At 40.2% G+C, this 288,358-nt stretch overlaps 7 protein-coding genes and 1 long non-coding RNA gene across 26 annotated transcripts; 4 read left to right on the top strand and 4 right to left on the bottom strand.

Moving 5' to 3' along the window:
- Positions 1 to 74,639: 74,639 nt before the first annotated feature.
- rmi1 (RMI1, RecQ mediated genome instability 1, homolog (S. cerevisiae)) lies at positions 74,640 to 80,164 on the bottom strand. The gene is made up of 2 exons (XM_059969806.1): positions 79,903 to 80,164; positions 74,640 to 76,696 (listed from the first exon to the last, which is right to left on the bottom strand). Exon 2 carries the CDS (start codon positions 76,649 to 76,651, stop codon positions 74,747 to 74,749), a length of 1,905 nt encoding a protein of 634 aa, XP_059825789.1. The 5' UTR covers positions 76,652 to 76,696; positions 79,903 to 80,164; the 3' UTR covers positions 74,640 to 74,746.
- A 151-nt stretch (positions 80,165 to 80,315) lies between these two features.
- On the top strand, positions 80,316 to 92,247 carry hnrnpk (heterogeneous nuclear ribonucleoprotein K). Of its 8 annotated transcripts, none has more exons than XM_059969813.1 (15): positions 80,316 to 80,442; positions 83,799 to 83,892; positions 85,379 to 85,476; positions 85,602 to 85,658; positions 86,731 to 86,774; positions 87,679 to 87,751; positions 87,910 to 88,023; positions 88,236 to 88,364; positions 88,597 to 88,934; positions 89,443 to 89,494; positions 89,868 to 89,883; positions 89,954 to 90,021; positions 90,566 to 90,735; positions 91,339 to 91,412; positions 91,831 to 92,247. In XM_059969813.1, the coding sequence occupies exons 2-14, from the start codon at positions 83,844 to 83,846 to the stop codon at positions 91,367 to 91,369; spliced, it is 1,239 nt and encodes a 412-aa protein (XP_059825796.1). In that variant the 5' UTR covers positions 80,316 to 80,442; positions 83,799 to 83,843; the 3' UTR covers positions 91,370 to 91,412; positions 91,831 to 92,247. The 8 variants fall into 8 exon arrangements, with proteins under 8 accessions (XP_059825796.1, XP_059825794.1, XP_059825792.1 ...); XM_059969811.1 differs by having other exon boundaries at positions 87,901 to 88,023; XM_059969809.1 differs by having other exon boundaries at positions 83,799 to 83,916.
- Positions 92,248 to 101,068: 8,821 nt separating this feature from the next.
- qng1 (Q-nucleotide N-glycosylase 1) lies at positions 101,069 to 117,598 on the bottom strand. 4 transcript variants are annotated; one of them, XM_059969817.1, is made up of 5 exons: positions 117,471 to 117,598; positions 114,806 to 115,155; positions 113,535 to 113,794; positions 108,488 to 108,683; positions 101,069 to 105,894 (listed from the first exon to the last, which is right to left on the bottom strand). In XM_059969817.1, the coding sequence occupies exons 2-5, from the start codon at positions 115,140 to 115,142 to the stop codon at positions 105,665 to 105,667; spliced, it is 1,023 nt and encodes a 340-aa protein (XP_059825800.1). In that variant the 5' UTR covers positions 115,143 to 115,155; positions 117,471 to 117,598; the 3' UTR covers positions 101,069 to 105,664. The 4 variants fall into 4 exon arrangements, with proteins under 4 accessions (XP_059825800.1, XP_059825801.1, XP_059825799.1 ...); XM_059969818.1 differs by lacking the exon at positions 117,471 to 117,598 and adding an exon at positions 117,279 to 117,464; XM_059969816.1 differs by lacking the exon at positions 117,471 to 117,598 and adding an exon at positions 116,569 to 117,136.
- Positions 117,599 to 117,620: 22 nt separating this feature from the next.
- On the top strand, positions 117,621 to 173,925 carry LOC132394089 (kinesin-like protein KIF27). Of its 3 annotated transcripts, none has more exons than XM_059969803.1 (19): positions 117,621 to 117,736; positions 119,958 to 120,028; positions 121,326 to 121,719; positions 130,566 to 130,766; positions 133,090 to 134,078; positions 134,514 to 134,657; positions 146,770 to 146,994; positions 150,466 to 150,644; positions 155,782 to 155,912; positions 157,354 to 157,527; positions 158,643 to 158,848; positions 159,838 to 160,035; positions 161,685 to 161,795; positions 164,468 to 164,644; positions 165,512 to 165,727; positions 166,809 to 167,015; positions 167,723 to 167,921; positions 169,775 to 169,936; positions 171,196 to 173,925. In XM_059969803.1, exons 3-19 carry the CDS (start codon positions 121,422 to 121,424, stop codon positions 171,633 to 171,635), a joined length of 4,257 nt encoding a protein of 1,418 aa, XP_059825786.1. In that variant the 5' UTR covers positions 117,621 to 117,736; positions 119,958 to 120,028; positions 121,326 to 121,421; the 3' UTR covers positions 171,636 to 173,925. The 3 variants fall into 3 exon arrangements, with proteins under 3 accessions (XP_059825786.1, XP_059825788.1, XP_059825787.1); XM_059969804.1 differs by having other exon boundaries at positions 117,706 to 117,841; XM_059969805.1 differs by lacking the exon at positions 119,958 to 120,028 and having other exon boundaries at positions 117,623 to 117,736.
- Positions 173,926 to 173,963: 38 nt separating this feature from the next.
- On the bottom strand, positions 173,964 to 181,813 carry LOC132394088 (uncharacterized). Its single transcript, XR_009512170.1, has 4 exons — positions 181,586 to 181,813; positions 180,728 to 180,898; positions 179,124 to 179,573; positions 173,964 to 178,639 (listed from the first exon to the last, which is right to left on the bottom strand). It is a non-coding gene; the product is annotated as an uncharacterized LOC132394088 (long non-coding RNA).
- A 1,188-nt stretch (positions 181,814 to 183,001) lies between these two features.
- On the top strand, positions 183,002 to 213,741 carry gkap1 (G kinase anchoring protein 1). Its single transcript, XM_059969796.1, has 11 exons — positions 183,002 to 183,468; positions 184,972 to 185,133; positions 186,445 to 186,522; positions 192,728 to 192,857; positions 194,692 to 194,714; positions 195,145 to 195,288; positions 200,257 to 200,358; positions 200,440 to 200,503; positions 205,042 to 205,112; positions 211,450 to 211,527; positions 212,895 to 213,741. Exons 1-11 carry the CDS (start codon positions 183,199 to 183,201, stop codon positions 212,934 to 212,936), a joined length of 1,164 nt encoding a protein of 387 aa, XP_059825779.1. The 5' UTR covers positions 183,002 to 183,198; the 3' UTR covers positions 212,937 to 213,741.
- A 5,318-nt stretch (positions 213,742 to 219,059) lies between these two features.
- On the top strand, positions 219,060 to 266,355 carry LOC132394084 (ubiquilin-1-like). 3 transcript variants are annotated; one of them, XM_059969794.1, is made up of 11 exons: positions 219,060 to 219,703; positions 240,601 to 240,752; positions 244,839 to 244,933; positions 247,043 to 247,305; positions 250,297 to 250,455; positions 254,444 to 254,624; positions 256,221 to 256,366; positions 258,270 to 258,353; positions 261,276 to 261,391; positions 262,174 to 262,312; positions 265,300 to 266,355. In XM_059969794.1, exons 1-11 carry the CDS (start codon positions 219,578 to 219,580, stop codon positions 265,456 to 265,458), a joined length of 1,620 nt encoding a protein of 539 aa, XP_059825777.1. In that variant the 5' UTR covers positions 219,060 to 219,577; the 3' UTR covers positions 265,459 to 266,355. The 3 variants fall into 3 exon arrangements, with proteins under 3 accessions (XP_059825777.1, XP_059825776.1, XP_059825778.1); XM_059969793.1 differs by having other exon boundaries at positions 219,065 to 219,703; positions 256,218 to 256,366; XM_059969795.1 differs by lacking the exon at positions 219,060 to 219,703 and adding an exon at positions 220,296 to 220,431 and having other exon boundaries at positions 256,218 to 256,366.
- Positions 265,662 to 286,745, bottom strand: LOC132394086 (probable gluconokinase). 5 transcript variants are annotated; one of them, XM_059969797.1, is made up of 5 exons: positions 286,670 to 286,745; positions 281,235 to 281,265; positions 277,282 to 277,368; positions 270,943 to 270,986; positions 265,662 to 267,277 (listed from the first exon to the last, which is right to left on the bottom strand). In XM_059969797.1, the coding sequence occupies exons 1-5, from the start codon at positions 286,705 to 286,707 to the stop codon at positions 266,914 to 266,916; spliced, it is 564 nt and encodes a 187-aa protein (XP_059825780.1). In that variant the 5' UTR covers positions 286,708 to 286,745; the 3' UTR covers positions 265,662 to 266,913. The 5 variants fall into 5 exon arrangements, with proteins under 5 accessions (XP_059825780.1, XP_059825784.1, XP_059825781.1 ...); XM_059969801.1 differs by having other exon boundaries at positions 277,282 to 277,343; positions 286,670 to 286,714; XM_059969798.1 differs by lacking the exon at positions 286,670 to 286,745 and adding an exon at positions 286,518 to 286,612.
- Positions 286,746 to 288,358: the final 1,613 nt, after the last annotated feature.

Genomic DNA, 288,358 nt, shown 5'->3' with positions numbered 1-288,358 from the left:
ATTCTGGAATGCAAACCATTGGCACCAGAGTATTTATTGATCCTTCAATTTCCGAACTAACATTAATTTCATTCAGTTCCGACTTTTCCCTGGGCCCTCTATTCCCCAACATTTTTTTAATAATTTTTATGCATTTCTACAAACCGACTACAAACAAATAAAACCAACAGCAAAGTGAAGATTAATACAGTGCGGAATAAACATATCAATTGTATAATTCATAACATTAAGGAAACAGCACCCAGAATAAAATCATATAAAGTTAGTATCCTCCCCACCCTCCCACTGAAGAACTCCAGGCCAACCATTACAACATGTAAAAAAATAATCAGAGCATTCAAACCCCCAAAACTGTAAATATAAATAAAAAAAAGAATAATAATGCCTACTACCAAAACTGTAATGTCATTTCCACCAAAAAGAAACCATTAAACTTACAGAGAGAAAAAAACGCTGAAAGTAAGGGATTAAAAAGAATAAGCTTAATCTAAAGAGGAGTTATGAAAATATTTAAGAAAAGGTCCCCACACATTTTGAAATTTTATGTCCTAATTGAGAAGTGAGTAATTAATTTTTTCGAGGTCTAAACAGGACATAATATCATTAAGCCATTGAGCATGAGTGGGTGGGGCAACATCTCTCCACCTAAGGAGAAATAAGTTCCCCAACATTTGAGGTTACTTGCATCTTCATTTGTGAAGACAGAACCAAAAAATGGATATAATAGTTTTAATATCCCTCAGTTTCCTGGTCTATTTTTACTGTACAGACATTTACTTTTACCAGTCTTTTTTTCGCTCTGTAGCCAGTTTCATGTTCTCTGCAAGCTTGCCCTCAGATTTCATTTTCCAGAAATACTACTCAAATCCTGCCTTGAAAGTGAAGGTTTTACTCATGTTTTTTTTTTCTAAAATTGTAGGCCTGAGAAATTGACGAACGTTGCTTAGCTATGCCAGGCATAAATGTACCACATTTCGGCATGGTAGTGTCATGCTAAATGTATTCAGTAATTTAGGTCCATATAGCATAATTACAAGCTAGTGGCAATTTAAGCTCATCAAACTATGACATAGGTACTGTGAGAGAGGAAGGTGTGACAAACTCAGAAAGGTATAGCAATAAGCAGAATATTCAAACAGGAGGTTGTAGTCCAGCTGAAGGGTCTTGGCTCAAAATGCTAACCGTTCATTTCTCTCCATAGATGCTGCCTGAGTGTTGAGTTCCTCCAGCATGTTTTTTTGTGCAGCTCTGGATTTCCAGCATCTACAGAATCTCTAGTGTTTAAAGTATCTGTGTAGTTAATTCGGATCTCATCAAAACGGGGTAAGAATGGTCCATCAGGTATTTAAAAATGCATGTTTGTCTAACAGAGATAAAGATAAACAATTGCCATCAGCCTTCTGCAAGCAAAAGAATGAGTAAGCAGCATTTCTAAGGGTTTTTATGGTGAAGAAAGTTAGGACTGAGGTTGAGAACCTGGAGAACAGAACTCGGGAGAGCAAGGATCTAGGATCAACACTTGAGGCAGGATTCTGAGTCAGCAGGTCAGAGGAATAGACCCATATGTGGACTAATCCCTCTACTTGGTGCTTGTTTTCTGTTAGTTATATGCTACAAGTTAAATAAAAAACATATTCAATGATCTGTGAGTAATAGTTTGTTTACTTTTGTGCATGCAGTATGGGCAAAGATTTCCTCATTAAAAGAAAATGGGCACAAACTCAGTTATAGGATTCAGCTCTTTCAATCAAGTTTGTTCCAAAGCTGCCAAGTGGTCTAGAGATTGAGTAACACACAGACATAGCAAATGTAGACAGCTCAGTGGTGCCACTTGATAGCATTACTAACAATACCTTTCGTTGTCTTGGTGCAATTTCTCATGTTTATATTTTACATTTTCTTACGACAGGGAAAGAAACCATTAGGCCATTCAAACCTAACCCAGCTCAAAGCAACCCTTTGTTCTATTGCTCTGCTAAGTTTCTTTGTTTTGAAATGGACCAGTGAGATAATAATTAGCTGAGTTAGTTTCATCCTGGTTTTTATGGACAGCGTATTTTTGGCATTTAGATAGACAGGGAATTAAAGATTAATTTAATTATCACGTGTATGTTGAAACATATAGTACAGTGCATTGGCGTGGTTTGTACCAAATCAAGTCAGCAAGGACTGTGCCAGGCAGCCCACAAATGTTGCCACATTTCCAGTGCCAACATAGAATGCCCACAACACAATAACCCTAAACATACGTGTTTGAAGGTGGGAGGAAACTGGAGCACACATGCCGTAGTGGGGAGAATATACAAATTCCTTATAGACAGCGGCAGAAAATGAACCCTGTCTTACAGCCAGGCCTATAAAGCATTGTGCTAACTATAACACTACTGTGTCGCCCATGGATTGGAAGGATACAACACTGTGCAGGCAGATGGAATTAGTTTATATTGACATCATAGTTGTCACAGGCATCATGGACCTTAATGGTCTATGTCCTATGTTCCATAAACAAACACAACAGGGAATATTGCACTACATTTAAAAGCCTTTCACAAACCTTTTACCTCATCTAAATGTTTAGTTGCTATTGTAATGTAAGGAATGAGGCAGCTCATTTGTCCCCACAAAATAATGTCCACATAATCTGTAGGTTATCAAACGAGGGATAAAAATTATTTAGAATGCATGGAATAAGTTGCTTCCTTGTCTTCAAGGTAATACCAAAGGACCTCTCGTCCATCTTAGAAAGAAAACAAGGGAAACACAAGGATTTAATATTGTAACGTGCTGTAATGTTTCACTGCTAATGTAATGGTTTCTCTGTAGCAGCAATGTTTGGGTTATGACTAGAGATAATGGGGCTTTGGAATGTGCGCCATCCAGTGAGAAGCATGTTGTTCTTGCTTGTGGGTCTGAGAGAAGAGATTTTGCGGTCTTTTGTTGGTGAGAGATGAAGAGAGAAGACACGAGTGGAGAGAGTTGCTAGAGTACCGGATGGAGTGGACTTGGAGCAAGGGTCCGAGGGTCCACGATGCTCAGAGGAGGTCAATGGATGGAACCGTGAGCTTCAATGTGCACATTAAATTACTTCATGTGAATGGGCCCTTTTCCTTCTTGTTTCTTTACTAACCTATAGTCAAATTAAGAATTATAAAGCTCAATCGTTTAATTGCACATTGTGTACCAGTTGTTATTACGGGGTACTGATTTGTAATGGGGACACATCATGCAGCATCCACCCAAACAAGATTTCTCAAGTTTGTGCGGGCTGGAAGCTGTCTTCCCCTAAATTAAGCTGCTAGCCCAACCCAAAGGTTACAATATCTTATCCAAAAGTCAGCACATCTATGTAGCTCTGTACAGCAGCAAATATTTTTATCCCTGACTCACTGGAGTGGAACTTGTGCTCAGAGTCTTTAAGTGAGAGACAAAACCAACTAAACAATCAGGATCAATTGGATTGAGAATCCAAGTAATTATACATACCTAACCATAAAAGACATCCTTCCTGCCTGCAGCTTACAGGGCCTATAAAAGGTATTCACCCCCCACTTGGAAGTTTTCATGTTTTATTGTTTTACAACATTGAATCACAGTGGATTTAATTTGGCTATTTTGACACTGATCAACAGAAAAAGACTCTTTTGTGGTAAAGTGAAAACAGATCTCTACAACGAGATCCAAATTAATTACACATGTAAAACAGAAAATAATTGATTGCAGAAGTATTCACACCCCTTTAATATGACACGCCAAGTCATCACTGGTGCAGCCAATTGGTTTTAGAAGTCACATAATTAGTTAAATGGAGATCTCTGTGTACAGTCAAGGTGTTTCAATCAATTGTAGTAAAAACACACCTGTATCTGGAAGGTCCAATTACTGCTGAGTCAGTATCCTGGCAAAAACTACAACATGAAGACAAAAGAACACTCCAACCAACTCCCCAAAAATGTAATTGAAAAGCACAAGTCTGGAGGATACAACAAAATTTCCAAATCACTGAATATCCCTCGTAGTACAGTTAAGCCAATAATTAAGAAATGGAAGTGTAAAGGGGGTTTCTTTCTTTTTCTTTGTTACCGTGTATGTAATCGAAATGGCTTCTTTGTTTTGTTAAAAGCAGGAATGCTTCTTTGTTGCGAGAGAGTGCTGGAAGCTTGTTTGGGTTAAAATTTACTGATAACGAGAATTGTATTCCTTTGTAAACCAATTGGGATTAATGTTGTTCTTTCTTCTGAGTCTGTAAGCTATTGTTAGCGGGCATTTTGGGGAGATCGGCGCGAGGGGGTGAGAGAGAGAGGACGCGATGCTGTAAACTGGGCGAGGAATGGACCCCAAGCAGGGGTCCGAGGCCAGGAGGTACCCCGAGGAGAGTAGACGAGGATAGATGTGCTTGGTTGACCACTTTGGGTGGTCCTGAGCTGCAAGTTGAGGAGTTTGGAGGGGATCGAATGGTGGCCAGAAGACTTCAGTAATTGAGCTCCAACAGTTGCACACGAAGTGGTTTGGACTTTGATAAGTTTGGTGCCTTTTCTTTATTGTTTTTCCTTCATATATACTGTATCGTTATTATCACTTAGTTATAGTAACCTTTATAAATTGTACTCATTTAATCGCATATGGTACACTGTCTGTTTTTGGGCAAGGCGGGGACATCACACAGCATCCACACCAGCTGATTACCCAGTTTGGCGGGGCCAAAGGCTGCTCCCCAGACGAGAACAAGCTGAGCAAGCCTGAGGCGACCCAGGGGGTTACATTGCGGGGGCTCATCCGGGATTGATTTCTGTGGAAGCTGTGTGATCACCCTCTTCAATTGAAGTCTGCGGCGAAGAGCTGGTGTGCCTTTGTGGGTGTACGATTGCTGGTTATCTCTGCATGTGTGTTGGGTGGGGTGGCTGTTGGTGCCCCAGAGGGCATTGTTCGATTTCCGACTAGCGTATCGAAATGGTGGTGGGACCATGGGTTGTCCATACTGTTCGGAGAGTGAGGAGTGACAGGTTGGGATCTTTCTGCAGTGGTGGGCTTCACCCGGTTGTTGGAATAATGTCCAGCCCTAAAGGGGCGGAGGCATGGGCAGAGCGGACCTCTCAGTTGTTGGGTGAGTGGCAGTGTTTAACTGAGGGAAAGCGACAGGGACTGGTTGAAAGTTTGAGTAGGCGGGCTGGTGACGTTGTTAGAACTGTTGGGTACAATTACCTCGAAGTGACAGCTGCCAGTTCCGGGAAAGTGTGGGAAAATGTGTGTGGTTCGACTGGAAGTCAAATGCCGCAGCTGGGGGGGGCTTATCATATCCGCGGCAGGAGATTGGTGGAAAGTTTTTAGGGTATCCCTTTTGGCTAGGGGGGCAGATAAATTGCTTGTGGTGCCGAGGGGATCAGTTGTTCCGTTGATCCGAGAAGTGTCGGGAAACTTAGAGGAGGCCCAGTGGGGGAACGGCTTGGGGTCTCTGGGGGAGCACGTTCCCAGCAATGTACCAAGGAACTCCCAAAAGGAACAAACCCTATTCCTGAAGGCTTAGAGGGGCCACGCGCACAGGTGTTGTTACGGATGGATGGATGTCAAGTTAAAGCCATCCTTGGCACCAGGGTGCCAGTTAAATTGCTGTACAGTTTGTTTTATAACCATTATTGGAAGCATTTACCCTGGACGACATTGAGGACACTGGAGATTTGGAGTACCAGTGCCGGTGATTATCCAGATGACGGTTGTTGGTCAGTGAAAATGGAGTTCTTAGAGGCAAATGTGGAGGTGACTGAGGTTCGTGAATCATTAATGCTGATGTGTCCGGACACTGTTGAGACGGGCAGCGTTTTGGTTCTGGAGAGAACCAATATCCTGCCGGTGCGCTTGGGTGCCTGCCCGGAGGAGGCGGGTGAGAGCTGTTTGGAGGCATTGTCAATGCGCCCAGAGTTTCGAGCTGCTTGTGCGGATGTGTGTAGTAGTATTGGGCTGATACCAAATTCAAACAAGAGCCGGTGGTGGTACAGCCTGGGGGAAGTACTTGAGGGTGAGACCCTCTTAGCGGACGCTGTGAAATACCACAAGGGAGGGGAGTTGACCACTGAAGACACCTCGGTGAGAGAGAAGTTGCGGCAACTGGCCCCTGAATCCGTGGAAGATGTAGGCAGCGTGTGTGTGGATTATATTGCGCTGAAGAGGCGCACTGTCAGTGACTAGAATATGGCCCTGAGGGACGAAGAGGCGTTGGCCTGTCTGAGTGGTGCGAAGTGGTTTAAGGTGCTGGATCTGAGGAGTGGATGTTGCCAGATCCCCTTGAGTGAGGTCAACAAGGAGAAGACGGCCGTTATAAGTTCCCTAGGAGTCTTCCAGTCCGAAAAGATGCCACAGGGCATATCCAGAGCCCTTGCAACCTTCCCGCAGGGCAAGTGGAAGACCATGGGGGATGTGGAGGCATTTGGAGTTTTGGTGTATGTGGATGATCTCTTCGTATTTGGATTTGCCTCAGGAGAATATGAAGTTGAGTCATTGCAGGAGCGGCTGAGAACTACAGATGTTTCACGCAGCATCCTCACCAGCTGATTACCCAGTTTGGCGGGGCTGACGGCTGCTCCCCCTAGATGAGAACGAGCTGAACGAGCCTGAGGCGACCCAGGGGGTTACAGAAAGAATATGGCACAGCTGTAAATCTGCCTAGAGCAGGCCATCCTCAAAAACTGAGTGACCACGTAAGAAGGGGAGAGAGACCACCAAGAGACCTATCTATGACAATTCTGGAGGAGTTACAAGCTTCAGTAGCTAAGATGGGGGAGACTATGCATACAGCTGTTGCCCGGGTGCTTCACCAGTCACAGCTTTATAGGAGAATGGCAAAGAGAAAGTCACTGTTGAAAAAAATCTCACATGAAATCCAAGATAGAGTTTGCCAGAGGCATTGTGGGAGACTCTGAAGTCAGCTGGTAGAAGGTTCTATTGTTTGATGAAACCAAAATTGAAATTTTTGGCCATCAGACTAAACGTTATGTCTGATGTAAGCCAAACACCGCAGATAATCAAAAACACACCATCCCTAACTGCATCAGAAAAACTTGATGCAGTCTGCAAGACAATTGTGACTTGGGAGAAGATTTATTTTCCAGCAAGACAATGAACCCAAGCATAAAACTAAAGCTACACGGGAATGGCTTAAAACAACAAAGTTAATGTCCTGGAGTGATCAAGTCAGAGTCCAGACCTCAATCCAATTGAGAATTTGTAGCTGGATTTGAAAAGGGCTGTTCACTCAAATCCCCATGCAATCTGACAGAGTTTGAGCAGCTTTGTAAGGAAGAATGGGGAAAAATTGCAGTGTCCAGATGTGCAAAGCTGATAGAGACCTATCCACACAGACTCAAGGGTGTAATTGCTGCCAAAGGTGCATATACTAAATACTGACTTAAAGGGGATGTATACTTCTGCAATCAGTTATTTTGTGGTTTATATTTGTAACTAATTTAGGCCAATTTATAGAAATTTATTTTCACTTTAACACATGAATTTTTTTTACTTTAACAGTGTCAAAAAGCCAAATTAAATCCACTGTGATTCAGTGTTGTAAAACAATAAGAGATGAAACTTTCGGGGGGGAGTGAATACTTTTTATAGGTATTGTATATCTCCCCCAAAATTCATATCACAGCACATAGATTCACAGCACTTAATTCACTCATACATAGAGATTTTGAAAGCCAAGCTCTGAGGCATTCGATTTCTAAGAATTAGATTTCTTTCACAAGTTACTAATTACAAGTAACCACAGAAGCATTTCCACATGTCAATAAATGAGAAATTTCCAGCTCCAAGGGCTTTTGTTTGGCTGATTTGATTGCTTTGTGCACAGCTAACATTCATTTTTAGATTTTGAGGTCACACTCTGAAATTTTGTTACATAATTCAGGGATCTGATCTTCAAATTTACTGATCTGTTCTCAATTCACTTTTCTGTACAGCATTCACTTAATTCTATATGTGTAAGCTTCATCTCCACCTGGTGTAGCAAGAAGATTATCCTGGTTTTCTTTCCGTCCTTTTGAATAAAATTCAGTTCCATAAATTCACATCCTAATACATTTCAATATTTCAGCATTGACATGGTGCATTATTGAAAAATAATCTCTGGTGTGCATTTCTAGATAATGTTTGATTTCTTAAGACTGCAGATGTTGCTTTAAAAATAGAGGGAATGCTAATTTTACTTTCCATTTGGCTAAGAAATGGTACATGGTCATTAGGGAACCATAAGCACAGAGAGCCTTTAGAAGGCCCTCCATGTACCAAGACAACAGCACAACTCTACTTTTTTTATATTGCTATGAATGTACCACAGCTCTGAGGGGCCGAATGGTGTGGGGTAGCCCCCTCCTTTGTGAGAATCGCAAGATCACTGTTGGGTTGGGTCAGGGGGCCCAGGAAATGAGAGAGAGACATGCGGAATGTCTCATTTCCCCGGCGATGTAAAGCTACGGGACATGGTCATTGTCTCCGGAAGGCGAATTTGTGGATTGGAGACTTTGCTACGTGAATGCCCTCAGGCAAAGTGGGCTGGTTGAGGGAGAGATTGCATCACCCCCAACCTGATTGACATCTACGACCCTGCGAGTCAGGATAAAAGAGGATCTGTCGGAACAGCCCCTCAGATGCACCAGAAGAAATGTTAAGCGACCACGTAATAGCAGGAAGTCATCTGAAGGAGGCCACGTGCATTCAGTTCCGTTGCTGGAACTGGTGGCTGGAACCACGGAAAACGGGTTTTAGCTAACAACGGGGAAGCCCACTCCCCTGACTCAACGGATTGGCATCATAAAAGACCTGGGCAAGTTTAAACCACCTCTCTCTTAAACCCAAAACGCTGCAGCTTGAACGAACTAACAGTGACTGTTATATTTCCATCGGAAATACATTATCCCCTAGACAACAATAGAGCTATTTCTTATTGATTATTATTATCCCGCGCTTTAGATTTAGTATTGACGACATATATTACCTGTATGTTTGCATTAATCTTATTTTTGTGCCCCTTTATCAATAAATACTTTTAAAAATAGTACCATCAGACTTCAACGGACCTCTCTATCTTTGCTGGTAACTGACCCAGTTACGGGGTTTCGTAACAATATACTTATTCATTTATGGGATGTCAGCATTGTTAAGTAAGCCAGCATTTATTGCCCATTCATTCTTGCCCTTGAGAGTGTGGTGATGAGCTGCCGTCCCTGAAGTGTAGGTACATGTACAGTGCTGTAGGGAGGGAATTCCATGATTTTGACCCTGCCACAATGAAGGAATGGTGATATGTTTCCAAGTCAAGATGATAAGTGACTTGGAGGGGGATTTCCAAGTGGTGGTGTTCCCAGGTATCTACTGTTCTGGTCCTTCTGGATGGTAGTGGTTGTGGGTCTGGAAGGTGCTGCTGCAGGAACTTCAGTGTGCTGTCGCAGTGCATCTTGTAGATAGTACACCCTGCTGCAACTGTTTGACAATAGTGGGGGGATTGGATGCTTGTGGAAGGGGTACCAATCAAGTGGGCTCCCTTGTACTGGATGGTGTCAAGCTTATTGAGTGTTGATGGAGCTGCACTCATCCAGGCGAGTGGTGAGAATTCCATTACACCCCTGACCTGAGCCTTGTAGACAGTGGACAGGCTTTGCTGACTTTTGGATAAAATATGAAACCAAAGCTTGCATTTGAAAGGAATAAATCCTCACAAGTCTCTCAAAGAAATGTACAAAACAATACTGCCAGAGATTGAGTTTTGCTCTGTTATATTGAGATAAATATGCCCTGGCTACTCAGATCCACATTAAGACATGATGAGCAAAAATTCTTAAAGCCATTGCAGCTATGTTTTATCATTGCACTTAAAACAGGACCGCGCCTTGTCAGGAGCTGAATGAAGAGCTTGCAATTGTCGCATCATATCTTTACTCATTACAGGGAGGCAAGTCAGCATCAAAGAGAGTCTAGCAATTGCAAGCACAGAACAGCAGCTGATAGGCTGCTATGTCGGTTTGGGGATCATGGGAGAAGAGTGACAGTACAATGTATTTCTGCACTCCTGCATGATATTCTGTCCTATCAAATCCTGTACTACAAATGGTTCCATGACACTGTTAGATGCAGAGTGATTGAAAGGACAGTGATTGCTGATGCTTATCAGAACTGATTTCATCCAAAGACTGCCAACAACAAAGGGGCTGCAGCTTCTGTAATCCTCACCATTGTCAGAAATCCTACTTATGTCATGTTGCAGACCCTATAATAAACATTAGGATTATAATTAATAATAGGGTTAATAATTTTACTTTTGAGAATTGTCAACACAAGTTGAAGGTCACACAGAAAACTCCTATTTCTGCTTGCAATGCCAAAACATGTTTGGCTTAGTAACACACGAGACAGCAGATGCTGGAATGTGGAGCAAAAATTAAACTGCTGGAGGAACTCAGCAAGTCGAGCAGCATCTGAGGAGGCAAAGATGTTACATTTTGTAACATCCAAACATTATACTCATTCAAAGAGTGTAATAAGAGAGATATACTCATTCATAAGAGAGCCAAGAGACAGAGTGATGATGTATGCAATTCACGTGTTTTTATATATAACCTGTAATGAATTATTTAAAAGAACAATAATGCTTAATCAAACATCGAGGCGAGAGCAGAAGGCGAGCAAGTGTTCAGTGAAGTCTACCAGTCTCTCGCTCGCTGCTGTGGGAGGAAGTTGTCTTCCTGTGACACTCTCTCTCTCTCTCTTCCTCTCGCTCACCACTCCTGAGGGAAGGAGCCTGCGCTCAAATGGTCTCTCTGTCCCTCGATGCTGTCGAATGACGGTACTGAAGTTCTGGGTCTGTGGTTTGTGGGTTTGACTTTGAATTGAGGCAGCATGCAGATGATGAGCTGAACTGAATATGGATGATTTTATGTTTCATATTCTGTGTTTTTGCTCATTCATTCTTGTTGCTATTTACATGATTATTTTGTGCATGGGGGTTGACACGTTCTTGTTGCTGTTTGCACAATTTGCTCTCTTTTTGCTGGGGGAGGGTTTAATGTTTGTCTTTGAAGCAGTTCCATAGGTTTTTTTATTCTGTGGCTGCCTGTGGAGAAGGCAATTCTCAGGGTTGTATACTGCATTCACACTTTGGTAATAAATGTACTTTGAAGCCTTCGAAAGAGTTGTCATCCAACTGACTGAAAAGACAATTTATGGAGCTAATGGACCTAGATTCAAAGGACCATGGACCCATGGAACATGATCATTTAAGATGTTCCACTTGCTGCATAATGAGCCATTGTGGTCACATGAAAATTTGAAAAAAACACACAAATGCCTGGAAATCTAAAATATTACCAGAAAAGTACTGGAAATAACGCACAGGTCAGGCTGTCTATTGGAAGAGAAACAGAGCTAACGATAAGGTTGTCAATATTAAGTCTTCTGCTATTCCTACAGTAGCAGCCTGACCTGCTATTTAAAGCATTTTTTTGATTTTTTTTATAGTGCCCATCATACTTCCTGCTTGATCGTCCCTTCAAGTGACCAACAGAAAGCAAAGCAAAGAGACCATGCAATCACTAATTTAGGAAAGTAATAATTTGCAGACACAGTGTTAAAACATAGCTCTGGTGACATACTTACAGTACATGACATTTGACTTACAGAAGTTGACTTCATGTTGTGAAGACTTTTGATCTTGATCATAAAAATATCACTCCGAACGCAGGTCTTAAATTATGTTGTGTTTATATATAGAATACAGGGGCTGAAAGGCAAACTCACTATTGGCTTCATGGGAATTTTCAAATCACAGCTTGTATTATCTAATTTCACAATTTTTCTCAGCAAGACTTCATTATGCTCTGACTGCATGTATGGGTGATAACATATGGTTGGCAATGTGTTCAATCATAGCAACTTCGACAGGGTCAACCAAGTGTGATATTGTCCTTCTTAAACATGTTGTTTACAATTGCAAGACCCTTAAAGTACTGCAGGTATACCCCATCAGCGAGTTGCTCGTTGGCAGTGAAACCAAAGAAGCCGGACTTTGTGTGGATCGTGCTGCTGCCTGTACCAGAGAGGCTTCGGAGGAGATGGTGAGTGAAGGTGGTGTGCAGTCTAACTGCGAGTTATCATCTTAGTCGTTTTTCTTGTGACTGCCAGACCCTGTTGGGCATTATTAATGTGGAATGCTGCAAGTCCAATTCACTGATTTATTGGTGGACGGGGGAGTTACGTGACCTCGAGCCACTGTGTCACCAGTTTACAGCTGCCCAGGAGAGGAATGTCGCTCAGTGCGCTTCACTGGAAGTGGGGTCCCCCAGTGTTCACGCAGCAGGAGACAACCCGTATTGTTTTCGACTGCAGACTTCTGCAACATCCATGGATTCAGGGTCTTGGACTATATGTTTTCGTGTGACTGCATTTTACTGATAGCTTATATCTGCTTGTTATTCTATATACATTACATAGGATCCTTGTGCTGTGTATGACTGTTAGTATTGGCCCCGGAGTAATGCTGCTTCGTTTAGCTGGATTCAGGGGTATTCGTACAAGGTTGAAGGACAAACTTGAATTAGAACTTGAAATGTGATTGTGCCTTATAGTTATTTACTGCAGACAAACTAAAACTAAGGAAGTAGAAACAATTGCAAGTTCATTACGGTTGGACCAGGTTTTGCCAGCAGAATTGTCGAATAGAACTGGTACGCTGGTGGGAGGTTAGCAGCAGGATTGGAAAAAGACTGTGGATATTCTTTAGATTCCACCTATTCAAACTCCTCAGAGCTGCCTTCCTCACTTCAAGGTACTGTCTCCGAATGTCATCTTCTTGTAACAATCAACATGTTTGTGGGGGCATAACATCAGCAGTGTGACCAAACAAGGTGAACGAGGTCTGAGCAACACAGACAAAATGCTAGAGTGACTCAGCAGGCCAGGCAGAAAGATTAGGTTTGACATTTTGGGCTGGAAACATTAACTGCACTTTTTCCATAGATGCTGCCTGTTCTGCTGAGTTCCTCCAGCATTTTGTGTGCTTTGCTTGGATTTTCAGCATCTGAAGATCTCCTCTTGTTAACGAGGTCTGAAGCAGTTATTTCAGCCACCTTCACTGTTCCCATTTGCAAATATAGCCAGAGAAAGTTCCATCTTTTTTAAGAACAGAATCATTGGATTTTTGAATGAGATTGCATGACCAGATGGATTAATGTATTGGGCTGCACAATCTATCCCTTTATTTCAGCTTTTTTTCCTATGAAACTGGATGCTCTCAATATATTAATTAAAACATATTTGCCATTAATTGGGCCAATCTTAACCAAGTCCAGCCCACTGTCTGAACCCAATACCCATGGATTCTACTCCCCACCCCCACCCCCCCAACCAAGCAAGTTTTGCTGAAGGATTGGGATGAGCTTTATCCACAACCACAGCCATATTACAGATGGTAGAGTGAGGAATATTTCGAGCTATGAGGTTACAGATTGTTGTGGTGTGCATTTCTGGTGTTGCTAATGACTCTTTCTGGATGCACAGCTATGAATTGCCCAAATTGTTCTGGTTCTGTACCCATTAGTATGATTATGGCACAACTATAAAATTTAGCGCACTGTGTTTAGTCGACTCCACACTGGGGAAGACAAATGCAGATTTAGTGATGACTCTGCAGAATGCCTTCCTTCAGTGTATCATTGATGCCCATTCCTGGTTGCTCATTAAGTTGGCTCTGTTCTATCTGTTGTTTCCCCCCTACACTGTTCTAATAATGCTCACCATACGCTCGGGGGAAAGCATCTCATCTCCTAACTAAACAAAGTACAGCCTTCCAAGCTCAACAATAAATTGATGAACTTCAAAGAGTCAGTCGTTCCATCCAAGTATTTCACACTTCCAGCATGCAGGTTCATCCTTCTGGTAACGCTATGTTACTGTCGCTGCCACTGCCACTGCTCGAGCCAGGCTTAACATCACCAGCAAAGGTCAAGTTCAATTATCATTCAGCCATACATGAATATAGCCAAACGAAACAGTGTTCCTTCGGGCCATAGTGCAAAACACATTGTCAATTGCACACAGCACATGTGGTTACAATTTCAGAAAAACATAGAGTCACAAAGAGAAGTCCCTGAGTTGCATGACTGCAGATTTGATGGTAAATTGTGCTAGTCCAGCTTGTTCTTCCAAAGACTGAACACTAGAGGGCAGCACTGACAAGAAGGACCCCAACTCAGTGCCGATTCCAACATGTCCCACAGAGACTCTCCCTCACCACCTCAGCATCTCCTAGCCTGGTAGGCTGCAACAGACTACCCCATAGTCTGGGCCTAGTCTGTGGTGAACTATGTGCCTGTTGGGACACGCCCCTGCTGACTGCTCCTGTGGCTCCTTCCACAGGCCCCTGTATAAAGGAGATCTGCGGCCTGACGCTCGGCCTCAGTCTCCAAGACATTGTATGATAGACACTCACTCCTGGTTCCTTCTTCCAGTCAATAAAAGCCGATATCTCGCCTTACGTCTCAGTGTGAGTTATTGATGGTGCATCATAGTCCTCACCACAACCCAAACACTGCAGCTCCTCTAGCATCAGTCTCACCAATGAACCAGAGAACTGGACTTGCATGGACTAAGTTATCAATATACAACAGTCTTGTGATCACCATAAAAATGCCCAAGGCAATCACTCGCACCGTCCAGTGTTACACAAGTCCAGGTGATAACACAATAGTATGCAGCAAGTCCAGCTCCATATCTTGTAACTCGCTGATGGGATAGTCCTGCAGTACTTAATGTCTGCTGTTTTTAGTATTCAAAAGTGATTTGTAATCATAAAAATAACTTACAAGACAAACAAATACAGCTTTGATTGGATCCAGAGTGGCCACTGCATCCGAGCACGCCATCATCTTACCAAAATGTTGTGAATTATGTTGTTTTGTGGCAGCAGTACATTACAACGCATTAAAAACTATAAATTAAAATAATAGATATGTATAAAAGTTAAATTAATTACTTACTTTAATTTACTTTTATTGTCACCAAACAATTGATACTAGAGCGTACAATCATCACAACAATATTTGATTCTACACTTTGCACTCACTGAAGTACAAATCATTGTAAATAAAATAAAAATTTAAATTATATATTATAATGATAAATCATAATTATAAATGCAAGTCAGGTCCAGATATTTGGAAGGTACGGCCCAGATCTGGGTCAGGATCCATTCAGCAGTCTTATTACAGTTGGAAAGAAGCTGTTCCCAAATCTGGCCGTATGTATCTTCATGCTCCTGAACCTTCTCCCAGAGGGAAGAGGGACAAAAAGTGTGTTGGCTGGGTGGGTCTTGTCCTTGATAATCCTGGCAGTACTGCTCTGATATCGTGTGGTGTAAAGTGAGTCCAAAGATGGAAGATTGGTTTGTGTGATGTGCTGGGCTATGTTCACGATCTTCGCAGCTTCTTCTAGTCTTGGACAGGACAACTTCCATACCAGGTTGTGATGCACCCTAGAAGAATGCTTTCTACGGAGCATCTATAAAAATTAGTGAGGGTTTTAGGGGACAGGCCAAATTTCTTCAGCTTTCTCAGGAAGTAAAGGCACTGGTGGGCCTTCTTGACAGTGGACTCTGCTTGGTTAGACCAAGTCAGTTCATTTGTGATATTTACCCTGAGGAACTTAAAGCTTTTGACCCGTTCCACCTGTGCATCACCGATGTAGATGGGGTCGTGCGGTCCGCTACTCCTTCTTAAGTCAACAACCAATTCCTTCATCTTCCTGATGTTGAGGGACAGGTTATTGTCTTTGCACTATGCCACCAGGTTCTTAATTTCCTCTCTGCACTCAGACTCATCATTACCCAAGATACGGCCTACAATTGTGGTGTCATCAGCAAACTTATATATTGAGTTCGATGGAAACTTGGCTACACAATCATGGGTGCACAGTGAGTACACCAGGGGGCTGAGTACACAGCCTTGTGGGGCACCGGTGCTCAGAGTGATTAGTGCAAAAAGAGAGCAAAAATATTCATGAGATAGTGCCCAGGGGTTCATTGTCCATTCAGACATCTGGTGGTGTTGAGGAAGAAGCTGTAACTAAAAGGTTGAGTGCTGTGCTTTCATGTACCTATACCTCCTCCTTTGATGATGCCAATGAGAACAGGACATATCATGGGTGATGGGCATCCTTAATGATAGATGCCGCCTTTTTGAGGCATCACATTTTGAAGATGTCCTTGATGCTGGGGATGTAAGTGCCCCACGATGGACCTCGCTGAGTTTGCAACTTAATGCAGGTTTTTCTGATTCTGTGCTGTGGCCCCTCCATACCAAAACAGCGATGCAACCAGTTGGAATGCACTCCATGGTACATGCAATTCAATTATTCTTCCCAGCTCTAATGAAGGGTTCATCATCATAAGAACTTAACTCTTTACTTTTTGTTATTTCACTTTGCAGCATCAGCAGTATTTTGATTTTGAGCATATTGACTTCAATGATTAAAAATAAAGTTACATCAGCATCATAATTTTAGTTAAAACACATTACAATACTAACAAATAATTAAAAGTATCAAAATAATATAATAATATATAAAATAACCAAAGTACACAGTTCCACTTAACTCTTTCCCTTCAATTGACTAGGTTGCCGTTTTGACATTCGCCCTCCCCGGATACGAAGTATTTCAGCTATCTGTTTTAGTCACAACACTGGACCACCAAGTCAAACTTTCAGGATATTCTGAACTTTTGTATTTCAGCACCCACATGCAAGAGCCTAAGACGCACCTGACTTGATTGTAAGGAAGCACAATGCAGGAATATTTATTAAAAGCATTTTCTGCATGAGAAGCAACGTAAATATCAGAACCCAGGCCATTATTCCCACTACCAAATCCTACTGAACGTCTCTGTAGTTATGGATTTGGCATGAGACATCTGCTTTCATGGGGTGATTTTCCATTTATGTGGAAGGATGAGTGGAATGATAATTTCCATTCAACCTTTTCTGTGGACATTATGTTTTGATCTAAAGTAAATCAATGTTAATTCTTCTAATGGCTCAATTGGTAATGACAGGCAGGATCATGGCAGAGCTGAAGCCCCTGTGTTTAATCTCCGCAATAGGCAATCTTAACTGGATGACATCCAGGCATTGCACGTGTCTTCAGCACGTTTATGTATTTATTTCAATGGTTTAAAGAGGCACCTGCTTTGCTGAATCACAAAGCGTTGTTGTTGAAAACCAGAGGATATTTTCCACAGAAATTCAGCAGATGACAGGGTAACCACCACATAAATCAATGTTTCTCAATTTTTGCATAATAGGAAATAAGAAGAGACCAATGCAGTCCTTGTTAATTGCAGTTCTTATCAATATCTTGTGAGTCACAAAACCTGATTAAACCTGTACTACACAGGCAATATATTTTTCTTTCATCACAATGTTGCTATAGCAACATTTCCATTTGTGAACTCAGAGAAGATTGAGCTTTTTCAATCAAAGGAACATTTTATTATTTGGTTTAATTGGAAAATGTTTCACAGTTGCTTGTCCATGGGGACAACAGATTGTGAAGAGAGCTGTCATCTCATGTGAAGTCAGTAAGTACCATCTACGAAATGAAATTCAACAGCTTCTTGAGGCTTCATCATTAGTATCTCCCAAATCAAAGACTTCTTACCATCTCAGTGAACAAGTGAAGCAGTGGCAAGGGGCACTGCAACTGGAAAAAGGTCATGCTGTCTGCCAAATACATGATTATTTCTCGTGGGTGGGTCAAAGTCCTGACACTACTCTACAAGAATCAGCATGGCAGGTACCGTATTAGGTCAAGAAAGCAGATCACCACCATTTTCCCAATGGGCAATAAGTGCTGGCCTTAACAGTCATTCTCATATTCCAGGAATAAACTTGACAAAATTATATTGTCTTTTATGTATTTATGGAGATATTTTGAAAAAATATCAGCTATATTTAATTCAGATATCATTTGATTTAAACAAGCTTTTCTTTCACATGAAGGGATTTAATTAAAGTACTTAAAATGTATACCTGATCTATTTTCTGACGTATAATAATGGTGATACGTGAAATATGCAGGAATTGCTCAAAATAATTTGATTTTGTTTAGATTGCTGTTCAATAGTGTGTATCTTCTGTGTAAAATAATGTTACTACCTGAATCAAACATTCTTTAATAAAATGCATACTATTTAGGTCATTAAGTACTCCAAGTCTCTACCCAATTGATTCATTTAATGTTAATGTCTAGGATAATTTGATCTGATTCTATTGCCTTACTGTTTGGATAAATATTATGCTGCAGCAATTTGATATTAAAATTCTGTTTTAGGTGGGGAAGCTTTCAACTAATCACACTAGATATTCTTTGCAATCTTTCTGATTTAAATCAGTTGGTTTCTTTTCCTCAAAATTTTGTATGGTGTTAGCTACAAAAATAAAATACGCTATATGCTGAAGATCTGAAATTAAAAGATCTGTAAGTCCTTAGCAGGCAAGGTAGCATCTATGGAAAGGGAAAGAGAATTAATATTGAAATTACAGAATTATAGAAAGTTTGTAACACTGGAGATCTTTTGGCAGTATACTCCAAAGCAGAGATGTCCTGCCTTGCGTCTTAAGATCATGGAGTAAAAAACCATGTTCTGTTTAACTGTTATGAGTTTTTCTGCCTCTGTTCCATTTTCAAGTAGTGAGTTCTAAATCCCAACCATTCCCTGGGTGAAAAAATTTGCTTCATTATTTTCTACTAATTACTTTACATATATGCTGTTCTGTTTTTGACCACTCAGCTAAGAGAAGTAGGTCCTCCATCTAGGTCCCTCCCCTCAGCATCTTCTGTACCAAAGAAAACATCTCCTCTGTGCTTTCTCTGATGCAATGACATCATGATTATACATAATACTTTAACTGTGAACTAACAAATGCTGTACACAATTGCAGCATAACTTCTCTGCTCTTACCTGTTACACCTTTGCTAGTAAGAAAAGAAGCCCTTCTACGTTATTAAGATGGCACCGGTATCTGGCGACTCCGCGCGTGCTCTCCCGAGCAAACTGCCCTCTACACTATCCTATACTTTTTGAACGCCTTGCAGATCTGTTATGCTACAATTAAAGATTTGTAGACATATACTGTTATGCTGTTCCTCTCTACTTCTTAATAGTCGTGTGTTTATTAAACATTGTATTTCTGCTTTTCTGAAAATGCTTTACCTCACACTTGCCTGGATTAAGCTCCATTTTTGCTATTTTTCTATCTAATATACCATAACATTAATATTCTCCTGTCAAAAGCTTTTCTCCTCTATATCAGCCACACAGCCAATTTTGAATCTGTCAATAAACTTGGAGTCAAAAGCTACTTTTCCTTGAATCCCATGGAATTTGTATTACAGCCTGGAATATGTTTCATCCAGGCCTGACAATATATCCATACTTCCTCTTTTTTGAGCTTATCCCTTTCAATGTTTTCTTCATCATTTTCCTTTCTCGTGAAGACAGTCATAAAGTAGTTATGAAATATCTAAGCCAATCCTCCACCTCCACAGACACATTTACCATTTTAATTTCTATTAAGTCCTATGCTTTCTATTAAGTCCTATGTACTTAAATATATTTGGACCTTCATCGATTTTACTAGACAGAATTTTTTCATACCCCTCTCTTTCTTTTCTTAAATTCACTTTAACTTTCACTCCAACACATTCTGTTCCATTGTTTCTGTTCTTTAAATTCTCAGTGTTTGACTCTGGTTTATCCTAAGGGTTGGCTTATCCTAAGGGTTTTCACCTTATCCTCTGGTTTATGTATCTTGTCATTAAGGTGGTTTTGGATTGGCCAGTCTCAAGCCTAGTCATTATAGAAACATATTTACTCTGAAATCCTTAATTTTCTTTCAAGATGCCTTCCATTGCTTTGAGAGTGATTTGCCTTCTAGTAACTGTCTCCTTGCTACTTATGTTAAATAATTTCTCTATTCAAATTAGTTTATCTCATTTCAGAAACTTCATCTTTATCCTCGTCCTTTTCCGGTACTTTACTGAATCTGACCAATTTAGTATGACCAAAGTGCCTGACCATTAATACTTCTTTAATCTGGCATGTTAGATGATCTGAAGGTTTTCGATCTAAAATTTACCTCTATGGTGTTTTTGAATCAATAATTCACTCAATGAACAATCCAAGTTTTTCAAGTAGCTAGCAAAACAATCTTCATTTCCATAACTGCAGTATTAATAATGCTTTAATCAGATCCATATTTCAGTGAAGCAAATCATGAGAACTTTGTCAGATTTCCCTTGAGATTTATACCATTGCAATGGTCCATTTTCCAATGCAAAACTCTGTGTGACAAATAAAACTATTCTTTCATCTTTAATCGTATTCTTTAAGTTATTACAGATGTACCACAGAGAGCATTCTGACTGCTTGCATCATTGCCTGATATAGAGCCTCCAAAGCGGAGGATCAATTAAAGCTTCCCAGGACTCCAAACTCAGTCAACTCCATCATGGACACCAGCCCTCCACAGCCAAAGACAACTTCAAAAAATGGCTGAACAAGAAGGTAGTATTCACCATTAAGGAGCCTCAGAATCCAGGCCACGCCTCTTCTCTTACTGCCATCAGGGAGGAGGTACAAGAGCCTGAAGATGCACACTCAATATTTGAAGAACAGCCTCTTCCCCCTCCATCATCAGATTTATGAATGATCCATGAACCCATATAACACCACCTCACAATTTTGCTCTCTTTTTGCATTATTTATCTTTTATGTATTTCTTACTGTAACTAAGAGTATTATTTTTATGTATTGCACTCTACTCCTGTCGCAAAGCAGCAAATTTCAAGCCATATTCAGTGATAATAAACTTTATTCTGATTCGAATTGGCATGAACATGATGAGCTGTTTCCCTGCTGTATAAATGAATAAATTACATGGTGCTATGGTAAATATCAAAGATATTGTTAGTATTCCATCAATTTCAATAAAATCTAGTTAGTCCCCCTTCAGGAATTGTAAGGAAAGTAATGGATCCAATTAGCCCCAAATGATTGACTGCTTCCCCAGGCATCAGTGCCTTGCTCAAAGAATTTTATTGCAAGCAAATCAGACAAAGAGTTAAAATCATAAACTATTTCAACCTTGAGGCTCATGGTGTAACTCTCTGTAAATCAGTCATATTGATGAAGTCTTTGACATATTCATGTTGTTTTTTGCAGCCAGGTTATGGTGATAATTTGCTTCTTCCTTATGCTGTGATATTTGCAGTTCTTATACTCCTAATGTAAATAGAAGAACACGACTTCATTTTTGCTTGAGTGATTTGTTGGAGAGGCAGCCACCAACTGGCATTTATTTTACAAACCCCACATTACAGACATTAAATATTCAGAATCTGGCTAACACTCATACGTGTTCTCTCATTTTTATGCATGCTTGTGCATCATTGCTAACATTGCAGATATGAGCATTTTTTAAAACACTAATGGGCTGAACTATTCTAATTTCATTTTGGTTAGAAGGTGAAAACATCTACTAGTGGTGCTCAAACCAAACTTGTGAGACGGATGGTGTCCTACAACTTACAGTCAGATGTACTGCAATATCCAGGCAAGAGGAATATAGAATCCTCCAGTCAAAAACTTCATCAATACAACTGATTTACAGAGAGTTACACCATGAGCCTCAAGGTTGAATTAGTTTATGATTTTAACTCTTTGTCTGATTTGTTTGTAATTCAAACAAGAACATTACAAATCTTGAACATAATATTTGGAAATACAGATGTCTGACAAGCATGTTCCACTAGCTACAAATCAAACAATGGTTAAGAAAACCTGGTTTTTTTGTTTATCTTGTATTAGTCTTAACATAAACTGCTTTGCTTCCACAGTCCAAGAATAAAATTTCCAATGTCAAGTGATGTTTTCTCCAGCTGTACAATATCTGCATTCTTGATCTACCCCTTAATCCTCCTTACCATAGACCAGATACAGAGAAGTATGAGCATACAACACCACAATTGTGCCATATGGATTCAGCTGTGTTGGAATAATAGGCCAAATAAAATCTGTGTGCATTTTAAATGATAAAGACCTTGTGCATGTCCGAGATAATTAATTTAGAATAATGGTTTATATAAATGGAGAATTGTCATTTATAATAAAACAGTAGCAAAGAAGTGTGATAATGAAATCATAGAAATTTAAAGCACATGTAAAGGTGGTATTTGGCCATCATGTCTATGCAAACAATAATTAAAGTGTTACATAAGGAGATTTAAGTTCCGCAAATAAAATCTTTAATTATAAATAAAATGTCTCTGGTAGACACAGCTATCAATCCTTGGCATAAAAGTAAACATGAATGCCCTGCTTTATTGTTCCAGATTCCAGCAACTGCATTGTCTTTTGTCATCAGACCTTGCCTCGTTTCTATTTCTCATTCAAATATTGCCTTCAGCAACACTATCGAACAACCAATGGCCTAGAAATACTTTCATGTAATGAAGAGTCTTTGTATACCATTCAAAGGAAGATAAATTCAATCCAGCACTTACTATATATGGGACACCAAATTGTTTTCTGGTCCTGGTGTGCATTTGAAGTACTTGTGCATGGAGCCACCCAAACAATGCATAATGCCATCAAATGGTGTTCAATGTGCTTTAGAACATCATTTACTTCAAATTCTTTTGTGCGCAATTTGTTCTGCAAATGACATCTAATTATTATAGAATCACACACACAAAAGGCAGCATGATGCCTGGCCTGCTGTGTTCCACCAGCATTTTGTGTGTGTGTGGTTGTTTGAATTTCCAGCATCTGCAGATTTCCTCGTGTTTGCTTATTATAGAATCAGTGTTTTACAATGGATGTGAAAAATACCAAAGGAAAGATGTTCAATATCTTCTCCTCTTGGAGGATCCTTTAAAATATTAACTAACTAACTAACTAATTTTGCAACCATTTCTGTGGGGAAAACTGCAATCTACAATCCTTCCACTACCAGACACTGAGAGATTGAGTATAGTAAGGAATTCCCTCAATTAAGAGAAGGCTGTATCACTCTACCAAAACTCGTGAGTGGCCATGGTGCTGTTTTCAAAAGATGAGCTAACACTGCAATGTGTAAAGCAGCAAAATTATATACTGACCAAGTGATACCAAGGAAGTAAACAGCAGTGCTATTAAATAAACATACACAAAATGCTGAAGGAACTTAGTAGGTCAGGCAGCAATCATGGAAGTCTACAGACGGTTGGCAGTTTTGGACTGAGACGCTTCTTCATGACTGGAAAGGAAGTGGGGAAGATGCTAGGATAAAAAAGATGTAAGGAGAGGTAGAAGGATACCTAGAAGGTGATAGGTGAAGCCACGTGGGTGGGAAAAGAAGGATTCTGATAGGAGAGGAGGGTAGACCGCAGAAGAAAGAGATGGAGAAGGGGCATCAGAGCGAGGTGATAGGCAGGTGAGAAGAGGTAAGAGGCCACAGTGGAGAATAAGCACTCAAAGAATTCAAAATACATGTATTATGAAAGTATACATGCAATATACAACCCTGAGATTCATCTACCCCACAGACAACCACGAAACAAAGAAGATCGATGGAACCCAAAATGCAGCAAAGTGCCAGATCTCCCTATTGGCCCAAGAAACACATCACCAGAATGGAGATACTGTTCTCCAACAGAAGTAGAACCACATAGGAAATAAAAAGAAGACATAAAAGAAGTGAAAGGAATTGCTTTGTGTCCCATCTAGAGGATATCGCCCCGGTAGCATGGTTCGCTGGTGCAATCTTCTTGTTGGGAGTTAAATGGTTGGGCCTCCGGGAAGTTCTGCTTTTGGTGGATTGAGTGGAGGTGCCCGATAAAGCAGACCCCAGTTTACGATGGGTCAGTGGAAGTTCCTGGTAGCCCAACATTTTAATTCCCATTCCTATTTCAACATGTGTGTCCATGGCCTCCTCTTGCTAGTTCCTCCAAGTAGTCAGATCTGATGGTGAAAGCTTAGATTGGAAAGGTTTAGAAGATTATGGGCCAAATTCTGGTGAATGGGGCTATCTCAGATGGGACATTTTAGTTGGCATGGAACAGCTGGGCCAAATGCTAGTTTCTATGCTGTGTGACTCTCAAAGGCCACAGAAGATGCACCAGGCCAGTTGGCAAATGGCAGGCCTTACCCTCACCACAACTGACTCAAGCCCTAAGACCAATTACTATGAAATCAGTTGCAAACACTGACGAGGAAAGGAGGCATCAAGACCCTCTGCGGAGCATATCGGAACCCGCACTGGGTTGGGGATTTTCCCCTCCTATTGGTGCTGCCCTCCAGTGTTCACTCAGTGGAAGAACAAGCTGGATCAGAACAATTTACTCTCACCTTCTAGCTATTCTTCTGCCACTCCCCCCATCTTTTCATTCTGGAGTCTTCCCCCTTCCTTTCCAGTCCTGAAGAAGGATATTGACCAGAAACATCAACTGTTCATTTCCATGGATGTTTCTTGACCTGCTGAGTTCCTCCAGAATTTTGTGTATGTTGCTTTGGATTTCCAGCAGCTGCAAAATTTCTTGTATTTATGATTTGCTTTCAGATAAACTTTCTGCCTCCCTCATTTATACTTGTTCCAGCCTATCCTTTTTACTCCCTAATTTGTGCTGTTACCATCCTCTTCCACCTTGTACCATTATCTCTTTTGTCATTGAATTTCTCCTCCCTTTCATCTTGTCAAAGTCCTTCCCTTTTGATCTCTGCTCCTCATTCACCTCTCTCTGCATTTCACAGCAGTTTATCTCTCAGTTCTAATGAAATGTCAACAGTCTGAAATGTTGACTGCATTTTCTCACTCTACAAATGCTGCCTGATCATTTCCAGAATTTTCTTTTTTTATTCCAAGCCACAGGATGCAATCTCATTGACTGTCCATCAGTTTTGGAGCCCCTACACGACAGCAAATCATACAGTATATCAGGCTGCTGTTTATCAATTACAGCTCAGTGTTCTACACCATTATGTCCTCAGGACATAGCAACAAGCTTCAAAACCTGGGCCTCTGTACCTCCCTCTGCAACTGGACTCACAACTTCCTTATTGGGAGATTACAGCCAGTGTGGATCGGTAATAACATTTCCCCCTGACTGAAAATAACTCAGGCCCTCCTCAAGAATGTGTGTTTAGTTCACTGTTCCACTCTCTACACCCATGACACTGTAACCAAGTTCAGCTCAAATGCCATCTATAGATCTTCAGGTGACACTATGTAACAGTTTCTTCCCCCAAGCTGTCAGACTCCTCAATACCCAGAGCCTGGTTTGACACCAACTTAATGCCCTGTTGGCTTGTTTATTACTTATTGTAATGCCTGCACTGTATTGTGCATTTATGCAGTCCTGGGTAGGTCTGTAGTTTAGTGTAGTCTTTTTCTGTGTTGTTTTTTTTACGTAGTTCAGTCTAGTTTTTGTACTGTGTCATGTAACACCATGGTCCTGAAAAAATGTTGTCTCATTTTTACTATGTACTGTACCAGCAGTTATGGTTGAAATGACAATAAAAGGTGACTTGACTGTTGCTGGTAAATCTCAGAATGCGAGGAGGGGGCATATAGGAATGAGATAGTATAGCTGTTTCGAGTGATGTCAAAACAATCTCACACCCAGCATCAGTGAGGCCAAGGAATTAATTGCGGACTTCAGGAAGGGGAAGTCAGGAGAATGCATGCCAGTGGTTACTGGAGGGTCGGAGGTGGGAAGAGTGAGCAGTTCCGAGTACTTGGATCAACATCTCGGATGATCTATTCTGGACCCACCATGATGGCGCAGTCACAATGAAAGCTTACCAGTGGCTATGCTTCATTAGGATTTTGAGGAGATTTGTTATGTTACTGAGGACTAGCAAATTTCCACAGATGTATAGTGGGGAGTATTCTGACTGGTTGTATCGCATCCTGATCCAACCAGTGCTAATACTCAGGATTGCAAAAGTCAGCAGAGGATTGTAAGCTCAGTCAGTTCCATCACAGGCACAACTCTCACCACCATTGAGGGCATCTTCACGAGGCCATCCCTTAAGAAAGCAGAATCCATCATTAATTACTTTCATCTGCGACATGCCCTCTTCTTGTTACTACCATCGGGAAGGAGACACAGGAGCTGAAGACCCATACTGAATGATTTAAGGACAGCTTCTTCCCCTCCACCGTTAGATTTCTGAATGTTCCATGAATGTATGAACACCTCTTTATTATTCCTTTTTTTGCACTACTTATTTAGTAATTTATAGTAATATTGTGTTTTTGCACTGTACTATGTGCAAGCCAGTGGTATTAAACCAGATTCTCATTCTGATGTGAAGAAAATGCTGTAACAAAAATTGTTTTGGAGTTCCCTTTCTAAAAGCACGGAGAGATCAACAGCTGGTAGAGGTCTGGATTTGTCTAGAGTAGGCCCACACTTTTAAATTTATTGGATAACTTAGCGTGGTGGGATACATAGAAAGAATTGGAATTGTTCAATTGGTCCACTTCGCCTACTGGAGTGGGATTCTTTTTCAAATCCGGGGAGGACAGAGGACTGAGACCTTGTGTTGATTACAGATGTCTGAATGAGTTTACTAATAAGAACCAATTTCTACTCATTCGAACTATTGCAGAGAACAACAATCTTCACAAAACTTGACCTCCAGAAGGCCTCCAATCTTATTTGGATTTGCGAAGGAGATGAATGGAAAGTGGCCTTCAAACCTCCCACCAAACATTATGAGTCTCTGCTTAGAGAACACTCCAGCCGTCCTTCAGGATCTTATCAATGGCACACTCTGAGAAATGCTCAATGCTTTGTGTTTGTTTACTTGGATGCTGCTCTTATTTTTTCCTCAACTGTTTCAAGAACATGTACGAAGTTTTCTTCAACATCATTTGAAAATCAAGCTTTTGTAAAACTTTAGTTGAGCGAGTTTCACGTCCCCAGAGTTTCTTTCCTCCGACTTGTCATTTCCAGTGGGAATCAACAGATGGGCCCTCTTGTGTGAACAAAGTCACCGGAGCAAATTACTGGCAGATACAAAGCAGCTTCTTTATTCGACAAAACAAGGTTCAGCAGGCATCATATGGAGACATTTTCGGTGGGAAGGTCTGCTGGCCCAATGTGCGGCTTCATATTTTGTGCCAAATATCAAAGGACAACTCCATATTTACAATGTATTTACAATGCTTTCTTTGAAACTATATACAACTTCACACCTCCTGATTCACATCCACACCACAGACACCCAAATGGATTTTAATCAGCGTTGTCTGGACTGGGATTCCTGACTTTTAGGAACCCATTGTTCAGAGCTACACTCAAAATTAAATGCAGTTTCAGATGAGAAGACTGGTAGCCAAAGTCAATTGCTAAATGTATATGTCCTAAACCCAAAAATCACTCTAGCAGACCCAAGTGGCACAGAATTGGTCACAACCTACATTTTAGGGTTTGCCAATTTCTATCGTTGCTTCGTTTGCAACTACAGTTCTATCGCAGCTCCACTTACCAACCTCACTGCAGGGCCTTTATGTTGGACTACAGAGGCAGAAGCCACTTTCTGCAACCTTAAAAACAGATTTAACACAACACCTGTACCTGCTCCCCCGATCCAGACCTACCTGTTGTAGTGGAGGCTGACATCTTGGACATTGGAGTAGGAGCTATGCTTGCCCAACAAACCACCTCTGACCAGAAGTTACATCTGTGTGCATTCCTTTCTAGATGTCCCTGTCCCACTGAGATGAGCTAAGACATTGGCTTCATGGAGTTGCTTGCAGTTAAGATGAGGCTTGAAAAAACGGAGACATTGATTGGAGGGACCTAACATCCCATTGTGGTTTGGACTGATCATAAAAACTTAGCTTATATCCAAGATACAAAGAGGTTGAACTCCTGATAGACATTGGTTTTCAATGGGTTTAATTTTAACTTACAGACTTAGTCCTAAGAACCAGAAACCAGATGCTCTCTTTAGACAGTGTGATACACTTGACAAGGAAAAGTGCCAAAGACCATTTTTCCTAGTTCAAGGTTGGTGGCTCTCATTAGCTGGGAGATTGATACTGTTGTGTGAAAGGCCCAGGAACAAGATGAGGCCAATCCAGGCAATGGGCCTCCCATGGTATCTTCATACCTGATGTGGTTTGCTCCAAGGAATTGAATTGGTGGCATCCCTTTAACAAGGTCAGGCACCCAGGAGTTCCGCATATGTTAAAAGTTTATTAAGGGGTGATTCTTTCTGGTGGCTAGGCATAACCTAGGATGTCAAGGACTATGTTTCAGCATGCAATGTATGTGCCCAAAGTAAGGAACCTAAATCACTACCCTAGGGTCACTTACAACCTTTACCTATTCCCACTCGTCCCAACTCTCATATTTCGATGGACTTTATCACTGGTCTTCCTCCATCCCAGAGGAATACTGTTATTATGGTTGTGGTGGACTGACTCTTGAAGGCATGTCACTTTGTCCCTCTTCTCAAACTTCACACAGCTTTGGAGATGGCAATCATATGTTACAAAATACTTCCAGATACATGGCTTTCCCCGGGATATCATCTTGGACCTTGGTCCACAATTCATTTCTAAATTTGGGAAGGTCTTTCGTCAACTAATTGGGACTACTGTTAGCCTATCCTCTGGGTTCCATCCACAAACCAATATGTAAACAGAAAGTGAACCAGGATTTAAAAAGAGCCCTTAATTGTTTGGCTTCAGGAAACCCAATTACGTGGAGTGACCAACTTATATGGGCAGGGTTCATACATAATAGCCTTTCACATTCCCCCGTTAGTATGCCATCCTTTGAGTGTCAGTTTGGCCAGAGTATTCCTCTGTTCCTGGAGTAAGAGTCTGAAGTGGATGTCCTTGCAGCCGATAAATTGGTTAAGAGGTGCAGACAGACATGATCAAAGGCCAGATCAATTTTAATGGTCAACTCCCAACAGCAGCAGCATCAGGGTAATCATTGAAGGTGATCGGGTCCTTTATTCTGTTCAGATCAGTGGGTTTGGCTTTCCAAATGAGACCTTCCTATGAGAGTGGAATCTCAGAAACTGGCTCCTAAATATATTGGTCTTTTTGAAGTTCTACAGAGAATTAATTCAGTGTCATACTACCTACAATTACCAGGAATTCTGCATATTCACCCTACCTTTCATGTTTCCCACCTTAAATCTGCACTTTCTAATCCCTTGGCTCCTGTTTCAAAGTCTCCTCCAGTCCCTCGTTTTGTTGACAGTCAACACAATTTGGTAATTGCCAGGCTCTCATTTTGTTTGTGTTAAAGTACAGTATCTTGTGACTGACTTTGACTAATTTCTCTAGATGTGCAGTGGAGAGTATCCTGAATGGTTGCATCGTAGCCTGGTATGGAAACACCAATGCCCTAGTACAGAGAAGCCGACAAGAAGTAATAGATATGGTGCAGTACACAACAAATAAAGCCGTGGAGCACTGCTGTAGAGAAACATCCATCATCAAGGACCTCTGTTATTCAGACCATGCTCTCCTCTCACTGCTGCCATCAAACAGAAGGTACAGGAGCCTCAGGAACTGCACCACCTGGATCAGGAACAGTTATTACCCCTGAACCAACAGGCTCGTGAACCAGATGGAGGGGATAACTTTTCTCAACTTCACTTACCTCACTGAACTCTTCCCATAATCTATGGGCTCACCTTCAAGGACCCTTCATCTCATTTTCTTGATAATTATTGTTTGTTTATTTATTTATTCCACTCTTTCTTTTTGTATTTGCATAGTTTGTTGTTTTTTTTACACTGATTGTTTGTCTGTCCTGTTGGGGTGGAGTCTTTCTTTGATTCTATTGTGTTTCTTGTACTTTGATTGTCTGCAAGAAAATGAATCTCAGGGTTGTATATGGTGACATATGTGAACTTTGATGATAAACTTACTTTGAACTCTGAACGTTGAAACCTTCTTATTTTCCTGTGCTTTTTAAATCACCTTTCCAATGGCAATTAGAAATAGATACTAAACACTGACCTTGCCCATATCCTGAAAATGGAATGGCGTTTTAAAAATGTAACAGACGTTGCCAGTAAATGAAGCCAATGAGCCAGACTGGTCATCCCCTACTTCTCAGTGGTGCCGCAGAGAGAGAGATAATTCAGTTGCCTCACACGCATAATCCCAAATTTACCAATGATTATTCTTCATTATTAAATCAGCAGATCATGTTGTTATTTTGAATGACTAATCCCCGCTCTGCATCAGAGAAAAAGAGATATTTTTCAATTCAATTACCACCTGCTTTAATCTGTTCAACAAGTTATTTGCAGTTGTTAAGAAGACCATAGCAAGAATGCTGTGATACCACAAATATTTCACAATAACAACATTACCAAATTTAACAATGTTAGTAAGTGATGAGAGCAGTATTAACCCGGACTGCCAGTGAAGGTGGGCAGTGAAGCAGTTTTACATGGTTATGCTTTTTAAGATCCCACCATTTCAGAATCAGAATTGGGTTTAATCTCACTGGCGTATGTTGTGAAATTCGCTGCCCTGCGGTAGCAGTACATTACAATACCTAATAATAACGGTGGTTGTCATCCGTCTCTCTCGAAGGACAATGGGTGATGATGGTCATCGTCACAAGCCTGGGTGGAAGGTACGGAGATCCTGAGATGCCCAGTCATCAAGATCTCCCTCACAGTGTAGTCCTAAGGAAAGCTATCAAGCAATGCGTTTGGCACCAACTTGGCTGCAGGAGCTGCTGGGAGGATGTTTGGTGACATTTTAAAAATGTACCAGACATTGCCAGTAAATGCAGCCAATGAGCCAGACTGGTCATCCCTACTTCTCAGTGATGCCGCAGAGAGAGATAATTCAGTTGCCTCACATACATACTCCCTTAGAGGCTCCACTCTGGATTTTCTGTCCGGGTTTGCTCCCGTAGCCGCCATCTCTCCCGAGACTATCCACAAGGCAGTGGGGCTATTTACCCATAGCTGAGGATCTGGTTCATGAGCACCAGGGTGTGTCCACACATCTTTGGGCCTGCGGGCTACGTGTGCAGGGGCCAGACCTCATCCCTGTCCTCTGTAGTTCAGCCTGAGTCCGAAAGGAGTTCAGTTTCACCAGCGAGGAGGCACTACATGAGGCTTGCTGTTGGAGAGGCTATGAACTGGTAGGGAGAGACTTACACATTCAGCTGTCCTTTTCGTAAGACTGCTAGCCAGTGGTGGAAGCTGAAAGTGAGAGCGACAAGCACTACCCACTACACTGCATGCGTCACAACATCCATTTTGACACCATTTTAATAATAAAAATAATATAAATTGCAATAAGTAAATAAAAACTTAAATTAAGCAAATAGTACAAAAAGAGAGCAAAAGGAAGTGTTCATGGATTCATTGTCCATTCAGAAATCTGATGACGGAGGGGAAGAAGTTGTTCCTGATAAGTTGAGTTTGTGTCTTCTGGCTCCTGTACCTCCTCCTTGATGGTAGTAATGAGAAGGGAGCATGTCCTGGGTGATGGGAGATGCCGCCTTTTTGAGCCATCTCCTTTTGAAGGTGTCTTCGATGATAGGGAGGCTAGAGCCCATGATGGAGCTGGCTGAACTTTCAACTTTCTACAGCTTTTTCCAATCCTGGCCAGATGGTCATGCAACCAGTCAGAATGCTCTCCATGGTACATCTGTAGAAATTTGCGAGACTCTTTGATGTCATACCAAGTCTCCTCAAACCCCTAATATAGCCAGGGGCGTGCCTTCTTTGTAATTGCATCAATATGTCGGGCCCAGGATAGATCCTCAGACAACTAGGGACTTGAAACTGCTCACCCTTTCCACTGCTGATCCTTCGTTGAGGACTGATGTGTGTTCCCTTGACCTCCCCTTCCTGAAGTCCACAATCAATTCTTTGGTCTTACTGACATTGAGTGCAATGTTTTTGTTGCAACACCACCTATTTCTGATCATCAGTAGCTTTCGCGAACCCCATAAACTCATTCAGAAGGTCACAGAATCCCACTGCAGATATCTAAAGCATGATTATCAATCATTGGGAACGTCCTACGGCCTCAAGGAGGCTGCACCAGCGATCTGTACCTCGGAGAGTTACAGCGTTTAAATCTCAGAAGCCAGCATTTTTGGGAGCATATCATAACATGTGAGCTTCAGGTTTCTAGGATTAGACATTAGCAATAGCTTGTCCTGGTCATACCACGTAGATGTCGTAGCTACGGAAGCATACCAGTGCCTCTATTACCGCAGGAGGCTAAAGAAATTCAGAAGGTGCTTGTTGACCCTCGCTTATTTTTGTAGATGCATTATAGAAAGCATAGGCACAATATGGTTAGGTAGGTAATTGCCTAACCCTAGGCTGCAAGAAACAACTGCGGACGTAGCTGAGCAAATCCCTAAAACCGGCTTCCCCTCCATGGAGCCTGTGTGCATTTCTCATTGCCTTGGTGAAGTAGCCACAGAATCGAAGACCCTTCCTGTCCCAGACATTCTGTCTTCTCGCCCCTCCTACTGGGCAAAAGATATAAACGTCTGAAAGCATGTACTACCAGGCTGAAGGGCAGCTTCCATCCTGCTGTTGTAAATTATTATACAGAGCTCTTGTACAATAAATTTACCTCTTGCCCTCACATCTATCTTATTATGGGCTTGCACCTTAATGTCTGTCTTCACTACACTTTCTCTGTAACTGTAGCACTAAATTCTGCACTCTGTTATTGCAGTTCCTTTGTACTAGCCTGACGTACTGATGAGATGAAGTGCTCTCTGTGCAAAGTTTTTCACTGTACTTCAATACATGTGACAATAATAATAAACCAAATTACCAAATTTGACCTCTTGGCGGACAAGGGTAATAGGTACAAGGGAATAGTGCCACACTCAAGTTCCTTGTCATGTTGTACACCATCTTAAACTGGAAATGTATTGCAGTATCTTTGTCATCACTTCAGTAGGTTCTTGGAAATCTTCACTTCTCTTCAAGTTTCCCAACCTGGGGTTCACGGACCCCTTGCTTAATGGTATTGGTCCATGGCATAACAAGAGGTTACGAGCTCCTGTTCTAGAATGAGATTTAAATCTGCAGGATGTTATACACAATGCATAGGAAATATGGTGTCAATAAAGTCAAAAATACTGTTATAAAATTATTTTATTTTCATCTGATAGGAAAAGACATATAGATGTATACTATGGAACTAAAGAACTTCAACAAAACATTGCCCTGACAGAGTATTGTTGCAGAGAAGCTAACCAGTTGATAGTACGGTCACTGAAATCTGGCACATAAGAAGAGTAGTCAATTATAAACCAAACCATCATTGAAGTAATATTCATCGAGAAGACGTATTTATAAATTCAGCTTATAGACATAGTCTATGTGTTAAATCAATAATACAATTCCTATTCCCTCATATGGAGAATGACCTGCACACATTTTGGTTTAGAATTTAAGTAATTTAATAATTACGATAATATTGTAATTGTGTTTGTGTTGTTGTTTTAAACAATGCTCCTAATCATGTCTGGTGTTGAGAACATTGTTAGTAAATAGTATCACTGAAACTGAAGGAGCTAATAGAGATGTGATAAATGTACATGACAAGTGTTGCCTTTTGAAAGCTGACAGTTCCTATTTAAGTTATAATATTAACAGTTCTGGAAAGAAATTTTACATGTAGTATTTTTTGATATGTAAACATGTCAAGGATAAATGTATGGCTACAAGTATCATTATTATGAACAGATTATGACTAAAAAGCAAAAAAAAAACCTGCATATGCAGGGATTTCAAAATATAAACAGGAAGTGTTGGAATTATTCAGCAGGTAGGCAGTATCTGCAGAGGGAGAAACAGAGTGAACATTTTGGATCGATAAACATTCTTCAGACCAGATGAAATGTTAGAAATCAAATGTTTTAATTTGCAGAAAAGGATGAGGGTTGTTCTGTCCCATTTTCCTGTCTTTTTAAAAGAATGCCGACTAGACACTAAACAGACACTACCTCTCTCCATGATGCTTTTCATTCTTATGTGTTAAAGTGGTGAAAATTTGCCTATTAAATCTTCAAATCCAAGCACCATTAAGATTGTACTCTAATATCCCTGATACTTAATGTACTGATTCCCCCCAAAGAATTAAAGAAACCAAAAAAGATGCCTATAGCTTTTTGCATTCTGTCCTCTAGGTATGCGTGTATCAATTGCCCTCCACATCAAAGACCCTCACTCATCGAGCCCATACTCTATATCGGTGCACTCTGGGATCCATTAGGGAAAATCTAGGAGATTAGCTAAGATCTTATTGAATAGTGGAGCATGTTATGTTTTATACATCCAGAACCTAATCAAAAAATACAGGAGCCAGAAAGTTTGTGTAGTTTTTCTTTCCTTTTCCTTTTAGTGAGGCACTCACATATCCTGCAATAGTGTAATGCGTAATAGTGTAATAATGTCTGCCATTCACGTACTTGTTACAGCTTCACTGGACGACATGGACCATAATGTGAGTACACTGTCTTGATGTCCCCATTCCCTTTGTGTTTTGGAAAGCCACCTCACACTGCTTTGTCCATTGTCATTTCTTTCCTTGAGTTCAAGGGGTGGGGTTACTCTAACAGGTTTGGCAGGAACCTGTTAGAGTAATTGACAAATCCTGAAAAGGACCACAAATGTGACACAACCTTTGGCCTTGGAACATCCACCGCTTCTTGAATTTTCTCAGCACACTTGTGTAATTCTTGTGCATCAATGGTATGACCACAGTAAGTGATGCTTGGTTTAAAGAATTCACACTTGTTGCATTGTGCTCTGAATCCAAAATCTTCTAATCTTTTTAACACCGTCTTGAGATTTTGGAGCTGTTCCTTGTCATCCTAACCAGTAACAATGATGTCATCCAGGTAACACTGAGTACCTGGGCAACTTTGCAGCACCTGGTCCATTGCTTCCTGCCAGAGTACAGGTGCAGATGCTACTCCAAAAATAAGCCTACTACAGCAATAAAGCCCTTTGTGAGTGTTAATGGTGAGAAACACGTCACACTCTTCTTCCTTCTCCATCTGTAGGTAAGCCTCACCTAAGTCTGCTTTACTGAAGTGTTTCCCTCCAGTAAGGTTTGCAAAAATGTCCTCTATCCTGGGCAGAGAGTATTGATCTACTATCAATACTGAGTTGATGGTGACCTTAAAATCACAACAGATCCTGACAGACCCATCCTTCTTGCCTGGGGGGACCATTGGCATTCCCCACGGGGTCCAATCGACCTTGGAAAGAATTCCTTCAGTTTCCATGCCATCTAGCCCACTGGCTACATTATTACAGATGGTATAAGGAACTGCGCAGGCTTTGTAAAACCAAAACTCCATTGACTGAGGAGTCAGAAAATAACTCGGGACTTACAACTGATGACTCAACATATTTCACACCAGGTATCTAGGAAACTCAGGCTGACCTCTTGGAAACATTATGGGAGGATGTGCCTGTGGTGAACTACATGTGCCTGTCTGGACACACCCCCTGCTGACTGCTCCTGTGGCTCCTCCCACAGGCCCCTGTATAAAGGCGATCTGAGGCCTATGCTCGGCCTCAGTCTCCAGGACATAGTATGATGGTCACTCACTTCTGGTTCCTTCTTCCAGTCAATAAAAGCCAATATCTTGCCTTACGTCTCAGAGTGAGTTATTGATGGTGCATCAGTGCCAAATCGCTAACATTTTTGGCACCATTCAGGGATATTTTGTAAATTATACATTCTGAACCTTTTTTCTGTAGTTCTGCCGCATTCTTTTCTGCAGTCTCTGACAATATTGCTATGGTCAATGCCCGTTTTCAGGTTAGGTCTCTTTCTGACAAAGGCCTTTTTTGAGTGCTTTGCCTATGCATGCTACATACAAACCTGTCTGTTAATGTCCATCTCTAAAGTCACAGTATTGGGAAAGTTTGCACTATTCTGGAATATATTCATCAATGCTTTCATCCTTTGACAGGTTCCTTTTGTTAAATCGAAATCCTTCAGCTATTACTGACAGTTTATGGCTTAAGTGATTTTGTAAAATTGTAACAATTTTGTCGAAAATCTTGCTTACGGGCTTTTCAGGAGTCACTAGGTTGTGTAAAAGCCTGTACATTTTAGCACCCATTACGCTCAGAAGCGTAGATACATTTTTTTTCTCATCCACACCGTTCACGTTACTGTACAGTTCAACCCTCTCGATATACGATTCCCAGTCCTCATTAGCACTATCAAATTTGTCAACTTCCCTACAAAGGCCACCGTCATATAATTTTCATTTTAACTTTGGTAGTTGTGTATCTTTCACTCTACCATGCAGTTACTCATGTGTCCTTTTGTTAGGATCCATAACCACCTTCTCCATACTGTTAATTTTTTCCACTTTCTGCCTCTTCCTCTGAATTCTGTCGTTCTGTAACTGTCATTGCCACTGGTGGTGTTTGTACTCGTGCAGGTTTGTACTCATCGCCAATTTGTTGTGTCTGTACAACTACATATCAAATAAATAAAAGCACACATGCAGGAGATGGTTTTAACTGGTGTATTCACATATACGAAGTACTAAGGGAGTCATTTTTCTAAAAGAAATAGATCCATACATTACACTAGGCCAGAAGGGCCTGTTCCACACTGTATCTCTAAATAAAATAAAATACAAAAATATTTTGAGAAATTTGTTCGAGTCTTTGAGTTCTTTGAGGACAGCGTTAGGCCAAACTTCAGATTGAGTAATGATAAATTCATTTGGAATGTAACATCACTAAAGCCTCACTGCACCTGGGGTTGTGAAGGTTCACTTAATTGTTCCTGCACATTCGTTTCAGATAAGAATGAGTAGATAGAGACCACAAGCGGCAAGTCTGGAATTAGGTATTTTTAAGCCCGTAAAATTGATTATTACTAGATGTAGAGAAAGGATTCAGATCTTGGTGCTGGATACATATAAGGCATTACATGACTAAATGGGTGACCCAGGGGTGCTTACTTTTGATAAATGGTGTGTCATTTGATAATACTGATATTTGCTAACTTAATGAACATTCAATTATCAAATATTTTGTTCTGCACTCTGCTGTTAACAAATTTAAACATTTTTATAATTTTCATCAACTCATTAGCACTATCTTTATTTCACATTGTTCCCTTTCTTAAAAACCTAGAATTTATATATTATACTTGGCAACATTTTATTGAGAAAAACAAAGTTCAATGTTTTCTTAAAGGTCAAGTGTTTTAAAAGCTTATTTTACAAATAAGTGATCAATTGTTGCTTAGCTATAGGAAATCCTAGAGATGTTCAGTTAAAAATAAATCTAACCTCTAATTTGGATTACCAATTTAAAATACTCACGCAATAAGGCTCCTGACAAAGTGATGCTAAATTCCAATTATATTTATAATACTGCAAACTGAAGTCTGGCCTGAATGTGATTTCATGTGATCAATCTCAATGAAGCATTTGTTTTAAGTGATCTTGGTCTACTTTCAAATTTCAAAAATCCATACAATGAAATATGACCAACAAAAAAGAACTGTAGAAATTGTGAAGCCTGCAGGAAACCATGCCATGACTATACTAAAATTTTGTGATGTATCCACACCCAGTAATTAAAATCTGGAAGAACATACTGAGCATGATAGTTCACCAATAGCTCACTGCAGTGCATGAACCACAAGAACGGGTTGGACAACCTTGGACTGAGCGATCGAGACTGAGGGGCATTCTGACAGAAGTGTCTAAAATTATAAGTCATAGGTAGAATTGAATCCTTTTCCCAGGATGGATATGTTAAATACCTAAGGGCGTAGGTTTCAAGTGAGAGGGAGAAAGTCTAAAGGAGATATACAAGGTTAGTTTTTAATGTAGAATATGCTAGGTACCCAGAATGCACTGCCACAAGGTGCGATAGAAGCAAAAGAATAGCAATGTTGAGGAGACATTTAGTTAAACACCTGAATAAGCAGGGAAAAGAAGGTTATAGACCATGTGCAAGCAGATAGGATGAGTTAGATTAACATCATGGTCAACATAGACATGAAAAGCCTATTCCTGAGCTGTGCTGTTCTGTTCTTGTTATTTTCTAACTTTACAGATACAGCACTGTAACCAGTTTTTCTGGCCCAAGGAGCCCGCACCACCCAATTATTCCTGTGTGACCAATTAACCTACTAACCTGTACATCCTCGGAATACGGGAAGAAACCGGAGCACCCAGAGGAAACTCATGGGGTCATGGGGAGAACGTACAAACTCTTTACCAACAGCGGTGGCAATTGAACTGGATTGCTGGCACTGTAATAACATTACACTACCCTTTTCACTACTGTGCCACCCCTCTGTAATACCCAGCAGAAAAACATAGCAATTAAAATATCAAGGTGCTCCAACTGCAGCTAGTAAACAAAATGGCAGATCGGTAATGCAGAAGGCTGACCAAGGTTATGATTTAGTGACTATCTGGAAATGTGTTTACTCATGTTTAGACTATCTCAGTAGGAGGACAATGAAACACAAATTCACGTATTTTACGGGCTGAATTTTAACACTTCAGCAAAATCCAGAATGTTGACTTAAAAACAATATTATAGTCAAGATCATCAAATTAATTTCATATCAGGGACTTCAGACCAATTAATCTCTTCTGTCAGATTACCATCCTACAATTTCCACTCACTGAGCATCTCAGCCAAATATTTAAATTGCAATTATCACATCACCTTCACTTACCACACCACCACTCCTCAACCTACATCCACTGTTGAACTGAGCACCAATTCTGACATTTGAACTTCGGGTATGAAATTCAAATCCAAAGCCTTCATATGCAGAGAAAACTAAGATGACACTGATACCTGGTAATGAAATTCCAGATGGCAGCAGAACTGGCAACAATAGCAGCATGGAGACATGATTTAGGAATTGGCAGGAATTTTGTTGTTACACAGGACCAAGCTTGGAAGCAGGAATTGCTGCAATATTTGTATTGGCTCAATTGTTCCCCTCAATACCTATTAGTGCAGTGTGGAATGTGCTTGTCGGAACCGTTCAGTCATGGACATCTTATTACATTGGAAGACCAACGAGTTTCAGGCAGAGCAACGTGTGTCTTTCACCTGGCTGAAGATCTTCCAGCCAATGTTGATGTTTCTCTCAATATGAATCCCTAGGACACACCATGGAGCAGCGAGCCCCTGGTTCTGCAGTTGTTCAAAAATGAAATTCGACAAGGAGTATTGCAACCTTTTCCAGACCTTCTTTGCAAATAAAGACCACAAGTGCTAACTTGTTGACAATATCAATGTAAAATTAGAGATGCATTAATTGTACTGTACATCCTGTTTAATTTTTATGAATAAAGTTTATTTTGAAATGAAAAACTGATGAGAATTTAGTTTCTTATTGAAGCTCCCAATCTTATTGATTAAATATCTTCTTTAAATTTCCTATAAAAATAGATATAGGCTTCTATAGCGAAACAAACATTTCTGCTTGCAGCCATAGCGATTCTTCATGGCCAAGTAAAATCAAGCTCTCAATGTTTCTAGTAAACGCAACAGTGCAAAATAATGAAGTGGCAACAGGATCTTTTTTTCTCTCCTGCCTCACTTTAGGCACTGATAAGAAACTAAACACATAAAATAGTTCATAGACTTCACAAACTAGAACTGAGATAAGCACAGTCTGACTGTTCACTTATATCATGCATTGGGCACTCTACCCATTCAAAGTACCTTGTTTTTCCTAAACCTAATGATGCAGCCAATCCGACTAGGCAATAACACAGCAATGCATGCAGCAGACCACAAACCTTGGCAATAGTCAGCATGGCTTTGTGAAAGGCAAGCCATGCCTTATGAGCCTGACTGTATTTTTTGAGGATATGACTAAACACATTGATGAAGGTAGAGCAAGAGATGTAGTGTACATGGATTTCAGCAAGGCATTTGACAAGGTACCCCATGCAAGGCTTATTGAGAAAGTAAGGAGGCATGGGATCCATTTGTGGATCCAGAACTGGCTTGCCCTCAAAAGGCAAAGAGTGGTTGTAGACGGGTCATATTCTGCATGGAGGTTGGTGACCAGTGGTGTGCCTCAGGGATCTGTTCTGTGATCCCTACTCTTTGTGATCTTTAAAAATGACCTGGATGAAGAAGTAGAGGGGTGTGTTAGTAAATTTGCTGATGACACAAAGGTTGGGAGTGTTGTGGATTGTGGAGGACTGTCAGAGGTCAGAGACATTTATAGGATGCAAAACTGGGCTGAGACGAGGCAGATGGAGTTCAACCCAGATAAGTGTGAGGTGGTTCATTTTGGTAGGTCAAATATGATGACAGAATATAGTATTAATGGTAAGACTCTTGGCAGTGTGGAGGATCAGAGGGATCTTAGGGTTCGAGTCCATAGGACACTCAAAGCTGCTGCGCAGGATGACTCTGTGGTTAAGAAAGCATACGGTGCATTGGCCTTCATCAATCATGGGATTGAATTTAGGAGCCAAGAGGTAATGTTGCAGCTGTATTGGACCCCGGTCAGCCCTCACTTGGAATACTTTGCTCAGTTCTGGAAGGGTGCAGAGGAGACATAGAAGGATGCTGCCTGTATTGGGGGAGCATGGCTTATGATAAGAGGTTCAATGAACTCAGCTTTTTTTCCTTGGAGAGACAGAGGATGAGAGGTGACCTGATAGAAATGTATAAGATAATGAGAGGCATTGATCGTGTGGGTAGTCAGAGGTTTTTTCCCAGGGCTGAAATGGCTAGCATGAGATGGCACATTTTTAAAGTGCTTGGAATTAGGTACAGAGGCGATGTCAGGGTAATTTTTTAAGCAGGGAGTGGTGAGTGTGTGGAATGGGTTGCCGGCGACGGTGGTGGAGGCGGGTACGATCGGGTCTTTTAAGAGACTCCTGGACAGGTACATGGAGCTCAGAAAAAATAGAGGGCTATGGGTATCCCGAGGTAATTTCTAAGGTAAGGACATGTTCGGTACAGCTTTGTGGGCCAAAAGGCCAGTATTGTGCTGTAGGTTTTCTATGTTTCTATATTTCTATCACCTTCAGTCTCCAGCAAAAACAGTCCCAGCCTATTCAGTCTCTTTTTATAACAGGACATCCAGTGCCCGAAACATTCTTGCAAGACTTTTTTGCTCCTTCTCTTGCCAAACCATATCATTCCTAGCGCTGTTGACCAGAAAAGAATGAGACTCTAAAATATCTCATTCTTGTCACAGCAGAAAGAAAGTGGTGCTTTAAATCAAAAACATTTAAACAAACAATATTTAACAGGTAGTTGATTTTTTTTTATATCCAGCTATTCAGTGCTGGATTTAAATGTCTTGATAGATGATAATTTTATTTGTTCACTTGCGTAATGATAGCACAGGTCTTCTCCATGTAGTTTTCATTGTCAAAGATTTGCATGGTTCTCCCCAGATTATGGGATGGTTCTATTCCTGTGAGCTATTTGTAACCAAGATAGCTTGTATATTGGAAATGCAGCCCTGAATGGCATCTCCAGGCAGCCCTACAGCAGCCAACAAGTCCATTTCACTGGTTCCCAAACGTTCATTCCTATGTGCAAGCTATACATCAGCTGGGGAAGAGCTGCACTGTCATTTCAGGAACAGTAGACACCCTGCTAATGTTGAGGTCACTGGCTATTCAAGATCACAGTAGTAGCTATCGCAACTGTTGTTACCGATTGCACAACAGAGAAAACGATTTAGCCTAAAGGCATGTCAGGCACTGACCTGACATCAGCTCGTAATGTAGGCAACATGACGTGAAGATTAACAATTAATTTGGTGGGTTATCCCAATCTCATTCCTGATTTTTAAAATTACTTTGTGGATTCCAAAAAGGAAGTGAATTATTCAAAATAATAACCCAATAGTTTGCTGAATAAACTGTCTTCCACATTGTGAATGCACAGTAATATTTTTGAGATAAGTCAAATAAGAGTTTCTTTCTCCTTTGTCTGTACAATAAAACAGCAGACCATTCCAATTCACATCACTGACATCTCAAATATGCAGAGTACTTAAAATAAAAAAAAACATGCTTTAGATTTTCCTCCATTTTCTCTGCAGACTTGTACAAAGATATGCTTAGCTAATAGTAATTACCCCCAATAAAATGTTAAGAATAAGAATATTTTAATGGCCACCACAGTTATTAGATGCTGCTTCACCTCACAGTTCACCATTTACTCTTTCTACCTGAGCTGAGCCCATCATTTCTGCTGGAATTTTTTGCAAATCATGCTGCTTCTGGACCAACATAAGTAGTAGTTCCAACTCAAAATTTATTATTGATTTCTGTATTTTATATGTACTCTCATGATTCAAATACATGACATTTTCCAATTATTGGGTTATTTTATATGATGTTTCACCTACCTCACTGCTGATGCTGGTTCTTTGATGGTACAATTTGAACACACCATCTGGGTAGCTCACCCAAATCTACTATTAGGTAGCAGGAAGTGAACTATATTAGAAAGTTTATCAACCAAGAACATCATTGAAACCAATCCTGAATCTTAGTCGATCATCAGACACAATATGGATCCATTACATCTCCCCACTGGCCTTTGACACAAGTGCATCAAATGCAGAATGTTTAGCCCCAGCTCTGCTCTCCTTAGACCTCACACTGAGTGGCTAATCACAGCTCCAGTGACATCTGTAAATTCACTAATGACACTGCTGTTGTCAAATCACAGGAGATGATGCGTAGAGTACAAGAATGAGAGGTTGAATGGTGCCGCAGAACAACTTCACACCCATCATCAACAAAATTGAAGAGCTAAACATTGGAAGTCAAGAGACCACACACCAGTTCTCATTGATAAAATTCCTAGGCATTAACATCTTGGCAGATATGCCCTGGGCCCACCATATAGATGCAATCACAAAGAAAGCATGGTCTCCTTTCTTAGAAATTCACCATATCACCAAATACTCTAACAAATTTCTGCAGTTCACTGTTGGAAGTATCATGACTGGTTGCATCGTGGCCTGGTACTGCAATTCCAAGGCTCAGGGCAGTCCATTACAAACACAGACCTCCCCACCAAGGACAGCATCTACAGGAGGTACTGCCTCAAGCAGTTAGCATCTAACATCAAGTATCTCTACCACTCAGGACATACCCTATTCACACTGCTGCCATCAGTCGAGACTGGACTCCAAGTAGTTCAGAAGTGTGCACGTAACCAGGTTCAGGAACAGTTACTTCCTGATAACCATCAGGTTCTTGAGGTGACCTGCACAACTCCAATCCTAACTTAGCACTGGAACACTATGGATTGCCTCTTGTAATACCATGGTCTTGTCTCTAATTTGTGGGGGGTTTCACTAATATCATGTTTTCCACAGTCTTTTTGTTATTTATGAATAATTTATATTCTGTGTGTTGTCTGAACCTTCATGCTGCTGCAGACAAGATGTCCCTGTGGCTAACTGTACTTGTGGATATGACAATAAACTCAACTTGACTGTAAAATGTGAACAATATCTCGCCAACTACCTTCATGTGCCTCAGGGCCCAGCTCTCAGTGAAGGAAATCATTGATGATAAAATTCACCATTGGCTTCAGAGTGTCAGAACAGAAATTTGCAATCCGAGGAAGAGTGATAAAATGATGACTTCACAACCCTCACAAAGCCTTACATTCACACAGAGTGCTCTTTGAAGTGCTCCTTGCCCTTATGTTTGCATTTAAGACATAGTTTAGTTACAACAGACACTTCAACACACAAGAGAGGTGCTAGCAAAACTATCTCTATAAAATCCTTAATTTACACTGGAAGAACTCGGCAGTTTAAGCAGCATTTATGGAAAAGCATCAAGTCTCAGCCCAAAACGTTAACTCTTTATTCCACTCCACAGATGCTGACTGACCTGCTGAGTTCCTCTATCATTTTGTGTGTGATGCTCTGCAACTCCAGCATCTGCAGAATTTTTTGTGTTTACGCTGGAAGAGTAGATAAATCCACTTCAGCACCCTCTCACAGGTCAGACACCAAACAATGGGATTCTAATGAAACATTCGGTCAGCTCTGATTTGACACACCACATCGCCTTCAAGTCTGACTCCAGACTCTGAGTCCGAATTTCATCATGACAAGAAATTGCCAAATGGATGAAGAAAACAATTCAACAGTACTTACAGCCTCCCTGTAAAAAAAAATGTAATATTCCGACCATGTGAGAAACTGGCATATGAATCCTCAAAGCAAAGGAGAAGTTGGGATAGTGTTGAGAACCTTCAGGAGTACACAGGGCCCAATGTAAATAGTAGAAGGAATACAACTCTTCACAAATTGTCCACATTGTCAGGCAGCTCCAGCCTGACCTATGGATGAATCTACAGGTCTCACAAGGCCTCAATAGCCATCTCAGAACCCATAAATTCCACGTGGAGTTACGTCATTCATCAGAAATGCCAAATAAAAAGGGAGGTATATCACTGCCAATTTCTAATGGAAATGTTCGCTTACTTTAAATTAGTCAAACAAGCATAGACTAGGCTCAATTTCCAATTTAATAATCACAAAATCATTGTAAGACAAAATTAGGCATCTTACTTATAAAAGGTAATGAAACCTATATATCAAAAAGTCATAAAGTGTAATGGGAAGTATTAAATAATCTCTTAACAGATGTATTTTCTCAAAAGGCAATAGAAGTTAAGGGAATTTTTCCTTCCTTTTATTTTCTGCTAGTTCCTCTTTTCTCACCTGCAGGCAATTGCAGTCATGGCAACTGCTGATGTTAAAAAAAAAGTTCTGGGAGAAATTCACTGGGTTACACAGCATCTCTGGATTGATCAAGATTGTGCATCACGATTGCAGTCACTCTGCTGCTGTTCAAAATAATACCAGACACCCTGATCAGTACTCAGAGTAAAGCACAATCCCACTTTCCATTTATATCTATAACTGGACATTACCAGGAAAGGCTGCAGAGTAACAATGAGGGCTTTATTTCCCTTCCCTTCCCTAATTCAATGGCAACCTTAGCTGTGCTGAAAGCAACTATCCTGGTAGAAGCTAAGGGTGTTTGGCTTCTTTGAATTAAATTGAATTATAGATTAAAATTACAATGTTTTATGCACACTTAATGGCTTACTACATATTTAACAATGGGAAGTAGTAACTGACACAAACCAAAAAGCTGCAGGTTCAAATTTTGCTCCTCTAATTGAGCACATTTCAACTGCAGAAATGTAATTACACTTAGTCCCAGCTTACTGAAGGTAAGTAGGCAAAAATACAGCAGTTAAAGGCAATTGAAAAAAAGTATAGAGAGTTATCAGCCCCCTAATAACTCTGAACTGCACTATTACTTTAATATCTACTCCAGATAGATGCAGAGTATATCCCAGACACCTTTCTTTTTAATTTATATAAGATTGCAAGATTAGTGATTTTGCTTGTCGTGTACATCGAAACATACAGTAAAATTTGTAGCTTGCATTATATCAAATCAGCAAGGTTTGTGCTGGACAGCCATGTCAAGCATTGCCATGTTTCCAGCGCCAACATAGCAAGCCCACAACTTGCTAGCTCTAACCGTACGTCTTTGGAATGTGGGAGGAAAACGGAGCACCCGGAGGAAACCCACGCTATGGCGGGGAGAATGCATAAACTCCTCTCGCGCAGCGGTGGGAGTTGAACCCCAATGGTCGATCGCTCTCTGTCACGGTAAAATGATTGTGCTAACTGCAACGCCACTGAGCCAGTCCACAATAACGAAGTTGAGTTGACCAAGCAGAAGCACCAATAGAAAGAAAAGCCTGGGAGAGTGGGATAAATGTGTACTCTTTGCTCTTTCTTTCATGAGGACGACTCATACAATGTGGTGATGTATTGACATATGCCATTCACGTATTATAACCTATTAACAATTAATTAAACAAGTAAGGAATGCTTAATCAAATAATATATGAGCAATATTATTCCAATACTACTGAAATATTAAATATACAACTCTCCTCCCTCATTGCCTTCTGGCTTCCTGCACGATGATTGTAGGAGTTGAGTCTAGGACTGCAAGAAGTGATTCTGACAGCTCTAAACAACTTTCTTCTTAACAATTGATTCTGCTCCCCTCAGCAGATCAATGAGTTGTCTCCAGATGATATCAGACACAATAGGTGAGTGTAGGTGTGGTGAACTATGTGCCTGTCGGGACACGCCCCTGCTGACTGCTCCTGTGGCTCCTCCCACAGGCCCCTGTATAAAGGAGATCTGAGGCCTGATGCTCGGCCTCAGTCTCCAAGACATTGTATGATAGACACTCACTCCTGGTTCCTTCTTCCAGTCAATAAAAGCCGATATCTCGCCTTACGTCTCAGTGTGAGTTATTGATGGTGCATCAGTAGGGGAGTGGTCCAGTTCTGTCTGTAAACTTTCCAAGAGCCCACTTTCGATCTCCTCTATAGTCCCTCGCCAAGACTGCTTACCTGGGAGTGGAACATTGTAACTCCTTGTTTGAGGAGCCCTCAATGTGTCTCAGCTGTTTGTCCTGCAAACTCCTGCAAAGGTTGGGTTTGAGGAGATCCAAGCGTGAGTGCAAGTGTCGACCCAGGAACAGCAGAGCCGGTGAGTTGTTGGTTGCGGAGGGTGCTGTATTGCGATATGCCAGGAGGAAATTGGCGAGCTTCTGATTCAGTGTCAGTGTAGTGTGTTCTGCTGACATTGATTGCAGTGAGTTTGTTAGACGTTGGACAAACCTTTCTGCCAAGCTGTTTGTAGCTGGATGGTACAATGCAGATGTTATATGTGTTTGTCCATTCATTTTCAAGAATCACTGAAACTGTACCGCAACAAACTGTGGTCCATTGTCACTGACCCAATGTTCTGGAGCACCAGTCCTTGAAAAAAGGCTTCTCAACACATCAACAGTGTGCAAGGCTGTAGAGGGGGATATTGAGAACACTTCTGGCCTCTTTGTAGCTGCATCCACTACTATCAAGACATTAGTGCCCATGAAAGGTCCAGCAAAAACCACACGAACCTTTTACCAGGGTAATGCCAGCCATTCCCATAATGCGGAAGTGCGGCTCCAGGCACCTTCTGAACGTGTTGGCATCCCAAACAGACCATGGCAAGCTACTCAGTCTGCTGATGTGTCCCAGACCACCAAGGCTTCCAGCCAACACTTGAGCACATTTTGACCATACCTAGGTGCCCAGCAGGCAGCTCCTCCAACACTTTAGGTCTTAGCGTCGATGGTACAACTCTCAATCCCGACGTAAGGCAACCTCGTCAGGGGCAAATTCAGTCTGGCACTGGTAAAAAAAAAGAGGGAACTAGAATTTCTGCTGCTACACATACTAGCCATTTTGGGTGGCCATGTAGACCTAAGACAGTGTGGGGCCTTTTCTGTTTTCCATTTGAATCATCTCCGCTGTAATAGGGACACTTGCGATTTGCATTAGAGAGGATATTTCAAGAGAAGTTTCCTCCTTTGTAAATGTTTCCGGTATTTCCTTTTCCAAGAATAAATAGGACAATCCATCAGCATTTCTATGATAAGCTGTCCTCTTGAATTTGATCTTGTAATTGTGCCCTCCAAGAAACGGAACACTATCGGTATTTGTGCTGTTGGTGTTAGTGGAACACCCTTCTGTGGATTGAAAATGGACACTAGTGGTTGATGATCAGTAGTAAGGCTAAACTCTATCCCATACGAGACTGGTTGAAACATTGTACACCTCAAACTAGACTCAAGGCCTCTCTGTCAATCTCTGCGTAATATATCTCTGCAGCAGTAAGGGAATATGATGCAAAGGCTATGGAGCATTCATGTGATATGACCACAGTTATACATAAAGCAAGGTGTCACAGTCAAGCTTCACTGCACTATGTGGATCATAATGTGTGAGTAAAGGGTATGATGTTGTGGCGACCCATTTCCTGGCACATCCGAACCGGCTCACAATTAGATAGCCTACGGGGGTTTGCGAGCACAGAGCTTTGGAGCCTCTGCGCCATGGGGGGCAGGTTGAGGGAGGCTTAAAAGTGAGGCTGAGGATTTTGAATAAAGTTTTTTCCTTCGACTGCAGTTACCGACTCCGTGTCGTAATTTTAGCGCTGCGTGTAGCACACCGCTACAATGTCACCATTTCCTTTACCTTTTAGAAAGCCACCTTACATTGCTTTGTCTATTCCTATTTTTTCCCAATCTATAGTAATGACTTCAAGGTGTGCAGTGCAGTAGCAGTAGCCAGGTTTGGTAGGAATCTATCACAGTAATTGACAAATCCTAAAAAAAGGACCACAACTGTGATACATCCTTTGGCCCTGGGGCATCCACCACTGCTTGAATTTTCTCAGCACACTTGTGTAATTTTTATGCATTGATGGTGTGACTACAGTAATTATGAGCTTGGTTTAAATAATTCACACTTGTTGCATCATGCTGTGAGCCCATAATCTTCGAATCTTTTTAACCATGTCGTGAGGTTATGGAGACATTCCTTGACAACTTTATTAGTAACAATGATGTCAACCAGGAAAACTGACTGCTGGGCAGCCTTGCAGCACCTGGTCCGCAGATTTCTGCTTGAGTCTAGTTGTAGATGCTACTCCAAAAATAAGACTATTATAGTGATAAAGCAATTTGTGAGTGTTTATGGCGAGAAACTCTTTGGACTCTTCTTCCATCTCCACCTGTAGGTGGACCTCAGCTAAGTCCACTTTGATGAAGTATATCCCCCAGAATGGCCTGCAGAGTTATCCTCTATCACAGGCAGAGGAGGTTGATCTACTTTTAGTACTGGGTTGATGGTGACCTTAAAATCACCACAAATCCTGACAGAGCCATTTGTCTCGGTTACTGAGACCACTGGTGTTGCCCATCAGCTCCACACGACTTGAAATGAATTCCTTCGCCCTCTGTGTGATCCAGCTCACCGGCTACTTTATCACAGATGGTATAAGGAACTGAATGGGCTTTGTAAAACTTGGGTGTGGCATTTTCATTTAACACTATTTTACCCTTGATATGTTTGTGTTTTCCAATGCCATCCTTGAACATTACTGAGGCATCATCCAGTGCTTCTCTTAATTTGCTTTCAGCTGACTATTACAGGGGTTGCGATATGTAAATGGTGGATGGATCTCCAATCAAGTTGTGGTTTTCTCTGCCAATTGTGGCCCCTCCTGTCTTTATCACATACAAGCCAGATGTTGGTTGCTGTGGTTCGATGCTATGTATGTCATCCCCACAGGAGTTATCTTTTCTCCATTATAAGTAGAATATCTGTAGGATTCAGTTCAGAGTTCAGTATCTTTGGAATGCCACCCAAGCTCATTTTGCTGAGCCAGTGTCCAATTCAGTTTTATTTTATTTGCCAATCACTTCTGATGTAAGCCATATTACTTATCTATTGTTAGTTTTCACATTGTAAATCTTGAGGCTACTCAGTCCTATGTCACTCTCACCATTATCCAATTTTTCATCAACAGCATGCAGATTAATGCTCATTTTGAAATTGCAACACGACTTTTTGTCTTTTTCTCTTCCCTGTACAGTTCATTTATTTTTCTCTGCCCAACGTGCTCTTTGTATGTGTCCTACTTTGTTGCACTTTCTGCAAGATTTGCCATTAAATCTACATTGGTCTGATGTATGTGAGCCTCTGCCACAACGGTAACATGATTTGTTTGGCCAGGCAGGTTTCTGTTTTGTTCATGCTCACTGTCAGATCTGATTGCAATTTAATGCGTCCCTATCTGCTGTTTCCATTGGTACAGTGATTTCACCTGCTCTTATTAAAGTGAGTTGTGCTTCAGTTAGAAGCTGCTTTTGAATGCTTTCTTGCAAGATTCTACAAATGAAATGATCTCTCGGTGTATCATTAAACCCATCAGTGAACTGACAGCGCTCAGACAATCTCTTCAATTCAGCCACGTGTGCTGAAATGGACTCCCTTATCCTTTTCATTCTGCCTATGAAACCTAAAGCATTCTGCAATCAACAATGGTTTCAGTTCTAAATGTTCCTGCATTACTTTCACAATATCAACAAAGCTTATTTCAGCAGGTTTGGTTGGAGCAGTTAAACTTCTAAACAAACTGTATGCTCTTTCATTAAATACACTTAGCAAAACTGCCACTCACACCATTTGTTTTAAAATATTGCTTAATTTGCTTAGTATACATCACCCAATTACCATTGATACAATCAAACGTGTATATCTTTCAGACGGAACCAGCCATTTCTGATATTCTTTAAATTTATGATTCTTCTCACCTGGTACTCACTGTTTATGAACCCGTGACGTCACCTCATCCTTTTTTTTAAACTCGACTGTCTCTGTCTCTCCCTTGCGAATCCAGAACTTGCTGTACTTCAACAGATTGATTGTAGCCTTGGGCTCATTTAAAATTTCCTCATCTCCACTGTCATGTTTTGTAAGTAACTTTGGAGACTGGGATAAACATGTACACTATTTTTACTTTTATGAAACGTGCACATACAGAATGACGTGGTGGTGCAATGGTGTATGCCATTCACATACTTTTACATATAACCCGTAATGAATTATTTAAACTAATAGAAAATGTTTAATCAAACAATATATTTACAACTTTACTCAAGTATTTCTGAAATATTAAATACACTACACTTCCTATCTTCTCTAGAGAGAAGAGTGAGGTCTTAGTTCTGATTCATTCCTGCCCAACAGCTGACTAGTAAAGTGCTTAGTCATAGTGTTCAATTACAGACTCTTGTTAAAGGCCTCTACCAATTAATTCCTTCAGTTCTAGAGCAAACCACACTTTAGATTAGTCTTACGGCAAATGTTTGCCAATATCAACTTACCAAAATTTTCTTCACAAGATATAAAAGAGAAGCTAAAGTATTAAAAACTTCTAACCCCTAAAATATATTACCTTTTTTTAATATCCATTATGTAACCACTTCATGCTGATAATGGAATCTAAAGTTGATAGTAATTTCACTGTTATTTTGTGGTGTACTGTTGCCTAACCTTGACAGTTTTGTTCTTGTACAAAGAAACCATTGGAATGTACGTAGGTGACTCAATTGTATTTTCTAAGCTATGGCTTCAATACATTTCTCAGAAACCTTGTGTACAGATTGACTGCTATAACTCCCTACAGTTCCCAAAGTACTTCAGTTTGCCAAGGTCAAGAATGGCACCACCTAAGAGACAAGTCTTTTCTTTCTCTATCACATCCCCGAAGCACTAATTAAATTTATTGCAAATGAAAAAAATAATCATAGCAAAGTTCAAAGTTCAAAATAAATGTATTATGTAAGTACATATACGTCAACATATTCAACACTGAGATTCATTTTTGTGGGCATTTGCAGTAAATATAAAGAAACACAATAGAATCATTGAAGAACCACACACAACAAAGCTGGACAAAAAATCAATGTGCAAAGATAACAAACTGTACAGATAGAAAATGGGAAAGAAAAAAATAAGAAAAATAAATAATTAAGCAATAAACAGCAAGAACATAAGTTGAAGAATCCTTAAAAGTGATCCCATAGGTTGGGAAATCAGTTCAGTATTGGGCTGAGTGAAGTTATCCATGCTGATCCAGGAGCCTGGTAATTGAGGGAATTAACTGTTCCTGAGTCTGGTGGTGTGAGACCTGGTGCTCCCGTATCTCTTTCCTGATGGCAGCAGCGAGAAGAGAGCATGGCCTGAGTTCTGGCGGTCGTGTTGGTAGATGCTGCTTTCCTGGTGGGTAGGACTTTACCTGTGATGGACTGAACTGTATACACTTTTTTTTGTAGGCTTTTCCTTTCAAAGGAATTGGTGTTTCCATGCCTCGCCATGATGCAATCAGTTGGTATACTCTCCACTGCACATCTATAGAAGCGTGTCAAAGTTTTAGATGCCATGCTGAATGTTCACAAACCGTAAGCTTATAGTTTCCATGACACTGCTGCATTTATACATTTGATTAATACCTAGCTAATGCATGACCTAACAGTGTCAAATACAACTTGGCTTACTTCTGTGATGTTGACCAGAAGGTAAATGGCTTTCTGCCTTGCAAGAGACACTAAATAAAAACAAAACTAATGGAAAGTAATTAGCTCCCCTTTCCTGCAAAACAGTTAAGTTTAGCCTTGCAGGACCTGTGTGGATCATTTTCACATTCAGTGATGAGATCTTTACCAAGATATCACAATGAAAAAGTAGGTTTCAGGATTGATGATGATTCTTATTTTATTTAGAAATTTATTTAGAGATTTAGTGAGGCCCAAAGAGCCTCACCTCACAGCAACTCACCTATTTAACCCGAGCCTAATTTCAGGACAATGTACAATGACCTACTAACTGGTACATCCCTGGAATGTGGGAAGAATCCAGAACACTGGGAGGAAACCAATGCAATCACCATGAGGAATACATAGGCTTCTTACAGACAGCACAAGACTGAACTCCAGACCCCAAACACTCTGAACTGTGAAAGCATCAGTCTGAGCTGAATTGATTGCTATTTCTGCAAGTGTTCAGTATGGATACATTTAATCTGTGTTCATTGTTTAATGACTGATCCAGGTGTATTTTAATACTTCTTAGTAAGATTCTGTCAGTGCCACTCATGTTCCAGAAGTAACTTCTGATAAATCAGTATGACTTAGGAGCCTGGTTTTTGTCATGTCACATAAAGGCCGGAAGTCCAGTGGAAGTTGATTGCAAGATATAATGCATCATAGAATACTGGAAGAAATTGGGGAGATGGCAGGGGGTCTGCTCAGAATACTCATCCTTTCACTGGTAGATTTAATCAAAGTGTTAAGGATCCTAAACAAAACAATAGGAATGATTCATTTCCTTTGCCAGAGAAGACAATATGTGGAGAGCATGGATTTAGAATTGTTTTCTACCCCTAATGACGGGGGCTTGAATTCAAATTGTGGATGGATAGTTTTGACAGAAACTGTTAACAGATTTCTAAGGTATTTGGATGATCAACTGATCGATGAAAGAGGACATAACAATGATCCTGATAAAGGATAGTCTTCAGGGAATCATCTAGAGATGTGAGGCCTACGCAGGCAGACATTTTCCAATCTCCACCCAGCTAACAGGACTCACTTGCCACTGGTTTCCAACTCATTATCTGCAGCCTATTTAAACCCAGATCTTTGCTTAGCACTTTGCTCACTTATACAAACCAAGCCAGCCTCAACCAGTTTCTCCTAGCTTTCAGTTAACTTGTTGCCTTAAGTGTCTGTTCTCTCCAGTTTTCTGGCCTCTCATGTCTTGCTATTTTGCAATTTATTGTTTACTGCTAAATCTTCTCCTCTGCTCTGCTCATGGGTCAAGCCTCCTCTCCATTCCTGACAGGATAAGTGAACCCACAATTGACCAAGCAGAATACATTTGCCTAAAGGATGTCACCTATCAACTGGAGCACACAATCCTGAAGCGGAACAAAACCATTGGCCATTCTCAACCAGATCTCTTTCTCAATGCAGCAACCCTGCACCAATCAACCTCCTCCCTTGGACCCCCAGATTCCAGTGCCCAAATACTTTGAGGGATCCCACAACCCGATTCCTGTTCCAGTGTGTCTAACCCTTTGAGCTCCAGTCATCTCTGTATTCTACAGGACAAGCCAAACTTGTCTTCATTATCGGTCTCCTGACTGAGCAAGCTCTGACCTGGATCGCTGCTAAATGGTAGAGCAAAACCACCATTTGCAATAAATATGAGGAATTTACTGCAGAGGTGCGCTGGGTTTTTAACCATCCAGGAAGTGGAAGGGGGCAAAGAATCAGATACTTTGCCTGCATCAAGCCTGATGCTCGGTGCTGGATTACACCATGGAATTCATGGTGGTGTGCAGCTGGAATGCGGAAGTGCTGCTGGTTCATGACCATCACGGTCTCTCGGAGCACTTAGAAGATGAGCTGTCTACCTGCCTACTGACCTCAGAAGTGTTATTCCTCTGGCCTTCTGAATTGACAAGCGTCCTATGGAACAACTCTCGAGATCATCAGCCAGAACCCTATTTCCATTCCCAGAACCACTTCAGGCTGCAGGATCCTCAGCAACAATGCCTCCAGTACCCATACAGTTAAGGAGAGCTCCCTTAATCCCCCTCTCCCAGCATCAGCGGAGGAACAACTTGTGCACTTACTGTATTTTCCATTGGTCACCTACACATGAAATGCCCACTACATCCAGTAAACGGCACCAGCACGTAGAGACAAGGGGCTTCCTATCTCCCGGCTTCTCATTCCAGCAGCAGAGCCTGACTCACTCTCTCTGTCCTTCTCCATACCTGGCAGCTCTGGTGGACTCTGTGCAGCCGGCAACTTTCTGGACCAGACTCTGCATGTGCAGCTTGGACTCCCCACCAAGCCTACCCCTTGGGGTAGGCCATTGCATCATGGTCATCGATGGACGTCCTTTGAGGTCTGGGATGATACAAAAGCACGCAGGGCTCGTGCACATGAATATTGGCAAGATCTCAAGTCCATCCAACTTATCCTTATAGACTCACCCAACATTCCTCTCATCTTGGGTTACCTCCTGAGGAATGATGCCTATAGGGTGAATGGATGAAACATCCATTAGTGAGCACTTTGGGTCCAGTGACCATAATTCTTCTTGTCTTATAATAGTTTGTCAGTACCTCCAGTTGAACTCTGTCTTTTTGTCTGTTTCCCCCGAGCTGTCAGTCTGTGGTTTTGTATTGCTATGTGCTCCTGTCCCTGCTCCTGCTCTACTCCGGCCCCCGTATCACTGAGTACTCCGTCTCTCATCTGCTTCTCATTATTACCTGTATTGCTGCCTCCCGTGTCTCATTGTGCTCCACCTATCATCTGCCTCTCTGTTTATTGCTCAGTGTATTTCACTCCTGTGTTTTCACCTGTTTGTTGCCAGATTGTGCCAGTGAGTTTTCCTGAGTCTTTCCAACATTTGTATCTGAACTCCATCCGTCTGAATATTGGCTCCGCCTGTTTCCTGATTCTAGTTTTTGGATTTCTCTGGAACTTTTGATCTCTGCCTGAATGTTGATGCTGACTTTGTTTGTTATTCTGGATTTGCTACTCAAGAAATATCATAGTACTTGGTCTGCGATTAGGTCCCTGCTTCGGTGTCCTGACATTGTTATAGAGAAGGATGTAGCCATTCCATAGGTAAAGGTCCTGAACTGGGATGGAGGAAATTTTGGAGCCAGATTTTGAGATCTTTCAGTGGTTGTGTGGGCAAGATTGTTTACGAGTAAATGAGCACCTGCCAAGTGAGAGCCTTTAAAAGCATGATGCCAAGGGTCTGTGGGCTCCTGCTAGGGAGAAGGACAAGGATGGCAGGTATTAGGGAGCCCTGGCTGGTGAAAGATGTTGAAGCTCTTGTTTAAAAATGCATCAGCAGCTGGGAACAAGTGAATCTCTTGATGACTGCAAGAGGTGGAGTACACTTTAGAGAGAAGTCAGGAGAGCAGAAAGAGGACATGAGAAGCATCTGGCTGGCAAAGTGAAGCAAACTCCGGAGATTCTATAGGTATGTAGAGTGTACAAGGATGGCTAGGGAGAGAACGGGCCCCTATTCTCATGGTTGTCTATGTGTGGAACCAAAGGAAATGAATGAGATTTGTAATGACTATTTCTCTTCAGTTTTTACAGGGGAGAAGAGGTGTAGTAAAAACAGGCCAGTGAGGTTGACATTGGTGGTAGGTAAATAGCTGGAGGGGATTCTGAAAGGGAGGATCTATCAGCATCTGGAAAGACAGCATTAATTCAGGATAGTCAGCAGAGCTTTGGCATGAAAAGTCATGCTTGACAAGTGTCTTGGAGTTCGCCAAGAGGGTAGATAAGGGGACAGCAGAGGATGTTGTCTCTATGAGGCAGCCTATCCTGTGGTTGAAGGACTGGCTCTGTGTGAGTGGATGGATGGATGGGAGGAAAGGGCTTGATTTGCTGCAGTTTGCTGCTGTTCTGCTGAGAACTGTGGTAATATTTATGGGCTGTCCCCAGCACATTCTTCAAGCTGTGTTGGTTGTTAACATGAGTGTGATGGGTTGACATAGATGTGCTAAATAAATGAATCTGAATATGGACTTCGAGAAGCCTTTGATAAGGTCCCTCAGGGCAGGCTAACCTGGAGCATTCCATAACACAGGATCCAGGGGAAGTTCACAGATTGAATTCCTAATTGCTGCAGTGATAGTAGCAGACAGTGACAGTCAAAGGTTTCCTTCTCAGACAGGAAGGCCTGTGACTAGTGGTGTGCCACAGAGCTCATTTGCATTGTATATAACTGCTCCAGATGTGAATGTACAGGACATTGATAGTAAGACTGTCAAAGATACTAAAATAGCTGGTGTTGTAAATAGTATTAAAGGTTGTGAAAAATTAGAGGGAGATCTTGATCAGCTAGGTATGCAGGCTGAGAACTGACAAATGGCTTTCAACTCAGATAAATGTGAAGTATCGCAAACAAGAGAAAATTTGCAGATGCTGGAAATCCAAGCAACACTCTCAAAATGCTGGAGGAACTCAGCAGGCCAGGCAACATCTATGGAAAAAGTGTACAGTTTTGGGCAGAGACCCTTCAGCAGGACTAAGGACAGTATTGTAAGTGTGAGGTTGTGGCGACCCACTTTCTGCACAGGCGAACTGGCTCACAAATCGCCAGCGCGCAGGGGGAGACTTTAGTAATGCACCTCTGATGTCATTTCCACCCAGAGAGGGCGGGCGCTAGGGATTAAATGCCAGTGCCGCAAAGTTTGAATAAACTAGTCTCGAAACGACTTACAGACTGCGTGTCGTCTCTGGCTCTGTATGTAGCACATCGCTACATTGGTGACCCCGACGGTCCAAATGGGATTTGGACCAAAGATGACCAACTCTTCATCTGTTCACGCAGTTTCGCTAAAACTGCCGACTTTCTGGACGCTGCGACCACGCGTGTGGTTTAGCCAAGCAGAAGCCCGGTTCCAGATTCGGCAGATATCCTCTGATTCCACACGTTACTACCATGTGGTGAGCACCCTTGACCAGGAGACGGCCGTCCAGCTTGCGGATTTCATACAGTTGCCCCGGAAGAAGGCAAATATGAAGCATTCAAGGTGCTGCTCATTGGGACCTTTGGCCTCTCACGGTGTGAGCGGAGTGCCCGCCTGCTTCACCTGGATGGTTTGAGAGACAGACTGCCATCAGCATTGATGAACGAGATGCTGGCCCTGGCTGACGGACACAAGCCCTGCCTCATGTTCGAGCAAGCGTTCCTAGAGCAACTGCCTGAGGACATACATCTGCTGCTGGCCAACGCAGATTTCAGCGACCCCCCGAAGGTGGAGCCCCAGGCAGACGTGCTGTGGAAAGCCAAGAGGGAGAGTGTGGCGTCTGTCAGTCAGCTTACCAGGCCACGCGCCCAACAGCAGACCAGGCCAGGCCCGGCAGTGGAGTGCACACAACACAGAGGCAGGAGTGAGGAGGACAGTGAACAGTGGTGTTTTTACCACCAGCAGTGGGGCACAGAAGCCCGCCGTTGTCACCCACCCTGCAAGGGTCAGGGCTAGCTGCCACTAATGACTATGGCGGCTGGCCACCAGGACAGCCTCTTGTACGTCTGGGATAAACAGTTGGGACGCCGCTTCTTGGTCAACACCAGAGCGGAGATCAGCATCTTGCCCCCGACGGGGTACAACACCCGCAACAGGAAGCCAGGACCCACCCTGAGGGCTGCAAACGGCAGCACGATACGGACCTACGGCACCTGCACAGTGCAGCTGCAGTTCGGCGCCAGCCAGTTCACGTGGGACTTCACACTGGCCACGGTGGCCCAACCACTCCTGGGGGCAGACATTTTGCGAGCTCACAGCCTGCTGGTTGACTTGCAAGGGAAAAGACTGGTACATGCCGAGACTTTCCAGACATTCTCCCCAGGTGAAGCCAAGTTGTCAGCCCCACACCTGGACTCCATCATGCTGTCGGACAACAAATTCACCAGAATCCTGGCGGACTTTCCATCGATTCTGGCACCGCAGTTCACGGCAGCCATGCCCAGACACGGGGTACAGCACCACATCCCGACCCAGGGACCACCCCTCCATGCCTGCGCACAAAGGCTCCTCCCGGAAAAGCTCCGCCTGGCGAAGGAGGAGTTCAAGAGGATGGAGGAATTGGGGATCGTACGGAGGTCCGACAGCCCATGTGCCTCCCCCCTGCACATGGTGCCCAAAGCAGCCGGGGGTTGGAGACCATGCGGCGACTACCGCAGGCTGAATGAGGCTACAACTCCAGACCGCTACTCTGTGCCACACATACAGGACTTGGCAGCAAACCTGCATGGGGCAAGAATCTTTTCCAAAGTAGACCTCGTCCAGAGATACCATCAAATCCTGGTGCACCCTGAAGATATCCCCAAAACAGCACTCACCACCCCATTTGGCCTGTTTGAGTTCCTCTGAATGCCATTCGGCCTGAAGAATGCCGCACAGACGTTCCAGCGGCTAATGGATGCAGTGGGACGCGACCTGGACTTTGCGTTCATCTATTTGTACGACATCCTTATAGCCAGCAGTTGTTGTCAGGAGCATCTGTCCCACCTCTGCCAGCTCTACTCCCGCCTGAGCAATTTCAGCCTCATGATCAACCCGGCCAAATGCCTGTTCGGTCTCGATACCATCAACATCCTGGGCCACAGGATTACCAAAGACGGGGCAACACCTCTGCCCGCCAAGGTAGACGCGATCCGCCACTTTGCCCAGCCCAACACGGTCAAAGGCCTACAGGAGTTCGATGGTATGGTGAACTTCTACCACCGTTTCCTCCCTTCAGCAGCCCGTATCATGTGCTCTTTGTACACCCTGATGTTGGGTAAAGGCAAGGACATTACTTGGGATGAGGAAGCCGCGGCCGCTTTTGTTAAAGCCAAGGAAGCCTTGGCAGATGCCGCGATGCTGGTGCACCCCTGAATGGATGTTCTGACCACCCTCACGGTGGACGCATCCGACACAGCAGTCGGTGGGGTGCTGGAGCAACTCATCGAGGGGCTATGACCACTCGTACTCAAGTACAGTGCTTTCAACCGGGAGCTGTTGGCACTGTATCTGGCAATCCAGCATTTCAGCTACCTCCTAGAAGGCAGGCCGTTCACCGCGTTCACAAATCACAAACCATTGACCTTCACGTTCACGAACGTGTCCAATCCCTGGTCGGCTCGCCAGCAGCGACATCTGTCCTATATCTCCGAGTACACAACGGGCATCCAGCATGTCTCCAGAAAGGACAACGTCGTGGCAGACGCACTCTCCAGACCAGCTGTCCAGGCCCTGTCCCTGGGGGTGGACTATGCAGCACTGGCGGAGGCACAGTAGGCAGACGATGAGATGCCCAGCTACAAGACCGCAGTCTCGGGTTTGCAGCTGCAGGACTTTCTCGTAGGCCAGGTGATAGGACCCTCCTGTGCGATGTGGCTACCGGCCAACCTCACCCCATCGTCCTGGCAGCCTGGAGGCGGCGAGTTTTCGACTCCATACACGGTTTGGCGCAGCCATCTATCAGGACAACCGTCCGGCTGGTCTCCAGCAAGTTCGCGTGGCATGGACTTCGCAAGCAGGTCAGTGAATGGGCCAGAACGTGTGCACAGTGCCAAACAGCCAAGGTGCAGCGGCACACTAAAGCCCCGCCGCAGCAGTTCAAACCCACCCACCGGAGGTTCGACCACATTCATGTGGATATCGTGGGCCCCCTACCAGTGTCCCAAGGAGCACGGTACCTCCTAACTATGGTAGACCGATTCACGAGGTGGCCAGAGGTGGTCCCGCTCACTGACACATCTGCCGATTCCTGTGCCCGAGCACTGATTGCAACCTGGGTAGCACGCTTCGGGGTACTGGCCCACATTACCTCCGACAGAGGCGCCCAGTTCACCTCCAGCCTGTGGTCGGCTGTGGCCGGCCTGTTGGGAACGCAGCTACACCACACTACTGCCTACCACCCACAGTCGAATTGACTAGTGGAACACTTCCATCGTCACTTGAAGTCGGCACTGGTGGCCAGCCTGAGATGACCTAACTGGGTGGACGAGCTTCCCTGGGTCCTGCTTGGAATTCACACAGTGCCCAAAGAGGATCTGCACGCCTCATCGGCCGAGTTGGTGTACAGCGCGCCCCTGGCCATCCCGGGAGTGTTCATACCAGCCCCAAGGGGGCAAGAGGAAGAACCCGCAGCAGTCCTGGACAGACTACACGAAAGGCTTGGCAACCTGGCCCCCGTACCGACTTCACAGCACGGACGGACCCTGACCCATGTACCCAAAGACCTGCAGAACTGTAAGCTTGTGTTTGTACGAAGGGACGGACACCGGGCACTGCTACAGCGGCCGTACGAGGGGCCGTTCAAGGTCGGGTCCACGTACGTTCTGGACATTGGGGGTAAAGAGGAGGTGTTCACGGTGGACCGACTCAAACCAGCCCATGTGGGCTTGGCGCAGCCGGTGGAGGTTCAGGCACCACAGCGCAGAGTCAGACCTCCCAAACAGAGGCTGATCCAGACTGTGGACATTGGGGGGGGGGGGGGGAGCTTATGTGTTGACCCACTTTCTGCGCAGGCGAACCGGCTCACAAATAGCCAGCGCATGGGGAGAGACTTTGGTAATGCACCTCTGATGTCATTTCCGCCCGGAGAGGGCGGGCGCTAGGGATTAAATGCCAACGCCGCGAAGTTTGAATAAACTAGTCTCAAAACGACTTACCGACTGTGTGTTGTCTCTAGCTCTGTGTGTAGTACATCACTACAAGGTATTACATTTTTGGGAGATCAAACCAGGATAGAACTTGTGCAGTAAATGGTAGAATTTGGGGCGTGTTATGAAACAGTGGAACTTGAGAGTGCAAGTATGCAGTTCACTGGAAGCGGTGTCACAGGTAGATAGGGTGGTGAAGGTGTTTGGTATGCTGAATTTAGCAGCTCGGAAGTAATGATGCAGTTATCATTTGGATATTGTTTACCACTTTTGTCACCCTATTAAATGAAAGATGTTATTGTTGTGTATTTAATATTTGAGTAATATTGTAAATATATTTTTATTAGGTTTTCTTTGTTTACATAATTCATTACAGGTCATATGTAAAAGTACGTGAATGACACATGTCATCAAGCCACCACATCATATGTGTGTGCCTCACTAAAAGTAAAAATGAGCATATAAGAGTTACTTCCCCCCCCCCCCCCCCCACCCCAGCCCCATTGTTTTCTTTTGATTAGTTTTATGGTTTGGAGTTACAAAACATAACAAGTTATTAAGCTAGAAAGAGTGCTGAAAAGGTTTACCAAGATGCTGCCTGAACTTGGGAGACTGAGTTACAAGGAGAAGTTGCCTCAATTAGGACGTAAATCCCTGGAATGCAGGAGATTGACCAATAACATTATAGAAGAATATAATCAACATAGACAGGGTAAAGGCATATTTCCTATTTCCCAAGGATGGGGCTGCTAAAAGCAAGAAGGCATAGGTTTAAGGTCAGGCGCAAGAGTTTGAAAGGGGAAGTGGTTCAGGCAGGTACATTAGCAACATTTAGAAGTTATCTAAAGTACATGAATAGGAGTGGTTTAAAGGCTAATGGGCCATATAGCATATGGGACTAGCTTGCTAGGCAACACAGTCAACAGAGACAATAATCCACAGAGCAATGCTTGGGACAAACCTCAAAGTTGCACTGTACTGAGTGTCCAGTTGTATGCTTCACGTTTCCTCGTCGTTGACCATCAACACAGGTGCACCTAAAGGCTGGGTGCTTAGCCCCCACTCTATTCTACATGACTGAGGTTAAGCACAGCTGTAATGCCATCAACAAATTCATCAGCCACACTACTATTGTTGGATGAGTCACATGGGTCAGCTTACCTGAGTTGAGTGGTGCTGCAGCAACCTCAGCAGATCGTTAACCTCAGGAAGGGGCTGGAGGGTAAACGTGTACCAGTCTACATTGGGAGATTGGCAGTGCCGAATCAGGAGCATTGGATTCCTATGCATTGACATGTCAAATGACCTGTCCTGGGCCCAGCATGTAGATGCCATCACAAAGAAAGCTCACCAATGGTGGTTCACTGAGCACTCGGACAAACTTCTACACATGCGCTGTTGAAAGTATCCTGACTGGTTGCGTTACAGTCTGGTACAGCAATTCAAATGCGCAGGAACATTGCAAAACTGCAGACAGTAGATGACTACCGCTAATATATCATAAGGTCATCATTCTCCACCATTGGCAGTATCTAGAGGAGGTACTACTGTAAGAAGGTAACATCTAACATCACAGGTCCTTGCCATCGGGGCTACACTGTCTTTATGCAGCAATCATCAGCCAGGAAGTACAGAAGCCTGAAATCCCATTCCACCAGATTCAAGACCAGCTACTTCCCTTTAACCATTCAGTTCTTGAACCAACTGGCAAAATCCTAATCAGCAATACAATTTACAACACCCACAGCCCCTCTGATCACTTTACACTAAATGGAATTTTGTTGTTTTATTATAACTTCTGCTTTGGTTTCCTTGTAAAAATTGTATATAATTCACATTTGTGATTTTTTTGTGAATGCTGCTTATATCACATTATTTGCTTCTGATGTAATGTGTCAGTTTCTCATTGTACTTGTGCAAGAGAGGTACTCTGTAGCAAAGTGAGGGCAACATGCAATGGGTTGTAGGCTCCAAAATGAAAGATTTTACTGGGACGGTTCTTCTTGCCCCCAGCCAAACGAGGTCTGGCTGCCTGTTTATGTGTTACGGCGACAAGGTATTTTGCCTCGTGATTTTGCCAGTTTGCTGAAATAACTGTCCCACAGGACCAACAGCTCCTTCTCTTGCAGTGTCTCCATATATTCCATGCTGACCACTGCCTGATGAATGTAGTCAACGGTGTTTGTACACAAAAGCTTTCTACTGAGGACAGGATTTGCAGCAAGGCCCAAATGAATGTAGCATTGTCAGAATCACAATCAGGTTTATTATCACCGGCATGTGAAATTTGTTTTACCAGCAGCAGTTCAATACGATACATAATGTAGCAGAGAGATTAAAAAATGATAAGTAAAATAAAACATAATAAATAAACATGTAAATCAATTATATATATTGAATAGATTATCAAAAAATATGCAAAACAAATTTAATTTAAAAATATTTTTTAGAAGTGAGTTAGTGTCCAATGCTTCAAAGTCCATTCAGGAATCTGATAGCAGAGGGGAAGAAGCTGTTCCTGAATCGCTGAGTGCGTGCTTTCAGATTTCTGTACCTCCTTCTTGATGGTAACAGTGAGAAAAGGGCATGTCCTGGGTGCTGGAGATCTTTAATAATGGACGCTGCCTTTCTGAGACACCGCTCCCTAAATATGTCAGGGGCATTTTGTAGGCTAGTGCCCAAGATGGAGCTGACTAGATTTACAACCTTCTGCGGCTTCCTTCGGTCCTGTGCAGTAGCCCCTCCATACCAGACAGTGACGCAGCCTGTCAGAATGCTCTCCATGGTACAACTATTGAAGTTTTTGAGTGTATTTGTTGACATACCAAATCGCTTCAAACTCATTGTGAGGTGCATCCTTCCCTACATCAAGGTGAAGTAGAAGCTTAGTGTGTCATAAAACTTGATGTTTGCACTCTCCAGTTCTATGCAAATTTTGATGCAGCTACATGCAATGCTGGCTACCACGATGAGGGCTGGGTTGGGTAGGCTCTTCACCTCTTTGGCTGTAGACCTGTACATCATGACCCAATTAACATGATCCATCTTGGATATCTTGAAGATGCTTCAAGTGACTGCTGTAGCACTGGAGTGGGATGTGAACCACACGTGCCGCAGACATCAGCAACAAGAGCACATCACACCTGATCACTAGGTTCTTGCTGCCATTGAGAGGGAGCACCACTCCCACATTCCCAATTCTTCATCTTGTCTATCCACTCCAACCAATTTCCTACAACGTGCCCTGGCTCCTCCGATCCAACTATCTAGTACTACCATATAGTTAGATTTGTTGGTGAAAGCCCAGATTGAAAAGGTTCAGAAGGTTATGGGCCAAATGCTAGCGAATGGGGCTATCTCGGATGGGACATTTTAGCTGGCCAAATGCCAAGTTCTGTGCCGTATAACTCTCAAATACCACAAAAGATCCACCAGGCCTGTTACCAAATGACAAGCCCTACCCTCACCACAATTGACTCTGGCCCCAAGACTCGTTAAAATCAGTAGCAAATGCTGAGGAGGTGCCGAGACGGTGTGGGAGAGCCTCTGTGGAGTATTCTGAAATTGGTACTGGGCCGGGGGCTGGCTCCTCCTCTCAGTGCTGCCCTCCAGTGTTCACTCAGTGAAAGAACAAGCTAGACCAGGCCCACTTACCATAAATCAAGTCATTGCACTCAGGCATTTGAGCTATATATCTTTTTTGTTGATGGATGTTTTTATGAAATCATAACCAAATGTGCCATTTGTGCTGTGTGCTGATGGTAATGTGTTTTGCACCTTAGTTACGGAGGAATGCTGTTTCATTTGGTTATGTTCATCTATGGTTGAATGATAATTGGACTTGAACTTGATCAATCTGTAGATCCAAAGTTGTCTATGCACAGGGATGCTTTGACCTGAGTGCCTGCATTTCCTGCATCGTCACTCCTCTGGGAGAGTGGTTTCGGAGTTGTGCTCCACTGGAAGCGGTGTGGTGCGGTGTCCAAGCTGGAGTCGGTGCTGCCCCCAGTGTTTGCTCGGCAGAATGCAAGCTGTACAGTGTTCAAACTGTAGCGACATTCATGCACTCAGGGTCCTGCCTATATTATTTCAAGTGACAGTAATTTACTGATATCTTACAGGTGCTGTATGTGCCTTGTGCTGAGTGTGACTGTTGCTGCTTTGTTTTGCACCTTGGCACCGGATTAATACTGTTTCATTTGGCTGTATCGTGAATATTTACATTGGTTAAATGACAAATATTATTTGACAAATAATAGTGATCAGGTGTGATGTGCTCTTGTTGCTGATGTCTGCGGCACGTGTGGTTCACATCCCACTCCAGTGCTACAGCAGTCACTTGAAGCATCTTCAAGATATCCAAGATGGATCATGTTAATTGGGTCATGATGTACAGGTCTCCAGCCAAAGAGGTGAAGAGCCTATCCAACCCAGCCCTCATCGTGGTAGCCAGCATTGCATGTAGCTGCATCAAACTTTGCATAGAACTGGAGAGTGCACTTTGAGGTCAAGATACAGTACATGTGTATGGGTGCAATATTGTCAAAAGCCTTTTCCTAATCCCAGTTGACAAGTTACATGTGTGCTCCATTGTCCTACACATAAGTGATGGTATCCTGGAACAGCATTTGGCTGTGACAGATTTTTCTGCTGGCACATTGCAGGCCTGGTCTGAGTGGATCACCTGTATCATGAACAGACTTGACCCAACTGCCGACAGCCTTGGACAGAATTACTGTATGTAATCCACAAGGTAGGTCTCCAATTCCTCTTGTCCTCTCTCATTGCATTCTGCCTGGGTATGATAGTGGTGATACTTTTGCTTATAGTGCTGTACAATTCCTGAACATGTGGTCCCATCCAGTCCCATGGAACTGGTAGAATTTGGCCAGTAAGCTATTGCTTTAGAGAGATTGATTTGCCCTAAGAAATGGACGGAACTTCTTGTGACTCAGGCAGCAATTTGGTGTAATCCATGTGGGTATTCCCATCCATGGAGCTCAACAGTTATCCCACCTCCTACAGTTCTTTACTGCTATTATATCAGGACTCCAACACATGGCAAGATCCAGTTTAAAAAGAGGGAGTTTAAAAAGTGAATTGTTTATTTCACAATACAATTGAGCACAAGCTTTAAAGGGAGATGACAATTAACAAGCACAGCCTCCTGTGCTGCAGTAGGAAACAGTACAGCTCTGCCCCCTCAACTGCTTAAGGTTGACACAAACTGAAATACTTAAATGTACAAATTCCATGAGATTATTTGGGAGACATGTAGGAACAAGTCCCCTACAACATAACTTCACTTCATCCCCTTAAAAACAGTATTTCAGACCGCTGGGAAGACCAGGGAACTATAGGCCAGTGAGTTCTACTTCAGTGGTAGCGAAGTTACTGGACGGAGTTCTGAGGGACAAGATCTACTATCTTGGATAGTCGAGGCTGACCAGGGAGAGTCAGTCATGGATTTGTACATGAGAGGACATGTTTGACAAATCTTTTGGGATTTTTCAAGAAGGTAACTAAGGGGGTTAGATGAATGTAGGGCAGTAGATATTGTCTATGTGGACTCTAGGAAGGTCTTTGACAAGGTCTCATTTGGCAGGCTATTCTGAAATAGCTGCTTGGGATTCTGGGGGAGCTTGTGAGGTGAATTCAGACTTGGCTCGATTACAGAAAGCACAGAGCAATGGTCGAGGATGGATTCTTTGACTGGAAGCCAGGGACTAGAGGGTCACCCAGGTCTCAGTCATTCATTGTTTAGGTAAATGTTGGATATGAATGTACGATGAGCGAGTTTGCCGGTGATACCAGATTAGGGGAATCTGTTGACAGTTCACTGCAGGTTGCAATGAACTGCAAAGAGATGCTGATCAGTTAGGGGACTGGGCTGAATAAGGACAAATACCATTCAGCTCAATGGCCACTTTGTTAGGTACATGAACTGAACCCAGTGTGGCCTTCCCCTGCTGCAGCCCATCCACTTCAAGGTATGACATGTTACGCAGAGTTGCTCTTCTGAGCACCACTGTTGTAATACGTGGTTATTTGAGTAACTATTGCCTTCCTGTCATCTTGAGCCAGTCTGGCCATTCTCCTCTGACCTCTCACGTTAACACGTCGTTTTCACCCGAGGAACTGCTGTTCACTGGATGCCTTTTGTTTTAGAGTCATGGAGTCTTAGATCACTGCTGCACAGAAACAGGCACTTCAGCCCATCTAGTCCATTAAGCAGCCTCGTCCCATCAACCTGCACCTAGTCCATTGCTCTCTGTACCCCTCCTATCCACATATTTACCCAAATTTGTCTTAAATTTTGAAATCAAACCCAAATCCACCACTTCCGCTGGCAGCTCGTTCCATACTCTCGCAACCCTCTGAATAAAGGAGATCCCCCTCATGTTCTCCATAAACAATTTACATTTCACCATTAACCCATGACCTCTAGTTCTAGTCTCACCCAACCTGAGTGGGAAAAACCTGCTTGCATTTACTCTATCTGTACCCTTAATCATTTTCTATACCTCTATCAAATCTCCCCTTATTCTCCAAGCTCTAGGAAATAAAGTTCTAATTCTTCAACCTTCCCTTATAACTGAGGTCCTCAAGTCCTGGTAACATCCTTGTAAACTTTCTCTGCACTCTTTCAATCTTATTAATATTTTTCCTGTAGATAGGTGACCAGAACTGCACACAATCCTCCAAATTAGGGCTCACCAACATCCTTTACAACCTCAATATAACACCCCAACTCTAGTACTTAATACTTTGATTTATGAAGGCCAAAGCTTTTGTGTTAAGAGCTCTCTTCCAAACCCTATCTACTCGTGATGTATCTTTCAAGGAATTATGAACCTGCATTCCCAGATCCCTTTGTTCTACCGCAGAGTTCAGCGATCTACTGCTCACCGTGTAAGTCTAGTTTGTCCTTCCAAAGTTTAACACCACACAACTGTCTGTGTTAAATTCCATCTGTCATTTATTAGCCCATTCTTCCAGCTGATTCAGATCCCACTGCAAACTCTGATAGCCTTACTCACTGTCAACTACTACCCCCACCCTCCTCCAATCTTGGTCTCATCTGCAAATCTGCTGATCCAGTTTACTACATTATTATCTAGATCATTGATTTAAATGACAAACAACAAAAGAAGCAGCTCTGATCCCTGCAGCATGTACTTGTCATAGACCTCCAGTCAGAGAGGCAAGCATCTACGACTACTCTCTGGCTTCTCCCATGAAGCCAATGTGTCTAATCCAATTTTCTACCTCATTCTGAATGATAGGTGATTAAAGTTTCTTGACCAACCTCCCATGCAGGACCTTGTCAAAGGCATTTCTAAAGTCCATTTGACATCATCCACTGCCTTGTCCTCATCAACTTTCCTAATAACTTCCTCAAAGTATTCTGTAAGATTGGTTATACATGATCTACCATGCACAAAGCCATGTTGACTATCCCTAATCAGTCCCTGTCTATCCAAATACTTAGATATCCTGTCCCTTAGTATACCTTCCAATAACTTACCACTAGTGATGTCAGGGTCATCAGCCTGTAATTTACCATCTTATTTTTAGAACCTTTTTTTAAACAACAGAACAACAATAGCTATCCTCCAATTTTCAGGCACTTTACCCATTGCTAAGAGTGTTTTAAATATCTCTGCTAACACGCCTGCAATTTACGCACTAGCCTCCCATAAAGTCTGAGGGAACATACGCAACCAACACATCATTCTCTGCAACCTCCACCATCTCAAAGGATCCAAACACAGATTTACCTCCAGCCCTCTCTCTACTTTCCAAGGGATCACTCCCTCCATGATTCCCTTGTCCAATCATCCTCCTCACTAATGTCTCCCCCCCCCCCCCCCCCAGGCATTTTCCCTACAAGCGGACAAAGTGTTACACCTGCCCATTCACCTTGTCTCCCACCTCCATTCAGGGCTCCAAACAGTCTTGAGGCAACGCTTCATGTGCAAATCTGCTGGGGTCCTCTATGTTGTTCAATGCTCCCGATGTGGCCTCTAGTTTGGTGAGTCCTGTCATAAACTGGGGCACTGTTTCATTGAGTATCTCTGCTCCATCTGCTAAAAGTGAAATTTCCTGGTGGCCGAACATTTTAATTCCAATTTCCATTCCGACATTTCGGAGCATGGCCTCCTCTTGAGCTACAATGAAGCCACCCTCAGGGTGGAAGAGCAACAACTTAAATTTCATTTGGGTAGCCTCCAACCTGGGCTTGAAAATCAATTTCTCCTTCCGGTTTAAAAAAAATCCCTCCTCCCCCCTTCTTCTATTCACCAGTCTGGTCTTTTACCTCTTCTCACCTGCATACACCTCCTCCTGCTGCTGCTTCCCCTCTTTCTCCTGTGGTCGACTCTCCTGTCCTATCAGATTCCTATCTCACCATGTACTCTGATAATAAATTTACTTTGAACCACATGGTGCCCTTTGGGATGGTGTACTGCAAGGAGACACAAAAAGGTAGGTAGGTAGGTAGGTAGGTGTGTGTGTGTGTGTGTGTGTGTGTGTGTGTGTGTGTGTGTGTGTGTGTGTGTGTTGCTTTTGATTTCCAGTATCTGCAGAATTTCTCATATTTGTGATGTAGTACCTAGCTATATTTTCATAAAAACGAACTGATAATTAAGAACATTTACAAGAATAAACTGTTCCGTTACTTTTCATTCTTTACTTACGTGGTCAATGCTTTCTGTGCTGTTCTATTGCTTTCATATACAGTGCCTATAAAAAGTATTCACCCCCTTGGAAGTTTTCATATTTTGTTGTTTTACAACATTGAATCACAGTGGATTTAATTTGTTTTGTTTTACACTGATCAACAGAAAAACTCTTTCATATCAAAGTGAAAACAGATCTCTACAAACTGATCTAAATTAATTACAAATATAAAACACAAAATAATTGATTGCATAAATATTCACCTGCTATAATGTGACACACCAAATCATCGATGGTGCAGCCAAATCATTTTAGAAATCACACAATTAGTTAAATGGAGATCACCATGTGCAGTCAAGATTGCTGTAAGAATACACCTGTATCTGGAAGGTCCAATTGCTGGTGAGTCGGTATCCTGGCAAAAACTACACCATGAAGACAAAAGAACATCCAATTAACTCTGCAAAAAGGTTATTGTAAAGCACAAGTCAGGAAAATTTCCAAGTCACTGAATATCCTTTGGAGTACAGTTATATCAATCATCAAGAAATGGAAAGAATATGGCTTAAATCTGCTTAGAGCAGGATGACCTCAAAAACTGAATGACCGTGAAGGGGATTAGTGAGGGAGGCCAGAAGGCATGTGAGAGTCTCTTAAGTCAGCTGGAAGAAGTTTCTATGGTCTGATGAAACCAAAGTTGAGCTTTTTTGGTCATCAGACTAAACGCTACACCAAACACTACACATCATCAAAACACACCATCCCTACAATGAAGCATGATGGTGGCTGCATCATGTTGTGGAGATGTTTCTCTGCAGCAGGCTCTGGAAGGCTTGTGAAGGTAGAGGGTAAAATAAATGCAGCAAAATACAGGGAAATCCTGGAGGAAAATTTGATGCAGTCTGCAAGACAACTGCAACTTGGGAGAAAGAACAATAGGGAAAAATTGCAGTGTCCAGATGTACAAAGCTAATAGAGACCTATCCACACAGACTCAAAGCTGAAATTGCTGCCAAAGCTGCATCCTCTAAATACGAAATCAATTTTGAGTTTTATATTTGTAATTAATTTATATTACTTTATAGAGATCTATCTTCACTTTGACACAAAAGAGTCTGTTTCTGTTGATCAGTGTTGAATCCACTGTGATTCAGTATTGTTAAACAATAAACATGAAAACTTCCAAGAGGCGGGTGAATATTTTTTATGAGCAGTGAACATGAACACATTGCTGCCACTCCAGTGGCACTCTGCAGTGGTACACTGCCACCATAATAATTAGGTGCTTCTATTCCCCAACCCAGTCCCTCCCTCTCCAGTGGGAGGACTGTGGCCCTTCCCCAGCGAAGCCTTGTAGTGGTCGTACCAAGCTGCAATGTGTCCCCCAGCATGTATACCTGCAGCCAGAATGTGCCAGTCAGAAGCATTACTCCACGGACGTCTCAATGTGCTGGCAGACCAACAGGTTTTGGGAAAACTAAAGAGTGTCTTTCACCGAATTGATGATCAACCAGTAGCACCTGATGTTTGCTTCCGTGTGCATCCGTGGAAACAACCCATAGATCTGTCACACAGTTGCTCAGGATAAACTGCGCCACAGGGCCTTTCACCTTTCACCACACCTTCTTCGTAATCCAGTCCACAAAGAGGTGAGCGACTGTTTCTTCCCCACCATAGTCATCCCGTGGGCAGCACGCTGTGGGAATGATGCTCCGGGTATGCAGGAAGGATATGACTCGGAGAACCCCTCTCACTGCCAGCCAGGAAAGGTCTTGGTGCCTTCTGGTGTGGCCTGGCGATGAGGCATTCTGCCAGATGGTCTGGACAGTCTGCTCGAGAAACCACTCACTGTGTTCATCAAGTCCTTCTCCTGTAGTGTTGGCAGGATGTTCCTTGCTGATCACTGGCTGATGGACTTTTAGTCAGAGGTGTTGGTCTCTTCCATAAAAGACAGGTAGTGCAGCATTATCCAGCTGACTGGGACATTGCACAGCATCCTTTGCAGCACCAGGGACACCTTGAGCACTTCGTGCTCAAGTATTTAGGCTCTATGCACAGTCTGATGCAGTCATCAGGGTGAGGCCAACATTGGGTACGTTTTTGCCCATTTTCCAGGGACTTGTGCATTGTGGCCCCTCTAACTGCTCCATCTTGGATCCCCAGATGAACCCAAAGACAGCTCAGGTGGGGGGAGAGGAGCGGGGGCTAAACATGCACCGCATACAGCAGTCCTGAGAGCACCAGACACCTGATGACCAGATTCTTCCTGGTTATTGACAGGGAGCACCCTCCCCATAATCCCAATTTCTGTTTTGCCTTCCCTGTCTGCTCCAACCAATTGTGTGTGATACCCTGACAAAGAACTTCACTGGGTCCAAGCTGACCAGGCAAGCATCCACCCCCATCCTGTATTTAGGAGACGGTGACCCTCAGCAGCACGAAGCTGCCAAAGATCTTCCTGCCAGGTACAGCACAGGTTTTATCTGGATGGATCACCTCTCCCAGAACAGATTTGACCCTGTTGGCAATGGCCTTGGACACGATCTTATTGCTACATTCATCAGGGAAGCGGGCCTCCAATCACTGTTGTCACCTCTTTTGCCCTTCTAGCTGTAGGTGAGAATAATGATGCTGTTCCTCATGGTCCAACATGCATTGTATACTACCAGCAGGTCTGGGCCAGTGTTGAGTACAACTCAGCTGGTAAGCTGCCATTTCCAACAGTTTTATTCTGATTCTAACCCTAATAGATCTGGTATCACACTCCCTCTGGTTGGGATCCCTATTGATTAGAGAAACTTTCCTGAACACATTTGACAAACTCTATCACGTTCTCACCTCACCTATCACCCCACCAGCCTCCGGATCCAGCACACTATCCTCCGTAACTTCCGCCACCTTCAAGAGGGCCCCACCACTAAGCACATCTTTCCCTCTCCATCCCTCTCAGCTTTCCACAGGGATCGTTCCCTCTGCAACTTCCTGGTCCACACGTCCTTCCCCACAGATCTCCCACCTGGCACTTATCCCTGCAAGCGTAAGTGCTACACCTGTCCCTACTCCTCCTCCCTTACCACCATTCAGGGCCCCAAACAGTCCTTCCAGGTGAGGCAACACTTCATTTGTGAGTCTGTTGGGGTCATCTATTGCATCTGGTGCTCCCGGTGCAGCTTCCTCTACATCAGTGAGACCCGACGCAGATTGGGGGACTGCTTCGTCAAGCACCTCCACTCTATCCGCCACAACAGACAGGATCTCCCTGTTGCCACCCACTTCAACTTTACTTTATATTCCCATTCGGATATGTCCATACACGGCCTCCTCTACTGCCATAATGAGGCCAAACTCAGACTGGAGGAGCAACACCTCATATACCATCTGGGTAGACTACAGCCCCTTGGCATGAACATTGAATTCTCCAACTTCCAGTAATTCCCTCCCCCTCCCTTCCCCCATCCCAGTTTCACTCTGCCTCCTTCTCCAGCTGCCTATCACCTCTCATGGTTCCGCCTCCTTCTACTACCCATGGTGCTTTCCCCTTACATTCCTTCTTCACCTTCCCTGCCTATCCCCTCCCCATCCCTTGATCTTTCCCCCTTTTTCACCTGGCACCTACCAGCCTTCTCCTTCCCACCCTCCCCCCACCTTCTTTATAGGGCCCCTGCCCCCTCCCTCTTCAGTTCTGACGAAGGGTCACGGCCCAAAACATTGACTGTTCGTTTCCACAGATGCTGCCCGACTTGCTGAGTTCCTCCGGCGTGTTGTACGTGTTGCTTCTATCGCATTCTGTCCTTTTGGAGCAAGGGAGTCCCAATGAAGTGTGGAAAGTTAAAATCACCTACTATCACGACCTAATATGTCTTGTAACAGTCTGCAATCTCTCTACAAATTTGCTCCACTGAATCTTGCTGATTATAAGGTGGTCTATATTGTAATCCGATTAACATGGTTCATATAACCTCAGATGAGCTCTTCAGTATGAGCACTGCCATGTAAGTTTTCCTGATTAGTAACACCACCCCTCCTCCCCTTTAATCCCTCCCACTCTACTATGTCTAAAACAATGTCCTGCCCCTCCTGCATAGCTTTTCACACCCTTTTCTGTAAATTCTTAGAGACTATTGTGCGTGAAAATTCCAGATCAGCAGATTCTGAGATACTCAAGCCACCAGGTCTAGCACCAACACGGTCAGTCACTTGGATCACATTTCTTCACTATTCTAATATTTGGACTGAACAACTGAACCTCTTGACCATGTCTGTATGTTTATATGCACTGAGATGATGCCACGATTGACTAGATATTTGAATTAACAAGTAGGCATACCTAATAAAGTAGCACCTGACTAAATGGCAGGGCAGTGACAAATGTAATGGAACAGAGGTACCTGGCAGTACAAGTATATAGTTCACTGCATGTGGCCACAGAAGTATTCAGAAGGCACTTAGTATGCTGGCCTTCATCAGTCAAGGCATCAAGTTTTAGACTGAGACCTTTTGTTGCAGCTATAAAGCCTTTGGTAAGGACACACTTGGAGATTGTGTAGTTTTGGTCACCCTATTAAAGACACTGTCAAGCTGGAGAGGGTGCAGAAGGGATTTACGAGGATGTTGCCCTTGACGAGAGGGTCTGAGTTGTAGGGAGAGGTTGCCCACACTAGATCTTTAGTTCCTGGAATGCAGAACAAGAGTTGATCTTAAAGAAGTTTATGTAATCATGAGGAATATTGATGAGGTGGTCATAATCTTTCCACCAGAATTGGGGAAATTCAAAACTAAATGGCACAGATACAAGGTAAGAAGGGAAAGATTTAAGAAACCTGAGAGGTGATATCTTTACACAGAGGACAGACAGTACCAAAATGAGATGCCTGAGGAAGCAGTCGAGTAGGTAAGATTACAACATTTAAGAGGCATTTGCATAGATATATGGAGGGGAGGGGCTTGTAGGGTTATAGGCAAAATGCAGGCCACTGGGACTACGAGGGAGGAGCTGTCACTATGGATCAGTCAGGCCAAAAAGCCTGTTTCCGTGCTTTATTATTCTTAACGAACAGAATTCTCTTTGTATAATTTGAAAATTTCTATTACTTTAATCTTCTTACGTTTGACAAAATAACTACAACACGTAGATAATTCAATGTTAGAAGTTTAAAACTGAAGAAATTTGAAGTATTTTTAGAAAAGTTTATTCCTTATAGCAAGTTTCACAAATAACATAAAAACATTTAATTTTCATTTGATTAAACATGTCATGAGAGAACATATGGCAATATTGCCATTTAGTTAACTATCTAACACAATCCTTTCTTTGTGTACACGGTGTTTCAATGCCTGCAGATCATCTACGCTTACTTCATGGAGAGTCACAACTCTAGCAGTAGTAAGAGCTGGATTAAATTCAATGGTCATCAGACAACAAAGGTCCACTAACTCTTGTTGGCATTTCTGCAACCCTACAGTCACTTCTTTCTGTTTGCTGGGGCATTTTATTGAGACTCTCATTTCATCTACTGAGAAACCAATTAGATTTCTTAAAATGTCATCCTCAAGTTCTACATCCATGTAGGCAGTACCATCTGATATTTTAGCTCTGATGCTCCAAAGGCCCCTATTACTTGTAAGTTTGTCAATTAATGTAACAATGAAGCCTTTAATTTGTACCACAGTTATTACATCAGGCTTCTTATCCAACAGAATTTTTAGATATGTAAATGGTGGAGATTTCAATTCTACTGAACCACTGTGATATCTCGTTCCTCTTGAGTTGCCTATTAATTCAGATGTAACATACACATTTTTAGAATTAGTAACATGAAATAGTCTCTTGTCAGAGAGGTCACATACCACATGCTGTTTATATTCTTGTTCCATAGTGGCAATATTTATATTTCTATCTACAGAGTTAATGTCTGATTTTCTTAGTAAACTGTGTGAATTTTTAGAACTTAAATTACTTAGCATGGAACATTCCTCTGCATTTTCAGTATATCTACTGCTTGTAAAGTGTTTAAGATGGCTTTGTAACCTCTGGTCAGAACCAATATCAACAGCTTTTACACTTGGCTCTCGACATAGGCTAGATTTGCTATTTTCTCCCACAAGTTCAATGGATCTTTTATTACTTCTCTGCAATTCTTCTGCTAACAATGTGTGAGATTTAGGGGATTTATTTATTTCTCCAGTTGGCTCCATTTCCGCATTAAACAAATCATCATCCAGTTCATCCAAGGGAAACTCATCAAAATCTTCATCATCGTTATCTTGTAAATCTTCACTTTGAAATCCTCTGGATATTTGTGATGACTGGCACTCCCTGTGTTGCCCTTGATCAACCAGAGCACCGGTTAGATGCTGTGTACTATGTGAGATACTGCTTGAATTGCCTGTCTTACTACCATATCCACTTTCAGAATCCAAATTTGGGTCCAAAAACAGATCATCATCATCATCAAAGCCAGCTAATAGCTCATCGTCTGAAGTTTCCAGCAGCTGTGGCATACCATTAGTCCTTTCAGTAATAGGTTGATCATTACTATTCATTTTCGTTACAGCAGCATCATCTGATTCTCCAATTAACCTTGCAAGTATTCTCGCTTGGGAGTTTTCTTCCACAAGGGTCTCCACTTCACCCCCAAGGACCCTCACATTTTCAGGTTTCAGCAGCAGGACTCCTAATCGGCAAGCAATATTACCCAGCAACAAGATTTTTGTGCCTGGTGATAGGTTGCAATGAAGAGCAGTTATAGGTTGGTATTCCATCGCTTGGAGCCCCTGGACTCCATCAGTTAATTGTAGCATTAACATTCGAGTTGGTTTGGCTTCCCAAGATCTCTGCGATATTTCCGTTGAAGTTACTTGTTCATTAGTGATGTCCTTACCCCTAACTTTTTGCAGCTGGCTGTATGCAGGTTGACTGACATCAACCAACGAATCAACTTGCAAACAGTAAAATCCTCTGAGCTCACTTTTGTGCATTTCCGAGATTCCATCTGGCAAAATTTGGTAGTCCAGATCCCTGAGGTCAGTAAGAAGCCATTGCTCAAATACTTGTTTATTGATAAGGGCCTGTGTTAAAGTAGTACCTCGGTTCTCTTGTTGGATCCAATCTAAACATGCTTGAAGCCAATGTGAAGGAACTTTGACATGCCACGTTGCTTCCAGCCATGTTTCTACTCTTGCAGAAATCATTTCAATTTCCTATCTTGAACTTCATGTTCTTAAAGTCCAGGAGACCTAAAGAATCACAAGAAACTTTATTGATATTACTACTAGTAGCTGCATTTTAATAGCTTAATAAGTCACTAGTACAGTGTGGTTTATAAAATTGATGTTCATTGTGTTGCTCATTAGAGCCACATTACACAAAATAACATTTGACAGTTCAAAGTGGAAACATATTCAAAATGAAATAGAGATTGTATTTCAAAAGTATTTTATAAATTGTTTTGGAGCACTGAAGTTAAAAATAAACACTAATACAAATTTTTATTGTATTCTTATCATATAGAAGGTAGCCATTTTAGTCCACTCCACATTGTAGAGCAATCCCATTCCTGTATTGACTTCCCTACAGCCCACAGACATATTCCCAATTCTTCTCCCACCCATCTAAAGAAAGTATAGTTTATAATAACTACTTACTCACCAGCACCATATTGATGGCCTCACTTTGGTTATACAAATACAGCACAGATTTAAATTCCTTCTTATTAACATCACAATTTTTGTACTTTTTCTAAGTTTATGACATTTTGGTTAATTTACTACTTCCATCATCATCCTTCAAAGTTTCCTTTGTTTGATTCAGTAGTATTTTGTTTACAATTTCTCCCAAAACTTTTGTTGACTTTTGCCACACGTGGTGTAATTGTTAGTGCACTGATTATTATTAAAATTTTCCACTCGCGCATGAGAACATCCTGATGTCTACTAGAATATTTAACCTATTCTCATATTCTTGCTAATTTATTGCCATTATATGACATCCTCTCCCTCTTCACTCCAAACACATTTGATAACTTAATTTATGGGAAGAATCAAGTTATCCTCATGAAAAGCAGATCGCAACCATCACCTGTGTATGTATTTTCTTTGTAGATTAGTGATTGCCAGGACAAAAATAAACATCACTTAAGTAGCAATAAGATCACACTTTATTTGCAGAACCGTTTTGACATTCACCGCAGAAAGGCTATCAATTTAACATTACATTTAATAGAACCAAACAACATATGGCCCATCATGTCTGCTCTGCTATTTCATGGCTGATCCATTTTCTCTCTCAACCTCATTCTCCTGCCTTCTCCCCATAACCTTTCACACCTTGACTAATCAAGAGCTTATCAACTTCCACCTTAAATACACCTAATAACCTGGCCCCCAAGCCAACTGTGGCAATGAATTTTAGATTCACTGCCATCTGTCTAAAGAAATTCCTCCTCTTCGATAGGTTTCAATGAGATACCCTCCTTCCAAATTCCAGTGAGAAGACGTAGAAACATCAAACACTCGTCATGTGATAACCCTTTTATTCCAGGAATCATTCTTGTGAACCCTCTCCAGTGTCAGTCACCACATCCTCTTAGATCAAGGGCCCAAAACTGCTCAGGATACTCCAAGTAAGAGCTTGCCAATGCATTAGAAAGCCTCAGTATTACAGCCTTGCTTTTACATTCTAGTCCTCTTGAAATGAATGCTAACATTTCCTTCCTCACCATCACCTGAAGTTGCAAATTAACCTTTAGGAAAGTCCACACAAGGAATCCTAGATCCCTTAAAGAGGCAATGCTGGCTTTAGTCCATTTTGTCATGAGCCTCCAAGTACCCTAAGACCTCATACTTAACAATTGATTCCAACATCTTTCCAACCAGTGAGGTCAGGCTAACTGGCCTGTAATTCCTTTTCTTCAGCCTCCCTTAAGAGTGGAGTGATATCTGTAATTTTCCAGTCCTCAAGAACCGTACCAGAATCTAGTGATTCTTGAAAGATCATTATTAATGCCTCCACAATCTCTTCAGCTACTCTGTTCAGTGCCCTGTGATGTAGTTCATCTGATCCAGGTGACTTATCTACCCCAGACCTTTCAGCTTCTCGAGCACCTTCTCCATAGCAAGGGCTACTGCACTTACTTCTGCCCGACACTCTTGAACTTCCGGTATGGTGTCTTCCACCGTGAAGAATGATGCAAAGTACTTATTCAGTTCGTCCTCCATTTCCTTTTCCCCATTGTTACCTCTCCAGCATTATTTTCCAGCCACCTGATATCTCACTTTTCTTTTACTCTTTATATAAGATTTGGTATCGTTTTTGACATTATTGGCTAGTTTACCTTTATCTTTCATCTTCTCCCTCCTTTTGGCTTTTTTAGTTGCCTTCATTTAGTTTCTTAAAAAATTCTAATCCCCTAATATCCCATTAATTTTTGCTCAATCATATATCCTCTTTTGCTTTTATGTTGTCTTTGACTTCCCTTGTTAGCCACATCCTGCCTTTAGAATACTTGAAGCAACACAGGTAGCATCTATGAAAAAGAGCATGTTTCAGACCAACAGCCTTCAGCAGGACTGCTTGTTTTGGGATGTATCTATTTCATGCTTTCCAAATTGCTTCCAGAAACTCCAGCCATTGCTGTTTTGTCATCATCCCTACTAGTATCCCCCTTCCAATCAACTTCAGCCAGCTCCTCCCTCATGCCTTTACTCCAACGTAATACTAATACAACTAATTTTTGTTGGCCTTACCAACACATCAACATGGCATGAAGATGTCATTTCTGTACTGATCTACCATACCCTCAATATTTTTTATTTATTTTATTAATTTTCTATGCACTGGATTTAATTGATGCAAAGATTAGCCATAGATTACCCTGATGCATTCAATGCAAACCATTATATGCATTGCAAAATCCTCAAAACTTTCCCCATAACTAAGATTGCCATTTGTTTGTTTTCTAGCTACAGACAAGTGATATTTCAAAACATTTCCCTCGTTCTTTGAAGATAATTCATTGTTTCATCTAGTGCACAATTATAAACTCAACATTCCAGTATCAATAAAGACAAAATACTCTGTAAATCATCGGGTCTGTCACATTGTCTCTGGAGTAGGAAAGTTTCAGGTCGATGGTTCTGGTGGAAGGTCAAAGACCTGACGCCTTATATATTAATTTCTCTCTCCGCTGACTCCGCCACGTTGCCATTTGCTCTCTACAAGTTATTTTTATATTGTTTCAAAGGGAAAATCAGGAACAGCTGAAGATACGGGGCACAAAATATACCAAACCTAAACAGCCTGAGTTTGAAATTCGTTGACATTGTATTTAAACCAAAGCAGTGATATAAGTCTATGGGAACATATCTACTTATTAAGGGCCGTTAGATAAAAGCATTAGCGCGACAAGGACCAGCAATAAGCAGATACAAAGGTTGCTACCAACCAATGCCCACAACACGTCCTCTGCTTCCTACTTCGGCTGCGGCAGCCGCCCGCCATCACACCGCAACGCCCCGAATTGCGCGCCAAACGCGCGGCACCGCCAAATATCGCGATGCTTCACTTTCTTTACCATCCGTAGGCTCTTTCACCGTACGCTTTTTTCCAAAAATATGCGAACCAGAATTTACATCAGGGAATTACCCATGCGACCGTGGCTATAAGCATTTTTTAGAAGTAAACAGTGTAAAGAATTACAGAAGAAAGCACACACATCATGTATTTTATATAATAACTTCATAAAGGGAGAGAGACGACAGTGCGGGCAGGATAACGGCTTTGATTGGCGTGCGCCTAAACGAATAACAGCGAGCCATGTCCTGAGTTACGTCATCGGTTTAAGAAAAAGCTTTGTATCCGGACCAATCAGTGCGCGGCTGCCGGGGCTTCTGGGTAAAACGCTCGCCACCACACCGAAGCGATCCATTTTGCTTCGCCTGTGTTTAAAGCTGAGCTCTGGTGCGTCTCGCAGCATTTAGCTTTGGTAAGTAAGGGCGCCGATCCGCGTGCTACACACAAATCGTTTGCTATAGTTTTTCCTCACAGATCCGTTTTAAAGCTCTCAACGAAGCGAGCCGTGCTGTAATTTAGAGAGATTTTATTGCCAAGTTCTGTTGAATGGCACGCGCGGTAATGCAGAAGTTGGGGGCGGTGTGGCAGACATTTTAGTTCTAGCGAGCACTTGTGCTAAAACCTGCTACCTCATAAAAGGTGGAGATGTGGATTGAAAAAAGACCAATTATAAATTATCCAGTCCCTCCTCTATGCCTTTTCGAACAATAGAGTCTCCTGGACTGCGGGCCTGGAGCGGCTGCTGACTACAGCCTCGGTTTAAAAAAAAAACTTGCCGTCGTCATCGTTGCTAGACTCTTCCTCTTTGTCAAGTCACGGGGTAAATGGCGACAGGCGTGTTTATCGGCCCTCCCGGGGCAAGGCAAAGGCAATCGATTGCCAGCCTCCTGGTGTGAGTGCCTCGCCGCCATTTTGAGAAGCGGCGGTTGTTCGGGTGGTTGGAGAGTTGTGCAGCCTCTCCGCTTCGGGGTGTCCGGCGGTTGTAGGGGGCCGGGTGAGGGAGGGGGGGGGCTCGGCTCCGGGTTGACGGCGAGGTGGCGGTGTCTTTGCGGGCCGGAAGTGATCCCTCGCTCGGCACATTTCGCTGTCTCATAGTCGCCGCCATTTTAAGACGGTACGTTACACACGTTGAGGCTGGTGTGGCCGGAGATGGCGCGTGTGTTTTCATCGTAACACACGGCGATCTTCAGCGAGACATAGAGTTGTTCCTCCCGTGTCTATATGGTTAAAAACCCGCCCTCGGAGGGATCGTTCGTTGCTTGCCTCTAACGACGGCCCTAGTGTATTTCAGGTTCCGAGATAACGCCGCTTGCCCTTCGGAGTGTCGCACGAGTGGCCTGATTTAACCCGTCACCCGCCTCTCCATCACGTTTTGTTTTGCCCACGTGCTCCTTCAGATTTTAAGAAAATTCAACATCCAGTATCCTGTAGTCTTATTAATCCTCTCCATTTTCACCCTTGGTATTGCAATAGTAGCATACTGAAGGCCTATATAAATTAGCATAAGTCATATCAGTAGTGGATTCCGTGCAGTGATATTTTATAAACGACATTAGAACAAATGCGTGACATCTCAAGGGCAGGCTTAAGGGCTAATGGATGTTACAGCGTTTTAAGTTGCTGTAGTTAATAATTTAGGTATATGACGTCAGTGACTGTCCTCGTAATGTTCTTATTGACGCTGTATTCCAAGCTTTAGTCCACGGCCTTGTTCTAAAAGATGAATCTTAATATAGGAGCAATATGTCCTATCAGGTCGGTTGATACTTGGGTCAACGAAAGAGCCCTAACGACCTTTACATTGTAAGGATATACTTGCATCATGCGCTGGTTTCATTGCCTATTAATGGGATTGCAGTGCTCCAATTTAAAGTGACGTATTTCTTAATTAGTTTGAGAGGTTTCCAGCTCAAGTAGATTTTTTGTGTAGAGCAGTGTCTGCATTATCATCCCACAATGTAAATGGCTTTGTGGATTGTTAAGTATCCAATATTTGGTAGTGAATTTATTTTTGTAGTGTCCCTTGTAACAGTGACGTGTAATTCTGAGCATAGCCCTCCCTTTTTGGATAATATTCACAGTAAAAACAAATGAACTTGGTAAAGCTCAAACACGAGGAAATCTGTAGATGCTGGAAATTCAACCAACATACACAAAATGCTGGTGGAATGCAGCAGAGACGGGCAGCATCTATAGAAAGAAGTACAGTCGACATTTTGGGCCAAGACCCTTCGTCAGGACTAACTGAAAGAAAGGATAGAGATTTCAGAGGGGGAGGGGAGATCGGCAATGACAGGATGGGAAGGGATGAAGCTAACCGCTGGAAAGTTGATTGGCAAAAGGGATACATAGCTGGGGAAGATAGAGGATCATTGGACAGGAGGCCTAGGGAGAAAGAAAGGGGGAGGGGAGCACCAGAGGGAGATGGAGAGCAGTTAAGGAGTGATTGTGAGAGGGGCAGAAAGAAGGGGGAGGGGGCAATAATGGAAGTTAGAGAAATCAATGTTCATGCCATCAGGTTGGAGGCTACCCAGATGGAATACAAGTGTTGCTGCTCCAACCTGTATGTGGCTTCATCTTGACAGTAGAGGAGGCCATGGATAGACATATCAGAATGGGATGTGGAATTAAAATGTGTGGCCACTGGGAGATCCTGCTTTCTCTGGCAGATAGAGCGTAGGTGTTCAGCAAACGGTCTCCCAGTCTGTCAGGTCTCGCCAATATATTGAAGGCCACACCAGGAGCACCGGATGCAGTTTATCACACCAGCTGACTCACCTGTAAGGGCAGGTGTAGCACTTGTTCTGCTTACAAGGATAGGTGCTGGGAGGGAGATCAGTGGGAGACAATGGGGGGGGTGGACGAATGGACAAGGGAGTCACGTAGGGAGCGATCCCTGCAGAAAGTGGGGGGGGGGAATGTGCTTGGTAGGATCCTGTTGGAACATGGTAAAGCTGCTCAGCTATTTTGTGCATCAGACGGATAATAGAAGTTCAGCTACTTGAGTGTTTAATCTATTTCACACATACGGTGTTGAACAGCACATACTAGATAAGGTATTTGGGTTAATTGATTTGTCTTAACATTAATACATTCAAGAATTTAGCCATCATTTCCAAAAGCACGTGTTCAGAATGATTTTCCACGTGGTAGTTGCAGCATTCATTGAATTGAATCTAAAATTGTGAGCAATTTGACATATTAAAAAAAACAGATGAGCAGAAATCGGCTATGTGGTCTGTTGAGCCTGTTGCTCTTTTCAATAAGGTGATGACTGATTTGGCTGTGGATTCGGTGTTACAAATCTTAACATATTCCCCAGTTCTGTAAAAATCTTAAATGTCTCTTGCTTCCCAGGGCATAGAATTGCATGGGTTTACTACTTTGGGAAAAGTCGTTTTCAAATTGCTGACTAAAGACCATCAATCGCACTGGGGTATAGGCCACTGACAGCTGCTTGCTGGAGTTGTCTATCATGGACTAGTCTTACAAATTGTCCCCGGATGTAGCCCCTTTTTTTTGATTATCCTTCCTGTCCCAGACATAAGGTCTTTGGAGCTTCTGTTGACGTTTCTTTGTGCCTGTGGGATTTTATGGAACGGGATTGCTAGTCCCATGCCCAAACCTCCTTTCACAACTGGGCTTGGATCATATTTGGAGTTTTATTTTAAATAGTGGTGCGATTTTAAAGCTTAATGGTAAAGGAGTGTTGATATGAGGATTGTGGTTTTTACAAAATAACTTGAAGGAAAACATCTTGTCTTACAGGCTAGCTGCATTCTTGCATATTCATCACATTTCTTGCCATTTAAAATGGAGACTGATCAGCAAGATATCAAGTATAACAGCCCAGAGACCAACGGTAGTAGTCTTAGCCCTGGTTCTTGTATGTTTTGCTTTTCTTCCATTTTTTATTATATAGCTATTGATCTAAGGGCTGATTTAAAAACTAGCATTTGAATATTGCTTGTGTTTTCTATCAGTCCTATATATTGTGTGCTTAATGTATGTTTTAATGGATTGATGAAATGTACAGTCTAATCAGTGTTTTACAGACCATTCTTAAAATGAAAACCTAACTGAAAGCCGAGGCTAGGAATGGCATCACCATGCTCCAATGTAAGAGGAAATTGGGTAGCTTATAATGGATGAAGTAGAAGCTGCCGTATTGGTAACAAGTTTTCCCTGTGATCACAAAACTTTACTTGCATCTCATTCTGATTTTGGACAGTTGGCTTCCCCATCCCATTAATAACAACTTCATCCTGTCTTTGGGGTGCTTGAATGTCTCACGTGCATCCTATAATTGCCCTTGTATTCTCCAATGAAGTTTCTGCTTCATTCAGGGCCAATTTGCAAGTAACATCTGAGTGATCTGCGTTATTCATCCTTAGTCATTTTCCATCCCCTATTCAAGCATATTTTTCTTTGATTATAGTTTTTGTCTAACATATGACCTGGAATATAAAAATACTGCTGTTACCCACACGCATGTGATAACTGAGTTCCTTCAACCTGAGATTTGTACCTCAGCCATTAAATCCTTTGTGCTTGTCCTTGTACACCAGTGCCAACAACCCAGTTTTCAGTTTATCAAAATTCCTGTATTTCTGCTTGCCCGTTTATACTTGGTTAGTGGTTCAAGAAAACCACGTGTTTACTAGTCATTGTTTTAAAATCCCTTGGCTGTGTTGTTGCTTTTTACCTCCCACCTCAACGTTTTCCACTATGCCTGCCAACCCTACCAGGGAGATAGTTTTTTAAACTCATTAGGATACAGCAGATTTTCAAATAAGTGTATGGTTCATATCAGAAGGCTTGGTCTCTGTTCTTGTGTAAGAGGTTGTATATCCTGATATTTTTTTCTGAGAATTAAATATTGTAGTTGGGTGTAAAGTAATGTAAATTTCAAGAGGGTACAATTTTTAGAATCTGAATAAAATTGATTTAATAGCTTCTATAGAGCAGTTCAAACTTGTTGATTTTTCTGCTCTCTGCACAGATGTTGATCCTGTCTTTTGTGCCCTAACTTTTATTGCATAGGTGCTTTGTTATGTAGAGTTCAAAGTGAATAACTGAAGTCATCACTTTGTACTATATAGTTCTGCAATTTGGTTGTAAATTGAAACGTAATTTATTGTTTAGAGATAACTTGGCTTAATTTATTTGTATGAAAGGTAAGTAGCATGGCTTAGTTACTGAAGTTTGCAGTTGTACTGATAAGACTGGTGATTAACTGAATTGCCAACTGTTAACTAGGAAAGTTAATTCAGAAACTAAATAAGTTAAGTGTGCCAGAAACTTTCAGTAAAGCTTGATATTTTTAAAAAAACACACACAACTTTCAGGCAAGCGTCCTGCTGAGGACCATGATGGAGAGCAAGCTTTTAAGAGGTCTCGGAATAATGACCAATGTGTGGAACTTCGACTTCTCTTGCAGAGCAAGGTAAGATGAGCTTTATCCCGTCACTAGTACATTTAATCTTTCTGTTTATAGTAGGCTTAATGATCGTACTAGAGCAGTGCATTGGTGCCCATATTTGCTGATACTATTATTTTTGTTTTTAAAAGAATGCTGGAGCTGTGATTGGGAAAGGTGGCAAAAATATCAAGTCATTGCGCACAGACGTGAGTATATATCTATAGTATAGGCTAATACTTTTAGATACATTATGTGGAAGTCTACAAGTTATAAGTCATAAATGTGCTGCTAGATAGCCAATGAAATTTTGGAGATATTTTAAAATGAGTTGTTAATGTTCTGGGAGGTTTATGAAAGCCATTTGTAATATTGTGTGTGAACCATACAGTTTTCTTAACAATGTCTGGGCTGATTGAGGATATGTGAACATTTTTAAACTAGGGTGCAGTTTTAAATTTTATCATAGATGAGTATTTTGTAAGGTGTCCATAACTGTGTAGTATTCCTTAATTGTAGCATTTCCTAATTTTATGCACTAAAATATTAAATGGAGAAACATTGCAGGTGGTTGGTGTAACCCGGAGTATCCCAGAGTCAGAACTTAATTTTTTTTAAAGATGTCCATCTGTTCTTGCTTCAACAGCTATTCAGATGTACGTGAAGGACAAAGACTGCTTTATGTAAAGAAGAATGCTTGATATGAAATTGGGTATAGAACAGTGTTAACTGTTTCCATAGATAATGGGAGGCAATGTTTTGTAAAAATGAAGCTAAACAGAATTTGAGTAACTAGAGCAATTAGATGCCCATTAGCTGCTAGGTTTAATGTTAAAGTCTTGTTGAATTGATTACTCTATAGTTATTTCTCATATTTATGAGGAATATTGTTAAGTTATAAAAGTGCAGTTATGAAGTGCTTCCGTTGTTGTGTAGAGTCTTCAGAAATCTGTACAAAGGATATATATATATATTTAATTATATATAGAGTGATGAGAATAGATTTTATAATATTATTCAATTAAAATTTACTCCTTTTCCCCCCTCTTCCCTCTCCTTGTTTTTTTGGCCATTTATCTCCGTTGCCCTTGTACTGGATCGACTTGTTCCCTGCGTTGCCCATCATGACGTTGACCCATCTGTCCCTTGAACACCCATCTGAATACCCTGGTTGGCTATGCCCATAATGTGCTCAAATGCCAAATGGGCACCAATACCTGAACGTCACTGAATGCCCTTGCCCAATGCCAACAACCACGAACGCCTTTGTGACCAATGCAGTACAATGCCAGTGTATCAGTCCCAGACAGCAGTGGCCCCGAGCGGTATGTCCCAACAGTTTATGACTCACTGCCTGATTAGAACAAGGAATTGTATCTTTTATAACCTGAATTTGTTGTTATTAATTAGTAGCCCCTTATAGAAAAGTGTACTGTTCAAGTTATTTTTCTGTCTATTTTCCCCATTAAGTCTTTTGTGGCTGGTCTTTATTACGTGAGTTGCCCACCCAGAGCAATCCACTAATTCATTTTAATGGAAGGAGCACAGCTTCAAGTGTTGCATTTTTGCTGCATTGTTAATCATTTGTTAAATCTGCCTATCTTGCACTGTCCTTGTGGCCCACCTTGCTCCCTCCCTTCCACCCCACCCCACACCCATTACCTCTCATAGTTTTCCAAGCTAACTTCTGTCACCCACTCCCAACTTTCATTTGTTCTGTCTCATTGTTTTGTCTTTTGTTTTGTATTAATTTCTTACAGGGGCATAGTAGTGCTGTTTCCACAACTAGTTTCTTAACTTTTCTCCAAATTTCTGTCAAATACCTTTTTTAATACTGTTCTCCATGATACTCACATACCTCTTCTGCTTTTGCCTATGAGAAGGTGTGCCAAAATTGCTAATATTTTCAGGGGTTTCTCAAATTACTGGTGGTGGGGAAAATGAATTTTCCACTTTCTGCTCTCAGCTATTCGTCGTTTTTCTTGCCCACTTAATCTGAGCCCTTCCAATTACCCATTTTTTTTTACAAAGATTTAATTTGAAATGTTAATTAGTTAATTATTGCATGTTTATTAGTAAATATTTATAATGGGGTTTACTAAATATTGTATAAAATAAATTATAAAGTAATTATTGAAATTGTTGTTTCCATGTGCTTTGAATGGCTTACTCACTTGTTTATTTTCCTTCCTCCTTAAATCATTAATGGTTTCAAAAAATAATTGGCAGCATATTGAGTATAAATGCAGATATTGAGACAATTGGTGACATATTATCGAAGATCATCCCAACTTTGGAAGAGGTGAGTTGTGTTCATTAATAAATGCATCGGCCGTTTAAATGGACATGGCTTTGTTTTGCTCCTTGAGCTAGATGAGCCATGTGTTCTAATTTTAATATAGTTGATTTTATAATAGATCAAGAATTTTATGCTCTGTTGTCAAACTTTTGACCTTACAGTACCAGCACTATAAAGGAAAAGACTTTGACTGTGAACTGAGGATGTTGGTTCATCAAAGCCAAGCTGGAAGCATTATTGGTGTCAAAGGAGTAAAGATAAAGGAACTCCGAGAAGTAAGTTGCATTTAACTCTAGTTTTTATTACTTTGAAAGTAGATTTTCAGGGTGAAGGGCCATGACTGATAATCCATGGTTTGTGAAGAACAACTAGGATGTTTTTGTTTCCCAGCTTCAATAATTGCTATTGTGAGTATTTAAATTAAGTCATTGGTATCCAGTCTTTTTTTTAAAACAAATCTTTATACTGAATATTTCCTTCATTTCAGAGCACACAGACAACAATTAAATTGTTTCAGGAATGTTGTCCTCATTCAACTGATAGAGTAGTTCTCCTTGGTGGAAAGCCTGATAGAGTGGTTGAATGCATCAAGATTATACTGGGCTTATTGGCAGAGGTGGGTGCTATTCCATTTTGCATTTGCTTCAGGGCAAAGTTTAAATTTAATGATTTGGTTAACCACCTGTTCCTTTTGGTTGCAGCAAGGGAAAGTGGGTTTTTAGTGTAACAGATTTGACTTATTTTGTGCTTTTAAAATGTTAGTTTGGAATTTTATTAGCAACATGACAGATTAATGAAATATTTAAAGCTTTACATGTGATTCACAATAATTTCTTTTTAATTTTAAGTCTCCTGTCAAAGGACGTGCTCAGCCATATGATCCAAATTTCTATGATGAAACCTATGATTATGGTGGCTTTACAATGATGTTTGATGACAGAGGAAGGCGTCCAATGCCTTTTCAAATGCGTGGCAGGGGTGGACCCCATCCTCCTTCACCTGGATATGAGCGTAGGGGTCCCATGGGAATGCCAAACAGGGGTGGTAGGCCCATGCCCCCACCCAGAAGAGATGCTTATGATGACATGAGTCCACCAACCCGTAGGGGACCTCCACCTATGCCACGCACAGGAAGAGGTGGCAGAGGTGGGGGCCGTGTCCTCCCACCTCCACCTCCACCCAGAGGGTAAGTGAGGAATTGAGTTGTCAAGGTATGGACCCCAGTGTGAAAGGTGATTGATTTAAATTCTGTGATGTTCATACTTAATTAATAATTCAGTACAAAGCATATGCATGAAGAATAGCGGAGTTGCATTGAATGAATATTGCTTTCAGAATGTATACTTGGCATCGGTTAAAATTACTGGGTTCTTGCTAGTTGAAATGTATAGCTGGGGCTGAGATATCTGCTTGCAGTTAATTCTGTTCCCCCACCAAACTATTGGAGGGTCTGTACAAACTATCTTTGAGCACTATTGTGCATGCTGTAGTTGTGAAGTTCAGTCAAGGTGTAAATTTTGTCCAAAAGCTCAATTGAGTAAAATTTGCTAAGAATTACTTGGCTTGAAGTAAATTAAATACATCTGTCTGCAAGATTTCTTGAGCACCAGACTGTACCATCCATCCTGGCTTGCCAAAGTAGTCTGGATCTGGGGCAGTTACTGTGTTTACAAATAGCTCCTGTTTCATTGTAGTGACCTTGCTCTCTATGGCAGGAACAGAATGGCTGACCGATATGATGGCATGGTAAGTTGTAACAATCTCAATTTTTATAATTAAGATTTGACAGTCTGTAGTTGGGCAGAAGATGTGAATGACTTTAAACAGTTCTCTGTAGTTTTGAACCAGATTTATCAAGGGAAATGGGAATACCAATTGGGTTGGTAGTATATGTACTTAAAATTTTTGTAAGCTGTCCGAACTGCCAATTAACAAGTACATAATTATTAAATGATTAAAAGATTATTCTTGATAGAGTAATCAGTTGGTTAATCAAAATCCTGTCATGCAGCTTGAGTGCCTTGTTTGTAAAATCTGAGATCTTAACATTCCTTAATTTTCTATTTTCTTCCACCCCCCCCCCCCCCCAAAAAAAAAAAAACAACTCCGGCTTGCACAGGGTGGTTCCGGATATGGTAAGTTTGATTTCAATTTTAGATTTTTTTTTGAGGAAGCGTTCAATATTTAAGTGACCTTTGTCTTTAGGTGGCCGTGGCGGATATGGAGATTTGGGAGGGCCAATCATCACTACACAAGTCACAATTCCCAAAGATGTAAGATTGTTATATCTTCTTTCTACTGTTCCATTATTTGAAAAAGAGTGCATGGTTTGAAATCCGTTTTGGCTAACAGGCAAAATTAGCTTTGATAAAGTTCAAATATATATGATACATTGTAGTGATGGTCATATTCCACAGATTACTCCTGTGCACTCCTACCCCAACCCAATTGATAGTGTTTGGTTAATATTAACTGAGAGGTTGGAAGAGAGAAAAATAGTTTGTGTAGCCCCTGCATGTTCTTCATTTTACTTGTGAGCTCAGTATCATTGGTAGTCTGGGGTGTTCATTGTTCAAAATGTATTATGTACTTGCAGAGGATGAATAAATCCAGTGGTAGTGAGTCTTAATGACTCAAAGCAATGGACTTTGGTTCCACTGCAATGAGTGATCAAAACTGTATATTGGTACTGGATTTTGATAGTACTTGGTGTTTGAGATTTTTCTCAACATTGTGATAACATCTCAAAATTGAATTTGTTATGTACAGTTGTGACCTGAAAGTGCATAATAAAAACTTCATTTGTACTTTTAATAGTTGGCCGGTTCTATAATTGGCAAAGGAGGTCAGAGAATTAAACAGATTCGTCATGAATCAGGAGCATCCATCAAGATTGATGAGCCACTTGAAGGCTCTGAGGATCGCATAATCACCATTACAGGCACACAGGACCAGATCCAGAATGCACAATATCTGCTGCAAAACAGGTAACTAATAATATTGAATGGTTTGTTTAACAGTAATGATGTGCTCTACCCTTAACATGCTGCATTCTGACTTGTGCATTTTTCAAATTTCTGAACCTTCCTAGTTCTGCTTTTAATGTTAAATTTGACCTGCTTTAATGCAACAAATTCCACAAATGGTATCTGCTGTTTTAACTGTAAAAGTGCCTTTTTGTGAATCCCATTGTATTTGCTATCACTAGTTAATGTTCACTAAGATTTCATTGCCTGTGCTATGTAAGCATAGAAGATAAGTCAACTTGGAATTAGGTCTGGTTCTGTGTGGAAGACTAGTGATTTTGTTGTTTTGGACAGTTGGATTGACAACAAATCACAGTCTGCCATATAGCGCAGATCATACCTCTCAAGAACTTTTGTTCCAATAAGTTAATTCTCAAAAGTTCTGCAACAGCAAACTACCATTTTCTGTTCATCTTGCTGTGCTGTCCTTTCATATACACAAGCTTTGGTTAACTGAAATTTTAGTGCTGGGTCGAATTGATCTGCACTCGCATCCGAACATTCATTGAAAACAAAAATGTTTGGTCAAATTAGTTTATTTTTTTTTACCTGGTTTCTCCCCAGTGCAGCTACAGCAGCCGCTTTGCGCCCTTAAGCTGACCCGTGCGTTCAGATACCGCAGCTCCACACGAGAAAAGGTCAGTTTGGTAGCGGGAACGTTTTTGTTTTGGTGGTGGAAAGGGTCAGTTTTGGGGAATTGAATTTGTGAACAATTGGGTGTGCAATATTGCTATTGACCTCTGAAGGCAAATATTTCCTTTAGAAGTTCAGTATATCAAAATTTCGACCCAGCACTAGTGAATTGTTTTAAATGCATGTTGTGAGAGCACAGTTTATTTTTAATGTCAGATAGTGTTTTCTGGCCAAGATTAGGTATAATTTGAGTGTAGTATGGACCTGTTATGAAGTTCCTTACACCAGTAGATTGTAAGGAGATGTAAATTTAAACCAAGGGCTGATGGTTTATCTTTTGCATTTAAGTTAGTGTGGGTCAAAGTAATCTGAGGGACTTCATAAATGGCTTCAAAAATCTTAATTCTGTCTTTTCTTTCACAGTGTGAGGCAGTACTCTGGGCAGTTCTTGTAAAACAAAGCGGAGAAGATTGAAGGATCGCTGCTTTTTTTGTCACTGCTTTTGTTTGAAGAGCCAACATTCCTCTGCTTACTTAGATCACACTGGAAGCAATGATTATATTCAGCTTTTGATCATTTGTAATGTTTTAATTAGTGAACCTTACAGCTTAGACAGTTTGAATTTTCCAAAAGTGGAGTGGATTCTGGGTTTTGTTTTGTTCTAAATGTTTCAGTGGTTTATTGTATTTCCTGTATCTATGGTAACATAAGATGTACACTGTTTATGGACAATAGTACTGGTAGTTTAAATGTGCCAGATCCATTCAGTACATGTGCAGAATGCAATCTTGTTTTGTAAGGAACATTTTATGGTTTTTAAAATAAACTAGGTAAACTAAACTCGTGTATATTTTGCTTGAGGATAGATTCCTTATACTTTTGCCAGCTGAGAAACTGACAGCAAAAGTTGACTGGTTAGTAATTAAACTAGACAAACATCTGTCTCTGTTTAGCTGTTTTTAATTGGAATGATATAAAATTGCTTCTGCTCACAAGATTTGTCTTCCACTAATGATTCATTATTAAATGTTATGCTAGCTTGCTCAAGAACCTGGTGTCACCATTGAGGTCCTTTTAATCACTATAACCAATGGTTTATAAAATGTCTCATTTATTGAGTATTAACATACTTGGACTAATCTGTTTTATAATTAAATGCCACAGTAAGGTTGAAATACAGCAAGTTAAACTATTTACATTAAAAGGTAAGATCCTGTTGTGATTGATAGGGTTGCAGCACTTCCAGAGTTCATGGCCGAGATGTCAATAGTTTTCCGTTGGCCAATCAACACAAGCTGTAGTGTATTTGCAATTTAAGTTATCCTAAATAGTGGCTGTAAATTCCTCTTCATCTAAGGTTAGCACAACACAATTATGGCTGTGCATTCTGTAGTTTGAAGTTTAATTCCAGCGCTGTCTTTTAGGAACATATTCCCTAGGGGTGCATGGGTTTTCTCAAGTGCTTTGTTCCTCAGTCCATAGACTTGCTGCTTAGGTAAATTGGTCATTGTAATTTGTCCTGTGATTAGGCTCATTGGTCTGGAAGGGCCTGCATCTATAAATAAGAGATGCTGTCTGTTAGGTTTACCTAACGTGCTAGTCAAGTAATAGTTAGTGTGCATTTGTGAAGACCATGTCCTCTGTTAGATAATGGATTTGAAAAGGTAGCCTGGAGAATAGAATTACTGAATACATAAGGCAGAGTCTGAGCAGTTATGGAGATGCGTACTGGTTGAATGCAAATTTGGCCATTCATGTGCATGTATGCTCAGCACAGCACCACCTTAAAGTTTCCCTGATGGGTCAGTGGTCTTTTTGGTAGATTTGATAAGTGACAAATTTACACAGTTGAGCATTCATTTACCCTTCCTCCCACACCCACAGGAAATGTTAAGGCTTGGGTAAATTGCTAAAGCTACATAATGAACAGGGAATGGACTGACTAGTTTTAGAGGTCAATTTACTACCTGGGTGTAATGTTGCAGATGGTACTTTGCCAGTTGCCATCTACTGCCAGTAACTAGATTTAGTAGAATGGGAGAATTTTAAACCACTCCACATGGCTATCAAGCATGTAGGAACAGCATGAGCTTGACATTTAACCCATCTGGGGAAGTCACTTTGTGCTCAAGCTGAATTACGTACTTTTTAAAGTACCGTGACACTTCAGTCGCTTATCTACCCTTCAACTCCAGAGAAAGCAATGTTTATACAAACTCACATGTATGAGGAGTGATTGATAAGTTTGTGGCCCAGGTAGGAGATGAGTTATACAGCTCTCGTTACATGCAAGTGCAGGTCAACTAATGCAGAAATTTGCTGCTGTTAACTCATCTACCTTAGGCCATGAACTTATCAGTCACCCTGTTGAGTTAACTGCAAACTTTCTGCACAATCACAGAGTTGAATTGCATGTGCATGTAACAAAAGCTGTATAACTCGCCTACCTCGGGCCACAAACATATCAATCATCCCTGCTGTGGACACTTTATGGAGGTCCAAGATCTGTATGCTCCATGACTGCGGGACTAAGTGTGTAAATGTAGGAGGGGACTATGTTGAAAATCGAATGTGCTAGGTTTTCTAAAATTGGCTCTTAGGGTACAAACTTATCAATCACCCCTTGCAGCTCATACTTTACAATCTGGACATCTTGATTTAACTTATATGCCTTCTCCAGAACCTGTATAACTAAAACTGCATACAATACCCTGAATGTGGTCTGACCAAAATTTTATACTGCTGCAATATGACTTCCATCTTTTATACTCTGTGCCTTGTAGATGTAGGTAAGCATGCTGTACTCATTGTCATATTCTATTTACTTTAGTCCTTACTGTCCCAGCTTTATTTCAATTCTTATCCTGTTTATTTCTGTTCCACCAACTGACCTCTGTCATAGCTCTAGTTCTGAACATTTCCCTAGAATTAACTTACAATTTTCACATTGAATTGTAGAACACTGGTCAGTTTTACCTCATGTTTAGAACAAGATAATTCAGAACTCAGCTGTTTAATAGACTTGCCTTTGATGGTGAGAATAAAGATGGTGGGGGGTGTTACAGCTAAAACTTGATATCTAGCTGTTAATGAGAAAGTACAGCTGAGTCACTTATGTACTGTAATCCTACTGAAGGTAGATTTAAACCAAAGGAATGGCAGTCTTATTTCCAAGGAATAATCTGCAAGTGAGTGTCTCATAATGGTAACATTGTGGTGGTAGAGATCGCAGAATTGGGATGCTTCTCAGTGCAGCCTCAGTAAGCAAATGTATGCATTTTGTGTATGCAGTATTACCACAATTAAATGTAATTCATTTGTGAGATGATACTTGGAATACTATGCAGTTCTGGTTGTGATAGTTTAGAGTGGAAAAGATTCAAAAGAATGCCACCAGGTCTGGAGGGCTTGAGTTACAATGGATTGAATAGGGTGGGACTGGTTTTAATGGAGTAGAGAAGGCCGAGGGATGACGAGAGGTTCATACGATGGTGAAGGGCAATAGATAGATGGTTAGTCCTGATAAAGGGTCTCGGCCCAAAATGTTGATAGTGCTTCCCTCTATAGGTGCTGCCTGGCCTGCTGCGTTCCACTAGCATTTTGTGTGTGTGGCTTGAATTTCCGGCAGCTGCTGATTTTCTTGTGCCAGTTTACTTGGCCACCTCTGATTGCAAGGATGAATTGTGCCTGAGCTTGTTTCTACGCTGTATTAATCTAAACTTGTGTGGACATCAAGGATGGTAAATAATGAAGCAGCTGAAGATGGTTGGGCCTAGGGCAATTTTCCTATCTCATTTTAGAATTCAGCTCAATAAAGGGTTGCTGAGTGAGATCTGGAGCCAAGTTCAAAGTACCTATATTATATGTCACCATATACAACCCCGAGATCCATTTTCTGGCAAGCATTTAGAGTAAATACCAAGAAAATAGAATCCATGAAAGAACGCACACCAGATAAACATTGTGCAAAAGTCAAGTTGCAAATTAGAAAATTAAATTTTAAAATACTGGTGGTGTGTGTCTTGAGGCTCCTGTACCTCCTTCCTGATGGTAGCAGTGAGGAGAGAATGTGGCCTGGATGGTTGGGGTGCTTGATGGATGCTGCTTACCTACCTGTGACAGATGTGCTCAGTGGCGGGGAGGACTTCACTGTGATGGACTAAGTTGTATCCACTACTATCTGTAGTTTTTTTCTGTTGCACATCAGTAGAAATCTGTCAGTTTTAGATGATGTGCTGAGCCTTTGCACGTGGGGCTGCCATGCTTTCTTTGTAACAGCACTTGTATGCTAGACCCAGAACAGATCCTCTGAAATGATCAGGCCAAGGAATATAAAATTGTTGATCCTCTTTACCTCTGAGTCCCTGATGTGGACTGACTCATGGACCTCTGGTTTCTTCCTGTTGTCAAGCCTCAAAAGGATATCAGTGAGAAGGTCATTAACATATATTCAATAATTGACATCACTGAAGTTATTTCCAAATATTTCCACATGATAGATCTGTTCCCACAAATCCTACCACTTTGCTAATGATTGAAAGTGAGGTCAATGATAAATTAGTTGGATTAGATTTGTCCTGAATCCTATGATCCTATTTTTTGTGTCCTTATGATAATAGGAATTAAAATAGTTAAAAAGCTCTGCTTTTTGTGGATGGAGTGAAGGTAATCTGTGTTGGGTTCCGTGGAAGGACTGTAAGGGCCTGGAACAGAAGTGAGGGAGAAAGTGAATGGGCACATGTAGCATTTCTGCTTTTAGGAATTGAGTTCCAGGAGGGATTTTATTGAGAAGAAACAAATGGATAAGAGAATCATGGATGTAGTGATCCCTGAAGAAAATGGTTTTTGGGGGGGGGGGGAGCGTGTAGGATCACAGTGGTAGAAGTTGCAGAGAATGATGTGTTGGATGCCAAGGCTCGTGGGCTGATAGTGAGAACAGGAAGAACTCTGCCTGTTAAGGCGATGAGAAGATGGGGTGATGACAGATGACCAGAAAATGGATATGGGGGTGAGGACAGCATCAATATTGCAGGAAAGAAAATCCTGTGTTTTGAAGGAGACATTGCTGATGTCCTCACTTTGGGAACAGATTCTGCAGAGACAATGGAACTGAGAAATAGGAACGGCATTTTCACAGGAGACAATGGGAGAAGATAATTTTGGGAGTTGGTAGGTTTATAAAGGAAATCCATAGACAGTTTGCCCCCCCCCCAAGATGGAGACAGAGATTGAGGAAGGGGAGAGAAGTTTTAGAAATGGACTAAGTGAATTGAAAGGCAGCATGGAAGTTAGAGGTAAAGATGTATTTGACGAGCTTAGCATAGGTTCATGAAGCAACTTACATGACACTTCACATTCAGTAAGTAGCAGAGAGAAAGGGAGCTTTACCAGCAAAGACTTGGAATATTAATTGTTTCACGTAGCCAACAAAAAGGCTGGCACAGCTGGGTCTCATGTGGCTGCACATAGCTACATCTTGGTCCATTACATATCCATATTATAGGGTTCCTATAAGATTTTTTACCTTGAAACATTAATTCTTTCTTCCTCCACAGATGCTGCCTGGACTGTTGTATATCCCAGCATCTTATTTGTTTTTAAATTGTAAATGTAGGTACTTTATTCTACTTAGAGAAAAATAACTTTTTTGGAAATATGTCTCAACACCAATGGAATGTGATTTACTGACTTTTTTTCATGGATTACTTTATTAACCTGATAGCTATTTATAGTATTTCAGATGAGCCATAAATATCAAGACAAATGGGTACCATTCAACAGCTTGTGTATCTGGTTGTTATTCCTTATTGCATATTCCAGTATCAATGCAATTGTGTAGTTTAGACAATGCAGTTTAATCAATTAGAATTGTTTTTTTTCTCAGTGTCAAGAATGACACAACACCCTGATTTAAAATTATTTAATCTTTGCTGTATCCACTTTATTTACTTATTTGTGGTAATATTATTTTATGTGCTGTAAGTGATACATGTATTTTGGGTCTGGAGGAATGTTGTTTCATTTGGTTGTATATAGGTACAAACAGATAACAATAAACTCAAACTTGAGCAATACATAACTTGATAATGTGGTGGTGACACCATGTGGTTGTAAGGTTGCATCACATCTCAAAAGCTACCATAAAATGGAAATTTTAAAAAATGAACAAGCTAAAGTGTAATTGGAGCAAGAGGTTGTTGGAAATCAGAAAATATTGGAATAGTTCAGCAAATTAGCACAAAATATAAAAACATAGCAAAAGATTTTATAAATATAAGTGGAAGAGGGTGGCTAAAGTCAACATACGGCCCTTGGAAGACGAGAAGGGGAAATTGATATTGGGTGATAAATAAATGGCTGAGGCGTTGAACGACTATTTTATGTCGGTCTTCGTGGTGAAGGACACGTCTAATATGCCAAAGAAAGATGTTATGGACGAAATGGGAGGTGAGGACCTCGATAAAATCTCTGTCACTAAACCAAACTAGAGGGCCTGAAGGTAGATAAGTCCCCTGGTCCTGATGGGATGCATCCCAGAGTGCTGAAGGAATTGGAGGAGGTTATAGTAGATGCGTTGGTAATCATTTATCAAAACTCTCTAGACTCTGGGCAGGTCCCAGCAGACTGGAAGACAGCAAATGTCATGCCACTTTTTAAAAGAGGCTGTAGTCAAAAGGTGGGCAACTATAGGCCAGTTAGCTTAACATCTGTGGTCAGGAAAATGCCTGAAGCTGTCATTAAGGAAAAAATAGTGAAACATTTAGAAAGGAGTGGTTCCATTAGACAGATGCAGCATGGATTCAGAAAGGGCAGGTCCTGTTTGACAAACTTACTGGAGTTCTTTCAGGACATAATGAGTGCAGTGGATAGAGGGGAACAGGTGGATGTCGTATACTTGGATTTCCAGAAGGCGTTCGATAAGGTGCACAAGAGACTTATAAATAAGATAGGGATGCATGGAGTTGGAAGAACTGTATTAACATGGATAGTGGATTGGTTAACCAATAGAAGGCAGAGAGTTGGTATAAATGGGTGTATCTCTGGTTGGCAGTCAGTGGTGAGCAGGGTGCCACAGCTGTTTACCATTTATATTGATGATTTGTAAGAGGGGGACTGAGTGTAGCGTAGCAAAATCTGATGACACTAAACTGAGTGGGAAAGCAAATTGTACAGAGGATGTGGAGAGTCTGCAGAGGGATATAGATAGGTTAAGTGAGTGGACCAAGGTCTGGCAGATGGAATACAACGTTGGTAAATGCAAGATCATCCACTTTGGAAGGAATAATAGAAGAGCAGATTATTATTTAAATGGTGAAAGATCATAGCATGCTGTTGGGCAGAGGGTCTTGGGAGTGCTTGTTCATGAATCGCAGAAAGTTGGCTTGCAGGTACACAGGTTATTAAGGCAAACAGAATGTTGGCCTTCATTGCTAGAGGTCATGCTGCAACTATACAGGGTACTGGTGAGGCTGCACCTGGAGTACTGTGTACAGTTGTGGTTTCCACACTTGAAGGATATACTGGCTTTGAAGGCAGTGCAGAGGAGGCTCACCAGTTTGATTCCAGGGATGAAAGGGTTAAATTATGAGGAGCAATTGAGTCACCTGGGACTATACTCTCTGAAATTCAGAAGAATAGAGGGGATCTTATAGAAACATAAATTTTGAAAGGGATAGATAAGATAGAACTGGGAAAGTTGTTTCCATTGGTAGGTGAGACTAGAACTAGGGGACATTGCCTCAAGATTAAGGGGAGAAGATTTATGATGGAGATGAGGAGAAACTGTTTTTCCCAGAGTGGTGAATCTGTGGAATTCTCTGCCCAGGGAAGCAGTTGAGGCTTCTTCACTAAATATATTTAAGATACAGTTAGAAAGGTTTTTTTAACATAGTAAGGGAATTAAAGGTTATGGGGAAAAGGCAGGTAGATGGAGCTGAGTTTACAGACAGATCACCCATGATCTTATTGAATGGTGGGGCATGCTCGATGGGCCAGATAGCCTATTCCTGCTCCTATTTCTTATGTTCTTATGTAAATCAATCAGACTCTGTAAACAGAGTTGCCATTTCAAGTTAAGGGTGTCTCTTAACTAGAAAATTTTACAGAAGTGAGTAGACTGTAACGTGCTGAGATAGGGAGCATGGAGAGAAAAGGGGGAATGTCTGTAATTGGTTGCAGACCACCTCCCAATTTCTCTAATAATAAAAGCCTACACAAATTGATCTTTATAGCAAACGAGAGAAAATTTTCAAATGCTGGCAATCAAAAGGAACACACAAAATGCTCAAGGAGCCCAGTATGTCTGTCAACATCTATGGAAAAGAGTATACAATTGACATTTTGGGTTGAGACCCTTCATCAAGACTCAGATGAAGGGTCTTGGTCTGAAACATCAACTGCTTACTTTTTTCCATAGATGCTGCCTGGCCTGCTGAGTTCCTCCAGCATTTTTCGTGCATTGCTTTTGATCTTTATAGTATCTAGTTGCACCAAATGGATTCCAAAGATGAGAAAAGAATGATTGAACTTGACATCAACACATCATGTGGAAGTCAAGGGAAAAATACTTAATGGAGATGGTTATGATTACTGGAGGCTAATCATCCAGTCCCAGTACATCAGCATCCAGCACTGGTAATTCCTGTGTTCCTGCTTATCCTCCTTCAGCAGACCTTACTTCTGTTTCTCAATATATTTTCTCTCTCTCCCTCTCTCTGACTCCATCTCTACCTGGTACAGCAAAAACACAAGAGGTTCTGCAGAATCTGGAAATCCAGAGTTAATACACATAAAATGCCGGAGGAACTCAGGTCAGGAGGCATTTTGTATGTGTCTACTTGGCACAAACTGCCTGTCTTTTTACGTCCCTTCTTGGTCCACCAATTACTTCAGACCCATTTCTCACCAGCCCCTTCTCTTTATACTGCCATCTCACCTCAGCACTCTCAGTCATGATATAGAGTTCTGACTTGGAATATCAACGGTTCCTACAAATGCTGCCTGAACTAGTGAGCTTCTCCAGCAGATTGTTTGTAGCTCCAGGACCTATCATTTACTCAGGAAAATGTTCTGGGCTCAATTATATTTAGTAGCTTTACCAATGGCCTTTCTTCTAAAGGTGTTCCCCAAATTATAGCACATTGTTCAATTCCTTGTTCATAATGGTCCAAACCTGCATGCAGGAAGAGAACATTAAGGCGAAGAGGTAACAAGCACCATCAATGCTGTTGCTGTGTATATCATACAAAAATGCACTACTGTTGTGTACCTGGACTACTTCTGCATGGTCACCCAAATCAGGAAATTCTACTACTGAGGACAAGAGAGCATCTCATCTACATTTTCCCCTCCAAGTCATATACAACCATCAACACCACTCATTCATGGTCCCAGCGGCTAAACCCTGAAGCAGCAACAGTGAGTGCTTTTTACATCAACACTGATGGACTGTGGCTCAAGAAGGTAATTCACATTTAAAGGCAATTAAGAATGGGCCATAAGAGCTATGCAAGCAATGCCCAGATCCTGACAAAACAATAAATATCATAAAAGACATTTGTTACTTGGGCAATTACTAAATGCTTAAAAAGATTCTGTAGCATCTATGTCTAGGATGAACTTCAAAATGTTGGTATTGAGGAAGAATACATTACACATCATGTGAGCAAAAGTTCAAAATCATTCATTTGTTCTTGAAATATGAATTCCATTTGAAGGAGGAAATTGAAAAATGTAGAATTGTCTATTACATTAGCAGCTTGGATAGAAAATCAACAAAGTAGCAGGAAATAGCAGTAACGAATGATTGCTTACCAAACTAGAGCAATGTTACAGCAGACATTGCCCAAGGATCAGTTCTAGACCCACTGATACTATTATATTACCATTTCCTCTCCTTCCTCAGGAGGCCAAGGAAATAGGCACTCTCCAATTTTGTAGATCTACCACAGAAAGCAACCTATCCAGATACATTATGGCCTCATTTGGCCAACGACTCTGCTCAAGACTACAAGTGCAACTTTTCTTCCATAAAGTCTGTATACCTCACACTGCCTTGGGAAGCAGACAACACAATCCCAGATATTCTTTCTTCCTCCTCCTATCAGGCAGAATGTACAAAAGCCTGAAAGCATGTACCTCCAGGCTTAAGAACAGCTTCTATCTGACTGTTATAAGAATACTGAATGCAGATCTTGTATAAGATGAACTCCTGACATTACAATTTACCCTGTCATGGCATGCATCTTATTGAATGTGTTGCACTTACTCTGCAACTATAACACCATTTTCTGCATTGTTATTGTTTTTCCCTTGTACTACTTGACGTACTGAAATAATCTGTATGGATGGCATGTAAAACAAGATTATGTTAACTGTACCTTATTATATGTGACAATAATAAGTCAATTATTGATTTTATAACAATTACATAAAAATTTTCTGTAAATAATAAACACCACTGAACCAGTCTCATCTATTCCAACATATACTGTATACCACATGCCACCTTCTCTCATTAGCTTAGGCTTACGGGAAGAGCGGACAATAGTTGTAGTATCATTTGAATTTTTTTAAATGTCTTACAAAATAACCAAACAATATACTCATCTAACAGCATTAGCAACAAGAGTAGAAGTCCCTGAAATCTCCTCCCTCAAATTTTTGTATCTCTAATCTTAGCCTCAATGCCCCTTGACATTCCTGTACTTCAAGTGACTGCCAACCCCCACCTTGAATACATTCAATGACTTTCTGTAGTGGAGAATTCCAAAGAGTCACAGCCATTTCAGAGTAGGAACTCCTCAACTGTACAAAATGGTTGAATCAATGTGCCCAGTTCCAATGATCCCCACCAACAGGATCAAAGCATCTGAAGTGGGGACAAATAGTAGAATGGATACCAAGCTGATTGCAAAAAAAGACGACAATACAAATTAAAAGTAGCTATTGAGACTGGCAAAGCCTGAGAAAAAGTGAACAGTGCTGGGAGTTCAGTATTGTTCATGTGATTGATATGGATACAAAAGTCATAAGTACTATTTCAAACTTTGATCACACGACATAGGGCAGTGTAATGAGTACAAAGGGAGACTGATAACATTCAGGAGACATTACTAAACTAGAAAGTATAGTCTACAATTGGAGAATGAATTTCAATAATGCTAAATATGAAGTGATACAATTTTGTAAGAAGAACAGGAAGGCCAAATAATGTTTGTGTTTACAGATTGAAGTTACGCAGTAAAAGAAATGTCCATTGATTTCTTGAATGTAAGATTTAGATAGGGTTGGGGAAGTAATTGTTATAATTTAAATTTTTGAGGTTTGTTTAATCCATCATCATAATATTGATTTTGCTGAAGGATTATCGTAAACTACGCCGTAAAATCCAAAGGTGCCTCTGTACCATTTACTCTGCAGCAGGACACTGAGATTAGTGTGAAACATGGACAATTTGCACTCCCCCCCCACCCTGTGAGCACACTATGTTTTCTAAAAAAGGTTGCGCATTATAATCTTGATATTAAAACCGTTAAAATAAAATCACAAGGGCAAACAGTAACAGGTGTTTCTAATGGCCATTAACAATAAAAGTAAATCAAAATAACAATCCTGATCACTTTGGAACCATTTCCAAAGAGACTTATTTTGTATGTTATTTCTAATATTCTAAAGTCATTGTTGGAATTCACAGAAACAATCCTAAAACAGGTTGTGATAAGAAGATCGCAAGTGGGGATAACTATTGTTGATTGCAGGATGTTTAATTTTGTTTGGTTTCCTCAGCAAATGTACAGTTGCCTTAGCAGTCACAACGTTTTCCCAAGAATGAGAATCCTAATTGCATTAACTCTAAAAGGAGTCATTATAATTAGATGAATGGAGCTCTGTTACTGACAGCATTATAATTATACATATGAACAGTAAATGAGTGTTTCAGTGAAGGTAAACATGGGGTGTTGCAATGTTATATATTAAATTGTAAATAAACAATTATAGTTAATATAGCTGTAATATATTTATGTGTTGACAAAAATCAATTCTCAAACTAGGAAGATGGGCCATGTAGCAACTCTTCCATTGTTTAAGCCTCAGCTGGGGTTAGCTGCCTTGCCTGCCATTTCCTTTCATAATGCATTTCTCTAGAGCAGAATATACCCACATTAATCCAGCTTCTGCAGACTGACATTGAAAGTGATGTGATTTCTTAACAGTTTTGATGCATTGCCTACACTATTTCCAGACTTACTTCCATACAATTTGAGATCAAACTACAGGCCTATAGCTTATGAAATAACAGTAAACAGTAAAATATGTAATTGTACTCTTGTTGAGCTGGCTGATGCTCTGTCAATGCAAGTAGAACGCACCTTTAGGTGTTTTAGCTTCTTCAGTCTTGTCTCTTTACCCCACTCTCCTTTTTAAGCAGTCATTTTAAGTAAATTCCTTGGAGAACCCCAGTGTCTTTCAATTTTCCCCCCTTCTCACATCTGACATACCCCTCCTCTTACTGACCCCTTGTAAAAAACCCCTTTACAAAGAATCTTTGCACTACCAGGCCACTATCTTCCCCAGCATCACTAACTTCATCAATTCTGGAGATTTCCCATCCACTGACACCAACTTCATAATACTCTACCTTGCACTGATCATTTCTACTTCCTACCCAAGATCCACAAAACCCACTGTCCAGGTAGGCCCACCTTCTCTGCTTGCTCCTACCCCACTGAAATTGTGTCCGCATAGTTCAACTCCATTCAATCCCCCTTGGTTCAGTCCCTTCACATCTACATCCATGACACGTCACAAGCTCTCGATCTTAACACTCAATTCTCCAGCACTGACCACCTCATTTTTACCATGAATGTCCAATGACACATACACTTCTATCCCCATCAAGAAGTTCTTAAAGTGCTCTGCTCTCTGCTTCTTTCTCAATAACAGACCCAACCAGTTCCCTCCACCACCACCATCCATCTGGCAGATCTGGTCCTCACCTTCAACAATTTCTCCTTCTGCTCCTCCCACTTACTCCAAATTCAAGGGGTAGCCATGTGTCCCTGCCTTTTCGTTGGCTACATGAAAGCTTTTCCTGGTACTGCTCCCCAACTCTTTCTGCACTATATTGGTGACACATTGGTGCTGCTTCATGCACCCATGCTGAGCTTGTCAATTTCATCAACCTTGCTTCCAACTTCCACCCTGCCCTGAAATTCATTTGGTCCATTTTTGACACCTCTCATTTGTCCCTGCATCTTTTCTCCCCCCAACCCCACCACTGTTCAGGGACCTAAGCACTCAGTTGAGGCAAAGATTCACATACATTTTTCTACCCTTTTTCTATAGCATCCAGTGTTCATGGCTTCTTTTACTTTGACAAAACCAAACAACCGTTTTGCTGAGCATCTGTACACTGCCTGCAACAGTCACTTTGAGCTTCCAGCTGTATCATTTCCAACTCCCCTTCCCATATCAATCTGTCTGTCTACCACCTTCTTCAATGAGGAGATCAAGCATAAACTAGAAAAACAACACTGTACATTCCACACAGTAGATTACAATACAATGACTTACATAGAATTTTCCGACTTCAGTTAACTCACACCTGTTTTGCTTTCCCAACCCCCACCCATTACCTAGATCTCTTAACTTCCCCAGCTGGTTCTATCTGTGCATCATCTACACATCTATCCACCTGGATTTCTTTTTTCTTGGTTGTGTTTCCTACCAGTCCCCACCTGGTTCCATCTGCCCATCATTGCTCTTATCCCATCACCCTCCAGCCTCCATCTTCCTCCTTCTCTCATCTAGCTCCATCTGCCCAGCAGCTCACCCCCCCCCCCCCCCCACCCTGTCCAAATGTTCTCCTCCCTCTCCCTTACCTGGCTTCATCTGCCCATTATCCTCCAATTCACCTGATTCCATATATCACCTACCAGCCTCCCTCTCATCTCTTTACACTGGCTATCTTTTATCTACATTTTCAGTTGTGATGGAGGATCATAGCCCAAAATGTTCACCATCTCTGCACCTCCATCGGCGCTACTTGACCTGCTGAGTTTCCCCACAGTTTGTGTTTTTTTTAAACCCGTATTACCTACTCGAACAATTTTATAAAATACCATAATTCTAAAATCACAACTTTGGAGGTGTACAAAAGTAGTTAAATGTTGGCAATTTAATATAAATGAGCAATTCAACCATACCACCCATAACAAAATGTTTCTTTGCTTTGCAGAAATTGTGTAGAATCTAACTAGTAGTAGATGCATCGGACACGATGGATAGGAATATCTACCATATCTTTTCGGTGATCTCTTGCATAATCCCACAGGTAGTAATCAACAAGAACAGAATTGATCTCTTTATTCACACATTTCTTTTGTGTTCCAAGTTCTCGGATGTGATGCATTATTAACTCAATGCACCAAATAGAGCAACCTCTGATTTCCACCTCCTCTCTGTCCCCGGAGTGGAAGAGCACACCTAGGAGACAAATTGAAAAGCCATTTCTAATTTCAGTAAATTTGGTTAGACTAGTGATAAAACAATTGGAACAAAATAAATAGATTCCAAGTAAAATATCAAATAATGACATTTCAATATACATTGTCAAGTCTGCAATATTTGAGAAATGAAACAATAAATATCAAGATGGCTTTTCTTCCTATTAGATAATAAGGCACGAATCAAATTTTACAAAATCATCTTCCGTTTTAACCTGCTCATAGAGTGCAACAGCAAAGAAACAAGCACTTTGGCCCATCTGGTCCATGCCAAACTATTATTCTGCCTAGTCCCGTTGACCCACACTTGGATATCGCCCTATGTATCCTTCCCATTCATGTACTTAGAATTACCACAATAGAGTTACCCATTTTATGACGATTAGCCAGATGTTTGCCATGTTATCACCAATGTCAGATTTTGTTAATGGATAAATTAATTGTTTCCATTCTGATCAGAATATAACCTTTCCTCTACCTACAGAAAACATTTTCAGAGTAGCTAACAACCTGTGATTTGTATTATATATCCAACAAATTGCCCTTTTTCTAGAAGAAACCTTTTTCTCAATGAAGAATGTAAAAATGAGCAGAAAGCGAAAAAACAAATTGGGTAACAAAACTATTTAGTTAGCAATAATCAAGATGGACATCCAGTTAACTTGGAAAATTTCTGAATACATGTTACTGGAAATGTTCGAACAATTTTAACCCAAACCATCCCTATTTATATTTCTATTCCCATACTGAACTCACAGGTTCTAGTTACTTTCCCCATAACGTAGTTATGTTTTCTTATTCCACAGTTTAGTGACTGAAGAACAATTAGCAGTAGAAACTGGTATGAACTGATCACTATATAAACAGAACTGCCATCAGGAGAGATGAAAGTGTACATGCAGAGGGGACAGTGAATAAGACAATTTTTTTTTAAATGGGACAGTAGGAAGTAGTCATAAGGTCCATCAATAAAGAGTAAGCTCTCAATTAACTAGAACAGCAGGATGAGATTCATATCACTACCAGACCAATTATCTTTGGTAACTCCAATCTATTCAAAACCTTTTGCTTGTATTGCCATGTTGAGTCTTCAATCTTCTTTGTCAAAAAGACGCCACGCCACACAGGAAGGCAGTCACTCCAAAGTAGCAAAAGGCAGGTGCCTGAGTGACTGTCAGGAAAGGGAATAGGCCGCCAGTGCAGAGTACTCCTGTGACCGGTCCCCTCAATAACAAGTATACAGCTTTGGATTCTGTTGAAGACCACAACATACCGGGGGGAAACTACAGTGACTGGCTCTCAGGCACTTATTCTGGTTCTATGGCTCAGAAGGGAAGGAGGGAGAAGAGGAGTGCAGTAGTGATAGGAGATTTCATAGTTAGAGGAGCAGACAGGAGATTCTGTAGATGTGGGGTAAAAAAACACCCAATGGTATTTTGCCTCCCAGGTGCCAGTGTCAAGGATGTTTAAGATTGGGTCCGCAGCATTCACAAAAGGGAGCCCAAGTCATTGAGTATATTTTAAACGGAGGTAGATAGGTTGAATTGGACTTTATTTCTAACATCCTTCACATATGTGAAGAGTAAAAATCTTTACGTTACATCTCCGTCTGAATGTATAATGTGCAAATTATAGTAATTTGTAGTAAGTAGTTTGTATAGTGAGATATACTGTTTAGTCAAGGTGTCCAAGTTTACGGGGAGAAGGTAGGGGAATGGGATTGAGAGAGATAATAAATCAACCATGATGAACTGGCAAAGTGAACTCTATGGGCCAAATGGCCTAATTCTGCATGTGGTCTTATTACAATAAAACAAGAAGAATGTATCAAGAGCACCAATTCTATTTTTAAGATTTTTCCCCCATCTCATTGCAGTGGGAGATCAAGTGAGGATATTTGAAGTCATCCATCCTTACACACAGGTTATTCTGTACAGCTAAGTATTTTCAGAGAATATCTAAGCAATAATTTAAATGGGCTCCTATCAGATCCTGATAGGCTGACATTGATTCCAAAGACCCCAAAACCAATTGAACTTACATTGTCTGGATTAAAAAAAAAATTATTCTATTCAGTACAGTATATTTTATTACAGGGACTTGAGTTTTAGCTAAGGTACTTTTAAGATGAAGTCAAAAATGGAAGTTACTTTTTGAAATGATTACAATAAATTTTGTATTGCTTTTAAAACTATTGTCCTGAAACACAATTCTATCTTGGTCAATATTACAAAATCCTTATTTCTCGAGCAAGATTCTGCTTTTTAATGTTTGCTAGGAGCCTTTGTTTACATAAAATACTCCTAATTTGTCAAACAGTGAACATTGCATTTAGATGGACTCCTCAATACACCTTGATACATCGTAACACATTCCAGCTATTTCTTTATCTTAAATAAATCAGCACTGATCACTGGGCATTAGCTGATTAATTTTGTCCACAGACTTTGCAGGTGTCATGCAGAACATCTGAAAAAGTGAACAAATTTCTTGTTCATGACTTCTGTTAACAAATGCACAGTGTTACTCCCTTTTCACAATTATTCATCATTGGTACTAAATTGATTACAAACCTTGTTTAAGTTTTTCCATGAGTTCTTGTGAATACTTCATTGCTCCAAAATAGACAAGTGCCTGAGGGATTCGGTAGTCTGCGAACATTGACAGACTGGCAATGTCATGAAATAAACCATACCCCTTTCCTTCTAGAAGACCCCAGATGTCTGCTACGAGGATCTGTGCTCTTTTATAAAATGCAACTTTTTTCCCCTAAGTGATGAAAGAAAATAGTTAAGATACAAAATATTTGCTATGATACTAAGATATTTGTTACATTTAGTAAGATCAATCTTAATGAATAATCCCCATTTCTGGTAAAATTTAGAAAATTCTACCGTCCCTTTGATAGTAAAACAAAATTATTTCTAGGTACATGATAAAATCTTAACCCTGTGCCATACTTTGCTGTAAATGATGTTTGTATGATCAAAACACAGTTCATGAATAGGCTGCAGCACATTACTGAGGGAAAAAGCAGATTAAAGATCAGTTTTAGAAGAAAAAGCAGTCTAACATCTGACTTATTGAATTCTGAGAAAAAGGAATGTAGGTATCTAAGAAATAGCATGTGAAATGCAGTATACAAAGAAAAGACTGATTGATTCTCAATCAAAGAGCCAGCAAAAGCTTTCTGTGCTGTATCATTCTACATAAACAAAGCACATTTCTTCCTGTAGTAGAGGGTAGTGCAACGCTATTACAGCTTGGGGTGTCGGAGTTCGAACGCAATTCTGGCATACTCTGTAAGAAAACTTGTACGTTCTTCTTGAGTGCATGTGGGTTTCCTCTGGGTACTCCAGCTTCCTCCTACAGTCCAAAGATGTACTGGTCAGTAGGTTAATTGGTCACTATAATTTACTCTGTGATTAGGCTTGGACTAAGTCTGTGAGTTGCTAGGCAGCGCGAATCAATGGGTCAGAAGGGCTTGTTCTGCACTGTATCTCTAAACAAAATAAAATATTTTAGCCTCCTCATAACTTGAGGGGTGGGAGGTAGTCCACCATATATTGGACAATAAGTGAAAACATGATCTTGCAGGTTCTCAGTGCTCACTATGTCACACAATCTACGTTTTTTCTAAACTAGCCAACTAACCCAATCTAATGAGGACCACAGAACATGTCAGAAGTAGCAGCAGACATACCCTACAATGAAGTGTCAACATGAAGAAATTACATCAACTTGAGCAAAAATTTAAATAGTGAAATCCAGATTATTATACATTTAATCCTGATTACTTCATGCAAGAAAAAATATCTTAAAATGAAACATGACCAATATATGAACTGGTCTGCAATGTTGAATGCTATTTCAAGATTTCATTACATTTCAGCACAAACCAAACTGAATTAATTGCTTTATCCCAATGGAGCTCTGAAAAAGATTATAAATTGCTTGTACTTGGTCTTGGTAACAAAGAATAAAAATTTCAGAAAAAAATCCTACTGATGTGATATGCTGACAACATGAGTAAAAATTGAAAATTTTTAAAAATCCTTCAAAATTTCTAACAAATCTGCAGTACGTTTCCATTTCATTTCACTACTACACAAACCTCAATACTAGATCATGTGATGGCAATTTTTCAGCACAAAGGAGTCATTATGGATCAATGCATCACAAAATAGAAGCTACAATTTTTTAAAATCAGTTTAATGCTTGGTCAGAAATTCCATCAAGTACTTCTGGTCACATTTCACTCTTACACTTCAAACTTTTGTGTGCACCATTCCATTAGCTACATTGAGTAGCAAATTGAACAGAGAACAGTACTGCACAGTTTGACTCCTTCAGCCCACAATCTTGTGCTGACCTACTATACAATAAAACTACTCCATGATCAATCTAAACCCTCCCCATAATGTATCCCATAATTCAATTTTTTCATTTATCTATCTGCTCATCTAAAAGTCTATTATATGTCCCTAATGTATCAGCCTTAACCACTGCCGTGGCAGTGCATTTCAGGGACTTAGAACTTTCTGTATAAAAAAAAACACCTCTGACAACTCAGCTTAAAAGAATGTCCTCTGGTATAGGCCATTGATGCTCTATCTATGCCTCTTATAATCTATAACCGCTGTCAAGTAACTTCTCATCCTCCTCCACTCCAAAGAGCTTGCTCAACTTTGCACGTAAGATTGGTTCACTAATCCAAGCAGCTTCCTCATAAACCTCCTCTCCACCCTCTCTAAATCTTCCACATTCTTCCTAATACGAGGCGACCAGAACTGAACATAATACTCCAAGTGTGGTCTAACTGGAGTTTTATAGAGCTGCAACATTATACCTCATGGCTCTTAAACTCAATACCCTGATTAATGAAGGCCAAAACACCATATGCCTTCTTAACCACTGCATCAACTAGCACAGTAACTTTGAGGGATCTATGTACTTCGACCCTAAGATCCCCTTGTTAATCCACACTGTTAAGAATCTCCCCATTAATTAGATAAATGGAGATCTGTTTTTGGAGACCTCTGTGCAGTCAAGGTGTTTCAATTGATCGTAGTAAAAATACACCTGTATCTGGATGGTCCAATTGCTGCTTAGTCAGTACCCTGACAAAAATTACATCATGAAGACAAAAGAGCACTCCAAGCAACTCCACCAAAAGCAGATGTCAGAGGATGGATACAAGAAAATGCCCAAGTCACTAAATATCCCATAGAGTACAGTTAAGTCAATCATCAAGAAATGTAAAAATATGGAACAGCTGTAAACCTGCTTAGAACAGGCAGTCCTCAAAAACAGCGTGACCATGCAAGAAAAGGATAAGTGAGAGAGGCTACCAAGAGACCTATGACAACCCTGGAGGAGTTACAAGCTTCAGTGGTTGAGATAGAAGAAACCGTGCATACAACAACTGTTGCCTGGGTGCTTCACCAGTTACAGCTTTATGGGATAGTGGCATAGAGAAAGCCACTATTGAAACTCACATGAAATTTCGGCTAGTTTGTCAGGAGGCATGTGGGAGACTCTGAAGTCAGCTAGAAGGTTCTATTGTCTGATGAAATCAAAATTAAGGCCTTTGCCATCAGATTAAACGCTATGCACATTGTGAAAAATGCCCCATCCCTACCGTGAAGCATGGTGGTAGCTGCATCATGCTGTGGGGATGCTTCACTGCAGTAGGCCCTGGATGGCTTGTGAAAGAAAAGGGTAAAATGAATGCAGCAAAATACAGGGAAATCCTGGAGGAAAACCTGCTGCAGGCTGCAAGAGAACTGTATCTTGGGAGAAGAGTTGTTTTTCAGCAAGACGATGACCCCAAGCATAAAGCCAAAGCTTCACAGGAATGGATTAAAAACAACAAAGTTAATATCCTGGAGTGGCTAAATCAGAGTCCAGACCTCAATCCAATTGAGAATTTGTGGCTGAAATTGAAAAGGGTTGTCACTCATGATCCCCATGCAATCTGACAGAGCTTGAACAATTTTGGAAAGAAGAATGGGGAAAAATTGCAGTGTCCAGTTGTGCAAAGGTGATAGAAACCTATCTCCACAGACCCAAGCTGCTGCCAAAGATGCATCTACTAATTACTGACTTGAAGGGGTGAATACTTCTGCAATCAATTATTTTATGTTTTGTATTTGTAATTAACTTTGATCACTTTGTAGAGTTTTCATTTTGACATGAAAGAGTCTTTTTCTGATGTTGTGTGTCAAAAAAATGTAAAACTATAAAACTTGAAAACTTCCAAGGCGAGGGTGAAAACTTTTTTACAAGCACTGTAAGTAACCTGAACTCCATCACCACATTGGCCCACAACCATCACAGAAATTCCATTCCAGCTATGGCCAATGCCCCCCTGGGCTTTGGACTATCACCTTACTCTTTCTCCCCACCACCTCTCTCTCAGAAAAATGCCTTGCACCCATGTATCCATTTAATCTACCTGCCTCAATGGCCATGAGCCTTGATGCCAGTGCTCTTTGATCCTAATCAGTCTTAAAAAAAGAAATAACAATAATAAATAAGCAATAAGTATTGAGAACATAAGATGAAGTCCTTGAAACTTAGTCCACAAGTTGTGGGAATAGTTCAGTATTGGGCAAGTGAAATTATCCCCTTTAGTTCAAGAGCCTGATGTTTGAAGGGTAATAAATGTTCCTGAACCTGGTTGTGAGAATCCTAAAGCTCCTGTACCTTGTTCCTGACTGTAACAGCAAGAAAAGAGCATGGCTTTGATGATGCACATTGCTTTCCTGTGAGAATGCTCAATGGCAGAAGGGATTTACCCCTGACGGCCTGGGCTGTATCCACTACTTTTTGTAGGATTTTCCATTCATGAGCATTTACATTTTCATACCAGACTGTGATGCAGCCGGTCAATATACTCTCCACCATCCATCTCTAGAAGTTTGACAAAGTTTTTAGATGTCATATGCCAATGCTTCACAAACTCCTAAGGAATTAGAGGTACTGCCATGCTTTCTTTGTAATTGCACTTATGCGCTGGGCCCAAGACAGAACCTTTGAAATAATAAAACTGATGAACTTAAAGTTGCTGACCCTCTCCATCTGTGATCCCCTGATGAGGTCAAGTACCCCCAGTTTCCTCCTCCTGAAGTCAATAACGAGTTCCTTGTTCTTGCTGACATTGAGTGAGGTTGTTGTTATGGCACCATTCATTCTGATTTTCAATCTCCCTCCTCTCTGCTGATTCATTACCACCTTTGATTCGGCCTACGACAGTGGTGTCATCAGCAAACTTAAATACGGCATGAGTTGTCATAAGTGTAAAAAGTGTTGAATAGGGGGCTAAGCACACAGCTTTGTGGTGCACCTGTGCTAACTGAGTTTGTGGAGATGTTGTTGCCAAACCAAATACCAAATAGTTATAACAAGCAACACATTTCTGACACTGGGAATGTTATGATGTAAAAAAGTTGCTGCACAAATTCCTAAAGATTTTATTGCTCCCTGTTATGATACAGGGCTCATGTTCTTAAACAGCTATAATTCCAATTCTGTTTATGTCTTTGCAATAGAATTCTTCAATATCTTGGCTAAAGTGAAGTTTTTGACAAAAGAAAGGATCAACCACAAAAGACTCACCTGAAACATGGCCTCATCTCTGTATGAAGGGAAGTTCTCCACCACAAGCTGTAGCAGCTTCTGGGCATTATTCTCACTCTTCTTAATGCAGTTAAGGAAGGAACCATCAAACTTCTCCAGCAAAATGCTTCCAGCTTCCTTAAGCACTCTGAGACGCTCTTCAATCATTGGCATTGGTATATCAGTATCCGAACGCAACACATACTTCAGTTGCTGAAGTGTTATGTTAGCAAAATATGATGCACTGGTGATCGGAATTGCTTGATATTGAATAAAAAGACACCAACAAAAATTATCAACTAATTCTTCTAGTAAGAAAAGTTCATGTCTTGATCTACATAATTCAAAGTGCATGCTAATTATAAGCATGTAACAGAAAAAAATGCTGAAACACTCTGAAGGTTAGGCAGTGTCTATGGAAAGATAGAGTTGACAATCCAGGTCAAAATAAGATTTAGGACTGTTTTAATAAAGGGGCTTTGACCTGAAAGGTTAATTTTGTTTCTCTTCCCACAGATGCTGCTAGGCCTGTTAAATGTTTCCAGCATTTTCTATTTTTATTTCAGTTCTCAACATCTGCAGAGTTTGATTTTTATTCACTGTATAGCATTTCAAGGTTATCCAGTCATCAATGTTGAAAAATCTACCCGGATGAACTTTATTTATAACAACTCTTAATGTGAGACAAACCACAGGCAAAATTAGAGTGATTGAGAGTGTAAATTATCCAGAGTTTCTAGTCCAGCCATTGATTTAGAATGGAACATATTGTTCACCACATAATAAAATCTACATCCAGCTTAATGATATTCTCTCATTATCCCCTTACTTACATTTTCTCAACGAAAGAAAATTAATTTCACATACATACTTCGTTTCTAGACTGAAAAAAATATTGGCTCTATAAGTATTATTGAATGTTATTCCAGTAGAATATATTCTTTAAATATCACTAAAACATACCTGTAAAGATAGCTGCAGTAGCTTCTAAGATACAAAATATTTCGATCGCTATAATGTGATTTTAAGATACTGAGATTGTGAAAGCATTGTATAATGGAAATTCTCTCATTCTTGAATTACTTTGACAGGAAATTTAAACATCTATTGTGTTAATATTCAATTTCCCTATCTGCACTTTAAGACCTACATCAATAATAGCACCATAAATTTTATGATTAGATCTCTTAGAAGAAATGGTGGACTCTGAAACAGTGGTTTATCAATCTGCCCCAATAAAGATAAAAGAATAAATTTGACATGGAACTGACCTTCATCTAATGCTCTGTTAATTGCAGCACAAAGCGACCAAAAGCCACTATGCAGTTTGCCTTTGTACTTAACCAAACACTTGTTATCATCATTTTCAGACCAAAATGAAAAATTGAGGGTGTCTGTAACAAATACCCAGTTAATGGACTCCTCATTCATTGTTTGTGGATTCAGATCATGAAGCACCTTCCATCCTGATGGATCAAATTCCTTTGTATTCCTCTTTTCCAGGAGCATTTCTGCAACCTTTTTGACTCCATCTTCTACAATATAGACATCTTTACTGTTTTCCGCTATAAATTTTCCAGCTTCCTTAGGCAGCAGTTTCGACTCCATTTCTTTGTTAAATCTTGAGGGGAAAGTGGAAGGTGAAATGCAATAACCAAACAAATCTTTGACAACAATTACATGTTACAACAAAACCAGACTTAAGAGATTTAATATTCATATCCTACATACATAACCATCAATAGTAAGCATTTTGACTTAGGTCCTGTTGAACATTAACCTCACCTCCTGGAATACTGCCACACTAAAGAGATTTAATATCCTACATATACAACCATCAACTAATAGTAAGCATTTTGACTTCAGTCTTGTTAAACATTAACCTCACCTCCTGGAACAGTCTACTATGCAAGCTGCCCTGCTGTCCTATCATGGTAACTAACAAGGGAAAAAAAACGGAACCATAGTTGCAACTTGAAGGGTTGCAACTAGTTCAACCTTTGAGGCTCGGCTATCTCACACACTGTAAACCTAACCATGAAAAACAATAGATCTCAATTTCATAAGAATTATATGCTGACAGGGGTGTAAATAAATAATAAATCGGTGCTGCATCATCAAATAACACAAAATATGCAAAAAGCTCTGCAGCAATTGCAAAATCAGAACCGTATTTCTCGCAAACAAGAAAAAAATCTGTAGATGCTATAAACCGATGCAGCACACTCAAAATGCTAATGGAATTCAGCAGGCGAGTCAGCATCTATGGAAAGGAGTACAGTTGACATATTGGGCCAAGACCCTTCATCAGGCCCAAAACGTTGACTGAACTTTTCCATAGATGCTGTCTGTTGAGTTCCTCCAGCATTTGGGCGTTAGATTTCTCGCATATCACTCACTTTACTGAACATCTAATTTAGAAAAAAATTGGAACAGTAGCTTTGGGAGACAGCCATTTAGATATTTCAGCATATTTAGCAACCATTTTATTATATCACTGCCTAAATGTAGCCATCTAGAAAATGTTATACAGTATATTAATTGGATGATCGAAAATAAGAACTGCAAATTATATTTTGGGAATAGTTCATTTCAGACTTGCATTTCTGCAATCAAACGAGAATAATTGAGCATTTTGGTTATTTAAAGATATATCATTTTTGACAATACTTAATTCAGACTAGTACAAATCAACTCAGGATTGCCCTAAAACAATTCTCTTTCAGGCTTTATTTAAGATTCATCAACCATAATTAAAATATCCAGGAGAATGCAGCAGTATTGCCAAAAGAATCAGAATAACAACTGGCAAAAAGCTCTTTCCACAGTGCTGAGCGATTTCAGCAGTTATTTTGATTTTATTTCAGGTTACTGAACATAGTATATAGCTAAACATTATTTTATTTTCGTAAATATGTCTAAGATACAAATTTAAGACTGATGCTATAATCCTCCGAAAACCCGAGTTATGCAGAACTGAACTACACCGGAACTTGCAACCACTTCACTGCAGGAAGTAAAACATCACCCCTACCTGGGCATTGAACTGTCAGATAACTTCAGCTGGACAAAACATATCAACCAAACCATTTCAAGTTCCATCAAAATTCTTGGCCTTCTACGGCGTAACTTTTGAATTTACTCAAAAACCACAAAAGAAATTGTTTATAAAACTCTCGTCCGTCCAAGACTTGAATACCGTAGTGCCAGTTGGGATCTCTACCAAACCATTCACATCAATAACCTTGAGAAAGCCCAGAGAAGAGCTGCCGGGTTTGTAACCAGTGATGATAGAAAGACCTGTAGTGTTACAGATATGCTTTTCGACCTCAAATGGGCTACCCGCCAAAGACGCCGCACAGTAGCCAGGCTTACTACAGTCTACAAGGAAACTCATTCATTAACTCCATCCAACATTAGTCACTTTTTGTGTAACCAGAATAACAAACCAGCAACCCGACAAAACCAACCCCTGAACTACAAGACCATCCAGACCAACAAGGACGGCTACCACTCCTCATTGTACCCCAGGACCATTCCAGTTTGGAACTCCCTGCCGCCACGCATTAAATCTGCCGCTGACAGTGAAACTTTTCAAGTCGCTGCTCTTAAACACGGCAATTTAAATTACAACTGTATGCATGAGAGACTGCACGTTTACAGCCCAGTGCAGTAATGAGCGATTTCGAAGTTCAAAAGTTCAAAGTTAATTCATTATCAAAGTACGTATATTTCACCACATACATTCCTGAGATTCACTTATGATTGGTGCTCTGAAAACCGGGGCTGTACACTCCTCAACCATTCTGGAAACTGTGGCGATAAAGGATTTCCTGGAGGCGCAGTTTCCCTTCCCGAAACAACGACAAACAACCTTCAGGCTCGTTGCAGCTGGCTTTGCGCAAAAATGCGAAAGTGTCATCGTCTTAGTCTCACCTGCCAAGTATAATCAGGCCGACTCACAACGTTACGGTCACAAACCCGATCTCTCCAGCTCCCCAGAACCGACTTCGGGCCCGGGCGCATGCGCGAATGTCCGTCCTCCCCTCCCACACCCCGGCAGCACGCATTTCCGCTTCCGGTCCGCGCACCGCTCCCGCCGCAGAGCGGGCGACCGCGCTGAGCTCGAGCCGCGTTGCTAGGCGACAGCGGTAAACAGAAAGCCGGCGGCGGAGGCTCGGCTTAATGGAGCCGGGCGGCAGGTAAGCCCGGGACACGGAGCAACTCCTTGGCGAATAGCTAAGTGAAATGTCTCAGCAGCAACTCAACGATAAAGCGAAACGAGGGGCTCCGGCCGAAGCATTGCGGTAAAGAACTGCCCTGGCCCGGCTACCGGTGGCTATTTGACTATAAGTGACCGCAATCCCGAGGCTCGGTCCAGTGATTCCAGAAACGCTCCTGGTGTCGGCAACAATTGGGAGATTATCGCCGCTCTGTTGCTAGAGTGAGGATGTTGTAAGGCAGAGACGGAGGCTAGAGTATGGGGAGTTTAGTAGTTTACTTTGGATTTAGAATCGCATAACATGGATTGAGTTCTGATACAAGGTTCCTGAAATATCGACTATTCCTTTATAAAAGATAAGTTTGGAGATGCCTTAGAACCGGGATCTGTCCATGAAGGAACTGAACACAAAATTGTGTACAAGTGTCCTTCAAATATTGGGAGTGGAAGGGAATTTTCAAGTGAATAGCGTTGTTAAAAAACTGGGTACTGTTCTGTGGATGTGCGAACATGTGACCTAAAGGCTATGTTGCACCCCAGAGTTAAAGATGTCTCCTTAAGTCTGGACAGAAATTTGGTTTGACAGAGGAAAATCAAGTTGTCATCTTCACTGGAGCCAATGATGTAGATAGGACAAAGAAAAGGGATCGGCTGAAAGAGTATCAGATTAAAAGAACCATAAAGTTAATACTTTCAGGATTGAAATCCTCGGCCAGATGGAAATCTGCCTTGTTAGGAGAAAGACTGATGTGAAAGAAATTGATTTCAATTAACAGTGCAATTGCTTCAGTTCAGGGGAAAGAAGAAGCACTTCCATTGGGACAGGCTTCATGTGTCAGACTGGGACCTAGAGCCTAATGAATCAAACTAAGGTTGTAGAAAAATATTTAAATTAATTGACGAGTGGAGGTAGGGGGAGAGAACTCTGGTGAGGAGGAGCTTTAGAAAGTTAAGGAGAAATGACTCTAGCCGTGTAGTTAGTGAAATCACAAAATGTTAATCAGTATCAGCTTGGTACGGAATATACAAACATGTGAGTCTTATCACCAATTATAGCCAGCAGCAAACATGATAAAAAGGCAAAATTAAAAACAATGACAATAGTGATTGGTGCTCGCGTCCTTAGTGATTGTAATGTGCATTAATAATTTGGATGAAAATGGAGAAGGCATAATCAGTATATTCACAGGAGATACAAAAATTGACTGTGATGTTGTATAGTGAAGAGGTAATGTTAGTGTACAGAATGATATTGGTGACTTGGTCAGATTGGTGAAAAAAAAGCAGAAAGATCTTATTTCTGGTAAGTGTGAGGCATTTTAGGCGCATTTGTATAATTAGGACATGTAAAGATAAATGCTTGGATTCCAGGGAGAACTGAGGAACATTGAGACCTTAGAGTAAAGCCCAAGAGGCTTTGAAGGGGGCAGAACATGGATAAGGCCAAAAGATACATACCTTCAATAGCTAGTGCACAGAATATAAAACAGTATTTAGGCCACAGCTGAAGGACTCTGTGCAGTTGTGGCTGCCACACTATAGGAAGAAAGTGATTACATTGGAAAGGGTGCAGAGGTCGTTGACCAGGATATTGTCTGGAATGGAGTGTTTCATCTTAAGGAGGGACTGGATAGGCTAGATTTGTTTTCCTTCGAGTACAGCAAGTTTAAAGGGACCTGAGTGAAGAAGAGAATAAAAAAATGGGATTAATGTAGGATTAGTGCTGTTGATGGTTGACACAGACTTGGATGGCTAAAAAGCCTGTTTTCATGTTGTATGTCTCTATGACACTATAAAATTGTGAGGGGCATTAATAAGGTAGACATTAATAAGGTAAAACTTTGCCTCATAGCAGCGGTGTCTAAAGCCAAAGGGCATAGTTTTACGGCAGGAAGATTTTTTTCTCTCAAAGTTTAGTTGAAGTATGTTGTGCATTGCCTGAGGAAATGATGGAGGTAGATACTCATACAATATTGAAAGAGTATCTGGATGAGCACTTTGAATCACAAAGTCACATAAGGATATGGGGTAAGTGCTGGAAAACAGAATTATCATAGATGTGTATCTGATAGTCAGCATGGATATGGTGGGCTAAAAAAGTTTGTATAGTGAATTGATCTGAATCTGATTCAACATTGATTTTTGACATATCTATTTCAACTTTTTGAGATTGTATCTGTCACTTTTTCCTGCAACCATAGGAGGAGCAACACTTGCTCTATGCCACTTCCCTCACCACTATCCAGAGAGCTAAACAACTCTTCCATGTGAGGTAGGTATTCAGGCTTGGCAACACCAAGCATAGACTAGGAGACCATTTTGTATATCACCAATATTTGTCAACAAATACTATCATCTTGAGTTTCCGATTGCATGTCATTTCAATTCCTCTTCTCATTCCCAAACCATCCTGTCTGACTATGGCCTTTTCTATGGTCTTAGTGAAGCCAAACACCAACTGAAGAACAGAATCTCATATTCCACTTGGGTAGCCTACAACCCAATGGTCTGAACATTTTCCAGTTTCATGTAGCCCACTCCTTCATTTTCCTTTCCTACTCTCATTGCTTCATCTAGGTTCTCTCCTTGTAATCCTGTCCTATTTCCATCTGCCGATCATCCACACACCTGTCCACCCTGGTTTCTTTTTCTCTGGCCTACCCTCCTCATTCCTTCCCCCATCTGCTTCTATCTGTCCATTATCTCTCCTTTAACTAATTCCTGTTATCATCTTACAGCCTCTTTATTTTCTCTCTCCCCTTCTCTCATCTGGCTCCATCTGCTCTTTGTCATTTTTTTGTTCTTGTCTGTCTCCACCTATCACACACTAGCTTTTATGTGCATGATGCCAAATACATTTAGCAATTATTTACAGTATTGTGCAAAAGTCTTAGGCACATGCATACAGAATATATAGCTAGGGTGCCTAAGACTTTTGCATGGTACTGTATTTATCAATGTGGAGCAGAGAGTGAGTTTGTAAATCTGGTGAGAGCATAAGGATGTTGGGAATGGGGAGGGTGGAGCACTTTGGGAGGGGTGTGGGACATTTGGCAGAGGAGTGCCAGGGCTGGGGGTGGCATAGGTGCAGATACACATGCAGAGATCCACGTGATATAGGTGCAGAGACATCAGGCAAGGTCATTTGATTCCAAACAATTGGTTTATTAGTGATTATAGAATGTCTCTCTGGTGGTTCCTACTCCCTCCCATCTCCCTCCCACCCTTTCCCAACCATGATTACCGTCTCCCTGTCCCCTTCCCACTCTCAGTCCACAAGAGACCCATATCAAAATCAGGTTTATCATCACTCACATATGTGGCAGCATTACAGTGCAATACATTAAATTACTACAGTACTGTGCAAGAGTCTTTGCCCTATTAGTTTCTTGTGTGATACTTCTTCAAAGGCTTTTAGAAAATACACTCTTTCAGCTCCCTACACGATCCATCCTTTTTTAAAATCTAAAAATGTAACTGTTATTTTTGTTGTTTGTTCATTTTTGTAGTCCAGTTAACTAATCGATCACATTCATAAGGTTTTAACATGCATACTTTTTTCTTTTAAGTCTACACATATCCGAACGTTGAAGAAAAATAACCTTCAAAATTCTTGCATAGAAGTAAAAGAGTTGTTTTAAACAACAAAATTTCCAAACATTACAATGGAAGAGGTTGCAGTGAAAGTTGCTGTGAGGATTCGGCCTCTCCTTCCAAAGGAGATCCTTCACAACCATCAAGTTTGTGTTCGAGTTGTTCCAAACACACAACAGGTTGTAATTGGGAAAGATCGTGCTTTTACATTTGATCTTGTATTTGGTCAAAAATCATCACAAGAAGATGTATACTCAGCTTGTGTAAAGCCTTTAGTGACATCAGCAATCGAAGGTTACAATGCCACTGTATTTGCTTATGGACAAACAGGATCTGGAAAAACATACACCATTGGAGGTGGACATGTGGGTAAGTCTTTTAACAAATCTTTCCTTTTGTCTATCATAAATAGCATAAACCAATGTGCTGTTATATTAACGCAAACATGAGGAAATCTGTAGATGCTGGAAATCCAAGCAACACACACAAAATGCTGGTGGAACGCAGCAGGTCAGGCAGCATCTAAAGGAAGAAGGACTGTCGACGTTTCGGGCCAAGACCCTTCGTCAGGACTAACTGAAAGAAATTATAGTGATTTGAAAATGGGAGGGGGTGGGAGAAATCTGAAATGATAGGAGAAGACAGGAGGGGGAAGAGCTGGAAAGTTGATTGGCAAAAGGGATACACAGCTGGAGAAGGGAAAGGATCATGGCATAAGAGAAAGAAAGGGGGAGAGGAACACCAGAGGGAGATGGAGAACAGGCAAGGAGTGATTGTGAGAGGGGCAGAGAGAGGAAAAAAAAGAAGAGAAAGGGGGGGAATAATAAATAAATAAGGGATGGGGTAAGAAGAGGAGGAGGGGCATTAACAGAAGTTAGAGAAATCAATGTTCATGCAATTCACCTGTGAATCGGCTGGTGTGACATATTGTGTCCAGTGCTCCTGGTGCAGCCTTCTATATATTGGTGAGACCCGACGCCGACTGGAAGACTGTTTCGCTGAACACCTACGCTCTGTCCGCCAGAGAAAGCAGGATCTCCCAGTGGCCACACATTTTAATTCTACATCCCATTTCCATTCTGATATGTCTATCCATGGCCTCTACTGTCAAGATGAAGCCACACTCAGGTTGGAGGAACAACACCTTATATTCCGTCTGGGTAGCCTCCAACCTGATGGCATGAACATTGATTTCTCTAACTTCCGTTAATGCCTCTCCTCCCCTTCTTACCCCATCCCTTATTTATTTATTATTCCCCCCTTTTCTCTCCTTTTTTTCCTTTTCTTTTTTTTTCCCTCTCTCTGCCCCTCTCACAATCACTCCTTGCTTGTTCTCCATCTCCCTCTGGTGCTCCCCCTTTCTTTCTCCCTAGGCCTCCCGTCCTATGATCCTTTCCCTTCTCCAGCTGTGTATCCCTTTTGCCAATCAACTTTCCAGCTCTTCCCCCTCCTGTCTTCTCCTATCATTTCGGATTTCCCCCTCCCCCTCCCACTTTCAAATCTCTTACTACCTTTTCTTTCAGTTAGTCCTGACGAAGGGTCTTGGCCTGAAACGTTGATTGTACTTCTTCATATAGATGCTACCTGGCCTACTGCGTTCCACCAGCATTTTGTGTGTGTTGCTGTTCTGTTAAATTACATTAACTTGAAGTACTCTATACACTTAAACATTAGCCTGATGCTAATGTACTGTATGTCATGATTAGAGTTAGCACAAGCTAATGAAATACAAGTGCGGTTAAACCAAATGTTAAATCTTCACGTTCATAGTTTTGTCACTGCAGCCAACTGCATGAATAATTAACATTCAGGAGCTTCCTTAGAGATGAGATTGTTAATGTATGTCCTTTACAGATCTATGATGATGGAGAAACATTAGTCAAAATTAAGTCTATAATCATAAGAACATCAGAAATAGGAACAAGAGTACACCATCTGGGTCATCAAACCTGCTTCATCATTCAATAAGATTATGGCTGATCTGACTATGGACTCACCTCCACTTAGCTATGTCACAGCTGCTTATAAAAGTATGGAAGAAATGTAGCAAATATTCAGGGCATATTTGTGTGGAGCTCTGTATAGGTATATTCCAATGAGACAGGGAAGTTATGGTAGGGCACAGACTCCATGGTGTACAAAGGCTATAATAAATCTAGGCAAGAAAAAAAGAAAAGCTCACAAAAGCTTCAGAGAGCTAGGTAATGTCAGAGATCTAGTAGATTATAAGGCTACTAGGAAGGAGCTTAAGAAGGAAATTAGGAGTGCCAGAAGGGGCCATGAGAAAGCCTTGGCAGGCAGAATTAAGGAAAACCCCAAAGCATTCTATAAGTATGCGAAGAGCAAGAGGATAAGACGTGAAAGAATAGGACCTATTAAATGCGACTGTGGGAAAGTGTGTATGGAACCGAAGGAAATAGCAGAGGTACTTAATGAATAACTTACTTCAGTATTCACTATGGAAAAGGATCTTAGTGATTGTAGTGATGACTCGCAGCAGACTGAAAAGCTTGAGCATGTAGATATTGAGAAAGAGGATGTACTGGAGCTTTTGGAAAACATCAAGTTGGATAAGTCGCTGGGGTCCGATGAAATGTACCCCAGGCTACTGTGGGAGGTGAGGGAGGAGATTGCTGAGCCTCTGGCAATGATCCTTGCATCATCAATGGGGACGGGAGAGGTTCCCGAGGATTGGAGGGTTGCAGATATTGTTCCTTTATTCAAGAAAAGGAGTAGAGATAGCCCAGGAAATTATAGACCAGTAGTGGTTGGTAAGTTGATGGAAAAGATCCTGAGAGGCAGGATTTATGAACACTTGGAGAGGTATAATATGATTAGAAGTAGTCAGCATGGCTTTGTAGAGGGCAGGTCGAGCCTTACAAGTCTTAATGAATTTTTTGAGGATGTGACTAAACACATTGATGAAGGAAGAGCAGTAGATGTAGTGTATATGGATTTCAGCAAGGCATTTGATAAGGTAACCCATGCAAGGCTTATTGAGAAAGTAAGGAGGCATGGGATCCAAGGGGACATCGCTTTGTGGATCCAGAAATGGCTTGCCCACAGAAGGCAAAGAGTGGTTATAGAAGGGCCATATTCTGCATGGAGGTCGTTGACCAGTGGCGTGCCTCAGGGATCTGTTCTGGGACCCTTACTCTTCATGATTTTTATAAATGACCTGGATGAGGAAGTGGAGGGATGGGTTAGTAAGTTTGCTGATGACACAAAGGTTGGGAGTGTTATGGATAGTGTGGAGGGCTATCAGAGGTTACAGCAGGATATTGATAGGATGCAAAACTGGGCTGAGAAGTGGCAGATGGAGTTCGACCCAGATAAGTGTGAGGTGGTTCATTTTGGTAGGTCAAATATGATGGCAGAATATAGTATTAATGTAAGACTCTTGGCAGTGTAGAGGGTTAGAGGAATCTTGGAGTTCGAGTTCATAGGACGCTCAAAGCAGCTGCGCAGGTTGACTCTGTGGTTAAGAAGGTGTATGGTGTATCTACCTTCATCAATCGTGGAATTGAATTTAGGAGCCAAGAGGTAATGTTGCAGCTATATAGGATACTGGTCAGACCCCACTTGGACTACTGTGCTCAGCTCTGGTCACCTTACTACAGGAAGGATGTGGAAGCCATAGAAAGGGTGCAGTGGAGATTTACAAGGATCTTGCCTGGATTGGGGAGCATGCCTTATGAGAATAGGTTGAGTGAACTCGGTCTTTTCTCCTTGGAGCGAAGGAGGATGAGAGATGACCTGATAGAGGTGTATAAGATGATGGGAGGCATTGATCGTGTGGATAGTCAGAGGCTTTTTCTCAGGGCTGAAATGGTTGCCACAAGAGGACACAAGTTTAAGGTGCTGGGGAGTAGATGCAGAGGAGATGTCAGGGGTATGTTTTTTACTCAGAGAGTGGTGAATGCGTGGAATGGGCTGCTGGCAAAGGTGGTGGAGGCAGATACAATAGGGTCTTTTAAGAAGCTTTGAGATAGGTACATGGTGCTTAGTAAAATATAGGTAAGCCTTGTAATTTCTAAGGTAGGGACATGTTTGGCACAACTTTGTGGGCCGAAGGGCCTGTATTGTGCTGTAGGTTTTCTATGTTTCTAACTTGTGTTTGGTCGCTTTACAGGGGACACAAAGGAATATTTGTCTGGTCTATGCTTTATTTTGGGCAGCTAGTTTTTCCACCTTTGCACAAGCAGTTCACTAGCACTAGCAGTAATAGAGGCGATTAGTATGTTTTTCAAAGAAAAAATTGAACTAATAATTAGAATAGTTGCGAAGTTGTTGTAGGCCTAACAAGGCAGGACTAAAAGTCACTTCACAGTAGAGTTTACTGGCAGAGAGAGCAGAGTTTACTGACTTTGGCTCAAGAGGCTCAACAGGCTTCAGTGTGAAAGCACAGTTGAGTAACAAGCAAAACTTGTACTGGTAGAATAAAAAGTCGCCAAACTACAACTCATTAAATGAAGGAAGATGCAGGATCAGGTGACGTGCTGTAGTAGCATGTTGTGGCAGCTAGTGGACCCCATTGTGGTTCCTGGTGACCACATCTGCAGCAAGTGTTGGCTGCTCGAGAGACTCGGGCTCAAAGTTGATGAACTGGAATCTGAGCTTCAAACGCTGTGACGCACCAGAGAAGGAGAGAGATACCTAGATGCTCTTGTTTCAGGATACCCATTAGATTAGCTGTCTCAAATTCAGTCTGTGCTGAGGAACAAGAGGGTGTGGCTGTGAGTGAGGCAGGTAGTGGGATCCACGAGACAGTGCTGGAGGAGCCTCAGCCCTTGAGCTTGTCCATCAGATCTGAGATTCTTGCTCCCTGTGTGGATGAGAGTGGGGACTGTAGGAAGGATGAGCAACCTAACTAGGGCACTGTGATTCAGAGAGCCATTCAGGAGGGGGGAAGAGAAGAGAAATGTAGCGATAATTGGGATAATATAGTTAGGGGAATAGACAGATTTCTCTGTCGCAGGTATAGAGTGTCCTGAATGCTGTATTACCTGTCTGGTGCCCAGGCTCAGGACATCTTATCTGACCTGCAGTGGGAGGGGAAAGATTTAGTTGTTGTGGTCCATGTGGGTATCAACAATGTAGGTAGAGCAAAGAAAGAGGTTCTGATGAGGGAATTTGAGCAGCTAGGGACTAAATTTAAAAAGCAGAACCAAAAAGGTGGTAATCTCTGGATTACTATCTTGAGTCACGTGCAAATTGGCACAGAGCTAAGAAGATTAGAAAGTTAAATGTGTGTCTCAAGGATTGGTGTGGGAGAAGTGGGTTTAAATTCATGAAAACTGGGACCAGTTTTGGGGAAGGAGGGAGCTGTTCCATTGGTACAGGCTCCATCTGAACCATGAGGGGACCTGGATCCTGGTGAATCACGTAACTAAGGTAGTGGATAGGGCTTTAAACTAAATAGCAGGAGGGTGGGTTCAACAGATTGGAGAAGTATGGTTAAAGTAAAAGAGAAAATAGTAGATAAAGATAAATCAAAAGCAAAAGTTAAAAAAGAGAAAAGTAAGGATGGAGTAGAGAAAGGTCAAGTGCATAAGAGACAAAGGTTACTAGATTCTAAAGGCACAATGAGTATAAGAGCACTTTAAATTAATGCCTGTAGTATTCATAACAAAGTCAGTGAACTTGTGGCACAAACCAGTGTAAAGAGATATAATTTAGTGTCCATTACAGAAACATAATTGCTGGGTGGAGAGGATTGGGAATTAAATATCCAAGGATATCAGGTATAATGGAAGGATAGGTAAGAAGGTAAGGGAGGTGGGGTAGTGCTCTTAATTAAGGATGAGATCAGGGTGATAGTGAGAAACAATATAAGGTCTAAGCAGCAGAATGTTGAATCCATCTGGGTAGAGATTAGGAATAGAAAAGGAAAAAAAATCACTGGTGGGAGTGGTCTATAGGCCTCCGAATAATAACATTACAATGGCACAGGCGATAAACTGAGAAATATCTGAGGCATTAAAGAATGGAACAGCAGTTATTGTGGGGACTTTAAGCTGCACATAGATTGGGTGAATCAAGTTGGTCAAAGCAGTCTTGAGGAAGACTTCATAGAGTGTATATGTGATAGCTTTCTAGAATAGCATGTTACTGAACCTACAAGGGAACGTGCCATCTTGGATCTGGTCCTGTGCAATAAGACAGGTAAAATGAGCAATCTTGTAGTTAAGGATCCTCTTAGAAAGTGTGATCACAGCATGACTGAGTTTCTCATACAAATGGAGGGTGCAATAGTTCGATCTAAAACCAGTGTTTTATTACTAAACAAGGGAGATTACAACAGGATGAGGGAGGAATTGGATAGGGCATAGACTGGGAACACAGGCTATATTATGGGATGATTCAGGAACAGTGGAAGACTTTCAGAAAGGTTTTTCATGGTGTTTAACAAAAGTCTATTCCAGTTAAAAGCAAGGATAGTAAGGATGAGGAGAGCCAGTCATGGATAACTAATGAAATAAAGGAATGCGCTGGTAAGTTCCCGACCTATCTCATTGTTGAAATATTGTAGTGTATCTAAGTTTGCCGATGACACTAAATTGAGTGGAAAAGCAAATTGTGCAGAGGATACGTAGAGTCTGCAGAGAGATATAAAAAGTTTAATGGAGTGTTCGAGGGTTTGGCAGATGGAGTACAATGTTGGTAAATGCAAGGTCATTTACTTTGGAAAGTAAAATTGAAGATCAGATTATTATTTAAATGGTAAAAGATTTCTGCAGGCTGCTGTGTAGAAGGACATAGGATTGCATATGCATGAATCGCAAAAGGTTGGTTTGCAAGTTCAGCAGTCTATCAAGAAGGCAAATGGAATGTTGGCCTTCATTGCTAGAGGGATTGAATTTTAAGAGCAAAGAGGTTATGCTACAACCGTATAGTTGAGGCCGCATCTGGAGTACAGTTTGTAGTTATCTGGAGTACTGTTTGCAGTTCTGGTCTCCTTACTTGAGGAAGGATATACTGGCTATGGAGGCGGTGCGGAGAATCAACCAGGTCGATTCCAGAAATGAGGGGGTTAGACTATAAAGATTGAGTCATCTGGGACTATACTCGCAGAGTATAGAAGGATGAGAGGAGATCCTATACAAACATATAAAATTATGAAAGGGATAAATAAGATAGAGGCTGGAAAGTTGTTTCCACTGATAGGTGAGACTAGAACTAGGAAACATATCCTCTAAATTCGGGGAAGTAAATTTAGGATGGAGATGAGGAGGAACTGTTTTTCCAAAGAGTGGTGAATCTGTGGAATTCTCTGCCCAATGAAGCAGTGGAGGCTACCTCAGTAAATATATTTAAGGCAAGGTTGGATAGATTTTTGCATAGTGGAGGAATTAAGGGTAATCGGGAAAAGGCAGGTAGGTGGAGATGAGTCCATGGCCACATCAGCCATGATCTTATTGAATGGCAGAGCATGCTCAATGTGCCGGATGGCCTCTTCCTGCTTCTATTTCTTATGATGTTCTTCTGTTTTCCCCATAATCCTAATTCCCCTACTGTACAAAAAAAATTATCTGTACCTTAAATATATTTAATGACATAAGCCTCTCAAGCTTCCTTTCACCATTTAAGTAATATTCTGATATTCTATTTTTGCTTCCAACGTGAATGACCTTGCATTTACCAGCATTGTACTCCATCTGCCAGATCCTTGCCCACTATGTATTTCTGCAGACTCTCCACAACCTATGCACAATTTGTTTTTCTACTCAATTTAGTGTCATCAGCAAACTTAGATAATGTTACACTTGGTCCTCTCTTGCAACTTGTTAATATATATCATATACAGCTACACAGATAACAATGTGCATGTATTGGAAAGTAACAATATGTACAAGTTCAAGGAGCTAAAAACGGACTTGCAGCAGCTTCGCAGGCACTTGGCATCGTACAAGTGGCATTCACTATAAAAATGTAAATTGATCATAAATTATATACAAATTTTTAAAAGAAAACACAATTAAATGAAAAATAAAATACACATCCATTTTAGTGCAAGATGGTCAAAGTGGTTATAGCTTTGCTGAACAGTGGTGATCAGGGTTTAACTGGTTGGTTCAAGGACCAAATGGTTGAAAGACATTGTACACTGGACTTTCACATGTCTAGTGAGTTCTGCAGGGAAGAAGGAAATAAAGGAATTTTGAAAAACATATGTATCTGTTGCTGGGAATCCACTATGATTTTCATTTTATTAATAAATTAAGTAACCAAAGGCAATTAGAAGTTTAGAGATTTTAATAGAATCATTAACACTTGCCAAATGCGTATTTTGATTGCATTATGTTAAATTAATTTAAAGATATTGCAATCATGTTACCATAATAGCATTTTCATTTTCATAATGGATGGGTTAAGCATTTTAAGAGTTACTTTCATTTGGAACTTTATTCTATATTGCAGGGATGGTTTTAATAGATCCTACATACTATTCATTTTCATTTTAGAATTTAAGGCACACTGCCAGCCATTTAAAAGAAATTGTTGCCAGTACGTACGTACGTGTGTGTGTGTGTGTGTGTGTATAAAATACACACACACATTTTGGCATCCTCAATCATGCAAATAGAAAGTAAGTATTGGTGATAAAAGGTCATTTAAAGTAATTGAGAATGATAAGACAGGAGACAAAGACAGTATTTTAGCTTGGAGGCTGGTAGGGGTCTGGAACTTATTGCTTGAAGGGGTGGTGGACACAGATAAATCTCTGGATGTATACTTAAATAGCCAATACCTTTAGGGCTAATTAGTAACTACTGAAAGGTGAAAAAAGGCTGAGTGACTGTCTTTTGATTAACAAGGACACAATGAGCCAAATAATATTCTGTTGTCACCAATCTGATTCTTTTAATTTGCATTTTAGGAATTTGGGAAATGACAGGTTCACAATCTGTGATTTTCCATTTAAGTAAATCATGGACTGTGCACATGCAGTTTCTCAATATACCCACCTGCATACGTTAGATCGTGGATTTACTCTCAGAATGCATATTCTGTAATGCATGTCTAAAGTTTAACAATTCTGTATATTTATTGCATCAGCATGTTAACCTTAACTTAATCAGCACCAATAAAGTTATTTATAGTTTCTAAAACATGATTATTATGTTATTTATAGTTTATAAAACTACAATTACAATTGTGATATAAAAGCATGCTAGATATTTTAATAGAGTTCTGTTTTTTGTGACCTAAAGCTTCAATTTCTGATGAGTTGAAAGGGATTATTCCACGTACTATTAATGAGATCTTCCAAAATATTGCGGAAAAACATAATAATGACTTCAATGTGAAAGTATCCTACATAGAAGTGTATAAAGAAGAGCTTCGGGACCTTTTAGAGATACAGAGCACCAACAAAGACATTCATATTCGAGAAGATGAAAAAGGAAACACAGGTAATTCCATTCCTTGTGAGGTTAATTCAAGCAGTGAAATATTCATTTAGTGATTTATTTTTGCTTAGAGATACAGCTCCTATTTAGAGATAGGCCCTCTTGGTCCTTCAAGCTGCGCCACCTAGCAACCCATTGATTTAACACTAGCCTAATCCCTAATCTTGAAACAATTTGCAATGACCAATTAAGCTATTAACTGGTATGTCTTTGAACTTCAGCCCTTTACCTTTTCCACCTATCACCTTCTAGTTTGTACTCCTTCCCTTCCCCACAAGCTTCTTATTCTGGCTTCTTCCCCCTTCCTTTTAAGTCCTGATGAAAGGCTTCAGCCCAAAACAATGACTTTATTCTTTTCCATAGGTTACTGCCTGACGTTCTGAGTTCTTCCAGCATTTTGTGTGTGTTACTTTGGATTTTCAGCATCTACAGACTTTCTTGTGTTTATGGCCTTCCTTTCCTTTCCACTCCTAATGATGGGTCTTGACCCAAAATGTCAGCCGTTTATTCCTCTCCATAGATGCTACCTGACTTGCTGAGTTCCTCCAGCATTTTATGTCTGTTGCTCAAAATCTCCAGAATTTCTTGTGTTTAAAAGAATAAATATTATCACATCACATTTTGGGTTATAAATTCCAGAATTGATTGATTAAAATTAGCAAAAAAATCTGTAACTGAACCCTTGCTGGGCACAAATGTAGGGGTATGTTTATAATACTAATGATAAACTGTAAGTTTTAACTATATTAGTTATAGTCCACAGCGTCAAAAGAATATCAATCACACTACAAGATAGAATTAATAAACTGGCATTAGGGTACCCTTTCATCCTGCAGGTCACTCATGCCCAGTGGCTTAGTACCTGCAGATTCCTGCTGAAAACTCTATGTGTGAAATAGTCAATATCTGAGGCTCAGAATGAATGACTAAGTATTTTTAATATAATTTCCTGTGTTATTACCAAACTGTGGATTCTTGAAAGGAGAATGGCACAAGGAGTGGGCTCTATGGTGCAAGTGAGAGATATCACCACCTGCAGCATCTGTATCAGAAGAATGTGTAGGATGCATCTTCACTTTCAATTAGCTTTGCGACAACTAATCCAGTTATAGCCAGCATTCTGTCCTCTACTGTAATGACACAGATCAAAGTACTCTTTGATCTCTTGTATATCCTGCTTCTGGTGTTGCATCTTGTGCCAACTTTGTAGGAAGAATTGATAAGAATATTGTGAGCTCTCCCTTTTATATTTAAGTGATGTGCCTAGCATAGTAGGATGTGAGTATGAGGCTTGCACTTGTGGTAATTGGATGGAATTTTTTTGGACAGATAATGTTGGGCTACAGCCCTGATTAATCAGGGTTGTTTGAGGGAGAGTGGAGGAAGTTTAGCATGGGACCAATGTGCTAGGTGGGCATTGTAATTATTGTGAGATGTGAAAAATATAAAGAAAGTTTTTTAAAAAGCTGAGTTAGGCCGGACAGAAAATAAGAGAAGAATAAATGGGTTATTTTCATTCGGTACATTCCAAAACTCAAATGATATTTCAACTGCAGTGTTGCCATAGTTGTGTAAGATATTAACAAGACCTACTTAATTTGTACTACAATCACCTTCCAAAGAAATCTATTTAATTTTACCTTCCAAGGTACTTGTTCTACCTGCATTTTTCTGTGTCTCATGCACCATCAAATCAAAATCTTTCTGCACGTTAACATTTTCTCACTATTTAAAAATAATGGTATTTCTAATCTGCTAGTAATGAAGTGCATAACCTCATATTTTCCACATTACCTTTCCTGTCCTCTGACTTATACATAGCGAAACAAAAAAATGCTGGAAACACTCATTGGATCAGGTGGATTTGTGGAAAGAGAAACAGTTAACGTTTTGGTTTGAAGATCCTTGGTCAGAACAACTTGAAGCAGGAACTCTTTCACTTTCCACAATTGCTGCCTGATCCTGCTGAGCTATCATCATTTTCTGTGTATATTTCAGGTTTATAGCATCTGCAGCTTCTTTTGATTTTGACTTATCCATATCCCTTTGCATAGTTTGGCGTTCTTAAATCTAGGGGGAAGAATATGCTATTCATTTGAAAATAGAATCAAGTTAGATTTAAGTTTCATGAATGCCTTCATTGTTGCTGTTTTCCATGGAAACTTTGTAAAAATACAAACTGAATGCTTTGTCATACTACTCCACAAAATTAACGCACAAGGATGCTCAATGTAAAGTAGCATGAAACCAAATTGTTTTATGTTTCAATTGAAAGGCTTGTTAACATATAGTGAACTTTCCTTTCTGTATCCCTTGTTTATTCTAGTAATCATTGGCGCCAAGGAGTGTGAAATTGAGACACCAGATGAAATGATAAGCCTTTTGGAGGCTGGAAATGCAGCCCGACACACAGGTACCACCCAGATGAATGAACATTCCAGCCGATCACATGCCATTTTCACAATGTACCTCAACCAAAAACGGCCTAAAAATGAATCAGAATCAAATAAACATAATGACAGACTTATAGAAGAATCACAGATATCATTTCAGTTGATCTCTTCCAAATTTTGCTTTGTTGATCTTGCTGGTTCTGAAAGAGTTACAAAAACAGGGAACACTGGTGAACGATTTAAAGAATCAATTCAAATAAACAGTGGTCTCTTGGCACTTGGAAATGTGATCAGTGCCCTCGGAGACCCAAAGAGAAAAAGTATACACATTCCATATAGAGATACTAAGATAACGCGTTTGCTTAAAGACTCACTTGGAGGGAATGCCAAAACTGCAATGATTGCCTGCATTAGCCCTTCTTCATCCTCCTTTGATGAATCCCTTAACACTCTGAAGTATGCTAACAGAGCCAGAGACATAAGAAACAAACCTATTGTAAATTATGACCCGGACTGGGATCGCATAGATGAAATGGAACTAGAAATTAAAACACTTAGGGAAGCACTACAGAATCAACGGACAAGTCTACTCATACAGGCCAACCAGTCATCACAAGACTTGTTAAGTCAAGACAAAAAACGGATCCATTCTTTGGAAGAGCAGGTGGCCCACCTACAAGAGGAAAGCTATCATTATAAACATTGCATAGATGAAGCCTCATACTTGCTGTCAGAAGTTAGAGATACAAACAATTTGAAAACAAACCAACAACAAAAAATGAAGGAGTGGTTCAACCTGGTAGAGGAACTGCAAAATAAATTGACTGACACAAGTGGTATCGAGGGTGTTGTTGGAAGTGGAGGACAAGATTCTCATCATATTACAATATTTCAATTGAAAAGGGAGTTGAAGAAATGCCAGGTACAGTAAAATGAGTTTTGTCATAAGTACACATTCTGTAATTAAGACTATAGTCTTAGAATTATTATAGTATAAAACAAATGGCATTAACCAAAATTCTCAGAAAATGAGGGAGGAGTTGTTGAAACAAGAGGCATTGAAAACTATTTTTATGAACTTGTCAACAGTGCCTGGAGACTGCAAATGGTTTGCTGTGATTTAATAAATATAACTAAACCAAACAGGCAATTATAGTCACATTGATTTACTTTGAGATCTGTGTAAATTTAATGATATTCTCTAAAGTAAAATTAACAATAATTATACCATAAAGGGTTGGTAAATATTTTGAATTCTGAATGGGAATTTACCTGAATAACTTTTAAATATTTCTTTAGGAAACAACATTTAAATGAAATTTGTTTTGTGCGTAAGTATTGCTGTTACCTTCCTTAGGATAGTTTGGCTACAGATGAAGAGTTATTCAGTCAAAAAGCTATGGAGATGAAGGAATTGCAGGGGCAAATACTTGCATTAGAGCAGGAAAAAGTGGAACTTTTGGAAATTTTAACAGAATCGCATGAAAGATGCCGCGTTCAGGTTTGTCCATCCCTATTCTGCCTTAATCAAATTATTAATTTATGTATTAATTTTTTAACCATATTTAATTAATTCCTGTTAAAGACAGGCCAATTCTGCATATCCTATTGCTAAATGAGGCAAGACAAGTGATTGAAGTGTTGATAGGGAGACACTTTAAGATCAGTGACCATAATTCTATCAGTTTTAAAACAGTTATGGAAAAAATGGACCAGTTGTAATTTTGAGCTGGGCTAATTTTGATGGCATTAGGCAGGAACTTTCAAAGGTTGATTTGGAGAGGTTTGTCTGGCAGGTTGGGAGACTTAGATAATGGAATTTGGTTCCAGTATCTTCTAGCTAGAGAGATGAAGAACACACACAAAATGCTGGAGGAAGTCAGCAGTTCAGGCAGCATTTATGAAAGTGTAATAAACAGCTGACATTTAGGGCCAAGACCCTCCTTCAGGACTGGAAAGGAAGGGGGAAGATGCCAGAATAAAAAGGTGGGGGAGGGGATGGAGTATAGTTAGAAGGTAATAGGTGAAGCCAGGTGGGTAGGAATAGCAGAGGTCTGGAGAGTGAGAAAAGTGGCTATTCTGACATGTTGTCCATGACCTCCTCAACTGCCATGGTGAGGCCATACTCAGATTGGTGGAAGCAACACCTCGTATTCTGTCCAAGTAACCTCCAACCATCAATGAACCAAACTATGAACATCAATTTCTCTACAAGTAATTTCTCCCCCTCCCTCCTTTTTTCATTCTTCATTATGGTTACCCATTCACTCCTTCTCTTCTTCTCACCTGTCCATCTCCTCCCCCTGGCTCCCCTTCTTCCTTTTCTTCCATAGTCCACTGTCTTCTCCTCTTCAACCTTTACCTCTTACATCTATCCCCTCCCAGCTTCTTATCTCATCCCCTCTGCCACCCAGTCACCTACCCCCTCACCTGGTCTCATCTATCACCTGCCAGTTTGCACTCCTTCCCCTCCCCCACCTTCTAATTCTGGCTTTTGTCCCATCCCTTTCCAGTCCTGATGAAGAGTCTATGCCTGAAACATTGATTGTTTACTCCCCTCCATAGATGCTGTCTGACTTGCTGACTTCCTCCAGCATCTTCTCAAGATTTCCAGCATCGGCAGATTCTCTTGTCAGCAAAAAATAACATGAATTAGCTTTGGTACATATGGCAAAGGAGCATCTTAAGAGATTCAATAAGTACACTATGAGCAAAAGATTAAATAGCAACAGGATAAGGCCCCTTAAAGATCAATGGGGTCATCTATAGGTGGAATCTCAAGAAATGGGCAAGGTCTTAAATGAATATTTCAAGTCTCTTCTTGCTGTGGAGAAGGTCATAGAAGCTAGGAGATTCAGGTAAGAGAATAGTGATGCCTTGAAATATCCACATTACAAAAGAGGAGGTGATAGCAGTCTTAAATGCACAAATGTAGATAAATATCCAAGGACTGTCCAAGTGTATCCTAGGGAGTTGTGGAAAAGTAGGAAAGAAATCGATGGGCCCTGACAAAGATCTTTGGTTCATCATTAACCATGGATGAGATTCTGGAAAAGAAGATGCCAAATGTCACGCCTTTGTTTAAGAAGAGATGCAAGGATAAACAGGAAAACAGTGGGCCACTGAACTTAACATCACTGGTGGGAAAGTTACTGGAGGGAATTCTGAGAGACAGGAATTATCAGCATTTGGAGAGGTAAAGAATTGATTAAGGATATCAGTGTGGCTTTGTGCATCGAAAAACATGTATTAGAAATTTGGTTGAGTTTATTTGAAGAAGTGACTAAGATAATGGATGAGGGCACAGTAGTAGACATTGTTCACATGGATTTTTAGCCAGGCCTTTAATAAAGTCCCACGTGCCTGGGTCTGGAAGGTTAGATCACATGGGATCCAGCGTGAGCTAGCCAATTAGATACAAAATTGACTTGGTGGTCGGTGTCAGAAGATGATACTGGACGATTTTTTTTCAGAGTGGAGGGCTGTGACCAGCAGTGTGTCAGGGGGATCCATGCTGGAGAACTTTTGTTTTTTTATGATTATTAACAGTGTGAATGAGAAAGTTGTTCGCATGTTTAGAAAGTTTGTAGATGACACCAAAAGTGGTGACAGACATGGTGTACAGTAAAGAAGGTTATCTAAGATTACAACAGGGTCTATTTCAACAGGGAAAGTGGGTCAAGAAATGGCAAATGGAATTTACTCAGACAAGTTGAAAGTACTGCATTTTGGTAAGTTAATTGTGGGCAGGACTTGCACAGTAAACAGTAGAGTCCTGGAGAATGCTGTGAAACAGAGACCTGGTAGTAAAAGTATATAATGAAATACTGTACATTGTTCCTTGAAAGTAGCAACATAGATGACAAAGTAGTGAAAAATCATTTGGCACACTTGTCTCCAACAGTTAGGATATTGAGTAGAGTTAAGATTTCATGTTACAAGTGTGTAAGACATTGGTGAGACTGCACTTGGACAATTATGTGCATTTCTGGTTCACGTGGTTGTTACCGAGACTAAAAGACTTGAGTTATAAGGGCTTGACAGGCTGGGGCTTTTTTCCCCTAGGGAGAAGAGGGACTGAAGGCTGTGCATGTCAAAGTGTATAAAATCATGAAGGACATAGATAAGGTGAATGCTCAAAGGCTTTTTCCAGTGTTAGGCATCTAAAGCTAGGAGGCATAGATGTAAGGTGAGGGGAAAAGATTTAAAAGGCACCTTCCGAAAAACTTTTTCACATGGACAATGTTGAGTATTTGAAACGAGCTGCAAGAAGCCGAGTGCTCAAAGTGGGTACATTTACAATATTTAAAAGGCATTTAAACAGGTACATGGATAGGAGAACTTTAGAGGGTATATGGGCCAAATGAAGGCTTTGGTAGGAAGTTTGGTTGACATGACAGATTGAGCCTGAGGGCCAGGTTTCCATGCTGTATAACTCAATTACTTTTATAATGAGTTGTGAAGCTAGGTGTTTTGTTCATTTGGATAGGTCCAGGACTTGAATTCTATGCTTTGAAATAGAAGCTGAGCTAATTTAAGATATAACAAGGAAGATGTTCTCTCTCTGTGAGCAATCTCATGCAGCTTATATCATCAATGTTGAAGTGAACTAATATAATAATTATTCCTTGCCTATCATTCTTCCCTTCTTACAAACATTATGTTCTTGAAGCTAAAATACACCCATCAAAGTTTAAACATTGCTTCAAAATGAACTTTCAACTTTAATTTCAGCGTAGAGATCATCATTTCAGCTCTGAAACTAACAGCTAATATTTTGTTCCTTTTAGAGATAATAAACTGGAGATTGTTCATCCAACTTCAAAAGAAATTGTATAGTGCTATTATCCCAGAGTAGAATATCTTGAGCTCATTTCTGTGTACTTTAGCAATCCTAAGGAAATAGATCTTATTTTTTTGTTGGGGTTACTTCCTTGCTAGTACTTTTTCATGAGTAAAACTCTGCCAAGTTATGTCAAGAATAATCAGGAGTGAATTTTTAAATTGCTTCTCAAAATGGCAGTTCATATTTACTCACAGACAAGATCTTAACATGCTAACATGTGACAAACACTCAAATTGTACTTTAGCTAATGCCTTCAACCCATAAGGAGCTGCAGAGCCCATAATATCTGGATTGCTCAAATAGTTAATATGTATGAAGAGACTTGTGCTCAGAGGCCATTAGGGTTGGTTTGATGAGAATAACCTGGAGATCCAAACACTAATTGCAAACACAATGGATTCTACTAAACATCTAGAGAAAAACAACAACTCTAAATGGACCTCAAACCTGAGGTACAACAGAAATATTGTGACTGAAAAATAAATAGTGGGGCTTGGCCAGAGCACAAGTAGTACATCAACTCATCGATAATCATATGTACAGATTCTTCAGCACTGTCAAGGCCATTTATGGCTCAAACATCCAAGATGAAAGTGAACTTATCTACAAAGGAAAGCAATCAGCATCTGATGGAAAGAGCATTTCAAAGAAATCCTCACTGTGACTTTGTCCATAACATGAATATCTTTCATTCCATTCTAAAAATTATTTGCCTTCGTCCCTTACCAACAGAGGCCAATAAAAAGTAAAGTTGACACTGCTGAAGTTCTAAAGCTTCAATCATAATGTATGGGAAGAAAAGGATGTACTAAAATACTTCAGGATTCTGTTATGAAGCTATCTTCTCAAAAGGAGGCAAATCCAACTACAGTATGTCCCTTTTGTCTGCTATAAGGGAAGTTATTACCAGGGTTCTCCTTTATTGCCTTTTCCTAGTGGTCAAAGTACTTCTCCAGAAATACATTGTGGATTCTTGTCCTCTAGAGATCTTCACCACAAATCAACTCCCAAGAGAAATACAAGGAGCAGTATTAATTATTATTCCTAAATACATCATGATAATGAGAAATTTCTTGTAAAGATCAACCACGATTTGAACATTGGGTGAGCAATAACCCTAGTGGTTCACAATTCTAGAATCTAAGATTTCAGGGTGTCATCGATCTTAAATGATCCTTGATCTGTGCTGCCCAAGCATCAATGCATACTGGAGCAGATCCTGCAGAAAGTTATGTATTTGTCTTCTCCTGCATGGAAAAACCTTAGCCTGCTGATATTTTGCTCTTCATTAATGATAAAATAGAAACATGATTCTCTATACTACAGTGGAGAACAAAGTCTATAGATCAGAGTCAATCTTATCAGTGTAAGGGGGAATGTCTGCCCTACCTCTGACACATACCCATCAGCTGCAACTTATGCAGCACATTCAGCAGGACCATCACTGAGAAAGTTCTTCGTAAGGAGCTTATGTATATAAAAATAGCTCTGTACCTCACCCATAGTTACTGCAGACAATGGGACATAAGAAACATATGAGTTCCCTAGCACATAATGGAAACTCTGTTTAGTCATTTGAATCCTGCTGTTTACCTTGAACATCTGACGGTACACCAGAGGAACTGGCCTTTCAGTACGCAATATTGTGCTGAACTAATTCAGCAAATGACCTCTTATTAAATGAGTCTCTTCTGCCTGCATGTGGTTCATATCGCTCTGTTCTCTGCATACTCGTATTCATGTCTAAGAACCTTATAAATGCCTTAATTGTATTTGCCTTTACCACTACCCTGGCACAGCATTCCAGCCATCCACTGTTCTCCTTTGAACTTTCCCTCTTTCACCTTAAATGTACAACCTCTAGTATTAGACATTTCGACTTTGGGAGAAAGATTCCATCTGTCTACTCCATCTATGTGTCTCATTTTTTTTGTAGGAATGGAGAGTTTGGAAAACTTGCTTCTATCTTGAGTGAACAGCAATTTGAAATGAAATAGGTGACCTAGTTCTACACAACATTCGAACAGAGAGAAGCGTCCCCACCTTTTGGATGAACCGGACCTGGTTGCATCGAGATTCATCGTCACCGAGGAAGACGTTAGAAGAGCCTTCCTGAAGATAAATCCAAGGAAGGCGACAGGCCCAGATGGAGTCCCAGGACGGGTTCTCCGGGCCTGTGCAAGCAAGTTAGCTGTGGAGTGTTTGCTGACATCTTCAACCCTGCTTCAGCCTAAGATCCCCTCATGTTTTAAGAAGGCAACGATAATCCCGGTGCCGAAGAAAAGCAAGGTGGCATGCCTGAATGACTATTGACCTGTGGCTCTGACATCAATTGCTATGAAGTGCTTCAAGCGATTGGTTATGGCACAAATCAACCATAACCTACCGGTCAACCTGGACGCTTTGCAATTCGCCTAACGGAGCAACAGGTCAATGGCAGATGCCATCTCTCTGGCACTACATTCCTCCTTAGAACACCTGGAGAATAAAGACGCATATGTAAGGCTCCTTTTCATTGATTACAGCTCTGCCTTTAATACCATCGTTCCAAATAAACTGATTGCTAAGCTCCAGAACCTGGGTCTTAGCACTCAGATCTGCAGCTGGATCTTCAACTTCCTCACAGACAGGACCCAGTCTATAAAAATAGGGGACAAGCTCTCCTCTATAATCATTCTGAGCACCGGTACCCCACAAGGCTGTGTACTCAGCCCCCTGCTGTACTCACTGTACACCCATGATTGTGTAGCCAAGTTTCCATCGAACTCAATATATAAGTTTGTTGATGACACCACAATTGTAGGCCGTATCTTGGGTAATGATGAGTCTGAGTACAGAGAGGAAATTAAGAACCTGTTGGCATGGTGCAAAGACAATAACCTATCCCTCAACGTCAGCAAGACGAAGGAATTGGTTGTTGACTTCAGAAGGAGTAGCGGACCACATGACCCCATCTACATCGGTGGTGCGCAGGTGGAACAGGTCAAAAGCTTTAAGTTCCTCCGGGTGAATATCACAAATGACATGACTTGGTCTAACCAAGCAGAGTCCACTGCCAAGAAGGCCCACCAGTGCCTTTACTTCCTGAGAAAGCTGAAGAAATTTGGCCTGTCCCCTAAAACCCGCACTAATTTTTATAGATGCACCGTAGAAAGCATTCTTCTAGGGTGCATTACAACCTGGTATGGAAGTTGTCCTGTCCAAGACCAGAAGAAGCTGCAGAAGATTGTGAACATAGCCCAGCACATCACACAAACCAATCTTCCATCCTTGGACTCACTTTACACTGCACGCTGTCGGAGCAGTGCTGCCAGGATAATCAAGGACCCGATCCACCCAGCCAACACACTTTTTGTCCCTCTTCCATCTGGGAGAAGGTTCAAGAGCTTGAAGATTCGTATGGCCAGATTTGGGAACAGCTTCTTTCCAACTGTGATAAGACTGCTGAACAGATCCTGATCCGGATCTGGGCCGTACCTTTCAAATATCTGTTCCTGACTTGCACTACCTTACTTTCCCTTTTCTATTTTCTAATTATGATTTATAATTTAATTTTTTATTATATTTACTTTGATTTGTACTTCAGGGAGCTCGAAGCGCAGAATCAAATTTTGCTGTGATGATTGTACGCTCTAGTATCAATTGTTTGATGACAATAAGGTAAAGTATTCTTAGCAATGCTCTAAGCAAATGTTGCACTAGGATTAATATCACTCCATATATATATTTAAACTAATGTTAACATTTTGTAATTGAAACATTCCAATCCAAATTTATCATTATGATTGTAACCACCACTTTCCCCCAAATAAATATGCAATTAAAATTGCTTGTCCAAATATGACATTATGCAAAAAACTGGCTTGCATTATAACATTAAAGCAATAAAACAAACAAAATTGATTGGAGGGCCTTTTTAGCAGATATTTCATATCCAAAGATCCTATACTTCAAGTATTTATACCAGAATATGAGCATGATGTTAAAAATCATTGACGAAAGACTGCAGAAATAAAGTTCCATTGTAGCTGTAGATTCCTTCCTCAACTGTATTTTGTTGTTAAGTAGTTTTCTTTGTGATTTAACTTGTGCTGGCTGCAGTGCGCAAGTAGAGAATATGCTAGCGGTGTGATGCTGTTATATCTTTCAAACCTTAGACTTCATCCCTATTCAAGACCATAAGACATAGGAGCAGAATTAGGCAATTTGGCCCATCAAGTCTGTTCTACCATTCAATCATGGCTGATTCCTTTTCCCCCTCCTCAACCTCATCCCCGGCCTTCTCCCTGTAACCTTTGATGCCATGTTCAATCAAGAACCTATCCATCTCTGCCTTAAATGTCCAACGACCTAGCGTTTGCAACTGCCTGTGGTAACAAATTCCACAAATTCACCACCCTCTAGCTAAAGAAATTTCTTCACATCTCTGTTTTAAATGGACACCACTCTAACCTAAGGCTGTTTCCATTTGTCCTAGACTCCCCCAGCATGGGAAAGATCCTTTCCACATCTACTCTGTCTAGGCCTTCCGACATCCAAAAGGTTTCAATCAAATCCCCCCCTCATCCTTCTAAATTCTAGGTAGTACAGACCCAAAGCTAACAAATGTTCCTCGTATGATAACCCTTTCATTCCCAGAATCATCCTTGTGAATCTTCTCTGAACCCTCTCCTATGCCAACATATTTTTTCTTAGATGAAGAGCCCAAAACTGTTCGCAATACTCAAAGTAAGGACTCATCAGTGCCTTATAAAACCTTAGCATCACATCCTTGCTCTTGTATTCCAGACCTTTTGAAATGAACACAAACATTGCATTTGCCTTCCTCACCACTGACTCTACCTGCAAGTTGACCTTTAGGGTGTTCTGCACAAGGACCCCCAAGTCCCCTTGCATCTCTGATATTTGGATTTTTCTCCCCATTTAGAAAATAGTCTGTACATTTATTTCTACTACCAAAATGCGTGACCATGCATTTTCCAACATTGTATTTCCTTTGCCACTTCCTTACCTATTCTCCTAATCTGTCTAAATCCTTCTGCAGCCTATCTGTTTCCTCAATACTACCTGCCCCTCCACCAATCTTTGTATCATCTGGAAACTTGACAACAAAGCCATCTGTTCCTTCATCTAAATCACTGATATATAGCATAAAAAGAAGCAGTCCCAACACTGACCCCTGTGGAACACCACTAGTCACTGGCAGCCATTCAGAAAAGTATCTTTTTATTCCCACTCACTGCCTCCTAACAATCTGCCAATGCTCTAACCATGCCAGTAACTTTCCTATAATACCATGGACTCTTAACTTGGTAAGCAGCCTCATTTGTGGCACCTTGTCAAAGGACTTATGAAAATTCAAATATACAACATCCATTGCATCTCTTTTATCTGTCCAACTTGTAATCTCAAAGAATACCAACAGGTTTTTCCGGCAAGATTTTTCCTTAAGAAAACCGTGCTGACTTTGTCCTATCTTGTACTGTGTCACTAAGTACTCTATAGCATCACCCTTAACAATTGACTCCAACATCTTTCCAACCACTGAGGTGAGGCTAGCAGGTCTATAATTTCCTCCTTTCGTAAGGAGTGGAGTGACATTTGCAATTTTCCAGTTCTCTTGTACCATGCCAGAGTCTAATGATTTTTGAAAGTTCATTACTAATGGCTCCGCAGTCTTTACCACTATCTCTCTCAGAACCTGAGGGTACAGTTCATCTGGTTCAGATGACTTATGTACCCTTAGGTCTTTCAGCTTTTTGAGCACCTTCTCCCTTGTAATAGTAACTGCACTCACTTCTCTTCCCTCGCACCCTTCAACATCTGGCACACTACTAGTGTCTTCCACAGTTAAAATTGATGCAAAATACTCATTTAGTTCAACTGCCATCTCCTTGTCCTCTGTTATTTTTTCTCCAGCCTCATTTTCTAGTGGTCTTATATCCACTCTCATCTCTCTTTCATTTTTCACATACTTGAAAAAGTTTTACTATCCACTTTGAGATTGTTTGCTAGCTTGCTTTCATATTTCATCCTTTCCCTCCTTATGATTCTTCTTGTTGCTCTCTGTAGCTTTTTAAAAGCTTCGCAATCTCTCTCACCACTAATTTTAGATGTATCATTAAGCTCAGAATCACTGTGATGTACTGAGCTATTTACATTAATAGGAATAATGTAAATTGTTTACATGTACAATAACTTGAATTTACAGTAATTCGCATGTTACATGTACAGTAACAAATTTTTAAGAATGTAGTTTTGCAAATATCTATCACTAGTACTTTACTTTGCATTGGTATTGATACTTTGCATCAGTATTCAAAAAGGAAAAGGACATGAAAGATAGCGAGATCATTGTGGAGCATGATAACATGTTAGGGCATTTTGAGATTAAGAAAGATATGGTGTTGAGTTTCTAGAAGAATAGAGCCTGATACACTTACACCCCAGGTTATTGGGAATAGCAAGAGATGGGCGTTGGCCAAGTTCTTCATGTCCATTCTAGGCACAGGCAAGGCCCTGGAGGACTGTTAACTAGCTAATAGGGGAATGGGGATAATTCTCCAATTTCCAGACCAGCTGTTGGAGAGGATTCTTGGGGATAAGATTTATGAATATTTTTAAAAGCATGCCATAATTGGAGCAGTGGAGGCTAGGACAAGACCTGATAGAAATTCATAAAATCTTGAGAGGGATAGATGGAGTAGACAGCCAGTATATTTTTCCGAGGGTCAAAATGTCTAATAGTAGAGGTCACTGAGTGGTAAATAATTCAAAGGAGATGTGTGAGGCAAGTTATTTTACACAAAGACTGGTGGGTGTATGAATATGCAGAGAATGGAACAATATGGACCATGTGCAGGCAGAAGGGGTTAGTTTAATTAGGCATCATTAGTTTAATTAGTTTGCCACTACATTGTGGGCTGAAAACTCTGATTCTGTGCTATACTGTTCTGTACTATGTCAGAGACATTTAGATATTGTAGAGCAGACCAACTTGACAGCATGATTTATCAGAAGGTCTTCAAGATAGTCTGAAAGTAGTGTCTTTGTTTTCTATGTCGGTGACTTAGAACCTACATATGGATGGCCATATCTCATAGCTTGGCCACAGCAGTAAGGCTTTGAGGGCGCTTGGAACTGTGTGACCGCAAAAGGTAATTACAACTGCAGGTGGCTTTCAAGGGCCAAATGGGCCAAATACATATTGATACAGATCATTATTTCTTTGCCTAAGAGAGCAACATCTGTTTTGGAAAACTGCAAAGGGACTTCAGTACAGTATTGCTCTTTGTTACATTGTGTATTAAAAAACATTAGAGAAAGATCAAAACTGTATACGTTTATACAGTACCTTTATAACCAACAATTAAAACTGCAACAAATTAATTGGCATATGATTAATTAACATTGTTATTTACAGCCAGTTAATTAGAGTCAAGGAAAAGTATTAAGAATAAAGGAAAGGCATGAAGTCAATGAGAAATATATGCAAAATTATGAGGGGTATAGATAGGGTAAATGCAAGCAGTCTTTTTCCACTGAGGTTGGGTAGAACTACAACCAGAGGTCATGGTTTAAGGGGAGTATAACGGGAAACTTCTTCATTCAGAGGATCATGAGAGTGTGGAATGAGCTGCCAACACAAGTGGTCCATGTGTGCTCAATTTCAACATTTAAGAGAAGTTTGATAGGTATGTGGATAGTATGGATATGGAGGGCTATGGTCCCGGTGCAGGTCATTGGGAGTAGGCAGTTTAAATGCTTTTGTCATGGATTAGAAGGTCCAAAGAGCCTGTTTCTGTGCAGTATGACTCAATGTCAGCAAATTATTTAAATTTACCATCCTGAATCCCACCAGTTTAGGACTCCTAAGAGAGCATGGAAGCCTCAAATCAACTGGGATTCTTCACTCATGATTTTCTGCCTACACTCCCAATTGAACACTTCATGGGTGTCCAGTGCAAATGTGTCAGTCTGCTGCAAATGTGTCCAATAGATCTCTGAGAGGTTTGGAAGAATGTCTGCAAGGACAAAACAGTTTAAAATTCACTGAGATTAATCAAATGTTAATTTTTTTCAATGTTTTAATTGCGCCAATGTTCTGAATGATTCTCAATAAAATAAACATCCAGGAACATGCATAATTTAGCATTGTTTTGATAATCAGCTAAGCCAAAGAGCCTGGCTAGTTTAGTATCAAAAGTTATTTTTTGTTTGTTGCATGAACAAGGGTTGTTCTTGCTCTCCTATGTGATAGTATCATTTCATAGAAATACCTGTTGTCCTATAAGGTCCTCAACATTTAAGATTGTTGTTACCAGCAAGTCAACAAAAATTGATCTATATTGGTAAATATGTATTTGCCACCCAAGTCAAAGAAGAGTGCCGGCAATCATTTGTTGCCTGTTTCCCAATTTTCTGGCCAGTGTTCAATATTCTGCAAATACAATATGTTAACATTTTTATGTGCATGCTTTACTTATAGGCTAACAGAAATTAATAATTTATGTATTGTACCCAAATTGCTCTATTTAGGACATGTTGTTATTAAGCATATTTAAGTGAAAGGGTGTCAAAGTGAGTAGAGAACAAGTAATTTCCTACTTAGCTATAAATGAGCAAGAAGAGCCTATACAATGTATGAGAACATCTGATGTATCAATTAAGAAACAATATTTGGTGTAGATACCTAAAAGCTTAGCAAAAATATTAATCATGAAATCTTGGGACATGAATGTTTCACTTTTTAAATTTCACTTTACAGAATGATAAAATGGTTGAACAACAGCTTATTATTGATCAACTCCAGAAAGAATTACAGGTCCTTAAATCTGACAAGTTTTCACATCATAGCAGCTATTCAAATGAAACATCTTTAGCTGTGACTGCAGCAAGAAGACCTCATACTGTGCCATTATCAAATATTCATATGAAGTCTTTCAGTATAATGCAGTCTCATCAAACTGAATCGATTGCGCGCTCCAGAAAGGTAATATTTATTCATAAAATAATATTTTAGGATTTTCATATGATTTTGTCTTATAATGTTATTCAAATATGATACAAAATACAAAGATTTGTAAATCACTTTCATACATTTGTGTTGACAATCTGTTAGCTGTGCACCATCTGTCAATTGTTATTTAATCTTAATCAGTGTTTCCTTAAATGAATTCCAATGGGGTAAAAAAACCAGGAAAATGAGACGATGAAAGGCTGATTTGTTGTTAACTGTTAGCTAACCCTGTTACAAGTGAAAATTAGTCCCATGTCTGTATTTTAATAATGGACAGATTTGAACTGTTGGGAATACTGCAATATAGAGACTTTCTCAGAGGAAAGAGCATTCAGAAATATTCATAATCTCTAATAAACGTCAATTGGCTAAACTTAGAGATATTGCTGGACCTCATTACTAAACCTTGGTGAATATCTGACCAAATTGCTATTTAGTTATGTAAATATTGAATAGAGATAGGTGGAGATGGGGGCAGTTGATGGGAGTTCAAGTCCGGAGAATGGAATAGAAAGGAAAATATTGTAATCTTAGATTGGCATTGTTCCCCAGAATCCTGAGAATAAATTCTGTTTCTCTATGTAATGTTAAGTGTCTAAAAGTTATTTTTTTTCTGCAACCTCAAGCTGTGCTTTAAAGAACTGTCTGTTAGGTTACTGGAAAAACTGGGCAGAGGTTCATATCGCAAGTTGCAAATAATGCTAATACAAAGCAGGTTCATGTTGGTATGTTAAGAAAAAAGTTCACTATCCTCCAGTCATGCCACTGTTGTAATTCTCATTATGTACAACAAAACTGAAATGTTGTCCTAGTAATCTAAGAGACTGATAAGTCAATAGAGAAATATGCTTCATCAATAGGTGCTTGATATTGGTATTGCTACTGGCTAATTATTGTCGCCTGTAGCAAGATCCAGTGAAAAGCATGTCTTGCATACAGTTTATACAGATCATGAGTAGATTCTAAGTCAGCCGTCCATCTTATCATACATTGAGGTCCATTCAGGAATCTGATAATAGTAGGATAGAAGCTGTCCTTGAGCCTGGCCTTATGTGTTTTCAGGCTTTTGTATCTTCTGCCCAATGGGAGAGAGAAGGGAGAATGTTCTGTGTCGCTGGGGTCTTTGATAATACAAGGGTAACAAGAAGTGTAGACAAAGTCCACAGAGAGGATGCTGGTTCCCATAATGGGCTGAACTGCATCCAGAACTCTCTGCAGTTTCTTGTGGTCACGTGCAGAACAGTTGCCACACCAAGCTATTATGCATCCACATAGAATGCTTTCAATGTGCAGAAATAAAAATGGGTAAGAGTTGATGGGGGCATGCTAAATTGCTTTAGCTTCATAAGGAAGTAGAGGCACTAGTGAACTTTCTTGGTTGTGATATCTACGTAATTGGCTTTAGGTGATGTTCATAGTTAGGAATTTGAAACTCTCAGCCCCTCTCAACTACAACACAGTTGATGTATACAGGAGCATGTCCTCCTTTCTATAGTCAAATATCAGGTTTTGTTGACATTGAGGGAAAGGTTGTTACCACACCACCATTAAGCGCCCTATCTCTTTCCTGTACTCTAACTCATTATTATTTGACATGAGGCCCACTACGGTGGTACCATCTGCAACTTGTAGATGGAGTTAGAACAGAATCTGCCATGCGGTCATGAGTGTGGAGCTGCAGTGTTTAGAACAATCATGGCGTGGGTGTTGCTGCCTGTCCTTATTGATTGCAATCTGTTGGTCAGAAAGTCAAGGATCCAGTTGCAGAGGGAGGCATTGACTCCCAGGGTCAGGAGTTTGGTAGTGAGTTTCTTTGAATAATAGTATTGAAGACAGAATTGTAGTCAATAAACAGTAGTCTGTTCAGATGCTCCAGGGATGAATGTAGGGCCATGGCACATTGCTGTGGGTCAAGGTTTTCTGGAAGGCTGGAACTGATGCATGCTCTGACCAGCCTCTGAAAGCACCATGATGGTAGATGTCAGAGCCACTTGTTAGTAGTCATTAAGGCATGTTATTTTGTTTTCCTTGGGATAATAGTGGTCTTCTTACAGCAAGAGGGAACCACAGCCTAAAGCAGGGGGAAGTTAAAAATGTCTGCAAGTATCCCTGCCAGCTGATCTGCACAGGATCAAAGTACACAAACAGGAGCACCATCCAGGCCTGATGCTTTATGCAGGTTCACCCTCTGGAAGACTGATCTTAAGTCCACGACCATGATTGTAGATTCGGTGCACTGGAGACTGTCAGTGATAGGTGGTGACTCACCTGTTCCCTTCTGTTTCAAAAATGTTAAGCCCTTCAGGATGGGATGTGCTGTTGTCAGCCATGTTGTTTGAGCACATTTTGTAACCATTACAGTAAGTAAGCCCTGCCACAATTGATGGCAGGACTGGGACTCTATTTTGGACAGGTGCTGTCTCTTAGTGTCGTCTGATAGTTTTATGGAGATCATATCTTGTTTGTATTTTGGTTAGAAAGCATAAGTATTCTGCACTATCAGCATGCAATCAACCAATGTTGAAAAGTTTAAAGTTGCAGAGAAAAGGGAAGGGATAGAAGAAAAAGATTTATGATACGGTGGCAAACAGGTGGAATGAATGACATGAGATTGTGGTGCCAGCTGAAAGAGAGTGATAAAGGCTAATGAATAACAAAAACATGAATTTCCACTTGGCATACTTTACTTATTATTATTTAATTATTTATGGTTTTATATTGCTATATTTCTACACTATTCTTGGTTGGTGCGACTGTAACGAAACCCAATTTCCCTTGGGATCAATAAAGTATGTCTGTCTGTCTATCAAAATGCTGGAATACTCAGAAGGTCAGGGTGCATCTGTGAGAAGAGAAACATAGGGAACAGTTTCGGTTAGAGATTTTTCATCAGAAGTCTGGAAGAGGTGTAGATAGAAGGACATAAATAAAATGAAATATGGATAACAAATGAGAAAAGAGCAAAAACAAAACTGTGCCTTATGTTTAATTCTGGAACTGCTAATGATCTGAAATTCTGTGTTTTGAATCTTGAAGTCTGTAATGTATGTATTGGAAGATAAGCTATTTCGTTAACTTGTATTGAGCTTTGTTGGAATTTGATCAAAGGCTAAAGAGATTAGTGTGGAAGAATGATGAATTAAAATGGCAAGCAACTGGGCTTTGAGGTCACCTTTGCCTGTTAATTAGGGGGTTCTGTCAAGCAGTATCCAATCACTTGGATTTTCCTAGTGTAGTAAAGAGTATTTGCAGAAATATAGAATTCACGGTACAATTGTTAGCTTCACAAGGATGGAGTGTTTAGAACCCTAGTCAATGGGAAAGAGTTAAAAGGCTAGTTATTATTTTTAATTTACTTTTCAGAGGCATTTTAGGCTTTAGAACCTGCAAAATACATACAATTTGCAAAGAAATGTAGCTGAAAAGATGATTATTGTTGGACAGGTGCACACAAGCCCAACTTCGTATGCTCTTGAAAGGGTGATGGCAGAGTTTCGAACACGCACTCAGAAGTTAATGGAGAAATTTGAAGAGCAGGATGAGGTCCTCCACCATAAATTACCTGTTGATAATGGCAATAAGGAAGAAAAGAAGAAAGAAAATGCTAATGCACAACACTCCAGGTACAAAACTGTCAGGGATTGATCTTGCAATTGAAGTAACTTTCCTTCCTTTTGTGCATGGTTTTCATTTGCTTCATGCCTTTGCTATTCAACAAGATCATGGCTGATCTGATAGAAACCTCAACTTCACCTCGATACTCTTAATAATCATTCAAAATTCAAATTTCAAATTAAATGTAAATAAATTTGAATTATTAAATTAAATAAATTAAAGTGCAAATATGTCACTATACACAACCCTGGGATTAATTTACTTGGCGCATTCACAGTAAATACAAAAAACACAATAGAATCAATGAAAGATTGCACCCAACAGAATGAAGTGGATTGAATTGAATTGACTTTATTACATACATCCTTCATATACATGAGGAGTAAAAAATCTTTACGTTACGTCTCCGTCTAAATGTGCAATATGCGATTTATAGTAATTTATATTAAATAGTATGTACAACAGGATAGTCATTATAACATAAAAATACAGTTGTGTCAGCATGAGTTAAGCAGTCTGATGGCCTGGTGGAAGAAGCTGTCCCGCAGTCTGTTGGTCCTAGCTTTTATGCTGTGGTAACATTTCCCAGATGGTAGCAGCTGGAATAGTTTGTGGTTGGGGTGACTCAGGTCCCCAATAATCCTTCGGGCCCTTTTTAAATAACTGTCTTTCTAAATGTCCTGAATAGTGGGAAGTTCACATTTACAGATGCACTAGGTTGTCTGCACCATTCTCTGCAGAGTCCTGCGATTGAGGAAAGTACAGATCCTATATCAGCTAGTGATGCAGCCAGTCAGGATGCTCTCAATTGTGCTCCTATAGTAAGTTCTTAGGATTTGGGGGTCCACACCAAACTTTTTCAACCGTCTGAGATGAAAGAGGCGCTATTGTGGCTTTTTCATCACACAGCCGGTATGTACAGACTGCATGAGATCCTCGGTGATGTTTATGCCAAGAAACTTAAAGCTGTTCACCCTCTCAACCCCAGATCCATTGATGTCAATAGGGGTTAGCCTTTCTTCATTCCTCCTGTAGTCCACAACCAGCACCTTTTTTTTGTGACATTGAGGAATAGGTTGTTTTCTTGAAACCATCGTGATGGGATGATGTCTTCTTCTCTGTAGGCTGCCTCATTATTATTTGTGATAAGGCCAATCAATGCAGTATCGTCTGCAAATTTAATTAGCAGATTGGAGCTGTGGGTGGAGACACAGTCATGGGCAAATAGAGAATAATGGAGGGGGCCTTGTGCACAGCCCTGAGGGGCTCCTGTATTGAGGGCCAGAGGGGCAGAGGTGAGGAAGCCCACTCTTACCACCTGCTGGCAATCTGACAGGAATTCCAGGATCCAGTTACACAAGGCAGGGTGAAGGCTGAGGTCTCTGAGCTTCTTGTTGAGCCTAGAGGGAATTATGGTATTGAATGCTGAACTGTAGTCCAAGAACAGCATTCTCACATTAGCATTTCTCTTCTCTAGATGTCACATGGACAAACAACCAATGTGCAAAAGACATCAACATGTACAAATACAAAAAGAAACACAAAGGGTAATAATAATAATAATAAATAAACAATAAATGCTGAGAACGTGAGAACATTCACCCCTTTATCATTGAATGTATCTATTTTGGCTTTGAAATATTCAAAGATTTTGTTTGTGGCATTCTTGAAAGAAGGAATTTTCAAAAGCAATAGTCCACTATCACTTAAATATTATCCCTCCTAACATGCCTTCACCCCATAATCTTTGATAGCCTTAATTAAGAACTAGAAAATGTGATAAATTTTAAATTTTAAACCTTTTGATGCATTATATAAAAATTGATGAACACCCAATCCCAATGTATAGAGAGAATAGTTCTGTTTATGCTCTCAACATTTAAGATTGAGTTACTTTGGATGAGGAATTAACAACATGTTTTCTTTTAATGCTTAATTTTTGTGGTAAATTTTGAAATGTAATATTTAAATTATACACAGTTAACAATCTTAAGTACATTCAATAAATTTTTATGTTAAGAATTTTTCTAAAGATTTACTAGAAATTATGTTTTTTATGCTATGGGATTGAAATTTACCTTAAATCTGATCATTTAAAGCAGTCAGGAAATCCTCGTCCACGTTATGTGCTTCCAAAAATTCTGTTTTTTTATCAGACTTGGATTATGTGTACTTGATTGTCATGAAGCTGTAACAACAGACTTTTTCCTGGGGATTTAAGTTGGCCCTGTTTTCTTAAAAGCACTTGAACCTACTGGGGAGCTCTGCAGTAAAGATTCCAGCAGGATGGAATACTTTTCCTTTAGATATTTCTGTTTTCCAACATGTTGTTAACATTCTTCACAATATTACATAGAAACATATAAATCAGAAATGGATGCGGGCTAATCAGTTCCTTGATCCTGCACTGGCATTGAATATGACCTGCATTATTAGTAGTAGTAGTAGTAGTAGTATTCTTCTTCTTCTTCGTATTCTTCTTCTTCTTCGTATTCTTCTTCTTCTTCGTATTCTTCTTCTTCTTCGTATTCTTCTTCTTCGTATTCTTCTTCGTATTCTTGTTCATATTCCATAGTTTTGTCTTTTTTCCAATCACCTACCACATCTTTGCTTATCAAGAATCTATTGCACTACCTGTAAGATATGTCAAAATTCACTTCCATTCCTCTTTGCAGAAGAGAGTTCCAAAAATTCATGACTTCTTTCCCACCAACTGCATTCCCTTCTCCTGCATTTAAAGTAACTTGGATCTGTTCTGAAACCCTCTCCACCCAATCCATTAACATATTCTTTGCAGTGATCTTTACCCAGCTACCAGAACTTTTCTTTAAAGCCCAATTTCCTCCTTGTTCAATGATCATCTCTCCCCATGGTCCTTTCCCCACCTTACTAATCTTTTCTGTATCAGCTCTCTCATGTCATAGTCTTTTCCCCACTTTTCTCCATTGTCCTTTCACTATTATCCTACATACTCATGCTCAGAACTCACTGATTCTATTTTCCTGTCTGTAGTAATGGGAAATTGGAGTGGAAAGCACTGGCATGTATTTTGTGGACATATATCAAAGTTCAAAGTAAATTTATTGTCAAAGTAGATATCACTACTTATGACCCTGAGATACATTTTCTTGTGGGCAATGACAGTATATTCAAGAAAAATAATAGAATCAAAGAAAGACCTCACCCAACAGGACAGCCAAACGACTAATGTGCAAAAAACAACAAACTGTGCAAATACTGAATAAGTAAATAAATTAACAAACAAACAGAAAATATCAAGAACATGAGATGAAGAGTCCTTGAAAATAAGTCCATAGGTTGTGTGAACAATTCAGTGATGGGACGAGTACAGTTGAATAAAGTTATCTCCTCTGATTCAAGAGCCTGATAGTTGAGGGGTATTAACTATTCCTGAACTTGGTGTATGGGTCCTGAGGTTCCTCTAACTGCTTTCTAATGGAAGTAATGAGAAGAGAGCATACTCTGGATGATGGGGTTCCTTAATGATGGATATTACTTTCTGGTATCAGCATTTCTTGTCGATGTGTTCAATACTAGGGAAGTCTTTACCCGTGATGGACTGGGCCTTATCCACTACTTTTTGTAGAATTTTCTATTCAAGGGTTTTGTTGTTTCCATACTAGGCTGTGATGCAATCAGTCAATAGACTCCCCACCTCACATCTATAGAAGTTTGTCAATGTTTTAGATGTCATGCGAAACCTTTGCAAACTTCTAAGTAGAGGCTCTGTCGTGTTTTGTTTGTAATGGTACTTACATGCTGTTCCCAGGACAGATCTTCTGAAATGGTAACAATGAGGAATTTAAAGTTGCTGACCCTCTCCACCTCTGATTTCTCCCAATGAGACTGGCTAATGGACTTCCTGTTTCCTCCTCCTGAAGTCAATAATGAGCTCCTTGGTTTTGCTGACATTAATGAACAAGTCCTTGTTGGGGCACCACTCTGCCAGATTTTCAATTTCTTTCCTACATGCTGATTCATCTTTACCTTTGATTCGATTAATGACAGTGGTGTCATCAGCAAATTTAAATAAGGCATCGGAGCTGTGCGTAACCTCACAGTCACAGGTACAAAGCAAGTAGAGCAGGGTGTTAAGCATGCAGCCTTGTGATGCACCTGTGCTAATTAAGATTGTGGAAGAGATGTTGCCAATCCAAACTGACTGGGGTCTGCAAGTTAGGAAATCGAGGATCCAACTGCACAACAGCTATAGAGGCCAAGGTCTTGAAGCTTATTGATTTGTTTTGAGGGAATTTACATACAAAGCCAAGAATTGCTAATTCTAACCTGCTTTGAATGCCATGCACATTAGAACTTTGTAGTACTTAAAAATCCTGTGCTAATTCCTATTTTTTCACATTGAACACTTGCCAGCAATTGTTTTAAAATTGTCTGATTGAACTCTTTCAGGTTGTATTCTGTGTGTGGCTATATGGAAATGAATTTGAGCAGAAACCCATTGAGGTTGGGCAGGGTGGGGGGACTGCAGAAACTTAAAATGAATATATTTTGGACCAAATTTACTTTATGCTTCGAACATAAACTTCTCCTTCAGGGTTTCCATTGTGTATTGCGTTAATAGATATTTTGATTATAATCTTTGAAAATTGGTGGACATAATTTTTTAACAAATTCATGTTTACAATGTGCATTTGTTCTTCTCAAGGAAAATTTTTTAGCATATGATGACAAGGTGAGTGTTATGCTGGAATGTAACGGTCTACCTGGCTTTAGCTTGAGAGCAGTGTTCATTTCATAGGAGACAAAAAGGATTAATACTTAAAATTAATAGAAAGGGAAAGGATTGAAGTGAATTTAACTCAGAAATAAGTTTCCTCATCAGTCTCTAATTGTCACTCCTTTCTCACAACTCATCAATTGAGATCTTTTGTTGTCAGAATGGAACAGTTTGCTCAATCTGCAATTTGATTTCCACTAAAACAAGGCACATAAATTTTCTGAACTTTACACATCTTTCTGTGGTATAGAATGAACTCATACAGTTGTTTACTTACACCATACCATAACAAAAATGATCGGGAAATAAAACTGATTTGTGCTTAGACCCAAAATAATTCTGTTTGAATTTTAATGATATTATATTGATATTTTCTTCCATTTTAGACATTCAATAAATCATACTTGGACTCAGAAGCAAGCCTGTATGATGAGTGACACAAAGTCATTTAAAAAAGACTTCCATGTGACCAGTCTAGGACAAGATGACAATGGAACTGACTTTGAGTCACAGAAAGGTATATGGATAGTCGGCGGAAAAAATTAGTGCATTTATTAATGAGGAATTTCAAAAAATTGCAAGTGATAAATGGAATAACAAAAGAAACATAATTTGAGCTAGAAAAAATTAATTATATCATTATTAAAATTTAGTAACAGAATGAATTTCTGCTTACTTTGCTGCACCAGCTTTTTTTTTGTCCATGTTTTTATTTGTTGACTGTTCTAATGTTAATTCAATATCAAGAATAGTGAAGCAATAAAGGAAATATACAGGAATCTCTTATTTACTTGATGTTTATGCATTCAGAATTCTTTTGCAACTGGCAAGCTTTTGTGTTCTTTTAAATGAAAATAGACACCAAGTTATTTTACTTACAAATACAAAGACAGTTAGTTTTAGACTGATTGTCAGCAACACCATATTTAAAGATTTGGTATTTTGTGTAATTTTTGTGTTAAGTTATTCATTTGAATCATTTTTTGTGTAATTTATATTGATACACTTTAGCCCTAAAATACAGAATTGTAGTGTTAAACTTTGTTACCTAAAAGGGTAGGGAGATAGCACAAAGTTTGAAAATGTATTTAAAGATACTTGTAGGTGACGTAAAATAATGCTCTTTAGCCGCCTACCTAATGCATAGGTAAAACAGTAATCAAATCTTTAACAGAATCTTAGACTTGTTACAACTCAAGAGGCCATTCGCCCATTGTATTATACTATTCTCATTTCCTTACCTTTCCCCGTAGTCCTGCAAATGATTTTTTTCCTGGAGTATTTATCTTTTTGAAAGCCCTGATTGATAATGTTTTACCTCACTCATAGTGCGATGTTGATGATAATCACTCTTTGTGAGATATAATAAAAAATTTACCTTGCATCCTCATTATTTTATGTCTGCGTTCTTTAGTATTTGAATTTTATGGTTCAGGGAATGATTTCTTTCTTTTTCTTATTGGGCAATACATTGGAGACCAGAATGATTTGCTTCCACTCCAGTTTTGTAAATTCTGAGATGGCTACTGTACTACAACAGGTCAATTTTTCAGCAATGAAAATAATAAATATTTATTAGATAAGGAAATCAAGGAATACATACTACAAATATTAATAAATGGAGCTATATACAGATCATCATGAATTGAATGGTGAAACAGCTTTGAAAGCTGAATTGCCTCACATTTCTGATGTTATGTTCCAAGCAGCAAATTCCTGGATTTTTGTCATGAAATGAATTTTGTTGTTGACTGAAGTGTGCAAAGGTAGAAGATTACGCCTCTTCCCCATATTCTCTTTATTTCAAGGAAAGTGCCAAAGTACCTTCCTCCACACAGCTTAGTTGAGGTTCGAATATTGTATGTGAAAATTGTTCTAGCATTGAATTAACTTTGCCAGTTATGTTTGGTGTAAATTATAGTCCAATTTCATGTTTCTGTTTTTATGTGAATGTGCAGTCTCACAAAAGAATTCCTCCTCTGAGACTGAGCGCTTGCGTCAAAGTCAGGTATTAAACATGAAGAAATTGAAGTCTGTAGACATGGATGTGGCTCATTCTAAGCAGAAAATAAGAGAGCTTGCTATCAACATTCGCATGAAGGAAGAGCTCATCAAAGAACTGGTTAAAACAGGTTAGAGTTGATCAAAATATACAGATAGTAGATTGTCTGAATAACCATCCATGCATTAATATTGATATATCCAAAATAACCCTTTGTTATATTTCTATAGCTTCTGGTAATTTCTTCCCCATTCCCCTTCTCTTGTTTTGTCCATTCCCCATTGTGGCTCCTTCTTAACCTTTTCTCTTCTTAACTGTCCATTATCTCCCTCTGGTGGCCTCCTTCCCATTCACTCATGTACCACCATTCCCTCCCATCAGATTCCTCCTTCTTCAGCCCTTTACCTCTTCCATCCATAACCTCCGAGCTACTTACTTCATCCCCCTTCCCCCGCCCACCCCACCTACCGACCTTGTTCCACTTGTTACCTACCAGCTTGTACTCATTCTCCTTCCTCAAACTTCTTATTCTGGCCTCTGCTCCTTTCCTCTCCAAACCTGATAAAGGGTCTCAGCCCAAAACATCGACTGTTTATTCATTTCCACAGATACTGCCTGGCTTGCTGAGTTCCTCCAGCATTTTGTTTATGTTCCTCATGATTTCCAGCAACTGCAGAGTCCCTTAAGTTTATAATTTGTTATATCTTTTTATTAACATAAGTATTGATTAATTCTCATTCATATTCCATATTTTTCTTAGAAAAGAAAATAAATTAATTGGGAGCATTGTTTCCAAATATTTCTGTTAAGTCATGTTAAATATTTAGTGCTGTATTTTTGAGTAACCCAATTGAATATGGTTGAATCAAATAGAACACTACTTAGAACCATAGAACACTAGACTAGTTGATGCAGAGTTGTTAATTCTTCTTCTCTAGTTGTTCATTATACATAGACTTTGATTTAAAAGCAATCGATAGCTAAAACATTTATACAGAATGGGGGATAAGGAAACATAGGCATGGAGGATGCAATCAGCCCACTAGTCAGGAAGTCAATATTTCGATATTTCTTAGACTAGACAACAGGGTGACCTGTTGAGGCACACTTTGAGAGCTACCCTGCCTTGCCCTTTTGCTCTGCTTGTGTTGCTGCTGAGGCTGGCCGTGCACATGCGTCTTTCTAAAATTCTCCTTTGTTGCCTATTTTACAATTTATATTTATTTGCTTATTTTACTTAATTAGGTCAAGATGCTCAGGCTGTGAACCGACAGTATTACCAAAAGATTACTCAGTTAGAAAAAGATGCAGAGCAGGCTAAGACTGAGCTGACTGAAGCTCAGAAACAACTGCAGGAACTGGAGAACAAAGAGCTCAGGGATGTTGCAGAAAAAGTAAAATTGCAAAAGGAATTCCGCAAGAAGATGGATTCTGCCAAAGTTAAAGTTCAGGTATATTGATTGCTGAAGTATTAAGTCATTCAAAATACATTCAATATAAATAAATAAAAATAATTTTATATGTTGGACAATGGTTGTAAAAATAAGTTCCTAAGAACGTGGGGGTATGTTGAGATAAATAAGCAGAAAGGGAAAGGAATAAAAGACAAAAAAAAAACTGGATGATTGAGATCTACAATAAAACAGTGTATGCTGGGAATACTCCATAGAACAGGGAGTGGCAGTGAAAAGTCAACCTTGGTGAAGGGCTAGGTTAACAACCTATCATCAGACTTTCTTTGGGAGTAACAACCCCAACGATCAATGATTATAGATGTGCTGAGTGTTTCTAGCATCTTCTGTTGTAATTGAAGATCATGCAAATTCTCAGTTAAGGAAATAGGAAGTATCAGAAGCACAAGTATTCAATACCCATTTAATATCAAAGAATGTATGTATTATACAACCTTGAGATTTGTTTGCTTACAGTCACAAAGCAAGAAACCTGAAAGAATCCAGTAAATGAAGACCAACACTCAATATGCATAGAAAAAGAGAGAAGTGTAGAAGGATGGATCATTAGAGTAGATGCAACAAAAATGAGAAACTGGACAAATGTTTCTGTAGAAAATATAGTAGGAAAAATATAATCAAGTAGCTGGGAGGAAGTATGCTTAAAATAGTTATTGGTTTACAGCTCATTGTAGTACTGAAGATTGAGTGCTCAAGGAAGGGGAAGCAATAATCAGAAATTGATTATTTTAAGATGTGGTTGGTGAACAGATCTGAAGAAGACTTCATGAAATTTCTGTACTGAGCAAAGAATAGGAAATAGTAATTAAAGCACCAGAAAAAAGGGGGAATCTCAGTGTGAATGAAAAAGAATGTCCATCTTATTGCATGAAAAGGCTTAATATACTTTATATTTCAAAGGGAAATTTGGTGGTAACCAGGAAACTGCTGCCAACAAAAACACATTGAAAATTTTGTTACCTTCTTAGACCTTGCAGAAGAAACAGCAAGAAACAAAGAAGCTGTTTTCTATGTCAGCACAGAGTGAGAAACGATTGGTCCAATTGAGCCAGAATGTGGACAATATGAAACAACAACAACTACTACTCCAGAAAAAATTACAAGAAGAGAGTGAAAAAAAACGAAAACTGGAAAATGAGATTCAAAAAGATCAACAACGAATCAAAGTAAGACATGTGTGTTAAGTTACATTGGTAAAATACATATTTAAGTTTTTAAACATGTGAGATGCTTTGTAATTTTAATGTAGCCTTTTGTTGTTTCCAAGATCTATATAATTCATATTATAATAACTATTTTCAACACTCCCGTAAAAAAGCACATTAGTACTCACAGACTATGGTAATATACATCAAAAAGACAATCTTCATCATTAGATACAGCACAAGGGTTGAAAGAAGTGAACCTTTCATTTTGTGTCTAAATCAAATTTTTTAAAGCAATAGCAATAATATGGGTTTGTCATCAGGGATTTCTGAGTTGTATGTAGGTGGTGCTTTAAAGAGACTGAAACAGACTAGGGATTGAACCTAAAGTAAATTTGCATTGAGCCAGTTCTTGAATGTATTATTTATTTTCACTTCTGATAATGCTTCTCAATGTAATTGTATAACCATTGTTCTTAACCCGCAGCATGTGACAATGTGGAATAAGGTGATCATTAAGTTATTTGTTTCATATTGTTTCATGTGGGAAGAATTAGACACATTGTAATATTGCACGAAAATGGATCAAAACTCTAAAGACAACTAAAAGGACTAGTATTTAAAAGAATGGATGGTGTGTTCAATGATTTAAATATTTAAATTGGTAATATGATCTATGGTATTTAGTTAGAAATACTAGCCATGTTTGGATAGAATTTCCAATATTTTCTTGCTAGTATTTGAAGCAGTATTTGTAAAATTTGTAATTTTTATTCCATTGATTGAACACACATATGGTGAGCTAGCATTTACAGGAAAATGGGTGAATTTCTATCTGTAGATATAAATTCATACTGAATTCTGAAAAGTTAAGAGTAACATTAATCAAATCATAATATATTCTGATGAATGGACAAAAAGTTAATGCAAACATAGTGGATCATTTTGAATCTTTGAACATGTGATGGAACAAGTCTCCATTTCGATGGTGCAATCTTGGCTATCTGATAATCGCCTAAGCATGTCTCTTTAATGTAGAAGATATCAAGCATGGAAATGTGAGATTGGGGACAATAAGTAAAAGTCAAATTATAGAGAAAATATGTGTGTAGGTGGGTGGGTGTGGGATAGATGATGGGACAGAGAAAACAAAGGTAAAGTTAGCTCTGGTGAATTGACCTCTAATTTTATCTCTTTCCATGGGTTCTGCATGGTGCCGGAGGTCACAGCCTGCTTTCAGAATTAAAGCTCCTACATGCACAAAACATTTTACAAAATTATGCATGTTCAGTCATTTCAGTAATTGGCAGGCCTTGATACATGGACATAGAGACCATCTCATTTTTAATTATCCTCTTCTTTCTTCATGCATTTAAGGTTCAAGAAAAATAATGCAGGTCTCCACAAACCTGGACTCAGCCTCAATTTCAAACATCTATGGCTTCATAACAAATTTTGAAAAACCCATGTTGAATAGCAACCAACTCTACTGAAATTTCAGCTAACAAAATTAATACTTTGTAGTGATTCAGGATATGAAAGGAAATGTGTCAAAATATTTTGAACGTTTGACCCAAATTAAGAAGCTATTTTATGAGACTTCTAATTGTAAACTGGTTTATCTCCTGAAATCATAAGAATTTCAAGATTTCCATGTTTAATTTTGCTAGGAGCTGGAATTAAAGCGTGAGCATCAGCAGAAAATTCTGAAAAGAAAAACTGAGGAAATTACTCATCTGAAGAAAATGAACTACTCACCTGTTATTTCACAGGAGCAGCAGGTGTGTCTTGCAATATTATGCTTCTTGACAATATTTTTACTTTACCGATGTAACAAAATAAGCTCCTAATTTGGAGTTATTTAAGTTGCATTACCATTAAACTAATATATTAAATGAGGCTTACTAATTGTTTCAAAACTACTAGTAATTGTCCAGTTGTTTAGTCAAAAATACAGAAACCCATGGACATAATTCACAGATACATAGAACAATACAGCACAGTACAGGTCCTTTGGCCTACAATATTGAGCCAACCCTTAAACCCTGCCTCCCATATAACCCCCCCCCCCACCTTAAATTCCTCCATATACCTGTCTAATAGTCTCTTAAATTTCACTAGTGTATCTGCCTCCACCACTGACTCAGGCAGTGCATTTCACGCACCAACCACTCTCTGAGTAAAAAACCTTCCTCCAATATCCCCCTTAAACTTTACAATCCTTACCTTAAAGCCATGTCCTCTTGTATTGAGCAGTGGTGCCCTGAGGAAGAGGCACTGGCTGTCCACTCTATCTATTACTCTTAATATCTTGTATACCTCTATCATGTCTCCTCTCATCCTCCTTCTCTCCAAAGAGTAAAGCTCTAGCTCCCTTAATCTCTGATCATAATGCATACTCTCTAAACCAGGCAGCATCCTGGCAAATCTCCTCTGTACCCTTTCCAATGCTTCCACATCCTTCCTATAGTGAAGCCACCAGAACTAGACACAGTACTCCAAGTGTGGCCTAACCAGAGTTTGATAGAGCTGCATCATTACCCATGACTCTTAAACTCTATCCCTCGACTTATGAAAGCTAACACTCCATAAGCTTTCTTAACTACCCTATCTACCTGTGAGGCAACTTTCAGGAATCTGTGGAGTGTACCCCCAGATCCTTCTAATCCTTCACAATTTCAGGTATCCTGCCACTTACTTTGTACTCTGCCTTGGAGTTTGTCCTTCCAAAGTGTACCACCTCACACTTCTCTGGATTGAACTCCATCTGCCACTTCTTAGCCCACTTCTGCATCCTATCAATGTCTCGCTGCAATCTTCGACAATCCTCAACGCTATCCACAGCACCACCAGCCTTTGTGTCATTTGCAAATTTGCCAACCCACCCTTCTACCCCCACATCCACGTCATTAATAAAAATCACAAAAGGTAGAGGTCCCAGAACCAATCCTTGTGGGACACCACTAGTCACAACCCTCCAATCCGAATGTACTCACTCCACCACGACCCTCCGCTTTCTGCAGACCCTCCGCTTCCTCTAATTCTGAATCCACCTGGCCAAACTTCCCTGGATCCCATGCCTTCTGACTTTCTGAATAAGCCTACCATGTGGTACCTTGTCAAATGCCTTACTAAAATCCATGTAGATCACATCCACGGCACTACCCTCATCTATATGCCTGGTCACCGCCTCAAAGAACTGTATCAGGCTTGTTAGACACGATCGGCCCTTCACAAAGCCATGCTGACTGTCCCTGATCAGACCATGATTCTCTAAATGCCCATAAATTCTATCTCTAAGAATCTTTTCCAACAGCTTTCCCACCACAGATGTAAGGCTCACTGGTTTATAATTACCTGGACTATCCTTACTACCTTTTTTGAACAAAGGGACAACATTCGCCACCCTCCAATCCTCTCATACCATTCCCGTGGACAACGAGGACATAAAGATCCTAGCCAGAGGCTCAGCAATCTCTTCCCTCACCTCGTGGAGCAGCCTAGGGAATATTCAGTCAGGCCCCGGGGACTTATCTGTCCTAATGTATTTTAACAACTCCAACACCTCTTCTCCCTTAATATCAACATGCTCCAGAACATCAACCTCACTCATATTGTCCTCACCATCATCAGGTTCCCTCTCATCGGTGAATACCAAAGAGAAGTATTCATTGAGGACCTCGCTCACTTCCACAGCCTCCAGGCACATCTTCCCACCTTTATCTTTAATTGGTCCTATCTTCACTCCTGTCAATCTTTTGTTCTTCACATAATTGAAGAATGCTTTGGGGTTTTCCTTTACCCTACTCATCAAGGCCTTCTCATGCCCCCTTCTTGCTCTGCTCAGCCCCTTCTTTAAGCTCCTTTCTTGCTACCCTATATTCCTCAATAGATTCATCTGATCCTTGCTTCCTAAACCTCATGTATGCTGCCTTCTTCCATCTGACTAGATTCTCCACCTCACTTGTCCCCCATGGGTCCTTCACCCTACCACTCTTTATCTTCCTCCTTGGGACAAATTTATCTCTAACATCCTGCAAGAGATCCCTAAACATCAACCACATGTCCATAGTACATTTCCCTGCAAAAACATCATCCCAATTCACACCCACAAGTTCTGGCCTTATAGCCTCATAATTTACCCTTCCCCAATTAAAAATTTTCCTGTCCTCTCTGATTCTGTCCTTTCTCAAGATAATGTTAAAGGCCAGGAAGCGGTGGTCATTGTCCCCCAGATGCTTACCAGCTGAGAGATCTGTGACTTGACCCGGTTCGTTACCTAATACTAGATCTAGTATGGCACATATAGTACGCATATTACTATATATACATAGTACGCACACATATATACACACAATGTACAAAGAAAATGCATTCTATAGTTTTTGTTATCACTAACATTTTCTTTTGCATGTTATTTTTATTACTTATATGTGTTTCTATTTTTTTTAAGAGAATTGATGAGCAACGTAAATGGTTGGATGAAGAGGTGGAAAAGGTTCTGCACCAAAGACAAGCTCTAGCTGAGCTGGAAGAGGATTTGAAAAAAAGGGAAGTTATTGTTGAGAAAAAGGAGACCCTATTGCAGGAGAAAAGCCAATTGGAAATCAAGAAGTTGCGTTCCAGCCAGGTAAGAATGTATGTTGCTTCATTTCGGATCTTACAAGATAAAATCTTGGTGAGAAATACATGCTAAATTTCTTGAGTAAATAATAAGACAATCTAGAGAAAATCTCACTTCCATCTCAGGCAATACAGTTCAGATTTATAAATACAGGTCCTCCCCTACTTGCAAACACCTGAAATATGTGTAGCGGTGTGCACAAATGAGCATTTGGGAGACCTGTAGGATAGATTAGAAACAGTTATCAGGAATGAAACCCTGTGGTAACCTGGGGAGGATCAGTACAGGTAGAAAGTGATAGAAGAGTGGTATAAAAACCTTATAGCTTTGATGTTCTTTCCCTGTGTTCTCACTGTTGAATACTGCAGCATTTTTTATCCAATATTGCAAGGACATCTATGAGGAGATTTGACTTGCGCTCTACTATTACCATGAGGTTCAAAGTATATCTATTATCAAAGTACATATATGTCACCATACATCTAACCATGTTTTGTCTGAAATGCACCTTCAATCTATAATAGATATAAGGAAACACCTTGTAATTCTTGGTATAGTAAAGTAAGATCTTTGAAATTTGGAGAAAGACATTATTTCAACAGATGATATTAGATAATATATCTCACAAAGCAAATGGGCCAAGAAAATTTAAACATTTGCTTTGAACAGTAGTTCAGGATTAATTTTGAAATCATTACTTTGAAAAACCATAGCTCTGAAATAAATAATAATCATTATTTTATATCAATACAGTGTATTGCATTTGATAAATTCTAAAGTAAGTTGCATAATATGAATCATTTGAGTGGTTAGAGGCTGAGTCTTGTACTTAAAACACTACAAAGAAATTAATAATTGATTGTGTCTTTTCAGGCTCTGAACAAAGATATTTTGAACTTATCCACTCGTTTAAAAACAATAGAAAAAGAATTATCAGACAAGAGCACTCAACTTCAAACTAGTACCTTGGAAGAAAGTAAAATAATCTCAGAAGAGATACAACTGCTTCAACAGGAACGAACTCAGCTTCTAAAAAGAAGGCAATGTTTGGATGAGAAGCTAGAGCTAGGAAATGTTCTGTCACCTGAGGTATAATTACTTATTTATTTTTTGACAATTTACAGTTATTGCTTAGATCTGAATTAATAGAAATTACTATTAAAGCCAGTAACAAAATTGGAGATTCAATTGATGTAGCCATGTGCAATTCCTTAATATGCAAAGCATTTGAATTGTTTTCTTTTTATTTTTTATTAATTAATGTCCCAAGATTTTGCTTAAAAGGAGCCACAATCCATCGTAATTTTCAAGTAAAATGCAATTAAAGGCAAATATTTTGATCAAAATATAAAAGCATTATTCAGTCTTCATTTTACCACCTTTAATTTCTAAAACATCTTCATAAACTTCTGTGTGTGTTGCTCTGTCCTTTCATTTATAGTGAGAATTCCAAATGTAAACTTTTTACACCATAATTATCACTACCCACTCTATGTAGCATTGACATTTTTTGTTATGATATGAACAAAGAAGTTGACCATTAGAAGTGACCAAATATTTAGAGATGATCGATTTTTAATCTGGATTTTAATACAAGATTAGCTAGCCATTTTTATATTATAAATCATGAACTTTCCAAACACAATATGAAATTACTATTATGAGAAAGGATGTCATTGCTTGTTCTCTTGTAATATAGAAAACAGTTATAAAAGACATCCTGTACTTGAGCACATATGAAGTTGTTCTGTTATTGTAAGAGGTGCAAGAAATAGCTGTTACCATAATTTAAGAATCCTAACATTACATTGGAATTAGTGCAAATAATCTTAAATAGTTCAAAGATTGTAGATGAAATTCAAACAAAATTGCATTTTAGTAATAGTCATTTATTGCAATAAATTGAAGATGAAGTCATAAAATGTAACAGTACTGATTCAGGTTTGTTGATTGTGCTGGCTCTGTAAATAAACTATCTAATTAATCCCACTCCCCTAAGCTTGCTGTAACTGGATTTTTTTCACCCTTCCATCAATATATAATTTCCTTTGAAAGGTGCAATCAAAAGGCTTCCATTTAATGCTCAGGTTTGGAGAGCAAGGTAATCCACCAGAAGAGAGGCTAGCATACTGTACATAAATGAGTTAATCACACCTGTGTTGTTTCTCAGGAAGAGCGAATGCTACTCCAATTAGAGGAAGGTATTGAAGCTCTGGATGCTGCTATAGAATACAAAAATGAAACAATTCACAGTCGCCAGCATTCATTGAAAACCTCGGACAGTAGCCTTGCCCAGAATGAGGAGACTGTGATGTTTAGATTGGGTGCTTTATCAGCTGCTGAGACAAGAGTTCTTCTCTGCAGATATTTTAATAAGGTACAGTTCTTCTTTCTATAATACTTAGCCCTAAAATTTAGTTTGTATATAATGTGATTCACTCATCATGAACAAAATTTAATAAGTCACTTTGTATCATGTGATGAAAATGTAGAATGTAAATAGGTCATGAAAAGTAGCACCAAGCAAACTCAGTGTAGCATACTTCTCCTAACTGATAAAAATATATAATTTAGCAATCTATATTTATCAGTGTAAAATTATGCTGATTTCTTAGCAGATTTTGAAACCAGAGGTGTTCATATCACTGGAATAGTTCATCCTCACAACATTGTAGTTATGGTTTTAGGGTTGATACTAACTGCACTACTGGGGTTCAAAGGTGACTTTATAATGCAATATTGGTCAAATGTACATTGTCAAAAGAGGGAACTTGTAGATTGGCATGGTAAACTGAGATTTTATCTGCTATTTTCCCAGTTCAAGTGAATGCTCAAGATCATGACCATATTAAGAAGATGAGTAGGAAGTTTTCCATGTGAACAATCAAAATTAATCTTGCCTAACAACAGCATAGAGAAAAATGGTCCTCCTTCCTTTTGTGATTTCTTCTGAGCAAATTTGTTTCTGGACTTTCTCCCAGTGGTATCAATACCAAAATATGACACTCAATAATGTTGTCAGTATTTATTAAACTTTTAACATTGAAGCCTAGATGACATTTGTTTATGTTTTAATTTTGTCAGGTGATTAGCCTGCGTGAAGTTGAACGTAACTTGCAGGTTCAATGTGCAGAGATGTCTGAGAAAGTAACTGAACATGAGAATATGGTACATGAATTAGAATCTGCACTGGAGCGTCTATCAATGGAGATAGACCGACGATTGACAATGCAACAGAAGGAGCATGAACAGAAAATGCAATTGTTGTTTCAGTATTTTAAAGGTAATCAATTGTATGCTGTTCAAGTGTTGTCATTGTTATCCATCCGATCTGTGTGGATTTGTAAATAAACTATGCACAATGGAACACGTACAACACACCGGAGGAACTCAGCAAGTCGGGCAGCATCTGTGGAAACGAGCAGTCAATGTTTCGGGCAGAGACCCTTCATCAGGACTGAAGAGGGAGGGGGCAGGGGCACTATAAAGAAGGTGGGAGGAGGGTAGGAAGGAGAAGGCTGGTGGGTGTCAGGTGAAAAACCAATCAGAGGAAAGATCAAGGGGTGGGGTAGGGGATAGGCAGGAAAGATGAAGAAGGAATGTAAGGGGAAAGCTCTATGTGTAGTAGAAGAAGGCAGAATCATGAGAGAGGTGATAGGCAGCTGGAGGAGGAGGCAGAGTGAAACTGGGATGGGGGAAGGGAGAGGGAGGGAATTACTGGAAGTTGGAGAATTCAATGTACATGCCAAGGGGCTGGAGACTACTCAGATGGTATATGAGGTGTTGCTCCTCCAACCTGAGTTTGGCCTCATCATGACAGTAGAGGAGGCCATGTATGGACATATCTGAATGGGAATGTGAAGCAGAGTTGAAGATCCTGTCTGTTGTGGCAGACAGAGCAGAGGTGCTCGACGAAGTGGTCCCCCAATCTGCGTCGGATCTCACCGATGTAGAGGAGGCTGCGCCAGCAGCACCAGATGCAATAGATGACCCCAACAGACTCTCAAGTGAAGTGTTGCCTTACCTGGAAAGGCTGTTTGGGGCTTTGAATGGTGGTAAGAGAGAAGGTGTAGGGACCTCATATTAGATGGCCCCAATCTCTAATCTGAAATGGTCCAAGGTCTTGCATCTCATACTGACTTGAAGCTTGTTTCACCACTCTTAATGGAACAAACAATGTGAATCTTCAGACCCCTAAGTAAACAAAACTTATACCTGCATTTTTTTGGTACTGTTGTCCCTCTAATTTTTGTTTTTATAATTCCTGATTTACTGGTTGAATATTCAATATTTTAGATGACATCATCCCAGCAATAGTATAGCTTTTACAATTTGATAGAAGCTATGGTGTTCGCCTCCGCCGTCACACTAAAATTGCATTTTTCTTTAACTTTTCTCATACTTCCTTATCCCCTCTAAGCTTATTTTGTATAGAAGACCCATAACCTATTGGATGCTAGTTTTAGACACCAGAGGGGATTATTTTAACAAAGAGATTTCCAAGCATGATCTCTATAAACTAGCACCTGCTTTGAGATTTAACAAAGGAAACCTTACTCATTTTTAAGAACTTCTGAATGAGTGACTAATGCTGTCTGCAGACTACCCATCTGCTTCTGAATGAGTGACTAATGCTGTCCGCAGACTACTCCTGCTTTTGCAGTTACCAGAGGTGGCATCCAAAGGTGCAAGACACATCGGAGGTCATTGTGTGCTTTTCCAGATATTATATCCAGGGAAGACCTGGAAGCAACTTCTGTGTTTTTTTTTTAAAACAGTTAATGTCTAATCACTTTCTGAATTGGTTTTCTGATAAAATTCTGTCTCACAGCATTTTTATATAACCTGTGGTCTTAAAACAAATATGCCAAATGTTAATTATCTCAGCATGAAGCTTTGAAATTATCTCCCTGTTTCTCTCTGCTTCCCCCACACTTCTTATTTAGCACTTCGACCAATCTTTTGATAATTTGTTCTAAAACCTATTGTGACCCATTATTAAATTTGTTTGTGGTTCCACTGGACTGCTTTGAGACATTTTGCATTATAAGGGGGAATATAAAGAATTATTGTTGATGTCATGCATTCAAAAATTTTTGAAGATGGTATCAAAATAATTAGGATTTTTTTTTCCAGAGAAAAGTGGTGAAGGCTTTGCAGATGGTATTAAAGGATATGAATCAAAGATCCAAGAGCTGGAGAAGGACCTGTACTTTTATAAAAAAACAAGCAGAGAACTGAAAAAGAAATTGCGTGAATTGGCTGAATCACAGAATCAGAAAGTGGCAGCATCACGAAGTAATTAACTGAAGTGCTTTCTATTAGTATTTAAATTGTTTCCTTATAAGTTCTTTACTTTTCTTATGTTCACCAAGATACCTTTCCTTCATGTGTTTTCACCCATTTGAGTGAGTCACTGATTTATTATCCTTCCCTTTGATTGCTGTGCTGGAGATGAGTAAAAATCTTCAGTGAATGCTTATCTCTCCAATTTTCACCACCTTATTGTGGTGTTTAGATTTTGCTTGGGGTGATTCTGCATGGTAACTTAGCACAAATCAGAGGTTTATGACCATTTTATATTTTCACAGTGCCATATTGAAGTTCTTATAGGGTGTGGATTTTAAAAGAAAACTAAGCATCAATATTAAAATATTGACAATGATTTAAATTGGCCTAATTAGTCCACAAAGCATTTATCCACTCTGTACCCTAATTCCAGTTAGATACCCAGCTCTCACATCACTTTAAAGTTCAAAGTGAAATTATTATCAAAGTACATATATGTACCATATACAATCCTGAGATTAATTTTCTTGTGGGCATATTCAAAAAATTCATAATAGAATAAAAACTTTATTCAACCCTCCACAATCTAGTTGACCAATCCTTAAATATTGGTATGGTTGGTGATAATTATTGGTGTATAATAGATTCTACTGTTTCATAGAATTCTATGTAGACTTTTTTAAACAAAAAATTTCCTGCTAGCTTTGAATTACTTACATTTGATCATATATTTATGTCCTTTCATTATAAACCATTTATTTGCTAAATGCAATCTTCTTCTACCTGCTATCCAGTCTTATAATTTTAAACCATTCATTCAAATTAGATTTTCTCTGCTATATTCTAATCATGTTAGCATCACTTTTGTCTTTTTTTGAAATAATGTTACCAATAAGGTAAGGAAACACCTCATGTGATTGAATTTCAGTCAAGATAAAGAGGGAAAAATTGTGCTAAAACTCATAGGTGATGGTTTTTAAAAGTTAGCTAGATTTCCTAATTTTAATATTTTTCAATAGCTTTTATATTCATATTATTGAGAATCAAGATCCATAGCGCAGGACATTATCAAAATGAAAGAAAGGAGAGAAGACAGAAAAGGAATAATAAACAAAACATGCTATGAGTAGCTAGAACTTTATGGCCTTTTTAAATATCTTTCTTTGACATGGTTTATAAGAAGCAGAAAACCATCATCATTATTCTTTTGATTGATTATGGATAAAAATGTTACAAGACAAGTAATACATAAAATATTTTAATTGCAGGCAATGGTACTGGTGATGCTACATTAAATCCAATAGGTGATATTTGCACAAAGGATCAAAAGTGGGCCTTGAGACCATCTAAAAGTATTGATGAATATAATAGTACTCTTACAATATCTGGAGCAAACAGAAACCAAAACTTGTGGGAAGAAATTTCAGAAACCATTCAAGGCTCTACAAGAAAGACTTCTGAAGAAGAAGATTCCCTTGGTTTAGAAGTAATAGATGATGCTCAACAATCAAAATGCTCATCCAAATCTACTCAAATTTTTGAAAAGCCTTCACATATCATTACTCCTGTCAGATTATCTCGCAAGGAATTGAGGCAGATTACTACAACACAAGTGTCCATGAGGCGTTCAAGTTTCAGTAGCAGTGCAAACTCTGTCCCAATAGACTCTATTGAGATAACCAGAAAATCCCTGGACTTAAATACATAGCAAAGTATTTTCTAATTATATACCTTGCACTGTTTTTGTTTTGGTGTGGCTCAAACTAATAATTTGGTGAGCAACATATATCTTATTCCAATTTTCATATGATAGGAGTCAGAATTGAAATAGGATAACTAGCACAGTCAAAAATACTTTATGCAGTAAGGTTTCTGTGTTTTCAGCAAATAGAAGCTGAAAATTACTGTACGATAGTTATCTGCACATTCAACAAAGAGTGTACTGACAGAAGACTAATTGATGTTATGTGGAGCAAGACCACATGGTGGGAATAAAAGAATGACAATGCTCTATTTAATGGGCTAACTGAAAAATCCTATTCTGAAAAACTGAAACAAACTTAATAACTCTTAAAATCCAACTTTTCACCATTGTTGGAAAACAGAATCTGAACTTACTTGGGTTAAATTTAATCAGCTGTTCACAACCGGTAGCTGAATTAATGCACTTATTTGGATAGTGAACATCACTTTTCAGTCGGTTTCTTCTTTCAAGATGAGTTTTGAAATTAATACCACAGGCAACAAAATGACTTGTAATATCGTTTTCAACAAAATTTATGTAAGAATTAGAAAGTTTTATACTTAGTAATTGTATTATCCTAACTCAACTTGTAGTATGCTTCCAGGTGGTAAAATAATGTTCAGCTGCTGTGCTTGTGATTCAAGCCTCATTCCAGCAGTCCCCTCTATAAAGCAGCCACTAATGCTGTACTGCTTATTGTTGATCCAATAAGACGTTAAAATAAAGACTCATCTGTTTGTTCAGGTGGAGATAAAAGATCCCATGCCACTATTTATTGAAGGTTAGCAGTATTCTCCTGTTATGTTGGCCATTTTCCTTCTCTTCCTCTATAAACAGCACCAAAAATTATTTGACAGGCCATATATCTTGTTCTGGTGTAAATTGCTTTTGTATTTACTTGCTTGACTGATTACATTTCAAAATGAATTCATTGACTGTGAAGGCTTTAAATAATGTTAGCTGAAAGAGATCATATAACTGTATTTTCTTTATTTTCTTTCATTTGGTTCTCTCTCCATTTCTGGTGTAGCCAAAATAAAGTGAAAGGAACAATATATAACATATAACAATCACAGCACGGAAACAGGCCATCTTGGCCCTCCTAGTCCGTGCCGAACCCTTAATCTCACCTAGTCCCACCTACCCGCACTCAGCCCATAACCCTCCACTCCTTTCCTGTCCATATACCTATCCAATTTTACCTTAAATGACACAACTGAACTGGCCTCTACTACTTCTACAGGAAGCTCATTCCACACAGCTATCACTCTTTGAGTAAAGAAATACCCCCTCGTGTTTCCCTTAAACTTCTGCCCCCTAACTCTCAAATCATGTCCTCTAGTTTGAATCTCCCCTACTCTCAATGGAAACAGCCTGTTCACGTCAACTCTATCTATCCCTCTCAAAATTTTAAATACCTCGATCAAATCCCCCCTCAACCTTCTACGCTCCAATGAATAGAGACCTAACTTGTTCAACCTTTCTCTGTAACTTAATTGCTGAAACCCAGGTACCATCCTAGTAAATCGTCTCTGCACTCTCTCTAATTTATTGATATCTTTCCTATAATTCAGTGACCAGAACTGCACACAATATTCCAAATTTGGCCTTACCAAAGCCTTGTACAACTTATGTTGGGATTAGTAAATACTTTCATGTATGTATGAATTCACGCCAAACAAGTGAAATTATATTATGCTCTCTACTAGCGTGTTAGGGACCTTCATGGAATAAGCTTTGGTAAATAATTTCAGCTTCACTTAGCCAAAATCTTAAGCATTTTGGTCTTAAATTGCTGTTTACTTAGAAAACCTGTAGCAGCAGAAAATGCTGATATGAGTTTAGGATTGAAGCAGATTGTTGAAGCAACCTGCATTTGTGGTACAGTACCATATCTGACCCTGGGAATGCTTGAAAGTGTCATTGGAAAACATTCTATTTAATGCTAATTTTTTTTGTAAATTGTGGAACTTTCATTTTGCTAACAAATAAAGTTTCTTAGGTCAGCAAGTGTCCACAACCAATTAGGAGTGGTGTTATTTCCCAGGTGTACAGTGAATATAATATTCATTATGTTTCAAATGGAGCACACATTTAGACTTTATTGTGTCACAGTCAGTTATTCAGTATTCTGAATATTTTGTTCACTTTTGTATTTTAACAAGTGTCTTAGTGTATCATTTTAATAGTTGGTTAAATATTTTTGATTGTGCCTGTTAATTTTATTTTAATAAAGCTTTTTGTATTTCTATAGAAATAATTGTAATGCAGGACTTTTTTTCTGAATTGACTCAAAATTTTAAGGAAATATAGTGCCAGGAACCTTAAAATATTAATAATTATTTATGGCTAGATATAACATCTGACTTTTTTTATTTTGTCTGACTATGACAATTTAGAAATGAAAAGGTAGTTCTTCATAAAAAATTATTATGTAAGAGTACTCATAATGCAATTGTGCCAAACTAGCTTTATTGCAAAATTTTTCTCTTTACCTCCTTAGGTATGTTGGTTGTTAATAATTCCAGTAAACTAAGATGAATCTGCTATTTTTATTCCCTTAATCTTACACTAAATGCTGAATAATTTTAGGACTGCTGAAAATCTAGCTCTCTGTCTAAAAGAAATTGTACTATAATTATACAAAGGTAAACAGAATATAAAGTTTATCTTAACATCGCAAGCAGAAGGCATGGGTTTCCTCAGGTGAAGCAATTCACTCCCACATTCCAAAGATGTACGAGTTTACACGTTAATTGGTCACATGGGTGGCGCAGGCTCGTTGGGCCAAGTGGCCTGTTACCATGCCGTAATTAAGAAAACATAAACTTTACCAGCCCCATTTTCTCCAATTTCATTGTTGATAATCCCCCAGCAATCTTTCTTTTCATCATCAAATTCTAAAATCAACTTAATCATAGCATCTACCACAAATATTCCTTCATTTACAAGGTCTCATGTTACAATCTCATTTTTTTGCAATCCCATCATATTTCCTACTTTATTTTAACCACAAAACACACCTCTTCCTTTCATTATCTCCTCTACTCAATTTCCCTTTCTGGTTTGACCCCAGCCATTAATATCAACAATTTATTCCCCAGGCACAGTCCTTTCGCCAATTCCAACTTTGAGGAAACCTACCCCAAATCCGTCCATCTTCTCCAGTTTCCCTTTCTTGTCTTTAGTCCCAATACTTACATATTCTGTTTTAAACCCTCTTCAATTTGTCTTCTATTTAATCACAAGATTAAAGCAGCCATATCCAAAGTAACAAATTACACCCTTGGGTGAATTATCCCTTTCTTGTTAGTTTAACAATGTCTTCCATGTGTCCAATTTCATTTGTAACACCATCTTTATTCAACATTAAAGGAGGTTGTATCTCTTTCTCATCTAAGGCAATTCATTGTCTTATTGGGGGCTAATAAAATGTATTAATATTGAGCAATATTGTATGTTTTGCCTCTGCACTGTGGCTGACCTTATACTGTAAAAGAAGTTAATCTGTCACAGCTTTGTTTATAAATAACCATGGAAATTATTTGCTTGGGACTTCCTGAGTAAATCAACTTGGGTTTTATAACTGACTTTGCAAGGCCTGCTTGCAGCCCTGATACAAACACAATCCTGTTGGGGCCCTGAACAAGAAACAGGCAGAAATACAGCCAAGATTGCGATCCTGTAAAGAGAAGAGCAGCCAGAGTTATTCTGAATCCAAATAGAAACCACAACTTTCAGTGTCATTAATTGAACAATATGCTTCATGGGAGCATTTAAAAGAAAACAAAATAACCCACATAAGGAGATACTTGAGCATATGGTGGATAAACTTGGGCAAATATATATGTCTTAAAATTATCAAAAAGAATAGAGAGGGAGAAAGCTTTATGGGGAGAATCATACAGATTTGGCAATTGAAGATTCTGTATTGTTTGAGTGGGTAAAGTTTCTAGATACTTATCCAATTTTAGAGGTTGGACATGTGCAATTATTTTGTTTGTAGTTGTGAGAGTGATTACAGAAATAGGAAGGGAGATCAGGGAGTGATTGGAAGATTGTGAATTTCAAAATAGTGATGCTGCTCAATGTGGAATCAATGTATGTCAGCAAACAGAGATATGACTTGGTTATTGAGGATTTGTTTGGGTTAGAACACAGGTAAAGTTTGAATACCCTCAAATCTATATTGACTGAAATGCTAGAGACAAGCTATGAGTTCAATGTAGAGGTAAATAATGTACAAGTGAGGGTTTCAGCAGTCAATGAACTGAACAGCAATGGTGTTAGTGTGGTTGAAATAGGTCATCTTCATGATGGCACAAATATGAGATCTGAAATAATTAACTTTTACATACTATGTGGATAGTTTGGAATTCATTGCTAGGTAACAGAGTTAGTAACAGATCTCCACCCTATAGATTAGCACTTTCCAATATTTAGTTGAATGAAATTTCTGTTCATTGTCTTTTGTAAATCAAAAATCTAAAAATTTAAAACAATGAAATCGAGAAATTAGGCAAAACTGATGTACATGTGGAATCTGATTCCTGCTTCATGGGTAATGTTGGCTCAGACCTAAGACATCTCTGGGGTCATCAAAAGCAGCAAGATAAACTGTTGATAATGATTCTCTTGCTTTAATTAAATAGGTGAAAACTAAATGAGATTTGTGCAGTCCTAACCAACTGGATGGCAATCACAGCTAATCTCCCAGACTATGACATCTAACAAATAGGAGGGATGACTCTCCTTATAAATTATGGTGTTGATGTTTTCTATCAGATACGTTTCAGTTTGGCAGTAGTCAAAACCTGATGTGATGGGCTTTGATAAGAAATTTGGGAAGATAATAATTGAGGGAGATAAACACACAAAGTGAATTGGCAGACAATGACGGGTGAAAAATATGATAGTAATTTGCAGGGATGAAAGGATCTGTATTTTTGTGAAGGTTGTTGAAAATACGAACAGGAGTCAATACCCAAGGAGAATCAAATCAAATCAGGTAACAAATTACAAAATACAGGTCATTAGGAAGATGTCTTTTTCTTCCTTCTTTGTTTCCAGAGCATCATCCATCAGGGACTATTGTTAATTGTTCTTCAGTGAGTGAAGAGTCAAATTCCAATGCAGTAACTAAAAGGAATCTCCTTGCTGTCTGCCACAAAGATCCTTCCCAATCATAGCCTCTTAAATACCATAGGATTGTCCCCTGAGTCACTGTGGATATTCCATCCATTACACGTTACAGTAGATGTGATGTTCACCATGTAGCCAAGAAGGATGTGTTGATTTGAGGAAGAAGAGTCCAACGTGTTTTTCATCATAAACACTCACAAGGGCTTTATCACTTTAATAAGCTTATTTTTGGAGTAGCATCTGCACCTGCACTCAGGCAGAAAGCTATGGATAAGGTGCTGTAAGGCTGCCCAGGAACTCAGTGTAACCTGGAAGACATAATTGTTACTGGTGAGGATGATGAGGAACATCTCCAAAACCTCACAACAGTGTTAAACAGATTAAAAGATTACGGGCTTAGACAACCACAAGAAGTTTGGTTTCTTTAAGCATCTCTTGCTTTAGGAGCTACTTGAAAACTGTGGTAGAAATGGTTAAAACTAATGTCTGATGGGATGCTTGACTGTTCTAGAACAGCTGGGCTTAAGACTGCTGATGCGAGTCAAGAATAACCCCGGATGATAAACACAATACCAGGAACATCAATAATTAAGATATTAGGCCCCTGGAACCAGGAGAAAGGATATGTCTAGGGATAAATTATGAGCCTTGATAACAGGGAACAAAGAGAACTCACGCTGAGAGAATAATTGACATGTCTTTTAAGCAATTGATATTGTACTGCCCGTGGGATGCCAAACAAAGTTATGTGAAGTTGTTTGTTTTGCTGCATAAATATGAATTCTGTATAACCTAGAATTCAGAGTTCTGGTGGCAGTGGAGACTGCTGAAGACTTTCCACTCCATGATACCAGGTTAATAAACTCTTAAAACAAAACTCGAAGACGCTCTGGTGTTCTTAGTTTTTCCATAACAAAAGCAAACCAAAACCACCGAGAGACTAAACCAAGGTAATCGATACTGTATGATATGCTGCCAAATTGCCAAAGGTACGTTAGATCCTTTTTTACAAAACCAGCAAAGATGAACAATCTTGTATCAATAAAAAAATGAATGAAACTAAATTAGTGATATAGCAATCTTAGCAATGTATTTAAGCATTCTAATTAGTGTTATAAGTGATTCTAAACATAATTAGCAGTCGAACTAAATTAGCATTCCAATAAGTGAAGTTAGTATATTTAAGCAATATCAGAATTTGTGTTCTATACCTACTTAAGCACTCTAATAATGTTCCAATTAACTGTCAACAAAAAATCATTCCGTCTCACTCCCCCTCAACTAGACTAACTAAACAACTAACGGTGAATATGTAACTATACTAATTAGCTTCTATCTCGCCCCAACTCATATGACAGATGACGATAATGTACGAGCCACAAAATATAATACAGAAAGAAAATGGATACATGGTTACCATGGACAGAAATAGATACATGACTTCTGCACTTACTGTGGTCACACCATTAATGCACAAGGATTACAGAAGAGTGCTGAGAGAATTCAAACAATGGTGGATGCCACAAGGCCAAAGAATGTGTCACAATTGTGGTTCTTTTTAGGATTTGTCAATTACTATAACAAGTTCCTGCCAAATCTGACTACTGTGCTCTACCCTTGGAACTCATTGCCGCAGATTGGGAAAAAATAACAATGGACAAAGCAGTGTGAGGTGGCTTTCCAAAGGAAATGGTGATGTTAGATGATCCACATGGTCCAGAGAAGCTTGCTTGTGTTGCCTAGCCTTGTGGTGTAGGTGCAGACAAGTCACATTATGAGTGATGCAAGTGAACGCCCCATAGACTTTGCATCATATTCGTTGAGCACTGCAGAGAAAAATAATGCACAGATTAACAAAGAGGCCTTGAGTCTGGTTTGGAGTGTAAAACATTTCAACCAGTACTTGTATGGGAGAGAGTTTAACCTCGTTATAGATGATCAACTACTAGAGTCCATTTTCAATCATCATAAGGGTGTTCCACTAACAGCAGCATCACCAACATAGAGATGGGCTCTGTGTCTTGGAGAACACAATTACAAGATCGAATTCAAGAGGAAAACTTATCATGGAAATGCTGATAAATTGACTCATTTACCCATGGAAAAGGAAATACCTGAAAAATTTACAGAAACGGACACTCCTCCTGACGTATTTTCCATAATGCAAATCCCTATTACAGTGGAGATGATTGAAAGGAAAATAAGAAAAGACCCCACACTGTCCAAAATCAACGTGGCAACCCAACATTGCTGGAATGTGCAACAGAAGTTCCAATTCCTTCATTTTTACTAGTGCCAGGATGAACTTACCCTTGACAGAGTGCCCTTATTTTGGGATTTTGTTATACCATCAAGATGATAGCCGAAGTGTTGGAGGAGCTACATGCCAGTCATATAGGCATGGTCAAAATGAAAGCATTGGCTCAAAGCTTTGTCTGGTGGCCCGGGATAAATCAGTAGATCGAGAAGCTTGCCACTGTTTGGGATGCCAACATGTCCAGATGACAGGAGAGGCATCTCTCCACCCTTGGGAATTGCCTGCATTGCCCTCAGGTGAGGATTCATGTGGATTTTGCCAGACCATTCATGGGCACAAGTTTCTTGGTATTTGCCGATGCAGCTGCAAAGTGGTCAGAAGTCTTCCCAACAGCCTCGCACACTGTTGACGTGTTGAGAAGCCTCTTCTCAAGGACTGGTGTTCCAGAACACTTAGGCAGTGACAATGGACCACAGTTTGTTGTGCAGCAGCTTCAGTCATTCCTGAAAATGAAAGGAATAAGACATATTACATTTGAACCATATCAAATGTACCATATAGGTAGCTTGGTGGAAAGGTTTGTCCAGAGTCTCTTTAGACTCTACAAGCAATGTCAACAGAACATACTACTCTAAAACTGAACCCAAAGCCCACCTATTCCTTGCATATCATAATGCAGCACATTCCACAAACAACAACTCACCAGCCGTGTGGTTCATGGGTCATCCCTTGCACTCAAGCTCGGATGCCCTCAAACCCGAGCTCAGAAGGAGTATACAGGACAAACAGCTGAGACAAATTGAGGGCACCTCAAACAATGAGGCTGATCTTTCACTCCTAGACAAGCGTTTCTGTAGAAGGACTACAGAGATTATCAAAATTGGGAGGTTGAGGCAGAACTGGACCAATCTCCTACACAGTGGAGATTGTATCTGATGTCATCTGGAGATAACACATAGATCATTTGAGAACAGAGTCAGTTGTTAGAGAAGGTGTCCAGAGCTGTCAGAACCACTTCCTGCAGTCCCAGAGTCAACTCCTACAACCACCATGGAAGAGGCCCCAGAACCTGAGGTTGTTTCGCAGCCTCAAGTCTCACCCGCCAAGCAGAGTGACCCCCCCCCAACCCCTTGTCAGTAACGACTTTATCCCACAAGAGTAAGAAGTCCTCCACAGTGATCAAAACAAAGGAAAAGAGAAACTAAGTAGACAGTTATCCCAACTCCTGATTTTTCTTTCAATTAACTTCTGGAGTTACAAAACACAAGAATGGGTGGAACCAGGTAAGGGGGAGAGTAGATGTGATAGGCTTGTGGATCTAGGAGGGGGAGGGACAGAGACAGAGGTAGAATCACTTACAGGGAGGAAGCAGAAGCACGTGAGGGAATAGAGGCAGAGGCCGGTAAGCAGATAAGGGAAGGATGACGGGCAGATGGACTTGGAAGGGGGAGGAGATGGGATAGCAGGGGTGAACCAAAGGAGAAAAAAGCAGGTGGGTAATAGGCAGATGGAGAGGATAATGAGTCTAGGTGATGGGGGGAGGGGAAATGTGATGAGAAAGGTGAATAAAGGGAGAGAGAGCATTGTTGGACTTGATATGGGAAAGTAACACAAGGAGCACAGGTTAACCAAAACTGGAAACTGCTGTCTTCATTACCCGGGGTTTAGGTTGATGGATTGTCTCCGTGAATTTGCAAGTTCTCTTGTGATCATGTAGTTTTCCTCTGGATGCTCCTGATTCCTCCACTTCCCAAACCATGAAAGATGGTTAACTAGGCACTGCAAAGTTTCCCTAGTGTATAGGCGGGTGACAGAACCTGCAGGGGTACTTAGTTGTGGATTTGGAGAGAATGAAATAAGTTAGGGTCAGATACCTGTGAAAGGAAAGATGTTATTAATGTGGAAAGAATGCAGAAAAAATTTGAAACGATGTTGCCAGGACTTGAGGGAAGGAGTCATGGAGAGATTGTACAGGCTGGGACTTTACTCCTTAGAGCACAGGAGACTCAGAGGTAATTCTATAGAACTGTATAAGATCAAGAGGGACACAGATAGTGTGAATGCACTCAAGTCTTTTTTCCCCCAAAGTGGGGAATCAGGAACCAGAGGACACAGGGAGGCAACTTATTTTACACAAAGGGTGGTACGTATGTGAAATGAGCTGCCAGAGGAAATGGTTGAGCTAGGAACAAGAACAACTTTTAAAAGATAAGTGCATTGATCAGAAAGGTTTATACGGTTATGGGGCAAATGCTGGCAGATAGGACTAGCTGGGATGGACACCATTGTCAACTGACTATTTGGGCTGGGGGGTCTACTTTGTACTGTATGACTCTGTTAGTATAAAAGTACCGTACATGCATGATAGCATGGACTCAGTGGGCTGAAGGGTCTGTTCCCATGTTGCATCGCTCTCTGACTTAATTAAGAAGAATATGCATGGCTGTATGATGTGAGACATTTCACAGTGGCAGTATAGGAGGCTGTATGATCATAAAAGTTTTTCTTAACTTACCTGTCACAAGTAATACAGCTTTAGCTTTGCCTCAAGATTCATTTCTTCCTTCCAGAAGCCTTCAATTCTCTGCAACAACCTCTTTGGTACAGTGCAATTTTCTCAAGCACCGTCCATGGATAATGTGAATATTGCAGTATCAAGTCCCCAGGTGGGGAGGTCCATCAGTCTTCTGCAATTCCAATGCCTCATTGCCTCCAACCACAAAGCAAGGTTCCAGTAACCAGAGGCAACACGGGTGAATCTGCAGATGCTGGAAATAAACAAAACACAAAATGATGGCAGAACTCAGCAGGCCAGACAGCATCTACGGGAGGAGGTAGTGACGACATTTCGGACCGAAACCCTTCATCAGGTGTGAAGTAACATGGGATGGTCGAGGGGGGGGATAAGAAGTGGGGGGAGGGACAAAGTAGAGAGCTAGGAAGTGATAGGGTAGAGGGAAATGGGCTGGGGGGGGAATGTGGAGAATTATGGGAAATAAAAGAGAAAGAAAGGTAGGGCTGGGGGGAGAAAAAAGAGAGAGAAGGAGAACCAGACTAAAATAATAGATAGGTGGCCACACACTTCAATTCCACAGACCATTCCCACTCCGACTTGTCTGTTTATGGCCTCCTCTACTGTCAAGATGGGGCCACACGCAGGTTGATGGAGCAATACCTTATCTCCCGCCTAGGTAGCCTCCTACCTGCTGGTATGGTCATTCAACTCACAGACCTCCGTTGATAACCCTGCCCCCCCCCTCACTATCTATTATTTTAGTCTGGTTCTCTTTCTCTCTCTTTTTTTCCCCCTCACTATAATCTCCCCCCAGCTCTACCTTTCTTTCTCTTTTATTTCCCATAATTCTCCACCTTTTTGTGTGTTTTGTGTGTTTTTTAATTTCCAGTAACCAGACACCATTTATACTGGTGAGCCCGAGATAGTCTCTAAAAGTACAGGGACATGATTGGACTATATATTTCTAAGTTTATCTTAGGTGAAACCTTCTGCTTCCAAACAAAAGTTGTTGATGGACTTTTAAAGTCTGGATAAAATATTGCGGAGAGTCTCATGACGGAAATTAAAAGTCCTCCTTAAGCAGAGAATTGTCTAGATTTCAATCAGCACATGAATAGAGGGGGAAAAGCTTTAAATCGACGCACAAATCTTGCCACTGACTTATTTATTTCCCCGTCTGCCACAAAGTGAACAGATTTTTAATTTTAATGACATTGGTCCCCGTTAAGGAGACCGATCAGAGAGAACCCAACCTGGCATGTCCTTCAAATCGCTTACCAAGATGGTATTTTGCATCGAAGGTGGGCTATCCTGGGGCTTCAGCTTTGCCATACTACACGTTATTAGCCCCAAGACACGCTAAAGCACTGCGATGAAGTTGCGGTGCGCGCTCTCGCTCGGGAGCATGGCTGGTGCGCGTCCACGAGCGTCCCGTGTCCGTTCCATTAGGACTCGATTGGTGGCGCTTCGCGTTTCGGTGCCGGACCAGTTCTGCAGCAGCTTGCAGATTTCGCCCCGACTGCCGGTCGCCTGCAGCATTTCTTACTCCCAACGCCGTTCAGCTAATTCCTCTCGCCCCGACCCTTCCTTTCAGTTTAACTCAAGTCGTCGGCATGGCGGCAGCAGTCGGCTCGGCCTCGATTCGCACGACCGCCTCTCGCTTTGCGTTGCTGAGGGTGGAGGGCGGTTCGTCCGATTCCGACTCGGACTCCGGGCGGATTAACGGCAGTCATCGAACGGGGAAAGGTGGCCGTGTCGGAGCAGCTAAGAAAAACAGCAACGCACAGTCCGGGGCGGCGGGCGGTGGCGGCGGCGGCGGCAGTGAGAAAAAGAAACAGAAAAGGAGGAAGAAGAAAGAGCAGCTGCAGAGTGAAGCGAATGAGGTACGAGCCGGGGAGTCGGTCGGTCGGAGGCCGGAGCCACTTTCAGTCGGAACGATAAACACAAGAGCTGTTCAGTGCTCGCACACGATACTTTTACCCACTGAAAGGAAGGTCCTTGTATAAGGAAAGAAGTTCTGTGTATTTTTGTATGATTTTACGGGGGGAGTCTTTGCTGTCATAGAAATGCATTAAGATTTACAATTCAATTGAAATTGAGCAAGTCACTTTGAAGAATCTGAATTATAACGTGCGGTACTCTGCATTTTACAGAAACACATCTTTACTTCTACTTTGTCTTTTTAAAATGTCCCTTTTAAAATTGGATTTATGCCATTGGCGCAAAGGTTTCCCGTTACTTGAACATTTGTTTAGTTTTATCTCTTGGATGGCATATTTATCGGAGGTTTTCCGGCCAGCTGGCGTTATTTGCTGTCGATCTGGAGCTTCCCCTGACCAAGTCTGCATTCCTCTGTCAACATCCGCCAAAACGTTTCTTGTTTTGGAGACCAGAATCCCAACGTCCCGATTGCTGAGAGGGCAAGACATTAAACTTTCCCAACTACCGAACACATCAAAAACCTGAGGGCTCTGCCGGAAAGCCACGTTTCTGCAGATTTAGTGCACGACTGATGCAATTCTGCATTGTTAGCATTGGCTGGAAGGGCCAGAAGGCCTCCTCGCTGCTTCGCTAAATAATAAATGTGTATGGTTGTTGAGATATAGGCAAGTACAGTGCACAGGGTCTCACATGAAGACAAAAGTAAATAGTATTAGGAAATAAGACCAAATAAGGTATCAAGGAATCCCTTTCAAAATGCATACACCCTCTTACACAAAATTAAAAATTAGATCTTCAATTTAGCATCATATCTGAAATACAAAATCCCACAATAGCATTACCTATTTTTCTGCAAGAAATGCTAGAAATACTCAACAGCTCAGACAGCACTGTTAAAGAGAGTAATACTTTCCGTTGGTATTTCTCTTCACAGGTGCTGCCTGACTGGAGTATTGGATTCAGCTATTTATCCCTATGATTAATGTTGCTACAGACAGACGTTGAACTTGTATTGAGAGCTGTATGCATATTCAAATATCCCATAAAGTAAATTATCCTTTAAAAATCCAGCAAGGATTTTAGAAAGTGAACTGCTTTAATTGATAAATCTATTATGATGGCAACAGGTGTTTGAACTTGAATGTGTAGATTCCTTTTGTCCTTTAGTTCACACAAAAAGAAATTTCAATATGCGATTTGTGTAAATTTAAGTTTTGATTTGATTACATAAAATTTATATGGTTTTATATTTTGAAAATTGCCTAAATGTTTTACTTTAACCCATGAAGTATTTAGTAATCTTTGAAACACACAACTCCAACTTAACATTTAAGCGATCAAACCATCAAGTGATTGGTTTAATCATCAGGATGCAGTTTTAATTGAGGACAAAATGTGTACTCGGTTTTTTGTAATTTTGACTGTTTTTGGCTCTTAATTTAAAGCTACGAAGTCTGGCTTTTGGAAAAAGTATATCAAAGTCTTGTTCTCCCGGCATAGTCGGAGTGAATGCTGGGTCGTGTCAGTCAGAACAACTCTTGAACTGGCAGAATCCACCAGTGGCAGAGGGTGAGAAGTGGGAGCAATGGAGAGAAAAGGATGAACAGGTGAGAGATGGTATTGTTTAAAATGTTACAAAATTGAATATCTACAGGCCATGTGAACCATTGGCCATTAATTACGTCACTAACCACAAATCTATGCAGATCTATCATTTCAGAATTTTTTACTGCCAAGTGGCATTAAAGAACCATTTGTTACGGTCATGTTATTGTTGAGTGGCTCACCGAGCTGGATTGTTAGCTCGCAGATATTTCGTTACCCAACCAGGCAATATCATCAACGCAACTTCGAATGAAAGTTTCATTCAACAACATCCTCAACCCAAGCTACAAATCTTTTCTAACATCTGAATTACCAATATGTCCTTTCACAATACGCAGTTTCACTGTGCAAAGCTGTTTTGTATTAAAACAAGGTCAGAAATTTGCATCACCAAATGTGTTCAATAACATTTGGGCTGGGAAAAGTCTGGAACCCATCGCGATAAGTTAACCTAATGATTTTTTTTTTACAAGAAAGAATTTGTGTGGGTATATTTAAATGAACAGATACAAGCTCTGTGTTAGTTTAGTCTTGTAGCTAGGGTTATTTTAGGTATATGTGCAAATAAACATGCTCGCTCTATTATTCAACGTGAATAACTCATTCTTGGCAGGAGCAAATGTTCTTCAACTGGAAGTCTTTTTGTCATGGTGTTACAGAAGTCATTGTTTCTCTACCATCACAGACAGGTTTGGAAGCAGGTAGAGTGCACGTAGATACAATGTTAAAATATTGAAATGCTCTTGACAATCCAGCAGAACCTGTGTGAGAGAGCTGAAAAAAAGCCCTTTAACTCCCTCTTTAAATTGCTGTCAATATTGAATGTGGCTTCATAGGTTCAGTTTAAAACACACAAGGGCCTGACTAACGTTTTTTTAGTTGTGTAGCTCTATTTGTCCATGTTTATTCATCAATGCATTTTTCTAGGATTGAGAATCTAAGCCAGGAGAATGGAATTGTTGCCAATAAGAAATTATTTATTTTAAGAGAAGATTAGGTATGGAGAGGGAGGGAGGAGTGTAATATCAAACAGTGACCATAATATCTTGTTCTTGTGCTTTGTTTTCAATATTACCTGCCACTTCCAAAATTTCTCCAAATGCAGTGAACTGAGAAATACTGCCACTCATTTTTAGGTTGTGAGTACGCAATGCTGACACATTCAATCTCAATGCTTTGCAGGACATGTATTTTGAGTATGTTTTCTCAGCAGCATTCAAAGTAGATCATTCAATAGGTCCTATAATGTTGCAAAGTATTTCTGGAACCTTTGATGGAGCTTCTCTGACCGATTTGTTTTGTTCTAAATATAGCTGACCAACAAATTGTATGAAGCAGATCTCCAGAAGGCTTTGCTGATTAGCAAGTTGGAATACGAAGAGCATAAAAGTGTACGTATACATTTGAAACTTAAACTCAACATGTTTTTTTTAAAAGGCAAGCTGTACAGCAGGAAATCTGACAGTTCCAATGCACAGAGTTCCATGAAGGTGTTGCATGAAATGTATGGTACATATGTCCATCGTCTGTAATGAAATGGTGACCCTGCAACTAACAAAATCTTTGTAACAACAGAAAACATGAGAAATACTCAACAGGTTATGCATCACCTGTAGTGATGCTGCCTTATCCGCTAAGTATTATTCCAGCATTTTCTTTTTATCTTAGGCTTCCAGCATTTGTTGCTTAAGTTATTTCAATTCTTCCAAACCTCGCCCCCCTCCTCCTCCCACCCAGGATGGTATCTGGTCCACTTCAGGGTGAATCCAAATCTAAACCCGTCTGTATCATTCCAAAATGACACTTTATTTTTGTTTTTTCTCTCTGGTCAAACTCTCTGGTCAAAATATTAATACTGTACTTCACTTGTGTATTTTGTTACAAAAATAAGTAAATTCATGGGCTTTGAATTTTCGCAAACAAATATTTTATCATTTTCCTTTTGTTGTGTGATTAAGAACTATAGAAATGAGTGCATTTTAACACTTCTTCCCTTCCCAGCCTAGGCAGAAAGAAAACTGGATTTATTTTAAATAGTGGGAGTTTGAAAGGTGGTGGTGTTCAGAGGAACCTGGACGTTCTTGTACATAAGTTGCTAAAAGTTAATGTGTAGGTACAGCAAGGAGTTTAAAAAGCTTAACAGGATGTTGACCTTTATTGCAAGGCCATCTGAGTCCAAGACTAGGGAGGTCTTGTTCCCATCATGTAGGATCTTTATAAAACTACTGTACAATGTCCTGGGTATGTTACTCAAAATGGCCTCGTTGGTTTGTTACAAGTAGGAATGTTTCTTTGTCGGATAAGTGTTTCTCTCGCCGTTGTTTCACTTTAGAATGGCTGATATGGTAATTGTCTTCATTTGTTAATCAATGGGGAATGTCATTGTGTCTTGTGATGCTGGGAACTTGGGGGAGGGGTTTTCGCGGGTTTTTTTTGGAGAGGCCGAGGGAAGACGCTGAGGAAGGTGGACGTGTGCTGGACTGCTCATAATACCACCGGGGTGGTCCCAGGTGCGACGGCTGGATGGGTCGATTGGTTCGTGGATTGAGCTCCAACGAGTGCACTAAACAGACTGAACTTTGATAAGTTGGCGCCTTTTGTTTTTTTTCCTTGTATATATATATATTGTATTGACTACTATTTTTTTAATTTTAGTAAACTCTTTAAAGTGTATTTCATAACGGTATTTGTTGTGGGTTTGATACTGTTGGTGGGCGCGAGGCATTAACTCGATTCTCACAGCACCTGTGTGTACGGGAGGTGGGTTGGAGAGTGGCTGGATCTCCTTTTTCCCCTAGACATATACCAGCCTGTGGGTAAGTGTTACATTTGTGGGGGCTCGTCCTCCGCGGGACTCCTTGTCTCTCACAATCCCACCTAAAGTGACCCTCCTCTCCACAGCTATAGCACACCCTCGGCCTTCCACAGTCCCGCCTGAAATGCCCCTCTTTCCCACAGTTAAAGCACACACTGCCGGCCGCCCCTCCTCTCCCAGGACAGCTCCTGCTCCCAATCCACTGCACTGATCGCCCCTGAGAGTAGCTACCTCCCCTGTCCCTCCCCTCCAAAGGGGGTTCCCTACTCCCCGGGGGTTTGTCATTCCTCCACTCAGCCACCACTTCCTGTATCGCTGAGGATCGCTCCCGTAGGCCCGTGCCCCTTTTCTGCCCCAACGCTCTCTCTTCCTCTCGCACCTCTCTAATCAGTTGCCCGAAGGATGGAGGGGGACCTTTCCTATAAGCCTGCCGGATAGTGCACGCCATTTTGTCCTCCTCCAGAGAGCCACTGAATAGCTGAGTCATCCTCACGCTAGCCACGTCAGTCGCCTTCACTACCCCCCGGCGCCGCAGCCCCGAGAGCATCCCCTCCATCCTAAATATGTACTCAGAGAGCTTTTCCCCTCTCCATTGTTCCAGGCGTTGAAACTCTGCTAAAAGCAGCCAGGGTTCCCCTGACAACCCAAACGCTCCCTCCAAAACTTCTAGGCAGTCCTCCACTGAGGCCCCAGGCTTCTCAGCTTTCAACTCCCGGACGGTTTTGGCTGCTAAACCCCTCAAACTTCCCACCAATCGCTGCCTCTTCTGCTCCTCCGAGCCTGGCCACTCCGCTAACATCAAAGACGTATGCTCGATCCAGGTCTCATAGTCCACCTCCCCATCTGGAGTAGGCTTGGCTCCGGAGAACACCCCCAGCTTCAGCCGTGGCCTCTCGGCCACCCCCACCAGGGAATTAAGTGCGGCTGCCAGCTCCGAGGCTTCCACCCTACCTGGGAAGCGGGGCTTAGTCACGACTCCCTCCTCCCACCTCCCTTTACTAGTGCCGGGCACCTCTCTGGGGTCCACCTCTAGCTCTAACTCCTCCTCCGATGTCTCCTCAGCCTCATCCTTGTATAAGTGGAGCCCCCATGGCCCCTCCTCCCCCGGTACACTGACCGTCGCCGGCAGTTCCACCGTCCTGACTTCAGCACTCGTACGAACCAACACCCAGCTAGACTCTACCTCTTTACCACACCGTCTAGCTACCAATTCTACCTGCCCAATACCCTTCACCGAACTTAAACCCCGCACTATCGCGAATCCTGAAACTCGAAAATCCACTCCGCTCACTACGCGTGCGTACTGTACTGGGACATCTTCAAACTGGCACCAACAAGCAATCTTATCTCTGTCCATCTCCGCTCTGCTGCCTGCGCGATTCCACAGCCCCTGACAATCCAATCCCGGACGAGCACCCCACAAATGTAACACTTACCCACAGGCTGGTATATGTCTAGGGGAAAAAGGAGATCCAGTCACTCTCCAACCCACCTCCCGTACACACAGGTGCTGTGAGAATCGAGTTAATGCCTCGCGCCCACCAACAGTATCAAACCCACAACAAATACCGTTATGAAATACACTTTAAAGAGTTTACTAAAATTTAAAAAATAGTAGGCAATACAATATATATATATATATATACAAGGAAAAAAAACAAAAGGCGCCAACTTATCAAAGTTCAGTCTGTTTAGTGCACTCGTTGGAGCTCAATCCACGAACCAATCGACCCATCCGGCCGTCGCACCTGGGACCACCCCGGTGGTATTACGAGCAGTCCAGCACACGTCCACCTTCCTCAGCATCTTCCCTCGGCCTCTCCAAAAAAAACCCGCGAAAACCCCTCCCCCAAGTTCCCAGCATCACAAGACACAATGACATTCCCCATTGATTAACAAATGAAGACAATTACCATATCAGCCATTCTAAAGTGAAACAACGGCGAGAGAAACACTTATCCGACAAAGAAACATTCCTACTTGTAACAAACCAACGAGGCCATTTTGAGTAACATACCCAGGACATTGTACATTTACTTTTAATATTACCTGAGGATGTTGAGACTGCAGATTGTCTCTGGGGATGGTGAGGAGGGATGGGGTTGAGAGGCTTAAGCGATATTGAATTTAGAAAACTACGAGGTAATCTCCGTGAAATGTACAAGGACTGGACTTGATGGCATAGAATTGGTGATAATGCTTCCCCTAACTAGGATATCTCCAACCTGGTGTCGCTGTCTCTGAATAAGGGTCACCCGTTCAGAATAGAAATGACAAGAAACTTCCTCGCCTGAGGCGTATGTGCCACCCACAATGTCTGTGGAAGTTCAGTTTCCAATGATATTGCAGATAGAAATTGCTAAATTTATAGATAGCAACGAAATCTAGGACTGTGTGATTGATGCAGGAAGTGGCTTTAGGGTGAAATAGTGGGGAGTTTCTCACCCACTGTATGTCACCTTGACTGAACAGAGGGGCACTTTTAGTAATAGACTAAGACAACTGCGCTGCTTCAAGGAGCACTCTATGAGATCACTCTTACCCTCGGCCATTAGGCTCTATAATGAGTTAACCTATAGCCATGGAAATGATGACCCTTTCCTGTTAGACTGCTTGAGGTAACTTATTTTTTATTCTTTCTTCTCTTTTAATATTTGTATATCTGTGTACTTGTAATGCCACTGTGACACTGTAATTTCCTTTGGGGTCAATAAAGTATCTATCGTTCTATCTATTTGATCCAAATGAAATGGTTTAAATGGACCCCCTTATCATCTTAAAGATGTTAATTTAGCATTCACTGGTTCTTGAACGAGAATAAAGGCCATGTTTATGTAATATTTTCTAATGTAAGAGTGATGCTTGTTTCAGTGAGTCTGGAGCAGGTGCCCACTTCCCTTTTTCTCCATCCCTTGCAACAGCTGGTTAACTGTTTTTTAAAATTGTAAATTCCTGTTTCTGTTCACACAAAGTCATGTATCAAAAATGGACATAGAATTCTTTCTGCAAGTATTTTTTCTATCGGGTTTATCAATGAGACCGGAATACATGTTCCCTTGGGAACAATTTTTGTTACATGCTGTCATTTCTTGCTCTATCGTGCCTCACTTCCAAGAAAGATAATCTGCTGGAGGAAAGACATTTCAGTCCTGATGCAGTGTTTTGATCCACAACATTGGCAATTCTTTATGTCCCACTGATGTACCTCAACCTGCTGAGTTCCTCTGGCAGATTGCTTGTTGCTGCAGATTCTGGCATCTATATTCTCTTGTGTCTCTGTGATAATATTGCCTCCATTTTGCCAATAATCTCATCTGTTGTTCCCAATAGCTTGGGCAAACATCTCTTTTCTGCCCTTCCATTCCAGGCCAAGACAGTTTATCGTGTTGATGAGTTTGATGCGACTGACACCTCATGAACCCTACCAGTTCCCTTTAATCATTTCATATTTATGCAAGTGCTCAGTCGCTATAATCCTGATGTTCTAGTATTTTAAGTTACTGTTTGTTACTAGGAATCCCCCCACTCACTTTACGAATTCACTGGCTCTCCACTTAGCGCCAGTCTGGAGGTTGCTGGTTCATTTTAAGAATTTCCTTCTCCGGTTTGAACTTTGGGGGATATGTAGCTCCTGTATTTTGTAGCTGAATGCTCAGGTATGTGTTGTCCCCTTTTGGTGCTCGCATGGATGAGTGGCACAGTGTGGAAAGGGCTGAGAAGTGAGTGGGCCAGACTGGCTGCCTGGTGCTGAGTTGTGGGTTTTAAGGCTGCACCCTGCCTGGCACAGTAAGTGCGGACTTTGGTGGAAGTTGGCAGCACCTGCTTCGTGTGTTGACAGACTGCCTGGATCTTCCTGTTGGAAGCGCTGGAAGATGTTCTTCACTTACACAATTCTTCCCAACCCAGAGCCTTCTCCATGGTAACAACTCCAAAGCCTAATAAAGAACATTGAGCATTGTTTCTAGACTGGGGAAGGTTGTGCAGATAATGAAGCACTGTGGAGACAGAAGCTTCCATTGTATCCAACAGAAGGTGATGAGAGTGACCCTTGGTTCTCTCTGATAGTCCCCAGAACTGGCTCATCAGGCCAAGGCAAAGCCTGAGCACCACATTTTAGTGCTGAGCAGCTACACATTTTCAGGCAGCTGTTCCCTGAGCTGAAAGCTATTTATTGCTGGATTTGTACCAGCTTCCCTGCACCATAGCTCACTGTGACAGCCGCAAGAAAGTCATGGGTTTGCATCAGATTTCTGGCATAGCAAAGATGTCAATAATATATACTGGGTGCCACAGTGGTGTAGTGTTCCATCTGAGTGTCCCAGAGCTCGGAGTTCAGTTCCACTGCTGTCTGTAAGGAGCTTATATATTCTTCCCATGATCTGCATGGGTTCCATCTGGATGCCCCTGTTTCCTCCCACAGTCCAAAGGCATATCAGTTAACAAGTTAATTGGTCTTTGTAAATTTTCCTGTGATTAGGCTAGTGTTAAATAGGTGGGTTTGCTGGGTGATGTAGCTCATTGTGCCGGAAAGGCCTGCTCTATATCTCCAAACAAACTAAAATATAAAGTATTTACACAAATGATGATTAATTTGACCCCATTTTAGCACACTTCTTCAGGGAGAGCTAAATGAGATATCAGTGTATGAGTTACATCTGCAGTTTAGGAACAAAATGCATATTCTTTCATCTTTGTCTTTTTTAGATTTTGTAAAAATGGAATAATCCTTGAATGAAAATCTTCATTGCACTTCATCTTAAACTTTGAAACATCTTTTACAGAGTTTAGATGCAGATAATACTTCTCCTAAAACAAAAGGAACAAGTAGAAAGGAGAAACGAAAACACCTTCAAGGAAAAGATAAACCAGCCACAGTTTCATTGAAAGATTTTCAGACTGACGGGAGTACAGGTAGTATTGGAGTTGTGTCAGTGTCTTATTTTGAGCAGTATGATTGCTTTATAACAAATTCTGGGTTGTTGGTTTGATTTTCGCGTGCGCGGTAGCCACCAGATGACAGTAGAGTCAAGTGCCTAGAAATCTGTGATTTTGATTTACACAAAATAAGAGATTGACCACTGATCCTGAGGCAGCTGACCGGAGCCCCATTCTACATGAGGAAAGGGGGTAGAGATAATCTCTTCACAAAGAGTGTACGGTCATCGAATATGGAGAAAAGCACGAGGTTCAGCAGCAGGTAGAGATGGTAAAATTATGGAGGTGAAAATTATGTGATTTGCAGCAATTTCTGATTAAATTGGATTCTGGACTTTATAGACTTATTTGGAGGGTGGAAACTGCACCATCTTTGCACATCAGCTCATTTTAAACACATGATTTAAATTTTTCAAAAGCAGTCTTTCAAATTCAAGGTTATTGTCATTTGAGCAATAAACGTGTATACTGCCAAACGAAGAGATTGTTGGATGGATGGGAGGGATCATTGACAATGTTAAGGGTCCAGTATGCTCTGTACTTCTGACAGATATCTCAGATAGGTGGTAAAGAGATCCTGATGATCCCCTGAGCAGTTCTCACAAAGGAGGATCGTGTGGTCATTTGGCTTGCATCTGACCACAAAATGCTTATGACAATCTCAGTGGGGCTCCTGTTAAAAATTGGTTAGAATTGGGGAGGGGGGATGTCCTTGCTCACCTCAGTCTCAGGAAGTGGAAATGTTGCTGTACATTCTTGACTAAAATAGTGGAGGTGAGGTTGTCCATTATGTGCACTCCGAGAAACTCAGTGCTCGTAACTTTCTCCATGGAGGAGCTGTCTATGTGCATTGTGGAGTGGTCAGCCTGCACCTTCCTTAAGGTTGCTGTTGACGAGGCCAGCTACTGTTGTGTCATCAGTTTTTTTAAAAAAAAAATCATTGAATTTTCAAATAGGTTACAGAATAGAAAGAAAAAATATAATACCAGCCCTCCCCCCCTCCCCTTAACCCCTCCCCCTAACATATCCCTATATATATGAAAAAGAGGGGGAGAAAAAGAAAGAAAGAGTGCCTGGATATCGGAAGATCCCCACATGCTCCCTGGAGTTCAAAATAACTTTAATATACATTTCTTTCCCCAGATGACCAATAATTTTATCTTTGGAGCACCTATATATTTAATCCTATCTTTTGTAAATAAGGGTGCCAAATTTTCAGAAATATATTTATTTCTTAAATTATAAGTAATTTTTTCAACTGGAATGCAGCTGAAAATGTCATTCTTCCAACGATGTATACTTAAGTATGTTGTGTCATCAGTGAACTTGATGATTCGGTTTGAACTGGATCCAGCAGTACAGTGGCTTGTTCCCCTGCTTCAAAATTTGTGTAATGCTTTGTGGGGCTACTCTAATCCTCCAGCCCATGCATACATTCTCTCCTGTGTAAAGTACAGTAATGATGACGGGAAGGAGATGTTATTTTCTCATCTCCTTGCGCAGTCATACAGAAGCTTACTGCCAATTGCTATTGGTCATATCTTGAGAGCCCTGAAACTCATATGCCCAATTTTTGGAACAGGAAAGAACAATTTATGTTCCTCATTAAATCTGAGTCCTATAAATGTTTAAAAGTACCATATTTTCAACTTTGCACTGGTTAAATTCAATATTGAGAAACAGTAGTATTAGGGTTTTAAAATCTGAATAGTTTGCCCATTGTTCTCTATTTGAGTAGCCACAATTTTGTGAGTGAAATATGTTGCCAGTATTTTACACCATATTAATTTTTTTCATTCTCTTTCATTAGATCAGACAAATAGGAAATCTGAGGTATGCTACTTTAATCTTTATGCCAACTTAACTTATATTTTGGAAATAGTGTTTATGATCTTTTTTAATAACTGACTGAGTTGTATGTTTACAATATGGCCCGGAACTTGAAATTCAGATTTAAAATAGATTTCCAGTAAAATAATGGATGAAGTTAAAACTCAGCAAAAGAGTAAGATGACAAAGAGCCTTGTTGAATATAATAAACTATGTTCTGGATTTGCATTGTGTAAGAAACAAATAATAATTTGTCCATCTGTTTTGAAAAGAGAATTTCTGAGAAAGTGGTGGAGTGGGCCAGATGGCTTGATTCTTCAATCTGTCTGCACAAGGCTCAAAACTATTTTAAGTCATAACTTAATGTTTTGCTTCTTGTATACCTTTCAATTCTAGCCTTGAACTGAATTCAGAAATTTTGTGCTGTTTCCAGGAGCCAACATCATTACATGCAGCCACAGAAGAGAATAGCTTCTTTATTAAACTAGAAGAAGCCGCAAGTAAAATACTATCAATGGAGAGGAGAAAGCAATTATCAAGTTCCAATGGATTGGACAGTATTTCACAAGAGAGCCAAGTATGTATTTCCGAAAATAAATTTGCAAACCTTAATTGATTTGTCTGTGTTGCGCGTGGGTGGTCTGGGGCTTGGAAGAGATTTAACCATTTAGAGACATGACCTATGTAATGTGGAAACAGTCCCTCTGGCTCATTAATGTCACGATGACCATCAAAACCCTGTGCATAAATCCCACGCTAAATCCACTTCAGTCTTGCCACACTCAATCATCTCCTGCCTCCCTTTCCTTTCGCCCCAGATTCTACCACTTAACTACACACAGGTGCAGTTTGCAATGGCTAATCGAGCATCCAACCTACACATCTTTGGGATTTGGAAGGAAGTCAGTGTTGGAGGAAGTCCACGTACAGGGAGAATGTGCACGTTCCACACAAACACCACTGGTGATTTGGATTGGACCTGGATTATGGGAGTGGTTAGGCAGCAGCCTTAGTACCTATGCCTCTGTTCAGCTTGAATGTTATCTGTTGCTTTGTGAAAAGTTTTGAATCACGTTACGGATTGTTTAATTGCAGTTTAAGGAATGTTCTCAGATTAACATACTTGCATATTCATAAATCCAAAATTAAATTTAAAACTGTTGGATCTTTCATTTATTTTATGTTTCCAATATTTTCACAGCTGTTGCTAATGATCTGAGTAGGAGGAGAACATTTAAAAAAATATTGCTGATAGGTATGTGGGACTGAATCAACTAAGGATGTGCTTTTAGTTTAATTGATGCTTTAACTCCCTAGCACTGTTAAAACAAATAGATTTTCCAGTGTCATCACAACTGTTTAAACATTTTGTAAATAGAATTTGAGTTTGTTGGGTCTCTATTTGTTTTCTAAAGGTAATGACTGGAAAGCGAATAGCAGATAGCAGATGTGGCTGCAACTGGTGATTTGATACTTAAGAAATTTGAGCAATAGCATCATTTGTTGAGTACTAGGGGTAGTGGAGCATGGATCATTGAGAAACAGCAGAAAGAGATGGATGTTTATCTCCAACTCATAAGTATGACCCTGCTGGACATCATTAAAGCATTGCAGGTTTCCAAACTCTATCGTGAATTTGGGAATTGATCTATTACTGCAGCTGATATCTTAATAAACAGACAAGATTTAAAAATCGAGCTGGTCCTATTCTCCTTTCACCTTCCTGTGGCCCGAGTTCTGCATCCTCTCATAAGAGGAAACATTCTCTCCACGTGTACCCTATCAAGACCCCTGAGAGTTTTCTTTGTATCAGTCAAGTCAACTTCTACTCTGCAACACTCCAGCAGTTCAAACTGGGTCTGCCCAGCCTTTCCTCATGATGGAATGGGCAGGTTACTTTAACATTATTCCTTTAATAAGACAATTACTATACATGGGTGAGAGCAAATCTAGAGTAAATCCCAGGTACAAAATTAAGCATTACCTCTCTAATTTTGTAATAATTTCCCCAAACAATAAATGGTGTATTTCACTAACTTTCCTTCTTATTTGTATTGTAAATCATAACATCGGATACCCAGATCTCTTCCCATCTCAACTCTGTAACCTCTTGCCAGCTAGAATTTTTAATTTTGTTTTTTTTCCTCAACAAAATAGGCAATGTCACAAGTTCGCATGTTGTACACTGTTCACTGGGTCTTTGCCTGCTCACTTAAATGTGTCTGTATCCTTCTATCACTCTGTTACTTTCTCTTAAGAGCTTAATTTCTAGGCTATCTTTGTATCAACCGGCGTTTCAATGTCTTCATCTGATGGAAACGGGTTCTATCTATCCATCCTTTCAAGCATTTTATGCTTTAAGTACCTCTGCCAAGTCTTGCAAACTCTTTTCTCCAAGGAATTCAGACCCGGCTTCACCAATCTATCCACACAAATTCCATCAATCACTTCTGCACCTTTTCCAAAGTCATTGCATCTTTATCAAGCGTGGTTCACAGGACGAGACACAACATTCCAGTTATGGCTGAGCCAGTGTTTTATGAAGGTTCTTCGTGTTATCCTCTCTTTTGCACTCTATACACCTATTTATTGAGCCCAAGGGCTCAAATGCATTTTCAACCATTTTCTCACTGTGACCTGGCACTTTCAGCAAACTATTCACATACACTTAAATTGTGAGGCGGGGGGGGGGGGGGGGGGGGGGGGAAGAGGGAGAAACAATCCAGGTGCCAGAGATCCTACAAACAGAACATGCTTGAAATACCCTGTAAGGAGTTAGGTGAGTATCAGTATGAAAAGAATTTACAGGATTATGGGGTGAGAGCAGATGAGTGGGGTTAGTGTAAACAAGAACTGGGACTGCCTTAGTTTTCACTCTATAATAGGCATTCCCTTTTGTTCTTTCCAATCCTCCCCTTCTCTTCAATTTAAAATGTTTATTTTCTCAATCCCAATGACAGGCCATTAGTCTGCGTTGTTAGCTCTGTTTCTGTACAGAGATGCTGTCAGCACTTTGTTTTAGAAAATATAATAGTACAGCACAGGAATGGCCCTTCGACCCACTATGTTGTGCCAAACTAGCTGTGACGTACATTGGTTTGATATACATATACTTCCCAGTTTACTTTCATTCATGTCAAAGTAAATATATTATCAAAGTTTATACATGTTACCATATACTGTCTTGAGATCCATTTTCTTGCAGGCGTTTATAGGAACTAAGGAAATACAATGGAATTTATGAAAAACTACACAAACTCTAATACTGGCAAACAACCAATGTGCAAATTAAGATAAATAATACTAAGAACATGAGTTGTAGTGGCTTTGAAAGTGAGTCTGGAGGTTTGAAACCTGCTCAAAGTTGTGATGAGCGAAGTTTTCCACGCTAGTTCAGGAACCTGCTGGTTGTAGGGTAATAATTGTTGTTGAACCTAGTGGTGTAGGACCTAAGGCTCCTGAACTTTCCTGCCCGATGGGTGGCAGCAAAAAAGAGCATGGCTTGGATGGTGGAGGAACATGATGATGAAGGTACTTTTGCATCAGTCTTCACTGTGGAAGATCCCAGCAGTATGGTGGAAGTTCCAGGCGTCAGGGGGCATGAAGTGTGTGAAGTTACCATAACTATAGAGAAGGCTTTTGGAAACTGAAAGGTCTGAAAGTAGATAAGGCACCTGGACCAGATGGTGTACACCCCAGGGTTCTGAAAGAGGTAGCTGGAGAGATTGTGGAGGCATTACTAATTATCTTTGAACAAACACTAAATTCTGGAATGGTTCTGGAAGAATGGAAAATTGCAAGTGTCACTCCACTTGAAACTATAGGCCAGTTCGTCTGCTATCAGTGATTGGGAAGATGTTGGAATTGATTTTACTAAGGATGAGGTCTCAGGGTACTTAGAGGCACATGATAAAATGGGCCGTAGTCAGCATGGTTTCCTCAAGGGAAAAATCTTGCCTGACTAATCTGTTGTAATTCTTTGAAAAAGCATTAAGCAGGATATACAAAGGATAATCAGTTGATGTGTGTACTTGGATTTTCACAAGGCCTTTGACAAGATGCCATATGAGGCTGCTTAACAAGCTATGAGCCCATGGTATTACTGTAAAGATTCTAGCATGGATAAAGCAGTGGCTGATTGGCAGGAGGCAAAGAGTGGGAATAAAGGGAGCCTTTTCTGACTGGCTGCTGGTGACTAGTGGTGTTCCTTGGGGGTCTGTTGGGACCGAGTCTTTTTACATTATATGCCAGTGATTTGGATGATGAAATTGATGGCTTTGTTGCAAAGTTGGCATACGATATGAAGATAGGTGGAGGGGCAGGTAGTTTTGAGGAAGTAGAGGGGCTGCAGAAGGACTGAGACAGATTTAGGAAATTGCAGATGGAATACAGTGCTGAGAAGTGTATGGTCATGCACTTTGGTTGAAAAAATGAAAGGGTTGGCTATTTTCTGAATGGAGGATTCCCTACAGGTTAATTTGAAAGTTGAATCTGGTGCAGAAGGCAAATACAATATTAGCATTCATTTCAAGAGGACTAGAATATAACAGCAAGGATGTAATACTGAAACTTTATAAAACAGATGAGGACTCACTTGGAGTATTGTGAGCAAGTTTGGGCGCTTTAGAAAGAATGTGCTGAAACGGGAGGGTTCAAAGGAGGTTGGGCAAACTGATTCCAGGATTGAATGGCTTGTCATATGAAGAGTATCTGATTGCTCTGGGTCTGTATTCACTAGAATTCAGAAGAATGAAGGGTGACCTCATTGAAACCTGTTGAATGGTGAAAGGCCTTTATAGAGTGGATGTGGAGAGGATGTTTCCTATGGTGTGAGAGTCATAAGATCAGAGGACACAGCCTCAGAAAAAAAGGGCATCCTTTTTGAACAAAGATAAGGAATTTCTTTACCCAGAGGGTAGTGAATCCGTGGAATTCTTTGCCAAAATCAGCTGTGGAGGCCAGGTATTTATGTATATTTAAGGCAGAGGTTGATAGATTCTTGATTGGTCAGAGCATGAAGGGATATGGGGAGAAGGCAGGAGATTGGGGCTGAGGCGAAAATTGAGTCAACTATGGTGAAATGGTGGAGCAGACTTGATGGGCTAAATGGCCTAATTCTGCTCTTGTATCTTATTGCCTTGTGAGCAATGCTGCTTTCTTGTGGCAGCACTCCATATAATTGTGCTCAGTGGTGGGGAGGACTTTGCCTGTGACTGACTGGGCTGTATCCACCACTTTATTGACATTTTGTGGAGTCACTCAAGGATCAGTTCTAGACCCAGTGCTTCTCCCAATATAAATGGTTTGGACCTGGATGTAGACAGCATGATTTCTAATTGTGCCAGTGACATAAAGCTTGTCAACCACGAGGATAACAATAGACTTCAAGGAGATAAAGAAAAGTTGGAATGTGTGGATAGACAACAGACAGAATTTGATACTGAAAAATGCCAAGTTCTACATATTGGTTAAGAAGAATATGGTACAACAGCACCTCTAATATGACTCACTGTATATAAAAGATATTTTTAAATTTTTCTTGCAGGAGGTTACTTCCAGTAATGCAATAACCGAACATTTAAAAGATCAACTGGAAAAGAAAGAACTCAAAATTCTTCAGTTAAAACAAATAGTTGCTGAGTGGGAAGTAAGTCTTGAGATTATGCCTTCTGCGATTCTGAATAAGAATTTATTTTTAACTGACATTTTTTAGTTTTCTTTTTAATAGACAAAATATAAAGAAGTGAAGGCTAGAAATGCTCAGCTTTTGAAGATGCTACAAGAAGGTGAAAGTAAGTATTGTATTAATATTTTGCAGGTAGCCTGGTTGCTAGTATATCCGCTGGGTGACGGTTAATGAATACACCTTTGCTGTCTTTACTGTATAGTTCCCTGTACCTTCATTTTAACAGAATTTATTGGTATTTTAATTGGGTGCTATCCTTGATTCAGATTTGAATTTTAAATCTCACAAATAAAGTGACCAGAGCCGCATTTCTACACTTAAGAAATGTTGCAAAGGCATGTTTGTTTCTGTCTGTCACATAATGATGTTGAAAAACTAAATTATATCTTGGTATCAAATAGACTAAATTTCTGCAATCACGAGGAAATTTGCAGATGCTGGAAATTCAAGCAGCACACACAAAATGCTGGTGGAATGCAGCAGGCCAGGCCGCATCTATAGGAAGAAGTACAGTCGACGTTTCAGGCCGAGACCCTTTGTCAGATCTTCCTGTAGATGCGGCCTGGTCTGCTGCATTCCACCAGCATTTTGTGTGTGTTACTTAAATTACTGCAATGCACTTTTCACTTGTCTTTGAAAGCAATATTGACAAACTTCAACTTGTTCAGAATACCACTGCTAGACTTTTAACCAAAAACAGGATGAGGGAATTTATCACTGTTGTACTAACTACTCTGGATTGGTTTCCTGTATCTTTTAGAATTGATTTTAAAGTTCGCTTACTTGTTTTTAAAGCTATAAATGTTTTGGTAATGGAGTACATAACAGAATCATTTTTGTTTTATAATCCTGCTCAAGCTCTTATATCATCTTCTGCCAGTCTCTTAAATTTAAACAATTTCTCTCAAAAGATAATTATCAGGTCAGCTGTTATGAACTACACTCCTAAGCTGTAGAATTCAATACCTAAAACTGTAAGGGATGCAGACTCAGTCAACACTTTTAAACACCAGCTCAAACACTACTTATTTAACCTTGTGTTTAACTAGCATCTTTTTTGTCTTTTATTTTCATGTTTATTTTTTATTTTCTATTTTATTGTTTCGTTTATACTTTTATCCCATAGTAAAGTACTTTGAACTATGTCACCGGTATGAAAAGTACTCTATAAATTGATTTTTATAGTTAACTGCATTTTGCCAGATCTTTTTTTAAACAGTGTCATGACGTTCACTGTCGTCCCATTTGCTGGGTTCCCTGCTGAGTTCAGAGAATTTTGGTAAATTGTCACAAGTGTCCATACTATAACTTCTCCCGTTTCTTTCAGTACCCTGGGATGCATTCCATCAAGACTAGGGGACTCAGCTACTTTGTGGCCCATTGCCTTGCTAAGCACTTCCTCTTTAGTGCTCACCTCTCATCACATCCAGAAAATTTCTTTTTAGCACATTAGATGTGTCCTCTGCTGTGATGACCAACATAAAAAATTATTGAATGCTTTTGTCTTTTTCACATTACCCTCCTCATCTTCCAAGGAAACTACATTTACATCAGCCAATCTTTTCTGCTTTAAATAATTATAATGATTTTTAAATTCTGTTTTTATTTTTCTGCTGGTCCACTTTCATAATCTGTTTTCCCTTACTGCTTGCCTAATGGTTACTTTTTAAAGATTTTCCAGTTTTCCATTTTCCACTACATTTGGCAACTTTGTGGGTAGGTATTTGTAATCAAAATCTAAGGAAATTTAGAACACCAGAACAAGTTAGAGTATGAAAATTACTCCTGTAATACAATTCAATAGTAGTTAGCCTGATGCCAAATGTTATGTGCTGTCTTCAGGTATACCAGTTAGAGGATTTGTATGTTTTGTCTTGTGTACTTTTTATTCTACCATATACCATTCACTCATCCCTCCCGCCATTTTCCTATTGTATCAGCTATTTTCTTCCCTTACTGAATCAAATGCTTCGCTGAGTTTCGTATTAAATCATTAGTGCTTGCCCTTCCCAAATATGTCTTTGTGATGTCTCTTCAATGATGCCCACTGGATGAAATTACATTTGCTTAGTTACATCTGTATCAAACCATTTCTAATTGTAGAATTGCCTGTGTTGGTTTCTTTTTGCTTTATTGCACCATTACCTCTGGGGATTTATCTCCCCCCACCTCACCTCCTCACCCTCCTCCCACTCCCTCAAGGATCTTTTTGACCTTCTGTATTTCTCATTCACATATTGCTTCTTGGCAACTTCCAAAAGCAGTGTCATATCCACATGGGCAATGACAAAACCCAATCTATCTTGCCTTTCCTCATGATATCCCAATTGAGTTGTTTTTGTGGGTAAGGAGGCTGATGTGAGACCCACAATAGCTCTGCCACAAATGAAGCAGGAGGGGACTGAGATGTAGGTAGGTCAGTGCTTTGGGAGGAAGTGGACAGCTTCTATTGTTTATGATAGTTTTTTACGTGCTAAGAATTACAATCAGATTTATTAATACTGACATGACATAAAATTTGTTAATACTGACATGACAAAGTTTGACATAAAGCAATACAGTGCAAATACATAAAAATCTCTGATTTACAAAAATAGTGCATAGCAGGAATACTGACGTAGGGTGTTCATGGGTTCATAGTAATGAGAAGAGGGTGTGTACTGGTCCTTGATGATTGATGTTGCCTTGCTGAGACACTGCCTCTTGAAGATGACCTTGTTGGTGAGGAAGGTTGTGCCTTTAATGGAGCTGGTTGAGTCTACAGCTGTTTGCAGACTCCCATGATCCTATGTGTTGGAGGCTCCATAACATGGTTTGATGCAACCAGTCAGAAAACTTTCTACTGTTCATTTGCAGGAGTTTTTGGTAACATACCAAATCTCAAAACTCTTTACATCTGGAGCTGCTGGAGTGCATTCTTCATGGCTGCATCAATGTGTTGGAGCCTGGTTAGATCCTATGAGATGGTCTCACCCAGGTGCTCACCCGCTTCATCTTTTACCCCCTCCCCCAGCATCTTCTCCTGACTTCCTCTTCCTGAAGTCCACGTTCAGTCCCTTGGTATTGCTGATGTTATGTATGAAGTTGTTGCGACACCACTCAACTGATCTGCACGGACTGTTATGTCCGGATAGGGAAGTTGAAGATCTGTTTGCAGGGAGAGGAACGGAGATCCAGGTTTTCAAGCTTGTTGATTAGTACGTGGTAATGATGGTGTTGAACACTGTTGTAGTTGATAAACAGTAGCCTGATGTTCATCTTGTGGTTGTCTAGGTTCTCCAAAGCAGAGTGTTTCTGACAAATGGAATCTTCTTGATGCCATCCTGACTGCTGCTTCTCCTTTTTGAATGGTCATAAGTCTTCACTACCTTGCTGCTTTGACCTCTGCATCTTCTCTAAATTATGCCCAGTTTATCAGGTGCTGCAGTATTGAATGTTCAATGTTGGCTTTGAGAACAAAACCACCTTCATTGTTCCTGTTGTAAATTGTTCCCAGCCAACAACTTTATCAGTCTGCTACTGAAACTTTGCACCAAGATGAATTTTTATTTACATGTGTGTTTATGTAACACTGCATCACTTTGCTTCCGTGACTTCATCCCTTTGTTCATATTCAGTCATTAAGTCAAGTCCAACTCTTTGTGACCTCATAGACCATAGGGTTTTCATGGCATGATACAGAAGTAGATTGCCAGACCTTTCAGATTGCCAGTATCTTTCCCCACAGATACTGCTGCTGCCCAGGTTGGGACTGGCTGGGTTTGATCTCCGGACCATCTGCCTTGAGGTCCAGTGCTGATGCCACTACTCCACCAGCCAGCCCATCCCCTACCTCAGTTTCTTTTCTACATAGGCTGTCAACCTCGCCTTTTGCATCTTTGGCCCACTTCTCTCACCTGTGCATGTTGCCCAACTCCGATCAGGTCCTATTCAGTTGTTATATTTTGTACTTTGCTTGACTTACACTGGCATCTGATAAAACAATGTCTTATCTTTAGCTTCATAAACCTCTCTTTCTAATCAACATTTGTCCAGCTCTGGCTTGAGCACAGATTCTAATCAAACCACCATTTGGTGTCGGTGCCTCAGTTGCTTTACCCACGCTTCTAAATTTCCACTCCAATATGTCATAATGTTGCTCAGTGAGAGCTTTAATAATGAAGTGCCTTAATGTTTTGCCAGAACCCTTTTATTATAAGTAAATTTATTACAGTTTTCTCATTTTCTTTAATTTTGGTTGGTTCTATAGGGGCTCAATGCATGTCGCTTCTGGAGAGTATGATCTGATTTATTTTAAGTCTCTGGATGCAATCTCTTAAAATATGCCTGTGGTTTAACTAATTGTTGGAATGCAATGCAATCTTTGTTACATAGGAGAACAGACTCACTGTCTCTGGTGTGCTAAAATTTATATTAATTTTAACCTAACTCATCCATTGATTTAGTTTCCATTGTATAGTACTTAAAGCAACCAGCCTATCTGATCATTATACTTTTCCAGTGGGCAGTTTGTGTTCAATATCTACATAATGGTGTTTTCGGTCTGTATATCTAAATGAGACATGGAAGGAAGGTTTGAACTGCCTTGAGTGCTTCTTATACTTATCCAGTTTTGTTGATGTTGATGTTTATTTTGTATTTCAGTGAAGGATAAAGCAGATATACTTTTGCAAGTTGATGAACTCTTGAGTATTAAGAATGAATTAACTTTACAGGTAAGAGCCAGTAAGTGCAAACCAATTGTAGGAGCCATGTATCTGTATTTTGTATATTGTGTTGCATGTTTATTATGGATTATTTGTCACATGGGTTAGGGCATGTTAGAAGCAAAAGAGTATAATTACGTATTCATGCTTTGTTTTAGTTAGAGCCAGGGGTGTTTTTTTTAAACTGCTAGTTTCGCTAATTTGAAAGCTAAGGTCATTATATTGCGAATTTCAGTATAATTAATCTTTTTATTGTCATAAGATTCATTTTTGCTGGTTTTGTAATAAAGGATTGAACAGATGTTTTTCAACTTGGAACTTGATCACTTTGGAAGTGTGTCATACAGTATCAGCCCCCATAGTCAGTCTCTCAGTGGTTTTGGTTTGTTTTCAAGTAACTGCTACTTTTTGTCAACTAACAAAAATGATAATACCAAACAAAGGCTAGTCTATGGCAAAGGATTGCCTTGGTGAAATTGGAATCACAACACAGAGAAGCCTGCATATTGGCAACCCTAGCAGGAACTTTGAAGATCCATTGCAGTGACATGCAGTCATTAGGGCTTTTGGAAAAAAAAGTAATGAAGGCAAGACTGACAGCCATAGTGACTGCTTCTGTTTCCTTGAACAATACCCTAGGGTTTGCCCTAGAGAACTTGTCAGAAGTTGCCAAAATGTTGACCCTAAGAAAGGATATGTAAAGATTAAGGTTTTACTACAGGAACATTTTGGTAATGAACAGAAAATTGTGTCTGTACATGCAAAAGGCTTTCTTGGTTGCCTATCAAATTTGAAGTTGTGGAAGTTCTTCAAGGCTAGTCTTCTTAGAGACTGTTGCAGTGTCGCGGAAGAAGTGCAATACATGTGGGAGCTGGACATGCCTGCCAGTATGTTAATCATCATAAAGAAATTGCCCTATATGCTTAGGGGTGATTGGAGAACAGTGGTCTGAACGGCAAGAAAGGCACAACCGGAAGGCTACTTTTGCTGACATTGTTGATTTTATTGAAAGGCAAGTACTGATTGCTACACACCTGGTGTTTGGGATGCTACATTACCTGCCGTAAACAAAATTAAGTCACAGTTTATCTAAGGCTAAAGGAAACTGCTTTGTGACTACGGGGGCCACTGTGAGAAATAAAGCTAAAACTGAACCTGGAACTAATGGAAAAGAAATGGTTTCATCAGTCATAGGGGTTTGTCTGCCCTGCGAATGTGAACATGCGTTGGATTTGTAACCTGAGCTGCAGAAAAGGGCTCATCGTGAGAAGATTGCCTTCCTATAAGAAAATGGTGGCTTTGACTGTTTGTGTACAGGACATATCAGCAAGGTATGCAGTGGCAAGCACCCCAGCATACTTGATATTCACTCTAACAAAAAGGGAGCAGAAAGAAAATAAGCTGTGAAAGAATCAGACACAGCAGCAAGTGGTGCTCTGGTATCTAATAGTCTTATAGGGGTTGGCGATCATAATTGTAAACTTCCCATAGTTCCAGTACCAGTGAGGCCTAACAAGGCAGTGTTTACTTGTGCTTTCCAAGATCAAGAAAGTACAGTGGGCCTCATGAATAAGCTCAGCCATGAAGGAAAAAGGACACAGGTTCCCTTACACACCATGGGTCAAGAGAATATCATGAGCAGCTACTTCATTTCAGGATTGGAAGTGGCCGACTTACATGGTGAAAACTATTGTGAACTACCTAACATCTATATGCAGGAAAATACGCCTGTCCACAAAGGGAACATTCCACAGCAGAGCGATTTCCAGAGCTGCTCTCACCTGAAACATGTCCATTTGCCAGAGATGGATTCAGAAACCGAGATGCTGATAGGGAGAACTGTGCCAAAAGCATTGGAGCCGTTGCAAGTCTAAACACTTAAAGCAACCTGGCCAATGAGGCCTCTAGAGAGTTGAATTGAAAGCATTCCTGAAGGATGAGACATGGGTATCAGGGCCTCAGTATCTTCTTCAGCCTGAAGGCATAAGGTCTGTGAATCCCGATTGTATTGCTGGATAATCCGGAAGTCGAGAGAAGTGTTACAATGAATGCCATGCAGATTGAAGAGGAGGTGGACGTAGTAACACACAGAATCAATCACTTCTTGTCTTGGACATATTTGAGGAAGAGAATGGCCTGGATTCTCAGATTTAAGAACCTGCTCTTGTTTCTTAGTCGGAAGAGGAAGCTATTGAGTATTGCTCTTGCTTGCTCTGGCTTGGATAAAGAACAAAAAGTATTATTTTGAGAGAGATGGAGATTGAGAAGACCAAAGGTCAGATCGGTCTAAGTTTTTTTTATTGGAGGAGCACAGAAAGGCTGAAATGGAGATCATTGGGTTTTGACAGAGAAGATTTCCAGATGAATTCTCAAGTTAGCCGAAGGGAGAAAGTGTGAAAAAGAACAGCCATATTTTCAAGCTCAATCCAGTACTTGAAAATGGTGTCCTGAGAGTTGGTGGATGGCTTAGTAGGGCAGCCATGCCTGTAGAGTGTAAACATCCTGTTATGCTGGCTAAGGATCTTCATATCTCAGACATCATTCTGAGGCATGTACATCAAGATGTGGGACATGGTGTCTGTAACCACGTTATCCTGGTTGCACCAAAAGTATCGGATTCCCAGTGCTAGCACGGCTGTAAGAAGAATCCTGTCTGAGTATGGTGTTTGTTGACGGGTGCACGCAGCTCCAGGATGCCAGCATATTGCAGATCTATCTCTGGACGGTCTCTCCAAATGAACCCCAGCTATACATGTAGGAGTGGTCTACTTTGGACCTTCTGTTGTGGAGCAGAAGGAGTTCAGTGCAGAGGTATGGGTCATGTTTACCTGTCTAGCTGTATCAGGTGTTCTCATCAAAGTGGCATCTTCTTTAGATACAGATTCCTTTGTTAATGGATCTTGTCATTTTGTAGCAAGATGAGGACAGGTTCATGAACTGCGTACAGATAGTTCAACAAGCTTTGGGGCTGAACATGAGTTGCAAGAAGCCATTGAGAAGTGGTATCATTTACGGATTAGTGATGTCCTTCTTCAAGAAGGAATTAAGTGGATCTTTAACCCCCTTGGCTGATTCAAATCATGGAGGAATGTGGGAGAGATTGATCATGTCTGTGTGAAAGGTCCTCAATTCCACCATGAAAATACAGAATCTTAACAAAGAGGGTTTTCACACAATCCTTTTTGAAGTAGGGCCTATTTATCAGTGATTGTCTAATTACTAAAGTATCCTCCAATCTCAATGTTTGGAAGCACCTACATCTAACCATCTGTTGGTTCTGAAGACCACATCATCCTTACCACCAGGAGAGTTACAAAAGGAAGACATTTATGCTCGTTGTAGTTGGAAGCAGTCCAATGCATGTCAAACTTGTTTTGGAAACGGTGGGTCAAGAAATCTTCATCACCATTACAGGAACATCAGAAATAGTCTGGAAAAGGCGCAATTTCCTCCCAGGAAATTTTATGCTTATAGTCAGTGACACAGCGTCTCAAAACTCATAGACCTTGGGAAGAATCATTCAAGACTTTCCAGACAGAAGAGAATTTGTGCAGCAAGTACACAGCTACAGCTTGAGAAGCTTCATGTCTTCGACTTGGCTTTTTGACTTGACAGAGAGTGGTGTAAAGATTACTCTGCACTGGGCGAAGTGCTGGTAACCTCTGGCCTAAGTGACTGTTACACGACTTGACTGGAAGAAGAAAGAGGACATTTGATTTGTGTGTGGAACTGATCTGGATGATGTGGTGATAAATTGGATTAGTAAGTATGCAGATGATACTAAGATAGGTGGCGTCGTTTTTTAATGAAGTAGGTTTTCAAAGCTTGCAGAGAGATTTAGGCCAGTTAGCAGAGTGGGCTGAAAGATGGCAGATGGAGTTTAATGCTGTTAAGTGTGCGGTGCTATATTTTGGTGGGACTAATCAAAATGGGACATACATGGTAAATGGTAGGGCAGTAAAACAGAGTGACCTAGGAATGATAGTGCATAGTTCCCTGAAGGTGGAATCTTGTGTGGAAGAAAGCTTTTGGTATGCTGGCCTTTATAAATCAGAGCATTGAGTATAGGAGTTGGGATGTAATCTTAAAATTGTACGAGGCATTGGTGAAGCCAATTTTGGAGTATTGTATACATTTCTGGTCACTGAATTATAGGACAGATGTCAACAAAATAGAGAGAGTACAGAGGAGATTTACTAGAATGTTACCTGGGTTTCAGCACCTAAGTTACAGGGAAAGGCTGAACATGTTAGGTCTTTATTCTTTGGAGCGTAGAAGGTTGAGGGGGGACTTGATAGAGTGATTTAAAATTATGAGGGATAGATGGAGTTGACGTGGATAGGCTTTTTCCATTGAGAGTAGGGGAGATTCAAACAAGAGGACATGAGAGTTAAGGGGCAAAAGTTTGGGGGTAACACGGGGAACTTCTTTATTCAGAGAGTGGTAGCCGTGTGGAACAAGCTTCCAGTAGAAGTGGTAGAGGCAGGTTTGATATTGTCATTTTAAAAAAAAATTGGATAGGTATACGGACAGGAAAGGAATGGAGGGTTATGGGCTGAGTGCAGGTCTGTGGGACTAGGTGAGAGTAAGCATTTGGCATGGACTAGAAGGGCCGACATGGCCTGTTTCCATACTGTTAATTGTTATATGGTTATATTTGCATAAATGTTAATATGTTTATGCTTGAAACTCATTTTTTGTGGTATGTAGTTGTAATTATTATTGTGTAATTGTGGGCTGGGATGTTGGATCCATATACAGTATCTATTTTCGTATTTATTGTATATTGTCTTGTGCGCTGTCAGTAATTTATCACTTGGGTTGGGGTGTGGTCGAAGCAAATGAGTATATTTACTTCTTCAAGCTTTGTCCTGGTTAGTTCAGTTTATTCTAATTAGAGCCAGGCAGTGAGCGGGGGATGATTTTTTTGACCACTAGTTACACTAGTTTGAATGCTAAGATTGTTATGTTGCTAATTTTAGTTGCATTAGTTTTCTATCGCTATTAGATAGTTTGTCTTTGCTGGTTTCATAATAAAGGAACGAGTGTACCGTTATTGACTCGATGCTTAAATATTTTGGAAACACATCTTAGAGTGTCAACCCCTCATACTCAGTCTCTCAGCAGTTTTGGTTTGTCTTCAAGAAACTGCAATACTAATGATAAGCAAACACGAGGAAATCTGCAGATGCTGGAAAGATGCTCTGTCCGCCAGAGAAAGCAGGATCTCCCAGTGGCCACACATTTTAATTCCACGTCCCATTCCCAGTCTGATATGTCTATCCATGGCCTCCTCTACTGTAAAGATGAAGCCACACTCAGGTTGGAGGAACAACACCTTATATACCGGCTGGGTAGCCTCCAACCTGATGGCATGAACATTGACTTCTCTAACTTCGGTTAGTGCCCCTCCTCCCCTTCCTACCCCATCCCTGATATATTTAGTTTTTCTCGCCCCTCTTTTTTTTCTCTCTGCCCATCACTCTGCTTGTTCTCCACCTCCCTCTGGTGCTCCCCTCCCCCTTTCTTTCTCCCATCCCATGATCCCTTCCCTTCTCCAGCTCTGTATCCCTTTTGCCAATCACCTTTCCAGCTCTCAGCTTCACCCCACCCCCTCCGCTCTTCTCCTATCATTTCGCATTCCCCCCCCCCCCCCCACTTTCAAATCTCTTACTGTCTTTCCTTTCAGTTAGTCCTGATGAAGGGTCTCAGCCCAAAATATTGACAGTGCTTCTTCCTATAGATGCTGCCTGGTTTGCTGCATTCCACCAGCATTTTGTGTATGATACTAATGATAATATCTTTTTGTATTTACAAGGCTTATTAAACCAGTATACCTGTTACTTGAAAACAAAGGAATGTACAAAAGAAACTTGAGTTAAATTACGTAACTTGTATTTAGTTAAGATTCAGATCATAGCATGGGGGGTGTGCAGATGTGGGAGAGTGGTGATTCAGGTAAAGGATAATCTCCAGGCTATAATTGGTTTTCAGATTACTGGAGTAGCTAGCATAAATAGACAACCCATCTTTCTCTGATAATTTCTGGCCCAGATTTGCAGAAGATTGGTGATGATAAAATTAGATTTAATTTTTATCTCTTCAGTCAAAACACCATAATTGGGGGTTAAATAACAATCAGAGTTGAAGTTGTGCATGTGGAAACAGAACAAGAAATAGGAAAATATCACAACAAAATTTGATGCACTAAATGATGGCAATGATGATTTGCTTTGGCAATCAGAATTTGCTTGTTAAAGTTCCAGTCAGTGAACTGTTGTTATCTAAATACAGACGATGTTTTAACTGTTGTGCAGTGCTGAAGATTATAATTATCTTTGCCTAGGTTACTGGTTTACATGCAGAGCTGGAACAAGAAAAGTCAAAAGTCAAAACTCTACAGGCTGAGTTAACAAAATTCCAGGTAAGATGTTCATTTAAAATAGATTGTCTTTTAGATATTGTACATATAGATCAAATAGTTAACAGTTATCTATGTTTTAAACCAAGCAGGAACTTGGTGAATATTAAGTTAATCTATACTCCTAAAGATAGCATCCTTGCAATTTAAGTATAAATATTTTTCTGTATATTATGCAGAAATATTGTGATTGTTGCCAATTTAAGCAGTTTTCACTTCTTTCTGTACCCACTGAATTACAATGGTGTACATTATACTTTATTGTCATTGACCACCTCTTTCAAAAGAAGGGACAGTTAAGTGGCTAAGGGAACTATGTTTTCAGTTTAGGTTAACAGTCCAGGTTTGAGGTGTGATCTCATTCAACTCTTCGAATCATCCAGCAGGCTTTTAACATATTCCAGCAGTGTCCTAGATGCTTGGATTGTTCTGCGGTCATGTCTTATGCTCGGGAGAAATCTGTCTATGATGGTGTCTTGCCGCGTTAAACGACTTGCTGTGTATTGAGACTGGAATGGAAAGTTGTGGCTACAAAAGCCTGTCAGATACTGGGTATTATGCAGTAAGTGACTTGTAGCCCACGACAAGGCACAAGTCAGGACCATCATGAAATGTTCTCTACTTCCTTGAATGAGCACCACTGTAGCGACTCCCAAGAAGCTTAAAATGATTTGGTTCAGAGCATTCCACTTGAATGGCATCCCTCCACCATCAGTATTCATTCGCTCATCAACAGTGACTGTAGAGCATACAGTCTACAAAATAGACTCTGGGCTTACTTGGGCACTCCCAAACCCGTGACCTGCACCTTCAAAGACAAGAGCAGCAGGTGCATGAGGCTCTAACTTGGTTCTAAATGGCTGATTCTTTATTCTCACTGTATAAATCCCGAAACTCCCACTCAAAAGCACTGTAGGAGTACACTTACCAGGAGGACTACAGCTCACTATTAAATTGAGTGACTATGAATAAGGAATAAATGCTGCTTTTGCAAATGACTCTGGGAAAGAAAATCAAAATGCTGGAAAAATTCCAAGTTGTACTCATTTCAAATCTAGATTCGTGTGCTATGCAAGGTTTTCTCTCCAAACCAAAAATACTAAGTACTAGGGAAAGGGAATGACATTAAATTATTCTCTAAGCATTATAACCTTTGTCCTCAATTGTCTCAAACCAGCAAGAGATGATCAAAAAAGTGAGCAGCAAAGCAAATTATGCGTTCGTTCTTCAAGTTGAATTTTGTAGAGGGGTGGAATTACTCTGCTAAGTGTAATAGAAGACTTGTTTTTTAGTTTTTTTTAGTGAAAAAATTAATTGTCCACTTTCTTTCTCATTAATTGTCTTCACTTTCTTTCTCATTGAATTTGCAGGGAGGCAAGAAAGGAAAGAAAGTATCTGAATCTGATCATTGAAGGTTGCACCATTTACATACTATGAAGCCCATGGCAAAAAAAAGAAAACCCCACAGGAATCCTTTCTACAGGGTGCCATTGTAGACACTTGTTATTGCATAGTTGGATTTCGCAATTGATTCGTTCTGCAACTCTATAAAACTTTAGTGAAGGCTTTTCTCCTCCATATCACTTCCTCCCAGGAAGAGTTGGTTGGGAACTTTAATTTTGCACTTTTGATGGAATGGACTAGGTACTGAAGACTGTAATGTCTTGATGAATGACAATTCAAAGCTTTCGCTTTAGGCTTCAGAAACCTAAACATAATATCTTTTCTCTCCCAGAAGTTAATTTTGATTTGTAATCAATGACATGCTATAACTTAAGTGAAGAATTACACCATCTTGTTTTAGTTGCAAATGTATGGAAATACATTTTTTCACTTTATGGAAATGAAAAAATGAACTCGTGGTTATAAAGAGTAAGGTGATTCTTTTTCATTCTGAACCTCAAGGACTGGTCTCAACAAAAGTGAGGAGAGTAGAAGAGTTTGGGCAGCATTGAGATGGAATTGAAAGAAGTAATTGCCAACAAATTAGTTTGTGAGGCTTCAGTTGAGTTCCTATTTGGGATCTTCTGTGCAAAATGAATGGAAAGGTGTGCTCATCAAGTGAATGAAAGCAATATTTTCACAATCTGCTTCTTTGGTCCTTTATATATTTGATCCTGGGTTAAAATATTGTTTACCAGCTATTAGCTTTATGAAGATGTACTAATAATAATATTTGTAAATAACCCAGAGTTGTTTTTGAAACACAAATCATTTCCACTTTGATCAGTATTGAATCACAAAAATGCCAAACTTTTCTTACTTTCCAATGACTTGCAATAAAATTTAAATCGACTGGACCTGGCATTTTTTTTATATGTGTATACTTTTCTAATTGTGTTAAGGCATTTTGTGCTTCTGAACTCTAAACTCTGATTTCATTTTAAAGTTAGTTTTAGATTGCAGATTATTAATTGTGACTAAACCATGCTGGAAATCTGAAAAATAAAACTGAACATTCTGGAATTGTAGAAAATCTCTCACATTCTTTCGTTCAAGACCTTTTGGCAACTGAAACATGCTCTCTTTTAAACACTGTGCAAAGACCTTGTTGACTTAATTGTGCATGCAGGAAGTGACATGTTATCTTAAATGTAACAAAAATATCCCTCTTCCGAATGAAAAAGATGTGAATTTTATATTTTTAGAACTAATTTTAATCTATCTGGAAATCAAAAGCAACAAAAAAGTTATCGGTTTTATACACTGCCTAGTAATTTAAAGAAAATTGTACAGTGGCTTATGTAAACAGTAATAGCTTTTTGTACTGAAGAAGACAAGCTTCCCATTTATCTCAAGCATTTATTTGGTTTTGGCTGAGTGAGAACGGACTGTGATATTTGGTCTCTGATGAGTGTGTGGTGGTACACTAATTATTCTTGATGCTCTTGAGTATTCACTTGCTCACCACTACATTCACCACATTTACCAACACTGCAAGTTCTTGAGGGTACTTGTTTATCCATGCAATCAAGTAAAGTAATCTTGTGTTTTTCTTTAGAACAGTGCAAGTCTTATGTCTAAATTACTACAGAGAAATTGTGTATTTGTGTAATTTACTTACTCTGAAGTTAGTATTCCTTCCTAATTTACACTGATGTGCTTCCTCTCCCCACCATTGACCACCTCAACCTCTAATTTGTGTAACTGGATAACTTACCAGCAAAGATAGAGAGGCCCGTTGAAGTCTGATGTCACTATTTTCAAATGTTTTTATTTATAAAGGGGCACAAAAGTAAGGTTAATACAAACATTCAGATAATGCACGTCGTCAATACTCAATCTAAAGCGCGGGTATAGTAATAATCATCATTAAGAAGTGAGCTCTACTGTTGTCTAGGGGTTAATAGATTGTCCGTTGGAAATATAAAAGTCACTCAGAAGTCTGCAGACTTTAGCCTTTCGGGGAATCGCTGGGTTTCACGTGTTTTAGAGGGATCGGTGAAAAACTGAAAAAACTTGCCCGGGTCTTTATGAAGCCACTCTGTTAAATCAGGGGAGTGTTGTTTCCCCGTTGTTAGTTCGAAGTCCTTCTCGGTATTATCAGCCACCCGGTCCCCAGGCAAAGGAGTTAGGAGGGCACGTGGCGTTGAATGGCTTCCAGCTATTATGGGAGCACTGAGCGAGGGTGTCCTTCTGGTGCGTCGCTGGGGTACTGCCTCCTGCAGTCCCCTTTTATCTTGACTTGCAGAGTTGTAGATGTCCATCAAAGTAGGGTGATGCAATCCCCACCTCCACATTGTCCGAGGGTGTCCATATCCATGGTAGCTGTCATGTAGCAGGGACATGCACATCACACAGGTGCCTCTAAGAACAATGGCCAAAACCGTTGCATTGTCTCTCACCTCCTGGGTCCGAGACCCGAATTAATAGCGATCTTGCGATTCTCTGGAAGGAAGGGGCTGCTTCGGCCCCTCAGAGCTGTGGTACATTCATAACATTTGAACATGCACGTTTCTTTCCAACCAATGCCTTGGCTTCCCAAACCAAACCCAAGAGGATCTTGCACGTGCACATAGTGGCCACTTTATTAGGTGCGCCTGTACACCTTGGTAATGCAAATATCAAATCAGCCAATCATTTGGCAGCAACTCAATGTATAGCGGCATACAGACATGGTCAAGAGGTTTAGTCATTGTTCTGACCAAACATCAGAATGGGAAAGAAATGTAATCTAAGTGACTTTGACGGCAGAATGGTTGTTGGTGCCAGACGGTGGTCCGAGTATTTCATAAACTGCTGATCTCCTGTGGGATTTTCAGTCTCTAGAGTTTACAGAGAATGGTGCGAAAAACAAAAGAAAAAACATCCAGCGAGTGGCAGTTCTGTAGGTGACAATGACTTATTAATGAGAGACGTCAGCAGAGAATGGCCAGACTGGTTCAAGTTGCCTTTTTTTAGGAAAAGGGTTTTCTCTGGTCCTGTCAAATTTAGCAGCAGAAATGATAAAAAAATTTGAATTCTGTTTCCTGGTAGGCTGAAAACAGCTGGGTTAATATTTTTTTTTTCATTTTATGTTTAACTTTTTCAGTTTGTTGGCCCATGGTGGCATCAAGGTTGGACTGGACGGAGCACAGCAAAACAGAGAACTTGAACCTCAGTCTTGCTTGAGGAGTTTTTCCCTGAAGTGTTGGTTGCCTCTCCTTGAAGAGCTCTCCTTTTTTGTCTTGGCTCTTTACAGAATGAACAACTGGTGAATTTGTTTATTGTCTGATGTTTTGGCCATAGCTGATCTTCACTGCATTGAAGAAGTTAGACGTTGTGGTTGTCCACAAATTACTTTTCTGTCTCAGCTGTTTTCCTCTCACGGTTTGTTCATTGGTTTGAGTCTTCTGTTGAAGCCCTAATTTCAGATGCCTGTAAAGCTGTTTTTCTCTCCGAGGCTTGAAGGAGTACCCAAGCCTGGAAAGGCAATTTGCTCCCAGTTACTTTCTTCAAACCAGCTTTCTAGCAGAAAAGCCAAGAATCTAAATTTAGGCACTAATTGTTTCAGAGACCAGCAGATAAGAGCTAGTGCATGCTCTTTGGCTCTTGTTGTTTGTGATTTTTCACATTAGCTGTCAAATATGGAACAAGAACCATCTCTGTAAGGTTTGTGATTTGATTTTCTTATAATGATACTCCTGTTACCAGCCATTTTGTAACTAGAGTGATGGAGATGGCGTGGCCCAGGGTGGCATCTATTTTGAGTACTAGATTAGTGACTGTTGGCATCAGTCATGGTCCAGGGATGCACACTTCTTTCTGACCTTTCACTCGGATGATGACAATGGGTTTCAGAACAGTAATTAAAGCTGTGGCCATGTATCTGTAAGACCAGACGAGGTATTGGTAATGACGAGGTTGTGTTCTTAACAATTTATCATTTGAACAAAAGGAATGGAAGCAGGAATAGGCCATTTGACCCTTCATGCCAGATTTGCCACCTGGTAAAATCACGGTTGGAATTCAGCTTTGTTCCTACTTTCATGTACTAGTCTATCTCTGACCACTACACTGCGTGACTTGGCTTCCATTCATCTTCCAGATGACTCTGTGTTTTCTAGGTGCTTCAGAGCAGAGTAGACTTCTAAAATTCTAGAGTTAATAATGCCACGAAAATGTTGAATGATTTTAAAACATATCTGCTTTCCTGATATCCTTCAGAGAAGGACATGTGCAGCTCCAGCTCATAACGGAGGGAAAGTGAATTGTGTGGAAGATCAAAGTCTCCAAAGGGGAAGACGGATTTAGTGAGTGGGTAACAAGGAGACAGGAAAACATTAAGCCTTGCACTCAGATAGGATTAGTGCTGGATCCACTATAATTAGCCACATATTTTGACGAGAATGTAAATTTGAGGATTACGCCAAAATTTCGGGTGTGTTGGACAGTGAAAACGGAAACAGGATCTGGATCAACTGGGAAAATAGGCAAAGGAATGGGAGATAGTATTTAACTCAGACAATTACAAAGAGAGACACTTTGGGAAGTTAATCCAGGGCAGGACTTGCACAGTATATGGAAAAGGTTTAAAGGGATAGAAGGCAAATGGGAACCAAAAGGGACCAGCTCAGGAAGACACTTGGGTCAGTATGGATGAGTTGAGCTTGGGGTCCATTTATTGCTGTATAACTCTGTTTCTAATGAAAATGAAATATATTGGGAACTTACCAAATGTCATCGTAGCTGTCCCTCGAGGTTGAGGATGATGGTCTTCGTTCTGTTGATCTATCACAGAGTGAAGACGCCTGTGCATGTATTTGTTTAACATGTACTTGATGTTGCACTCCAAGAAGCACACGATCCTTCACAAATCAACCAACTAATTACAGTGGCATGGAAACCACAGCAATTGGAGCTGATGGATTTGTTGCAGACTTCACCTGCCTTCACAGCTGTTGAGTTTGAACTAACTTCGTCTTCCTGTTCCACCGTTGAGGTCTTGGTTGGAGACAGCATCACTGTTGGGATCTCAGGACCACACAAGCTTCTCCACCATGACAAGGCGACAATCCACAGAGAAGTAAATGTCGTGCTGGTTCATGAAGTGCAAAAAGATAGGAAAGGAAATGGCATTTTGGCCTCTATCTGGAAGATGTTTGGTATGCAAGAGACTTGGGGAGATAGTAGAGGAATTTGACGAGGCATTTTTTTGAAATACCATGGAGCTTTAACCTCTGCACCTAAGGAAGAATATACTTTACCTGAACACCTGCAATTGTTCTAATTTTGGGCATGATGGGATTGTTCTTTGAGAGTAAAACTGGCCTGATTTCAAAAATGAGGCACTGATGAATCAGTAGGAATTATGAGAAGATGGGAAGGTGTGCTCAGTGGGCAAAGAGCAAATCCCCAGTCCCCAATCCAAAGACCTAAAGGACATGATCTTCACTGCACAACTCCAAGAAAAATGCTTTGAGCAGCACGAACCACAATATACAGCCTCTAAAAAAGATGTAACCAAAGGTTTTGATACCAACAGTCAGGAAAGACTTTGGACCAGCCTCTCCAAATTCTTCTACAGATGCTCACAAAATCAACCCCCCCGTCTTACATGCAGCATGATGGCATGCAAGCCGTGTTATTTAACATTATCTACTACAAAATCACTCTCTGTGAAGGCTATCATTGATGTTGCATCTCAGCAGCCCACTCCCATCAAAATTCCCATGGGACTGCAACTATCTTCAGCCCTAAGGGTAAACCAGTCAATCTATGGCAGCTCTCCCAAAACCAAGGCTATCCAGATTTCAGAATGCAGACAATGCTTTGTTTTTGCTGCTGCTCAAGTCTAAGCTCCAAGTCACCAGTGGTCAGAGGTACCAGATGGAATATGATTCAATGCTATTTGCCTATAATGTACTACACATTTGAGGAGGAAATGCATTTGGTTAAAATTGGCTGGTGGTTGCATTCAAATGTATGTGTTCGGTTTGCTTAGTCAATAAAATCAATTGTCAACTTCTCTCAGTTTCCCATGCTTTGCATTTTAATGGAGAGGGAGAATCAAGTTTTTTTTAATCAGTTTATGAGCATTTACTTGTAAGGTATTGAAAATCAATTCTGATAATTAAAAAATTATAGCAAATTCTAAATCAATCATCAAACTGGATTAGTATACAAGTCAGCATCAATTCCAATTTAACATTTCATCTGATCCAACCCTAGATGGGTCAAGATATGATAATGATGTTTCCAGAATTTAAACACCTTCAGCAACCCCCCGTTATTCCCTAACCCCCGAGCAGCTGAAGGAGCCGGTTAACGTCACTTCCTGTCTTCATGGCCTCCCTCTCCCGGCATCCTAAGTTCCACTTCCCGGTTCTGGCTGTTGCCCCGCACATTGCGTCATCGCCACAAGCGGAGCTCCGGTTACGTCGCCAGCGGTTGGTGTTGACCCGTCAGGCAGGAATATTATTTCAGCAGCTGTGCGACTGCCCGCTGACTTCCCTGTGCATTCGTTTGATTTTTCCTGCGGTTTTTGTGAGGACGTTCCCCGCCCACCCGTGCGTTTCCCGTGGTGCCGCGGTGCAATGAGGAAGCTGGCTGCTTGTTGACAGGAGGCTCCGGGATGGCGGAGAGGGCGGCTGGCGTTGGGCCAGGCCCGGCGGCTTCAACCAGAACCATCAGGGTTACCGTCAAGACCCCGAAGGATAAGGAGGAGTTCGAGCTGGCGCCGGACTGCACCATCAAAGAGGCAAGTGGCTTGGCACTGCTGCCCTGGGGGGAGGGTAGTCACTGAGGATGGGTCTGGGCAGCAGCTCAGTGCCGGCCTGGGATGGACCCCGGACCCCGGACCCCGGCCCTTGTCAGCAGCCGCGGCAGACGGCTGTGCTGGCAGGCAGCCGCGCTCGGTCTCCTTGCTACTAAACCGCTCGCGTTTTCTTCTGCGGAGCCTCGGTAATACAGCGCCAGGATCTCCGAGTCACGCTGTGTCATTCCGGACTTTAAACATCGTCATCACGACAGTCTGCCTTCCCGAGCTGCTTAGCAGTAAATCATTAAGAAACATTATAACAGAAAACAGTTTATACCTAATAGTTTCCACATATTCATAATGTTTAGAAAGATTTAGTAACATTGTAAGCGCATTTTGGCGAGGCAGTTATCTAACACTGTACTGCAATGTTAATATTTCCCGAAAAAAACAGACCAAAGCGAGGTTATGGCGTAGTTACAGCGGTTTTAGTAAATTATTTTTGGTCCGCATACATTAATTGTTAGTTTTTTTTCTGAGCCATAATCTGTGTAGTAGAAGTCACTAATTGGCAAGTTCATTTTATTTCCATCCTGGGTCTCTGGTATGGTTGTATCTCAAAATCTGATGAAAGAAGCAGATAGAAAGCTGAGAGTCATGTATTAGCTACACAATTTTTGAGTAGTTTTATGGAAAATATCTCTGAGTTAGGTGGAGACTTACAGAAGGTAAGTATTTAGTGACTATAAGAGTAGGCAAGGAAATCCATCCTTGTCAGGACAGGATAATTATGTGTCTGTGTTGTCCAAAAATGAGATGGTACTAGGTAAAACTGAAAAATAAGTGTAAAAATATTGTTTGGAGTTGTCCTCAGGTGTTGAAATGAATTTATTTGTTAATATGTTGTAACAGGTAAATAGATAGAAAGTTAAAGCGGGAGTCCAAAGAGAATTTGAGGGATTATCATGTCTTGTTCACTTCATCAGTTTGGGGGAAGCTGATGCAATATGGAATCTTCATTGCAGATAGTTGCAATTTTTGATTTGGTTCACAAAACAATATAATTAATATCCGTTTTAGAATCCTTGGTTGTAAAGATTTTCTTTTAATGTTCTTGACAATCAAAAGCATATGTAGAACAACCCTATTTTGATTTAAGTAGAGTTTGTGTTATGTCTCTGCAGTTATTAATCAGTCAATAATGGTCTGAGTTTTCTTTGAAGCTGGTATGAAAAGGGATTTGTGGCATAGCTAATATAAGAAAACACTGGGTGCTTTCAGAATCAGGAGATGTGTTAGTTTGTATTTGTTATCGAAATTTTAAGGAATGTATTTTGAAACTGGTTCTAGGATCCTGGGAATCTTAACAGGATGCTCGAGATCATCAAGACTATTTTTGTTAATTAATTAAGATTATTGATTTCTTAAAGTTATTTATCATTCTCTTTTGAAGAGGTATTTCTCTTAAGAAAATTACTGGTTTAAAAGGCTTCTGACAATACGCCAATATTTGAACAAATTTCTATAAATATACTATTCAGCAAGATTCTTAGTATTCCCATAGAAATATTTTGATATACCTTACAGTTGCATTCATCGTTAGTTTAGCATTATTCAATGTTGTATTATTGGTTGAGTGTAAAAGTTTAATTCTCTGAACTGTTGCAAATGAAAATCAGTCATGTATTGTCTAAATTATTCGTTTGGGGAATATAATGTTAAGGGAATTGTAATTCATCGTGTATTATAAAAGCAACTGAAAACATTTATAATCAGAACCTGAGTTTAGTTTTCTCCACTTCTACTATTGTTGAAGTGAAATTTAGCAGGATTAGAAATTTAGAAATCAGTATTGACAGAACAGTATTTAATACTTTAAATCTCAGACATGCTTTCCTTCTGTTTGATGATAAAATGGCAAGTACTAATGAAGAGCTAAGCAAATCATTCTGACCAGGAAAATTGCTAAGCTTTTCTGGCATAACTTGTCCTCACTTGGCGTGAGGTCAGGTCATACACCAAACCTGAATTATTTATCAGAATAATACCTGACATATTTGGTGGTGTGCCACAGGGTTCAGGTTAGGTAGTTGGGCTTGTATGTAGTTTAGTGTTTAAGTGATCATCTTGTATTCAGCAAAGTAAAGGGGGATGTGACTCTTGGTTTGTTAAATCCTTGTAGGCTCATTGCCAAAACACCATTGGTGAAGATACCTGAAAAGCCATGTGTGCTGTCAAGCTAATTCTAAATTCTGTGTGGATTAAATGTTGATAATTAAATGTTTCTTCTGATCCATGTGCTTAAGTGAGACTGAATAATCTTTCTTGCTCCCTGACTGATATATTCAAAAATTTAAACTGTAATTTATACACTTGTTAGGGCATGTACTACTGTGCTGATTGGCAGTCTATAATCACTAAATAACAAGTGTTTATAATTACCCTGTTCTTGATTAGTTTTCAACTAAGGAAATGAGTAAATGCTTGCCATTTGGCAAGGAAACAGGGTCATTGGTCCATGAAGTCCATGCTGACCATCAGACATCTATTTACGCTAATACCCTTTCTTCCTCCCGTCATGCTTATCAGCTGCCCTTAGAGTTCATCTCTTGCCTACACACTTGAAGCAGCTGATTCACCCTCCAACCCGTACATCTTTGAGATGTGGGAGAAAAGCAGAGTCACCAGAGGAAACATACATAAGCACAGTGGAACATGAAAACGACACAGACAGCACAGAAGGTCAGGTGCAGGCCTCAGGCTTTGAAATAGCTGCTTGACTAGCTGAGCTACTGTGGTATATTTGCACAGTGGAATATTTGATTTACTTGTAAATGTATCCGAAGCTTTGAGGGCTGCTAAATTATATTTACAGTTGATTGGTACTGTGTAGTGTAGGTTGATGGGACAAATTGTTCATTTTCATTTAATCTTTTTGGAATTATATTATTAGTATTACATTCTCTTCCATGGTTCATAATTTCAGTAAGTAAATTTAAAATATGTTCCAAATTGTTTTAAAAGTTTTGCTGATAAAACAAATTAAAAGTTGATTTTGATACATTCCTAACTCTTCAGCAAATATCAAATCCAGTGAATTGCTGTTATCATAAGGGCTATTGTTTACTAGATGTGTACAGAATTAACTTTGATTTATTTTCAGGTAACTTCAAAGATTCAAAGTATGTATGCAGCATACAACCGTGAAACTCATCTACTCACAGACAGCCACGAAACAAACAAAACCCTGCCTCCCAGCACACACAAAAATTGCACAAAAGGCAAAAAAAGAGTAAAAAACACAGAACATAAAACACAAAAATGAAAGAGTCTTGGCATATTTACTTCAGTTCAATTTAGCACTGTGTCATTTATTATCAGCAGACCACCCTGATTGAAATCGCCCAAAATAGCAACAGAAGAAAGGAGCAACCAGAAGCACATTATAGAGTGAACTAAAGAGCCCAATCTACAGACCACATCATTTAAACTGTGCCCAAGACCCAGGACTCTGGCAACATTGAATGGGAGAGAGACCATTTGAATGCAGGGATCTTCCTCTGGGACCAGCAGCGAGAGAGAGAAAGAGAGAGAAAAACAACACAGCACACACAGCCACCTTCCTCCGGCAGCATTGAGTGGGAGGCTGGTAAATGGCATTGAACACCAGCTCACTTTCTATTCCCACCTTAATGGTTTTAGTCTTCTTCGGCACTGTAATTAGTGAGAAATGGAGTTGATCATGGACTCACATCCCATCTACTGGCTTCTTGGCCTTGAGGCCACACATTTCACTTGAAACTTCCACCAAACACCCTTGGAGACAGCAAACTGCCAGATCGCTCAATCGCCCCAACAACACATCACAAAAATGTAGATCACAGGCTCCAACAGTAGCAGAATCACATTTGAAAGGAAAAGACATAAAAGAAGTGAAAGAAACAGTTTTGTGAACCATCCGGAGGATGTCGCCCTCGTGTTATTTGCTGGCACCATCTTCTTCCAAACATTCCTGATGTTATGTAGATTCATCCCACAAATAAACCTCCAACAATGTTTCTAAAAGTGATACTGTTTAACGTTGAAATTTTCAGTCTCGTATAGAATATATCTCAGACATCACTTTTGCCATTTGTTTGCTCATTCAGTTATAAGACTGGATAGGCTGAACTTGTTTTCGCTGAAGCAGAAGAGGATGTTTGTGAGGAGGATAGTTAAGGTAGATGTAAAAAATATTTTCCCATGGACAAAGGACATGTGTTTAAGACAAGAGACTAATATTTTCTGAGGCAGAATTATTTCCACATAGAGGGTGATTGGAGTCTGATGATGCAATGATTGAGAAGGCATTGGAGGCAGATGCTCTCAAGATATTTTAGATGCACCGAGGCAAGTACTTGAATGTGCTTAAAAGGGAATTGTGTAAATTGTGGTACAATGTTTCTGTCCTGTACATTTAACTTAATTGTAATTCTAGTCTTTGCAGCTTGTAAAGCAGAGGAAAATGTTCAGTGGAGACTCAAATTCCACAAAAGTATATATATTATTGATAGAATGGTATGCTTAATTTTAATGAGTTCCCGGTGGATCACAATAATTTGATTCTCTTATTAATTATGATTGGAATAATTGCAAGATAGTATTTATAACCTAATATTGCCTGTGTTTTTAATGAGTTAAGCTACAAAGTAATGATTGGAAAACTTAACTGAAAATGGAGAGGGTATGACAGCTGTGAAGACCTATCCATAATGTGCAAGTTAAGAACAAGTGGACATGGTCTCAGGATAAGAGGCCAGTTGCTTGTGCCTGAAAAGAGTGATTTCTCAGAAGACACAAAATACCTTTGAGAAATTGTGGTGAACCACAGGTCGAGAGATCATGCACTGATAAAGATTAGCATTCAGTAAAAAGGGAAGAAATTGGTGGAGCTGAATACCTGCTGACCTGTTTGCCAAAGTTTGGAAGAATGAAGCATAGCACATAGTGGATGCAGTAGTTATCATTTTCTAAAATTTTATTGATTCTTAAAGGTTTTCACTGATTAAATGGTAACAAATACAACACTCTTTAAGAAAGGAGTTGGAGGGAGGGAGAGGACAAAAAAGAAAACCACATTGGAGCTTTAGAGCAAACACGGGGAAATCTGCAGATGCTGGAAATTCAAACAACACACACAAAATGCTGGTGGAACACAGCAGGCCAGGCAGCATCTATAGGGAGAAGGACTGTCGACGTTTCGGGCCGAAACCCTTTGTCAGGACGAAGGGTCTTGGCCCAAAATGTCAACAGTGCTTCTTATAGATGCTGCCTGGCCTGCTGTGTTCCACCAGCATTTTGTGTGTTGTTTGGAGCTTTAGACCAGTTAGCCTAATATCAAAAGGGAGAAGAATGCTGGAGTCTGGGTGAAGTGATGACTGGGCACTTGGGAAACTGTAAGCAGGATCAATGAACAACAAACTTTGCAAATGCAAATATAAATAAATAGCAATAAATAATGAGAACATGAAATAACAAGATAAAAGATTCCTTAAAGTGGGAACACCAGAAATAGAATAAGTACATTTATTCCCTTTTGTTCAAGAGTCTGATGGCTGAGGGGTAGGAACTGTTCTTTAACCTGGTGGTGAGAGTTCTGAGGCTCTGGTAGCAGTGAGAAAAGGCCTGGCCTGGGTGGTGAGGATCTTTGATGGATGCTGCTCGATCAAGAACATAGCAAATTAAATATAATGTGAAAAATTGACTTTGTCCACATTGAGAAACATGAACAGTAACTTTTTAATATTGAGGTGTTGATATTCAGAGGGACCTAGTATACAGATCATTAAAAATTGTAGATGAGTTATGTAGTTAGGAAGGCAAGTGGTATTTTGGCCTTTACTGAAGAAAAGGATTTGAAAGTGAAGTATTACTTGATATTATGGACAAGTCTAGTCTCTCTACCCAAGAAGGATTATTGTAGTGGAGAGATTGCATTTGAGGATCAGCAGATGGAGTCCTGAAATGGCAAGTTTGTTTTCTGAGGAGAGAAAAGCCAATTGGGCCTGTACTCATGATTTTATAATGATGAGAGATGTGTACAGTTCTTCCATAGCATGATCGGGTGTCAAAAGTTTTCTGGAACCATGGGTTACCATCCATCAGTCCGTCACCATCAGTCATTTATGGTGGGTGAAAACTCCAGGTTCCCGAGTTCAGACAAGTAGATAATGTGCTCTTAAAAACTTGTGGATTGCTAATATTTATTGGCCTAGATGAAACTTAAGAAATGCAAGATCACGCTAGAACAGTGGCTGTGATAGCAGTACTTGATACTGTTCTAGTCATATTAGATTAACAGCACTAGAGAATATGTAGGCAATGAACCAGAATGCTGCCAGACTATAGCAGTTTAGTTAAGAGGAAAGATCAATTAGGCTGTGCTGTGTTTTGTTTTCTTTTGAGCCAAGCAGGAAGGTCAATTATGGCATAAAAAGTATAGAGACCTATACAAAGCTAGTAGGAAGGAACAGATATTTCCATTCCTTTACAGTATCCTACCATTGATAATGTATTTGCTTGCCTGGTTTTCCCTTCTAAATGCATTAACCTCATTTCTCAATACTGAATTCTACTTCCCAATTTGGTATTCATTGATCCCATCTACGGGGGTCTTCCTAGTCAACAAACTTCTTTTTCATTGTCAATCGTATGGCCAATTTTTGAATCAGTTGTTTACTTTTGTACTCAAAACAAGGGATTTTTCTTTGAGATATACAGATTTCAATGGCAAACAACCCTCACTGGTTAAAGTTCCATCAGCCATTACCTTTCTGTTACCGTTCCTATTTTTCAACCAGTCTGCCACTTTTCTGGGAAGTGTGCCATGAGTGACATTGTAAAATGGGTTTTAAATCCATGTAACCTCCATTTGATTCTGCATGCCTCTTCAAAAAATTCAGTTGTTAACCTTGGAAGTTAAGAAATTTATGCGTTTATAGTTAATTAATGTGTTCCCTTCTCATTAAAAATTTAACCTGTCCTCAAATTTTAAGTATTTACAGGTTTTGCTTCTTGACCTTGGATTAACTTGATTATGTTCATCCAGGATTTGTGTAAAACTTTTAAATGTTTGTATAGGTGATTAATAAATAAAAGGTCTGATGAAAAGTTATTAGCTAAAAGATCTACTTTGATAGTTTCACCATGGATACTATTTAACTATTAACTATTTGTAGCTTTTGTGGTTTTATTGTTGAGCATTTTACTTGCTTGTTATTGGGAGTACACTGTTCACCACCTCGAGCCTATTCTGCTAATTACTGCATTAAGCCCACTACTCTACATTTGTGACTGTGGCTAAGCGCAGCTCAAGCATCATCTATAAATTCACAGATAACACTGTAGAACTTTGTGACTAAAGCTTGCAAGAGTCATTTTATAGCTTTTCCATTACGAGCAAACCAAAAGCAGTCACCTTACCTTGACGTCATTAAGTCAGACACCTTCCCTTAAAGTGAACACAACAACTCAATGACAATGTTTTCCAATTATGTAGAACAGTTTCTATTATGAACAATATTTGTCACCTGTGACCCATTATATTCCCCTCGGCTCCGCTGCTGTTGTTGAAGTCCCAGATGGCAACGGGGGAGTGTACGGGAGTGCAATAGATTGGTTGGTTGAGTGGAATTGCATCAACAACCTTGCACAATGTCAGCAAGACTAAGAAATTCATTGTGGACTTTAGGAAGGGGAAGTTGGAAAAATATGCACCAGTCTTCACAGAGGCGTCAAAGGTGAAAAGGTTGAAAAGCTTTAAGTTCTTGGTTGACGACATCTCAGAATCTATCCTGGGTGCAACACTTTGATGAAATTATGAAAATGACATGCTGGTGGCTGTACTACTTAAAGAGTTTGAGGAGATTATGTTACAAAAAATCTTGCAAATCTCTATAGATGTATGATGTGGAGAGAATTCTGACTGTTAATATCACAGCCTTGTATGGAGGCTCCAGTGTACAGGATTGCAAAGAGCTTCATAGGGTTGTAGACTCAGCCAGCTTCATGTGCTGATTCTTCCCCACCATCAAAGACATCTTCAAGAGACAGTGTCTCAGGAAGGCAGTGTCCTTCATTAAGGACCCTCACCATCTACGACATGCCCTTTTCTTACTCTCATCAGGGAGCAGGTACAGGAGCCTGAAGATCCCCTTCAGTGATGGCTGCCTCCTCTCTACCATCAGATTTATTATTCCATTTGCTTTGAATGGTTTATTTATTTTTGCAACTTTATATGCAAAATAAATTTTGCATTATATATGACAGTGATAATAAAGCTGATTCTGATGTTGAAGCTTTTTAAAACTGTTGGTTCAAATTAGAGGATTCATTTTCAGAGTTCAGAACAGAAGAGTTACTTAAGATCTGAAAATTGGGTTAGGGTTTTGTGTGTGTATGTTTGAGAAATTTTCATTTAAGTTTCTAAATGGATATAATATACATAGAATGATAGTTTTCTACAATGTAATTAAGAATGAAGACTAAACTAGTTGGTTTTTAGATGTCTTTTGCTACTTTAGAGTAGTACTTAATTGTGATGTATCCTTCAATTTTGTGTTATGCTGCTTATGGTTGGGGGAGGATGATGTATGAATAATTATAATTTGTTATGGTATAGAAGGCACTTTCCAGCATTTCCTTGATTGAGGCAGTGTGCAGACTTGTATTTTTTTAATATTAATTACTGGAACCTTTTTTATTTTTGGCTCATTAAACATTGGTTTAGCATGACACTATTACAACTCGGGGTGCAGAGTTTAATCCTGGTGTCCTCAAGGTGTCTTTATATGTTGTGCCTTTGGAATGCGTGGCTTTTCTTTGGTTATTCTGGTTTCCTTCCACAGACTAAAGATGTATCGGGAAGGTTAATTGGTCATTGTAAGTTGTCCGGTAATTAAGTTAGGGTTAAGTCAGGGTTGTCGAATGCCACTGAGTGGTGCAGCCTTGAAGGGCCAATTTTGTGTTGTATTTCTAAATAAATAGTGTTATTTAATGGCAAACCAACCAGAGCAAAGCCTTTAGCTAATATTCTTCAATCTACATCAACCTGTCTCTTTTTTAATACTTCACTTTAATGTATGGTACTGGTAGTCAATGATCTTTAAGATTTTATCCCCCCAGCTTTTAAATCTGTAAATTTCTTTTTAGTCCAACCTAGTTTTTGTTTTCTTCTATTTCTACACACTTATTGCTTTTGAAAGTCTGATTCTATTCTAGCTTTTGCCTCCCAATTTTGATGTTTTTGTGCGTGATGTGAATAACATTTCTAAACTATTTAAGTTAGATAAGGATTGAAAAACAAGTCCAATGTGTTGCATTGGAATGTTTTTGGAACATTTGTTTAAATCTTGTGAGACATGATCTGATCAGTTTTGTATTGGGTTCACTAGTTGTTCCTAAGTTAAAATTTGTGAAATTGATCTGGAGTTTGTAAAAGTCATTGATGTAAAATTAAGAGTAATATTTCATTAGAATGACTTAATATTGATAATCAGATAGACTCAGTACCAAGCACTTGTGTTTGTGGTAGGTTGACCACTTTTCATTTACTGATCTAGGCTCATGTCTCACTCCAGTACTTCAATTCATTGGTGTGTCAGCACTTAAAGTGCTGAGTTCCTGGATTTCAAGTAAGATGTTAGAATGAAAGGCCTCGTGACATTTAAACAGAAAATGATTTGTAGTGTACACGATATCTGTAGAAAAGAAACTAATTCACTTTGAGGTCAAAGTCCTCATTGGAAAAGAATACATGTAAATGAATGCAAGGGTCATTGCAGTATTTGAACACAAGCAGGGAGATTTCCCACTGATCGTTATTACCACTGGGGAGGAAGTACATGAGCCTGAAGACCTACACTCAATGACCCAGAACAGTCCTCGAACCCATGATCACTACTTTGATATTTTTTTCTTTAACTTTTACTTTTATAGTTTAATTTTGTCTTTACGCTGCATTGCTGCTGCAACAAATTTCATGTATTATCAGTGATAGCAAGTCTGATTCTGGCCAGCATTTATAATGCACATAGCTAATTTACTTCAGCTACTATCTAGATGCTTTCTGTATGGAGAATAGTAGGCAGAGGTTTTTGCTTAACATGTTGTAAGAAATTCAAAAAATGTTTTGGTGTGAAGTAGTTTGAGATATCCTGAGAATGCTAGATCACTTATTCTGTCCACTTTTTCTTCTGTCAGGAATCAGAAACTAATGTAAAACTAGAAACCCAAAAGTAGGATTTTTTAAATATATAAAAAGGGTTTCTGAGTATAAAATTCCTCTTTTCACAGCTTTAAAATGTTAGGAATTAATGTTTTGAAAGTCATTTGGTAGGTGATCTTAGAGCTTGACCTCACAAGTATGTCAACAGTTTCGTTTTTGCGTAATGAAATACGGGACGAAGGCTAAAACCCAATGTAGGTTTTCCAGTTTGAATCAATTTATTCTGGATAGCTTTTGTATCTGATGTAACAGTACATGTCAGTTAGTGTTTTGTTCTGTATGAGTTTGGCTCAGTTGGTCACAGTCTCCTCTAAATTGGACTGTGTAGCATTGGAGCTTGACTTTACAGGATGCAACTTGGAATGAGAGTTGCACTGCAACAACATCCATCTAATTTCCTTCTGCCTAATACACTGGTTTGGATCCTGTTTGGTAAAACTTTGCTTGGCTGACATTTTCCTTTTTTGCAACTGTAAGAAAATAGTTTCAGATAATTAATTTTGGTGCCTCTTGACTGTATTTACCAGCTGTCTTAAAGTGGCGCATTAACACTAGAAATATTCAGCAGGTCAGGCCACAATATTGAATTCTATGACTTTTGAGTAATTTGATTTCTCTGTCTGTCATCAGTAGTCCATCTGTGAATTTTGGCTCAACTTGTTTAGTTATTTTTCCTGGAAATGGAAGGACGTTCCAAACATAACTTCCTGCCACATCTTCCTGCTCTGCATTTTGCAGCTCCCACATTCTATGTTCTTCCTCTCTAACTATTCCCATGCATTTACTGGATAACCTTGTACACAGTTGATACGCATGTTACTGAAGTTTTGGAGGCATCTCCACCCACCGTGCAGTTTAATGGTTTTCTTCCTTTCTATTTATTTATCTATATCTATATCTACATGCACACCCCCCCCCCCAACCCTGGGGGGAAAACCACAGGGTTTCCTCCAAACTCCTTGCAGGCAGTGGTGGGAATTGAACCGGGGTCACTGGTACTGTGAAGTGTTCTGCTAACCACTATGCTACTGTGCTGCCCTGCTTCACAATTCTTTCAAAGGGTGGTAGACCAGAAACATGAATTCTTAATTCTCTGGCCTGCTGGGTATTTTCAACACTTTTTTTGCTTTTAATTGTATTAAAAATTGTAGATTTCCAACATTTACTTTTTTTTTAATTTATAATGCTTATGTTGCTTTAATGAAAGTCAAAGTTTTAGTTGCTTGCGAGGAGAGTAGTAAAAGTTGCAGTATCTGTTTTCCATGGTGCTGTGGATTTGGAAACAACTGTTTTCCTCTAAGTGCAAACAATAGTACAAAATTTGCTGTAGGGAAGAATTGTATTATTTCAAAGTAAGTGCTGGACATATCTGTTGAAGGGAAGTATGTAATACAATGAAACAGGATTCTTTTGTATTCAACTATGTTTAATTCACTCCATTTGGTAAAAGTTTAAAATACAGTATTTTAGTGGAAGTTAGGACAAAATACTTCATGCTAGTTATAACTTTTTAAAACAAGGATTTTTAAAAATTGTGGCATTTAGTGATTAATCTGCTCTGAAGATTAGAGGATGCACGAGTTGTTTTGTGATGCAGAGGCATAATCTAGTTAAATGAAGTGGGTTTGCTTTGCTTTGGTTGAGGGGAAATGTGTGATAAACTTTTTAATCCTACATTTCATTTTTAGAAATGTAAGTGATGAACTAATGAGCATTATTTGCATCATTTCTAAGTTTAATCATTTATTATCAAAGTACACGTATGTCACCATACACAACCGAGATTCATTTTCTTATGGGCATAATACATTCAATAATCATAATAGAATCAATGAAAGACTGTACCAACTGGACGTACAACACAGTGTGCAAGAGACGACAAACTGCAAATATGAAAAGAAGGACATAATAAATAACCAATAAATATCGAACGTGAGATGAACAGTCCATAGAAGTTAGTCCATAGGTTGTGGGAACATTTCAGTGATGGGGCGAGTGAAGTTATCCTCTTTTGTTCAAGAGCTTGATGGTTGAGATTTAATAACTGTTCCTGAATCTGCTGGTGTGAGTCCTGAGGCTCCTATATCACTTTCCTGATGGCAGCAGTAAGAAGAGAGTATGACCTGGGTGATGGGGGTCCCTAATAATGGATGCTGCTTTCCTGTGACAATGCTCTGTGTAGATGTACTTGTTGGTGGGAGGGCTTTATCCGTAATGGACTGGGTCATAGCCACTACTTAGTTTTTTTTTAGAATTTTAAGGGCATTGGTATTTCCATAACAGGCTGTGATGTAGCTTGTCCACTACACAGCAAAGGAAGTTTTTCAAAGTTTTAGATGTCATGCTGAATCTTTACAAACTCTCAAAGAAGTGAAGGAGCTGCCGTGCTTTCATTGTAATTGCACATGTATGCTGGGCCCAGGACAGGTGCTCTGAAATGAAAACACCAAGGAATTTAAAGTTGTTTTCCCTCCCCCTCCACCTCTGAGCCCCTGATGAGGACTGGCTCACAGATCTCTGGTTTCCTCCTCCTGAAGTCAATAATCAGCTCCTCGGTCTCGCTGACATTGAGTAAGAGTTGTTGTAGCACCAGTCAGCCAGATTTTCTGCCTCCTTACTATATGCTGATTCATCACCACTTTGATTCAGCCTACGGCAATGGTGTTGTCAGCAAATTGAATGTGGTATTAGAGCTCTGCTTAGCCGCACAGTCATAAGTATAAAGCGAGTAGAGCAAGGGGCTAAGCACACAGCCTTGTGGTGCACCTGTGCTGATAGAGATTGTGGAGAAGATGTTGCCAATCTAAACTGACTGGGGTCTGCAAGTGAGGAAATTGAGGATCCAATTGCACAAGGAGGTATTGAAGCCAAAGTCTACTGCAGACTTTGTAGTTTACTTCCAGTCTGGAATGTTTATTCATTTTATCTGTACTTGGTAAGGCAGAAGAGCTTCCATAAACAATTTGTGAAAATGACTGGGATTATTGTTGTTACATGTAATACATATTGTCATCCTCCTAAGGGCAGATATTCAGTTTTCAGGAACCATTATTATCACCATGTTTTTAGGGTACCAACAAAACAAGAGGAAAACATACACGTTGCAGCAATCTAATCCTCTGCTTTAAATTTTATAACCACTGACTATTTATACAAATGTGCAGTTAAAAATGGGTCTTCCGACCAATTACTTTGCTGGATTGTACTTGAAGTAGAGGGAGCATTACTTAATGTTCAAATTGCTACATCTGTGTAGGATTCATAGTAGTATAGAGAGGAAAGTCTGTACGGAGATAGGTTTGTTACAGGCCATAACCTTAGGTCTAAATGTTGGATTAATTAATATCTGCTTTTTCAGGTATGAATTACACAAAAATTGATTTGGTAATGATTTCTAGGCAAAATCTCAAAATTGGACTGGGCATTTCTGCTAGGAGATTTGACTACACAGCATCACCCACATTTAATGATATAATAATGGCAGCAGTACACCAGTGGGTCCCCTGCTGACTAAAATTTTGCCTTTTGTATTGACAGAATGTTGGTCATAAAAAAGCAACAGAAATCTGTTAATCTGTCTAATGAGATATGAAGTTCAGGCTGAAATGACAGCAAAAAATCCTGGTTATATTCTGCAGGTCAGATAGCATTTAACCACAGGCTTTGCCTGATCTATAAATCTTCAACATTTAATGTTTTTGTTTCAGATTTTCAGTATCTATAACTTCTGAGATTTAAAGACTCTACATTGTGATAGTACTCTACTGTGAGGAACATTTGCCAGCCTCATTCTCCAATGCTTATTTGCAACCATTGACTGTTTTTGAGCAATGTGATCATCCTGCATCTTGCTGTGTGTGGGTGCAGGACTCCTTCAAGCAAGTAATCAAATGGTGCGGGAGGTGGTCAGACATTCCAAGTTCAGAGACTCAAAGTATATTTATTATTAATGTATGTGTGTAGTATGTAACCCTGAGATTCATTTTCCCGCAGACAGCCACGAAACAAAGAAACATTATGGAACCCGTTGGAAGAAAGCACCTAACACACAGAATATTACACATGAAACTGCAGAGTCCTTGAAATAGACCAGGAATGTTCAGTGTAGTTCAGTTTAGTGCTGTATCATTTGTTGACAGCAGCAGAACCCGCCCGCTCCTGATCAAAATTGTGCAAAATATCAAGTTTTTAAAAAAGAGTAACTGGAAACACACATAACATGAAATGCAGAGTCCTCTAAAAATCAGTTTAATCCTGGTCAAACATTGTTCAAGACCTAAGACTCCTGCACTTTTCCAGCAGCAGTGAACTAGAGTGAGACCAGTCAAATTCAGGCTTGCCTTCCACTTTCGTCCTTGTTTATTTCGATCTTGCTTGACACCTTAATCGCCAAGTTGGTCGAGTATTGAAGCAGATTGTGAGTTTGTGCTCTGCCATTAGGCTGCACACTCTGTTCTCAACCACACTGAATTCCCTCAGAGACAGCAAAATCACCAGGTCGTTCAGTCAGCCCAAAAACACATTATCAAAATGTAAATTACAGCCTCCAATCACATACAGATTAGTGGTGGAAGTATTATTTGAAAGAAGAAATCATGCACTCATTTCCTTTATTTTCCTTCACTGCCATGGCAAGCCTTTTGTATAGTTGGTTTCTACGATCCGTAAGCAGAAACCTTGTAAGGTTTGATGAAGCTCTGTGACAAGGCAAAAAGCAGCAATCATGAGCTGCTTGTGTACCTGCTGGAAAAGCACACCTCATAATTAAAATAGGAAATATTCAGATGTCTTTCTGCACTATTGAACAATGAGTGAGTACTGGAACTGATATATTAGCACATTAAAATGGGTCCAATCATATTTCCAGGCAATGGAGTGAGCAAGTTAGTGAATTGTAAGTGTTACAGCTTGTCCAAGAAATTGTGTTAAGAATAAACCCAGCAATTACAGATCTGTCCATTCAACTCCTATTTTTGGCAGAAAGCTTTTAGAAAAACTAATCAAGTACAACTTTATTCACAGTTACTTGGTTGAGCATCAGTTTGTTAATGAAACTGCCTTAGGTTTATAAATGGAAATCTCCATTGCTTTCTAGAGAATTATTTCATTTTCAATGGTGACCCCTTACTCTGAAACTAAGCCTAGATTCTCCCAAGGAGGGTGAGGATACTCGTTTTTTGGCATCTACTCTATCAATATGTTGTGGCGACCCATTTCCTGGCGCATCCGAACCGACTCACAATTAGATAGCCTACGGGGGTTTGCGAGCACAGAGCTTTGGAGTCTCTGCGCCATGGGGGGCTGGTTGACAGAGGCTTAAAAGTGAGGCTGAAGTTTTCGAATAAAGTTTTTTCTTCGACTGCAGTTACCGACTCCGTGTCGTAATTTTAGCGCTGCGTGTAGCACACCGCTACAATGTACTCTTTCCCCTTTACTCCTCCCCCTGAAATGCTTGTATGGTTCAAGGTATCTTTTGGTTCTTCTAAACTCCAAGGGAGTATATGCCTGGTGTGTTGTAAAAGAAAAGCGTTTTAGGAATCTGTAACTTCCCCCAAATCTCTAAAATTTAGTAGTAGTTAATGGGAGGAATAGTTCATAGAATTAATAGAGAATGGGATTGCTGTGTGAACAGGCATGGGCTCAGTGGGCTGTAATGTCGCCCTCCTACGTCAAGGAAATGTGAAAATGCCAGCTCCCAGAAGTCGTCCATGAGTCTCATGGCTCTGCGACTCTCTTGTGGCTGTAAACTTCCCTTTTATTATTATTTGTTTATTTACACTGAGGCAAATAATAGTGTTGTTACCTTAGCAGTACATCATTGGGATATTGGATAAAACCAGAGCAGCTAAGTGAATTCCATCACAGGGAGAATGTGCAAACTCCTTAGAAACAAGACTGGAGGTCAGGGTTAAACCTGTGCAAAGAGTGGTCCTATTATGCCAATGCTTTAGACTCTAAATTATGTCAGTTGTAAAAAGGTGCTGGTGTTCTGAATGAAATATTAACAGTAATTAAATGGTCAATTCGAACCTTTAATGTTTTGAAATTACGATCAGAACACTTTAGCATTTACAATAAAATGCTTTATGTTACAGGTGATACAGTTGAAAGAACTGCACCTTCCAGTTCCAGTGACTGTAGTTCAATTCAGCTATGTCTATGTAGAGTTTACACATTCCCTCTGTGTCCACTTGGGCATCCTCCCCAAATCTGCAAATCCCCCAGCCCCCCCCCCCCACCCCATCCATTCCGCCCATTTCTTCTCACTTCCCAAATCTGTGCTGTTGATAGCTTAATTGGCCATGGTAAATTTGCCCTGTTGAGTGGCAGAATCTAAATGTATTTGAGAAGTGGGAAGAACAGGTTACAGGAAAGATTCGTGAGGGTTGGAATTGCTCTGAGAACCAGCATAGACTCAATGGATTGAATGACTTTCTATTTCTTAAGGAATGTTGTTGCATGAAAATGCAAGCATATTTGTACTCTAATTGTATTTCTGCCCTGTTCTGGTTTCTCTGGGAGACATCTTAAAGTTTCTGCTAGATTTTGCATTTGTCTTCCCTAGCACTGATCCAACCTGCAAGATAACCTTTAGGGAATCCTGCACATAGGCTACCAAGCCCCCTGCATCTCTTTTTTTTAATTTTCTCCATTTAGAAAATAGTTTAAAGCTTTATTCCTTCTACCAATGTGCATAACCATACACTTCCTTACACTCTATATCATCTGCCGCTTCTTTGCACATTCCCCCAATCTGCGGCAAACTTGGCTACGAGGCCATCAATTTCATCATTCAAGTCATTGACACATAACATTAAGGACACATAATGGAAGCAGTCCCAACACTGACCCTTGCGGAACACCACTAATCAGCAGCAGCAGTCCCCTTTATTCCCATTCTTTGCCTCCTGCCATTCTGCCAATCTTCCATCCATGCTAGTATCTTTCCTGTAATACCATGAACTCTAATCTTGTTAAGCAGCCTCGTGCAGTACCTTGTCAAAGGCTTTATGACAAATTCAAGTAAACAACATCCACTGACCCTCCTTTGTCTATTCAGCCTGTTATTTGTGAATCAGAATCATGAACTTGCATCCATCATCATGAAGTGTTTCGAGAGGCTCGTCATGAGGCATATCAAGACCCTGCTGCCCCCCTCACTGGACCCCCTGCAGTTTGTGCACCGTCCCAACCGCTCAACAGACGATGCCATTGCCACCACCCTCCACCTGGCCCTAACCCACCTGGACAAAGAAGACACATACTTTCGGATGCTGTTCATAGACTTTAGTTCAGCATTCTACACAATCATCCCTCAGAAACTGATTGGAAAGCTGAGCCTATTGGGCCTGAACACCTCCCTCTGCAACTGGATCTTAGACTTCCTGACTGGGAGGTCTCAGTCAGTCCGGATCGGGAGCAGCATCTCCAACACCATCACACTGAGCACGGTGGCTCCCCAGGGTCGCGTGCTCAGTCCACTGCTATTCACTCTGCTCACCCACAACTGTGCTGCAACACAGCTCGAACCATATCATCAAGTTCACCGATGACCCGACCGTGGTGGGTCTCATCAGCAAGAACGACGAGTCAGTTTACAGAGAGGAGGTGCAGCGGCTAACGGACTGGTGCAGAGCCAGCAACCTGTCTGTTAATGTGAACAAAACAAAAGAGATGGTTGTTGACTCCAGGAGGGCATGGAGTGACCACTCCCCGCTGAACATCGACGGCTCCTCGGTAGAGATCGTAAACAGCACCAAATTTCTTGGTGTTCACCTGGCAGAGAATCTCATCTGGTCCCTCAACACCAGCTCCATAGCAAAGAAAGCCCAGCAGTGTCTCTGCTTTTTGTGAAAGCTGAGGAAAGTCCATCTCCCACCCCACATCCTCATCACATTCCACAGGGGTTGCATTGAGAGCGTCCTGAGCAACTGCATCACTACCTGGTTCGGAAATTATGCCATCTCGGATCACAAGACCCTGCAGCAGATAGTGAGGTCAGCTGAAAAGATCACTGAGGTCTCTCTTCCCGCCATCACGGACATTTACACTACACGCTGCATCTGCAAAGGAAACAGCATTATGAAGGACCCCCATGTACCCGTCATACAATCTCTTCTCCCTCCTGCCGTCTAGGAAAAGGTTCCGAAGCATTTGGGCTCTTACGACCAGACTATATAACAGTTTCTTCTCCCAAGCTATCAGACTCCTCAATACCCAAAGCCTGGACTGACACCTTGCCCAACTGGCCTGTTTATTATTTATTGTAATGCCGGTACTGTTTTTGTGCACTTTATGCAGTCCAGTGTAGCTCTGTAGTCTAGTATAGCTTTGTGTATTTTTTTGTTACGTAGTTCAGTCTAGTTTTTGTACTATGTCAAGTAAGCCATGGTCCTGAAAAACATCTCATTTTTACTATGTACTGTACCAGCAGTTATGGTCGAAATGACAATAAAAGTTGACTTGATGAAATGTGAGCAGTACAATGCAATACATGATAATATAGGGAAAAAGTAAACCAATTACAGTGTTTATATATGTATGTTAAATAGTTAATATACCAATGTTTTTCAAAGAATTCCGACAAATTTGTCAGGCAAGGTTTCCCCTTACGGAAACTATGCTGACTTTGTCTTTTTTTATTATGTGCCTCCAAGTACCTTGATATCATATCCTTAATAACGGACTTGAACATCTTCACTGTCACTGAAGGCAGACTAACTGTCCTGTAATTTCCTTTTTTCTACCTCCCTCCCTTTTTAAGATGTAGAGTGACATTTGCAATTTTTCAGTCTTCTGGATCCATTCAAAATTATAGTGATTATTAAAAGATTACTGTTAGTGCCTCCACAACCTCTTCAGCTACCCTGGGATGTAATCCATCTGGTCCAGGTAATTTATCTATCTTTAGACCTTGGAGGCTTTCCAAGCACTTTCTCCTCAGTAATAGAATCTACACTCTCTTCTTCCCCCAACACTCTTGAATTACTGGCATTCTGCCAGTGTCTTCCATGCTGAAGACTAACACAAAATATTTAAGCTTGTCCCCTATTTCTGTTCTGCCATCGTCCCTACTAGTGACCCCTTCCAATCAAATTTAGCCAACCCCCCTCTTATGCCTCTGTAATTGTTTTTACTCTACTGTAATACTAATACATCTGACTTTATCTTGTTCCCTTCAAACTGCAGTGTGAATTCTGTCATATTTTGATCACTGTCTCCTCAGGATTCCTTTACCTTAAGCTTCCAGATCAAATCTGGTTCATTACACAACACCCAATCCAGAATTGCCTTTCCCCCAATGGGCTCATCCACAAGCTGTAGATTTCAGGGCATTCTACAGATTCTCCCCTGGGATCCAGCACCAACCTGTTCTCTTAATCTACCTACATATTGAAATCTCCCAACACTATTGTAACATTGCCCCTGTTACATGCCTTTTCTATCTCCCATTGTGATTTGTATCCTACATCCTGGCTACTCGAGGGACGCTGTATATAACTAACATCAATGTATTTTTATCCTTGCAGTTTCTGAACTCCTACCATAAGGATTCTACATCTTCCAATCCTGTGTCACCTCTTTCTAAGGATTTGATTTCAATTTTTACCAATACCCCACCCCCTCTGCTTGTCCATTCAATACAAGGTGTATCCTTGGATGTTAAGCTCTCAACTATGATCTTCATTCAGCCAAGATTTGCTGATGCCCACCGCGTCATACCTACCAGTCACTGTGTGTTATAAGATAATCTACCTTATTTTGTATACTGCACACATTCAAATAACACCTCCAGTTCTGTACTCATAATCATTTTCCATTTTGCCCCCATCTTCTACTTCAACTCATCCCACTGACTGCAATTTTGTCCTATCGTCTGCCTGTCCTTCCTCACAGTCTCACTATATACTGCATCTTCAGTCACTCCATCCTCAGCCCTATCATTCCAGTTCCCACCTCCCCGTTAAATTGGTTTGATATCTTTGCTTGATGTTGATATCTGTAGAATATGGTGGACATAGCAGTTCTAAAATCAAACAGATGTACTCTTACTTTTGGCTACACAATGCATGCAGTGTTAAATGGTATGTGCAAAAGTGGTGGCAAGTGAGTGTGTCTGTAATCCACATGCTTATTTCAGGCCCCCCTCTCTCATTTTTGGAGCAAGTTCCCATTATGGATTTTGTGTCTACCAGTGTATCAGCAATGCTATTTGTTCAGATCATTTACCTGGGTTAACATTGTTCAGGATCAGTTCTGAATGCCTATGTATCTCACTTGCATGCATCATTATAGTGTTTCCTTGCCATGCTCCTGCTGCCTGATTGAAAGGTGTATATGCAGGGATGTGCTATTTGGGGAATTATTGGAGAAGCAAGACCAATAGTATCTCCAAGCTTCTGTAAATGGTTTACCAATTGTGTGGCAGCAAGTGGGTTAATTTAGAACACACATTTCCTGTAGGGTCCCCATGGATAAAGCTTATAACTGAAGAAAGACTACAAATACCTTATCTGGTGTTAAACATCTGAATCTATGTTACTGGTCTTACTACACTTTTGTTTCCTCAGTGTGAAATTAACCAGATACAATCTGAGAGTATTACAATAACTTTCTTTTTTTCAATAAACAGTTCAAGGGAGATATAGCCAAACGCTTCAAGACACAGCCAGAGCAGCTTGTACTGATTTTTGCTGGAAAAATCCTTAAAGACCCAGATACACTTGCGCAACATGGAATACAAGATGGGCTCACAGTTCACCTGGTAATCAAAACTCAAAGCAGGTAATGCGTATTTGAAAAACGAAACCAATAAGGACTGTAGTAAGCCAACTAAAACGGAAATGTTTCAAGTAAAAGGGCCATAGAGCATCTTTGTAGAAAGTGACAGTTTTTCAGTGACTGGTATTTGCTGAGGACGTTATCAATCTTTAACTCTGTTTATTTTTGTATAGGTGTCCCCTGACATTGAATATTTGCAGCTTTTTCTGTTTTAGATTTCAAGCATCTGCATTTTTCCTTCCCTGCATTGCAATAAGGGAATTGCCAAATCAAAGTGTGCTAAAGGGGGTTTTAGAAGGAATGTTAATTATTACTTAGCAGGCTCTAGATAGTGAAGCTAATTCCTAATAAATTTTCTTTGCATGATATAATCTAATACAAATATACAATTTATGTACATTTAAATAGACCATTTTGGTTCCTTTGGCCTGCTCTGTCATTCTATAATATTATGGCTGTCCTTGTAGTATTCTCTGCTCTATATTCTTAAATACACTGATAATTTTTCATGTATTTGCTTGTCAATTGTAAGACCATAAGACGAAGGAACAGAATTAGGCCATTTGGTCCATCAAGTGTGCTCCACCATTCAATCAAGGCTGATCCCTTTTTCCTCTCCTCAGCCCCACTTCCCAGCCTTCTCCCCGTAACCTTTGATGCCATGACCAAGCTCTGCCTTAAATACACCCAACGACCTAACCTCCACAGCTGCATAGTAACAAATTCCACAAATTTACCACCCTCTGGCTGAAGAGATTTCTCCACATATGTTTTAAATGGACACCCCTCTATTCTGAGGCTGTGCCCTCTTGTCCTAGACTCTCCCACCATGGGAAACATCCTTTCCACATCGACTCTGTCTAGACCTTTCAACATTTGAGAGGTCTCAATGAGATCCCCCCCCACCCCCTCATCCTTTTAAATTTCAGTAAGTATGGACCCAGCGCCATCAAATGTTCCTCGTATGATAACCCATTCATTCCCAGAATCATACTCATGAACCTCTTCTGAACCCTCTCCAATGCCAGCAAATTTTTTCTTGGATGAGGAGCCCAAAACTGTTCACAGTATCTCAAGGTGAGGACTCAACTAGTGCCTTGTAAAGCCTCAGCATCACATCCCTTCTCTTGTATTCTAGACCTCTTGAAATGAATGTTAACATTGCATTTGCCTTCCTCACCACTGACTCTACCTGTAAGTTAACCTTTAGAATGTTCTGCACAAGGACTCCCCCAAGCCCCTTTGCATCTCAGATTTTTGGATTTTCTTCCCATTTAGAAAATAGTCTGCACATTTATTTTTTTTTACAAAAGTGCATGGCCATGTATTTTCCAACATTGTATTTAATTTACCACTTTCTTACCCATTCTCCTAATCTGTCCAAGTTCTTCTGCAGCCTACCTGTTTCTTCAACACTATCTGCCCCTCCACCAATCTTCATATCATCTACAAACTTGGGAACAAAGTCATCTATTCTATCATCTAAATCACTGATATATAGAGCACAAAGAGAAGTGGTCCCAACACTGACCCCTGTGGAGCACCAATAGTCACTGGCAGCCAATCAGAAAAGGATCCTTTTATTCCCACTCGCTGCCTCACGTGCCAGTAATTTTCCTATAATACCTTGGGCTCTTAACTTGGCAAGCAGCCTCATGTGGGCACCTTGTCAAAGGCCTTCTGAAAGTCCAAATATATAACATCCACTTCATCCCCTTTATCCTACTTGTAGTCTCCTCAAAGAATTCCAACAAGTTCGTCCGGCAAGATCTTCCCTGAAGGAAACAATGCTGACTTTGTCCTATCTTGTGTCACCAAGTACTCCATAAGTAAACTATAATAATCTATTAACTCTAAAAACAGTTGAAGACTCATCAAAGGTTAATGAAAGCAAAGTACCAAAGATTGACAACCCTTTGGGGGGTGGGGTAGTTAGCTTGGTTATCTCACCAGTCTTAAAACCAATATATTTTTTAAAATGTTAATTCCTTATTGTTGGGTTCTTCCACAATACCATCTCCACATCCACTGTGTCAGACCTTTTTGCAATCTCTTGATCAGGTCCCCTTTCACTTTTCCAAACTACTGTGGACCTAGCCTGTGTAACATTTCTTCATAAAGCAACCTGTTATTTCTAGTACATGTTCTCTGTGCTGCTTTCAGTGCATTAACATCTCTCAGAGCATTCTACTAACTTGCAATTAGCATCTTGATAATTTTTAATAGCTTTAAAGCTTTCTCTGCAAAATCTTCAAAATTCAGTGTAAGGGCACCAACTTCAGCAACCTGTTCCAGGCCAACATCTGTAGCATTGAGACTCAAATTAAACTAGTTTATCCGGACCAGGCCACTCATTCACCTGTCAGATGCTAGATTCTTGAAAGTAGCCCTCTTTTCCAAGCTCCACCATGAGATAAGATAACCAGTTGAATTGACAAGCCCATCCCATCAGCCATCTCCTGCCTAGACTGTTCGTCCCATGTTAGCTTCATGAGCCCCTTCAGGACCCACAAAAGCAAAGACATTCACAGTCCCAAGGGTCTGCTGAAAAGAAGATATTACTGAAGTATAAGGTGCTTACTTTTTCATTTGGTTTTGGCTATCTCACAATTCCACAGAACACTTTATTTATTGGCTTTTTTAACCTATCTATATTAATTGGTAGCCTGTTTATGTCCTCTTAACAAATTACTTTTCTACTCTTTGTCTCAGAAGCAAATTTAGCAGCCAAATTTAACATCAGACATTTGTAATTGTGGTTCTGGGATTGATTGCTGTGATCCTTGTTACATTTTGCCAAACAGGAAAAGGCCTATTTATACCCATGTTTGTTTCTTATTAACCAGACACATTACTATCCATGCTGATACCTCCTAGACAATGAGCTTTCATTTTCCACAATAATCTTTGGTGCAGCATTTTATCAGAAAGCTAAATATATTATTCATCGGCTCTCTTTTAATCATGACATAATGTTCCTTCAGATATTTGTGATAAATTCGGTAAATGTGATTTCTGTTTCATAAAGCCATGTTGATTATTGCCTGCTAACTTAGAAACAATTTTGATAGTGTCTTAAGAGTTTCTAACGTTTTCCCACTGGCAGCTGTTGTGTTAACTGGCCTGTATTTCTTGTTTTGTTTCCGTTGTAATTGTTATTTTCCAACCTCTTGGAGCTTTCACTGCATCCAGGCAATTTTACAAAATTTAAACCAATTTAGAGATTTATATTGAATTAATTATGCTCTCCACATCTTGATATAGCAAAGATTGCAGACTGTAAAAACCTGAGGATCTAAGAAGTGCCTCAGTTGCATCAGAGGGCAGTTTGTAGTATTGAAAACTACTCTGTGTTTGTTTGAGAAGGAGATTTGGTGGGCTGAATTGAAAATTTCTTCAGTATATTGTGAAACACATTTCTTAAGAATTGTTACTCCTCAAGACTTGCTAGTGTTAATACGGAAAAATGAAGCAGCACATAAGTGGACATTTTAGCCCATTGTACCTGTACTTGCATTTGGAGCTTTCCAATTGGTCACAAATTTCCTGTTCATACTACCACCCCCACCTTCATCAAGTCCTGCAAAGTTTTCCCTTCAATTATTTGTCAGCTTCCTTTCTGCAGTGTTGTTGAATCTCATTTCACCACTTTAGATTATCATAGCATTTGTCCCCTCTGAATCTGGTCTTTCAGTTTTTTTCATTGTTATCTTAAAGGAGCTGATGCTGACCATTCGTCCCTCAGTATTTATTTTAAATCCAGGGGATGAATAAATAGCAAGGGTACATAGTTGTTTATGATATGGTAATGTTTAATCCCACACAAGGCTACATCTCATTTATAGCGGAAACTGAAAAAAATTAAGTCTCCTCCTGGTATGAGAGTTACAATTCTGATAATTGGGCTGAGAAGCAGAATCAAGAGAGGTGTATTTTACTTGACCTGGTATGCCTAATATTAAGATCAGGTACTTGAGTTACTTTTGTATACCGATATTGCACACTAACCAACATTTTTAAAAAATTGTATCATTACCTTAAAAAAAACTTAAATATTGCTGTAAAACTTTATCTTTTTTTGTTGTACAGACCTGCAGAGCAGCAGAGTCAATCAGATAGCCAAAGGAACACTGCTACCACTTCAGCAACTTCAAGCAGCACAGGCTCAACCACCAACACCCTTGGTAAGAGCTGGGATACTTGTCTATCACTTGAGTACAGTCGGCCCTCCTTATCTGAGAATTCCGCATGCGCGAATTGCAAAAACCCAAAAGTTCTCTTCCAGCACTTGTTGTTCGAGCATGTACAGACTTTTTTTTCTTGTCATTATTCCCTAAACAATGCAGTATAACAACTATTTTACATAGCATTTACATTGTATTAGGTATTATGAGTAATCTAGAGATGATTTAAAGTATACGGGAGGATGTGCGTGGGTTATTGTGGATCAGGATTGAAAAAAATCAGAAGTTCTCATACTCAGTAGGTCGGAACAGGTACATCCGGTATTTAGTCTCAGTTAGTCAAATGTTTGTCTTAGTATATAGTATATATTTTACCTTTCTATGCATATAAAACACTTAAGAATGTATGTCTCAGCGCCAGGCTTGGGAACTTCTTCCCGAGTTCGATCCAGTGACAGACCGCTATTGAGTGCACTCTCCACCATGCCGGGTTGATGTGAGGATCAAAAACCCAAAACCCCCAAACCCAATAATTAAACCACTGCATTGTTTAGTAATAATTGTAGCTTTCATCGGAGCACAGCCTTTCTCACTTTATCCATTAAAATTGTTCCGATCGTTGACCAACTGTAGCCTAATGCTTTTCCAATGACCAATGGCGATTCATCTCTTTCTGATTGCTTTATTATTTCTACTTTATTTTCAATCGCGATTGTAATTATTTTCATGAACAGAAACACTGCGGATTCAGATCTCTGCCGCTGAGTCCTAATGTCCACTGCACTGAGATAGGTTAAATAAGGTCTGGGGTTCTGCTGGGTCCTAAGATCCACCGCATTGAGGCAGGTTGAATAAGGGACTTGAGCATTTGTGAATTTTGGCATCCACGAGGGGTCCCAAAACCAATCCCTCGTGGATAAGGAGGGCCGACTGTACTGAGAATTCATTTAGTACGAGAGCTCGGATTTGCATTTCTAGACACTCCATGTTGGCTAAATGTATTGCCACATTAAGGAACAAGCTAGTATAATATTTGTATTAGGGTTATACGAAGTGTGAGTAGCTGGTAGGTAGGTCTAAAAGGCATATCAGAGATTGATCTTTCTCAGCCTATTCTCCACAACCAGTGAACAGGAGAGTAGCCGATAACCTGACCCAGACCAGGGCTGACTAGTTAATAGGCAAATGTTGGTGCAATTGCTCTCTCTTTCAGTATGAAAAGGATGTATGTTCAAGGTGGTGTATTGCATGGGTACCAGTTAAGGTGGTGCACAGATGAGCTGTTGTTAATCCTTTATAAAGTCATAATTTCCGTTATCCCAAAGTTGATGCTTTTTAGTCAAAATGACTGAGGTTCACTACTTTATAAAATGAAATGTAATATTTACCACATGTTCCCCAAAAGCGCTAAAGAGTATGTATTATTTAACTAATTGCAGTGATTTATTGACAACAGCATATGGTCACAGCCATAGCAGTTTGCTTAAATTTCCTTCCTGTTTCTCCTCCACACACATGCACATACATGTACACCACAGGACGCTTGTCCCAGTAAGATCTATACCTCCCTCACAATCACAGAGGAATAATAATAGCTTTTCATAAACAGTGAAGTGATAGTGCAGCAAGTTTTGCAAGTAGACCTCTGACCACTTATTTAGCTAATCAGTGGCTAATCCAGTTAAAAAATTTTGCAGAATGGAATATTAATTGGAGCAAGGAGTTGAATACTTAACTACACTGTGGTTTAAATGCTTGTTTGCTTTCATTCTGTTTCATTCCTCCTGTTCTCATGTGTTAAATTGCCTATCTTTCCACAAGATTTTGATACAGAAAAATTTTGAATGTGTTTATTCTTTGCATATTAATCTGGTGTAATGATTGCATTTGGACATCAGATGGAAATACTTTTGCCTGGTGCTGTTACATCCAGGAGCTTCCAGTGAAGAAATAAACTTAAAAACAGTTTCCTTTCAATTCTGCAGATCTGAGGCATAAGATAGTGCTTATAATATTTAAAACAGGGAGGCTATAAAATAAATTATTTTGTTATGACTTCCATGAAACATTTGATATGTTGTAATCCAGTAATCCTATCTTGTGCTACAGGTGGATTAGGAGGACTTGCAGGTTTGAGCAGTTTGGGATTAAATTCATCCAATTTCATGGAGTTACAAAATCAGATGCAACGGCAGCTAATGTCCAATCCAGAAATGATGGCTCAGATCATGGAAAACCCATTTGTTCAGAATATGCTGTCAAACCCAGAGATGATGAGACAGTTAATTGTGACAAACCCACAAATGCAGCAGTTGATCCAGCGAAACCCGGAGATCAGTCACATGCTCAATAATCCAGATATTATGAGACAAGTAAGTTGAGGTGGGATCTCTCTCCCATTTATTTAAATAGGTCCTTTGGGTGTGGGAATCTGAAGTGGTGTATGGTGGCACGTGGGAAGTGATTGAAATTCTGTTCTCAAGATGTTGAGTCTAGCACTGTTCAAAGTTCAAAATACATTTATTGTCAAAATACATGTTTGTCACCATATAGTACCTGAGATTCATTTTCTTGCGGCTATACACAATAAATACAAAGATACACAACAGAATCAGTGTAAAACAGCACAAAACAAAGAGGGGAAAACAGCTAATGTGTAAATGACAACAAACTGCAAATACAAAAATGAGGACTAAACAAAATAATAATAAATAAGTACAGTGTCCCTGATGACTACATCTGCAGGAAGTACACCCACCTTCAGCTTCTGACTGACAAGGTCAAAGAGCTGTAGCTGGATGCACTCAGTAACATCTGGGAGGCTGAAAACTTCATAGAGGAGATTTTTTTTACTGAGGTAGTCGCACCTAGTGTGCAGGGTTCCCCTGTGCTATTCCCATAAACAACAAGTATACCTCTTTAGATACTGCTGGAGGGATAACCTATCAGAGCACTGCTGCATCAGCCAGACCAGCGGCTCTGGGGCTCAGCAGGAAAGGGTAAAGTCAGGTAGAGCAATACTGATAGAGGGACAGACAGTAGGTTCTGCTGCTGCAAAAGGGAAGCCAGGATGCTGTGTAATCTTCCAGGTGCTAGGGCCCAGGATGGCACAGAACATCTGTAAAACATTCTCAAAAGAGGGAGGGTGAGCAGCCAGAGGTCACGGTGCACATTGGCACCAATGGCATGGGTAAAAAGGAGAAGAGGTCCTGCACAGTGAGTGTAGAGAGTTAGGGAAGAGGCTGGGGAGCAGCACCTTCAGGGTAGTAGTCTCTGGATTGCTCCCAGTGCAATGGGTTGGTTGGGGCAGGAATAGGGTGATGGTACAGATGAACGAGTGACTGAGGAAGTGGTGTACGGGGCAGGGTTTCAGATTTCTGGATTATTGGGATCTCTTCTGCGGAAGGTATGATCTATACAAAACCCTCAACCCGAGGGGAACAGTATCCTTCTGGGCAGGGTTTGTTAGAGCTGTTGGGGAGGGTTCAAGCTAAATTGGCAGATCTCTGAATTTTTTGAGGAAATAGCAGGTAGAATAGACAAAAGTAAATTGGTGGCTGTTGTTTACTGAGATTTTCAGAAGGCCTTTGACATGGTGCCACACATGAGGTTGCTTAACAAGGTAAGAGCCCATGGTATTGCAGGACAGATACTAGCATTGATTGAGATTGGCTGGCAGGAGGCAAAGAGTGGGAATAAAGGGGGCCTATTCTGATTGGCTGTTGGTGACAAGTGGTGTTACGCAAAGGTCAATTCAGGGACCATTTCTTTTTATGTTATAAATGATTTGGATGAAGGAATTCATGGCTTTATGGTCACTTTTGCAGATGATACAGATAGGTGGAGGGGCAGGGAAAGGGCAAAGAAGTAGCAGATAAAATATTGTAGGGAATTGTATGGTTATGCTGTTTAACAGAAGCAATAAAAGCATGTTATTTTCTAAATGGGGAGAAAATTCAAAAATAATAGGTGCAAATGGACTTGGGAGTCCTCATGCAGGATTCCCTAAAGTTTAACTTGCTGGTAAGGCAGAAAAATGTATTCATTTTGAGAGGACTAGAATATAAGATCAAGGATGTCATGCTAAAGGCATTGGTCAGACTGTACTCAGAGTACTGTGTGCTGTATTTGGTCCCATATCGAAGAAAAGATGTGTTGGCATTGGAGTGTGTCCAGAGGAGGTTGATGGGAATGATTCCAGGAATGAAAGTTAATGTAAAAGGAGTGTTTGATGGTTCTGGGCCTGCACTTGCTGGAGTTTAGAAGAATGAGGTGGGGTGGGGGAATCTCATTGAAACCTATTGAAAGGCTTGGGTAAAGTGGATGTTTCCTGTAGTGGTGAGTCTAGGGCCAGAGGGCATAGCTTCAAATAATGGGACATCTATTTATAATAGGGATTAGAGGGAATTTCTTCAGCCAGAGGGCATAGAATCTGTGAAATTCTTTGCCATGGACAGCTGTGTAGGCCAAGCCTTTGAGTATATTTAAAGACTAGGTTGATAGGTTCTTGGTTAGTCAGGGTGTCAAAGGTGTGGGGAGAAGACAGGAGAATGGGGTTGAGAGGATATCATCTCAGCCATGATGGAATGGCAGAGCAGACTTGATGGGCGTAGTGACCTATTTCTGCTCCTAAGTGTTCTGATCTTAAGCAATAAATATCAAGAACATGAGTTGCAAAGTACTTGAAAGTAAGTTGATAGGTTGTGGAATCAGTCTAGTGTTGGGGTGAATGAAGTTATCCCCTTTGCTTCAAGAGCTTGATGGTTGAGGGGAAATAACTTTCTGAACCTGGTGGTATGGGAGCCTGAAGCTCCTGTACCATCATGCGAGCTGTGAGAAGAGAACATGGCCTGAATGGTGGGGTTCCTTGATGATTGATGCTGCTTTTCTGCATCAGTTCTCCTTGTAGATGTGCTCAGTGGTGGAGAGGGCTTTACCTGTGACATTAGGCTGTATCGAAAACTACTTGTAGCCATTGGGGTAGGGAGAGAAAGTTAGGGTCAGGTGGGCAGGCTTGATAGCTGAATTTGTACCTTTCTGTTTTCCTGTTTTAAAGTCTATTGTTTAATGCAATGGTTGCTATTTGATTACTTGTTTTCAAATGCTTTTTGACTTTGGTAGGTTTGGTAGTATAAAGGTTCTGTTCAGGAAGGGACATGCAGCCTAAACCTTCTAAATTAGTGTTTTATTTAATAATTATTTAGTATCAAATTAATATTAGACTAAACCAAAATATTGTGGTAAAGAGCTTCACGTCTTTTTTTTTGGAATGTTGTCACATTTTCCGAGTTGAATTGTATTGGGTGCATTATTGTTGTCTGCCTGGTTAATTTAAAATAAATATATTAATATTTTAAAACTAGACATTGGAGCTTGCTCGAAACCCAGCAATGATGCAAGAAATGATGCGGAATCAAGATCGGGCTCTAAGCAACCTGGAAAGTATACCAGGTGGTTACAATGCCTTGAGACGCATGTACACGGACATTCAGGAGCCAATGTTGAACGCTGCCCAAGAACAGGTAAGTAGGCAGTAATAAATTACAGAATCATATAGCACGTACCCTTCTGCCTAACATGTTAATGCTAAACATCAAATGCCCATCTGTACTAATTGCTTTTACCAGCAGTTGGTCCATAGCCTTACAAGCCTTGGCAATTCAGTACTTGTGTGAATATTTACTGTTACAGGAATAACAGTATCCATCACCTCCTCAAACAGTGTGCTCTAAGTACTAACCATTCTCTGGTTAAAAATATTTATTTTCAGATCCCCTCTAAATACCTTGCCTGTTACTCCAAACTATCCCCTAGTTTTGGAACCGCTGTGGGAGGAACAAGTTTTTTATGAGCTTCTGTCTTTGTCCCTCATGATTTTGTATACCTCTATCTTGTCTGCTTCTTCCCTTCTCTTCCTCCCCACCAACCACATCCTATCCAAAGAGAACAACTTCAGCCAATCCAATCTTTTCCAATAATTGAAATTCCCTGTCCTAGGCAACATTCTAGTGAATCTTTTCTGCACCCTTCCTCGTGCAGTCATACCCTTCATATAATATGGTGACCAAACTCTACACAGTATTCCAGCTATAGCCTGATCAATGTGGTACCATTACCAACTTGCTCTTGTATTCAATACCCATTTAGTTAAGGTGAGTTTCCTGTAATACCTTATCTCCCCGTGCTGTTACCTTCAGAATCCTTGGTTGTACATCAAGGTCTCAGAACTCTCTTAAGATCCTGCCATTCGGTGTGCATGTCCAATCCTTATTAATCCTCTCAGAGTGCATCAGTACATGTATTATGAGCATTAGATTCAATTTTGTCATTGCTCTGTCCTTCTTCCCTGATTGCAAGAGTCTGCAGAGGGTTGTAAAGTCAGTCAGCTCCATTATGGGCACAACCTTCCCCACCATTGAGTACCTCAACAAAGAGGGGTTGATCACTAAAGACCCTTTCCATTTGAGATATGCCCTCTTCTTGTCACTACCATTAGGAAGAAGGTACAAAAGCCCGAAGAAGACAATTCAGAGATGGCTTTTCCTCCCAGTAATCAGATTTCTGAATGATCCATGAACACTAACTCATTATTCATATTTGCACCATTTATTTGTAATTTATAGTAATTTTGTCTTTGCACTGCTGTAAATTTCACAGCATATAAAGGTGATAATAAACCTTTCTGATTTACCATCATAGTGTATTTTATGACTGCTCTCCTCACTATAAACAACAGCACTAACTCTTGTATAATTCCACAACTTCAGTGGAGAACATTGTAGTTTTGTAAAGACATTTGCTGTCAGACATATTTCCTCCTCCTATTGGAAACTAAACAGATTTTTAGAAGTTTTACAATACTTGTGTATAGAATGGATTAAAGGATTTACCTTGGAATATGGAAGCCCCTGATTTGTTCATTACAATATAAATTATTTTTAAAAAATAACTCTTTTCAATTCTAATTATTTTAATTACAGGTTTCGGTTTTAAACCTAAACCTGTTAATAAACAATATCATATCTTAATTTTAATTATTTACATATCTTTGTTCCTTGTTACTTATCTTCTAACGTGAACGTTGTCTCCAGTTCCATTGATTGACGTTCATAAACAGATACTATGTTCCAGCAAAAGACAATTTACATAGTCACCAGACCATTGTAAACTGTGGTGGTGGATAAGATGTAGTTTTGGTGACATTCAGAGATTTCATGCTTCATGATTAAATGAAAGATGAATTTACCCTTCAGACTGAACAAACTTAACCTGAGTTCTCAATCTATATTTGCCATTTCTGAATTTCCTTTACCATTGGCCTTAAGATTTGATATTCTTTAGTAACCACATTGCTCTTCCATTAATCTGATTTGCCCTTTGCCCTATTAAAAGCTAGGTAAACTAATCCACACCAGCATCTTCTACGTGGCTAATATGCACCATTCGATCACAAGGTTGGTTTTATTGAGGCAGCCATATCATTCACATGCCTGACAATTATCTCCTGTAACAGACACTGTATTCCAAGATGTAAAATAAACAAATGTTGTGGCAGCTTCTTTTGGAGGGGTGGGAGTTGAGTAGACATTCCCTCATTGATTTGTAGGAGTCCTTGGTCCATGACTCTTCTAAATGGAGAATGAATGTTTAGGATGGTACTGAAAATCTCGATTCCCTTCATCAGAAGAATGCTGAAAGTCAGCATAAACGATGGAAGAAGTGCACCACCACTCACATAACCCATCTGCTTGCCTTGACTAGAGTCTCTAGCTCTGACTTTTGCTTCAGCCTTCTCTGAGCCCATTGACTGGAAGTAAGTCATCCTTGCTCCGAGTGACAGATTAAGAAGATTAGTAAAAGCTAGTTGGATCATAGTATTATGTAATCTCCCAAGATCAGTTTTCCCATAAGTTGTGGTGTAACTGTGGAAGTAAATGTTTCAGGCGTCACTTTTAAGCCCTGCCTGACATGAACATGCAAAAAAAAAGATACTAGTTTGTCATAGGCACTCATTATTAGATGCACATCAATGAAGCTTTGCTTGGCTTGCCCAAAGAGTGATGGTGAGTGGACTGTATAATTCAGTGGCTCAATTTCAACTATTTCAGGTAGGAATGAATGATGTTGAGGCATGGCAGGGTACCTTACCAAAATGGGATCTGCATTGGTGATGTCATATTTGCTGTTGTTAATAAAATCGCATTGATGTTAACAGTAGTGTGAGCAAATGTAGTGGCATGGAACATGTCTAAAAACTAATCATTCATTATAATTGACTCTGATGAATAAATCTTACTAAAATCCCTGGTTTTGTTGCATTTAGTTTCTCTTAGTAGTGCCTGTTTAGTTATTCTCTCATGTAATACTGGCACTGGTAACCCCTTTCTACCCACAATACTTGTGTATGTCTAGTGTATTCTATTTGTGCATTCTGAACACTGACTCATAGTAGTCTAAAGACAGGTTGCTCAAAGTAACTTAATTATCAAAGTTTTAGTCACCATACACTACCCTGAGATACATTTTCTTGTCAGCACTCTCAATAGATTGCAAAGCAATACAATTGAATCAGTGAAAAACTACACACAAAGACAGAGAAACAGCCAGTGAACAAAAGAAGACTCATTGCAAGTACACAAAAATAAGTAGTAGTAATAATAATAAATATTGAGAAAATGTGTCCATAGGTTGTGGAATATGTTCAGTGTTGAGTTGAGTAAAGTTATCCACACTGGTTCATGAGCCTGATGGTTGAGGAGTGATAACTGTTCCTGAACCTGCTGGCGTAAGACCCAAGGTTCCTGGATATCTCTTTCCCAATGGCAGCAGATCATGGGTGTAAACTTGTATAGTACTTAGACATTAGCTTTCACCTGTGTTGTAATAGTCTTTTGTATCATGTTTAGGTCACCTTAACTATGGTCTTAACATAATGCTATCCCAAAAATAGCATCTCATTAGGAAGCATTCTTTGTGGGGATCTTGGAGAGATCTGTACTAGGTGCAGTGCATCTACCAGGGATGTCTTGACACTTTTTTGAAATATAAAGGGGTACATAATCAATTTCAACCATCTTTCTCCTTCATGGCTTTAATTTTTCTTAAAATTACAAAATCTGCATTTTATCACAAGTCTTTTCACAGAGTTAGGAACCTATTCCAAAGAAGAAAACAAAAGTTTTGTCATTTTGTGTCCTTGAATTAATAAAAAAAACCTCTAGAGTTCTTTGGCTTTATTTTAAAGAATTGACTGAAGAAGGAAATGCTGTTGCCAATACGTTTAATAAAAACATTCTCAGATGTTCTTTAAGATATTCAAATTTAGTATAGGTTTTGAGAATTTAAATAAAATATTTAAGCTCAGCTTTTACTTTATAAATGGCTACATACTTCATACACTTGATCTATAATTGTTAGAAGAATCTCATCATTAAGGAATAGGGGGCACAAATTGTTTCTATCAATGGGAGCTCTTGAATATTCTGTGCTAGTGTTTCATTTTCACTGCAGTTTGGAGGCAACCCCTTTGCAACTTTGGTGAATAGTCCTGATGCAGGCAATCAGCCATCACGGATGGAGAATAGAGACCCCCTGCCCAATCCATGGGCTCCGCCTTCAAGTACTACAAGTACAACCTCAAGTGGAAGTACTACTCAGTTCACAACGTCAGGTCTGGGAGTTGGTTTGGGAGGTAAGGATCCCTATGGTCATGGTTTAAGAGCTTTGCAGAATATAAATGTCACTTAATTCAGTTGCACCAAAAATATCTTTTCTCATTGCTAGATTTAGCTTCTGAAGGTCAGATGCTAGGTGGAGATACATCTGGTAAAATAGTAGAATTAATGTTTTGGTTAAATGTTTGTGTTTTGGAAAGAAATACTTGATCAGCATGAACAATGTCTTAAATTCTGTACAGTAGATTCTGGTCGATTTGGGCCATCAGTTAGTTGGAGCAGCCACTTATTTGGGACAATTCTTAAAGAAAAAAAAATCGAGAAAATAGCTGGCATTCCCTTCATTTATTTGGGTCACTGCTTAATTGGTACAAAGAGACTGTTGCCATACAGTTTCTAACTAGCATCAGCCACACGCGCTTGTATACCATTATATATTATACCTTGCTTAGAGCGAACAGTTTTTAAATAGCATCAGTTGCACGTGTTTGTATTCCAAAAGCAGTGACTTTGTCACTGATAGTTAGCGAGAAATAAGCAATAAGACAATTCAGAACTGTTTTGCTCACTGTGGCTTCAAGCATTCGGGCTTGGTGATGCCAGAAATGGCCAGGAGTGAAAGTGAAATGATTTCACTGTGTCACAAATTGGGAACTACAAAGAATTTAAAGATATTGATGAAGACATTCTATTTGGAGTGGCATGGTAGTGTAGTGGTTAGCACAGTATTAGTGATTTACAGTAAGGGTGACCCAGGTTCAATTCCTGCTGCTTTGTACGTTCTCCCCGTGACTTACGTGGGATTTTTTTCCAGATGCTCCAGTTTCCCCTGCTCAGTCCAAAGATGTTCATGTTTCGGTAGATAGGTTAATTGGTCATTGCAAATTGTCCCATGATTCGGCTTGGATTAAATTGGGGAATTGGTGGGTGGTGTGGCTTGAAGGGTGGGAAGGGCCTATTCCAAGTTTTGTTCATTTATAGTTATTCAAAAGAATATGGCAGCGTACACTAGATGAATTCCTCTGTTGATAACTATTGGGAAATAAAACACAGTTTTATAATTCTGAAGTAGTATTGGTGGTCTAATCTATTCTGTATTTCAGTTAAATACATAATTTATCACTGAGTTAAAATTAGTTTGTCTTTTTTTTTATATCTTTTTAACTTATTTCCAGGAAACTTCAGCTAATTGGGGCAGCCGCTTAATTAGACCAAAACGTACTGGAAGAAGACATGCTGACATAAAAATATTGTAGTTTTTTAACAAATTAACTTGTATCGTTGCTGCAAATTGATAGGCAACAGTAGGTACCGAGTGGAAGCCTGGTATATTGTGAAGAGATGTGGTAAAGTGCTTCCACTGTCAGTTACCTTTCCTGTATTCCCTAGAAAGGCAATGTTTTTTTAATTTTCTTTTCCCTTTACCCTTCCTCTTTTCTTTTTTGTCTTTCTTTAATCCATCTTATTTTCCTTTTTGCTTTACCTTCATATAACTCCTCCTGTGGTAGAAGGTAAATACAACCTTACTGCCATGGGAAACTCACTACAGTGTTGATCTCCAATTTGTGCTTTTGAAATCTTGTTCTAATTAAATGATAATTTTTCCACAGCAGGATCTGGTATGTTCAACACACCGGGTATGCAAAGTCTTTTACAACAGATCACAGAGAACCCTCAGCTAATGCAGAACATGCTCTCAGCACCTTATATGAGGAGTATAATGCAGTCTCTGAGTCAGAATCCTGACCTTGCAGCACAGGTACAAATCTGATATTTCATATCATTTGCATCAAACTTGAATTTAAGGCAGGGTCTTTTAAGACGCTCTTAGATAGGTACATAGAGTTTTGAAAAATAGAGGGCTATGTGCTAGGGAAATTCCAGGCAGTCTCTAGAGTAGGTTACATGGCACAACATTGTGGGCCGAAGGACCTGTAAAGTGCTGTAAATCTTTATGTTCTATGTTCTAAATGGGGTCAAATACTTTGAGACATACTGAACATTTCCTCAAAGGGTGAAAATGGGTAAATTCAGTTGAAACACACAAAATGATGGCAAAACACAGCAGGTCAGGCAGCATCTATGGAAATGCGTTAACAGTACATGTCTCAGGCCAAGACCCTTTTTCAGGACTGAAAAGAAAGGGGGAAGAAGCCAGAAGAAGAGGATAGGTGAAACCAGGTGGGTGGCGGGGGGAATGAAGAAGCTGGGAGGTGTTAAATGGAAAAGGCAAAGGCTGCTGAAGAAGGAATATGACAGAGTAGAGTGGATAATGGGAGAAAGGGAAAGAGAAGGGAAAACAAGTGGAAGTGACAGACAGGTGAGGAGAAGAGGTAAGGGCAGAGTTGGGAGATGAAGGGGGAGGGGAAAAATTACCAAAAGTTGGAGAAATCGATGTTCATTCCATCAAGATCGAGGCTACTCAGACAGAATATGAGGTGTTGCTGCTCCAGTGTGAGAGTGGCTTCATCGTGGCAGAAGAAGAGGCAATAAACTGACATGTCAGGATAGGGATGGGGACAGGAATTGAAATGGTTGGCCACCAAGTAACTCCATTTTGTGGGGGGGGGGAGGAGTGGGTCTCAAAAAAATAGTCTTCCCAATTTATGTCGGATCTCTCCAGCGTAGAGGAGGCAGCATTGTGAGTATTCGGAAACAGTGGACAACTGCAAATTCACTTGTGAAGTGTTGCCTCACCTGGAAGGACTATTTGTGGACCCGAGTGAAGGTGAGGGTGAGGCGAATAGGCAGTTGTAGCACTTTGGCAACTTATACGTAAAAGATTAGTGGGAAATGACGGAGGGAACAATCTGTGCAGATAGTGGAAAGTGGGGGATAGGTAAAGGTGTGTTTGGTGGTAGGCTCCTGTTGAAGGTGGCAGAAGTTGCAGAGAATGATGTGTTGTATGTGGAGATTTGTGGGGTGCTAGTTGAGGACAGGAGGAACTGTATCCTTGTTAAGGTGGCGAGAAGATGGGTTGGGCACAGTTGTCCAGGAAATGAAGGACATGCTGGTGAGGGCAGCATCAGTGGCAGAGGAAGGGAAATTACGTTCTTTGAAGAAGGTGGAGATTTCTGATACACAGTTAAATGATTACTGCAAGCAGAATTTAAAGTAGAATTGGGAATAGATCAGCTCAGATCACCTATTAGTGGCCAAGTGACCTACCCATGCTCCGAATTTATGTTCATATACAAGGCATTTGAATTTGGCAGTTCAAAACGTGGGTGGTGTTCATTGTGAGGGATTAATGTTTAATGACATGCTATAAAATACAATTGGTCAGCTATTCAAAAGTTAAAAGCTAACTTGTTATCAAAGTATGTATATGTCACCATAGACAACCTTGAGATTTTTTTTCTTACTACCTTTAACAGGAAGTATTATTTATGTTATAAATTTAAATATTATAGCGGAACAATTATATTTTTATAATAAGTGCAAGCAAAGTTGAAGGGAAAATTTGCCAAAATACTTACTATCAAAGTTCTATTGTAATAGTGATGGGAGTATTAAAAACTTAATACAAAGGACAGTTGAAAGTGACTGAAATGTACAAACTACAGCATTTCAGCATTTTATAACTAAAGTATATTTTGAAATGATAACACTAGCATCCATTCCTTCAAAAACAAACCAACAGAAGCTCTTGTATATTTCAGATCATGCTGAACAATCCTTTGTTTGCGGGAAACCCTCAGCTGCAAGATCAAATGAGACAGCAGATTCCAAACTTTCTGCAGCAAGTGAGTATTTTTGCTTTTACACCTTTTAAAAGGATTGCTGCTTGAAAGAGAAACTGGGAGGTTCTCTCTATGAATAGCAGTTTTGTTGAGCTGAAATACATATAAATTCTGTAAGATAAAATCTGTTGTAACATAATTTAGATCAGGAGCTACCCCAATGTGAATTAACCTTCGATGGGAATTAAAGCTGCTGTTGTGTGTAGTTTTTGTAGTATGCATTGTTTTAAGAACACTTGACCTGCTTTAAGTTAGAGATTATATGGTACAAAAATAGGCCCTTTGGCCCAACTTGCCCATAGTGACTCATTTGCTATTTATCCCTCTAAACATTTGCTGTCTGTGTGCCTGTCATTTAAACATTCTAATTCTACCCAGCTTTAGTACTTTCTCTGGTGGCTTGTTCCATATGCCCATCACTCTCTGTGTGGAAAAACCTGCCCCTCAGGTACTCCTCAACATTTTCCCTTCTCAATTAACCATGAACCCTCTAGTTTTAGACTCCCCTGCCTTGAGGGAAAAATGACTGACAATTCACATTGCCTATGCTGCTCATGATTTTGTATATCTCTAATGTCACCCCTCATCCTCCTGAACTTCAGGGGATAAAAGGCCCCGATCTATCCTCTCTCTCCTTGTAACACAAGCTTTTCAATCCCAGTAGCATCCTTGCGAATTTTTTCTGCACCCTATCCAGCTTAATGTAATCCTTCCTATAGCCAGGCAGCCAGAATAGCATATAATGCTGCAGGTGTGTGGTCTTATCCATGTCTTGTACAGTTGAACGTATCATCCGACTCTTATACTCAGTGCTCTTATCATCCGACTCTTATGCTCAGATGAAGGCAAGTGTTTCAGATGTTTCCTTTATCACCCTGTCTTACCCATGTTCCCACTTCCCAGGATCTATGTACTTATACCCCCAGGTCCCTGTTCTACAACACTGTCCTGAGCCATACCATTTACAGTGCAAGTCTTGTCCTGTCTTAATTTCCCAAAAACTTTGCTCTTGTTCAAGTTAAATTCCTTGACCTGCTTTCTCAGTTGATCTAGATCCTGTTGTAATCTTAATTAATTACATTCAGTATCCACTATACCACCACTTTTGGTGTCATTCACAAGCTTACTAACCATGCCAGATACCTGTTAATATCAATGACAAACAATGGTGGGTCTAGCACTAATTCCTGCCATAGTCCAGCAACCTGAAAAAGAACCCTCTACTGTTGCACTCTGACTCCCACTACTAAGCCTATTTTGTATTCAGTTGGACAGCTTATCATGGCCCCTATGTGATTTAACCTTTCAGACCAGCCTGCCACGTGGGATTATGCTAAAGTTTATGTTGACAGCCTCCATCATCCAACTTCAACAGTCTTGGTCATGTCTTCAAAAAGACACTCACAATATTCGTGAGACACAGTTTTCCCACACACAAAACTATATATTTGGTTCATCTTTATGCACTGCAAGACTACCAGCATCTATTTCTAATGTGGATATTTTCAAGACATAGTATTCTCTTCCCTGAAATCCGAGGCTTCCTTGACCTTTTCCATAGTAAATACAGACAGGAAATAATCATTTAAGACTTTGCCCATTTCTGTAACTTCACATAAAAATGACCACATTGATTCTTAGGGAAACCTATTCTCTCCTTAGCTACCCATTTAATATACTTACAAAAGCTCATAGGGTTCTTCTTTACCTTAGCTACCAAAGCTATTTCTTTCCAGATTTGCCTTTCAGATTTCCCTCTTAAGTTACTCCTATATCCATTATACTCGAATGAATTTTCATGATCCCAGCTGTCTACATTTCACAGTTGCCTCATTGTCTGTCCTGACTAGAGCCAATCTCTCTCATTAGCCAAATTTCCTTCATGTTGCCAGCCTTGCCTGTCATTCTAACGGGAACATGTTGGCACTGAACTCCCCTTATCTCGTTTTTAAAAGCCTCCCACTTGAAAGACACCCCTTTACCTGCAAACAGCCTTTCCCAATCAACATTTGCAAGTTCCTGTCTAATGGGATCAAAATTAAATCTGCCTCATTTAGGAATCTTAACTTGTGGACTTGTTCTTTCTTAACTATTTTAAAATTAATGGAATTAAGGTCCACTGATCCCAAAGAGCTCTTCTTCTCTCCCCCGCCCCCCCCCCCAACATTTCAGTCAGTTTCCTTCCCTCATTTCCCAACAGCAGGTTGAATGCCTCTCTAATAGAGGCATCTATTGCATGAGAAGAATTTCTTGGACACACTTAAATTTCCTCCTTTTCAACTCTGTTATTCATATAATCTCCCTAAATATTTGCTCCTCAAATTCCTGTACAATCCCATCAAAGTGATCAACCCTTATTTCTAAGTTCTACCCTCACTGGACTATCCCTCAGGAATATCCTAAGTACTGCCATGATGAGCTTCTAGTCAAAAAAAAACTTACTCTTCCTCTTTTACCTCCACCTTTACCACATCTGTGGCTTCTGTGGAGCTGCCAGTTCTTCCCATTCCTCAGCAATTCTCTGGCCACATTCATTTCAGCAGCTTCCTTTATGCCAGACCTGTGGTATATCTTTAAATCCAAGCTCTGTCCATTTCCACTTCCTGATTCTGGCATGAATTTTTAAGATCCAAATTTCATCTTTGGGAACTTCTCTCAATTCTCCCTTTGAAGTTACAGTGTGGCACAGTAGGGATAATGGTGGCTGGGAAAGTGGGATGCATGTTGCAGTTTGTGGAGACTGATGTTTTATCCTTGGATTTTGATAGAATACTGCAAACCCAGGTTCTTGTGCAGAGAATCTCAGCTGTTGATTCCACTTCTAATCTTGCTCATAATTGCAGGTATTTTATTGTCCTATAGTTTCCAGAAGAACATGATCTAATAAGTAAATGAAACATGAGGACCATTTTCTTGTCATTGCAGATGCAGAACCCTGAAACATTGTCTGCCATGTCAAACCCAAGAGCTATGCAGGCTTTGTTACAGATTCAGCAGGGTCTGCAAACCTTGTCTACTGAGGCTCCAGGGCTCCTACCAGGGTAAGAGTTTGATTCCCAAACTGGTTTTATGCCGCTTAGATTAGAACTGAATTACATGTGACATTTCAGTTCATCTATAACAGAGAAGTAGAGCATTTGGCTTAGAAAGTGCATGCCAGTGATTATGCTCCACAGAAGCCTGCTGATCTCCATCTAACCTCTTCAAAATTCATATTCAGTTCCTTCTGATATACTTCTACTAATATCAGGTGGAAAGCTAACCACCTTTAATATAGAAGAACATTAGGAACAGGATTAGGTTCTGTATTCCTCCCCGCAATTCCCTCAACCTCAAGCCATCACCATTTGCAGGTGTTATTTCTTGAGAGACCATGATTGTTCATTTTCTTTTCAAAATAGCCTGGATATTCATCCATTGCTGTGTTGTTTTAGAGAACTTGAGCCTGAATTTCTTAATGGTTACTTGAATATCATCCAGCTGATGTTTTTGCAAGACGGTCCTTTGCAGCTTTTGGGCTTAGAACTTATCAAATCACTTGAGTTAAACTGCTGGTTAAACTGTTGAGTTAAACACTTAAACTGTAACCATTTCTTCAGCAATCTATTCTATATATAAATTGCTCAGAAAACTTAAGTGTCTGTTTTTCATGAAAATTATGATTAATGAAAATATGACCAATATGCTCGGATAAAATTTGAGACAGACTGCTTCTAACTCAATTGTTGGAAATTTAACTGGTACTGTGAAATGAGTATAAATATCCTTCTGTCAATGTCATCAGCAATCTTTACATTCAAATCTTTCATATTTATGTTTAAAGATATGGCAGTGGTATTGGAGGAATTGGCAGTGCTCCCCCCAGTACCAATGAAAGCACAGGCGGTGCAGGGGGAACTGACGCTGGACAACAGTATTTTGTGCAGCAGATGTTGCAGGCGTTGGCTGGAACAAACACACAGGTAGTATAAATTTAGTATGTTATTCTAATCCAACAAGGACACCAGACTGAGGGGTTATTGTCATTGTGGTGTTGTATAAAATCCAGCTGAGCTAACTTCCCTGTGAAAATCTAGTTGTCAGTAAGGTAAATTTTGCAGATAAATAATTCCCACCATTTTAAAGTACAATTAAAATGATTTAATTAAAATGTAGTTAAATTCTAAACATTCCAATGTTAATTATATAATAATATTTAACATTATATTCCTATCTAATGAATATACAACTTGGCCAAATCACATAACTGGTCGTAGCTATGGTGAGAAAACTATTAATTTATTTTTGTAAAAAGATATTCTTGGAGTGAAACAAAGACTGCTGGTGGCACAAAAGGAAAAGTCAGCTGCTTACTAAACAAGCTTATCAAACTGTTGTTGGCTTAAGAAGGGAGGCAGGAGAGCAAGAAGGGGACATGAAAAGGCCTTGGTGAGGATTGAGGAAAACACAAGGCATTCTATATGTACGTGAGGAATAGCACAATAACTAGAGTAGCATCAATCAGGCCTTAAAGAGGAAATGTGCCTGGAGTTAGAGAAGGTAGGGGAGCTCCTTAATGACTACTTCACTTCAATATTCACTATTGAGAGGTGCCTTGATGCAGGGTCGGCACAGGACAGGTTAATGTGCGAGGTTAAGAAAGAGGATGTTTTGGAACCTTTGAAAAATGTCAGGATAGTTAAACCCTAGAGCTGGACAGGATACACAGTACTTTGCACAAATACTGTATTTGTCAATGTGGAGTGGAGAACAAGTTTGTAAATCTGGTGGGAGCGAAGGGTGTTGGTGGTGACATGTCCCCACACATCCACACCCAATACTTTTGCACAGTACTGTATCCTAGGTCATTAAGGGAAGCAAAGCAAGAGATTGCTGCACTGTTGGCAATTATCTTTGTGACCTAACTGGCTACAGGATCAGCACCAGAAGATTGGAGGATAGCAAATATTATTCCTTTCTTCAAGAAAGGTAAAAGGGATAACCCTGGGAATTATAGACCAGTGAGATTTACATCAGTGATGGGCAAACTACAGGAAATATGTTCTTAGTGACGGGATTTACAAGCATCTAGAGAAGCCTGATCTAATTAGGGTTTTGTGAACCCTAATGCATGCCTCATGAGCCTGATTGACTTTTTTGAGGAAGAAATAAAACAAATTGATAAAGGTAGAGCGGTGAATCTGCTGTGTACAAATTTTATTTAAAAAAGTTCCCCGTGGTAGGCTCATTCAGGAAGTTGTGAGGCAAGTGAGCCTCAAGGTAATGTTGCAGCTCTACAAAACTCTGGTTAGACCACATTTGGAGTATTGTATTCAATTCTGGTCACCTCATTATAGGAAGCTTTAGAAGAGGGTGCAGAGCAGTGTTAACAGGATGTTGCCTGGATTAGAGAGCATGCCTTGTGAGGAAAGGTTGACTGAATTATGACTTCTCTCTTTGGAATGGAGGAGAATGAGAGGTAACATGATAGAGATATGCAAGATGATGGGGCATAGATATATTGTATTTATTTTGATAGAATAGAGTGGCAGTGAGTGCCTTTTTCACAGAGTGGCAATAGCTAATAGGGAGGCATACTTTTAAGGTGATTGGAGGAAAGTACAGTGGGGATATCAGAACCAGGTTTCTTTATACAGTGGTAGGTCTGTAGAAAAAACTGTCGGGGATGGTGGTAGCGGCACGTGCATTAGGGTCATTTAAGAGAGATAGGCACAAGGATGAAAGAAAACTGCAAGGCTATGTAGGTGGGGAAGGGTTACATTAAATCTTGGAGTAGGTTAAATGGTTGGAAGATATTATATCTTGGAGTAGGGTAAATGGTTGGAAGATATTGTGTGCTGTGCTGTTCTGTGCCTCTGTTAATGGATCTTTTGGGAGTGTTTTTTTACTCTCCTGAATATGTGCAACTCGAATAACTCTCAAACTTAATACTAAAGGTCAGTTGATTGGTACACAATACATGCTCCATAAACAGTTATTTTGGCTAGAGGTATGTGCCAGCCACATGATGCACTTACGCAAGCTGACAAAGCATATTTGGCAGCAACTCCATATTCTGTGGCCTTTACCACCAGTTAGGACATGGACAACAAGTGCTTTCGGAGTACAAGTTCTTCTGATTTGGAAATATTGCTGATTTTTCATTGCTTGGTCAAGATCATGAATTTTCTGATAGCATAGCACTTGAATTTGGACATCATTAAATGCTGGTATTGTAAGCAACAGCCTTGTTCTCTTATGAATCAAAAATGTCCATGTATACATCCATATCTATTAGTGGCTAAGGATCAAATTACCTCAGTTGTACAGTGAAATCCCATTATAACGCGATCGTTTGGGTCCATAAAATGTCATTGCAAAAAAAGCGGGGTCGTGCTAAATCAGGGTTCAAAAAAATCCGCATTCAAACTGACCCAATGTTGACCTAAAACACCCCTATTTGACCTGTTTTTCACAGAAAAAGATTTTCTTCTTCTAGCAGTTTGTTCCATTTTGAGCAAAAAAAGGGTCCAGTGACTCACACAAAATGCTGGTGGAACACAACAGGCCAGGCAGCATCTAGACTTAGTCAGGACTAACGGAAAAAGGAGATAGTAAGATATTTGAAAGTGGGAGGGGGAGGGAGAGGGAGAGATCTGAAATTATAGGAGAAGACAGGAGGGGGAGGGATGAAGCTAAGAGCTGGGAAATTGATTGGCAAAAGGGATACAAGGCTGGAGAAGGGGGAGTATGGATTGACATGGAGTTCAATGACTCATCGCATTATATCCGAATTCACGTTAAATTGGGGTGCGTAAAATCGGGGTTTCACTGTAATTCTCTCTAAACCTGTTTATTAACATTCATTGCCATGATAATGGTCACTTGAAGATAAGTTTTATTTCTACCAGAGAACACCTGTTGAATTTTTGCCTCTCTATGTTTTTTTTTGCATGTGACTGTTGAATAGACTATGACTACAAACCCTGAAGTTCAGTTTCAGCAACAACTTGATCAGCTCAGTGCAATGGGATTTCTGAACCGTGAAGCCAATCTTCAAGCCCTTATAGCGACTGGTGGAGATGTCAATGCTGCCATTGAGAGGCTACTGGGTTCCCAACCATCTTAGCGATCTTTTTGCAGCTTGCAAAGAAATTGTAATTTATTTTTGATATAACAGCGGTTAAATCTTAAACTCTTTCCAGCTTGACTTTTAAGATTGGGTTGTAGTTGGAGACTTGAGATAATTGATGCATTATTATAAGTGAATTCAGAGGCATTTGTACAGTACATGAGCCTTAGGATTTGATGGAAGATGTTGCATGCGTAACAATTTTGAGTTTGTAATTTTTAAGCAACCTAGTACAGGATTTCAGTTCATGTGAATATATTTCTTTGGTCTGCCCTGAAAATCTGTTGAAATCAAGCCTTGCTGTTTAACCAGTAATTCTTGATAGCAGTGTGTATAGAAAAAAAGACGTGCAAGAGATGCATTAGAAAGTGATCAAAAGCTGCAATGTCTGACTAACTTGTGTATTGTGAACGAAGCATGTATTATGGCAAATAACATCAAAAAGATTAAATACAGACTACCACTGAATCTAATATTTATTTTGCTTTAAATGCAAATAATGCCTAGAAATGTAGTGCATTACATATTATTTCACCAGAAAATATTCAGTAACCTTTCTAGTGATCTTGTTGAGTGCAATTGCAGTGGTTTTGAGCTTCCTAATCCTGGATGACATCAAATCTTTGTGCAGCTTTAATGAGCACCTTATTCTAAACAGTGTGCTTTGACTACAGCAGATAGGCTTTGGCCAGTAAATTCTTGCATACTGTATGTGCATTTGTGCATTATAATTTGGGATGTTGTTTCTTTTTAGTGTCATGTGATAATAATCTAATTTCTCTGAACTGCCTTGTACAAAATATTTAACCTGTCAATTTTTATCAGTAGTAATTAGTTATGCACATAGATCATTAAACAAATGAAAAATAAATTGTTCTCTTATTTTGAAAGACACCTACAAGAACCACTGGTTAATTCATTATGAGGACTTTATGTTAAGAAAGCCTGGAGCTATTATACAAATGGTGTTTTGAGTTCATGGAATCCTTTTGAGTTTGTTTCATTAGTCGAGGATTCCCATTGGTCTTTTAGTGTCTAACAACAAATGGGATTAAAGTATTCTCAATGCACAGCAGGAATGACAAAACCCAGTTTATCTAGTTTTAATATTTGAGGTTCAAATGAAAATTGGAATTCATGATCAACTTTATACCAACATAAGGTCAGAGATTACTAAGTGTTTTATATAAATAACATAAAGGCATTTTACAGAAAGTAGTTAAATTTCTGATCCTTGCATCAATTTGACTGAATTTCCATTTTTGTATTGGAGAAATTTGCAAAACTAAAGAGAGCAACTTTGGCATTTATATTAAATGATACAGTTGCAGAAACACTGAAGGAACAGACAAGTTTGTAGTGTAATGATGTAAAAGCTAATAGTTTTGCTTCCATTAATTACAAATTCAGACAGTTAAGTTACAACCATTCCTTCAGATGTCCTGTTAAAATTTAAAGATTTATACCCAGATACTTTCCAATCTCAGCCATTATCTCCAGAATGCTTTTCTCAATATTTATACTAATGAAATTTTCGGTGTCTTCAGGTGGTTCCAGGGTATCAAATTGAGACTGCAGCAAAGAAGCTGACATGAAATGTCCTTTTCTGGTTTCTAACCTTTTAATGATTAGTTCTATGGAACCATGAAGATACACAAACAAAATGTTCTTGTTAAAGTCAAATTGTGAGTATTTATGCTCTTCAAGGTTTATCAGTTTTCTCTTGATTATGCTGTGCTCGCCGATTAGAATTCTTCGATACATTCTCTTCAGGGAAGAACATGCTAGGATTACATTTGCACCAAGTAAGTATTCTCTGTGTTTGAACAAAAAAAGTAGAGATATTTTCAAATAACTTGCATATTTTCCTCAAAGTTTGATGGAGTTCATTCAATAGCATTAATTTTTGCTCACATTTTGGAAAAAAAATCAATTTAAAATGGACTGAAAACCAAGAAATAAGGTATATAGCCAACAATATAATGGAAATTTTGTGACCAAAAAGTTACAGTTCTAAAAAAACCTCATCCAATAATTACTGCCAATATCAGAACCACAAAGATATGACTGCTGACAGATTATACAGAAGGTACTAATTACACAAATAATGGAAATGAGTCTTGTGCAATTCTGATTGGAATGAAAAACAAAGAACTTAGTAAATTGGATTATCACATACAGTGGAAAATGTTCACTGCAACACAGATGTGTTTAAACTAAGTAGTGGGGGGAGGGGATGAACTGGAAATATAAGGATGGAGTTAAAGGGAAAGTGAAAATAAGAAAAGTTAAAAAGAACAGAATCAATGGAGTAGAAAGCTCAAGAAGAGATCATACAGTATGGCCAAGTGAAATAGGAATTGAGAGGGGAGTAACAAATTAAAAGTATTATATATGAATGCACGAGGTATAAGGAATAAAGTAGATGAGCTTGAGGCTCAGTTGGAAATTGGCAAGTACGATGTGGGAATAACAGAGACATGGCTTCAAGCAGACAGGGCCTGGGAAATGAATATTCAAGGATATACATCTTATCGAAAGAACAGACTGACTGGCAGAGGGGGTGGGGTGGCTCTGTTGGTGAGGAATGATATTCAGTCCCTTGCGAGGGGGGACATAGAATCAGGGGATGTAGAGTCAGTATGGATAGAACTGAGAAATTCTAAGGGTAGAAAGACTCTAATGGGAGTTACCTACAGGCCCCCAAACAGCAGTCTGGATGTAGGGTTAAAATTAAGAGTTAAAATTGGCACGTCGCGAAGGTAATGATACAGTTGCCATGGGGGATTTCAACATGCAGGTAGACTGGGAGAATCAGAATGGTACTGGACCCCAAGAAAGAGAGTTTGTGGAGTGCCTCCGAGATGGATTCTTAGAACAGCTTGTACTGGAGCCTACCAGGGAGAAGGCAATTCTAGATTTAGTGTGGAATGAACCGGATTTGATCAGGGACCTGGAGGTAAAGGAACCATTTAGAGGTTGTGACCATAATATGATATGTTTTAACCTACAATCTGAGAAGGAGAAGGGAAAATCAGATGTGTCAGTATTACAGTTGAACAAAGGGAACTATGGAGCTATGAGGGAGGAGCTGGCCAAAGTTCAATGGAACAATACCCTAGCAGGGAAGACAGTGGAACAACAATTTCTGGGAATAATGCAGAAGGTGCAGGATTGGTTCATTCCAAAGAGGAAGAAAGATCCTAAGGGGAGTAAGGGGCAGCCGTGGCTGACGAGGGAAGTAAAGGGCAGTATAAACATAAAAGAGAAGAAGTATAACATAGCAGAAATGAGCGGGAAACCAGAGGACTGTGAAGCTTTTAAAGAGCAACAGAAGATAACAAAAAAGGCAATACGCCAAAAAAAAAATGAGGTACGAAAGTAAACTAGCCAAGAATATAAAGGAGAGATAGTAAAAGCTTTCTTAGGTATGTGAATAGAGAAAAAGAGTTAAGACCAAAATTGGACCACTGGAGACAGAAACGGGTGAATTTATTATGGGGAACAAGGAAATGGCAGATGAGTTGAACAAGTACTTTGGATCTGTCTTCACTAGGGAAGACACAAAAAATCTCCCAGATGTCATAGTGGTCAAAGGAACTAGGGTAAAGGATGAACTGAAGGAAATTTATATTAGACAAGAAACAGTGTTGGATAGACTGTTGAGTCTGAAGGCTGATAAGTCCCCGGGACCTGATGGTCTACATCCCAGGGTACTTAAAGAGGTGGCTCTAGAAATAGTGGATGCATTGGTAATCATTTTCCAATGTTCTATAGTTTCAGGAACAGTTCCTGCTGACTGGAGGGTGGCTAATGTTGTCCCACTTTTCGAGAAAGGAGGGAGAGAGAAAACGGAATTATAGACCGGTTAGCCTGATGTCAGTGGTGGGAAAGATGCTGGGGTCAATTATAAAAGAGGAAATTACGACACATTTGGATAGCAGTAGAAGGATCAGTCTGAGTCAGCATGGATTTATGAAGGGAAAATCATGCTTGACTAATCTTCTGGAGCTTTTTGAGTATGTAATTATGAAAATGGACAAGGGAGAGCCAGTGGATGTAGTGTACCTGGACTTCCAGAAAGCTTTTGATAAAGTCCCACATAGGAGATTAGTGGGCAAAATTAGGGCACATGGTACTGACACGGATTGAAAATTGGCTGGCTGACAGGAAACAAAGAGTAGCGATTAACGGGTCCCTTTCGGAATGGCAGGCTGTGACCAGTGGGGTACCGCAAGGTTCGGTGCTGGTACCGCAGCTGTTTACAATATACATTAATGATTTAGATGAAGGGATTAAAAGTAACATTAGCAAATTTGCTGATGACACAAAGCTGGGTGGCAGTGTGAAATGTCAGGAAGATGTTATGAGAATGCAGGGTGACTTGGGACAGGTTGGGTGAGTGGGCAAATGTATGGCAGATTCAGTTTAATGTGGATAAATGTGAGGTTATCCACTTTGACAAGAACAGGAAGGCAGATTACTATCTAAATGGAGTCAAGTTAGGAAAAGGGGAAGTACAATGAGATTTAGGTGTTCTTGTACATCAGTCAATGAAAGCAAGCATGCAGGTACAGCAGGCAGTAAAGAAAGCTAATGGCATGCTGGCCTTTATAACAAGAGGAATTGAGTATAGGAGTAAAGAGGTCCTTCTGCAGCTGTACAGGGCCCTGATGAGACCCCACCTGGAGTATTATGTGCAGTTTTGGTCTCCAAATTTGAGGAAGGACATTCTTGCTATTGAGGGAGTGCAGTGTAGGTTCACAAGGTTAATTCCCGGAATGGCGGGACTGTCATGTGTTCAAAGATTGGAGCGACTGGGCTTGTATACACTGGAATTTAGAAGGATGAGAGGGGATCTGATTGAGACATATAAGATTATTAAGGGATTGCACACTGAAGGCAGGAAGCATGTTTCCGCTGATGGGTGAGTCCAGAACTAGAGGCCACAGTTTAAGAATAAGGGGTAGTCCATTTAGAACTGAGATGTGGAAAAACTTTTTCACTCAGAGAGTGGTGGATATGTGGGATGCTCTGCCCCAGAAGGCAGTGGAGGCCAAGTCTCTGGATGCATTCAAGAGAGAGTTAGATAGAGCTCTTATAGATAGCGGGGTCAAGGGATATGGGGAGAGGGCAGGAATGGGGTATTGTGTATGATCACAGTAAATGGTGGTGCTGGCTAGAAGGGCTGAATGGCCTACCCCTGCACCTATTGTCTATAAAGAGAAAAGTCACTGTAGGCCAACAATGAGGTGAGAATAAGGAGACTGTGGTCCCAAGGAAATAGAACAATTGCAAGTGATGCACAAGATTTTGAAAACTACAAACATTCAATCATTTGCCAAGTATTTATTTACTTTCTAAAAGGATGGGGTGATGGCGTAGTAAAATAATAATTTTAACTACCCCTCGGTATATCTGATCTGAATTTTGGCTATCTTTAATATTATACAATGTAAGATGCATTTAATTTCAATTTACCTCAACAATATTTCTTGCAAAGTGCATAGCCATGGTATTCTGTCCTGTGAACAAAGTACACTTTTAGCTGAAAAACTTAGTTGAGTTTATTGTCATGTGCACAATTACATAAAGTACAATGAAAATCTTGCTTGTAGTAGCATCTTGAGCTTGTAGCTATAGACAACACACTATATAAATTGTGCTATATAAAGTACATGGAGCTTGCTAAGTCAATTTATTCTTGCCTTTACTCACCTGAGAGGATTGTCATTGTCACCCTTTAACAGCCAGTTAAGTTCTTGAAAGCCCAAGTGCCTCTCAACAATTGATCTTAGTTACCAAACAAAACTGAAAAGCCATCTTTATCTAGTTTAGCTAATTCTGTGTTGCGCCCATCCTAATACTTGATTTTGAGGTTTATGTTTTGTACATTTCAGAAAAAAAAAAATTGTAACTTGAAATGTTATTTCCGATTAGTCTTATCCAAGGAAGTTTTAAATTATGGAGAATTATTTCAGATTCCTCAAGATTCTTAAATCTGGACCGCTGGTCTGGTGCAACACTAAGGATGAAACTATTTGAAAGATTTGTCTTGTATTTGGAGGAGATAAAGGCCTGTCTGCAACCTCAGGAGAAGGATGCAGGTGAGCTGATGATGGTACCAAAAAGACCAGGGGAACTGCCAGTGGTATCCAGGCCTTTACTTGTACATCTATCACTAAATTATCCTTCTTTATGACGTGGGAAATGGCAGTACTCTGATTTGTTGTTCCGTTTCCTAAATTACAACTGGGACCACTCTTCAGACAGTACTTCATTGACTGATAAAGCAGTTTGAGGCAATAAGCAATAAAGAATAGAAATCGCTGGAAATACTCTGCAGCTCAGCAGAGATTCAAGGATAAGAGAAAGAAGAATATGTTAAAAACTAAGACATGCACATCAATACTGCAGGAAGTGCCCAGCATTTTTGGCAGCGTTAGTGGACAAAAACTGAGATGGATTACAGCAGATATGATATGTTTCCAAAAGATATTACTAAGTATGTTTAGAATTACTGGAATATGGAAATACTGGGAATGATCTCCAGGAATGGCAATTCTAGGTGAGATCTCCCACCAAAAAATGTGTATTGGCCACCGTTTTAAATAAACTTGAATATAACAACTTCAACTAATACAAAGATTAGCATTATTTAATGTTTCCATTGTAATTTTTGAGATGTTTCAAAAATTCAGGGGTTCTAGATAAATATGCATATATGAAAATTGACTTTTTAAGAAATCAAGCCTGATAGAAATCAAGCCATTCTGGTTTTAATAGGTAGTAGAGGGAAGGAGAAAGAGAGAAGGGTGTAGAATAGGCTGCTCTCAAGAAGCAGGACACCTATTTGAATGTCATACTAGTTTCACAACTCACATTTAACCCATCCTTCAGACATTGCTTCTGATGTTTTTCAAGCCATGGTCTATGCTCCAGACTGAGAGGTGTAATTGCTTTTCAGAAGCAGGTTTATAGAACTGCTTGTGGGCCTGATGGATGAGAGTGTCGTCTCCTGATCCCCTACACTTTCTCTAACCCATACCCATCATCAGACCAAGTTTACCAACCCACATACAGGATTACTGACTACATTCCATACATTTCCAAATTTTCTGTTGCTCCTAGCCTAATGTTTCACAACTGACAGAAGGCCAGGGGTATTAATCAATCCAGTTTATAGATAGAATAACAGCTATAAGGAAAGCCATTATGTTTTGACATTAGAACTACACAGCTTAGAATTTCTATATAAAATCTGATTCACGGCTATCTGTTCAAAGCAATGAATAAGTTGTATGAAGAGTGATCTTGCTCACTAATGACACACACAAAATTTTAGTGGAACACAGCAGGCTAGGCAGCATCTATAGGGAGAAGCACTGTCGACGTTTTGGGCCGAGACCCTTCGTCAGGACTAACTGAAAGGAGAGATACTAAGAGATTTGAAAGTAGTGGGGCGAGGGGGAAATGCAAAATGATAGGAGACCGGAGGGGGTGGGATGAAGCTAAGAGCTGGAAAGGTGATTGGTGAAAATGATACAGAGCTGGAGAAGGGAAAGGATCATGGAATGGGAGGCGTCGGGAGAAAGAAAAGGGGAGGGGGGACCACCAGAGGGAGACGGAGAACAGGCAGGGTAATGGACAGAGAGAGAGAGAAAAAAACAACTAAATATGTCAGGGATGGGGTAAGAAGGGGAGGAGGGGCATTAACGGAAGTTAGAGAAGTCAATGTTCATGCCATCAGGTTGGAGGCTACCCAGCCAGTATATAAGGTGTTGTTCCTCCAACCTGAGTGTGGATTCATCTTGACAGTAGAGGAGGTCATGGATAGACATATCAGAATGGGAATGGGATGTGGAATTAAAATGTGTGGCCACTGGGAGATCCTGCTTTCTCTGGTGGATTGAGCGTAGGTGTTCAGCAAAACGGTCTGCCAGTCTGCGTCAGGTCTCACCAATATATAAAAGGCCACACCGGGAACACCGGACGCAGTATACCACACCAGCCGACTCATAGGTGAAGTGTTGCCTCACCTGGAAGGACTGTCTGGGGCCCTGAATGGTGGTGAGGGAGGAAGTGTAAGGGCAGGTGTAGCACTTGTTCCACTTACAAGGATAAGTGCCAGGAGGGAGACCAGTGGGAAGGGATGGGGGGGGGGGACGAGTGGACAAGGAAGTCACGTAAGGAGCAATCCCTGCGGAAAGCATAAAGTGGGGGGGGGGGGGGAGAGGGAAAGATGTGCTTGGTAGTGGGATCCCATTGGAGGTGGCGAAGTTATGGAGAATTATACCTTGGACCTGGAGGCTGGTGGGGCGGTAGGTGAGGATAAGGGGTGAGGGTGGGGTGAGGGCAGATGTGCGGAAAATGGGAGAGATCCCTTAACTTCCCACCGATCTCCCTCCTGGCACTTATCCTTGTAAGTGGATAACAGTCAACATAACATAGAAATACACTCAAATCAGCATGAGTTAATTAGTCTGATGGCCTGGTGGAAGAAACTGTCCTGGACCCTATTGGTCCTGGCTTTTATGCTGTGGTACAATTTCCCGGATGGTAGCAGCCGGAATAGATTGTGGTTGGGGTGACTTGGATCCCCAATGATCCTTCGGGTACTTTTTTCACACTTGCCTTTGTAAATGTCCTGAATCATGGGAAGTTCACAATTACAGATATACTGGGCTGTCTACTGGGCTTAATCGCAGAATCCTGCGATTAAGGGGAGTACAGTTCCCATACCAGGCAGTGATGCAACCAGTCAGGATGCTCTCAATTGTGCCCCTGTAGAAAGTCCTTAGGATCTGTAGGCCCATACCAAACTTACTCAACCATCTGAGGTGAAAAAGGTGTTGTGCCTTTTTCACCACACGGCTGGTGTGTACAGACCACGTGAGTTCCTCAGTGATGTGGATGCTGAGAAACGTAAAGCTGTTTATCCTCTCAACTCCAGATCCATTGATGTCAATAGGGGTTAGCCAGTCTCCATTCCTCCTGTAATCCACATCCAGCTCCATTGTTTTTGCGACATTGAGGGAGAGGTTGTTTTCTCGACACCAGGGAGATGATTTCGTCTATGTAGGTCACCTTGTTATTGTTTGAGATCAGGCCAATCAATGTAGTGTTGTCGGCAAATTTAATTAGCAGATTAGAGCACTGGGTGACGACACAGTCATAGGTATACAGAGAGTAAAGGAGGGGACTTAATACACAGCCCCAAGGGGCTCCTGGGTTGAAAGTCAGAGGCGTGGAGGTGAGGGAGCCGGTGATCTGACAGGAAGTCCAGGATCCAGCTGCACAAGGCCCAGGTCTCTGAGTTTCTTGTTGAACCTGAATGAATTGATGGTATTGAATGCTGAACTGTAGTCCAAGAACAGCATTCTCACATAAACATCCTTCTCCTCCAGATGTGTAAGGTCGGTACGTAGAGCAGTGGCTATTGCGTCATCTGTCAGTTGGTTATATAGGTAGGCAAATTGTAGGGGGTCCAGTTTGGGTGTTAGCAAGCTACAGATGTAATCCTTGACCAGCCTCTCAAAGCATTTGCTTATTATTGAGGTGAGTGCGATAGGACACCAGTTGTTCAGGCATGTTACCTTGGTCTTTTTTGGGTACAGGACCAGTAGTGGATGATTTGAAACAAGAGGGCACTCTACACTGGGAGAGGGAGAGATTAAAAATGTCTAGGTTTATGTTTATATTCAGCTCATGCTTTTTGATGCAGGCGCAGATGATGCAGCTTCCTGTTATGGAATACTGCAATACATTTTGCAGGAATGCACTCTTTGTAACACAGGGTGTGGAGGCCGTCTGTACATACACAATCAACAGATCAGCTCTTTGTGAAGCACATCAATGTTTAAAAAAATTAAGCAACTAACTGGTGGTGGTTCAAGAACATCCCCCATCCTCAACAAAACCATTGCAGTTACCTTTAGCTAGAAGTGTTGAGTGGATAATCTAGTTTCCTTCTTGGGTGCTGGGAATCACCACAGCACCTCTCAAAACCACAAATTATAACTCCAAAATGCAGCAGAACTACAAACCCCATTTCCAGAAAAGTTGGGATATTTTCCAAAATGCAATAAAAACATCACCTTTCCTTTTAATAACACTTTTTAATTGTTTTGGAACTGAGGATACTAATTGTAGTAGATTTGCAATTGGAAATTTTGTCCATTCTTGCTTGATATAAGACTTCAGCTGCTCAACAGTCTGTGGTCTCCGTTGTCTAATTCTCCTCTTCATGATGCGCCATACATTTTCAATAGGAGATAGATCTGGACTGGCAGCAGGCCAGTCAAGCACACGCACTCTGTGTCTACAAAGCCACGCTGTTGTAGCCCATGCAGAATGTGGTCTGGCATTGTCCTGCTGAAATAAGCATGGACGTCCCAGGAAGAGACGTCACCTTGATGGCAACATATGTCTCTCTAAAATCCTAATCTACGCCTCAGAGTCAATGGTACCTTCACATACATGCAACTCACCTATGCCGTGGGCACTGATGCACCCCCATACCATCACAGATGCTGGCTTTTGCACCTTTCGCTGATAACAATCAGGATGGTCATTTTCATCTTTGGCACGGAGAACTTGACGCCCGTTTTTTCCGAAAACTAGCTGAAATGTGGACTCATCTGACCACAGCACACGGTTCCACAGTCTTTCGGTCCATCTGAGATGAGCTCGGGCCAAGAGAACTCGCTGGTGTTTCTGCATAGAGTTGATGTGTGGCTTCCTCCTTGCGTAATACAGTTTCAAGTTGCATTTCTGGATGCAGCGACGGACTGTGTTAAGTGACAATGGTTTTCCAAAGTACTCTCGAGCCCAGGTGGCTATAATTGTCACAGTAGCATGACGGTTTCTTAGGCAGTGCCGTCTCAGGGCTCGAAGATCATGCACATTCAACAGTGGTTTCCGACCTTGCCCTTTACGCACTGAGATGTCTCTGAATTCTCTGAATCTTTTCACAATATTATGTACTGTAGATGTTGAAAGACCTAAATTCTCTGCAATCTTGCGGTTGGGAAATGTTCCTTTTGAACTGACTAACAATTCTGTCACAAATTTTGGCACAAAGGGGTGAGCCACAACCTTTGCTTGCAAAGACTGAGCCTTTGATGGACACTACTTTTATACCCAGTCATGATACCTCACCTGCTACCAATTAGCCTGCTTAATGTGGAGTCTTCCAACCCAGTGTTACTTAAATATTCTGTGCACTTTTCAATCTTATTTTAACTCTGTCCCAACTTTTGTTGAGTGTGTTGCGGCCATCAAATTCTAAATTTGTGTATATTTACAAAATACAATTAAGTTGGTCAGTAAAACTATTGAAAATCTTTTCTTTGTACTTTTGTCAGTTAAATAAAGGTTCACATGAATTAACATATCACAGATTTTTGCTTTTATTGCATTTTGGAAAATATCCCAACTTTTCTGGAAATGGGGTTTGTATTTAAATGTCACACACCATCCTGATTTGAATGATATTGCTAATTCTTCTTCATTGATCATTCAAAATTCTGGATCTCCAGATTCAACTGGATTTGCTGACAGGTGAGTTACATAGCCAGATTTACTATACAGCTGTTAAAGCATCTTAAACCACCTTGTATAGCTAGTTAGAAGGAACATTGAACAGTAACATTAGACAGGACAGCTACTTGTAGAAGGCTTTTAAAAAGAGACAAAAGTTTAGATTTTATCTTTTTGTGTTAAATACTTTTCTCATTTTGTCAGGATAAAAATTTTATTACATTTACTGAAAGCATTCAGACAAAAAAGATGGGTAAGCATAATCTTAAAAAGTATTACCTCATCATTTAGTGGTATTCCTTTAGCCATTTTTTCTTTATTTTCTTCAGAATGGTAGTCATCTGCATCATAGAATTTCCAGCCCAGCTATTGAAATTTATTTAATATATTTTCAGGTTGCACATCTTTTTAAATCTTGAGAGACGATCATGTACTGATAAACTTACTTCACCCTATCACAACTGAAACTTTTTTGCCGTTGTCATCTCCTGTCATCTTCTCTGTTCATTTTTTCCTTTACTAACTCTGTATTAACTAAATTTTACCATCTACATCCTATTCCTTGTCCCATTTACTTAGCATGTCTGTCTTTTTATGCCATCATCTACAGTTCTCCCATCCCTTTTCTCCGCTAATGAATACATTTCAAAAATTATTTCCATTGACATTACCATTTCCTTTCCAATTAAAAGGAGATCTGAGAGATATGTTCTTCCACACTGGAAGTTGTGGACATTTATATGGAACGAGCTGCCAGAAAGGTAGTAAAAGCAGTAGTAAAATACAATGTTTACTTTGGATAGGAAAGGTTTAAAAGCATGTGGACCAGAGGCGGGCAAATAAGATTAGTGTAGATAATCATCTGGACTGGCATAGATCAGTTGGACCAAATGGTCTATTCCCATACATTATGGCTTCATGAATCTAAACCACTACATGCTCCCACTTCACCTTTGCAATCTCTATCAACCCAGAATCATTGTTGCACTTTTACAATTTCAGCCTAATTACATATATTTTCTAAGGACTTTCAATGGTCATGAATGTTCTGAATGCCGATTTTAAAGGCTTTTTGAATGTCTTGTCAATGTGACATTATACAAAAATAAAATGTATAAACAATTGAAAACAATTAAGCAAACTCAAATAATTCAAAAAATTGACAATTAATTAGCACTCATCCTTAGTCTATCCAGTGTAAATGCTGAAGCACTACAGCAACTTTGGATTCTACTGCTGCACAAAATGTAGGTGGTGACTCTCTGACTACTCTGCATTAAATAGTTGAATCTATAGTGCCAATAAAAATTATTCATCTCACTGCCCCCCTGTAAGTTTTCATGTTTTATTGTTTTACAACATTGAATCACACTGGGTTTAATTTGGCTTTTTTAACACTGAGCAACAGAAAAAGACACTTTTGTGTTAAGGTGAAAACAGATCTCTACAAAGTGATCTAAATTAATTACAAATATAAAACACAAAATAATTGATTGCTGAAGTATTCACCCCCTTTAATATGACACACCAAATCATCACTGGTGCAGCCAATTGGTTTTAGAAGCCTCATAATTATTTAAATGGAGATCACAATGTGCAGTCAAGGTGTTTCAATTGTTTGTAGTAAAATATGCCTGTATCTGGAAGGTCCAACTGCTGGTGCATCAGTATCCTGGCAAAAACTACATCACACCATGAAGACAAAAGAACACTCCAAGCAACTCTGAAAAGGTTGTTGAAAAGGACAAGTCAGATGATGGATATAAGAAAATTTCCAAGTCACTAACTATCCCTTGGAGTACAATTAAGTCAATTATCAAGAAATGAAAAGAATATGGCACAGCTGTAAATCTGCCTAGAGCAGGCCGTCCTCAAAAATTAAGTGTCCGTGCAAGAAGGGGACTAATAAGGGAGGCCACCAAGAGACCTATGACAACTCTGGAGGAGTTACAAGCTTCAGTGGCTGAGATGGGAGAGACTGCGCATACAACTGTTGCCTGGGTGCTTCTCCAGTCACAGCTTTATGGGAGAGAGGCAAAGAGAAACCCACAGTTGGGGAAAAAAAAAACACACACAAGAAATCTCGGCTAGGGTTTGCCAGAAGGCATGTGGGAGACTCTGAAGTCAGCTGGAAGAAAGTTCTATGTCTGATGAAATCAAAATTGGGCTGTTTGGCCATCAGAATAAAAGCTATGTCTGGCCTAAGCCAAACACTACACATAATCAACAACACACCATCCTACCATGAAGCATGGTGGCAGCTGCTTCATGCTGTGGGGATGCTTCTCTGCAGCAGACCCTGGAAGGTGGAGGATAAAATGAATGCAGCAAAATACAGGGCAATCCTGGAGAAAAACCTAATGCAGTCTGGAAGAGAACTGTGACTTGGGAGAAGATTTGTTTTCCAGCAGGACAATGACACCAAACATTCAGCCAAAGCAACACAGGAGTGGCTTAAAAAACTTGGAGAGGCCAAGTCAAAGTCCAGGTCTCAATTCAACTGAGAATTTGTGGCTGGACTTGAAAAGGGCTGTTCACCTACAATCCCCAAGCAATCTGACAGAATTGCTGCTTCTATTGTAATTGTTGCCAAAGGTGCATCCACTAAATACTGGGACTGAATACTTCTCAATCAATTATTTTGTATTTTACTAATTAAGTTGGATCACTTTAAAGAGGTCTGTTTTCATGTTGACACGAAAGAGTCTTTTTCTGTTGATCAGTGTCAAAGAAGCCAAATCAAATCCACTGATTCAATGTTGTAAAACAATAAACAATAAAAAATGAAAACGACCAGGGGGGAGGGGTGAATACTTTTTATAGACACTGTATACTTGCTGTAATCCCACAATGTCTATACTCGTAAAGTTCCATGAACAGCAAGTCCATTTATGTAAACAGTTGTGGGGAACTGAATACTTCAAAGCACTGACCCACTGGACCATTTTTCGCCCATCCCTCAAACCCGAGACTGAGTCTGCAGTTAATTTTGCAGACCCAAACAGTCAGCAAACCCTCCCCCTCTCCCATGGTCACAGAGAGAGACAGGAAATCTGACTATTGTTGGAGAAAAAGTCTGTGCTCCAAGAATACCATCTAAACTATTAAAAAAACCTCCTTAAATTTTAGAGCCAATGTCTGGCATTGTGGCATACCCTCTTACGTAAATTTATCTGAGTGAAATCTTTGTGCAAGATATGTCACTAGATCACAGACTTCTTCTCATCCACCAAATTGAGATGGCAATCAAAATCTCTGTGCTCTGCTTGGAACAATTTCCAAACACCAAAAAGGCAAGCTTCATGTCATCCAATTCAAAAAGATCAAAGTTATTATCAGAGTGCATATATGTCACCACATGCAACCCTGAGAATCTCAATCGTGGGCATACTTAGCAGATCTATAGAATGGTAACTGTAAACAGGGTCTGTAAACTGTAAACAAACTATGCAAATGCAGATATAAATAAATGGCAATAAATAATCAGCATGCAATAACAAAATAATAGAGTTCTTAAATGAGTGTTCAAGAGCCTGATGTTGAGGGGTAGTAACTGCTCTTGAACCTAGTGTATGAGTCCTGAAGCTGCTGTACCTTCTACCTGAGGCACCAGTGAGAATACAGCATGGCGCGTGTGGTGAGGACCTTTGATGATGGATGCTGCTTTTTTATGTAAGAAGCTTAATTCTTACTTTTACTGTTTATACGTCCTTACAAAAAGGGCCTTTCAGCCCATTGATTCTAAGCTGTCCCTTCAGAATGTCCCATCACTCCCATTTTCTTGTTTACATTCCTGTAATTCATTTAATCTCCTGTGATAATCAAGTCCTCATTTTACTCTACAGACACCTAACTATACCTGGAGTAATCTGACCTACCAGGAAGTTTTTGTGATGTGGTAAGAAGTCCTAGCATCCAGGGGAACCCCACAGAAGAACATGCAAACTCTACAGAGTGAACCCAATGTCAGGACCAAACTCAGAGATGGCAACAGTGTTATTTGTTCTGCTACTGTATTGCCCCAGTGTTTAAAACCTTCATGTTTCCCACAAAATAATATTCTAACCTTGATCCTAATCTCTCAATTTTGAAAAACTTTGTTTTCATTTGTGTATATCATCATTAGTGGGTTAAAATCTAACAGACTTGTCCATTGAGAAAGAAAAATCAAAAGTAAATGAAATTAAACAAAAGTTAATGTTTTTCCAATAGTTCTCAGAATTGACACATACCTTTTCAGCAAGAGATGAAGACACTGTGGTCCTAGAAGAAAGAGGATAAAATTAAATAAATCTAATATCAAAAATATGTTGGTGCTTAAATTCTTACTCAATACGTATGTTAATGATAAACAAAAGTATGTTATAAAATGTGGAATTCCAATAATTACGAATTTCCTTAAGTGTGTCATTATATATTAAAACTCCAATGTATTGTGGCATGGCCTAACATAGCAGGTTAACAAAATGTCCTACAATAGAGTCATAGAGAAGTAGAGCAAAAACTGGCCTTTTGGCCCATCTAGTCCATGCTAAAACCTTTTAAACTGCTTATTCCCATCCACCTGCACCAGGACCATGGTCCTCCATATCCCTACTATCCATGTGTTAAATATCTAAAGGTTTGAGTTTTTCCTCACAAAGAATAGACAAACAAACTGATATAAGTGCTTTGGAAATGACATCATTGCTCCAATAAGAAAATGAACTAATTTAAACAATGCCTTTGTTTTGTTGTAAATGAGGTTGGGTTCTTTCTCTGCATCTGCCCTAAATACTCTGCATTATTCCTTTATCCTGTAAAATGTATACCCCTGTGAAAATTGTGAGAGACTAGAGAAAAAAGTTGGAATATTGTTAACTTTTCCTCCAAGTATTGGGCCTATTAGGAAATAGGTCATTCACTTATTTGACATTATGATATCTTTACAGTTTCAAAAATATGAATTTGTAAATTTGTTTCATTTTTTGGCATTTGCTCTTTCCTTCCTAATTGTTATAGTTTGATGTATTTGATTTACTGTATTTGTGCTTAAGTTTATTTGACTTTGTTTGATTTAATCCACCACATTTTCCCTTGAAAAGCTTATTCTTTAATATCAAGCCCAAGCAAACCAAACAAAAATCCTCTACTCCCAGTGTAAAACAATGAATCCAACTGAATTAAATTTAATATCTTTATTAGATACTGTATGACAATAAGCATAACTTTCAGAATCATTTAGCAAAAACTTTGTTAGTCAATTCTGTAAACTGATTTTAAAATGATAATAATACCTGTGTACAAAGTCTGAAAGACAAATTTAAAATGCAACTTAGAAATTTTTTGTTTGTCATACAGACTACCATAGCATTAGTTGTCATTTCAATACTGCAACCCTGTCATGGGTATATTACTGCCATTTTAATCCTGCAAGCTAAAGGCTATTGCAAACCTTTTGAAATAAACAAAGCTATGACAATCAAGTTTGCTAAAATTTTTGCAATATATAATTAATTAAATTACAACTCTTGTCGGTCCTATTTCATAAATTTCAAATTAAGTGAATTTTTAAATGTAACCGTGGAGAGCATTCTGACAGGTTGTATCACTGTCTGGTATGAGGGGGCTACTGCACAGGACAAAAAGAAGCTGCAGAAGGTTGTAAATTTAGTCTGTTCCATCTTGGGTGCTAGCCTACAAAGTACCCAGGTCTTTATTCTTTGGAGCATAGAAGGTTGAGGGGGGACTTGATAGAGGTATTTAAAATAATGAGGGGGACAGATCAAGTTGAAGTGGATAGGCTTTTTCCATTGAGAGTAGGGGAGATTCAAACAAGAGGACATGAGTTGAGAGTTAGGGGGCAAAAGTTTAAGGGTAACACGAGGGGGAATTTCTTTACTCAGAGAGTGGTAGCTGTGTGGAATGAGCTTCCAGTAGAAGTGGTAGAGGCAGATTCGGTATTGTCATTTAAAGTAAAATTGATTAGGCATATGGACAGGATAGGAATGGAGGATTATGGGCTGAGTGTGAGCCAGTGGGACTAGGTGAGTGTAAGCGTCAGCACGGACTAGAAGGGCCGAGATGGCCTGTTTCCGTGCTTTAATTGTTATATGGTTATATCTTCAAGGAGTGGTGTCTCGGAAAGGCAGCCCCCAGGGCATGCCCTTTTCTCACTGTTACCATCAGGTAGGAGATACAGAAGCCTGAAGGCACACACTCAGTGACTCAGGAACAGCTTCATTCCCTCCGCCATCCAATTCCTAAATGGACATTGAACCCTTGAACACTACCTCGTTTTTTAAATATGGATTATTTTTTGCACAATTTTTAATCTATTCAATATATGTATACTGTAATTGATTTACTTATTTATTTATTTTTTCTTTTTTTCTAGATTATGTATTGCATTGAACTGCTGCTGCTGCTAAATTAACAAATTTCACGCCACGTGCCGGTGATAATAAACCTGATACTGATTCTGATTCATGTGTAACATTCCAATAGCATAAAACTCAGAAACTGATGGAAAGTTCTTAGTGATGTGATTCACAAAAATATTGTGCAAGCTGAAAAAGTGCAGGAAAAGCAGGATCTGTGAAGAGAGAGAAGGTTGATAACTTTTCATCAGAACTGAAAAGTGACGAAACAGCATGCTCTAAGTTGCAAAGAAGGAAGAGGTGGGGAGAATATAGGGAGTGTCTGCTAGACTAGAGCACAAGTGCAGCTATAATCATGGTCTGAGAGAAGACTTTGAAGGCTTCTTGTTCATAACTGATTACAAGTCTTCATCTTCCATCCCAACTATCTCTACATTCCGCTGTTCATCCTCTAAATCCTGACAATTACAAGCAAACATACACTCTTCTCAGCATTCTTAAGGGAACATTCACAATTTGTTTTCCATTATCTCTTTCTCATGATATTTTCCCATGGACTTGGAGCTGATTCAGCTGACCCCTTTCTGTCCCACCATCCAAAAATCCAAACTGTTATGCCAGGTGAACTAGCAATGGACTTGTACATTCCAATTTACTGAGCTGCATTGGTTACTCACAATGGGATCTCTTCTGTATCTAAGAAACCAAATGCAAGTTGGGTGACTGCTGTCTAGCCCACAATGTGACCTTGATCTTCAAGTTCCTCATCATCTTAACTTTTCATTCCACTCCTACTATGTCTCTGGCCTCCCACAGCATTCCAAACGAAGCCCCGTGAAAGCTCAAGGGAAAACATTTCACTTTTATTTTAAAGGTGTGGTAGTTTTCAGGAGTCAATAATAAATACAAAAATTTTTGATAACTAACCTTTCCTGTCTATATCACAGCTGGTGCAAGATCCTGCACCTGAAACCGCTTTCTCTTCAAGATACCCCCAATCTGCTGATTATTCCCAGTATTTCCTTTTATTGCAGATATCCAACAACCGGCACGTTTCACATTTCAGTTGTTTCTCTTCCTCTCCTCTGCCCTAGTTCATATCCATCCATTTATACTTCATCCAGAGGCATCAGCAGTGATGAACAAGTCTTCACCAGCACTGAGGTAGGTGCCTGTCACTTGGATTCTCTTGTTCTGTACTTTGTCTCAGATATTCCCTTTGTTCTCCCCACCATTCCTGCTGGCCTGGAATTTAAAATATGCTTGTTCTATCATTTTTCCAGTTCACTTGAGGAATTATTGATTTGAAATGTTGATTTTGTTTCTCTTTCTGTAAGAGATCTGTACAATACTTTCAGCATTTTTCTGTTCAGAGTGTAGAGAATTCCATAAAAACTTATAGTAACATGGCTGTGAATGGAACGAATGGTACATCTGTAGTTGAAATCTTGTTTTACTACAAAATGTTCCAATGGCTCATTCAAATCTCCATTCAAGAGCCTGTCACGACAGTTATTGTTGAAAAACATTTTTTTAAATTTGGTAGACAGTTGGTTGAACATATTGCCCATACACCAAGCTGTGTTTTACTCAGTGTACAGTTCACCAGGTGATGCCAGATGGACATTATCATGTTTTCACACCTAATGATACAGACCAGTCCAGCCAGTAAAGTGTAAGCAATCTTGTTTAATGGTTTTGCAAAACAAAGTTGGCTTTGGCATTACAACTCTTGTGAAATACAATTCCTCGAGACAATCAGCAGCTCAGGCAGCATTTGTGAAGACAAACATAGAGTTTTATATGGATTATTTTTGATCACAGCCATTATGATGGAAGATCACTGGCCTGAAATGTTAATGCTGTTTTCTTCCTCCTCGAATGCTAACAGATCTGATGATTATGCCTTGTATTTTCTGTTTTTTGAGGAAATGCAAGAAATAATGATCAGGTCCATCAGGTTAATAATGTCTACAACTCTTTGCTTGAAATATATATTTGGCTAAACTGCGCAAACTGTGGGTGTTGATTCTAAAAGGATTCTGTGTTTAGCAAGTACCATACTTATGTGAAACAACTTCCACCCAGGCCCAATCACCCAATGATTGATGTCACTGGACTCCTCATGGTAAACCTAAGCTCAGCTCCCACACCTTCTATTGCCAAACCTTGTACAAGACTGGAGGTCGTCATTCATCTGAACAGTAATTGTAGGCCTCCAAGGCCAGGATAAAAAGGGCAAGTTATTTATTTTAAATGTGCTTGAATATGTTTAAAATATTTTAATTAATTATTCAGGCCAATGTTAATAGATTTTAAACATTTTGAATGTTAGTAATATTTATTTTTTTTATGAAGAGCCTGGACAGTTTTGAAGGACGAGGCTGCACCTGTGGTCACTGTGGTCTACTTGCCACTGAAGTATAGATAGTTATTTTTCATTGGCTACCTTCTGGGTCCAACTGCCCAGCTTAATTGGCCTTCTGAACCTGCCAGAGTGTAAGCATGGGACCAGTGCAGACAGTGATATGAATCCAACTCAATTTGATCAATTATATGGTAATAGATTGATAATAATTTGTGATTCCAACTTCCATGCTGTGTACTTATTTCTAATAGCTATTAATATTTTATTATTCTATTAATATATTAATATTTTAATACACTGTTAACACTATTTAATAATCAATAGGACCAGATTTTTAATCAATGCAGGTCATTATTAAAATTCTTCCTTTAAAAGCTGGTCACAAGTAAGTTATACCAAATAGACTTCCTCCATAAATGCTATAATAAATAACCTCTTCTTTTAGATCAGAGCTTTTCGCCAAGAGGGCCATTTTTAAGGTTAGAGCAGAAGATTGTACTGCAAATAGGTGACAGGACAGCAAAATAGTTAATGATAACCAGAATCTGGCAGAAAGGGACAGTCAGTGCACGCGAATGTAAACGTATACTTCCATCAGAAACAAAGAGAATGCAAAAAGATCAAATCAAAGGCACACAGGATTCATTACTGCTGGCACAAATAAACAGAGTTCAACTAATAATGATTAAAGTGATGTGGTCACAGCGAGTGTCTGTTTTCCCATGGTTGGGATGTGTGAGGCAGTGAAATGGAGTTGAAGGCTAAGTTTTCCACATAGAGTGTGATACCTGGAATGGGCTGTCAGGGACAGCAGCAACATAGACAGGACGCAGAGTGACAAGGAGGGTGTGATGCTGTTCGCTGACGGGCCTTTCGGAGGAACCCCTGCCCTCGCCCTCTCCCACTCCCTCCCTCCCTCCGCCAACACGGTCTCACTCACTTCCCGCAGCCACTCACGCCCATCACCACCAGAATCATCTCCGGCACCCCGAGATCTCGCGAGACTTGTGCGCGCCGGGAGGCCCGCCCCCTGCGAAACGTCATCGGCACGTCACCCCGGAGGGAAATCGCCCCTGGTTTGTAATTCACCTTCGATAGCAGCCGAGACCATTCACCCCCTTGCAGAATCACGGAGATCTGCATTAGCTGAGGACTCACGGCCCTTCAGATAAGATGATAGGAGGTTTCGCCGGACTGTGGGAAGTTTTTGGTGGAGGGAATATCTGAACCAGGTTTAATATCAACTTGCCTATGTCGTGATATCTGCTGTTTTGCGGCAGCAGTACATTGCGATACGTAATCAAACCTATAAATTACAATAATATATTTGCACTACATATAAAATGAATTGAGTAAGCAGTACGAGAAGTGAGCAAAAAATATACAGTGAGGTCGTGTGCATGGGTTCATTGTCCATTCCGAAATCTGATGCTGGAGGGGATGAAGCTGTTCCTGAAATGTTGAGTGTATGCGTACCTTGTCCTTGATGGTAGCAATGAGAAGAGGACATGTCCTGGGAGATGGGCGTCCTTAATGATGGATGTCCTTAATGATGGATGCCGCCCTCTTCAGACATTGAGTTTTGAAGATGCCCTTGAGTTTGTGTAGGAGGGAGGCGTCAGATTTTTGGATCATGGGACTCTCTTGCAGGGAAAGTGCAACCTGTACAGGGGAGGTGGTTTGCATTTGAACTGCAGAAGGACGAATATCCTAGCGGGAAGGTTTGTTAATGCTGCATAGTGGGGTTTAAATTAGAGTTGCAGGGGAATGGGAACCAGAGAGCCAGAACAGGTTGTGGAGAGAAATCAAATCGTTGAGCAGGATGTGACTAAGGTTCTGATCTGCGTATATTTCAATACAAGAAGCACGAAAGGCAGATGAGCTCAGGGCATGGATCAACACATGGAATTATGATGTAGCCATTAGTGAGACTTGGTTGCAGGAGGGGCAGAACTGGCTGCTCAATATCCCGGGGTTCCTTTGTATTGGACGCGACAGAGCGGGAGGGATTAAAGGCGGCGGGGTGGGGGGGTGTTACTAATCATGGAAAATGTCACGGCACTGCTCGTTCAGGACACACTGGTTAACTCCTCCAGTGAAGCTTTATGAGCTTTACTAAGGAATAAAAAAGGTATGGCCGCTTTAATGGGAGTATTTATAGTCCGCGGGATCTAGAGAAACAAATTTGTAGAGAGATCGCAGACTATTGCAAGAAAATGAGGTTGTTATAGTAGGCGATTTTAACTTTCCACATATTGACTGGGAATCCCATACTGTGAAATGACTAGATGGGGTAGAGTTTGTTAAATGTGTTCAGGAAAGTATGTAGACATCCCAATGATCTGCCATTAGGGAACGAGACAGCAGGTGACAAAACTTTGTGTAGGGTATCACTTTGCATTTAGTAATCACAACGTCATTAGTTTCAAAGCAAATATACAAAGAGATTGGAGAAAGGCTAATTTTGACGATATCAGAAAGGATCTGGCAAGTGTGGATTGGGACCGGCTGTTCCCTGACAAAGCCGTACTTGGTAAGTGGGAGATCTTCAGAAGTGAAATTTTGAGAGTACAAAGCTTGTATGTGCCTGTCAGAATAAAAGGAAAAGATAACAGGTTTAGGAAGCCTT

Source organism: Hypanus sabinus, chromosome 5 (assembly GCF_030144855.1).
Source record: "Hypanus sabinus isolate sHypSab1 chromosome 5, sHypSab1.hap1, whole genome shotgun sequence".
NCBI lineage: Eukaryota > Metazoa > Chordata > Chondrichthyes > Myliobatiformes > Dasyatidae > Hypanus > Hypanus sabinus.
This window is presented reverse-complemented; position numbering and strand designations above follow the sequence as displayed.

What these genes read in the sequence shown, in the direction of transcription:
- gkap1 (XM_059969796.1), top strand. Translation starts at nt 183,199, where the DNA reads ATGGCGGCAGCAGTCGGCTCGGCCTCGATTCGCACGACCGCCTCTCGC. An exon ending in TCAGACTGACGGGAGTACAG is followed by an intron (nt 192,858 to 194,691) that starts GTAGTATTGGAG and finishes CTCTTTCATTAG; the next exon opens with ATCAGACAAATAGGAAATCT. An exon ending in AGAATGAATTAACTTTACAG is followed by an intron (nt 205,113 to 211,449) that starts GTAAGAGCCAGT and finishes ATCTTTGCCTAG; the next exon opens with GTTACTGGTTTACATGCAGA.
- LOC132394084 (XM_059969793.1), top strand. Translation starts at nt 219,578, where the DNA reads ATGGCGGAGAGGGCGGCTGGCGTTGGGCCAGGCCCGGCGGCTTCAACC. An exon ending in ATCCAGATATTATGAGACAA is followed by an intron (nt 247,306 to 250,296) that starts GTAAGTTGAGGT and finishes TTTTAAAACTAG; the next exon opens with ACATTGGAGCTTGCTCGAAA. An exon ending in TGAACGCTGCCCAAGAACAG is followed by an intron (nt 250,456 to 254,443) that starts GTAAGTAGGCAG and finishes TTTTCACTGCAG; the next exon opens with TTTGGAGGCAACCCCTTTGC.
- LOC132394089 (XM_059969803.1), top strand. Translation starts at nt 121,422, where the DNA reads ATGGAAGAGGTTGCAGTGAAAGTTGCTGTGAGGATTCGGCCTCTCCTT. An exon ending in CATTGGAGGTGGACATGTGG is followed by an intron (nt 121,720 to 130,565) that starts GTAAGTCTTTTA and finishes TGTGACCTAAAG; the next exon opens with CTTCAATTTCTGATGAGTTG. An exon ending in AGATGAAAAAGGAAACACAG is followed by an intron (nt 130,767 to 133,089) that starts GTAATTCCATTC and finishes TGTTTATTCTAG; the next exon opens with TAATCATTGGCGCCAAGGAG.
- rmi1 (XM_059969806.1), bottom strand. Translation starts at nt 76,651, where the DNA reads ATGATTTCTGCAAGAGTAGAAACATGGCTGGAAGCAACGTGGCATGTC.
- LOC132394086 (XM_059969797.1), bottom strand. Translation starts at nt 286,707, where the DNA reads ATGATTCTGGTGGTGATGGGCGTGAGTGGCTGCGGGAA. An exon ending in CTTCATCTCTTGCTGAAAAG is followed by an intron (nt 277,369 to 281,234) that starts GTATGTGTCAAT and finishes AAATTTCAATAG; the next exon opens with CTGGGCTGGAAATTCTATGA. An exon ending in GAATACCACTAAATGATGAG is followed by an intron (nt 270,987 to 277,281) that starts GTAATACTTTTT and finishes CTTTGTTCACAG; the next exon opens with GACAGAATACCATGGCTATG.
- hnrnpk (XM_059969808.1), top strand. Translation starts at nt 83,844, where the DNA reads ATGGAGACTGATCAGCAAGATATCAAGTATAACAGCCCAGAGACCAAC. An exon ending in GACTTCTCTTGCAGAGCAAG is followed by an intron (nt 85,477 to 85,601) that starts GTAAGATGAGCT and finishes TGTTTTTAAAAG; the next exon opens with AATGCTGGAGCTGTGATTGG. An exon ending in TACTGGGCTTATTGGCAGAG is followed by an intron (nt 88,365 to 88,596) that starts GTGGGTGCTATT and finishes TTTAATTTTAAG; the next exon opens with TCTCCTGTCAAAGGACGTGC.
- qng1 (XM_059969816.1), bottom strand. Translation starts at nt 116,636, where the DNA reads ATGGAACTTGAAATGGTTTGGTTGATATGTTTTGTCCAGCTGAAGTTA. An exon ending in TCTGACAGTTCAATGCCCAG is followed by an intron (nt 115,156 to 116,568) that starts GTAGGGGTGATG and finishes TTTCCCCTCAAG; the next exon opens with ATTTAACAAAGAAATGGAGT. An exon ending in CATGGAAAAACTTAAACAAG is followed by an intron (nt 105,895 to 108,487) that starts GTTTGTAATCAA and finishes TTTGTCTCCTAG; the next exon opens with GTGTGCTCTTCCACTCCGGG.